Consider the following 288358-nt stretch of genomic DNA (forward strand, 5'->3'; position numbering starts at 1 on the left):
TCGTCTTAGAATTTCTCCCTGATCAAGAATATATATACTTTATATAGTCGGAAATCGATATTTCGATGTGTTACAAACGGAATGACAAACTTATTATACACCCGTCACCATTCTATGGTGGTGGGTATAAAAATTAAATTTAAATAACTTCCTGTATAGTCAAAATAAAGAACATGTTTGGGAGAACACTTCCAATTTTTTTGCTGGGTATATTAGTACATATGTTTACAATACTCAGTAGGAGACAAGATGGACACATGGTGTCTTTGACAATAATGCTCAGGGCAGACCCCTGAGTCGATCTGAGCCATGTCCATCTGTCCGTCCGTCGGTGTATCTGTGGACACATTTTTGTGATCAAAGTCTAGATGACAATTTTAACCTAATCGAACTCAAATTTGACACAAGTATGTGTTATAGGTCAGAATAGAAGCCCATTGATTTTGAAATAAATCGGTTCAGATTTAGATACAGCTTCCATACATATAATATGAACTTATATGGCCTCAGAAGTCAGAGTTTGCACAAGAATTACAATTAATAGTGCCGTAGAATATGCCGAATTTGGTTGAAATCGGTTCAGATTTATATATATAGCTCCCATATATATCGTCCGATTTACACTCATATGACCACAGAGACCTAAATTTTACTGCGATTTAAGTCTAATTTTGCACCCACACAAAAAAAATTATTTTTGGATTCAATCACGAAATTAATTGATCCAAGTTATTATACCCTCCACCATAGGATGGGGGGTATATTAACTTTGTCATTCCGTTTGTAACACATCGAAATATTGCTCTAAGACCCCATAAAGTATATATATTCTGGGTCGTGGTGAAATTCTGAGTCGATCTGAGCATGTCCGTCCGTCCGTCTGTTGAAATCACGCTAACTTCCGAACGAAACAAGCTATCGACTTGAAACTTGGCACAAGTAGTTGTTATTGATGTAGATCGGATGGTATTGCAAATGGGCCATATCGGTCCACTTTTACGTATAGCCCCCATATAAACGGACCCCCAAATTTGGCTTGAGAGGCCTCTAAGAGAAGCAAATTTCATCCGATCCGGTTGAAATTTGGTACATGGTGTTAGTATATGGTCTCTAACAACCATGCAAAAATTGGTCCACATCGGTCCATAATTATATATAGCCCCCATATAAACTGATCCCCCGATTTGGCTTGCGAGGCCTCTAAGGGAAGCAAATTTCATCCGATCCGGCTGAAATTTGGTACATGGTGTTAGTATATGGTCTCTAACAACCATGCAAAAATTGGTCCACATCGGTCTATAATTATATATAGCCCCCATGTAAACCGATCCACCGATTTGGCTTGCGACGCCTCTAAGAGAAGCAAATTTCATCCGATCCGGCTGAAATTTGGTACATGGTGTTAGTATATGGTCTCTAACAACCGTGCAAAAATTGGTCCACATCGGTCCATAATTATATATAGCCCCCATATAAACCGATCACCAGATTTGACCTCCGGAGCCTCTTGGAAGACCAAAATTCATCTGATTCAGTTGAAATTTGGTACGTGGAGTTAATATATGGCCTCAAACTCCCATACAAAAATTGGTCGAAATCGGTCCATAATTATATATAGGCCCCATATAAACCGATCCCCAGATTTGACCTCCAGAGCCCCTTGGAAGAGCAAAATTCTTCCCATTCGGTTGAAATTTGGTACGTGATGTTAGTATATGGTATCCAACAACCATGCAGGAATTGGTTCCTATCAGCCCATAATTATATATAGCTCCCATTTAAACCGATCCCCAGATTTGACCTCCGGTGCCTTTTGGAGAAGCAAAATTCATCCGATCTGCTTGAAATTTGGTACGTGGTGGTCGTATATGATATTTAACAACCATGCCAAAAGTGGTCCATATCAGTCCATAATCATATATATCTCTATATAAACCGATCCCGAGATTTTGGAGCTTCTTCGAGGAGCAAATTTCATCCGAGTGAGTTGAAATTTGGTACATTGTGCTTAACAACCATGCCTAACTAGGTCCATATCGGTCTATAGTTATATATATATCCCTCAGATAAATCGATTTTCAATCACACAAAAATTGGTCCATATCAAGTTCATAATTGTATATAGCCCCCATATAAGCGACCCCCATATTTCAATTCTGGCTCTCCATATAAACCGTTCCCCAGATTTGACCTCCAGAGCCCCTTGGAAGAGCAAAATTCTTCCCATTCGGTTGAAATTTGGTACGTGATGTTAGTATATGGTACCCAACAACCATGCAGGAATTGGTTCCTGCATGGTTGTTGGCTCTCTACGTACCGTGCAAAAAGTCCATATCGATCCCTAATTATTTGTAGACTTAACTATACATAACTTTTTTGTCTAGTATATACCACATATGGACTAACTCACAATTTAGAAAACGATGTTAAGAAGTTTTAAGATACCACAACCCAAGTATTTCGATTGTGGATGACAGTCTTTCGTAGAAGTTTCTACGCAATCCATGGTGGAGGGTACATAAGATTCGGCCTGGCCGAACTTACGGCCGTATATACTTGTTTTTAATTGAAATGTCTTCAATCACAGAAATGATCGTATCAATGAACGAAGTCCATTAAAAAATGAATTGATACTATTATTTTTTTGTGATTGATTTTTGTTTTAATTAAAAAATTTGGTGAACCAATTACATTTTTAATTGAATATTTTTGAAAATTCAATTAAAATTTTAATTGGATATATTTTGGTAAAAATTTTTTCTGTGCAGGGAGTAGAATTAATATTGTAGCTATGCATGCCAAATTTGGTAAAATTGATATATATATATATACATTTCGTTCGATTTACACTCATATGAACACAGAGGCTATAGTTTTACTCTGAATTAACTTTATAGCTATACATGCCAAATTTGACTGAAATCGGGTCCGATTTCAATAGCTTCCATATATAACGAAAATGTAGACCTACACAGTGATGCAGGCTATAATATACTCGACCCCGTCCACCATTAGACTTTCCTTATTTGTTTTAAATTTGTCTACGCTGAACATTCATATATTGCGTAATGATTTTTCCTGGAACCTTAAAGTATCCTTCACTCGACTTGTAAATCTTCTTATTGCCATTTTGACATTCTCTACATTTCTATACGAGTTTAGAAAAATATCTTATTTCTTTAGGCTACAAGTATATGTTGAACATCTGGAAAGACATGAACACATTCATATGCTCTATATTCAATATTGTTAGCATGTCGTTGAAGATTCATAGCTTTATTGTCTATATTGAATGATATATTAAATACCAGTTATGAAAAAGGATATTGTGCATAGTCAAGTGTCATAGTCAGTTATTTTTTATGAAAGCATATCCTGTAGCATTATTTGTGTTTATTGATATATTTATGTGAGAAAACGGCATACCTCAAGGCGTACGAATGTCATGGGAAAATGTTGCTATATCAGAAGCGGCACACGCATAAACAAATTCTTTGGGGAAATGCTAATCACATATGATCGATTGGAGAATACTTAAAAAATATTCCAAGAAATTGCAATAAGCAAATTTAAATCACCAACTAAATTCAATTCCAATCGATAAAAACTTATTTGATTGTCTACAAATCATTCCCCTACAAATATTCTCTCTATACAATTACCCACTTCACTGGAATCTATAGAATTTTTTTCTTTTATTTATTTCTATGTCAACATAGAGAACTTAGTTGAATCTTTACATTTACTATTCACCATTTTCCATTTCATATGTGAGCATTGTATAGATTATATAGAACTATTATTTGTACCCTAAGTATTCCTGCCATCGATATCGGATATGCCATATAATGTGAACAGTGATTACAAAAGGTAACAAAAATACACAAGAAGATGACATAACTGAATTATATGATTTTACCCTTTAACCAGCACGTAGCACCTAGTTCTTATAAAGAAAGTAAAGATAAAATGACAATGCCCAGAATAAATACAAAACATTCAGGATACTAAAATATGTGGTAATAACAAAGGATGGCAAAGAAAGGGAATTCAAAACGAATACAAAGGCTACCATCTATATTGACACCAGGGTTTCCACATTTTGTAGAATTCTACCAAAAGTGTCAGATTTTTTACTGTTTGGTAGATTGGTAGAATTCGAGATTTTTAACTAGATTTTGCATAATGTTTCTCTCCAATTAAAAGGTACAATTTTCTATAGAAATAAAATTTTGAGAAAATTTTCTATGGAAATAAAATTTTCTATAGAACTAAACTTTTGACAATATTTTCTATAGAAATAACATTTTGACAAAAAACTTTCTATAGAAATAAAATTTTAAGAAAATTTTCTATAGAAATAATTTCTGGACAAAATTTTCTATAGAAATAAAATTTTGACAAAATTTTCTATTGAAATAACATTTTGACAAAGTTTCCTATAGCATTCAAATTGGACAAAATTTTCTATTGAAATAAAATTTTGACAAAATTTTCTGTAAAAATAAAACTTTAACAAAATTTTCTATATAAATAAAATTTTGAGAAAATTTTCTATAGAAATAACATTTTGACAAAAATTTTCTATTGAAATAAAATTTTGACAAAATTTTCTATAGAAATAAAATTTTGAGAAAATTTTCTATGGAAATAAAAATTTCTATAGAAATAAAATTTTAAGAAAATTTTCTATAGAAATAATTTCTGGACAAAATTTTCTATAGAAATAAAATTTTGACAAAATTTTCTATTGAAATAAAATTTTGACAAAATTTTCTATTGAAATAAAATTTTGACAAAGTTTCCTATAGCAATCAAATTGGACAAAATTTTCTATAGAAAAAAAATTTGACAAAAATTTTCTATGAAAATAAAATTTTGACAAAATTTTCTATAGAAAAAACATTTTGACAAAAAATTTCAATAGAAATAAAATTTTGACAAAAATTTTCTATAGAAATAAAATTTTGACAAAAATTTTCTATAAAAATAAAATTTTGACAAAATTTTCTATAGAAAAAACATTTTGACAAACATTTTCTATAGAAATAAATTTTGACAATATTTTCTATAGAAATAAAATTTGGACAAAATTTTCTATACAAAAAAATGTTGACAAAATTTTCTATAGAAATAAAATTTTGACAAAAAATTTCTATAGAAATAAAATTTTGACAAAATTTTCTATACAAAAAAAACTTTGCCAACATTTTCTATAGAAACAAAGTTTGACAGAATTTTCTATAAAAATAAAATTTTGACAAAATTGTCTATAGAAATAAAATTTAGACAAAATATTCTATAGAAATAAAATGTTGACAAAATTTTCTATAGAAATAACATTTTGACAAAAATTTTCTATAGAAATAAAATGTTGACAATATTTTCTATAGAAATAAAATTTTGACAAAATTTTCTATACAAAAAAAATGTTCTACCAAAAGTGATAGATTTTTTACTGTTTGATAGATTGGTAGAATTCTTGATGTTTTGGTAGATTTTGCAAAATGTTCCTCTCCAATTAAGAGATACAATTTTCTATAAAAATAAAATTTCGACGAAATTTTCTATAGAAATAATATTTTGACAAAATTTTCTACAGAAATAATATTTTGACAAAAGTGTCTATAGAAATAATATTTTGACAAAATTTTCAACAGAAATAAAATTTTGACGATATTTTCTATAGAAATAACATTTTGACAATATTTTCTATTGAAATAACATTTTGACAAAATTTTCTACAGAAATAAAATTTTGATAAAATTTTCTATAGATTATTTTTGGATCAAGCAGCAACCGTGTTTCCTAAAATTCCAATTCGCAGGACGGGTACCGATACACAATATATTCGGACAACCTCTTTATGGTTCTGAAAACCGCTATTATTGAAAGCTATAGCGTGGTTACAACAGACAGACAGACGGACATGGTTACATTGTCTTAGAATTTCGCCCTGATCAAGAATATACACTTTATATAGTCGGAAATCGATATTTCGATTAGAGGTGTGCACGTAACACGAAATTGTCGTGACTAACGAAAATTTTCGTGACTCACGCGTGAGTCGAAAATAATCCCTCTCACCAACATAAAACGCTTAAGAGTTGAATTCATTTACAATTTTAGTGACACCTGGGATGTTAAGAGTGTAATAACGCTCTCAATTTTAATAATGCTCATGTTTTCAGACACGTCGCTAAGGTAAATTACTCAAAAAATTGTTCGTGAGTCACGGTATTTTTCGGGAGTCACGACATTTTCGTGCGTGAGTGTGCGTGAGTACAAATTTTCTTTTCGTGAGGGTGCGTGAGTCCTCCCAAACAATATCGTGCGTGAGTAAGATTTTTCCGTCGCGAGTGTGCGTGAGTAAACTGTTACTCACGTGCACACCTCTAATTTCGATATGTGCTACAAACGGAAAACGGAATTATTATACCCCCATCATCATTCTAAAACTATTTCCCCCAAAAAAAAAAAATTGGTTCTTTGTATTGGTAGCAATTTTCGCCAACTAGCCCGTATATAGCCGCAAACCGATATTTCCATGTATGACAAATAGAATGATAACCCTATTATATCCCCCCACTCTATAGTAGAAAATATAAAAATAGGTTTTGTATACGTTTGTTTGTATTTTGGCATTATGTATGAAATTAAAAATATTCGTGACAAAAAGTCTAAATAATTTCTCATGTTTATATAAATATTTACACAAGTATATGTTTACTACGTTCTTGCATATGAAAAAAACACGTGACAGGAATAGTCTATTTTGGTTTAGTACAGCATCATACATTTCGAATACATCATTTTTATGATATGCGACTAATAAATATTCAAACATTAGAGAGGAATGAATTCATATGTTATGGGTCTAAAATGCCAGTATATTTTCAATTTGTGGCAAATAGGATAAAAACTACAATTTCTAGAAACCTTAATTGTAGTTCTAGAATCTAGACCCCAAATCGGAGGGCCGGTTTTATAACTGTATCGATACTCAATATATTCGCACATACCTTTATGGTCCTAGAATACCTCTAGATTTCCAATTTCAGGCAAATTGGGTAAAAACTACGGATTCTAGGAGCCCAAGAAGTAAAATCGGGAGATCGGTCTATATGGGGGCTATATCAAAACATGGTCCGATAATCACTATTTTCGGCGCATCTCTTTATTTTCCTAGAATACCTCTAGATTTCAAATTTCAGCCAAATTTGATAAAGACTACGGATTCTAGAAGCCCAAAAAGTAAAATCGGGAGATTGATCTATATGGGGTCTATATCAAAACATGGACCGGTACTCACCATTTTCGACACACGTCTTAATGGTCCTAAAATACCTCTAGTTTTCCAATTTCAGGCAAATTGGGTAAAAACTACGGGTTATAGAAGCCCAAGAAGTAAAATCGGGAGATCTGTCTATATGGGGGCTATATCAAAACATGGACCGATACTCACCATTTTCGACACACGTCTTAATGGCCCTAAAATACCTCTAGTTTTCCAAATGCATGCAAATCGTATAGAAAATACACTTTCTAGACGCCCAAGAAGCAAAATCGGGAAATCTGTTCCATATGGGGGCTATACCAAAACATGGACCGATAGGCACCATTTTCGATATACTTCTTGATGGTCCTAAAATACCTCTAGATTTTCAATTTTAGGTAAATTGGATAAAAACTACAGCGTTTATATGGGGACTATATCAAAACTTGGACCGATATAGCCCATCTTCGAACTGGACCTGCCTGCAAACAAAATACGATTCTGTGCCAAACTTCAGGACGATAGCGCCATTATTGAAGGCTGTAGCGTGATTACAACAGACAGACGAACATGCTTATATTGTCTTAGAATTTCTCTCTGATCAAGAATATATATACTTTATATAGTCGGAAATCGTTACTTCGATGTGTTACAAACGGAATGACAAACTTATTATACCTCCGTCACCATTCTATGGTGGTGGGTATAAAAATTATACCATTTATGATTGCAGCTTTTAGTGTAAATACTTTTAATATGTATTTCGAGAACAATATAAACAACTAAAAACTCATTTTATGATTTTTGTGATATTAAACTAACATTATAACGTTCTATTCAGTTTTATACATAATGTCTTAGTTACTACAAGTACTGAGTGTACATACTTATATTAAAAATGTGTGAGTATTTCCATACAACACAATACCAAAAGGGCTTAAATTTTTTTTTTCAATTTTATTTTGACACAGAATACCATTTAGGGGTGAGGAAATACTCATGTAATCGAGTGTTGAATACCACATAAGTTGTCTTTCATATATCACCGTCACCGCCAGCATCAGCATCGCCATGAGCGCATCATCAACGAATGTCGTCAAAAGTATGAGCATCATCACCATCACCACACAAGCCCTGACTGACATCATGTCACTGTTGAGCTTACCTGGGATTTACACTTCTTCGTCTTCTTCTTCGTTGCTCACTTTGGGAATATCAACAACATTGAAACCCCTTCCCACATTCTCACACAGCATCGTCTAAAGTTTTAAAGATTGAGAGAAAATGAAATTGAAAACTACAAAATGCCAATTCAATATGCCGTTCATACCCAATGGGGGTAAAGAAATAAACGAAATTTTGTGTATATGGGAGTGTGTGTTTATTTTTTCATTTCTCTCTATAGTGTGTCACAAAATATTATGGTAGTGTAGTTTTCTTTAATGGCTAGAGTAATGTGCATTTTGCTCATATTAAAGGTTAATATGTGGTTATTGAGGATATATAATTTTGGAGACTATTTGCATAAGAGTTAAAGAGCTTATGTGCATATTCAGCATTGCAAGTCGATTGGTAAATTGGAGAAATATGAGAGTCATATAAATGGAGAGAGAGAGCGGGAGGGAGAACAATATGATAAAAATCTAGATGATAGTAATAGAATAAATAAATCTAGATTATTGAGGATAATTACAGCGTGTAGTGAGTTCAAACCCCGATATTGAAAATTAAAATTAGTGTTTTCGAATAGTTATAAATATTATTTAAATTCTAATTTGTAGTTTTTTAATTTTTGGTCAAACTTTGATTTTCAATTTTGACTGCAGATTACTCTGAAGTAATCTTAAAAGATACAGTGCGCATTTAAGGGTTAATGGAAAGTTGTAAATCATAATTACACGATAACATTCACGTTTTAATTCCATGAATCTATAGCAAATTTAAATCTTCTTTAATAAAATTGACTGTTCAGCCTACCTGTACTAATTAAAATATTTATCATATTTTCCTCTTGAGATTTTTTGGCAAATTTACAAACATATTCACACAGACAAAATATTATAGAAGAGATGTGAATTCTTCTGCCTTCATCAAAAGCACTTACCTCACGGATATTTCCTATTGAGTGATTTTCATGTTGTTTGCTTAAGACAAATTCCTTTATACAAATTCCTTTTGTTTTTTCATATCTCCACTCTCTCTCTGGCTCACAAAAGGAAATTCCTTATTTTGGTATAGTGGCAAATGCCATTGCCTTATTCAACTACCTACCTGTTTCAGTTTTAATTATTATCTATAATATTTAAGTGAGTTTAATAAATTTAAATTTTATTTAATGAGTTTACACTACAATGGTTTACCATAAAATATACGAAAGCTCGAATGGTCAGTGGTTATTTTATTTTGTGGTTAAATCCTATTAAATAATTTTATTAGGTGTATTATAGACTAATGAAGGTATTGATTATAAAATACATAAATATTGTAAATACATAAAACAAATCATTGTGGTATAGAAAACAAAAATACAGATGAGCTACTTTTAGCATTATTCTTCGAAAGGAAATTAAATCTGAAAATATGAATTTTGTATAAATACCAAATGTAAGTAAAAGTGAGCCAAGGCTTGGTTTGGTATTAAAAAAAAAACTAATAAATTTAAAAACACATTGAAAATTCTATAGATTTATAACCCAATCCTATAGGAATTTCATACAAGTTACATCTTTGTGAAAATTAATTAATTAATCCAATTAAAAAATTAAAAAAATTAATTAAAAAATTAATAATTGTTGAATCAATTACATTTTTAATAGAATATTTTTTAAATTTTAATTGGAAATATTTTGGTAAAATTGTCTGAGTTGTGCAATATGTTGGATTAATGTAAAAAAGCCATAAATTAAGTTTTTTACATTAATCCAACATATTTCACAACTCAGAAAAAATTTACCAAAATATTTCCAATTAAAATTTTAATTGAATTTTTAAAAATATACTATTAAAAATGTAATTGATTCAACAATTATTAATTTTTTAATTAATTTTTTTAATTTTTTAATTGGATTAATTAATTAGTTTTTAAATTGAATTCGGTGATTGAAACTATAATTTCTGTGATTGAAGACATTTCAATTAAAAATAATTGGATCCATTTTTTTTTTTTGAAATATGATCATATTAGCCTCATTTTTAATTAATCTTCTCCAAATATGGAAATTCCAGTTATTTTCCTATAAAATTTTTAAGATTTTTCTTATTCTCAAAACCAAAGCGGTCATTCAAACTTCATGTCTTCACATGGTGGAAATCACATATTATAATCCACAATGAATTTTAGTTAGTAATTTGTGGAATTACTTTATGGCGCATGTCGGACAAAATAAATTTAATGGTGTGCATAAAAATAATATCTGGTTTTAGGCCAGGGTAAAAGTTTACGAGAGCTTTATACATATAAAATATACCCAATAAATGAACCATATAGCTTTAATAACGAAAATAGTTGGTGAAAAAAGCTTTGCATAAGTGGAAACCTAGAACAAAACCTTTGTGTTCTTGGATACAGGGATGTATAAGCAAAATAAGTTTTTCATATGAAATTCTTTAATTTTTTTAATAAGTGATATAAGAAAAATAAATTATTCTTATTGGTCTTTTTTTAGGAACTTTTAGGAATTTCGTTTTTTTCAGAGCTATAAGTATAAGCACGCAGAGAAGGAATATGATCACCTCAACCCTGTTTCAAGAGCAAAATGTTATTTTTGGAGGATGACCACGTAACATTTTTATCGCAAAAATGTTGTTTTCTCGCGAAACATAAAATGCTTTCTGTAGACAGATACATAATTTCCGAGAAAATAACATGCTTGCGATAAAAATAGTACATGGTCACCATCCAAAAATAACATTTTGCTCTTGGAACATGTTTGAGGTGATCATATTCCTTCTCTGGGTGAGGACACTCTGAAAACCGGACACCTTTCAAATGGAAACAATTATTGTGAGGTTTTAAATTAACCTCATTTCTGGACACCTTCCAAATGTGGACAAAATGTTGGCGACCCTAGGTGTGAGGTTTCATTGTATTACCGTCCTCTCCTCCGTGGTAGGTATATTTAAGGCAAATAAATATTTCATATAACATTTCTGATTTTTCGATTGATGATTTTGATAGACTTAAACTTTTTCCTGCCTAATATGCATCCTTTGGGTTAGGGTATAATAAATTTGATGAGGGTAGAAATACGTCTACAAATGTTGGTCATACACCCAGTACGGGAATTCTTCTAGTATTCGGAGAAAAATTTAATTTTTTAATGAGCAGCAATCACTTTAATATTGGCACGAGTGGCAAAATTTGAAGAAAATTTTACCATAAATATACCAAATTTAAAAAATCTCATTCTGAAGTTTTTGATCAAAATTTTTGTAGTTCGTATAAAAAAACTAGGCTTTTTCTTCGAATCAATAAATTTCCCCATCTATTCACAAAAAATTTTACGAAAATTTTTCCGATTGAAGTCTTAATTGAGTTTAAAAAAATATTCAATTAAAATGTAATTGATTCAACAATCTTTTTCGGTCAAATTTTATTCCTATATAAAATTCGGTCCAATTTTATTCCTATATAAAATTCGGTCAAATTTTTATACCCTCCACCATTAAATAGGATGGGGGTATATTAACTTTGTCATTCCGTTTGTAACACATCGAAATATTGTTCTAAGACCCCATAAAGTATATATATTCAGGGTCGTGGTGAAATTCTGAGTCGATCTGAGCATGTCCGTCCGTCTGTTGAAATCACGCTAACTTCCGAACGAAACAAGCTATCGACTTAAAACATGGCCCAAGTAGTTGTTATTGATGTAGGTCGGATGGTATTGCAAATGGGCCATATCGGTCCACTTTTACGTATAGCCCCCATATAAACGAACCCCCATATTTGGCTTGCGGGGACTCTAAGAGAAGCAAATTTCATCCGATCCGGCTGAAATTTGGTACATGGTGTCAGCATATGATCTCTAACAACCAAGCAAAAATTGGTCCACATCTGTCCATAATTATATATAGCCCCCAAATAAATCGATCCCCCGATTTGGCTTGCGGAGCCTCTAAAAGAAGTAAATTTCATTCGATCCGGCTGAAATTTGGTACATGGTGTTAGCATATGGTCTCAAACACCCATACAAAAATTGGTCGAAATTGGTCCATAATTATATATAGCCCCCATATAAAGCGATCACAAGATTTGACCTCCGGAGCCCCTTGGAAGACCAAATTCATCCGATTCGTTTGAAATTTGGTACGTGATGTTTATATATGTTATCCAGCAACCATTTAGGAATTGGTTCATATCAGTCCATATTTATATATAGCCCCCATATAAACCGATCCCCAGATTTGACCTTCGGTGCCTTTTGGATAAAACAAAATTCATCCGATCTGGTTGAAATTAGGTACGTGGTGGTAGTATATGATATTTAACATATATAGCCCCCATATAAACCAATCCCGAGATTTGGTTTTGGAGCCTCTTGGGGGAGCAAATTTCATGCCGAGTCAGTTGAAATTTGGTACATTGTGCTAGTATATGGCCGTTAACAACCATGCCTAACTAGGTCCATATCGGTCTATAGTTATATATAGCCCTCAGATAAATCGATCTATTGTGGATGACAGTCTTTGGTAGAAGTTTCTACGCAATCCATGGCGGAGAGTACATAAGATTCGGCCTGGCCGAACTTACGGCCGTATATACTTGTTTTCCTATAGAAAATTTGGTTAAAATTTTATTTCTATGGAAAATTTGGTAAAAATATTATTTCTATAGAAAATTTTGTCCAAATTTTATTTCTATATAAAATTTTCTAAAAATTTTATTTCTATAGAAAATTTTATTCCTATAGAAAATTTGATTAAAATTTTATTCCTATAGAAATTTGGTACGTGGTGGTAGTATATGATATTTTACATATATATCCCCCATATAAACCGATCCCGAGATTTGGTTTTGGAGCCTCTTGGAGGAGCAATTTCATCCGAGTCAGTTGAAATTTGGTACATTGTGCTAGTATATGGCCGTTAACAACCATGCCTAACTAGGTCCATATCGGTCTATAGTTATATATAGCCCTCAGATAAATCGATCGATGGTGGATGACAGTTTTCGTAGAAGTTTCTACGCAATCCATGGTGGAGGGTACTTAAGATTCGGCCTGGCCGAACTTACGGCCGTATATACTTGTTTTCCTATAGAAAATTTGGTTAAAATTTTATTTCTATAGAAAATTTGGTAAAAATATTATTTCTATAGAAATTTTGGTAAAACTTTTAATTCTATAGAAAATTTTGTCAAAATTTTATTTCTATAGAAAATTTTCTGAAAATTTTATTCATATAGAAAATTTGATTAAAATTTTATTTCTATGGATTTTTTAATTTTATTTTTGTAGAAAATTTTTTCAAAGTTTTATTTCTATAGAAAATTGTGTCAAAATTTTATTCCTATAGAAAATTTTATTAAAATTTTATTTTTATAGAAAATTTTCTCAAAATTTTATTCCTATGGAAAATTTTATTAAAATTTTATTTCTATAGAAAATTTTTTTAAAATTTTATTTCTATAGAAAATTTTCTGAAAATTTTATTCCTGTAGCAAATTTGGTTAAAATTTTATTCCTATAGAAAATTTGGTTAAAATTGTATTTCTATAGAAAATATTGTCAAAATTTTATTTCTGTGTTTTTTTTTTAATTTTATTTTTGTAGAATATTTTCTCAAAATTTTATTTCTATAGTAAACTTTCTCAAAATTTTATTTCTATAGTAAATTTTCGCAAGATTTTATTTCTATAGAAAATTTTCTCAAAATTTCATTTCTACACCTTGTATTTTGCAAAATCTACCAAAGCATCAAGAATTCTACCTGTACAATTCCGAGAGTTGCCATACTTGCATTAATAAACTCAACATATCTCTTAACAATATCTTATTCATAATTCAATCTAGTAATTCACAATACAATACAGTAATTCATTGAATTCAGAGTGATTATAATATAAACAAAAAAGACAATTGTTGAACGGAGTTCAACACTACCAATGTACCAAACAATAAAAAATCTACCATTTTTGGTAGAATCCTACCAATTGTGATTGATATTCCAAATTTCAGACAGCTTCCTTAGCTGATTTCTCCTCTAACTCTAAGTTAGTCCATTCACCTCAGAATCCTTTAAGTAAATAAAATAAAACATTAGTTCTCCAATTTTGGATTATAATATTTGTTTTATTTATTTTTTATTTTCGCTATGTGACGAGTTTTATTCGCAATTTTTATTAATAATAGTATTTTTTTTTTGTAATTTAATTTTTCACTTAAATGGAATTCTTATTGTTTTAATGCTAATTTACATAAATTATTATTATGGATATTATTTAATAAAACAGTATTAATGATTAGCACTTAAAATTATGGGTTTTTTCTTTTTAAAAAATGAAGACATTTTTTTTGTTTTTTTAAAACACGAAAATCTCTTAAATACTATGGCAGATCTAGTTATTTTTTTTTTGTTCATTCGGTAAGATGATTTAATTTGTTTTTTTTTTATTATGTTACCAAACAATTATTTTCTTATGAAAAAAAGATGTTCATTCGGTAAGAGGATTTAATTTTTCCCATTATCTTACCAAACAATTATTTTCTTATGAAAAAAAAAATTCGGAAAATCATTTAAAAGACATTGGATAGCTCAGATTATATTCAAACATATACATGGGAATATTTTTATATGAAAAAAGTATTTTATTTTTATAAAATAATATTTTTTTTAAATTCTATTTAGTCCGTTTCTCATTTAAAACAAAAATGTCCTACTTTACTACAAAAATATTATATACGTTTATTTATTTAAATGCATACTTATAGTCTTCAAAATTGTTTAAGAATTATTTGAAGTGTTTTGCTATATAGGTTGTATGATATATTTTACATGCTATAAATGCTTAACTGGTATGAATTTCATGGCCACATATGCAGTACATTCTCCATTTACTTTATTTATCTACGATCATCATCATCATTAATGATTTTATGACATTTTAATATTATGTGATTTTTAATATTCCAAATTAAACAATATTTACAAAGAGTTTGAAAAAACATTAAATATCACGAAATATATTCTACAAATAAAAAGCTAATGGTGAAATATAAAAAAAAAAACTTTTTGATAGTTTTCTCAATTTGATGAAATTTTTAATAAAGAAATTCTGGATAAACCACTTGGAATATTTTTTACCAAATCCCATAGTACGTACTTACGTTTTTTTAAGGATTTTTTTTTATTCAATTCTCTTGTGAAATATTTCTAGATTAAAATAATCGATTTTCTTTTTTAAATTGGGACCATTTAAAAATAAATGCCATTTGACTTATTTTTTTAAATTATAAGAAATCAGTCAACATATGACCGTAAGTATATTCGGTGGGCAAATGCACACCTCCACATCTCGATATGGACAATTCGACAATTCCTGTGTAGTGCGTCTGTGCGTCCGTTTCTATGTTGTTGTCCGTCCAACAAATCCTTCGGAATTGCCAAATTGTCCGTGTCGAGGGTTGGAGGTGTGAATTCGCCCATCCACTTTACTGCTAGACTTTAAATATCATGCAAGTAGTCTCCATTTAGGCTTATCCTGTCGAGGGTTGGAGGTGTGAATTCGCCCATCCACTTTACTGCTAGACTTTAAATATCATGCAAGTAGTCTTCATTTAAACTTATCCTGAGGGCTGTTAAACTTATTCGATTGTCCTTCATTTCATTGGCAAGTATTTTTATAAAATTCCAAATCTCATTTCATATAAATTTTTTGATATTAGAAAATTTTACGTGTGATGAAGAATTTTTCAAAGAAACTTAGACATCTTAATAAAAATTTGATTTTGAAATAGAATTTCATTCATATTTAATTCACTAAACAATTTCCAGTTCACATGAAATATTTTGTTGTCAGTTATGTATATAACTGAAAATTGGCTATATATGAAACCATATATAGGTATAGTTCCCAAATAAACCGATCCCCAAATTTGACAGTGGTTCCAAATCGTTTTTTTTTTTTGGAAATAATTCTGTAACTTTGGTTATGGATATCAACATTTTTTTGTGAGAAAGCTGGGGTGTTTTCCACTAATTTTGCATGTTTTTGGGTTCACGGGCTGACCTGTAGACGTTGATAGTTGGTCACCTCGGGCGTATGAAATTTTGTTTTACCTGTCAAATCCACAATTATTCACCGATTTCGATGGTTTTTTTCTTCGCTGGATACATCTTATAAGCCCGTATGCGAATATCTTTTATAGTTCGCGTGATATAGGCTCCACAATTAATTTTTTTTTTTTTGCAAAATTTCAGCAAGGTGGGATCAGTATTTTGAACCGTTTTTAGGCCAATCCATGTTTTAATTTCTTAACTGCATTCCCTACTAAATCCTATGTATTTTTATAGAAAAAGTTATATACCTATGTGCTTTAGATTAAAAGTTGTAGACTCCACAATTTGGAATTAAAAAAATCCATAATTTTTACCATTTTTTTTTTCGAAAAAGGCACCAACATTCTTTCTGCCGTAACTAATTTTGCATGTTTGTGGGTCCCACGGGGGTCCACGGGCTGACCTGTAGACGCTGAAAGTTGGTCACCTCGGAGGTATGAAATTTTGTTTCTAGCTGTCAAATCCGCAATTATGAACTGATTTCGATGATTGTTTTCTTCGCTGGATATGGGCTCCACAATTTAATTTTTTTTTGCAAAATTTCAACAAAGTGGGATCAGTATTTTGAACCGTTTTTAGGCCGATTCATATTTTAATTTCTTAACTGCATTCCCTACAAAATTCTACGTATTTTAAAAGAAAAAATTATGTACCTATGTGCTTTAGATTAAAAGTTGTAGACTCTACAATTTGGAATTAAAAAAAAAATCCAGAATATTGACCAATTTCTTCGAAAAAGGCACCTACATTCTTTCTGCCGTAACATACTTTTTCTAAACTTCTTCCAAACTTTTTAGCTTGTTTCTTATAGAAAAGATACGTTTTAATATGTGTTCGTTCATTTTGGTCAAGTAATATCCCAGCAAAAAATGGAGCACTATGTCAGCAGGATTGTAAGGGTGAGAGGCAGTACCAACTGCTTACAAAACAACCGAATCAGCGCTGATTTTTTGTGGTCGATGTCCCGATTTAGAGCAGCCTCTACATAGCGCTGATATAATTGCTCATTTTAATAGAAATATTGCTCAGAAGTGATAATAATCTTGAATATAGCATTGTTGGCGTGAAGGATAACAGCACTACTTTTCATGCATCCATACTGCATGAATTGGTTGCAATAACGTAAACGAATGATCAGAAATTAGTTTGATTACTCGTTTACGTTATTGTCACCGATTCATGCAGTGGGATGCACTGCCTACTTTATTGTATGCCAAAAAGCGCAACTAAAGTCTTACTGCTGAATTATTTTTTGCTGGGATATGAGTTCCTCTCAACCCAAAATTGGCAATTTTGGAATAGAACAAATTTTGTTTTTAAAAATTCTCTTTTGGCAAAGCACCGAATACTAAGCTGATCTCTTTTCCGAAAAGCCTCATGTGTCCATTAACTAACTGTAAAAGGTTTCCACATCCTACCGGTAAACAGCTGAGAAATATACAAATTACAAAAAATAACTTTTTTAACATATATTCCCACTTTGGGGATTTTTGATACGAATTTTGGGAATGGTGTATTCAGCAATATTTCTTGAAACAATTTTTCCTTTAAAACTCTTTTAATATCATAATCCGTTCAAAAGTTATAAAGCTCACAATTCATTTTTTTAATTCCCAAAAAATTTTATTTTTTAAAACAATTTGGTCCTTACCCTAAAAAGTTTAAATTTTCATATTTTCCAATTTATTCCATTACATTTCCCAAATACCTTTCGAACGATATATTATATTTAGACTACTGCTTAGTAAAATTCGCCAACAATTTGCACTAAACTTCACTAATTCGCATTTCTTTAAATGTACACTGAAAAAAATATTATCGTAGGTCAAAGATTTCATGTCTTTAAACTACGAACGTAAATTTTGCTTAGCATAGAAGACGTATTTCTCTAATATAAAGTTTTTTTCCTTGTCCAAAAGTCGATAAACTTCGTTACCTCGTTTTTAAAGGACTTTGTTAGCATATGAAGAAAAAAAGGTGAGAAAGCGAAAAATTAAAATTTACTTCCTAGAAGCAAGTACAAAAACCCAAATTTAAAAGAGAATTGTGTCTTAAAAGTATCCTTACTTGTATTCTCCACTTCTTTGGCTCGGAATCAATACAAAATTTTTTAAAGTAAAGACAAAATCTTTGCAACCGCGCATGCTTTTTTTTCAGTGTACGTTTATATGGGTGCTAAACCTAAATCTGAACCGAACCAAATTTGGTACACTTAATAGTGCTATCAAATATACTCCATATGCAAAATTTTAAGCAAATCAGAGCAAAATTCTGGCTTCTAGGGACATCTAAATACAAATCGGGCGTAAGATATATATGTGAGGTATATCTAAATCTGAACCGATTTCAACCAAATACGGTATGCACCGTAAAAATGTTAATTCTACTACCTGTGCAAGTAAAATTTCAAGTAAATCGGAGTGAAGCTTTGGTCTCAGAGTGAAAATCTGTTCTTCGGAGGTCATATGAATCTAACTCGAGCGGAAGACTGGTATGGGATTGTATGTATATCTAAATCTGAACCGATGTCCATCACATTTTTCACACTTGACTTTATTACTAATTGTACACCTTATGCAAAATTTTGACCAAATCAAAGTGAAACTGTGGCTTCTGGGGCGATATTAGATTATATCCAAGCCCAGAAGAGTTTATTACAATGGACTGAATAGTCTAAGTGAGCCAGATACATCGGGCTGCCACCTAACCTAACCTAAGCCCAAAAGAATTTATTCCCGTATGAAAAAAAAACCTTTGTATAAAATTTCATAAAGATAGAATAGAAATTGCGAACCAACATCTTGTCCTAGGTGGATGGAATTGAATTTATCCAGGAATTATTTTGTAGGCTGATAGGACCAAGAAAAATCTTGCTAAGCTTATTTTATTATGGTTATTATACCTTGACCCTAGGTTATAAGCAGCAAAAAAAAACGATTTTCCTAAATCTTAAAAAGTCAACAATTTGAAATATTTGAATTTTTAGGTCTGCAATAATATTTCTTTTTGGGAAAATTCTTTCATGTTTAATACAAATCACTATCATATATCAAAGTTCATTCAAAGTTTTTAGTAAAGTTTTTAAAATGGCACACCAATATTTTTCGCCATAAATAAAATAATTGCAGCAAACATTTTCGTGATAAAAAAAAACAATGTTTTCTCTTATATTTAATGCAAAGTGATTTACACATTCAAATGCATAGACAAATTAAAATTGCTTTTGAAAAAAAAAACATATATTCTTTTAACAATATTAATTTTTTTATTTTAATACGGTCCCCAGAGCTAAGATTCCATATATATAATTTTTTTCCTTATGAAAAATTTGATTTAATTAAAATGCATATCAACTAAATGCTTAGTTTATATTTCTTTAATGTATATAAACTTGTTTTTTTATATATTATTCGAAAAAAGTCCAAAAAGTGTTGTACACTTTACATACATACTTACAAAAAAGTAAAACAAAAATTAACAACTAAAAATTAGATAATTTTTACAATACAATGAAAGGAAATTAAATTAATTTTTATACAGAAATTAAGAAAGCTAAGACTAAAAATGGCTTTATTTTATAATGTGTATGTTTCGTGGGATTTTATTGAGAGTTTTGGTTTTTTCATTTGTTTTTTTTTTTTGTAATAAATAATTATAATTATGTGTAATGTGTATGGTAATTTTTTAAATCTAATTCATTCGTTTATGTTTCATGAGGCAGTATAAAAAAAGACTTAAAATAATTTTTGGCTGTTTGTTTCCTAATAAAAAAACAATGCTTATTTATTTAATTCTTTCTTAGAGGAGACTCCCTCGATCGCTCTCTCTCTCTCCCCCTTATGCTATGCTCTTGCAGTTACTTATCTAGACTTTGTATGGTCTTGCTCAAAGCTGAACCCAGTTGACTAAATGAGGGACGTTCTTTGGGATTAACATTCCAACAGGAAGACTATGAAAATAAAGAATATAAAATTTATTAATTTCTAATTATTTTTTTTTTTTTTTTCGAAAATTACCAAAATTTCTTTCAAAGAATCCGGTGTTGCCTCTGCACATTGCCATTCCAATTTACCCGCCTGACTTCGTTGTATCACTTCCTCGTTGCTTAAATCTTCATGGGGTATCTTAGTGGCCTGGGTAAATAATTCCCAGACTACAACGCCAAAGGCAAAAATATCACTCTTTGTGGTATATTCATCTTCCTGCACACATTCTGGAGCCAGCCACCTTATGGGTAATAAGGTATTACGATGTTTGAAATATTCACGATTATATTTGTCTTTGCACAAAGCTGGATATGATACCTTAACAATGAAATCACTAGAAATAATGCAATTACGTGTGGCCAAGTCTCTGAAAACAAAAGAACGAGAAAAATATCCACATTAGTTTAAGTGCTAAACTTCGTTTTTTTTTTAATTTACTTACTTATGGATAAATCTTGCACGATAGATGGCATCCATGCCTCGAGCAATTTGATAGGCTACTGCCAAAACTTGACCGGTTTGTAGAGGAGGTGGGGAAGAGGAATTCGTCGAAGTATTCACTTTACCAGCTGTGGCCAACAAAAATTGTTTCAGATCACCCTGGGTGGTAGATAAGGCAAAAATAAATAAAAAATTAATATGGAGCACAAATATAAGGTCACCCTAGGAGGTATAAAAGAACAAAATTAAAAATTAATATGGAGCAAAAATATGAAGACACTAAAACAACTGAATGCAGCAAAGTTGGTCAAAATTGGCTATATAATAGTCCGTATAATAAGACCTCCATTCGTTACCCCTCTTAAGCTTGAAAACTTCCAGCGATAAATATGTATATGGATTTGTTTTATATTTATGAACACATTTCACTAATACATTTCTTTCTATAGCCCAATCCTTACGAATTTTAACGCACACATGGAAAATTTGTATATGGAAATAATAATAAATGACTATTAAATGTTACGCAGTCATTAGTCATCATCGAGCAATTCAATAGAGTTTTTAAATTCCAAATCGGTCTAGTATAGACGAAACGTATGAGTAACATTATTTTTAGTTGTATGTGTGCGTATAATTACTAATAATTATTATGGGCTTTAAAGTAGCCTTTTACGATGGAAAACTTTTTGTATCTTTTAATAGAAAAATTTCAAAAGGCTTCAGATTTTATACGGGATACTAAAGTAGCAAAATTGATCAAAAAATACTATCCCGTATAATAAGAACGGTTACCACTCGGGCCAAAATTCTTATTTTGCAAAATATTGTCAAAATTTTATTTCTATAGATTATTTTATAAAATTTTTATTTCTATAGAAAATTTAGTCAAAATGTTATTTCTATAGAAATTTTTGTCAATTTTTTTTACTTCTATAGCAAAATTTGTCAAAACTTTATTTCTATAGAAAATTTTGTCAAAATGTTATTTCTATAGAAAAATTTGTCAAAATTTTATTTTATAGAAAATATTGTCAAAATTTTATTTCCGTAGAAAATTTTGTCAAAATTTTATTTCTATAGTAGATTTTGTCAAAATTTTATTTCCATAAAAAATTTTGTAAAAATTTTAATTCTATAGAAAATTTTGTCAAAATTTTATTTCCATAGAAAATTTTGTCAAAATTTTATTTCCATAGAAAATTTTGTCAACATTTTATTTCCATAGAAAATTTTGTCAAAATTTTATTTCCATAGAAAATTTTGTCAAAATTTTATTTCTCTAGAAAATTTTGTCAAAATTTTAACCCATATAAAATTTTGTCACAATTTTAATTATATAGAAACTTTTGTCAAAATTTTATTTCCATAGAAAATTTTGCCAAAATCTTTTTTTCTATCGAAAATTTTGTCAAAATTTGATTTCTATAAAAAATTTTGTGAAAAATTTATTTCCATAGAAAATTTTGTCAAAATTTTATTTCCATAGAAAATTTTGACAAAATTTTATTTCCATAGAAAATTTTGACAAAATTTTATATCCATAGAAAATTTTGTCAAAATTTTATGTCTCTAGAAAATTTTGCCAAATTTTTAATTATATAGAAACTTTTGTCAAAATTTTAATTATATAGAAACTTTTGCCAAAATTTTATTTCGATAGAAAATTTTGTCAAAATCTTTTTTTCTATGGAAAATTTTGTCAAAATTTTATTTCTATAAAAAATGTTGTGAAAAATTTATTTCCATAGAAAATTTTGTAAAAAAAAATTATTTCTATAGAAAATTTTGCAAAAATTTTACTTCCATAGAAAATTTTGTCAAGATTTTATTTCTGTAGAAAATTTTGTCAAAATTTTATTTCCATAACATACAAAATTTTGTCAAATCTTTTTTTTCTATAGAAAATGTTCTCAAAATTTTATTTCCATAAAAAAATTTGTCAAAATTTTATTTCTAAAGAAAATTTTGTCAAAATTTTATTTCCATGGCAAATTTGGTCGAATGTTTATTTCCAAAGAAAATTTCATCAAAAAGTTATTTCTCTATATAATTTTATCATAATTTTATTTCTATAGAAAATTTTGTCAAAAGTTTATTTCCACAGAAAATTTTATCAAAATTTTATTTCCACAGAAAATTTTGTCAAAATTTTATTTCTATAAAAAATTTATTTCTATAGAAAATTTTGTAAAAATTTTATTTCCATAGAAAATTTTAACAAAATTTTATTTCTGTAGAAAATTTTGTCAAAATTTTATTTCCATAACATACAAAATTTTGTCAAATCTTATAGAAAATTTTCTCAAAATTTTATTTCTAAAGAAAATTTTGTCAAAATTTTATTTCCATGGCAAATTTTGTCGAATGTTTATTTCCAAAGAAAATTTCATCAAAAAGTTATTTCTCTATATAATTTTATCAAAATTTTATTTCTATAGAAAATTTTATTTCCACAGAAAATTTTATCAAAATTTTTTTTCCACAGAAAATTTTGTCAAAATTTTATTTCTATAAAAAATTTATTTCCATAGAAAATTTTGTAAAAAAAAAATTATTTCTATAGAAAATTTTGTCAAAATTTTATTTCCATAACATACAAAATTTTGTCAAATCTTATAGAAAATTTTCTCAAAATTTTATTTCTAAAGAAAATTTTGTCAAAATTTTATTTCCATGGCAAATTTTGTCGAATGTTTATTTCCAAAGAAAATTTCATCAAAAAGTTATTTCTCTATATATTTTTATCAAAATTTTATTTCTATAGAAAATTTTATTTCCACAGAAAATTTTATCAAAATTTTATTTCCATAGAAAATTTTGTCAAAATTTTATTTCTGTAGAAAATTTTGTCAAAATTGTATTTCCATAACATACAAAATTTTGTCAAATCTTATAGAAAATGTTCTCAAAATGTTATTTCCATAGAAAAATTTGTCAAAATTTTATTTCTAAAGAAAATTTTGTCAAAATTTTATTTCCATGGCAAATTTTGTCGAATGTTTATTTCCAAAGAAAATTTCATCAAAAAGTTATTTCTCTATATAATTTTATCAAAATTTTATTTCTATAGAAATTTTTGTCAAAATTTTATTTCCACAGAAAATTTTATCAAAATTTTATTTCCACAGAAAATTTTGTCAAAATTCTATTTCTATAGGAAATTTTGTGAAAAATTTATTTCCATACAAAATTTTGTAAAAAAAATTATTTCTATAGAAAATTTTGTCAAAATTTTATTTCTATGGTAAATTTTGTCAAAATTTTATTTCCATAGAAAATTTTGTTAAAAAGTTTATTTCTGTAGAAAATTTTGTGAAAAATTTATTTCCATAGAAAATTTTGTAAAAAGAAATTATTTCTATAGAAAATTTTGTCAAAATTTTATTTCTATGGTAAATTTTGTCAAAATTTTATTTTTATAGAAAATTTTGATGGACAATTATTCGTATTTTTTTAAATGGAAAACTTCGCTGGGGCTCCACAGCGTATAAGTAATATTGATTTTACGAATATAATTTCTATTACGGCCATAATTCTAACAAATTCCCTTTGCAACTCACCCAATCTGTATATTCCAAGACCATATAATGCGGATCCTTTTCTCGACATAAGCCAAACAAACGTACTACTCCCTTATGTGTCAATGTACGGAACATTTCAATTTGCCGACGAAATTCTTGGCAAGCTGTTTCGTCTTTGATCTTATTCAAAGCCTTAACCATAACCAATTTATATTCCTCTGTGGTTGTGCCATTGGTATTTGTATCATTATCACTGCTACATGTCTCCTGCTCCTCTTTAATTTCTTCAATATCATCCATAGAGGTTTTCGATCTTCTCTTTTCCACCGTTGTTGATGTGGTTGCTGCTGAACCATTGCCATTGTCACTATTGCTATTACTGTTCTTTTCAGTATCGGTGTCTTTATCCTCCGAAGTTTTTATGAGGTTAGATTTAATTTTACCCACGAAGACATCACCAAATTCACCACGGCCCACCTGAAGCATTTCCGTTATTCCTGACCGGGGAAAACTCAACTGATCGTAGACATTGGATTTTTTAGATGTTTTCGAATGATTACTGCAGGCTGTGTCATCAGACTTTTGAGGATCAGTGTTGCCATTTGCCTTGTTAGGATTATTGTTGCCATTTGTCTTGCGGATTTTGGCCGACTTGGATTCTGAGAGACAGGGTTCATGTTCGGCATTTTTTTCACCTTCACCAGCTTCGGGATTATCACGGCCTTCATTTAAACGAGCTTTACGGGCCTGGCGCCTATAACGACACCAGACCATAAGGCCCACTACTAGGATGATATAAGCAAAGGCCACGGACATGGTTATCAGAACGGCTCGGGTAATCAAGAAACCTTCTTGGGGTTCAACTTCAACATCACCAGCAGCTGTAAAATAACGCAAAAAAAATTCAATGGTAAGCAACAAACCCGTCTTCCTTTTCTTCTCATTCTTCCAACTTACATTTCACTATAAAACGAACTTCCTCACGTTTTAATCCTGCACTATTTCCTATAGTACAACCATAACTGCCTTCATCTTCGGGCTGAACATTACGTATCTCCAGAGTACCATTCTCAAGGAAATGGAAACGCAAACGATCGGTATTATTCTCACTAAGATATTGCAAATCCTTATCCCATTGTATAGTGGGTTTTGGGTCACCCGTTGCTTGGCAATGCATTATGGCCACTCCAGATTCCATACTTTCAATGGGACCCTCTGGAGCTACCAGAAAGCGTGGAGCCACCACAACATTTATACTCACAGTGGCATTTATTTGTCCTTGTGAATTGATGGCCACACAAGTGTAGTTGCCACGATGTTCGGATGTAACATTTTTAAAAGTTAAAGTGCCATTGATGTCCTCCAGTGTATCTGGCAAATCATCCTTGAGATCCTGAAATGGTAGAAAATTGCAATGAAAAATGAGCAAATAAATAAAAGTGGCCACAGCCAAAAAAAAAAAACGAAAAAGAAACCAAACGAAAAACTCTTGAAACTTTTTCGAAAATAAGCGAGACAAAGACTGTAACAAGGCTGGGCGGAAACCAACTTCAAGTTAATAAGAGTGACTACCTTCTCTCCCACTCTCTCTCACTCTTCCCAAAAAATATCCTGCTTGTTAAACTTTATGGTTTCCCGACCACAAACCACTATGTGCGTGCCTTCGGGGCATCCAAACACTTTGCCACCATTGTTATTGGTCAATGACTTATTTTATTTGTTGTTGCCAACAAAAGCGTCAACAACTTGGAGCAATTTATCCTCATACCCTCTCACCCTCACATAAGAGCATGAAGTCAATTTTCACCATATAGAGATGATGACTTTGCTAAGCTTTTTAAAGTATTTATCTTTTTAAACATAATGTTCAAATAAAACTAATTTTGTGTCATGTTCTTCTTTTCGATGAGCTATTTTTTGTATTTCTTCTCTAAGTATTCTCGGTTTCTGCTATCTACCATATACTCCTCAAGTAGTTTCTGGTTCGTTTACTTTGAGAGCTATAGGCTATAGTTATAAGGTGCTTGTATGGAGTAAGGGAATATGGATAGTAACAAGTTCTGGTCATTCTTTAATGCATTTAAATGCACACATGACAAAGTGAGGCAAAAACTTGACTAACGATGTCTTTAAAATGTCCTTAGGATATTGGGTTATTAAGGACAATGTTTGTTGTCTGAAAGTTTGCAGAGCCGTATAAGTAATATTATTTTAAGAAGTCTTGATGCGTATTATTTAATTAATATAACGCATTTAAGTGCTCACACATAGCAGAGTGAAGCAAAAACCGAAGACAAATTGTCTTTAAAAAGTCCTTTGAATGCCAGTTTATAACGAACAATTTTATTGTTTTAGAAAATTAGGAAAAATATAACAGAACTCTAGAGCGTATAAGTAATATTATTTAAAAAAAGATCTAGATGCGTATTATTGTTATTATTTAATGTAACTTATATTTTTATCTTAATTTAGGACTTGATTTTCCAAGCGCATAAATATAATAACATCAGCCAAGGTATTGATGAGAGTTGCATTTAGTATGTCCTTATGGTACCAGTTTATAAAGGATTTTTTTTTTAATTATTGGACATTGTATTTGAAACTATAATACGGAAAATTTTTAGATTTTTTTAATGCATTTAAATGCACACATGAAAAATAATGTGCACACTTCAAGCCAATAAAATTTTCAATGCCATACCACTAACTATATTCTAAAAACAATTCCCATGTGACTTAAAAACTCAAATCTTTGAATATGCTACAAGCAAATAGAACATTTGTAGATTTGTAGGATTTTTTTTATTTTATATATTTTATCAAATAATTTGACAATGAATTTTCCTAAACAAAAAGAAATCTTTGTTATGTAGAACAAGTATGGAAAGTCTAAACTCGGGAGGGGAAGGGAATCGGCCATATTTTACCATGCCCCACTTTATAGATCAAAACTTTTGATACCATCTCTAAACCTTCAATGTTAATTCTACTCATTGAGCAAAATTTCATGTAAATCGGAGTAAAACTTTGGTCTCTGTGGTCACATGAGTGAAAATTGGGCAAAAAATATACATATATGGCAGCTATATCTAAATCTGAACCGATTTCAATAAAATTTGGTATACTTGACTATCGTACTAATTGTTCTCCTTGTGCAAAATTTCAAGTAAATTACGGTAAAACTCTGGCTTCTGGAGCCATATAAGTGCCTATCGGGCGAAAGATATATATGTGAGCTATATCTAAATCTCTACCGATTTATTTCAAAAGCAATAGGGTTCTTTTGTGACCAAAAACAAATACAAATTTGATTGGATTAAAACTACGACCTAGACTTTGATCACAAAAATGTATTCATAAACAGACGGGCGAACAGACGGATGGACAGCGAGACATGGCTCAGACTCAGAGTTCGGCCCTGAGCATTATTGTCAAAGACATTGCTTTCTTAATCGTCTAGAAAACTAATTTTTCTACTCGTACTCTGCCCGTTCAACGTTGAAAGATTCAAAGACATTATCAATGTTGCTTATCTTTATTGACAACAACTTCTCAATTTTTTAATAAACTTAAATACACACATATATAAATGAAATATGAACTTGATATATGCAGAATTTGTAACGTTTCGATAGCATCAGTATCATTACTTGGTGATATATACTCAATACTTGGTGATATATACCAATATAAGGTAAATAATGTTTCTAGGATAACATGTCGTATGATTGATATGATTTCGAAATATCCGTGCACACATTGAAAAATATTGAGTAGGCTTAACTACAGAAGCCTTGACCATTTCCTAGAATTCTCAAAATTTATAAAACAATTAATTTTAATCTAAAAAATCGGAAACCAAAATAAAATCATTTTTATACCATAAGTCTAAAGCAATTCTAATATAGCCCCCATTAAACGAGCTAATGAATTAATAAGGACACAAAATAAATCTTCTAAATTCCATGAAAATCCAAGCTTTCCAATTCTATATAAAACATTAAAGTGTGCAGAGTAATAATGGAATAAGTAACCTCAAAAAATTATTTCTCAAAGTAATAATGAAATAAGTAATAATTTCTCCGAGTTCGTTATGCCTTTTATAGCAATCGAGATAGGAAAATATAGTACTTTAAACTTTTCTAAGTAGATTTTGATATGGCGTTTGTCCCTTCCCTAAGTTCACAGTTTACCACCTGCCACATATGGCCATCGTACTCCACACCAATAAAACTAAACAGGAAACCAAGCAACACAAATGAACTCAAGAAAACTAAAATCTACACCCCGGCTAGGAAGAGAAATATGAGAAGAAAAAACCCAAAACAACAAAATTAAATACAACCCCACCCATTACTTACCTTAAGCCATTTCACTTGGGGCACTGGTGTACCCTGGGCCTTACAATGTACTTTGCCCACCGAACCTAATTCGAGATTTTTCGAAGTAGGCTGTGGCATGAATTTCAATTGTTCAATGACTTGCAATTCACCTGGCTCCGAGCTAATGGGCCGATAGCCTTCCACTACAACCTGACAAACATATTGACCAGCATCACTGGCTATGACACTGGCAAATACCAGTGAACCATTATCTTTGGCAATGGAAACGCGTGTATCCTCACGTAGCATGGGATCCTTGTTGGCATCCAAAGAACGTTGCACCACCGATGAGGAAGCCGCTGACGCGCCATTATTCAATTCTATTTGCCTTATGATTTTGCCATCTTTACGCCAACGAAGTATAATTTCACTCGACCCACCATCTGGTGCTTGCAAATATTTTTCCGCTATGGCATATTGACAAAATAGTTCGGCAACATCATTCTCTTTAACCGTGGCACGTTTCAGGGGACCCTTGGTTATTTGCACATCCTCAGCCAAAGGTAATTTATCATCATTGGCCAGACTGGGGCTATTGTCACCTCTCTTGCCGCGACACAAAAACACATCCTTCATGCCATCGGGCATAATGTAGTTCTTTTTTAGGCGAGGCATACAATTTGTGGAATCCTTAACACTAGACCACTTTAGAATGTAACCTTTGCGACTCATCACACGACCAGCAGCATTGGATGCTATACAACGATAGAGTCCCGTATCCTGGCCAGTTGGATTGCGTATAATTAAACGATTCTCTTGCAATTCAATATTTTTCAGAGAGCTTAATTTTTCACTATTACGGAACCATTCAATTTCCAAAAGACCATCACCGGATGAAGCTTCCACATGACATTTGAGTATAACCTCGTGTTGGTAATTGGCCAGTAATTGGACATTGGCCGTTTGTATCCCTGCAATAGATGAATGCAAAAGAAAATAAAAAATTAAATATGATATATGGACATTATTATATAGAGCATTATTTTTAATTCGATTCGATTTATAGTAGTTATTTTGTGAGTTCATAATGAGATACAAATGAATATTGAATGTTGGTACATGTACAGGCAAAGAGATTTGCAGATGTGAGTAATATTTTATGATAAAAAAACTAAGAGATTTTCCCATAAAGTATTTATATTTATAGCAAATTTAAGGCCACAGTGTTGATTCTTTCGTTAATCCTGCCGTAAATTGTTTATACTCAAGAGCATTAAGTTTTGTGCAAATTTATACAAAAACAAGTATATACAGCAGTAAGTTCGGCCGGGCCGAACCTTAAATACCCACCACCATGAACCAAATATTAGGGTTTCCTTTGAAATTTCAGGAGGGCTTGAGGACTTGGGGATACTTCCCGAAGATAAATTTAAAGATTTCACTTATGAGGACTATATCAGATTCTGGATTTATAAGAACCATTTTTGCTTGAGTTTTAGAGGAATCATTAACAAGAAAATAAGTGTGCAAGAAAATTATAAAATAACGTCTTGATTTGAAATCTTAAATCTTTAGAAGTAAAATCTGGAAATTTTACATTGAGTTTCAAGCAATTTTCATGATCAGTGCGCCTTCTACATCCTCAAGAAGTGAAGTCGGTTTATATGGAGGCATTACCAAATGGACCGATAGAAACTTAATCCGATACACGTTTTTGTGAGTCTAAAATACCAGAATATTTACAATTTCAGGCAAATCGGATAAAAACTACGGTTTCTACAAACCCAAGGAGTTAATCGGGAGATCTTTCTTATGGGGGCTATACTAAAATATGGACCGATACTCACCGTTTTCGGCACACTTCTTTATGGCCCGAAAATACCTCTAGATTTCCTATTTCAGGCAAATTGGATAAAAACTTCAGATTCTAGAAGCCCAAGAAGTAAAATCGGGATATCGGTCTATATGGGGGTTATACCAAAACATGGACCGATACTCACCATTTGTGGCACACCTATTTATAGTCCTAAAATACCTATAAATTTCCAATTTCAGGCAAATTGTATATAAACTACGTATTCTAGAAGCCCAAGAAGTAAAATCGGGAAATCGGTCTATATGGGGGCTATACCAAAATATGGACCGATACTCACCATTTTCGGCACACATCTTTATGGTCCTAAAATACCTCTAGATTTCTAATTTTGGACAAATTGGATAAAAACTACGATTTCTATAAGCCCAAGACTCCAAATCGGGAGGTCGTTTTATATGGGGACCATATCAAAACATAGGCCGATACTCACAATTTTTGGCACACGTATTTGTGGTCCTACAATGCCTCTAGATTTCCAATTTCAGACAAATTGGATAAAAACTACGGTTTCTATAAGCCCAAGACCCCAAATCGGGAGGTCGTTTTATATGGGGACCATACCAAAACATGGACCGATACTCACAATTTTTGGCACACGTATTTGTGATCCTACAATACTTCCAGATTTCCAATTTCAGGTAAATTGAATAAAAACTGCGGTTTCTATAAGCCCAAGAAGTAAAATCGGGAAATCGGTCTATATGGGGGCTATACCAAAATGTGGACCGATACTCACCATTTTCGGCACACCTCTTTATGGTCCTAAAATACCTTTAGATTTCTAATTTTGGACAAATTGGATAAAAACTACGATTTCTATAAGCCCAAGACCCCAAATCGGGAGGTCGTTTTATATGGGGACCATACCAAAACATAGGCCGATACTCACAATTTTTGGCACACGTATTTGTGGTCCTACAATACCTCTAAATTTCCAATTTCAAGTAAATTGAATAAAAACTGCGGTTTCTATAAGCCCAAGAAGTAAAATCGGGAGATCGGTCTATATGGGGGCTATACCAAAACATGGACCGATACTCACCATTTTTGGCACACCTCTTTATGGTCATAAAATACCTCTAGATTTCAAATTTCAGGCAAATTGGATAAAAACTACGATTTCTATAAGCCCAAGACCCCAAATCGGGAGGTCGGTTTATATGGGGACTATATCAAAACCTGGACCGATGTAGCCCATCTTCGAACTTGACCTGCCTGCAGACAAAAGACGAGTTTGTGCAAAATTTCAGCACGATTGCTTCATTATTGAAGACTGTAGCGTGATTACAACAGACAGACAGACAGACAGACAGACAGACAGACGGACAGACGGACATCGTTATATCGTCTTAGAATTTCTCCCTGATCAAGAATATATATACTTTATATAGTCGGAAATCGATATTTCGATGTGTTACAAACGGAATGACAAACTTATTATACCCCCATCACCATTCTATGGTGGTGGGTATAAAAAAACAAATATAAAAATCAATATCTTTATGAGTTCCTCAGTAGGGAGAGAAATTTAATCATAATTCTATGCCGAATGATCATAAATTTAATTTTCGAAGCCTGAAACGAACTGATACTAAGACACCAAAATAATTCTTGATAGCAAAACAATCCAGATTTTCCATATTGTCTGTATTTGATTATGTGTGCAATTGAATTTTAAATAATATATTGCTTTAAGGAATTTGCCAAGAATTATGTATTTTTTATTTTCAATAAATTAAAGGCGAAATAATAGGACATAATATGAAATTACCTGGACCTATATGTTCAAATGCTCACTTTTTTATAGTTGTGTGCAAGCAACTGTTTAAGATTTTTTGTGATGAATTGGAGTAACTTTTAATTTAATATACAATAGTAAAAATTTTGCAAACTTAAGTTTTAGATAAATTAATATAGAGCGAAGATAAAATGTTAAAATAAATACAAAGTATCAGCTTTCAAACTCATAGGCTTTCAGTTATGTGTGCAATTAAATTTGTTATATTCATTTATTTATATACTCATTCATTCAACAAGCATTGGAATTAATATCGATGTTAATAATACATTGTATACATAGTAAGACATTTATTTATTTATTTATTTATTCATGTCTATGGATATAAATTTCCTTACAGACAAACAAAAATAAACTTAAACTTAACATTCTGAATTAATAAAAAGGAGTGGCATAAAGTGGCATCAAACAATTTATCATAACATTTATGGATATTTCTCTAAATAGTTTCAGCGGCTTTGATCTATGCCACTTGTGGTTTTGAAATGGACGGTAGATTCTACGCTCATCTGAAATAACAGTCAATCATTACACACAAAAAAATTTCTGATTCAATCACGAAATTAATTGATCCAATTAATTTTTTAATTGAAATGTCTTCAATCATCGAAATGATCGTATCAATTAAAAATTAATTGATCCAATTAAAAAATTAATTGATATTATTAATTTTTATTTTTGTTTCCATTAAACAAATTTGTTGAATCAATTAAATTTGTAATTGATTATTTGTTAAAACTCAATTAAGAATTTAATTGGAAAAATTTTCGTGAATTTTTTTTTTCTGTGTATATCGAATCTTAGCTATCCGGAACTTGGAAAAATATAGAAACTTGATTCAAATATTTTAAAACTCCTTGATATTCCTAGGAAAATTCCTGTGTAGTTCATTCTTGTGTTAGAGTCCTAGATTTTTGTAAACCCTCCTTCGGTCTCAGCTGTGAAAAGAAATTTTCTCATTAAAAAGATGACAACTTAAGATTTAAACATACTGAGATCTGAAAGAGCAAATTAATTGATATGAAACCAACCTACAGCCATACAAATAAATATAAATCTAAATGTCCAAAATTATACAAATTATTTATATGTGCAAAGTACTAAGGAAATAATTTACAACAAAAATTTAAGAAGTAAAATAATTGATCCAATTAAAATATAACAGTTTTTGGTAATAACAAAGTCTATGCTTTCTAGCATATAATTCCTCAACTTTGTGTGCAAATAAATTCTATTTATTTTTATTTGTGAAAACTTAAATTGTAAATAAATTAACGCCAATGTTCTAATTAAGTACTGAAGGAGCAGACGAATTGATATAGAACTAGTGAAAATCTTAACAAATAACAAACAATCCGAGTTTTTTTATACGAAATACTCATGTGTGCGTAATAATATCAAAACAAACTACATCAAATTGGATCAGGGTTATATTAATAAGTTAATTGATTTGACCCAAACATTCTCACCGTTAACAGTGTTAACAGTTCAGCTTTTAAAAATTCATTCTCCGATTATTGTGTGCAACACCTTTATTTGATATTTTCAAAACTTATAAGCAATCGTTGAATATAAAAAAAAAACACATACAAAAATATTTAAAATATTTAAAGGTGGATCAATTTATTGCTCTTGATGGGATATGTTCATAAGAAAGGGCGGTTTTTTGAATATCCTTAAGTGTTAGTTTAAAGTAATTTCCATCATTACGTGAGAGAGTTTACTATAGGCAAGGCTTAGAATATTCAAAGAAAAACGTATATTTATAAAAATTCCTTCAGCTCCACAAGATATATTCAAAACTTTATCAAGTAGAGTTTATGGCCAAATTAAATTTAAGTTAATCAATTTCATCCTCTTAAAGTAAAAAAATTTAAACAAAATTTCAGTATTAAATGGCAGAGTCCTGTCCTGCAATATTTCGTGTGTGTGTGTGTGTGAATTTATGCATGTGACTATCATTTATCGCTCTCTTGCTTACACATATACACTCACAAAATACATACATAAATAATTTTAATAATCCTGAATGCAACATCATTTTCATAAATTTTTAGCTCAGCCACAAACAAACAAACCACAGATGTTGTTAATAACCACAGCATTGGTCGTAACGCTGCCATGGAATACATAATTCAGTTTTAATCTTTTAAATAGTTTAATTTTAGTTATTAAACATATACAAACAAAGCATTGGTATTAAGTATAGTAACAGTTGGATTTATTTCACATTAATGTTTTGGTATGGATGCAAATTCTTGGGCGCTAGGAAAATTTAAAAAAAAAAATCAGAGAGAAAATTGCAGAATTTAATCAATTTTTCCAGAAATTATAGAAATATTTTTACAAAGTCCAGAATAATTTGGATTTTGTTTTGTAAACTTTAAGCAATGTTGTTTACCAGGTTTTTATCTGCAAAAAAAAATATTTTTCTTTATAAACGACTAATGACTATAGTTTGTAAAATAGTATATATGGTAATCCTACATATTCAGCAATTATAGTTATAATTATATGATGTATATCATACAACAAACTTACTCTTGATGCCATATTGCTTTTATTAACTCTAAGCCTTTAGCTGTGAAATCACCATGAAAATGCAATCATAATACGATAATAAGATCAGCTAATGTCTTCATGACTAGAGATATAACTTCAAAAATAATTGCTTTCTTAAGTACACAATTTTCTTACAATTGTCCCAATTACGATATATGTTATATAAATGCAAAATAGTTTAAAATAACGTAGAACTGCATAATTATTATGATTTTTTTTCTATTATTATTTTCTTGAATGTAAGCCTCATTAAAGGACTTTTATGTAAATTTCAAAACTTCTTCCCTACACCATCTCTAAAGTCTTTGCAATTATATTCCCATAGCCAGAGAATTTATAATTTGCTTATTTTCCATAGGGAGTCTGTCAAAACAAGCTCGTATTTCACGGGGCATGCAGCATTTCGTCTAAAGTACTTTGCCCCCCCGCCACTGTCACACAATTGAAGCTGGCACATGTCATTTATGGCACCACATCTAAACCATACTAGGAATTTCCTCCCCTGCTCTCTGAAACCACATGTATAACTGCCATAGCCCAGAGGCCAATATCTTTTGGATTTGCAATGGTGCACCTTCTGAGAGGGGTAAAACAAGCACTTATTTGTATTCCCTACTTCATGAGTACTACTACGAATGGTAAGTTTTGAGATTTGTTTTGTTATGTTTCCCTATCCAGGGTATTTGTATTTGGTTCCCCCATCATCATCATCAGCAGCAGCAGCAATAGCAGCGGTATTCATACAAATATGTACATTTATATAATCCTCATGCTATTCCACATTCTGGTATATGAATGGCCCTGCGTGTGGTGTAACCAGCAGCACATTGGAGTTTTGTTTAGCTTGTACTCGTCTCCACTCGTCGTTTTGCAAACATTTCTTGGATTTGTTTTCCAATAAATGAAATTTTCGCCTGCAGCTTCAGCAACAACATTGCATTGGAGTAAGGTATTCGTTCAATCCTTTTTTACTTCCTTCTCCTCCTCCTCCTTCTCTTGCTCCATTCAATTGCTGTTGTTGCCATTGTACTGACTGGCATTCATGACATTTACGATTGTTATGGAAATGCATTAAGTGCAATTTATTGTATGTTTAAACTACTTTTTGTTTTTAGTTTTCAGCATACAATTGCACGTATGTTGATGATTTTTTTTTTTATTGTTGTTGCTGTTGCTGTTCGAGGGTCTGGCAAAGGCTTAGGTTCATTCGACTCAAATGGTAAATGAGAGTTCAAATTATTTTACCTAAATATTTACACTATGTGGTAGGCTATGGTGCAGGGAACTTCTCGCCTCTGTTATTAACATTCTCTAAACTGAGTACAACAAAAACCATAATGAATGCCCGATGAGTGTATAATGTAACGGTCGAGGGAGTGCGAGTGTTTACCACTTACATTACTCATGCCTATTTAAGTAACAATGACAGCAGATACAAACAACTAACTGTTATTGAAGAAATCTAAATGCAAAACTCTTCAACTAATTTAAATAATTCAATTATATTGGCAATATCAATATCCTACACTGAAAAAACAGTGAACCCCCCAGGAAGAAAACTTTCGGTTACTTTTAGAAAATTTTGAATATTTGTAGAAAATTTTAACTAAACAGTATTACAAACGTTGGCATCACGCCGATGTCATAAAAATAAGTAAATATTTTTCGACAAATACAAGAAAATTTATTAGACATAACTAAGTTTTTTCACTTGTTAAAGAAAATTTTGTAGTTTGAAGTTTGTAGTTTGCAAGAATGTCTTTAGTGACATACGAAGTCCACGATGGACGCATTTTTGGTAAAATTTACAAATTTAAAGAAATTCTGAACTATTTTGTGTAAGACACAAATTTAGTTAATCTTTATGTTTCATTTGAGTATATTTTTGTCCTCGGGTTTAGTTAATTTAACTAACGTACACAAAAAGTATTAGAGTAAAGAAAACTTTCTCCAAACATAATATTTCTATGAACTAAAATAAAGTTAAATTGGCTTTAGTGAAATAGAAAGTTCACTTTTTTTGAGTGTAAATGAGGTAACCATAATTAGATCATATTCATACATTTTTTTTTTTTTTGATTTATTTGATCTACAACAAACAGATTTCATAGCAGATAAAATAAAATAAATAAAAACACAACAAAACAAAACAAAAATAATTTAAATTTAAATTTAAATATTGGACCAGAGTTGCAATACGCCCAATTAAATTGCGATGGACAGTTTTTCTCTCTGGCATTCCTGAAGGTTATAGCCCTCCTCCTGTTCAGAATACAGCAGATTATGAGGATGGCTCCATTGCTAATAGCTGCAGTATAAAAAGGGGTCTTCAAAAAAAGCGACACGTAGGTCCTTCTAAATAGTATCAATGCAATCGAAAAACATGCTTATAACATACTGAAAGAAGAGTTTTGTGAGGAACGAAATTTTAGACAAGCGAATTTTTCTTTTGAAACTAACAAATTTTCTATAAAACCAAATAAAAAGAATAGAAGCTATACTCAAAAGCAATATTACTTTGATCCAAAGATTTTGACCTTCCCTTAAGGATTTTGGTATTGATTCCGAGCCAAAGTTTCGGCTTCTTTAAAATAAAGACAGTTTTTAGGGAGCTATCTGTCTTTAAACCTAGGCTTTATAAAACTAAAATTAACATACCTGATCAATAGAGTTTTTATTTTATTTTATTTTTGCGATATATTAACAAAGTTATTCATGTACAATTAAATTTCAGTTTAAAAATCCAAATTTAAAGTAAACAATGTTTTCCTAATTAAAAAAAAACTTTAAACCAAAACTGCAAGCTTTTGAAGCTTTTTTATCTTCAATCCGAAAATGCAATATATGAGTTCACTTAAAGATTATCCCCCATATGCAATAAAATTACAGAATACTTCAAACCTACTTTTGCCATATAAATTCATTCAATAAACTGTCAATAAATTGTTTTGCATATGCGCATATGTCTTTAATTTTTTCTTTACTTTAAGGAAATCCTAACCTTAAAGAAGGGGTAAAAATATAAACTTTCTATTAATTAAAATTTCTGTTTTTAAGAAATTTGTCCTCAATACTGTTTTAATTGTGGGACCTAAAATTTGTGTGCAATAAACTTTCATATTACTACAATATTTTTTTCAGTGTATCGTTGCAAAGCTTGCCGAAAATTCGAATTTATATGCTCTTAAAGAAAATCCTTTATGGCAAAGGGAATTTTGTTTACCTAAAATTTCGTTCCAGAGGAATTTTGTTTAACTAAAATTTCGTTCCAGACGAAAGTATTATTTCTTTTTATATTCTTGTCATTGTTTTGTTAAATAACCATTGAACATTTTTTTTTTGGGATTCCACAAAGATTCGGAAATAGCAAGTATTGCACTATGGTTACTCCCTTATTTTCTAGAAAACGATTTCATAGCTGTTTCTACCGTAGTTGCATAGTCTTATCAGCGGAACAACACAACCGTTTTTTTATTTTTCAATCGATTAATATCAGTCAATGGAAGGTAAATAGAAAATTGGAAATAAATTAATTAAAATTCTTGGGGCTAAAAGAAAACCAAACAAATCATATAGGAAAAGGCTCAAGCGTTGAAAATTGAAAGGGCAAAAAATGTAAACAGTTTTTTGTGGTCTCCAGGGAAAATATTATCTAATCAATTGTAATTTTTTTATTTTTGTGTTTTTCCAATTGTATGCTCTACTTCTATAACACCTACCCCCTCTCTCATTGTAAACAGCAAGAACTCTCCTTTGCAGAGTAGGTTGTTTTTTTATTAACCATAAAAATAACAACAACACGAGCCAAATGCAATGCACCATGTTATGAGTTTTTATGTGGTTATTATTCTTGTTGCTGTTGTTGTTGTTGTTCTATCTCTTTACTCACTCATTACACGATTACAGAAGAAGAAGAATTATAAGTAAACAAACACATCACATACACGCATATGCCCATGGACAGATAAAGAAATGGGAATTTTATGTTTTTTTTTTTGTTTTTTATTATTATCCAGTATATCGTTAATTTTATTTACTACCTCCTTTTATAGAAGTTTTATTATATAAATGGTGGGGTTTGATGGAGAAGACATACACTCTGTGTGCTAGAGTTACTATGTATGTGTGAGTGCGAAAGAGCATGTAGCAGCTCTCATCAGCTTTGGCTTTGAATGATGAGGATGTCTAAACAACAATTTTGTTATTCCATCTTTCAACACCAAATCAATTTTGGTTTGGTTCTCTTCCTTTGCCCTGATGCCGTTAGTTTTCGTATAGTCCTCGCTTTTTTTTGGTTATGTTAGTTTAACAAGCAAAACGTGAGCGTGTTTTTATGTGGTTCGCACAACACTTCGTTTGTCAGTTCGATTATTCTTTTGTAATAATAACAGCAACAGCCTCTATGCTAAGATAAACAAGTATATACGGCCGTAAGTTCGGCCAGGCCGAATCTTATGTACCCTCCACCATGGATTGCGTAGAAACTTCTACGAAAGACTGTCATCCACAATCGAATTAACATACTTGGGTTGTGGTATCTTAAAACTTCTTAACATCGTTTTCTAAATTGTGAGTTAGTCCATACGTGGTATACATTTGACAAAAATGTTATGTATAGGTAAGTCTACAAATAATTACGAATCGATAAGGATTTTTTCACGGTATGTAGTGAGCCAGAATTGAAATATGGGGGTCGCTTATATGGAGGCTATATACAATTATGAACTTGATATGGACCAATTTTTGTGTGATTGGGGATCGATTTATCTGAGGGCTATATATAACTATAGACCGATATGGACCTAGTTAGGCATGGTTGTTAACGGCCATATACTAGCTTAATGTACCAAATTTCAACTGACTCGGATGAAATTTGCTCCTCCAAGAGGCTCCAAAAGTAAATCTCGGGATCGGTTTATATGGGGCCTATATATGATTATGGACTGATATGGACCACTTTTGGCATGGCTGTTAAATATCATATACTACCACCATGTACCAAATTTCAACCAGATCGGATGAATTTTGCTTCTCCAAAAGGCACCAGAGGTCAGATCTGGAGATTGGTTTATATAGGGGATATATATAATTATGGACCGATTTCGACCAATTTTTGCATGGGTGTTCCAAATTTCAACTGAATCAGATGAATTTTGGTCTTCCAAGAGGCTCCGAAGGTCGGTTTATATAGGGGCTATATATATTTATGGACCGATGTGGACCAATTTTTAATAGAGACCATATACTAACACCATGTACCAAATTTCAGCCGGGTCGGATGAAATTTGCTTCTCTTAGAGGCTCTGCAAGCCAAATCGGGGGATCGGTTTATATGGGGGCTATATATAATTATGGACCGATGTTGACCAATTTTTGTATAGTTGTTTGAGACCATATACTTACACCATGTACCAAATTTCAGCCGGATCGGATGAAATTTGCTTCTCTTAGAGGCTCCTCAACCCAATCGGGGGATCGGTTTATATGGGGGCTATATATAATTATGGACCGATGTGGACCAATTTTTGCATGGTTGTTAGATACCATATACTAACACCATGTACCAAATTTCAGCCGGATCGGATGCAAAATTTGGGGGCCCGTCTATATGGGGCTATACGTAAGAGTCGACCTATATGGCCCATTTGCAATGCCATCCGACCTACATCAATAACAACTACTTATGCCAAATTTCAAGGCGATAGCTTGTTTCGTTCGGAAGTTAGCGTGATTTCAACAGACGGACGGACATGCTCAGATCGACTCAGAATTTTACAACGACCCAGAATATATATACTTTATGGGGTCTTAGAGCAATATTTCGATGTGTTACAAACGGAATGACAAAGTTAATATACCCCCATCCTATGGTGGAGGGTATAAAAAGTACAAATGAATATAGAAATATATGGGCCATTGCGGAATAAATCAATCAATGAATCAAAATATATTTAGCCCTAGTTCTGGCGCCATTTTTCCTGCATTAACTCTACATTAGGAAATATTTACTTTTATAAATACGGCCATAGTTTGAGTGAATTTTATGGTTTAGGTTACATGTACTACATATATAAAATACAAACAATTTGATGGCCTGTTCTTTCAGCGATCACGATATTCTAAATTTTGATCATGTTATGATCACTTACATATTTACATGCTCTTAAGCCTGGCTCGTACCTATTATTTATAACATTAGAAATAAAAACATAAACATTTTGCTTCGTTCAAAACTTAGTTTTCTTTTTCGCCCATTTCGTTGTAAAATCTCTCACATAGAAGTGTGAGAGGGAATATGCCAACGTGATTAGTTTAATTTCTGAACACGTATTTGGTTTTCCTCTTTTAACTGTTTACTCTATTAATACGTACTCTGCACAATAGCTTCTTCTCACAACCGTTACGCCTTACTTTGAATACTATTCCAATTTGTTCGGAGTGAGCATACGTATGCGTGTGTGTGTGCTTGCTTCTCTATTTGTAGGAGTCTTTTTTACATTTAAGGATTGATTTAATAAACAAAATGCGTAAAGCCCTCATTTACAACATGTACACAAAACCTACTCCTCCTCCTTTTTCTAGCTTCCTGTCACTTCACACCCTAACACTTCCCTACATCCGCCTCCACAGCCTTACTTTATCGCCTCCTCTAGCCACCTTGCTTGTTGTTGGGCCACAATTGATTGATGTTCGTGTTAAATTTGTTTTTGGCTCTACTATTTGTTTTTGCTGTTGTTTACTGGTTGGTGGTGGCAAAAGCAGAATCGGTGGGTGGATGGGTGGAATTTGAAGGGAATTATTGTGGATGTTCGTTCGTTTGTTTGGTTGGTTGACTTATTGGTTGTTTGTGTTATTTTGTTTAATGTTGATTTTATGGCATTTTATTGTACTTGTTGTTGTTGGCGTTCCAATGCCTTTTTAATGCTTCATCAAAATGCACATGTTTTCTCCATTGCATTGCTGCATTGTCGATGATCAATACCGCCCCATTGTAACGGCCTGTCTGTATAAGTGGTCGACATAAAAGCTTTGCCGCCAAACACGTTCACTTTTTAATGCTGCCTGTTATCTTTGAAATTGATAAGACAAAAACTTCAAAGAACACCACCACTTTTTTCCAATGCAAGCAATGCGTTTTTATCGCTCTTTTTCCAGGCTCTATTTTTGGACACGGTGAAATCAATATCCAAAGGGTGATTTCCTTCGGCTTTCCATGATTAGTGACAAAAAAAATGGGTTGGGTCAGAATAAAAGCCAGGGGAGTTTAAAGAAGGTGGGTTAAACAAATAAGAGGGTAGGGTTAAAGTTAATAAGTACACAGAATTTTTTTTTATGTTACATTACAGGAAAGATAAAAACGGACTAAAAAGGTTTTAGTACATTAAGACCATTGCAAAGAGTAGATACGTCCGTGTGTCGTTCTAATGATGGCTATAATAAAATTAATATATCGTATAATACTCGCATACAAAAATGGATCATCTCTTGAAAATTTAAAAATTGCGGCAAATTGCGCAATGGTGCCCTCAAACACAATCTGGAGCCCTGTGATAGGTCCTTTAGGGGCAATACATGCATTTCCCGTAGGGTTAAGACAGACCTTCATTGGTTCGATAATAACTGTTTTGAGCTTCTAGGATGTCTTAGAAAAAAATTGTTGACTTCTCTTTTAATGGCGCCTTAATATAGCGGAGAAGGTGGAAACGAATACTTGCTAAAACTTAAAGATTAAAAGAAGAACACCATGGTGCAATGCTAATACACTCAAAAAAAGTTTACTTGGATCCAAAGATTTTGACCTTCCCTTGAGAATTTTGGTATTGATTCTGAGCCAAAAATGCGGCTTCTTTAAAATAAAGACAGTTTTTAGCGACAGGATACAGGTCTCATTTATCGAATTTTCATTCTCTTTTCGCGGTATACTAATAAAGCTATTCACGAACAAACAAATGCCAGTTTAAAAATCCAAATTATAACGGATACTTCAAAATAAACAATGTTTTCTTAATTCAAAAAAAAAAATACTTTAAGCCAAAGATGCTAAATCCTCAAAATAAATCTTAGCCTATATTTGAAGCGATTTTATCTTAAATGTAAATATTCAATATTTGTCAGATAATTTAAGGACGATTTCTTAAAATCAATCAATCAAAAAAGTGTTTCTTTACTTAAAGAAAAATGTGCCTTAGTTCAAAAACATGCGTGTCCTAAATTTTATTGAAAAAAATTTGAAGCAAAGATTATAAACTTAATTTCAATTAAAATTTCGTTATTTTAAAGAAATTTGTCTTTAATATTTTGTAAATTTCACGTCCTAAATTTTGATTGTATAATCTTTAATATCACGAAAATATTGTTTCCGTATAGGTTCAATTAACGACTATATTAAGCTTTCTTGATACCATACCCACAATAATATTTCATCAAAACTATTTACTTTCCCATTACGTAAAGGTGGGTACTCAGTTCGAATTTAACCGCTAAAATCAAAAATAAATCAGTAAAAAATTTTATTATAACTTGATGGGAAATAGCCCAAAGCAACTTTTCATAAGGTTTGTATTCTTTAAAATGGATTATTAAAGAATAGTAATGGTGCAAAAATTGTGATTTTAGCGTTAAGTTCGAGTTTAAACTTAATACCCACCTTAATAAACAAAAACTAATTTAAAAAGAGCCATATAGAAACTCTTAATTTTAACGGAAAATTACTACCATCATCAGTAGAATTTTTTAATTAATGAAAAAATCATATCACTGATGAGATCTAGATTTTCACCCCTCCAACACACACACATCCTTACTCTCATACCATCCAATTTAATTCTTTAATCAAGAAATACATTACTGTGATTTGGTACACATGTCATATCGATTTTATCTATTAATTTATTATGGATTTGCGATAAAAGCACCCCTCTCATACCAGCACAGACACTAATCACCTGTCATATATAGCCAAACAAATCCATGTTTACCCTCTAAAAACATACTCCCTAACAATCCATCCAAATGTTATTTTGAAAGAAAACAAAAAAATAGATAAATCCTTTTGCTCAAATTCAATGGAAAACAAAAAAAGTCAACCTATGACATAAGGACCCCCCAAGCATGCTAGACAATCAGCACCTCCAAATGCACGAGACAGCATAAATTTAACAAAAGCCTGAGTAATAGAAGTAGAAAAATAACAACATTGACACCAACAACGTCAACATCATTGAGTTTGCAAAATACAAACACAAGCCAGTATGATAGAGAGTGAGAGAGGGAGAGGCACACATGCAAATATACCAATGGACACACATATAGAAAGTTCGTCTATGTTATGAATACGAACAATTTGCCATGATTTGATGCTAGACGAAGAAAACGAACAAGTCAATGTTAAAGTTACATTCTGTCGTCAGTCCATCATAAATATAAGGGTAGTTGTTGCTGTTGTTTGTTACACAAATACACACACATATACACCCGCGCATACACTGAGTCTGGTTAAACATTATCAACTAACAACAACACATACTACTATTATCACGATAAACGCCTAACCACCCACAACATGCTTCTTTACTCTCTCTGAGCATGAAACATCCTCATCTTCACCATCACAATCGTCAACCAACTACAACATCCTGGTAAATCCAACATGAAATGAACCAAACCAAATATGAGCACTGAACTCAGAACCCAACTAAAGTCGTCTCATTTGTTTCAGCCAGACAGACAGACATCTAGCCAAACTTCCAGCCAGCCACCGCAGTTTTTCATTCATTTCAAATGGAATTCAACGCAGAAACACCAACAACAGCAGACTACAACGAAGAAGCAGAAGAAGAAAAGCACCATGATTGCAACAGAAAAGACTTCAGCCAAAAAGCTCAACGCTCAGCTAAATTATAGCCATACAAAATAAAAATCCATGAAAGAAAACAAGCTAAAATATATAACAAAAAAAGCAACAACATGGGAGCATTTGCCGATAATAGATGAGTGTGGCATATATCCATAGCATATGAAAATAAAAACAAGGCAACATCATCAGCCGATGCAATAACAAGAACAACAACAAGACACCAGTAACATTACGGGAATTCCATTCAAGGAACCCTTCGCTCTAAAATACAGGTGGGACTAAAAGTATGTAAGCAAAATGAAAACCCTAGAAATTAAAAAAACACCACTACAAATGTTTCCTTAGGATTTAAACAAATATATATATTTTTTAATGCTATCTTGGTAGAATTCTACCAACTGTGGCAACCATGATAGTGATCCCACTTACGTTTAGCTTCAGTTATATCTGAATTAATTGACAACTTTAACAAATTTAAGGAACTGAATTTACCATTTATTCTAAGCTACCATATCTGTAAAGAAGCGACGAAATTGATACAAGTATTCAGCAAATGCAAATAATATCGGATTTTTCGGTTTACACAAGTTTTATAAATAATTTTGTCAGATATTCTTCATTTAAATAATTCCTAGCTCCATGTTTGTTTAATCCTTTCTTGGGAGTTATTTTAAGGTTTTTCCCAAACCTCAGCAAAGACATTTTCCCCACCATGTTTGAATATCTGCTCTCTTTCATTCTCAAAAAAGATCTCGTTTAGAATCCACGAGCTTTCTTTTAGAGAGTTGTAATAATGACATATTCTATTAAAATCATTCCCACCATGTACACATTTCTGCTTTTGTTTCCTATTTCCTTAAAAGGGAGCTCTTAAATATATTTTTGCCAATGATATATTTTAGGATCCCATAGCTCCCTCTCTGTCTCTCTCTCTCTTAGTGAGTCATCACATCATATAAAATCACATTTTCTCAAAAAATTCTTTTCTCTTCCACTGTGTAGTTCATTTATTCCGCATGTAGAGAATTGGGCAGACAGCCAGACATAAAATCATACACAATCGTACAAACACACAAACAAAGATTTGTTTGTAGCTATGTCTACTGCTACCCATATTGCAATTCTACTGTCTGCAATGGAATAGGACCAAGTTATTCTAACTCTTAGTTGTTTTACAATCATACACATACATTAAAGCAAGTGAGGATATCCTTCGTTGAATATGAGTGTATGTGTGTGTGTGTATGGACTTGTGAATGTTTACCAAGAGTATATGGAGGATATGGTATTTCACTTCTGGTTGAAATACTCTCCAACTCAGAACAAAATAAATGTAACATAAACATGAAGAGTCAACACAAACCTCCAGCCAGAGATGGAAATGTTTTGCTTGCAATAACAAATTGCATTAAATTTATGCTTTTAGTTTACTTTCAATGCACTTGGAATTTAAATGAAAAAAAATCAAATGATATATCAGAAATTTATGTATTAGAGTTAAGATTAAAAGTTTCCTCTAATGGGATCATGTTTGCAAACAGCCTTTTTGCATTAAATGGAGTATTATAATATGATTAGAAAAGGAAGCAGGAGGTATGTAGCAAAATACCATTAACGAAAACTTTTTATTGATTTTTCCATTGATGGTTATAAGATGGATAACCAGGAATAACTAGGAAAATTTACGTAATTGAGTTTTTAATATGCATAGATTAGACTATACTTTTTATACCCACCACCATAGAATAGAGACGGGGGTATAATAAGTTTGTCATTCAGTTTGTAACACATCGAAATATCGATTTCCGACTATATAAAGCATACATAAAGTAAAGTATTTTGATAGTATGATCTAACACGAAAATTAAAATTTTTAAAGATAGTGAATTTATAGAATGTTTACAATATAGAATGTTTTGAATGTTTACAAAATTTTATTTTTATACAAAATGTTGCAAAAATTTAATTTCTATAGAAAAATTTGTCAAGATGTTTACTTCTATAGAAAATTTTGTCTAAAATTAAAAAAAAAAAAATATTTTATTTCTATAGAATCTTTTATACTTCTACAGAAATTTTTCTCAAAAAATGCGTATATCGCTCCCATTTAAAAACGAAGCACACACTGAAAAACAGTGAACCCACCAGGAAGAAATGTTTCGGTTAATTTTAGAAAATTTTGAATATTTGTAGAAAATTTTAACTAAACAGTATTACAAACGTTGGCATCACGCCGATGTCATCAAAATAAGTAAATATTTTTCGACAAATTCAAGAAAATTTATTAGACATAACTAAGTTTTTTCACTTGTTAAAGAAAATTTTGTAGTTTGAAGGAAAAACTTGGAGTTCAAAATTGCAAGAATGTCTTTAGTGATATACGAAGTTCATGACGGACGCATTTTTGGTAAAATTTACAAATTTAAAGAAATTCTGAACTATGTTGTAGAAGGTACGAATTTAGTTAATCATTATGCTTCATTTGAGTTTAGTTTTTCCTCGGTTTTAGTTAATTTAACTAACGTAAACAAAAAATTATTAGAGTAAAGGAAACTTTCCCCAAACATAATATTTCCATGAACTAAAATAAAGTTAAATTGGCTTTAGTGAAATAGAGAGTTCACTTTTTTTTGAGTGCAATCACGGTTGTCACTCGATCCAAAAAATAAGCTACAAAAATTTTAAATACTATAGAAAATTTTGTCAAAATATTATTTCTATAAAAAATCTTGTCAATATTGTATTTCCATAAAAAATTCTGTCAACATTTTTTTTTTCTATAGTACATTTCATCAAAATTTTATTTCTATAGAAAATTTTGGCAAAATGTTATTCCTATAGAAAATTTAATTTCTATAAAAAGATTTTTCAAAATTGTATTTCTTTAGAAAAGTTTTTCAAAATTTTCATTTCTATTGAAAATTTTCTCAAAATTTTATTTTTATTGACAATTTTCTCAAAATTTTATTTCTATAGAAATTTTTTGCAACATTTTATTCCTAGAGAAAATCTTGTCAAAATTTTGAAAAAATATAGAAATAAAATTTTGAAAAAAATTTCTTTAGAAATATAATTTTCTATAGGAATAAAATTTTGCCAAAATTTTCTATAGAAATAACATTTTGATAAAATGTACTATAGAAATAAAATTTTGATAAAATATCCCAGCAAAAAAATTTGGAAGAACTTCTAAAGGCACAACTTTAAAAGCACTTCCAACAATGTCCTTCCAGAGATGTTCTATATTTTAACTACTCAGGAAGTTCTTTTAATTCAATTTTTTATAACTTGCTTTTTTCATACTTTTAAAGGGCAATTTTAACAGGTTTTGTTTGAAATATGTTAAAAACAGGGTAAGGATTAATAAAATGGTATAAATTATTAAAATTTTGTCGAAAAAATTTCTGAATTCATTCTAGAAAAATTGCGAAATTTTGAAAATATTTGCGATCTGAAACCCTTCAGACAATCGTCAGATTGCATTAAAAATCATAAAAAATTATAAAAATTAATTATTCGTAAAAATACCACAAAATTTTTTAATTCACATCCAAAACACTGAATTCGGACCACATCTAAAGAAGTGATGCATATTCAGTGCAACGGCTGTTGAAATGGTGGACATCCGTCCTATGACAAGCCCATGTTAAATGCATCGCTTCTGCGCCAATTGTGCACCACTTCCGGATCCAAAAAGAACATTTTCATTACTTTTTTGGCGACGCTTTTTTTGCTGGGATACTATAGAAATAAAATTTTGACAAAAAATTTTATGGAAATAAAATTTTGACAAATTTTGTATAGAAATAATATTTTGATACAATTTTCTATAGGATTTCAAATTTTTTGTAGATTATTTTTGGATCGAGTGGCAACCGTGATAGTGCTTCGTTTTTAAATGGGACCTATAATCGCATTCTGGGATTGGTCATTGGTGGCAACAATACACTGTTTTGCTATTCTGAATAGCATTGTATCGCATCATATTTGATTTTCATTTCTCAAAAATTAAATGATTCCTACAAACATGACATGATTAATGTATTTAATATTTTCTCTCCCTCTCTCTCTCTGTCTCTCTTCCTATGTTGCCATATTTCCAATACATAAGATTTATATTGCCAACAGACGTATCTCAAGAAGATCATTAAAATTTTTCATTACAAAATCTTCTTAGAAAATCTTTTTTCCACTTGTCTGTAATCAACATTTCCCAATTATCCTTCAGTAAAGATAGAACTTCGTAGAACCTACATAAATAATAAATGTACCCTGCCCATTATTAAGCAACAATTACTACACATTTTCCAATATCCTAAATTATATTGTCATTCTGGAGAATTCATTCATAATGTCCTTGTTGTCATTAAGACTCTTAGCTGGCACAAAGATGTAAGCAGCCTCATTGACTTATGTCAATAAGTTCAACAATCAATCACATTAATTATGTCTAACAAATCCGGCCACTTCTAAATATTAACAAATTAACAGTATTACAAGTGCGCCATCTATACAACCCATCACCACCACCTCCCCATACCATATTCACCCCAAAATGATATAATGGTCTGGCTCATCTGGTACTGGTGTGTGTGGCTTGTTGTGTCTTTCCGCCTGTTCGTTCGTCTTTCCTTCCTTTATACCATTTGCCTATCTATGTATTTGCTATGCTATGCTTTCCTGGTTTCTAACCTGTCCAGGCTATTGAGAAAATGTTGAAGAGTATTTTTTTGCTGTTTGGCAGTTGACTTGAATGATGGCGTGAAGTACACTCTTTGCATACCGCATACCCTTCTCGTTATCCTGGTCCTATGAATACAAGCTTAACATCTGTACAGTGTATACACTGTGCACTGTGCAATGGGCACGTTATACGGCGCGAACACATCCAAATATTTTTCAACAGCCCAATCTAAATAAATTCTGAGAGCAACACAAGGACCCTCTTGAAAAGCAGGAATACAGAATGCCTTCCAAAATGAATGGATGGCAGGCAGACAAGCAAGAAAACCCCCCAAAAAAACTGAGTGTAAATTATATATCATTATAAAGTCCATAATCATTTTGCTTGCATATATTGTTGTTTTTTGTTGGTTTTCCATCATCATCATCAACAAAAAATGACATCATGTCAACATTTCAAGATTACAAAACTACTACATGACAACCGTACAATGTTTAAACAACAACAACAAACACATTGCCAAACAACAGAAAGGACATAAGTGGCAGGATATTAAGTAGCCTTCTATTTGTGTTGGTAAGTGGTATTCTTAACCACTATTGCCCAGCAGCAAAACCAGGAGGCAAAAGAGCCTTTATTCTATTAAATTCCCATTAACACGACTTACGGTGTTTAAGCGAATATCAAAATATAACGCTCTTAAATTAGTTTTCGCTATGCGATAGAATAAGAGAGTCATGTAATTCCAATAAAAATCAAACATCATAAGAGAACTATGCAATTCATAATAAGCATCACTCACGGCATGTTAAGCGAATATCAAAATGTATATCTCTTTAATTACTTTTCTTTGTGCAAGAGACTAAGAAAGTTATGGAATTCCTAATAAGCATCACTCACGGCATGTTAAGCGAATTTCAAAATTGATTACTCTTCAATTACTTTTCGTTATGCAAGAGAGTAAGAGAGCTATGAAATTCCCAATAAACATCACTCACGGCATGTTAAGCGAATTTCAAAATTTATTACTCTTCAATTACTTTTCGTTATGCAAGAGAGTAAGAGAGCTATGAAATTCCCAATAAACATCACTCGCGGCGTGTTAAGCGAATATCAAAATATAACGCTCTTAAATAACATTTCGTTATGCAAGATACTAGAGAACTATGGAATTCCCAATAAACATCAAACATCATAAGAGAACTATGAAATTCCTAATAACCATCACTAAGTTAAGCGAATAGCAATAAATTTTGCTCTTAAATTACTTTTCGTTATGCGAGAGAGTTATGGAATTCATTAAGCGACAATCGAAATTTTCACTCTTAAATTACTTTTCGTTATGCAAGAGAGTAAGAGAGTTATGAAATTTATAATAAACATCACTCAAACATTTTAGACAGTATACTAAAGGCCTTTTCGCTTAAGGCCTTCCGAAACCCTTCCTTTAAAAGGCTTTTCTAAAAAGAAAAACTCCAAAAACTAAAATCCATAATTTTCGAATACCTTTTAGGAGGCCTTAATGTCCATAACCTTCTTTACTACCCACATTTGATTTACCATCCTTACTACTTAACTACCCAATATTAAGTTATTTTGTATTTTTGAGAATGACAGGGTCGAAAGGGCAAAAGCTTATGAACGACCTACTACCCTTAAAAAGAATTCAATTTAAATGTCTTTGATGGTTCAGCGGCCGACCGACTGACTGACTGACTACTCGTAGTTGAGTGAATGAATGACAGGCATACAACTTACTTGACTGTTTAGCGTATGGTATGGCGGCATTTAGGTTTTGAACATTTCAATGGGGTTTGTTGCCTGTCAAAGGATAATGCTTGGGTATTATACGCTTTTATTTGATTAATTTTGATGAATCACTTAAGCTCTTCATTTTGAGCCATAAATTGAGGGAGTGGGGTGGGGTGAGTAGTGGAGATTTACTGTGATTTTTTGGGTAAATCAAGTAAAAGCATAGAGATATGATTGAGAGAAGTTAATAGGCCTTGTTATGATGTCATATGTAAAAGGACGTGAGGTCCACCAAAATGTTGGACGGTTTATTTCTTGTTGCTAAATTTTATTCTCCCTTTTTTCCAGGCAGGGGGACTTTATTTTTATTTATTTTGGCTAACAGAATAAAATAATCTCTTGTTTCTATCAACGCTCGACCAAATAAAATCTATGAAGCTTAAATTTCTTTTCTTCACTTGGTTAGAGCCAGGAAATATTCAATGTTTTGTTCGAGGGTTCTCTGTTTTTTTCCATAAGAATAAACAACGTAAAAAAGTAATAATTATCCTTAGAATCTCCTCACAATGGAGCTTGCTTGCCTACTGCCATTGCCACAGGAAAAGTCCTTCAATTGTTTAAATGTGTCTGCCTGCATAAATACTATATGGAGTACAATACTCGTACAGCAGCAGGGACTAAAGCAAAAGCTAAGAGTATGGCACATTATAAACAAAACACCAACAACAGTTATACGCCAGGAATGGCTACAACGGCGACAACCACACCAGCTGTAACCGGAATACTAGAAGCTGAGTACAATGTGGATATTGTCGAGGGAGTCGTACATTTAATGTTTCAGCTCTGCTCTGCTAAGCTCGTAAAATTTTATGAGTATTTTTTTCCAAGCGAATTGTTTCGCTTTCGAGAGTGGTTGATTCTACTGTCTAACCATACCTCCGTCCTGGCTGATTGTTGTTGTTGCTATTATAATTCCTAGAGCTAAAAGTTGGGTTTGGGACTGGCTATAGACGTTGTCTGGTGGTGCCAAAACAGTCAGCTCTAGCCAACCTTTCTGCCAGGATATACCAGGCTGTTGATGGAATCATGATGATGTTGCTAAGCACAAAAGTTTTTATGTACGAAAATGTTTTGTTAATAAAAAAAACATACACGAACAGAAGGTACAACTGGAATAAAATGTTCTCTGGCTAAGTTTGCTTAAATGTTTGTTGGGTATTCAATTCATTGTTGTCAAAAAGCCAAAAGCTGAATTCCAGAATCAGATGGAATAAGAGGCATCCTGACTATGGAGCCAACAATGGTACCAGACGCAATTCGTTTATGAATGGAAACCAAATTCTTATTGCGATGGACTACATCAGTCAATGAATCGACAATAGTTTTTTTTTTTTTATAAAATTAAATTCGTTTTGCAGCATTTGCCAATTTATGTTAATTTTTTGGAATTTATTTTAATATTAAATTCAAATGATCTATATACTATTTAATTATCTATTCCATGTATTTTATATTGTAACACCTTTGTAGAGAATTAACATGCTTTTAAGACACATTTTTCCTTTAGTGTACAGTTTCATATGTGTAAGTGATGTTTATTAGGAATTCCATAGCTCTCTTACTCTCTCGCATAAAGAAAATTAATTTGAGTGTGATATAATTTGATATTCGCTTAAACACCGTGAAAGATGTTTATTAGGCATTTCTTAGCTCTCTTACTCTCTTGCATAACGAAATGTACTTTAAGAGTGATATATTTTCATGTTTGCTTTAACATCGTGACCGATAGTTATTAGGAATTTCGTGGCTCTCTTACTCTCTTGCATACTTTTCGTTACGCAAGAGAACCACGAAATTTAAGAGTGATATATTTTCATGTTTGCTTTAACACCGTGAGCGGTGTTTAATAGGAATTCCATAGCTATCTTACTCTCTCGCATAAAGAAAAGTAATTTAAGAGTGATATATTTTCATGTTCGCTTTAACGGCGTTAGTGATGTTTATTGAGAATTTCATAGCTCACTTATTATCTCGAAAAGTAATCTAAGAACGCTGTATTTTGATATTCACTTAAACACTGCTCATCACAATGGACTGAATAGCCTAAGTGAGCCTGATACATCGGGCTGCCACCTAGCCTAAACACACCTCATTTTATTAATTTGCATTATCCAGAGAGTAAAGTCTTAAATCAGTTTATATAGGAAATTTGGTTTTGGTTAAATGATTTAAATTTTTTATTATCATTTATTATTATCATATCATATTCCTTCTCTGCGTGTAGGTACACAGCATTTTCATGCACTTCTTTTTAAATTATTTAAAATACAATTCGTTGCAATAGGCGACCACAACACAAATGAGAAATACCACAACCTTGTAGGCAAGAGCAAACATAAGTAGGAATAAATATATATTCTCCAGATACAGCATTCATGCATTTTATGAAAATTTTATAGTTGACAAACATGCAATGACATAGTCTGCCAGAGGAATGATAACGATGGCGAAGATGTCTATGAGTACAATGGAGTATATACATTTGAAGAGTCATTCAAGAAGTTTCATATTAAATATAAATTTGAAAAAAATACAACAACAAAACAAATATATACAGTGAGCGCCATGAATTTAAGGTATGACATTTAAAAAATTTAATTAGTTTTAATTTGTATATAAAAATTCCTAAGAAAATTTATAGAAAACAAAATGTTAATTAATTATTAATTGTTTATCATACTAAGGAGAAAGAAAGACGGACACAAAAAAAAAATTAATAATATATAATTTTTTAATAATATATAAAAATTAAAACTTAGGGTAAAATTGCGAAATTGGAACTGTCAAACAGCGATTAAGACTGAGGATGGATATATGTAAGAATATATAATCAGCGTTGCCAGCATAGGGGATTTTTCCCCAAATGGGGGATATCCAATCCAAATTATCCCCCAAATGGGGGATATTTGGATTGGATGGAGACGAAACTTTTGAGTTTGGGACTTGGAGAAATTCCATAAATTTGGTGATTTTTTCGAAATCTGTTTAGTATAATAAATCAGGTTAAAAATGAAGCATTCGGCCCAATTTTTCTCAGCCCGATTAAAACATTTTCTAGGGAGCCACCGTGGTGCAATGGTTAGCATGCTCGCCTTGCATGCATAAGGTCGTGGGTTCGATTCCTGCTTCGACCGAACACCAAAAAGTTTTTCAGCGGTGGATTATCTCACCTCAGTAATGCTGGTGACATTTCTGAGGGTTTCAAAACTTCTCTAAGTGGTTTCACTGTAATGTGGAACGCCGTTCGGACTCGTCTATAAAAAGGAGGTCTCTTGTCATTGAGCTTAACATGGAATCGGGCAGCACTCAGTGATAAGAGAGAAGTTCACCAATGTGGTATCACAATGGACTGAATAGTCTAAGTGAGCCTGATACATCAGGCTGCCACCTAACCTAACCTAAAACATTTTCTACAATGAAATTATTTCGTGAGGACTCGAGCTTATACGTTTCCCTCTCATCAGTGTTCATTACTGATTTATACACATACAGAAATGATGAAGATGATTCGCCTTCATATTGATCTACCAGCCAATTTTATTACATGAATATTTAGATGTTAAATTGTCGTTGATAAATACATGGTGATCGAACTCATATATTCAGTTCTCGAACATTCGGAAGATTATCACCGGTCAGCTTAATTTGTATATCGAAATCTTAATTTTTTACAGCTCGTAAGTTGGTATGAAAATACATTTTGTATATATTTTTTAATTTTCAAATTGTTACTGATTTTCTACCAGAGTAAAAAATCTTCTTAATTTTTTCATAACAAACTTGTCCAAAATTTATTGGAGATTTTTGTGAAGAATTTTAATTTAATTTGGGGGTACTTGGGGACGAAAGCGTCCTAATTTGGGGACAAGAATCAGAAAAATACTGACTTTGTCTAAAGAACTTCTTACTCTACAATTCTCTCTATGTGAGAGTAAGCTTGAGAGGACGAGAATACAGTGGTGCCAATTTGACGTTTTTTGATTTCCAAAAAGCACCAACTTGATGCTTTTCGGCGTATCCATTTAGTGATTTTGGGTATTGGGTTGTAAGAGATTATAATATATTTTTGGCCCTTTTTTCCATTCGGGAATTGGTTTACTCAAAAAAATTACATTTTTCCATTATCAAATTTAGATTTTTTCAACAATCATTGTAGCATGAAACCTCTTGAGTTAACAACGTGGAACGTGTGGTTTATTAAATTCATGGACAATTCATGTACTTTAAGGCATTAAATATTGTACTCGTATTTGTCTCATTCAATGTGGATGGTGTTGGTATTCATAATACAGGAGATCAAGGCAGAAGGAAACCCCTAACATAGCAATCAACAACATCGTCGTCATCCATATCAACGTCAACAATGCTATTATAACCTAGGCCAGGAAGAGAGAATTACGGTAGTGGCAATCGTATGACGATATGCAAATACCTACAAAAATACACACATGGACACACAGTATACGAGTATATGCTCTGGAATATATATAAACATATCTGTATAAATACATCTACGTATAGACTCTCCTTGGGGATATGAGATATATGTTACATATATGTGTACGCACATAGCCATTGCAAGTGTTTGTATGTAGACAATTTAAAGTGGTTTTTGAGTTTGCATTTTATATTCACTAGTGGAATCCTTAAGGATAATAAATGCAGTTCCATATGCATGCCTGATCCTAAAGTGCATATCAACGGACTTATATTTATGTATACTGTCAGATAAACATACAAATACAAATTCTTATTACTCTTAATTCCTGTACACTCGAATACAGGTAAACATAAATTTTACTCATACCGTATGGCTTAAAATGAATCTGGTTGTGTTGAAGTGCAATTTCTACACTTGAGCATAAATATCAACCAACTCTGAAGTATTCCAGTATGTTTACGTTCTCTCTCTCTAGCCCCAATCATATTTATTCGGAAAATGTGATTGAATGACTGCACTCATTTATATTAATAAGATGTAAAATTGGAATGAAAATCATTTTCGTATTCAGGGACCCTCTTGATAATGGTAGAATGGTATATTTTAAGCAACAAGGGATTCATCCAATTAGTAATAAAATTAAATAAAATTTTATTTCTAAAGAAAATTTTGTCAAAATTTTATTTCTAGCGAAAATTTCATCAAAATTTTATTTCTAGCGAAAATTTTGTCAAAACTTTATTTCTACCGAAAATTTTGTCAAAATTTTATTTCTATAGACAATTTTGTCAAAATTTTATTGCTATAGAAATTTTTGTCAAAATTTTATTTCTATAGAAAATTTTGTCAAAATTTTATTTCTATAGCAAATTGTGTCAAAATTTTATTTCTATAGAAAATTGTGTCAAAATTTTATTTTCTTTCTTTTTAATTTTTGACAAAATATTAATTATTAAAAACAAATTGTCAAAATTTTATTTCTTAAGAAAATTTTGCCAAGATTTTATTTCTACCGAAAATTTTGTCAAAAATTTATTTACATAGCAACTTTTGTCAAATTGTATTTCCATAGAAAATTTTGTCAAAATTTTATTTGTATGGAAAATTTTGTCAACATTTTATTTTTATAGAAAATTTTATCAAAATTTTATTTCTATAGATAATTTTGTCAAAATTTTATTTCTATAGAAAATTGTGTCAAAATTTTATTTCTATAGAAAATTTTGTCAAAATTTTATTTCTATAGAAATTATTGTCAAAATTTTATTTCTAAAGAAAATTTTGTTAAAATTTTATTTCCTAGAAAATTTTGTCAAAACATTATTTCCATAGAAAAATTTGTCAACATTTTATTTCTACAGAAAATTGTGTCAAAAATTTATTTCTGTAGAAAATTTTGTCAAAAATTTAATTCTTAAAAAAATTGTCAAAATTTTATTTTTATAGAAAATTTTGTTAAAATTTTATTTCTACCGAAAATTTTGTTAAAATTATATTTCAATAGAAAATTGTGTCAAAATTTTATTTCTATAGAAAATTTTGTCAAAATTTTATTGCTATAGAAAATTTTGTCAAAATTTTATTTCTATAGAAAATTTTGCCAAAATTTTATTTCTATAGAAAATTTTGTCAAAATTTTATTTCTATAGAAAATGTTGTCAAAATTTTATTTATAGAAAATTTTGTCAAAATTGTATTTCTATAGAAAATTTTGTCAAAATTTTATTTCTAAAGAAAATTTTGTCAAAATTTTATTTCTATAGAAAGTTTTGTCAAAAATTTTATTTCTATAGAAAATGTTGTCAAAATTTTATTTATAGAAAATTTTGTCAAAATTGTATTTCTATAGAAAATTTTAAAAGTTTATTTCTCCTCTTTGCAAAATATACCAAAACATAAAGTATTCTACCAAACAGTTAAAAATTTACCATTTTTGGTAGAATTCTACCAACTGTGGCAATCGTGCTTCGAACTCAATTACAATTGGGCAAAAATATTTCTCTATACCAAATTTGAAAAGATTAGGTTCTTTCCTTTTATACTACCAAAATATTTTTCATATTTTAAGCTTGATCCTTTTCGGAATTTGCCAACTAATTTGAATAAAATTCCAAGGAACAATTTTAAAAAATATAAGGTTTGAATTTTATACTGACTAAAAAGAATTGCTAAACAAGAAGAAAACGGTTATGAAAACGCTCCTCAAAAATTCCACACATGTCAATTTACTTTTTGTTTTTCGTCTCCGAACAGGTACACTAATTTACATAAAATTGAAGAAATGAGCAGCTTAAGCAATGTGGTTGGTCTTGATGAAGGCACCAAAACCAAAACTGAAGATTTTTTTCATATCATCATTTGCTTATAGCTCATTTGTATGGCATGTTCATTACTTTGCATCTCAATAAAAAAAGTGGAGGTAACATGACAAGGAAAAACTCCGAAATGATAAAAAGCAACACCTAAATGAAATTGACGACGAATGTCACGAATTCTTTTGGGGAAAATTGAGGCGAAACGAATCTTGAAAAATAATAATATGCCCTCTACTCTACCAAAAAAACAGTCACAAAAAAAATATTGAGGTATGAAACATATGCTCTCTATAAGGACGTGTTGGTATGCCATATAATCCTAATTGGTGAAGTTACTGGAATTCTTATATGAATTTTGCATAAAATATTCATGAAGATATATGTCGCCTTTACCAGGATAGAGTAATAAAAATATGAATGCTGGTGGTATTGCATACATACATTTTCGTAAGGTAAGGCTTATACAAACAAGGCCTTCAAAAAATATTATTTTGGTTTTAATAAAAAGAGGGGCCACACCTACGACTAGAATTTTTTTTTATATTGGGAGTAATCCTATTATATTAACCCGTTTCAAACTACATATAGTGTTTTGAAGCGGACAATTGTACCGCCTTAAAGTATGCAATGGAAATTTTCTATTCTAGGTAAACCAAGTCAGTCTTCTGAAAATAGGTGATTTTAGATGAACTGAATATAAAATGGCATTTAGATTAATTTAGATCTAATTTGAAAAAATTTATTTCACAATTTCATAGATAAAAAAATGCCATAAATTCATTTAATTCCTATTTTTTTGTGTAAAAGAGTGTGCCATTTTTTGTAGCAATTTCCTAATATTAGTGTGTCATCTTTCATTGCGAATAATACTAATCGATGAAGCAGGCTCTAAATCAAATTACTGTGGGTTCATGAAAATTATTTATAGTTAAAATTCTCTCAATATAGGATCGTTTGCTTCACTTAAAAATTGTCCATATTTTTATTTTATTTAATTTATTTAATTCCAATTTTTTTTGTGTAAAAAAGTATGCCACTTTTTTTTAGCAATTTCCTAATATTAGTGTGTCATCTTTCATTGCAAATAATACTAATCGATGAAAATTATTATGTTATAGTTAAAATTCGCTCAATATAGGATCGTTTGCTTCACTTAAAAATTTTCCATATTTTTATTTTATTTTATTTTATTTTATTTTATTTAGTTACTGAACTAAAAAAAGAGAAAAAATTATACACAACTGATGCATACAATTTTACTAAATTCGAATTTACTAAATTCGAATATCCTAAAATTTGTAAATTTTCCATTTTTTGGGTTAAAGAAAATTGTGTAATATATTAATTTAATAAAATTTCTTGAACCTATCGCCCTAAAATATGCTACAAATTTTATAACCCTAAAATTATGCTATAACTTTATCCTATTTTTCCAGCTATCAAAAACATAACAACGACACTCTTCACGTTCTAAAAAGGCCCATTTTGTTTGCTTTCCATTAAAATCTCCATACCCAAAAAAAGAAAAAATCTCTTTACCCATATGATTTTCAGTGGTATTGTTGATGTACTTGGATACTTACATATAACTGTCAAGCGTGCCGGTGGTGATGCCTGACGTGCACCATTTGCCACATTGGTGGCAATACATACATAATCACCGCCATCGCTCTCACGACTAACAGATTCAATGTGTAAATCGGAGCCATTTTGATAGATGCGACTGGAATTTTGGATTAATTGACCTAAATAGAAAAAAAGAAAAAACAAAAAGCAAAAATGCAATAAAATCAGCAAGTGCCCATATACATGCGACCAATGATATTTCAAATGCTTTAGGAGACAAATTAATTGACATAGAACAAACTATTGAAGCAATAATTACCATTGAGAGTCCAGGAGTAGATTAAACCTCGAGTGGGTGTAGCATGACAATTAAAATCGGCTGTATCTCCCTCGGCAATAGACTGTGAAACAGGCAATATGAGGAATCGCGATGAGGTTTCAGCCAGGCATACAGCTGAAATTAAAAAAGACAAGACAAACATGACATACACTCAAAATTAAATATTGGTAAGAATCAAAAAATGTTACAGACTAAAACTAAAGGGCTAAAGCGTATAAGTGTTATAAGCACCCAAAGGATATTTTAAAAGTGTGTTTTTTGCTCTTTTCCTTTCCTTCTTTTTTCTGGCCATTTGGTAGAAAAGTTTTTTTTTCTTTTTTTAACGAAATAATAGTTCTTGGCAAATAATTATTTTATGGTGCAATCACATGTTACGGTTGAAAGCGAAATTCGTAAAAAATTATAAGGATGACCAGGCAAAATGATAGTCAACTGGATGACTGTATACCGCAAGTTCAAAATCTCAAAAAGAACAAGTATTTTACCATTGATTAAAACCCAGCATTATGCCATAAAACTTGTCAAAGAGAAAAAGATCTCAAATGAGGCAGATCAAAAGCAAAACAAGACAATCATCAAAAGCCAGAAATTTTTATTCTTTTTGCCTCTTTGATCCTATAGAATTCCATATTATTTCAAAATCCCACATAATCACATTGGCATTTCATCCACTATTCTCTATGCACATATATAAAATTCAACGTTCGCACAGAATTACCCAGCATATCATCCAACTGAACTGAACCAAAGCGAACCAAAAACGAAAACATTAAATTCCATCCAAAAAAGAAATCACAAAACTACAGATTGAACTGTTCATGCATGAAGAATCGATTTTCGCCATTAACCATCAGCAACATTTATTTTGAGGCAACAGTGGTCGTTTGCTGTCTCGTCTATACCTCGGAACATACACCACCGCTTCTCACATGGTCTCATGCCATATCCTCAGATGATGGCAAAGGCTGACTTATTAAATGACAGCAAGATAGACAGACTGACTGACAGACTCATATAAAACGGTCGAACGGAAGGACCGCAGGACGGTGAGGACAGACAATAACAAACCATCGGGCAAAGTAAGTTTCGTTCACATTGAATCATTTATGTGGATGTGGATGCCTGGTTCTGGTTTAGTGTCATGCATATGGGTCGTTTGTAAGCCGGTTTTCAATTTTGAGACGAGGTGAGTATTAAAATAAGGAAGTTCTAATGGAAATCAACAATTTTGAAAAAAAGAGATTAAAGAGACTGAGATTTGAATTTCTTCAAGCAAACCAAAACCGCCAAAGAAACCTAAGGTTTACTTTAGAAAGTTTAAACTACAATACATTGCTACACTCAAAAAAAAAGTTTACATGGATTCAAAGATTTTTATCTTCCCTTAAGGATTTGGTATTAATTCCGGGCCAAAGATGCGGCTTCTTTAAAATAAACACTGTTTTTAGGGAGTTATCTAGGGAGCCACCGTGGTGCAATGATTAGCATGCCCGCCTTGCATACACAAGGTCGTGGGTTCGATTCCTGCTTCGACCGAACACCAAAAAGTTTTTCAGCGGTGGATTATCCCACCTCAGTAATGCTGGTGACATTTCTGAGGATTTCAAATCTTCTCTAAGTGGTTTCACTGCAATGTGAACGGCTATAAAAAGAAGGTCCCTTGTCATTGAGCTTAACATGGTATCGGACAGCACTCAGTGATAAGAGAGAAGTTCACCAATGTGGTATCACAATGGACTGAATAGTCTAATTGAGCCTGAAATATCAGGCTGCCACTATACCTAACCTAACCTAACCTAAGGAGTTATCTATCTTTAGATCAAGGATCTATAAAATTAAAATTAGGATACAGCTCTCATTTTTCAAATTTTTATTCTATTATTGCGATGTATAAAAAAACGCTATTCATGTTCAAAAAAATCCAATTTATAACAGATACTTCAAAGTAAAATTAAAACCAAAAATACAAAATCCCCACACACAAAAAAATTTTTTTCTGATTCAATCACGAAATTAATTGATCCAATTAATTTTTTAATTGAAATGTCTTCAATCACAGAATTGATAGTATCAATTAAAAAATTAATTGACAGTCAATTAAAAAATTAATTGATCCAATTAAATATTTAATTGATACTATTAATTTGTGTGATTGATTTTTATTTCAATTAAAAAATTTGTTTAATCAATTAAATTTTTAATTGAATATTTTTTAAAACTCAATTAAGATTTTAATTGGAACAATTTTCGTGAAATTTTTTTCTGTGCAATGAAGTCTTAGCCTAAATTTGAAGCTTTTTTATCTTTGATCCAAAGATTCAATATTTCATTTAATTTATTCTTACTTTAAATCAAAAATGTCTTTCTTCACTTTAAGGGAAATTAGTCTTACTTCAAAGTCATACATTTAAAGAAAATAATTTTTTAACCAAAGATTATGAACTTTCTTTAAAATAACATTTCTTTATTTTAAAGAAATTTGTCCTCAATATTGTGTAAATTTCGTGACCTAAAGTTTAAGTTGCATAATCTTTCATATTAGGTCAAACATTTTCTCAGTGTAGTGGGTACACTGGAAAAATATTATCGTGAGGCCGAAAATATCTTGTCCTTAAAATACAAATGCAAATTTTGCTTAGCCTAGTTTTAGTGTTCCAATGCCAATATGGAAAATATTTATAGCTTATTTAGATTAAAGCCTCTACTTTAAAATAACATCGAGAAATAAATCGATAATCAGTGGGGAAAAAGAGTTTGGTGTTGTTTTCCAATGTCCTCCTAAGTGGACATCGGTAGTCAAAGGGTTAATATTAATGAAGTCGTCTTTAAATTGTTTGACCTTTGGTATCTTGACTACTGGCCAAATACGCAAAACTCAAATTTACCATAAAAGAAAATTGTATCTTAAAGTTATCTTTACTTCAATTCTCCGCTTCTTTGGCTCGGAATCAATACCAAAATGTTTAATGTAAAGACAAAATCTTTGGAATTGGACAAGCTTTATACTGTTAAAAAATCTTCGAGGTGATCAAATTCCTTCCCTGCGTGTTCACTGAATTATTACATTAAAATTATTCTCTCATAAGTGGACATTTCCCAAATGTTAACAACATTTTGGCAATCGTGTTTGTCAAATTCTGAAAGGTTTCACTGTAATTTAATTGTATATCTTTTAATTAATTTTTTCACTTCAATACAAAATTCCAAAGGGCATAGCGAAATTTTTTCCCCAAAAACTAAAAACGCTTAGTTTGAATTTATTTTTAAGAATTTTAAATTTCCTTTTAATTCATTTTTTCACTTCAATACTAAATTTCCAAGGACATAGCGAATTTTTTTTCCCAAAAACTAACAACGCTTAGTTTGAATTTATTTTTAAAAATTTTAATTTTTTTTTTTTAAGAGTTTAAAATTTTTTATTTAATATATATATATATATATATTTTTTTTTTTTTGTTATCAAATTCATCATACCACCCTTCGATAGCTACTATTAGAAGCCTTCTCTGATGGAATTCGCTAAATCAGCCAAATTCCTTTTAACTTCACCATATCGGCTATTCGCCCCCCCCCCCCCATCCATTAAGTTTAGATGCTCTTTCTGTTGCCGTCGTCGATGTTTTTGTTATTACTGTTCATCTTCATCATCCTCGTCAACAGCAGCTTTGCCTTTATCATCGCCGTCATTTTTTTGTGCTTTATTTTCAATATGAACTACTACTATTCCTCCTAAGTTGTGTGAACTGCGTCATTTCTTTCCCGCTTAAGCAAAGCGAGCAAAAAATCACACATACGCACAATATCCCAGAAGGTAAAGAATTTCAAGGAATTATAGGGAACACACAATGCAGAATGTAATGATAGGGTTTATAATGCTGACACATCAACTTCGATATCCGAAATTGCTGTGAATCCATTTCTGGAATGAAACCCATGCGAGTGAGTGAGTACATGGATAAAAGGCAAGAAAACTTATAACACACTTGAAGAGTTAGTACCACAAGCAAGGAATTGCTAAAATCTTATAAACAGACGGACTGAGGACGGACATAACTGAACATCGAAGGGTATATGGTAACACACGGTGGGCCATGGATGGACAACGAAAGCAAAAAAACAAAAAAGAGAATCGAATGAATAAAAATTTCTTGGTAGGATGGACTATCGGCCCACGTTCTTTGACAACTGCGACACGTAATTGTAATGTTGTTGTGTTGTGTTGTTAGTGGGCACTTGACTAATCATTGCTACCATCGCTTCTATTGATGATGACGATGGTTTGTTCTATAATAATCTGACTGTGCTGAATGACAATTCCCCGGTAGTTTTACGCATGTTGCCTACATTGTACCTGATCTCCTTCTGGTTTTGCTATTTTTTTGTTCCCTTTGTCCTTTTTCCCATTGTCGGGGAGTAGTATTATATTTCGCTTTGTGTGGAAAATGTTACAATTCCATTTTCATGGTATATAAGTGAAGGAGACACAAAAAACCGACACACACACATACACACTTGATGTGCAAATTATCTGTTTGAAGTGGCCGGGATAAGTATTTCCATGCATTCATCTAGACAACCGTCAGTTAGTCAGTCATCCATCCACATTGTTATTCAATAGAGCTCTTCAGTATGCAATGAAGCTCTTTATGGTGTACAAGGAAAACAACGACAACAACAACAACAACTTAAACTGGAAATTGTCTCTAGACCATGTCCTATAGCATAGATTATGATTTGCAATACAACCTTTGGAGAGAACAAAACATAAAAAAGAGAGACCGAGTTAGAAACATAAAGAGAGAAAGAGAGAGAGAGTACAAAGGTAATTCATTTGGAATAAATAGCCATATACACGTATTTGTATAAAATTGCATAGCTGGGCTACATAAATATGTAAATGATCCAGAAAGGATACCTATGAAATGTCCTTACACAAAAGGCCATATTCAGTATTCAAAGGACACAAAGAGAAATATTTGCCAATATAGGAAAACTTGTTAGAAATTGATGAGATTAGATTCTTGGGTAATTTAGGCTATTTAAATGGGCCCTCCTTCATGTGCCTATCGAATATTTAGATAGGAATTACAATATATCCCACGTACCTTTGGCTGTATAACATAAACACTAATACCAGCACAACAATTGTATGCATCAGCATTTAAGGAACCCTCATTAATTCACATTGAACATTGTTGAAAATGAATAATTTCGCATACATACGAAATCTTTTTGTGTGATTTTGACATAACCCAACAATTTAAAAATATCTATAAATATATTTAATTATGAAAGGATATTCTTGATGCGGAATTTCGCTGATGGCTGTATTGTATACAAAAAGATACTAATTAAAATAATAGGGATGTAATGTGACATAGGGTTAATTTATGACTTGTAAAACTTTGAACTGACAGAAGATTCTTGGGTGAAGTTATCTCATAAATTTAAAAGAATAGGGTCAAACAACAATAATTTTCATAATTATAATTTTCATCGAGTACTGTAAATTATACACTCTAAGGAATCGTTATATATATTTTTTTTGCAGCTGAATACATTTGGTAGCCAAAACCAATCATAAAAAGTTTTTTTCAGCGGTGGTTTATCCCCTCTCAGTATATTCGCACCGAATATATCACTTAAATTAAAAGTGAAAAAATGAATGAAAACTGAATACTATACATTTTTTAGAATTTTATCAAAACTTGAATGGAATGAAACACTCGTATTGATTACGTATCATTTTGCCTTTTGAAATTAATTGACTAAAACAAAAACGAACTTGGACAAAGTTGCACACCAGAAAACTATAATCATTCTTTAAAGTTATGATCACACATCAACATTTCCTTCAGTCCGACAAAAGCCGAAAATATAAATACTCCCATAAAAGTAACAACATTCAAGAATTGTTTCCACACATACTCAAAAAAAGCAATTGCTTTAAGTACTCTGTTCTCCAGATTTGGTTGTTTTTTTTTCTCGAACAGTCCCATTATCTATTCAATCGTTAACAAGTCTCTTGGTTTTGGCCTAATAAGGGATTTGTGTATTTACATTTTTGTTATTATTGTGCAAAAGAGATCACATACACACAGACACACAATAGCAGCACAAAGGCTACAAACAAATCCTCTTGAGGTCTTTGAAATCAATGAATACGAATTGAGTAGTCCTAGTCATTGTAGGTACTTACTTACTTACATTTATTCTATATAACCACACTTACAAATGCATGGCTAGGTTAAGAGACAAGAGACAGGAGTAGAGTATTGTGTTTAGTACTTACTCGCTTTGTGAGTTCTTTGATATGTAATACAGACGAGTATGTAACAAATCCCCTTTGTGTATTTGCTCAAAGAGACAACAACAAAATTATGGATGGCATTGTTGTTTTTGTGTGGATAGCAAAAAATTTACAAAATCTATACCCAGAGATTGCTTTACATAAAGGGTGATTCTTTTGAGGTTAGGATTTTCATGCATTAGTATTTGACAGATCACGTGGGATTTCAGACATGGTGTCAAAGAGAAAGATGCTCAGTATGCTTTGACATTTCATCATGAATAGACTTACTAACGAGCCACAACGTCGAATTTTCAGTGAATGGGCCCTAGAAAAGTTGGCAGAAAATCCGCTTTTTTATCGACAAATTTTGTTCAGCGATGAGGCTCATTTCTGGTTGAATGGCTACGTAAATAAGCAAAATTGCCGCATTTGGAGTGAAGAGCAACCAGAAGCCGTTCAAGAACTGCCCATGCATCCCGAAAAATGCACTGTTTGGTGTGGTTTGTACGCTGGTGGAATCATTGGACCGTATTTTTTCAAAGATGCTGTTGGACGCAACGTTACGGTGAATGGCGATCGCTATCGTTCGATGCTAACAAACTTTTTGTTGCCAAAAATGGAAGAACTGAACTTGGTTGACATGTGGTTTCAACAAGATGGCGCTACATGCCACACAGCTCGCGATTCTATGGCCATTTTGAGGGAAAACTTCGGAGAACAATTCATCTCAAGAAATGGACCGGTAAGTTGGCCACCAAGATCATGCGATTTGACGCCTTTAGACTATTTTTTGTGGGGCTACGTCAAGTCTAAAGTCTACAGAAATAAGCCAGCAACTATTCCAGCTTTGGAAGACAACATTTCCGAAGAAATTCGGGCTATTCCGGCCGAAATGCTCGAAAAAGTTGCCCAAAATTGGACTTTCCGAATGGACCACCTAAGACGCAGCCGCGGTCAACATTTAAATGAAATTATCTTCAAAAAGTAAATGTCATGGACCAATCTAACGTTTCAAATAAAGAACCGATGAGATTTTGCAAATTTTATGCGTTTTTTTTTTTAAAAAAGTTATCAAGCTCCTAACAAATCACCCTTTATTTACGTGTGAGTGTATGTAAATGTTACCTAATAAGTACTCACAGAAAATACCAAACATTGAATGGCTGTGTAGAAAAAAAAAGAACCTTTGGTCCAAAGGCTTGTTTTGACATTGTGTCTTTTAATGTTGAAAATACATTTGCATTTTTGATTAATAGGAGAGTTTGTTTTCCAATTCAATTTTCATCAATGTGTCTATTGGGGACAATAAATTTGAAAAAAAATAAAAATAAAAATTGTCAATCTAATTTATCTTTAAACAAGTAAATACAACAGATTAATGTCGCTCTACTTCATGTTTTATACTGTTACGAATGTGATATTTCTAGATTTAAGTTTATTTAAATTAGTTTACGTTAATTTAAATTTCAAATTGTAACGATAAAATTACGTCATAACTTGTTAGAGTCATTTCTTTATTTTCTAGTACTTTCTTAAACATCTTTTGTGTTTCCAATCGTTCATTGTAAAAGTAACGCCTTTTGTTTTATGCCTGCACGACATCTACCTAATCTAGTAGAATGCACTAGATTATTAGCATAAGCCTAAAAGTATGTGTGCCATATCACCTGTAAAATAACGCCGATAGAATATTCCAGATGGCTGTAGGCAATGAAGATGACCAGTTGAATATGTGGTGTTAGATAAATTGTAACAAGATAGTTCTAGAAGGTTGTAGGCCAGACTATCCAGAATTTTCGAAATCGTCAAATCACGGTATATAAGCCCCTGGCGGAGGGTGCAGTCAAGTCAGTCGTAAGCTAAAGTTTATACAGTACACATCGTAGAGCAAATAAGTGAAGCCATCAGTTAAACTAATAAATTGTAGATTGTCGTTATTTAAAAAGGACTGTGTTTTAATTATCGGGTTATTAAACACGCCTCAATATAAAAACGTAACAATACGATTGTTTCATAAATTGGAAATTTCTTTTATACATAGGAACTTTTTGCTATTATTACTGTGGAGTAACAAATTTTAAGAGCTAGCATTTATAGGAAAATTGTTTAATCTTGTATTTCTAGGAAAGAAATCGAGACATCGTATATCAAAATGTTGTATATTGCCCGTTTTGACTTTGGATGATTAAGGGCGCCTATATCTACTTTACTAAATACAACTAAGGTGAAGTGCACTTTTCGATCGATTTTTTACCTTCCTTGTTATGTTAATTAATGCTGTGCATTCTTAATAACATGAAAATCGATTTTTCAGATTTGTTTCACATTGATTAGTTGGTTTCAGAGATCATGAAGTCATCTCCTTGACATCTGAATTCGTTTGGTAAAAAAATATGATTTTCTTATAAATAGTCCATCTGATCGACCAATTATACCCTTGGTTCGAAGGATTAGGATCGAAGAGTTTCAGCTTTTCGGGAATTTCCTGATAGCCCAAGCGAACGGTTTATTGGAGGAATGCTGCTTATTTTTTCCGTTGGCAATCAAATTTTGCGGTATGAGTCTAGAAAATGTATAATCAAAATTTATTATCAATCGTAGGATTCTCAGTATTATTATTGATTTATTCTGAACATAGCGGAATAAATACAAAAAAAGAGAGGACCAAATAAACTGATACAAATGAGTTAGAAAACTATGGGACCACAAAAACAAACGACGACTATGTCCTAGCAGGCTACGTTAAAGCTCCGAGCGCTGAAAAGGTCGGAGGGGTGACGAGATAGCTTGGAGTAAGTCATCGCCAATACAATTCTGGAGAATATATGTTGCGAACATTAGTATATGTAAGACATGTAAGAAGAATGAAGAAACTTTGGGGTATATTCTCCATAACGCCCTATTTTTGCAAGACAAAAATCTTTCGATTGGGAAGAAAGTAAGGTTGTTAATAAGATATTCGGTAAATTGGAAATACGTGAAGGAAATGGAGTTACTAAGTTATGAATGGAAACTCTCCGTTGAACTTAGTGTAAAACAACTCGGAAAACCGGAAGAAAACTAAAATTTATTTGTATTTTAGTTTTCTTCCGTTTTGTATTTTAAGTGAACGTGCTAGCCATTGCATCGTGTACGAAGGAGTTATGAAAGATGGCCAAAACTAGGGAGGACAATTAGGGCGTACAATAAGACGGGTATTCTGTCTTCACTGAAAAAAAATGATGCCCGGTTCCAAAGATTTTGTCTTTACTTAAAAAATTTTGGTATTGATTCCGAGCCAAAGAAGCGGAGAGTACAATTAAGGATACTTTTAAGACACAATTCTCTTTTAAATTTGGGTTTTGTGTACTTGCAAATTTTAATTTTTCGCTTTTTCAGCTTTTTTCTTCATATGCTATCAAAGTCCTTTAAAAACGAGTTAACGACAACTTTATTTTCCAAATTAAGACTTGACTTCCAGTAGAAATTATGATATGTTTCAAGTAATAAACGTCTTTAAAATGAAGTGTTGGAAAAAATTGTCCTATATTTGAACGATTTTTTGCTTTGTACTCAAGATGCAAAAAGGCAACAAATTTAAAGACAATTTCATTAAATGTAAAGAATTTTTCTGAATTATTAAAGTCAAGTTGACCTTAGCCCAAAAATGTTTTCTTTCATGTTATGATACCCATTTTTAAGTGAAATCACTTAATTATAAGGATAATACGACTTCATTGAAATGTTTATCGACTTTTGGACAAGGAAAAAAACTTTATATTAGAGAAATGCGTCTTCTATGCTAAGCAAAATTTGCATTCGTATTTTAAAGACATGAAATCTTTGACCTCACGACAATATTGTTTTCAGTGTTAGACATGAAGCGACGAAATTCCGACTCCAATCCTTCGCTTTCGAAGGACGTGTTAAACTTGGCCGGGAGAGGATTCCATATATTTTGTATTTAAAGTGGTAATGCTAACCATTGTACCGTAGATACGAAGAAGTTATGAATGACAAAGACGGAAAGGACAAGGAGGACAATTAGACCGTACAATAAGACAAGTTTTCGGTATAGCTATGTATAGATATGAAGCAGAGGAATTTACAGCGCAAACCTACCAAAGATTGAAGATTTCCTCAATTTTAAATATTGTCTGTTTGATCTAATCCAACGTAATTTTTCCTACAGATAAAAGCTTGAGGTAAAAGACAAAAAGATCTAACTTTTCAGAGTGTGTCCTAAATTTTTACCATTTCTTGAATTTTTTACTCCTTTGTTTTTTATATATATATTTATATATATATATTTACGATTTCATTATCATGAATATGTGGCTTTCCACTCCCAAAATATTGAGGCCTTTTCTTCTACTCTTTGAGGTTGATAGACTCAAAGATGGCTAGAACAAAACGTATCGGCCCAGTTCTCCTTTTGTTTGTTACTCTTATAATTTATCCTCCACCGAAAGGGAAGGACTTTATCAAACTTGGAAATATTTGTCTTTGTTAAATATTTTCTTATTTGTTTTTTTTTCGGTACTTGTACTTACCATTCCAACTGCAGATAATCAGCAAAATTGATGCTATCCTTGTTATTGCCTTTGTCATATTCAAAAGATCCATGTTTCAAGTATGTCCAGGCGGGGATGAAAGCTAAGAAAACTAGCTCAGACGTTTGGTTTAGAGTATCCAATTAGTTAATTGATGAAATGATGATAAGCCGTGGTGGTGAAGTCTCTTTACAAGTCACTTTGCATTATACTTTAACTATAAGACCATCAATGTCCTTTATCCTTTTTTGAAAATCCTTTGATATAGTTCTTTTTTGCTTTCTTATAAGAGGATATCTGTGTTTTTTGTTTAAGTATGGTTTTGAATCCAAATATGGAAACTTTGAACAAACATTTGTTGAGTTTACAACTAATTAAAGTCACTAGAAATGTCTGTCTGTTTTTAGCAAATTCATATCCTTGGACAGGTAATCATTTGAGTAAAGATGAAATTTTACGTTTTGAGTTTGCCGCTTTTTTTCTTGAGAAGTCTAGAATTGGTTTTGTCTTTTAGCTATTCATCCACATGTAGAGCACAAAATGTCTCTCTATCTGTCTGGCATATTGACTATGAATATACCTGAGTATAAATCTATGTGTGTGAGTGTGTAAATAAATCACTGTCTCAAAAACATAAAAATTGAATGAATAAAGGGAACACACAACGAGCTCACAGACTCTTCACTCTTACTGAAGTATGCAGTAGCAGTAGACTTCGTTGATTCTTTTTTATGCCGCTATTGTTGCTGTTGTTGTTGTTGATGATGATGTTTTTAGAGCTCCACTGGTGAGCACAGTTAATTTGTATATTGACTTTATTTGTCTGCCGAGTTGTTGAGAGCCCCGTTCGTTCGTTCTTTCGTTCAGAGACGATTCATGTAATTGGGACTGCAACATTGGTTTGACTTCATTTATGATTGTTTGTGGGGGTATATGTGAATGTGTGGCTGTTAATATTTGAGTTGGCCCTATGTAAATACAAGGATTTTTTTTGGGTTTTTTGTTTTGAATGCACAACACTCACTCACTCATTCATATCATATCTCATTGGCAACGATGATACAATTCTGGTATTCGTTGTGTTGTTGTTGTTATTTGTTTTCACTTAATATTAATTGATATTTGGATAGTTATAATAGCATAAGATAGTCAAGCTCTCTCTTCATCACTCTTTGTACACACATTTGCGTCGGTGTCATCAGTGGAACAAAGATAAAAATTAAGGCGCGCTTCAGACACCAGTGTTGTTCTTGTTCACTCCTGAACCGACTCTGTAGTCTCTGTGCTATCGTTCAACATAAATGCACACACCACATGGATGGATTGTTTGTAATCGAAGCAAAAGGGCTCAATACCACAATGGAAATACGTGCCTTGTCGCCACTGTATTATGCACCACAACGAACCTTTGGTGTTTAACTTCAAAGTAAAGGTAAATTGTTAATCAAATAACACTTCAGCCATAATCATCATCATCGTCATAATGCACATCGTTGTCTGGGTCGGTGTAAACTACAAACCGTATGAAGTTACATTTACTCACGCACGAATTTTGTACCTTTACCACTGATTGTTTATCGTTATTGTACACCTTTCGTTAATGCGCATTTAAGTAATTTTATGGGTTTTATGGATTCAATTAGTTTCTGGAAAGGCCGGCCGGTCGGTCACACAATAAGATACCGGTATGAAAACACAAACGCACAAAGCAAAATAAAATTTCTGTAAAATCTACAATGATTCGAATGAATAATGTTTCTTGGTGATTAGATTTTTTTTCTTTTATTACAAATTTTTTAATTAAATTATTCCCATTAATTTTCTTATTGTTTTCATTTTTTTTTTTTTTTGTTTAATATTCACTTTTCACATTTATCTTGTCCTGTCCCTGCCTTAAACAACCGTTTCCGTTCAACAATCAAAGTGAACTGAGGGCAAACATTTTATGAAAACTGCATAAACCTTAGGGAAACTGTTTCTCTGTCTATCTCTCTTCCTAAATCTCCTCATATTGCTCACGAAATGATTACACACGCACACAGCCTAATACTAGCTAGTTCCCTTGTTTTTGTGGTATTTCTGACAACAAAACAACTCCAAACAACTGGGAAAAGCCGGTTTATTTTATGGGTATATGTATATACATACACACAAATTTCTCCAAACCCAGAGAGAGAGCAAAAATAAAGAGAGTTTTGAAAATATTATTCCTGAAAATCTCTTTTTCTCCTGTGATAGAGTTGGCTTTATATATGAAAACCAGGAATCAATGATGCCAACGTTTAATAGATCGAAACTGTTCCTACGTTTTCATATTAAGATGAATTTAAATATTATATTTAACGAATCTACGTAAACTAGTTAACTAACCTAAAACAATTTCTTCTTATGAGAGTAAAAATTCGAATTATTATGAGGTTTTGCAGACATTTACACTTAAATTGTAGCGTAATAATGGTCAATAGTCAGGAGAAATTGGATATGTATATATATATATATATATATATATATATATATATATATATATATATATATATATATATATATATATATTATATATATATATATATATATATATATATATATATATATATATATATATATATATATATATATATATATATATATATATATATATATATATATATATATATATATATATATATATATATATATATATATATATATATATATATATATATGGTCGGAAATTTATATATTAAAAATGGAATGGTAAACCTTAGGGTTTAGGGTATTATAAGTGAGCCATTATTCGATATATCTAACCATATTCAAACAAGAGATCATGAAAAAATCAAATCCTCAAACTTGAACTCAGCACGATATTGATGTCTGATTATATTTTACAGGTACAGACGGTCATAGCAAGAAACAATTGTATAATAATCATCAAGCCATATATCACATACTGAATACATGCCCCCATGTTCCGATTTCGGAATCGCAAATCGCATGAATTTATTTTTCTTTAAACGAAAAACTAGAGATAAGTTCGGACCCCAATATAATTTTAATTTGAACTTCTCATTAAAGAGAAATATATTGCCAAGATTTATGTTAATAAGATTCAGGGTTAAGAAATTATGGGCAAATGAAGATTTTACGATTTCGAATTTCGCAACAAGGAAGATGATTTAAATTTCAAACGTCCCTTTATCAAAATTCAACCTGACAATATAAGTGAAATTGTTCTGGATAAATACTAGTGCTCATAGAAATGTTGCATCTATGTCAAAATGAAAATGATAAATATTTGTTCAATATATATAAAAAAAAAACAATTGATAAAATAAATGATAAAACAATTGATAAAATATCTTGATTATTTCAAAAAATCATTTAAGAGGATATACGCCTTATAAAAAATTGCAAAAATATATAAAAAATTTGACTTCATAAATTCTTTAAACATTTTAAAAGCAAACATCCAGACTAGGGCTGTCATTCGGGATCGATTTTTATAAATCCCGGTATTCGGGATTTCAAAATATAGAATCCCGGGATTTTCGGTTTTTTTTGGGATTCTTTAAATATTTTAAGTTATAACAATCTACAGCGCCAAAAAATTGTTGTAAATTAAGCCAATTTAGTTTAAGAACATAAGAGTAAATTAAAAAGCCATTTTAAAGTGCTATCACATTTAACGAACACTTAGTAGAACTGAACAACATGAAGAAAAGAAAAACAAAAAATTATGATAAAAATAAATCACTATCTTACTCAGCAAAAAATTTTAAGGATTTTGATTAGATCAGATTATTTTCGTACTTAGATTAGGTATATTTTCGTACTCCTGTGTTACTCCTTTGGTACTTCATCGTTTTAAGTAAATTCTTAAAGATATCAATGCACCAAATTTTTATCAGATAAACGCGATGTTATCATATTGTCGGCGGACATTTTATCGTTGCTTTTTATTTTATGTGGCAAGAATTCCATTTCACATGAACTCATTGTTCAAAGGAGGACCTTTTCGTTTACTACGATTTTTGATGAAATTGTGCTTTTTATAGTATACCTCATGTATAATAAACTCTTACTCAAGGTGTACCATAAATGTTTATTAACTCAATTTGTCGGGTATGAAATCTAAGGGCCGTCTGCACTGAATGGACACTCCAATTTATTAATAAATAATGGTAAAAAGTCACAAATTTAACAAATTTGAATTAGTTTTTCGGGATCCCGAAAAATCCCGGGATTCAAAATAAAAAATTCCGGGATTCCGGATTAAGCCCGTCCCGAAAATCCCGGGATTTCGGGACGGGATTTATCCCGGGTGACAGCCCTAATCCAGACACACAATAAGTTTATAATCTTTGTCAAATTGAACAAAATTTATTAAAAAGAATATTTTTCTGTTGTTTAAGAAAAGTTCATATTTTAATGAATTAAATTGGAGTTATAAATTGTTAAAATGACTTTAGCGCTATAATTCAAGATAGACACAATTAAAGGGATTTTTTTAATCATTTCATAAACTTATGAACGCAATTTAAGTAAACTTCATCCAATTTAGGAACATGTGAACTATTTTCAAATTTTGTAAAATTATTTATTTGAATTGCAACGTTTTGAGGCGTTTTTTTATTTAGTATTATTTCTGCGCCCCATATATAAGCACTGCAACCCTTAAAAACAAAGCCTTAAAATTAAACGCTACATTGACAACATTCTGCAACAACAATTACTCCAATAAGAACCAACTCATTCTCATCTCACAACACCACACCATACTCATGCTCTCCCCCATTATTCTAAAGCGTATCATTTTCTCCCCAACTTTTATGGGACTTTTTTATGGAGTTTGATTTTATGCATTTTTTTCTCACTCTCTTTCATGGTTTATGTGCGTTTTTATGTGCATTTAATAAAACAAAATTGTTTATAAGAGCCGATGGGAAGGAACAACAGTCAACCATTCAGTTAGGCAGCCAGCACCATGGAACACCATAAAAATAACAAATTTCTCATTTTATTGCTGATGATGCGTTGCTGGGTTTTGATGAGATCTTATTTCCTTGCCCATAGCAGCAGCAGCAGCAAGTGCCTTTTGTTCTTTTTGTGATTTTCCGAAATTATCAACAACCGCATCCAGAATAAATAAACAAAATAAAAACAAATACGCGTACCAAATTACAAACTCGACCCTTTTATGGGGGGCCTAAGAGATGCATGGGATGGGGATATGGGAGGTATGAGTGTGAACTAGTTCACACTTTTGATGTTTCAGTGAAACAAAAGGTACACGATCCACTTTAAGAAATTTTATTTAGAAATGTTTTCGAAAAAATTATTCCAAAATAGATTGGATTGGTTTCCACATCTCAGATTTATTTTGAAGATACTTCATCTATGATTGAAAGCATTTCTTTGCACGTTTTTCCACAGAATTTATATTCATGGACCACTGTGCAAGGCCAATCAAGTACGCCAGATCTTTTCTACGATGACTAATTACATGACTGAATTTGCTTTTACTTTTCATTTGGAAAAGTTTGTTGCTACCACTGCATCAGGAATTTATAGACTCTTGTTTTTTTGGCAGTCGTTTCCCAGGTTCTTTGATGTTTGGACACACTTTTTTAATTTCTTTCTTCATTGGTAGGAGTAGGTATCAAATAAGCAACACATTTGAATGCATCTGCAACATCGCCAGCTAAACTGCTGATGCTGCATTCAGCGATGATGACTATGGTGCTACATTTGAATGGTAATTTGTATTTTTATTGCACTTTTATTGAAGTTCAGGAGTCAATGATCGTCTGTTCTTTCCATCGAGAATATTGTGTGGGACTGGCAAGCGGGAGTGTGCGTGCGTGTGTGTTACTTTGTGAGTGTCAGCTTGCATTTGATTGCATTTTTACTTACAAATCAAAGGAGATGAAATGCATGTGGACGACGTATGCCATTGATTTTATTACCGTCAATGTCTTGTTGTGGCTGCTACGGCAGGCCTTCTTCTCTTGGCAGTAAGTCGGGAAAGAAATATATATAAAAAAAAAAAAACAAAAACTAAATTGGATGCCCATAAAACATGAAACTAATTTGATTTCTTTCCTTTCCGTTGGTGCACTAGGGCTATGGTATTACTGTTGCTCACTCTCCTACTGGTTCTTCTGGCAGCTAAATGCCATCATCCTTCCTTATGTCTCTCCTTCTCGACTCTTAGTCGTTTTTTTGGTATTATTTTGTTTAGTCTATTGTGGTTGGTTTCTGTAACAGATTCATTTCGTGTGTTTTCATAAATTGCATCTTTCACTTGAGCACTTACTGGATGTTTACGGTACATCCAACCAACAAACCATCCATCTACGTATTTAATTTGTATTGTCTACAAATTTATTTACTGGATATAATGATTTTACCTGGGAAACAACCTGGTGTGTGAATATTGTCGTTCTGAGAAGCATAGGCGTATGCTCTGAATCGCAAAATTTTCGTCTGGCGATATTTTCTTAGCCCTAAAATATCAAAATTTAAATTTTAATATAGTTCCCTTTAATAAGAAGTTCAAAGACAAATTGAATTTAATTCCGATAGTATCGCAATTTTTCTATATAAAAAAACTAAATGCTTGCGATTCCGAATATCGGAACATGGGGGATAATCTCTCTTCAATTCACTATTTTACCAAGCTGGTATAAAAAAAACTTTATTATACGAAATTTGTCATTAACGGCGAGTTAATGAAATAATTTCATAAATATAATGAAAACTTTCGTTGTATTTATGAATTTGTCAATTAATAATGAAACATTTCATACTTTTAATGATAATGAAATGAAATAATTCCGTTTTGTTAATGATAAATTTATGTTGGGTTTTTAATGTGTGTGCAGAACATAGTGTGAATCGGTCTATGTTTTTTGGAATAGCTCCCATATAGGTCAATCTCCCGATTTGACTTCTTAAGCATCTAGACATCCTCATTATTATTCGATTTGCCAGAAATTCAAAATATTAAAGGTATTTTGGGTACATAAAGAAGTGTGCCGTATATGGTGTGACTCGGTGTTGGTATAGCCTTCATCTGGACATTGCAACTTTTAACCGATTTGCCTGAAATTGGAATTTGGGTCTATAAATTTTAATGAAATTCCCGAACTTCTTCCTTTTTAATAAATGCAGTCTGATTTTTTTTCATTTTGCGGATAAGGGATATATACTCCAATTTGTAAAAAATTTGTTCTACATTTGATCAGATATTTTTTCATGTCAAAAGAAGTCATCTGTTCTGGATTTTGTAAAGATCAGAAGAAATTGCGGATTCAGTCTTCATACATGCTGTGGGTTATGTAACCACGGTTGCCACAGTTGGTAGAATTCTAACTAACACTTCAAAAATTGTCTATAAAAATTCTAAAATAATTTGACAAAATTTCCATAAAAATAAAATTTTCACGAAATTTTCCATAGAAATAAAATTTTGACAAAATTTTCTATAGAAATAAAATTTTGACAAAATTTTCCATAGAAATAAAATGTTGAAAAATTTTTACAAAATTTTCTATACAAATAAAATTTGGATCCAATTTTCTATAGAAATACAATTTGGACAAAGTTTTCTAAAGAAATAAAATGTTGACAAAATTTTCCATAGAAATAAAAGTTTTACAAAATTTTCTATAGAGATAAAATTTGGACCAAATTTTCCATAGAAATACAATTTGGAAAAAGTTTTCTAAAGAAATAAAATTTTGACAAAATTTTCCATAGAAATAAAATTTTGACAAAATTTCCCATAGAAATAAAATGTTGACAAAATTTTCTATAGAAATAAAATTTTTACAAAATTTTCTATAGAGATAAAATTTTGACAAAATTTTCCCTAGAAATAAAATTTTGACAAAATTTTCCCTACAAATAAATCTTTGACAAAATTTTCCATAGAAATACATTTTTGACAAAATTTTCCATAGAAGAGAAACATCCATAGTTTAGAGAAACATCTTTGTTCATTTAATAAAATGTTCAAGAAATAAAATGTTGAGAAAATTTTCCAAGATAATAAAATTTTGACAAAATTTTCCATAAAAATAAAATTTTGACAAAATTTTCCATAGAAATAAAATTTTGACAAAATTTTCCACAGAAATAAAATTTTGACAAAATTTTCCACAGAAATAAAATTTTCAGAAATTTTGTCAATATTTTTCAAAGTAATAAAATTTTGACAAAATTTATATAGAATTAAAATTTTGACAAAATTTTCCATAGATATAAAATTTGGACCAAATTTTTTATAGAAATACAATTTGGACAAAGTTTGACAAAAAAATAGTAACCAAACAAACAGTTTTACATTCAAAATTTTGACCCCTAACCTAGCCTATGTCAATCAAAAACAGTCGCAACAAAACTTCAGCATTCCGCAAACATTAAACATCTGTGAAACATTCCATGAAATTTCTTAACCCATCCCTTTGTCATGGTTACTGGTTGGGGCTCGGTTCGTTTCATTCAATATTTTAACGATCAATCCTTTAACATTAACATTTAGTAACAGTTTAGAGAAACATCTTTGTTCATTTATTCAAGGAATATTTTTAGCAAAAATTTCATGGCCACAAATCCAAGCAACCGTTTTAACAAAAAACACAAACAAAATAATACAGACAAAGTGAAATCTGTGAAATCTGTTTCACCGATGAATGAAATCAAGAGAACGAGAACCAAGTCTCAGACATTTAATTTCAATTTATGAAAGAAATTGGTGGTGTGGTTTACATATTCCATAATCAACATAATTCGTTTTTACTCCCCCGGATTTGAGGGTAAAGGAAGCCAAAAAGGAAACGCTTTGAGCAACTACTACCAACAACAATAGCAGCAGGCCACAGTAACACACAACATTAACAGCCACAGCAGCAGAGGCAATAACTACAGAATGACAGAGACCACTAACAGTAATCAGAACAGCAGAAGTCGTAGCAGTGGTAGTTAAAGTAACAGTAAAATGTAGTTGTTGCTGTATGCTGTGTGCGTGTTTTGTATTTAGTCTTAACGGTAGTTGTAATAGTAGTTGCTTTCTTTACTGCCAGCAGCGTTGGTTCTCTCCTCAGTCGCTGCCATTGTAATAACAGTCGACGCCGTGAAACATAAATTCTCAAGTTTATGGCATCAATAAATGTCAAAGAATGAAATGATTTCGTCGAGTTCAGTTCATACGTCGTCCTCGTCATCATCGTCCTCATTGTGTATTATGCGTTTCTTTGGTAAGCTGGCTCAGGCTATTGTGGTGTTCGGAGTCCGATCTGTATGTATGTATGTACGAGAGTGTTATTCATTTCCTTCGCTTTATATCTACAATATGTGTGTGTGAGTGTGCCAAATTCAAATTCCACCCCTCGGAAATGGGGAGTTAAGTTAACGTTGTAATGCCACGGAATAAAACGAAACTAAACAAAAAGGATTTTTATAGCATTCTGGTGTAATAATGCCAGGCCGCACCAAGCAGCAACGTTAATAAAAGCGAACCGTGCAACGGTACCACAATACAGTCAGCCAGGCAGCCAGCCAGCTTAGCTATCCAATAAATTCTACAACAACAACAACTATTACTAAAGCAATATGAAAAGGATCGCAATCCAACAAGACCTCATATCTGCATACCGCACTCTCTCACATACAGATACAGCTACTATCAACGAGAAATAAAAAATATAAAAATGCTCATTGCATTTATTTTTGGGCTTGGTTGGGGGAGGAGGAAAAGGGAGAATAACGTGTTTGAGGGTTGAGAAAAACTATAAAAATTGAGAATTACCGCTCGGAAGTGCGGTAGTAAAACAGCAGGCAGTCCTTTCTTCCTCTCTGTTATGTGCTAGCTGACGTTTTAGCGCTTCTGGTATTCGTCTTAGCTTTTGTTTTGTTTTTTTTTTTTGTTTTGTTTTTATGTGCCCATTCTTTGGTCCTTTCATTAGAGTGTAAATGTGTTTGGGTGTGTGTATGTGTTTTAGTTAAAACGACCTTCCCCATAATCGCCATTAGAGAGTATCATTGTCAGGATTAAAACCAAAACTCCCCCGAATAACAATCCCAAGAACTCTTACTCATCTCCTTTGTGTGAGCAATTCCCATCTTTGTAAATAGCGGTCAGTAGCACAGTGGTTATATGTATTCAAAGGGTTAAAAAAGCTTATTCAGGTTCAATGCTAAATTTTACCAAAGACGCAAGATAATAAAGCATTTTCTATGAATTATCTCATATTCCAAGTAGGAAGCATTTTAAGTTATTTTTTTCAATACGTCCCCACATTTTTCCTTTGAAAACTCTTCGCCAGGTAACTCGAAAATATATAAAATGTACGGACCTAAAATAATTCTAAATTTTGAATTTCAGGAAAATCGGATAAAAATTACGGTGTCCAGAACATCGTTGCCACTCGAGCCAAAAATAATCTACCAACATTTTAAGAAAATTTTACCAAATAAAAAACTATTATTTTGCAGTGTTTGATCAAATTTTTATGGTTGCTGTGAAAAAACTATTTCTGTCAAACTTTTATTTCTATAGAAAATTTTGTCAAAATTTTATTTCTATAAAAATTTTTGTATTTCTATAAAAAAAATTTTGTCAAAATTGTATTTCTGTGGAAATTTTGTCAAAATTTTATTTCTATAGAAATTTTTATTTCTATAGAAAATTTTATTTCTATAGAAAATTTTATTTCTATAGAAAATTTTGTCAAAATTTTCTTTCTATAGAAAATTTCGTCAAAATTTTATTTCTATAGAAAATTTTGTCAAAATTGTATTTCTATAGAAAATTTTGTCCAAATTGTATTTCTATAGAAAATTTTGTCAAAATTTTATTTCTATAGAAAAATTTGCCAAAATTTTATTTCTATAGAAAATTTTGTCAAAATTTTATTTCTATAGAAAATTTTGTCAACATTTTATTTCTATAGAAAATTTTGTCAAAATTTTATTTCTATAGAAAATTTTTTCAAAATTTTATTTCTATAGAAAATTTTGTCAAAATTGTATTTCTATAGAAAATTTTGTCAACATTTTATTTCTATAGAAAAATTTACCAAAATTTTATTTCTATAGAAAATTTTGTCAAAATTTTATTTCTATAGAAAAATTTGTCAAAATTTTATTTCTATAGAAAATTTTGTCAAAATTTTATTTCTGTAGAAAATTTTGTCAAAATTTTATTTTTGTAGAAAATTTTGTCAAAATTTTATTTCTATAGAAAATATTGTCAACATTTTTCTACGATTTTGTCAAAATTTTATTTCTGTAAAAAATTTTGTTAAAATGTTATTTCTGTAGTGAATTTTGTCAAAATTTTCTATCGAAAATTTTATTTCTATAGATATTTTTGTCATAATTTTGTTTTCTAGTGGAAATTTTTCAAAAATTTATTTCTCGAGGAAATTTGTGAAGTACCTTCTGTTGGATAGAAATCTTATACAAAATCTACCAAAATATCAAGAATTGTACCCATCTACCAAACAGTAAAAAATCTACCATTTTTGGTAGAATTCTACCAACTGTGACAACCGTGTTCTAGAAGCTCAAGAAGTCAAATTCGGAGATCAGTCTATATGAGAGAAAAGCTAAAACATGGACCGATACTCACCATTTTCGGCACACTTATGTGTGTATCTAAAATACCTCTAGATTTCCAATTTCAAGCAAATCGGATAAAACTTGCCATTTCTAGAAGCCCAAGAAGTCAAATCATGAGATCGGGCTATATGGGATCTATACCGAAACATGGACCGATACACACCATATTCGGCACATTTATTTATACACCCAAAATATATCCAGATTTTTAAATTCTGGCAAATCGAATAAAAATTGGGATGTATAGGCGCTCAAGACCCCAAATCGGAGGTCGGTTAGTATGGAGGCTATATCAAAATCTGGATCAATATAGCTCATCTTCGAACTTGACCTGTTTGCAGATAAAAGACGAGTTTATGCAAACTTTCAGCACGATAGCTTTATTATTGAAGAATGTAGCGTAAGTACAAGTGACAGACGGACATGGTTATATCGTCTTAGAATTTCTCTCTGATCAAGAATATAAAGACTTTATGTAGTCGGAAATCGATATTTCGCAATTAGGGACAATAATTGCAACTCTTATTATAAATTCGAGTTTATTTGCTCTTCAAGAAAATACTGTATCTAAAAATAGAGTTTTGTTTGACCAAAATTTCGTTCCTGAGGAAAGTATTTTTTTCTTTGAGTGTAACTACAAGATTCTTAATAATATGGTGACACTATACAAAATATAAGACAATACAAGGAAATACCACTGGGGAGACCACAGTACTAAATACTTCAACAACAGTAGTAACACAACAAACAGTAACACCAAAGCTATACTAAAACAAAGTTACATTTACCATAAAGCAAGGATCGAGTTTCTTTTGCTCACTGTGATATCCCTGATTTTGTGTACATAGAAACGTTTGGCTGTGTGCCCCTCTTGCGTTGAAGGAATATTTGAATTTTTAAGACAATTTTATGTTTGACTCGTGTTTGTCGTAAAAATGCTCATAAACCCCTCCCAGGACCCCATCCGGAGTGCTGATGCCACTCCACTTCATTACACTCCTTTAGATCAAATTGCTTCAGTGTGTTTATATGTATGCAGGATTGTGTTCATTCATTTGAGTTTGGTTTTTATTCGCTTTCTTCGTCATTGTTTTCCCCGCCCTCTTGTCATTCGGTCACCACTTACGCATGTGTTTGTTGTTTGTAGCTTGTTTTTTTATGTGCATATTTTTGTTATTGTTTGGTCCTAGTCTGAGGATGGGTTAGGGGCTTAGTTGTGGATGGCTCTGGGTCGATGGTTTTTGGGGAACAGTTAAACTTTTTCTATTTACCCAAGAAAATATGAACACACACACAACCACTATTACACATTTCATATCCTTTTTCCATTTCGTTTCATTTTCGTGCCATAAAGTGATATTTATACTAAGATTCTACAAAAAAAAACAGACGAGAGTCCTGTCGTTTCGGTGCCGGTGCTTTTTGCTATCTTTATCGAACAACACACTCTCAAGCAGTAAACCATAACAGAGACATTGCATAGCGGCTATAAGGTGGCGACGGCAGGCGGTTGGTATCAGCAGTAGAATTTCTACAATTTACAGTTTAATTCTTGTTGCTGTCTGTCATGAAATGTTGCCATAAAAAAGTCGTAAACTTTTCCGTAAATGACGTACAAAAGTTTTCAATAATCAGCATAAATGTTCCACAACAACAACAACAATAACACCAGCGCCTGTAGAAACGCGACAACAACCAACCATGGTCTTCTAACTCTGGCTGTCATCACCGATGGATCGGTGTTAGGGTTCTAATTCTTGATTCTTTTGTTTCACTTGTCTATATCCTTAGTATCATTTATTTATATGTATGTGTGTGTGTGTGCGGCAAGTCTCTGTTGAGCTTTAGTTATTTCAATGTGTACATGAGCGTGTGTATGATTCGCTCCCTTTGGATGTGAGTTTTTGAGAGTGTGTTGTAATTAAAGTTCCGTTGTTCTGTATTTTTGTTTTTCTCAATAACAAAAACGACTGAAACAAAGAATGCGACGAATGATATGGACATTATCATTGATAACAAAAAAAAAAACTCAGACACAAAGTGTGACAATCTCCACTTCGTCAATTCTTCTTTTCGGGAGTAGAGAATGACAAACGTTAATATCAAATCTTACACCTCCTCTCTCCCTATTTACACGTTTTGGGGTTTCGTCTAGTTTTATCACACAAAGGACAAATGAAAAGTAAAAAATATTGCAGAGAACAACAGAGTCGTTAAACAAACTTTCAGTGAGATGATGAGATCTTTGTGTAGTGATGGTCTCTCACCAAATGACATTTGTCAAAAAATAGTGTAAACATTTTTTAAGGGCACCGAAATTTATAAAACATGTATTTGCCATGAGTTGCTTTTAGTCCCTTCGACTCTATGTTAATGATTGGGTTCAATTTTATTTGGGCGGAAATTGCGTTCTTTCATTCCCGACGAACACAACAAAAGAAGCCAGTGTTGTGGCTACAGGTTGATGAGACAATGAAGAACAATTCAACAATTTTTCCCCTTAAAACCGCTACTATGTTCGATTTTCGAGTTGAAATTAACTTTATTTTCGCGGTTAATTTTTTAAAATAATAAATTTTAAAGTAAATAATTTATTTACAATTTAACTGCATTATTTTAAAATAGTTAACTACGAAAATAAAGTGTTTTTTAACTTGAAAACGCAACGTAGCCACGGTTGCCACAGTTGGTAGAATTCTACCAAAATGATAGATTTTTTTTAACAACTTTTCAATAAAAATAAAATTTTGACAAATTTTTCTATAGAAATATAATTTTGACAATATTTTTTATAGAAATAAAATTTTGACAAAATTTTCTATAGAAATAAAATTTTTACAAAATTTTCTATAGAAATAAAATTTTGACGAAATTTTTCCATAGAAATAAAATGTTTTTTTTTTTAATTTGGTAGATTTTTGGTAAATGTTTCTTCAAATTTTGGTAGATTATTTTTGGAACGAGTGGCAACCGTGAACATAGAACCGATTTAGTGAGTCTCAAACAACTTAGCTGTTTACAGTTGTGACACCTACAGCATATGTATCACGGAATAGCATTCGCATGTGGCTGGACGTTAACAGACTGGGTGAATAGCTACTATTTCCTGTCACCGCCCATGCTTTCACAAGATACAGATGTCCTCATCTAGGAGGAGATTGAAAGAAATTATTTTAGAGTCTTTTTTCAATTTTAATCAATCGAAAATTCTACTTACACAAAATCTAAATGTATAAAAAAAACTATAATAAACATTTTGAATTACCTAATTTAATATTTCCACCTTAATTCCAAATATTCCTTTGAAGTTCTTCGATATTTTGTAAACATTTATGAAATTTATGAAAATGTTTTAAAATCTACGATATTATTTTCTAAAGAACTATTTCCGAGTCGTAATCTTTTTAAAGTAACCGCCACATAATCCCCCAAAACAAATAAACAATCAATAAAGAGAAAAAAAAATAAAAAAAGAAACAGCGCAAAACATTTGCATTTCTTTACAACTCCATTAGTTTTTATAGCAATTGGCCCATCGAAAAAGGAGATGAAAAAGACCCTTCCAACTTGAAAATGCCAAAAAACTATCCGCTTCGATCGATTAAACTTCAATAATGATGGCAATGGCAATAACACATTCCAAACAGCTGGTGAATTTTCCCTGGCCCACAGCGAACATTTCAATTAAAGTAAATTTTCTAAAATTAAATACACATCATCAGCTAATTTTCTTTGATCAGAGGCGTCTGTGCCGCCACTAATAGTACTATGTGCCGTGTTCTGTATGCATGTCTATGGTGGTGAGGTTTTCCAAAGTTTTTTTTTTGTTTTATTTACCCACAAGGCCTGAAGTTCGAATATAGGAAAATTTCAATAATTGAGAATAATGAAATTATGTAGCACTCAGAAAACTAAATACAATTCGGGTACAATTGCATCTGATTAAATAGAATTTTATCTCCGCATGACTGATGAGTTCATGATATGACTAGAAAATGTCATTGATATTCTATGCGAAGTGTAATTTGATAGAATACAAACCTCAAAACCCCATATTGGGCGAAAAAGCCCAATGGATAGCCCATTTCATATTATAGCTACCCTAAAATAGACTGCAGATTTGAGATATCACTGTATCTGTATATATGTGTAATAATGGTACGACACCTTATAATAGCTCTAATATTGATTTCGATTGATTGGCCCAAGTGGGTAGCTCATAAGCTAACTACACAGAAAAAAAAATATCACCAAAATATTTCCAATTAAAAATTTAATTGGATCAATTAACTTCGTGATTAAATCAACAAAATTTGTGTGTAATTAAATATTTAATGGTGTCCATTAAAAAAATAATTGAAATTGTGAAATAAAACATTTAATTATATTTAATTATTATTTATTTATTTATTTATTATTATTCCTAATTAATTCTATCATTTTCATGATTGAATTGGATCAATTAATTTCAGATTTTTTTCGTTGTAATCACATAGTATATAAATAGCACTTGAATGAATGGCGGAGTAACACCATTCATTGGCAACATCTCCTAGTCAACGAGGAACCAAAATTGGTTGGGTATGAAGAAAGTACCTCAGCTAACAAGTGCATTAAAATAAACATTAAACATCATATGCTGAACACATTGTAAACCCGTGCCCTAATGTTAAATGCAATAATTTACACATACCTACGCAATTGTAACTCTCAGCACTGCAACTAACACACATGTATTTTAGATTCTCACAATACAGTCCCTCTCTCTCTTCGTTTCTCGATTCTCATGATAACAACTGCTGTATTTGTTTCTTGAAGTAATTTTCAATATAGAAATGCAGCTAGCAAATATTAAACAAATTTATATGTACTATATAGTACTGACACCTCCATTCACATTACACTTCCTAAATCAACTTGAACTACATTTAACTACACCCTTAAAAATCGCCTCTGTAACGTAGTATATTCCCAAACATATTATGCTTAAGTACGAGTATATATGATTTTCAGAATGTGTTCCATCATAAAATTTATTTTTATACCCTCCACAATAGGATGGGGGTATAACTAACTTCCGAACGAAACAAGCTACCGACTTGAAACTTGGCATAAGTAGATGTTATTGATGTAGATCGGATTGTATTGCAAATGGGCCATATTGGACCACTTTTACGTATAACCGCCATATAAACCGATCCCCAGATTTGATCTCCGGAGCCTCCTAGAGAAGCAAATTTCATCCGATCTGGTTGAAATTTGAAATGTGGTGTTACTATATGGTCTCTAACAACCATGCAAAAATTGATCCATATCGGTCCGTAATTATATATAGCCCCCATATAAACCGATCCCCAGATTTGCCCTCCGGAACCTCTTAGAGAAGCAAATTTCTTCCGATTCGGTGGAAATTTGCTACATGGTGGTAGTAAATGGTCTCTAACAAACATGCAAAAATTGGTCCATATCGGTCCATAATTATATATGTATAGCCCTCATATAAACCGATCCCCAGATTTGACCTCCGGAACCTCTTGGAGGAGCAAAATTCATCGGATCCGGTTGAAATTTGGTACGTTGTCTTAGTATATGGCCGCGAAAAACCATGCCAAACTTCTATATCGGTCTACAGTTATATAGACCGATAAACCGATCCCCAATCATACAAACAATTCGTCCATCGTCGGTTCATAAATGTATAAATCCGCCATATTTCAATTCTGGTTCTTTAATTATCGCGCAAAAGTTCATATTGGTTCGTAGTTATTTGTAGACTACCCTATATAAGTATATATACCACCTATGGACTACTTGAGAATTAAGAAGACGATGTTAACAAGTTTTAAGATAGTTCGGTAAGTATTACCACAACCCAAGTAATTGGATTGTGGATGGCAGTTTTTAGTAGAAGTTTCTACGCAATCCATGGTGGAGGGTACATAAGATTCGGCCTGGCCGAACTTACGGCCGTATATACTTATTTAAATAAATCTGTTCATTAATGATTAATGCTCTCCGCTCTTTTATTAGTTTTTCTTTGTCAGAAAATGTCCAATTACTCCTAGACAGACTCGATTTATTTTGATGCCAAAAGAAGCAACAATTTTTATCGATTTAGATAAAAAACATAACTAGAATTTTTAGCCAGTATTACTTATGATATTTGAGAGTATTTCACGACATCGAAGAGAACCCAAAAATGGACTGTATTAACAGACGGTAATACCTAACTAATCCCAGTCCCCAAAATAGTTCGATTTAGGTATTCAGCTTTTTGGAATGATTTGTTTTTTTCATCTTGGAATATCTCAACAACATCAGCCCATTGGCTAAGGCTAGGTCACACCAGGCAAATATTTGACCAAAATGAGTGTCAAACATTTGTCCAGAACCATTTTCCAAATATCTGGATACGGCTTTTGGAAAATAATTCTACAACGATGTTATCCAATATGAGCTAAAAATGTTTGTTGGTTTGGCTGTGGCGACGGATCCTTTTTGATTTCTGTCAAATATTTGCCCAGTGTGATCATAGCATAACTCATATATTCCATCTGTGGATAGAATCCAATGGGTTACAAATAAATTAGTATGTTAAGATTCTAAACGCCACTCATAGTTATGGATACAAATATGTGGCTACGATATAACAGCGAGGAACACTTTTTGGTATTTATTTACATTCCTTTGCGCTGATTATAAATTTGCTGATGCCATAAACTTACGCCGGCCACTTATACAAATCGACGGATGCATTCTATAAACAAGAAACTAGAAATTCGAAAATCGATCGAGAAGAACATCAATCAACTTAACTGGAACGACTGACGCCAAGACTCTTTAGGTCCAACCATGCTTGACTGATTTCAAATGGTTACAAGTGTACTGGGTGTGCTGCTATTAAGAATATATTCCCGGGATATTTACGTGATAATTTTCTTGTTCTATTTGCTCACTGGTAATTGGTATCTTATCATTTAACACTTCGTCTGTGTAAATAACTTCAATGAAATACACATACACTCACCTTACGCCACTTCTATTCCGCCACATTCCATCACATTATTCTTTAGCTTCGGTCATTCAAATCTCTCTCTATGGATGGTACATCTCATGGTTCATTGCTCAATGCTATGGGGCGTGGGGAAAATGCTTGATAATGAATGCGGATGAGGATATTCATTCAGGCACAATGAAATGGGAACATCTTCGAGTGGGTATGCATGACTCATATAACCTGAAGGATATTTGCAGGATGAATATAGGAATGCAAGTAACTCTTATTAATGTTATACAAAAGGCCGTCCCCAATGTAAACACAAAATTCATATGGTGAAAGGTAACCTTATTTATCCTGAAGACAGCAACTCAACAACCTACCACATTTACCTAACAAAACGACCATATTAATGATGATGGCAACGTCATCGTTATTCGGCCAAGACCAGCCTCAGCTCCAATGAGAAAAAAATGAAGTAGTAGAAGGTGTAAGCATATTACAATGGAAAGAAAGGATTGGATGCCTGTATTCATCCTCCCCCCACCCCCACTTCCACAATACAAGGATCTGGTGAATGCAACAAATTGCATGAATACCATATTCAACTTCGTACCAAACAAAATATAATGTAAATTCTGTATTTTGAATGAGACACTTGACAACGAAATCAGTAGCAGCATGGTAGGCAAGGTCCTTTCCGATGATGCTTCACTAGAGGTATGTATGGTATATTCTCATATCCCAGTTCACGACACCATTAAAATCTTCCCTAGGTGCTCTCATAACGACGTCATACCATTACTTTAGTTTCATCACCTCTACCATCCGAAACATCGGGTGAGGACTTCGTTTGGGTCAAATTGTCATCTTGAGCTGAAATACTAATTAACTTGAGAGCAAACAAGCACACGTTATGATGGTAAGGCGTGAGGGCTGAACAAGCGAACTTTTCACCAGTACGATATTGTCTTTCCTTCTATTGGTATTATTTTAAGCAAATTGGACATATGCCATTGTATATCCATACATTTATTGTACGGATACATTTCTCGGGACTTTCTATAGCTGAATATTAATTGCTTATATAATTGCCATCAGGTGACTCAAACTTCGCAGATTATATGCAATACTAGTACTGTTAGGAAAAAACAGTGATATTGAAATAAGAAATGCATTGCTATTTATTCGAACGAAAGTTTCGGTAGCGTGAAATTCTGTAAGTTAGTATGCACCTTTAAAGAATTTTTTGCTCATAACAAGGTTATTTTATATATTTTAGTTATGTAACTCTTGGAAACAACCATTTTATAGTTTTAAAACGTTGTGCGGATTCCACTTTTAATAACTTCTGAGCAAGGTCTGTAAAAAGTGGAGGATAAATTTGAGGAATATTTGGTTGTATTTGATACTAATGCCGCCATCTGAGTCGTTTTATCGATGTCCATCTGTCTGTGAACACATTTTTGTAATCAAAGTCTAAATCGCAGTTTTAGTCCAATCAACGTCACTGTGATTTTCTCTGACGAACTAACAATTTCCGTCTTTTGTTAATGCTACAGTCTTCAATAATGAAGCCATCGTGCTGAAATGCAACACAGACTCGTATTTTATATGCAAGCAGGTCAAGTTCGAAGATTGCCTATATTAGTGTAGAGTTGGATACAGACCCCATACGAGCCCACGCTGATGTGCTATCTAGACGCCTCAATTCTTATTCGATTTGTCTGAAATTAGAAATCTAGAACAATTTCAGGTCCACAAAGAGCTATATTAAATATCAGCCCAGTCCCGCATATAGAACGAACCCCTTAATTTGACTTCTTGAAACTGTAGAAGACGAAAGTTTCATCCGAATTAATTGAAATATAGTCTTGTTTTGGGCCCACAAATAGATGTGCTAAAATATAGTGTGTATCTGTCCATGTTCCCATATAGCCCCCAACACAATGATTTGCTTAGAAGCTGAAATTTATCATTTTTACTAAAACTTGAAATACAGTATTTGTTGTTGTTGTAGCCACTGCGAATGTATGTATGAAAAGAGAACAAATAGGGAAAATACAAGACAAAACAAACGAATTATTGGGATTAAACATTTAAGGTGGGTATTAAGTTCGAGTTTAGCCGCTAAAATCGTCATTTTTTCACTAAAGTGAAAACTAAATCAGTAAAAAAGGCATAAAATTATACATATTTGTTGCAAATTTCATTATAACTTGATGGGGAATAGCCCAAAGCAAATTTTCACGAAGTTTGTATTCCATAAAATGTATCATTAAAGAAAAGTAATCGTGAAAAAATTACGATTTTAGCGGCTAAACTCGAACTTAATACCCACCTTTAGGCTTCAACATCCAGTTTGAGGGAGCGAGCTACCTCTACTGGATGAATCCAGAGTGAAATAGGCGTTAGGTCTGTCGGCTTTGCAGGACACGCGGAGAGATGCCTCGTGATGTGAGGCGACTGTCCACAATTAGGGCAGACATCTTGAATTTCCGGATTCAGAAGGCAGAGGTAACTATTTAAGTACCTGGAGATCCCCGATCTTAGCTGTGATAGCACCGACCTGGCTTCTCCTCCAGCACAAAGCTGCATTGGGAGGAATCTATTGCCTTCTGAACCGCTGCCGTTAGTGCCGCCCTCAATATCGTCCTTATTCCCCCATCACTATCATCACCGATTAAGTGTTTTATTGACTGGATATCCTTTCTAAAACCAAACTGAATGGGCTTGCCTCTTTCGGTTGATACCCTCCTGGATGGGGCGTGGTTTGGGTGGTTTCTCCGCCTGCACTTTAGTAGATGCGGTTGGGTGAGTAGCCTCACCGGTAGCATTTTGGCCTCGCAACGCAGTATTTTGCACCGTTTGAAGATTTCTCCATTGGGGATCGCAAATACTGGGAGTTTAAACGGGGGCTGCGTAATCGATAAGGGGACGACCGATAGACTCTTTCTTTCCCCCAGTTGGTACCAGCCAATGCCTTCAGGATCTTGTTTCTATTTCTAACGTTCTTAGCAACATTTCCGCATGTTTACCAAAGAGGAACAGACTATCAAATGCCACACCAAGAACCTCGGGGTTCTTACATGTGGGGCTACTTTAGCCACGTATGTGGATATCGAGTTCCAGATTCACTTCCATGGTCCATGATGTAAAAATTGTCGCTGTCGATTTAGGGGCAGAAAGTTTCAGTTTCGAAAGTCCCTATGTACAGGGAGGTAATCGTCAATCCTCAAATTCCTTGATGTCTCTACCCGATGTCACTATGGAACGGTCTTCTGCATAGGTAATCAGATGGACATCCGATGACGGAAGGGGAGCTCCAGCCATGTAGAAACTAAAGAGGAGGGGGGACAGTACACCGCCTTGTGGTACGCCTTATTTATTCCTCCTATTCAATCCCTCTGCAATGTGGCTATTAATTCACACAATTAATTCATACTACTGCTAGAGCGGAAACAATTCTGATGTTTTGCCAACATTAGATGTTCTGTGAAGTAGGGCAGTAGAAATGCTTCCAGAATCTTCGTAACGCAGGATAGAAGAGTAATTGGTCGTTACTAGTATCCAAGATGTGCTTGCTTCCCTGGTTTCAGAACAGGAACAACCCTCCCTATTTTCCACATGTCTGGTATTTCGAGAGTGTTGAGACAGACATTGAAGGTATGAGTCAGGAATCTAACTCCATCCTCTCTAATGTGTTTCAACATCCTCGTAGCCAAACCATCTGGGCCAATTGCTGTGGAGTTCTTGGCGGCCTTTATCGCCCGGAGAACATTCTCCTGGCTGATGTCCAAAGGGGGTTTGTCCTGTCTGAGTGCACGGAAAACTCGCCTTTGCTTTCTGCTTGCACGACCTACTGTCTGGGGGTGCTCGACGAATTGTCGGCATTCGCTACACGTGTGTCATCTTTCGGAGTTTGCCCCCCAAACAACACTCACTGCAGTTTGTCCTACTCACCGACACAAGGAACACAACCTTGTCCAAGGACTGCAACGCCCCATGGGAATACAAGTATGTATACAGTATTTGTTGGTAGTGTTGCTGGAAATGAAAATTTATCGTTATTTTGACGTCTTATAGGACCAAAAGTGGAAATGGCGATTTGTCACATGAATGATTTTATAATTATTTCTTTAAATTGTTTGAAATATTCGAAAGGAGAATATGTAACTCAGCGAATGATACGAAGTTGCTTACCCTGCCAAAACGTTTTGAATTTTACGGAGCTCGAACGATATCTCATCGGAAAAGCGGCATCACTATTGAGAAGTTGTACCACGTCAAATTACTAAATTAAAGGATTGTTAGATTGCCTATACTGTGAGTCAATACACTATGTTTAAGAAACTATATGAAACATATCACTTTATTCCAGTTTTGAATTACGCCATTTTTTCACCAAAATACGAAATAACGAATTTTTTTCTTCTAATAATTTATAAGAAGCTATTTACTCTTGGTGCTTCGCTAAATATTAAAATAGCTCCTATAACAATAGCGATGACAAAATATATTCAATTTTTTTTAGTGTCACAATGTGAAATTAACTATTGAGGCAATGTCTGATGTTTTGTTGAGAATACAATATATCACCATTGAGTTGAAAAGTGTTTGAAAGCTTTTTGAATATAAGCATGTCTCCGGTGCTTGCTTCACAGAAAAAAATTTCACAAAAATGTTTCCAATTAAAGTCTTAATTGAGTTTTAAAAAATATTTAATTAAAAAATTAATTGATTCAACAAATTTTTTAATTGAAATAAAAATCAAACACAAAAATTAATAGTGTCAATTAATCTTTTAATTGGATCAATTAATTTTTTAATTGACGTTCAATTAATTTTTAATTGATATTATCATTTCTGTAATTGAAGACATTTCAATTAAAAAATTAATTGGATCAATTAATTTCGTGATTGAACCAGAAAAAATTTTTTTGTGTGTTGTGTTTATTGGGTTGTGTATTATGCTGTTTCAGCATACCCACCTAGTTTTTTTATAATGCAACCCTGCGTTGCTACTCGACATAATACGCCTTAATGCAAAATATAGTTATAATCTAACAGCCGAGATTGTTTATTTTTGTGCAGCTAGCAAAATTTGCTTCAATTTCTTTTGTTTTCTAAGTTTAAATGTTTAAATAAAAAATTAAGGTGATTTTTATAGTTTTTCAATACGCCGGCTTCTACATTAACATCTTGAGGACTTCACTTCCATTCATTCCTGCTAACGTACATTTTTAAAGGAACACAGACCAAAACAGATTGAACGACACAACCATTCAAACATTGGGTTAATTTAATTAATGTTGACATAGATCGATTTTCAACAACTTCCTATTGCATGTCATAATGGATAGGAGTTTGGAAAGCAGGAGTGCCTAGAATTCCTCTAGACACAACAAATGGTCTGATTTAAAATTAAAGCTTGTTTGTTTAGTTCGCTTACAAAAATGCCAATTCGTCACGTTTACAGGTAAATAATATTGAATATCAATATAAACCTTTATAATGTGATATAAACCTATTTTTCCAGATGGGTTATTCGAATTTTTTTGCTTCTCACTTTGCTATTATGTTGCTATAATGAAATCCTTCTATATCGTTTTAATAGATCATCTTGGCAAGAAATTAATTGCCACTTTGGTTAGTGGGTCAAGTAGATTTTGTCTATGAATTAGAGAAAATTAATATTTTCTTCCTTCGATTTTCCAGAAAATTGCACGCGAATTTTGTTAATAGCAGACCCTCAGTTACTAGGTGAAACCTATGATAAATCCTTTTATAGTGGGTTGGCTCGTTATGATTCCGATAGGTACAATGATATGACTTGGCATAATCCAGTAAACCGGAATCAAGATTATAAGCTTTTGTTTACAGATATTTGCATCGTACTTTTCAACAAGCCTTAATATTCACCCAGCCACATATTATATGTTTTCTTGGGGACTTGCTAGATGAAGGTAATGTAGCTTCTCCCAAAGAATTTGAAAGCTACATTAAACGCTTTAGACATATATACCAAACGGAGGCCAATACACGAGTAAGTTTGCTTTTTTGGCAATCATCATAAAATAATTTTACTAAATTATTGGGTAAGTTTAAAATGATTTCTGCTTTCCATCAGCTGGTTCATGTACCGGGTGATAACGACATTGGGGGAGAAAATGGCGAATACATTTCGAATTTAAATATTCACCGTTTTGAAGAGGCTTTCACGCAACGTGACATATTTGACTATGAGTCGAATTTAAGGTTTTTCAAAATAAATCGCATGATGTTAGACTTCACCAACCCTGACAAGGAACAAAATCATAAAAAATTACGCATTGGTTTATCGCATGCTCCTATACTCATAGGAGGCGGACCTCTTTTACGTTCGGTTATTAGTGAACTGGATCCGCATGTTATATTCTCAGGTCATTGGCATGAGTCTCGAATATTTTTATATCCATCAACAAAGGTAATAAATTTCTACGATAGTTCAATAAAAAGCTTCAATTTAAAAGAACTAAAAGAAAAGAAACATAATTATCTGGAAATAATGGTACCAACTTCATCTTACCGTATGGGTAAAGTAAACATTGGCATGGGCTATGCTGTACTCGGTATGTGATTTATACGTCTTTGTGTTTAATGTTAATTATATTTTCATTCTTCTATCTTTCTAGAAAACTATGATCTCCGTTATACCGTCCTTTGGCTTCCCAACCGCTTTGTTTACTTATTTATATATCTATTTTGGTTTCTATTTTCACTAAGCATTACATTTGTTTGCAGAATGATGTATCGTTGCCCGTTTCGAAAAGTCAAACGTCATTCTCAATACCAACGACTTTCCGAAGAAATGCTTGATTAAAAGCCATAATTAACCCAATTTATTTATAATACTGTTATTAGTAACACCAAAATAAAGACTAGTCAGATGTGCTAAATCAAAACGGCATATCTAAATTTCCTTTTATCTACATATATCTCTAAAGAAAGGATTATTTTAAATTTTAGAAGATATTAAGACGTCGAAGAAATGTATAGATGTTTGAAGTCCATATTCAGCGATGCAGTTTGTCTGCACACTCTAGATGACACTTTGTCTAGTTCTCCTTCCCTCCCTGCGTGGAATTTTGAAAAAGAATATAAAATTCTGTACATCCACAACCTTTTTAATGCAACTTGACGGCAATTCTCCATTTCCGAAAAGAAATTGAGTGAATTGAATCGGATGGCTGCAACCATACACAATTTTGTTTGTTTATGTTAAAATGGCAGCTCGATTAAGTTTCAGGCTAACTTAGTCCATTGTGATCATTACACTCAATTTCGCTGTCAAGTGAATCAATTTCTTTTTGGAGCACGTACATTGCCTTATTATCAGTCAATTTGCATTGAAAGAGTTGCGTATATAAAGTTTTATATTCTTTTACAAATTTTGGTGTTTTTTTTTTAAAGAACAAAGAAATATTAAAATTTATTCTTTTGCAGAAAAATAGGGAACAAATCTACTTTAGCAAAAGTTGTTAAAAACAATTTGTTTTTGTGTGTAGGAGAAGGGATTTTAAAGCGAAAATGTTAAGTAACAATATTTTTGGAAAAGCCTTGTTTTCGAGATATCGACACTTGAAAATTGGTGTTTCCCTTTATATTTTTGTTAATTCTGACAGCAATTTTTCATGAAATGAATGGAATTGGGCTTTTTTTCGTTTTTTGTAAAAATAGTACATTTTAAGGAGAAACCATTAAGTAAAAATTTTGTCGTAAGAGCGTAGTTTTCGAGATACCGACCCTTGAAAATTGGCGTATAGGTGGCCGGTTTCGGCCGGGGTTTTTTTGTGTTTAGAATCGAAAAGTCTACAATCTGCCCAAAAATTGGACCAATCGGACCACTTGTACAAAAATAGTGCCATCTACGGTGTGCAGACAAACTACAACGTTGTATATGAACGTGACACGTTTAAACGCTTCATGGACGTTGTGGGGATTCTAGGAAGTGCTATAAAATTCGCATAATATTGAAAGAGTAATAAGCCCATAATGCTTTACGTGCCGTAAATTAATTATTTCCCCTTGGAGGCGAATTTATTATGATATTCCCTAAAATTTTGGGTTTGCCATTGGAAATGCACATAGACCAGTCGCTATGATTGTGTTTACACACAGACAAGATAGAGAATGCGTCGATGCTGTCATTTAGCACAGCAATCAAACGCTTTCGCCCAACCCATGTAAATGTGTTTACTAGCCTCTGTTGCTGCTCTCGTTCTCTCTTGAGCACTGTTTTGACGTTTCGATAAAAGATGGCGTTAACTTTTTGATAAGTAACAATAATACTCGGGGAAAAGAAAATAAGAAAATAATATTTGTTAAAATAAGCCAACAAAAAACGCTTTAAACTTAAGCATTACATATTCTATGATATTTTCGACGTCAACCCTCAAGTTCTGTAGTTCGGCCTGACAAGTATACATCAAAAGCGGGCTACAGTCACACGCAACAATATAAAAGTTGGAAAAATTGCCAATTGGTTCCATTTCGTAGGTAGAAAAATTTTACTAAAGATAAAGATGTTTCGTATGCTCTTACTCTGTTCGCAGTTTTAACATCTTGAATAGAATATTAAAAGAAATGAAAATTGAAAATTCCTTCAGTTCAATATCAGAAATGAGTTAAAAATTTTCTTAATGAGCGGTATCACTTATGAACTCACACATACATAACACCCAATTGCAAAGCACACACATAAGCAAGTAAAGTTTGTAGATATGTTGAGAAGTAAAAGTACAGCGACAATGTGCGATAGTTAGATGCTAGGCGATAAACTAAACATAACAATGTCTAATAACTTCGCATTTTTCACAGGTAGTTCTTATTTTGGAGTAACAACGGAAAATCATCAATAATTAAATCTGAGTGAAATAATTGGCATATTATTATGACGGATATAGTGTATCCTGCCGGATGCAGGCCGTTGTCGGAAGACCTCGGCACAGATGAACTTATACGAAGGCTGAAGGTTAGTCAACTAAGATGAATATGTGTCGCAATTTATCAAATAATATACTTTTCATAGACACTCGCCAATGTACTACAAGCTATGGGACAAGACGATGGTTTGTATCAACAGTACATACCATTGTCGCTACAACTAGCTGAGGATAATTTCCTTCAACATCCTTCGCGGGACGTACAGTTATTGGTGGCATGTTGTATTGCCGATGTTCTGCGTGTGTATGCTCCCGAAGCCCCCTACAAGGACCAGGATCAAATCAAAACAATTTTTTTATTTTTCATCAAACAATTGTATGGTCTTAAAGACCCTAAAGATCCCTCATTCAAACGTTATTTCTATCTGTTGGAAAACTTAGCTTATGTAAAATCTTTTAATATGTGTTTTGAACTGGAAGATTGTGCAGAAATATTTTGCCAACTCTTCGGCATGATGTTTAAAATAGTCAAGTGAGTTATCAAAGAAATCTGCAGTGAACAGAAAGAAGTCTTACCATGTTCGTTTTGTTTATTACAGCGAGGAGCACAGCCCCAAAGTGAAGAACTTTATGATCGATATCATGAGCCCCTTAATAAATGAAGCTGATAACTTTACCACAGACATATTAGATTTGATTCTCATCAATATTGTAGAGCCGAAGAAATCCCAAAATAAATTTGCCTATCAGTTAGCCGAACAACTGATCATTAAAACGGCTGACTCATTGGAAACTATAATCAAAATGGTTCGTATTGATATTGTATATTGACTATATTTATTGAAATTCACATACCTATATTTGTCTTAAACATATTACAGTTCTTTAATCAAGTCCTGGTCTTAGACAAAGTTGATAAAAATTATGAGATATGTGGAAAAATCTACGATTTAATATATGAATTGCATTTGATCTGTCCAAATATTCTGTGTTCAGTGTTGCCACAACTGGAATGTAAATTGAAATCTTCCAATGAACAGGAACGCTTGAGTATGTAGTATGATATTTCCTTTGCTGTATAGTAAACTATTTCGTCATGCAATGGTCGCGAAGAGAACGCTGATTCTCCCCCAAAAACATTGACTTTCGATTTAGTCTGCTAATAAATTAAGATTTAGACTGGAGAAATCAAATATATATTTCTTTGTACATTTTTCATTGTCATTGCAGAAGCGGTAGCCTTACTAGCTCGCATGTTTTCTGAAAAGGATTCTCAGATTTCTAAAAAACATCCAACGTTGTTACGTATGTTCCTCGGAAGATTCTGCGACATATCATATTCAATACGTGTTAAGTGCGTTCAATCATCTATGCACTTTTTGCTTAATCAACCCCACCTTCGTGAAGATATAATTTCATGTTTGCGCGCTCGGCAACATGATTCCGATGAAAATGTCCGCTATGAAGTTGTTATGGCAATAGTAGAAACGGCAAAGCGAGAATTCTCTATTGTATGCGAGTCTGAGGATCTTCTAGACTTTGTGCGCGAGCGAACTTTGGATAAGAAATTCAAAATACGTAAGGAAGCTATGCTAGGATTAGCTTATGTTTACAAAAAAGCAATATGCGAGCCCAATGACCTATCCGAGGAGGTAAAAAAGAATGTGGAGTGGATCAAGAATAAAATCATGCATGGCTACTACATGCCTACACTCGAGGACCGTTTACAGGTCGAACGCTTGTTGATCACGTCGTTAGTACCCTATAAACTCCCACCTCTAGAACGAATGAAGCAATTGTATCATCTTATGGGAACTTTTGATGACAATGCTATGAAAGCTTTCATCGAACTTCAAAAGAATCAGATGAAGACCAGGAAAACTGTACTGGAATGGGTGAAATTGCATAAAAATAAAGAGATGACTCCTTCAATGCAAAGTCAATTGAATATTAAACAGACAATCATATGTAAATTATTGGCCGATCCATTGAAGGCAACTGAATATCTTGGTAAATTTAGCACGAATATGAGAAAAGATCCAACATTACTGCGCTACATGGAAATAATACTGAAGAGGGATGTTTCCTGCAAGGAGTGTGCCGATACCATGTCATTACTCTTAAAGAAACTTGGCACTCCCATAATGACGAATCTTTATTATCAAACCGTTAAAATGTTAATTGAGCGTATTGCTTCAGTTATGATTGATAAGGAGTCTGTGGGTATTTTAATTGGGTAAGTATTTTGTAAGGAAAAGGAGAACGCTGGATATTAGTAATTTCATTCTTTATTTGTGCAGTTTAATTGAGGATTGCATGCGAGGTGGCGATACAATCAAAGAAATTGGTCTACCGGAAAACGAAGCTGGTGAACAAGGCTTGAAATTGCTAACGGTAGGTGAACAACAAAATGATTGCCAGTATATGTAGTTCTCATAAAAGTTTTTTTTTTTTTGCAGGCGTTGTCATATTTATTTTCCCCTCACTTTTTTATGAACAAAACTTTGCGTCATATGATATCATTATTGAGTTATGACAATGAGTATTCAGCACCATTGATTCTGAAATCTCTTACACATTTGGGTCGCTATAAGCCTTTAATTTCCGTAGATCCTTCTATTCTCGAGGAATTGGCCCCAGTTTGCAAGGATTTTGCCGTTGAGGGAACGCCGAAGCAGGCAAAACATGCTGTTCGTTGCATATTTATTAATACGCAAGCACAATTAAATGGAGGTACTGACCACATAGATACACCGAAAACTGTACATCCTATATTCAACGAAATCATGGATAATTTACGGGTCACACTCAAACCAAATTGTCCCCACCAACGAACGAAAGTCGTTACTATGGGTCATATAGCTTATAACATGCCTAAGGCTTTCGCTGAAAAGATTAAGAACATGATAGCAAGGCGCATAGTTAAAGAATTGCTGATACAGCCGGTACCTGAAGATAGGACTTGTAAACAAATTGATGGAACCTGGTGCGAACAGGAGGAATTACCGTCCGACACCCTATGCAAGTTGGAAGGTCTGAAAACAATGGCCCGTTGGTTACTAGGACTACGAGATGACGAAGCTTCGGCAAAAAAAACATTTCGCATGTTAATAGCTTTTATACATCATGGAGGCGACTTGTTGGACCACAAACGCATGTATGCTGCTGAATCATCGTGGTTTAGATTGGCTGCAGGTTGTGCTATGTTGAAAATCTGTGAGCAAAAAGGCGTTGGAGATCAATATACCTCTGAGCAGTATTACAGTTTATCTCAATTAATGGTATGTTATATACACCACGTAGCTGTTGCAATTTTTCAATGATCTTCCTTCTATTTATTTTTGTATTTCTCAAGTGTGATCCAGTGCCACAGGTTAGAGAGATGTTTGCTCGAAAATTACACAAAGGTCTAAATAAAGGGTTGCCTAGCAACTGTCTACCACTTGATTTTATGGGATTCTACGCTCTAGCTGGATTCGAAACAGATAAAAAGTAATAAACAAAATTATATTTTGTTAACAAAAATAGCTATTATATTTATATTTTTTAGACTTTTGGAACTTAAGCGACAATTTTTGGAAGCTGACATAAATAAACGACGGGAGTATCTCAAAACAATACAAGCAACAAGTAAGTATGAAATAACAGTTCTCGCTCTACATGAAAAGTGAAATTTAGAAATTCGAAAAAGTAAAATTTCTAAAATTTTATTCGCTGAAGGCAGATTATTCTAATTCTACCCTTTGAATAAATTTTCATTTTCAGATCCTGACTCCTCTGCCGAACAACGTTTACATATATTACCTGATTTTATATTGGCTTTTGCTATACCTATATTGGTACATGATCCTCAATTTACTAATTACGAAGATCGAGCACAATTGAAACAAGTCGAGAAATGTTTACGCTTTATTATGGAACCTCTAATGGCCAAGTCGGAGGCATTTTCGTATAGCTTCTACAAGAATCTTATGGTAATGATGAAGGACCACTATATAGTAACCCCACATTCAGATAGTCATGCCTATAATTTGGTAAGTTTTCTTATGTCTTGCAGCTCATAGTTCTAAAAACTGTTAAATATTTGTTCTTTATTTTCTTTTTGTTATAGAAATTGTGGGCCTGTTGTGATCTCGCCAATTACATTATTTGTTCCAAAATGGGACAGTGTGATTTAACGCCAAACAAAACATTTAATGTACCCATTACATTACCATGTCTATATTTCCAAGAGCCCCCACCAGATGCCGAAGGATTTCCAAATACTAAAATTTATATACCTTTTGATACGTATTCGATACTAACGACCTTAGGGACTAATAAGAAAATAACAAATGCCTTGAAACCGACCACAAGTGGCCAGTCAACAATAAAAAGTGCAGAGAAACGTCCAGCCTCAGATCATTTATCATCTATCGATCAAAATTCCTTGGTATGTTCAAATAAAAAAAAAAGATTTATTTTATTTTATTATATTGATTTCGATTGTAGGAAAATGCATCTCTGTTTGACGGCGGCAAAGATGAAACCGAACCTGTAACCAAAAAAGTACGAGGAGTTCTGCGTACCGGAAAAACGTAAACATTTTCCAATGACTTACAATAAGCTAGTACCATAAAAGTTCTTGGTAAATACATTTCTCATACATGTGTTATCAGGACAAAAGTTTTGTAAGAAAATGTTTGGTTTTTTTGATTATCCATTACACAAAGTGTTGTCGTGTCCCAGAGATGGACGATCGATTAATAATGATGCCTTTACCCGTGGTCTAATATGATTTACCGAAACTCCTATTGCTACGGTATTGTTTATGGCGAAGTTTTACCAAAGCCTCGCTCTCATTTGCTAATAACAAAAATAAACCATGTTATTTAATGTTGATACCATATTTATATGCACTTATCTGTTCAATTGTACAACATAATTTCCAATTCGATATCGACTATACATTTTTTCTTCAAGTTTCCGTTTTATTTTAAAATATTTATTTGATATCATGTTCGTTATTTAGATTACGTCTCTGCTTGAGAGTTGGAAATGTAAATTGTATTTCCAATTGTTTTTCTTATTTTACCAAAATCACATCAAATGCAAATCAAAGAAGGAACTACTTTTTAGTCTATACGTTATACAAACAAACAAACACACACACATATATATATACATGTATTTTCTGTCTTCTAAGCTAAGTTTCTCTTCAGAGTAAGAGGTGGGTGGTGTCCTACAACGTACTGCAACAATAACGGAGAAACCCCACATGAAATCCATACATTTATCAGCCACCCGTTTAAAAGTTAGTTTTAAGTTCTATACAACAAACACTTCTGAGAAAACAACAAAAGTAATGTTAAGGCACTAACGTTAAGACCAATCAACAAAAACAACAAACACATCTCTGATATATACTATATGTAAATACATATAATAAAATAAATTTATTGTTTTTCAATACTAAAAAAGAAATAAATAAAAATAGAGAAACTATTACAAAACAACTAATCCATTGAAGGTGTGTCACATCTGTTTTTATTCGGTCATTTTAGCCTTATATTACAATGAAAATCAGATATTTGATATTCAAAACATCATGTAAATTCTGTTCCAGTTTGTAACTGATTTTGTCTTAGACTTTCTTAACAATTTGCACAACGTCTTCATCGTTGAGTACATGATCTATGCCTACTTTTTGTGGTTGATGCTTTACGGACGAGCCCCAAACCAAGGCACTGTAAGTAATAAAAAGAAGGAAAATACATGTATACACAGGCCTTCAATGTTTAATGTTGAATAACTCACTATTTGAATTCCTTAGCAATGGTTCGATGGAGTTTGTTGCAAAAATCTTGAATAGAAGTGCGTTCAGAGTTCAATACAATTGGCGAGCTGTAATCTGGCAATTGACCTTTAGGCTTGGTGTAACTGCAAATGTAATTGACTATAGAGTGTCTAATATTATTGGTTTGTGTTTCCATCTACTTACATTCTCACCAACTGCAAATATTCCCACATAAGTTCCAACAAATCATCGAAATTCCAACGGTGATGAGCTGATATAGGTACACAATGGGGAATTTTGTAAATAACATCGAGTTCTTCTATGGAAATCTGATCGATTTTATTAAGTAGGTATATGCAGGGTATGTAAATACGATTGCCTTCAATGACATCAATGAGATCGTCGCTAGTGGCATCGTACCTCAAAGTTATATCGGCATTGTGGATTTTGTATTCGGAGAGGATGGTTTTGACCATATCAGCATCCAGCTCTGATTGTGGCACCATGGCATTCAAATTGACGCCACCCTTATCTTTACGTTTGAAATAAATATTTGGAGGTTTCTTGTTAAGACGTATGCCAAAACCTTCCAATTCATGTTCCAGAAGTTTCTTGTGACCCAACGGTTTCAAACAATCGAGCACCATGAAAATCAAATTACACGTTCGTGCAACGGCTATGACTTGCCGACCTCGACCTTTTCCGTCCTTGGCACCCTCAATAATTCCAGGCAAATCCAGAAGTTGAATTTTTGCTCCCTTATACTTGATACATCCCGGCACTGTTGTTAAAGTTGTGAATTCGTAGGCTGCAACTTCGGAATAGACACCCGCTAAATTAGAGAGCAATGTTGATTTACCAACCGATGGAAACCCCACAAAGCCTACCCGAGCATCACCAGTTTTGGCCACCTCAAAGCCTAGTTTGGAAAAATGCATCACATTAATGTTATCCTTTTGTAGTATTTAAATTCGTTTTGCAGACATACCTTGTTCGCCGGCACCACCACCACCACCCTTAGGTGAAATTAATTCTCTCCGCAACTTGGCTAATTTTGCTTTGAGTAAACCCAAATGAGCAGAGGTGGCCTTGTTCTTTTGGGTTCTTGCCATCTAATTAACCGAGGAAGAAATAGGGAACAAGAGATACAGGTTAGATTTCCATTCCATTCATATAAGAAGCAATGGGACAAAAAAAAATAAACGCACCTCGCTTTCGATGGCAGCAATTTTCTCCAGTATCGTACTCATTGTGCCAGAAAGTCTCTTACAAAAATGTACTGGAGGAAACCAATTTATTTACAAACTCTAGCCAAGATTCCAAAATCGCGTGGACAATTTTTTTAAGTTTTTACCACACACATACAACGTATCGAATGAATGTCAAAAATGTTTGTTCAAATATGGCAACATACCAGTATTGCCAAGTTTTTAGGGTTTCTCCCGAATTTAGGGGATTTTAAGGAAGGGAAATATATTTTAAATATCACGTATGACTATTTTAAGTATTCGAAATTATTATTAGGGCTGTTTTCTTTTTGCACTGGATACCCTAAGCAGTCACGGACTATCCAGGACATCTCCAAAAAATATGCAACACTGTCATCAGCTGTATAAAAACAATCACAGAAAACAAGTGAAATCTTAAATTTTTAATGTATGAAATGCTCAAATAGTTATAAATATGTACTGTTGCGATTATTCATGACACTGTATCACATTGAATTTCATGATATTCGATAAATTAGTCACAATAAAATGCTATTGTGAATCTAAAAAGCGTCACTTTATCAAAATGCAATCTGGTAGCAGCGACTCGACTTGCACTGATGAGATGTTCTGGATAGAACACCAGTGCAACGATGTTCTGGATAGCCCATACAAATGCTGCATCCAGTGTTAAAAGATAACAGCCCTATTATAGCGAAGAATTGGAGAATACTATTCTTCGAAGCGAAACACATTTTAATTTCGCTGTGGACGTCCCAAATTATTCCCTGACAACATATTCCCAACAAACACAAGGATGAGCATTTTTCATAGGTAACGCCATATCAATTTGATAGTGAATCCCATATTCAACTTTTATTCAAAAAGCCTTGCAAATTGCTTGCTTTCAACAAATTTTCCAACAGCTTTGAAGCGTTAAAATGAAATTTAGTTTGAAAAGTTGTTGCTAATATGTTGAGAAATCGTTGCTAACGTGTTGAATTCTACTGTTGAGGGTAATGTCTGTTTTTTGTTGAGAACGCGATTTTCTCAACAATTTCTCTAATTGAATATTACCCTAATCCTTTGAAAAATTGTTGAAATTTAGTATTTTTCAAACGTTTGTGTTTATTAGGTTGCCTTAAAACGTTTAGCCGAGTCGAGGCAAGATGTTCGCCTATTTTTTGTCGCCATGATTGTACAAATTCATAGACGTCAATTTAATTTTGTTTGCTATAAACCGTTACTGCTAACGGAAAAATTCAATTAAGCTAGGAAAATGTTCTTTTCTGGTAATTAAAAAGTATTCTGAATATAAAAGTAAATTACAATTAATCTATTTATTTCTCTTCACTACAGGAACAAAAAAACCTCTAGCTCAGGTTTTCCGGGATGGAAACTCGAGAAATAGATTTCTTTGTGAACTAAAATCAAGTGGGGATACTTTGAATAAGAAACCCACATTGAAACAAACGCAAATATGTGTCCGACGATCATTAAAACGGCCCAATGAATCATTTACCCCAGCCGACAAACTGGACACAAAAACCGAACTGTTTATAATGCCACCAATTCCGAAGATAACAGTTGGAAATGACATTAAAATCAATGAAAAGTTGGGCATTGAAAATGTGCCCGAAAATAAAGCAAGTGATCCAATGAGCGACGAAAAAAGGAATTTGAAAGTTTTTGTAGGTAATGTGGAGTTTGTGATAAAGATCACTAAAATGCATCCGAAATTAAATGCATTGTGGGATGTATATGGTAAGATTTAAAGATTTTTTGAATATGAAAAATTTAATTATTACCAACATACTTATAGGTAGACTAATAAAAATTGGAAATGGAAAAAACAGATTTGAGAAGATAATATTGCTTCGAAACCTCGATGGAAATGGACCCGTTCTTCAATGTTCCTATTATGATTTTGAGAATACTTTGGACAAATTCAATTACGGTAATAGTGTAAAAATTTTTCTCGTCGTTCGGTGTTTCACAGTCTTCTTTTAGGATCACATCTCCGCTTGGTAGGAAAATCGAATGGACAAAATGGTTTCCGCACATTTAAGGTGGACCTCATAGACCAATCCATAACATCGTCTAGTATTATGCGTCTACAGAACGTAAACTCGTTTGTTTTATTACAAAAACAAAATTAAGATTTAAATACTGTATATTTTGATTATCTTTCTTTTAGAAGAAATTACTAGAAAACTTAAAGTATATTTTCTTATCACTATCTAGGAAGGACCTAAAGTTACTTTGTACTTAGACTGAATTTCATTATTAGTTTTCTTGAGTATAAACAAATAAAGAAATAAATGTAAATATTATTGAAATACTGAAATATAATTTAGTGTTGCTAAGACTTTGCGGCTCTACATACAAGGTATTTAAATATCTAAATACATGAGACCGGATATTATCACACCGACAGCCAATGCGGTTAAATAACCTAAGTGTATACTACTTCTTTGTTGATAATATCTGAAAAAACAGAAAAGAACGTTTATTATTTCATTTTAGAGTTTTAAAAAATATACTCACATAGCTCTCTTTCTGGGAGAAAATGGGGTTGGTGGACTTACGCCTGGAATATTACTATCTAAGTAAACCAAATAATATCCAACCATTGCTACTAGAACACCATAAAGAAGAGGTTGCAAAATTTCGTATATTTCATGATAATTGGCCCAAACAATTGCATTCGTATAGCTTCTCTGAACAAAATCTTTAAAATTCACTGCACTCTCCATATTTGAATAAGGCACTATAACAAACAGATAAATAAAAAATGTGTTATTTTATAGACGTTACAATTAATACGTCACAACTTGTTTACCATAAATATATATATTACTTATTTTCTAAAAATGTTTACCATTTCATTAATATGCACATAGATTTTGCTATAAGTGTCATAAAGGTTATTGTAAAAAAAAAACATTTGAAGTTGCGTTTAGAAGTGATGCAAATATTTTGGTAAATCGGAAACATTTTATGTAATTTATTATCATTATTACAAGAAAAATAATACAGCCCTTGTAATTTTAATAGCACACTGATTATTTAGAACAGTAAATACCTAAACATTTACATATCATATCAATCTCACTAAGGTGACAATGTAACTAAACTCAATTAGAATAATTTCAAGTTAGAACTTCATCTTGCACTTTTTTGTAAAGAATCTATTCTAATTCAAAAATTTTTAAGATATCGTAGTTCTTACCCACCAGCACTAGCACTGGCTTATCTATGCCTACCATTATTACCATAACAAAGCGATAAAAATGAAATATTGGTATTGAAATAGACGGAAATTTCTTGTGAGGTTCCTCTACTAGGCTGTACATTGCAGGGGGAGGGCAGATGACAATTTGCCTAGAGAACAGTGAAACCTATGAGATCATCAATAGATACATATACTGTTCAGTGTTCACACAATACATAGAATTTCAAATTTTGTAAATTTTAAATAATATTATACATAATTTATTTTTTTTAAGTGGAAAAAATATAGTTTTTTTCCAATTCGATTTGCCACCTCCACCCTCTTAGAAATGTTGTTTTACTTACTTACGATTACCATTTTGTACAACAAAATACTGCATGCAAATCCAAACAATAGAGAAATTAAGCGAATGTCCAACAATATTTTTTTGGAATTATGCGGTGATGATTTCCACACAATATTAATATTGCTCTTTCCGTCTTTGCTAAGGCCAATAATGCTGGAAACCAAATTACGACTAATGTATTGTTTTGGTGAAGAGTAATCTTCTGGCTTAAATGATGAATAATAGTTCAATGTTGACGATATTGATTCTTCTTTCTCTTCCATATTTTTGTTTATTGTGATCGATTGTTTATAGAAAGAAATGAAATTATGTACATATATTCTCTTTTAATGCCAGTGTTGACAAGTCGAACGGTGTTGGCAATTGGAAATACGTCACGCCAATGAGAATACCCAATAAACACAAGCATTGGAGAAACGCTTATCTTCAATACGCTTTCAAACATTTTTTCAAAGAATTAGCTTAGAATTCAATTTGAGAAATTGTTGAGAAAATCGCGTTCTCAACAAAGAACAGACATTACCCTTAACAGTAGAATTCAACACGTTAGCAACAATTTCTCAACATAGTAGCAACAACTTTTCAAACTAAATTTAATTTTAATGCTTCAAACCCATTGGAAGGCAAGCAATATGCAAGGCCATTTGAACTAATGTTGAAGATGGGATTCACTATCAAATTGATATGGCGTTAAGGCCGGTATGCACCTCTAGCGAAAAATTTCATTCCCATAAGAAATGCATTGCTATTTATGCTAACGAAATTTTCGGTAGCGTTCAATTTCGTAAGCTGGTACGCACCTCTAATGAAAGTAACAGGGTTGTCAAAAACATATTTTGGCAGCAAACATTTAATTTATTACAATCATTGTGTGCGTAAAAGTTTTAAAAGGTCTGTAAATAATAAACAATTTATTTGAGGAATATTTGGAACATATATTAACAATTTTTAAAAGTGATTAGCTGGTTTAAAGTTTGTGTACACAGCCCTGTTTTTTTTTTGTTGTAAACTTAAATAAATTTTTGCTACCGAAAATTTCGCTAGAGGTGCATACTGGCCTTTAACAACAAAATTTAAATTTTGAGGAAAATATCTCTTTATGTAAAACACAATACAAAATGTCAGAAAACTCTTATTTGGAACTGACGCAGTTTTTACTGTGAGGGTCCTCTATTTTTTTTTAATTATCTATGGCGTAGGGGTCTATGGTAAAAATTAGTTTTTTTCTGTCAAAAAACGCAACAAGCCAATAGGCTCAAGAAGCCGCAATTCATATTTCATTTCAATTTTCTATCATCAGTTTCGTTTTACTTTTGTTGTTTTAATTCAGAAGGGCAATTTAGAAACACGTCGATGCAATCTTCATGAAATTATGTTGGCAAAGACATCTAGTGCTTCGGGTTTGCAATGTCCAAACTTTGTAGCTTTTGTTCACGCCAAAAACTAAATCGATATGGTAAGGTTGGTTTCAAAAGTATCAGAGAGTACAAGAAGAAGAAATGGGCTCTTCTACAAAAGCAACAAATGTCAACCGGGTAGATGTCGCTCAATAACTGCAGCGTTTTAGTATTAATGACGTTGCGGTCGTAGCGCTGTTGTGATAATAGGGTTATAGAAGCCAAAGATTATAGATTTGAGGAAGATGGGAGATTGGCTTGCGTCATACCAAATGTTGCATTTACCAGATTAGTTTAATACATATTTGTAATCTTTTAGTTGTTTTTAGTTTTTATTTTTTAAATGAAAAATTTAATTTTCTTAATGAAACAATGAGTGAGGCTGACGCAAACTGTACAGGGATGGAAAATACAATTTTTAAGAAAGTACAAAAAAGGTATGTTTTTGGGCGAAAAGGTACTTTTTACTAAATTTCAACACTGGAAGATTATTGTCAAGAGCTCCTTTAGACTAAATTTTAAAGAAAATAAAATTTTAACAAAATGTTCTATAGAAATAAAATGCGGACAAAATTTTCTATAGAAATAAAATTTTGAAAAAAAAATTCTATAAAAATAAAATTTTGACAAAATTTTCTATATAAATAAAATTTTGACAAAATATTCTATAGAAATAAAATTTTGCAAAAAAAATTTTATAGAAATAAAATTTTGCAATTTTTTTCCAAAAATTTCCTATAGAAATAAAATATTTACAAAATTTCCAATTGAAATAAAATTTTGCAAAAATTTCCTTTAGAAATAAAAGTTTGCAAAAATTTTATATAGAAATAAAATATTGACAAAATTTTCTATCGACATAAAAAATCGATAATATAGATTCGCATGCTTTTTTTCGACTAAAACATTCTTGAAATTCAATGAAATCGTATTTTTGACTATGCCTTTAAAAAAATCGAGATTTTCTTCCCGGGTGAACTTGTCTGTTTTGCCATATTTGTAAAAGACTATTAGCAAATTAGGTTGATAAAGACTTTCTCACAATATTAAAATATTTTGTCAAAGCTATTGTACCATAAATCTGATATCGACTCAAAAATGTCTACATAAAAAGTACTAAATCATTCGCGGGGGTACTACGGTACTGACCGGGGTGAAAAAGTATTGAAAAAAGTACTGTAGTACTGCATTTTCCATCCCTGAAACTGTATGATATTTGAGGTTTTATTTGAAAATGCGTCATTCAATTCAATGAAATTTCCATTTATTTCGTAATACAAAGCCAATGAGGCCAAATAATAAATGTATTACATGACTAAAGCCTATCAATTTTGGTTTCAACATTTTGAAGTTGGTGTCACAGATCATTTTATTATATTCAATGCTTTATGAGGATTTACTCATTACAAACGACAAAAAAAAATGCCTGAAAATCAATCTTCGAAACTGACTTATTTTTTGCTGACAGGAACGAATCTTCTATGTGGAATCTAAAGGCTATGTAGTGCGCTACATATTCATTTTTCACGCTTACTTTTCTTCAATAATTCACTGTATAGAAAATAAACATTTTTATTTGTTGCATTGGATCATTTCACATTAAAGATTGGTATTAAGTTCGAGTTTAGCCGCTAAAACCGAAATTAAATCAGTAGAAACAATAAAATTGTATATCTTTGATGCAAATTTTATTAAAACTTGATGAGAAATATCCCAAAGCAACTTTTCACAAAGTTTATATTCTTTTTCGTGGATAGTGGAAAGTAAACGTGAAAAATGGCGATTTTAGTGGCTAAACTCGAACTTAATATTTACCTTAAGTTATAATAGAATTTGCAACAAAAATATATAATTATATTCTGTTAATGCAGATTTATTTTTGATTTTAGCGGCTAATACCCACCTTAATGTAGAAATGACAAAACTTTGGTATTTTCATCATGGCGAACATATGTCAGCCCCAATGTGACAATTACCGTTACAATTGTCATGTTATTGATTTCTCATTAACGGACATATTCTTCATGTCAAAGTTTGCAATAGATACATAAAGTTAAAGTTAATAGAAATGATGGATAAAGAAGGTTTGTACGAACAATTATTGTCAAATTTTTTCCCATAAAAGAAATTTTGATTTTTCAGAAGAAAAATACATTGAATCCATATTGCACAAACGTGTAGTAACGAACGACGAAAATAATAATCATCGTATAGTTCCAATCGGATTATTAATTGTATTCGTAACAATTTATTTGGGACTGAGTAGCATACCGATTTGTTTTGTAAATTGTACCCAAGAAAATATTTTGCGAACACCCCATATCATTTCCTATTCAAAACGTGAAGAATCGCAAAAAATTCTTGAAAGATTACTGGAATATAAGGATATATGCAAGGATTTAGAAATATTCACAAGAAGTCAAATCCCACGGTCTGGCTATTTGACGGATATCAACAAGACCACACAAAATGGGATAGAGAAAGGAGTAAAAAAAGGAATCTCTTTGAACATTCCGGAAAGTAGCATCGCTACTATGGATGAAGGGAGTGGCAGAGGAGATAAATGTTCAAAACCATCTTATAGTAAGAAAACAAAAAAATCTAAATATTCTATCAAAGTACCTTCTAATGGTAAAAATGGTTTCCATAAAAATAAAACTTCCAAAGCTAAAGGCAATAAATTTACTAAAACTGATAAAAAGGACTCTGCTGAGCCGATTATATATCTTTTTGCCTTAGTGTTTATCTACTTGTTGCTCAAAGCTGCTTCTGACATAAATCAACATTACAAATCGGTAAGTTAAGAAGTCTTCGCATGAATTGATGTTTAAACTAAAATAATTATGTTTACGTTTTTTTTCTTAAAGGAAAATAAAAACGATAAGCGCTTCTTAAGACGATGCTCCTTACAATCGTATGCCCAAACTCATAGAGATAGGCGTGTATCAAAAGGTATTTCCACGAAACTCCAGATTTAAAATTTTTTCGCTATTACCTACCTATCAAGTGTCGATTGATGAGAAACAAAAAGCATTTAAATGTATAACTACCCAAAAATCAAAAATAAGAACTTTTGACCAAATGTACTACTTGTATTTGATAATTTTATCAAACACAATCACCTATAGCTTTAAATTCTTATATCCAATTAGGAATTTTTAACCTCTATTCGTTATATGTAGTCTTAATTGTAGTATGTATATGTAGAAAATAAGTGTAATTTCGTATGTACTGAATGTGATCAATATGCCCCTGTTTCCTCTTTTTTTATATCTATACTTTACATTCCGTCGATCTCTTTTATTTATCAGCAAACTTAAATATAAGTCGAGCTCTCCTGAAGTACTCAATCTCTTTTAAACGTTATTTTATTTATTTTTAATACCTGTTTCGATATAAAAGCGTATCTAAATGTTCTAAATAAAAACTTCAGCTATCCCATATAATTGGATGTTTTTTATCTAATTTTATAAATGTTTTGGCCACTTTTCACAAATTTTACCACTTTTTCCTCACTACTTCTGTGTGTGTCTTTTTAAGAAACCAAACAAATGATGTACTTATGAACAATTAACCTCTTTAATAAATCGAATCATCACGATTAGAACACAAACGTGTAGTGACATCTTCGCGGCAAAATATTGGCATTGAAGCACAATTTTACAAATGTAACGTAGAGACGGCTACTCAAAAACCACAAACGCCCTCACCTATCCTAATTCCCTCACCAAGGGTTAAGAATAATTGGCAACTGCTTCGACAGCATATGACCCTATCTCTAGACAATTCTTCACCATTACCAAAGCCAGGTAGGTTTATTCAACTTCACTTAAGAAGCTATTTAAATCTCGTTTCATAAATTTGTTGAAGAGTTTTCCACTTTGATAAGAAGTAGACGATGTTCAGTACCGGCCTCAGCGTTCCACAACCCTTGGCAAAATAAGAATACCCATGGAATATTACCCGATCAACTAGAAAGAAGAATATCGATTACAATGCCTTTGGATACCATCGATTCATTGGGCATCGAGACCACAAAGCGTAGAGTTCGAATGATAAATAGACATTAAAAAAATATATAAACTACAAATTAAATGAATTCCATTTGTCAAATATTTTTACAAAAAACTGTATAAGAATTTATTTATTGGTCAACTATATTTTAAATGTTTAATTGCTTAAACGTAAATGAATGTCGTGTAGTTGTAAGTAAGCACGTTTAGGAGGATCTTAAGTATATTTTTGTCATTATATACACTATGTTATTTATTATTTATAAATAAGGGAAATACATAACGAATTTCCTTAGTGGAGCTCGTTTCTTATTCTCAATTTCATTCGTTCAGAAGAGGAAATGCTATCTAAAAACTTCCAAACATTTCAATGTTGTAAAATTTATTAATTTTTTAAATATACATTTTAATTACTCTTATAAATGTTAAATCTAAATTATTTACTTTAAATAATAAAATTAAGAACCTATATGCTAGAAAGGCAAGATATTTGAACAATAATTGTTAGTGAAAATATTGGGTAAGCGATTGCATGTATCTTAGCATTGTGTGGGTAACGACACATGGTTTTTGGAAGACAGTTGTGGCAAAGGCAATCATCAACGATTAATACTAGGCTAACTTAGCTCATTTCCTTCGTAAAGACTTTCACAGCTTTCAAGTAAACGAAGTACAGGTGATATATCGTATGGATATAACTGTCTAGATACTAAACGGGATATTTGAAGCCTTAATCGTATTAAAACACTCATAGCTTCGTCCAGGGTTGTAGCACCCATACCAAAGTCATGGCAGCTTTGTACAAACATAGACCAATTCATTCGTATATACTTAAGAAATCTCAGCAAGTATAGAAGAAAACAGGTCTCATTGCTAACCAATAAGTCAAGCAATAGATCCGAACTGTTTGATATCATTTTGAGGAACTCTAGAAATGTGTACGCTGGATTGAGCATAGAAACCAATTCAGGAAACGCATTATTTCGAAATGAAATGCCAGCCGTGACGTCCAGCGTACACACCATGGCCTCGATAAGATGATCGTCTTGATCGTCAAAAAGATGTATTAGAATTTTGCTAAAATGACATTCAGGATGGAATTCCAAGGTATGTTTTATGAATGATTCCAGCTTTCGCAACACGTCTCGAATGGACCTTTCGATTAGTACCATATCCTGAAATGCATCGTAGTCTGTCGAATCTATTGATGAATCAGAGGAGTCACTTCGTATTTCTTTGACTGTAACTGCTATTGATTTCAGCACTAATAAAACAATTTTTTGCAAAATTGTTTTGTCCATTTCAATAGCTTCTGCCGCATTCAATGCATTCGGCACTACATCATTGCCATAACGATGCTGCAAAGAGCCTGGAACGTAAACTACTGGTTTTCTTTTGAACCCAATCAATCCAACAATGTTCTCAGGTTGTCTACGAGGTAGAGATTCTAATATTCGAAAGTCCTTCACATGACGAACAATTTGATGCGCCAACATGCATGTTTCATCTGGTAACATATCTTGCAAAGCCAATGTAGATCCATAACATAATGCCTCATTGAAAAGGCATAACATTTGTTTGTATATTGTACACGATAAATTCTGATTTAACAGCAATTCAAATTTGTCCAATTGGGCATAGAAGGGCAGTGTTTCAACTATAGAAAGATTAGCTTTAACAGAAATGATGTTCTCCCATAATAGAAGGAAATTCAGTATACAATTTTCTGCACTTTCCACATCCAAATGATTTGCAATGAGGGAAGACATGTTTTTTACCAAAGCAGGCCATTTGTTTTCGAGTATTTTAATGGTAATGCACTTAAGGTGCGTAGTATCGAAACTTTCGGAATCAGTGAGAGTAACCAAATGACAACCCTGACTTAAGGAGGGATGATGGGGTGTAATATGTGGCGTTCCCATTAGAATTAAATTGTGATTTTCAGCAATATGCATGGTCGAACTTCCATGAGAATACATAGATGTGTTATTGCTGCTAACAGATGTACTATTCAGATTTTCTGTAGAACGATAGTGCATGGCAAAATAATTACTCTCGAGAGGTGTTTGTTGAGTTTGAAAATTAAGATACCCATGACTACTTTCAGCTATAGCATCGGCAGGGTTTGGCTCTGGTATATTGTGGGTTTCCGCAATTTCTTCTTCTAGTGGATGCAAATCAATATCTTTCCATTCCACTATTCTTTTAATAATTTCCAAGCTAAAATGCATTTTCTGCACAGCCACATGATCAAGACGGTCAAAATTGAACAGATTATCGACCAATTTCTTAAGCCAATCATCATCCATTTCCTGTTTCGCTATAACAAGAAATGAAGCCAAAACACGACCAGCTAGAAACTGCACGTAGGTATTCTTATACCCAGCCAGAACAATAATTTCGTCTATTAGGTTATGGTCATTTCGTATTAGGGCATCGCATACGTCCATAATGCGAGAACAAATAAAACCCTTCGAATTCTGTTTTAAATATATATCAAAAAGCAACTGAAGGTTCGAAAGGAATTGTAACAGTTTGTTAGTTGGCCATTCGCTCAGGTTTGCAACACGTTTTTGGCCGTTGGCATCCATTGAGTAATGTGACTGGAATGGTTTCCTTAGCATTCGCTCTGGAACCCCACATAAGCACTGTTTGTTTAACGACTCCTCGAATTCGCGCATATCCTGTGTAGCACTATTTTCATCAATTCTTTGCGTTTTTGAGGGAATTGCGGCAGGGTTTAGGTTATTTGTTGTTTGTAAAGACGCAGTCGAAATATTATGATGTGACGAGGACACAGACAGCAGATCAGGCAATGTGACACGGTCCACTTCATCTGCAGAGTGGTCGGTGGAACTACATACACTGCTGTTGCATCCACTCGATGTAGCTGCCACGTTCTGTTCATTTCGTATTAATAGCGATGAGTCTGTACTGGATGTGGGCAAGATGTTGGAGACGAAATTTTGAGCATTTATCAGCTGAGTTAGAGATGAAGTTCTTGAACTACTTGGGGTTGATGACGGTGAGTTATTTGATGATGAACATTGTGTCGATATAGAATGTGCAGAGGATGATAAGGATGAGCATAGGTTATTCACATTGCTCGAGAAAATTATATCGGGGGCAGATGATAAATCAACAGAGGATATTTTTGGGTTTGCTGCTTTATTATTGGCACCAACATGCTTAATCTTTTCAATTTTTTGCCTCTTAGTTTGTGGCTGTTCGTTACCATTATTTATTTGAAGAGCAACTTGGGGGTTATTATTGTTGCCATTGCTAGTATTCGAATTGTGTTGAGTGGTCGGCATTCCCGTAGCTAAAACAAAATTGATATCCGCCCTTTGGTTTGTGTCTTGTTGAGAGGACATAACTTGAACAATTCGTAGACGTTCCCGACGCCTGATTGCTTAAAGGTTCTATGAGCCAAATACAAAATTTCTGCAAAACAAAAATAAAATAGAAAAATTTTAATTTTGCGGTCACATTTTTCAAAGCACATAACTACATATCGAGAGCAACACAGAAGATGTATATAGAAGAAGCAACACTATGATGCCATTGGACAAAGGGGCTACTGTGCTACGCAGCTTCACAAGGTTACGTATGCACTTCGCTTAGACGAGTAACAATCCTTTTGTGAAATTCTTTACAGTAGCACAGACATATTTTGTGGCATTTTCAATGAAATTTACATGTATCATTACAAATTTCTATCAATTATTTATTATTTACCTTTTCGTATTAAAGTGTCAATGTTTTGATTGTATTATGTGCGCACAGCGATGTAGATGTGTTTATATATAAACTATTTGTTAATCGAAAACACTTCATATTGCTTGAATAATAACTTGTACATTTTTTCACAACAAAACTTTTGGAATATATAATCTTGTTTGTAAAAGAATTAAAAAACAAGCCCAGTTTAAAGAGTCCCAAGGAATTTTCGACTTCTTAATTACGACGTCGCCATCTTGCTTTATTTTGACGTTTGACAGTGTTGTATTCGCACTGACCGAGGTGAAGTTAAAATCGATTTGTCGGATATATCGTACAAATTGTGAGATTACGAGACAATTCATTTTGTACCAAAAAAAAACAAACTTTATTGCTTGAGAAAATCTTGCATAATTTCGATATACTTACAGCTATAAATGTCATATGAATTTCGATTCTTTATATACATTTCAGTTTATCTTGTAATTTCATAGGACTTTTGCATTTTTGGTTTGTGGTAAGTAGCATTTAGATTATAAGTTCGTCCGAACGACAGTGCTCGTGTCAAACATATCCCATATATTGTGCCCATATAAGTTAAGTCCGAAGCATAATCGATACTGCTGCATGTTTATGGGATCGATAACACATTTACCGATTATTTAGTCATCGCCGACAAGTCGTATCGATCCGACACACTGTAAGATTCTTTACAAACACCGACATTCCGTCCAGAATAACTGATAATCTGTAAAGCGCATAAAGAATCTTACAATGTGTCGGATCGTTACGACTTGTCGGCGATGACTAAATAATCGGTAAATGTGTTATCGATCCCATAAACATTCAACAGTATCGATTATGCCTTCGGACTTAACTTATAATGTGCACAATATATGGGATATGTTCGACACGAGCACTGTCGTCCGGAATAACTGATAATCTGTAAAGCGCATTTGCTAGCTTAAAATTAGCTCAATTCCCTACAGGGAATACTTTTCAAATACAGTATTGGCATCAATGACATCATACTGTCAAATAAACAATACATACGTTTGAAACGTCAAACAAGTTGCGAATATTTGTGTAAAATATTGAAGAAAAACTTCGCTTTGCAACATTTTACCAATTATTTTATTAACTAAGGCGGTTTACTTTGCCTACAATCATGGCAGATCCCAAATTCGAAAATTTACCTGGAATAGTATGTTCCCAGTTTCCAGCCCATTATTTTCGCATTAGTCATAAGTCATTACGGTTTTCACTTATTTTTGTTGTTGTATATTGCAGGCTTATGACCAACCCGATATCTACGAAACGCCGGACAACCCCGAAAATGAAACCTCTGACTATTACGAAGAAGAACCTGAAAATGAAGCAATCGAACGATTGCATATCTCAACACAGGATGCTTATAAACGTTTCCGAGGATCTTCTTTACAAGGTAATGTCGATTTTTCTGACCGCATAGGTCGTCGTGCTTGCCGTGGGTATGATGCTACCACGGGAGAATTTGAACTATCCGGCATGGGGGAGAAGGAAACCCCTGTACAAAAATGTCGCCGTTTACAATGTGAAATGAACGAACTATTGGAGGAAGTTTCCTCACTACAAAACGATCGAAAATTGGTACAGGAAGAGAAGGAGTCATATGATGCTGTAGCCACAGTTATAACTACGGCTAAAAAGGTACTCGACTCTCTACGCTTGGAGCAAGTATTAGGTAAAGAACAGGCCCCAAACAAAGCTGACAAGGAAGTTAAAGCTCTCATTAATCAAGTTGATGAATATAAGAAATCTGGGGTTCTTACTGCGATACCAACTCCAGGCACCGACTTGGCCGCCTCTGCTAGAATTGCTAAATTAGAACACCGGTTGCATCAATTAGAACAAACTGTTGGAGCTCAGCCGGATAAACTAAGCCGCCTGACAACTTTGACCCAAAGCACCAATGTCATGGATGCAGTGCGACAACTGAACACTAAGGCAGCTCTACTGCAATCAGAGAAAATAGACGTTATAGAAGAACGTTTGGGAAGCTTGGGTGCAAAAATGGACGCAATAGCAGCGAAATCAAGTGGTTCACCTGAGGATGCCAAACGTGACCAAAAAGTTGTGGAAATGTATGAAATAGCCAAGCGAACTGAGCCGGTTGCAGAAATATTACCCGATATCATAGAAAGAATGCAGGCATTAGAATCGTTGCATAAATATGGTATGAACAAATTCATTTTATATATGTAGATATAACAACATTTTATTTGTGTTTCATTTTAGCAATGAATTTTGCAAAAATTATTGCCGAGATTGAAGAAAAACAAACTACAATTACCACCTCCTTGGTTAACAACAAAGAACTATTACATTCAGTTCAGGAGACATTTGCGCAGAATTTAGAAGCTATAAATAAAGAAGTGGCTAAGGTGGATGAACGTGTCAAAACAATATCCTCTAAGAAGTAGGCATTTCTGGATATAATTATAATACAATATCGTAGTATTTAAAACTCAACTCCCGGAAGAAAAATGTATCATGGGAATAATTTTAAATTTGTTTAAACTAAAAACCTTACTGTCGCCGAAATTGAAACATTTTGCAAATGGGCAATAAATTGAATAAATCATGCAAAGAAAGGCATTTTTGTAAGTTTTAGCAGATCGGTAGGGTAGTTGTTGATTGATTTTTTTTTTATATTCTCTACCAACCTAGAAGTACTTATATTTATCTGCTATAATAAATATTTATGAAATTCAGTACGAAGGTATATATATTTAAAGATACTTCATTAATAATTATCGAAATACGCAAAATAAATCAACGCCTTTTTGTAACAGTTTTTAATGTAATTTCATCCATTTTGTTCAAAAGGTGACGACTGTCATGTGGCATACGCTGCTATCAATCACTGATATGTAGGAATTGAGGCGGCTGCACTTGCCTGATCTTAATTGGGCTAAAACCACGCCAGTCTGCCGTGGGAGGTCTCTTTCCTCAGGTGCTATGGGCAGTGGCCTTAACGCCTCAAAGCCTTAATTTTTAGGTCAGGTAATTGAATGTCATTTGAAACGAGCAAATACTATCAATGCCCATATTGATACTTCTTACTATAGCAGTAGTAATTTTCTCTCGTTGCTACTAAGCTAAAATTTTCCAAATTTTAGTTCATATACAAATTAATGAAGGTCGTATGTTCGATTCCTGCTACGACCGAACACCAACAAGTTTTTCAACGGTGGATTATCCCACCTCAGTAATGCTGGTGACATTTCTGAGGGTTTCAAAGCTTCTCTAAGTGGTTTCACTGCAATGTGGAACGCCGTTCGGACTCGGCTATAAAAAGGAGGTCCCTTGTCATTGAGCTTAACATGGAATCGGGCAGCACTCAGTGATAAGAGAGAAGTTCACCACTGTGGTATCACAATGGACTGAATAGTCTGAGTCTGATACATCGGGCTGCCACATAACCTAACCTAAACCTAAGTTGGCATTATCGCGTTAAAATAGTAATTTTTCATCGTTACTTTTCTTTAATAATGTGTTTTAAATAAAATCAACTTTCTATTGTTGCTTTGGATCATTCCAAGTTATAATAAAATTTGTTCAAAGTTATGTTCAAACACCTCCAAACTGATAGAAAAATTATACAAAACACAGCAATCGGGCTTTTAATGTTTTGTAAAATAAAGTAACTATACATACATATATCCAATAAATCTAAACTGCTAGCATACTTTGCATTCGGGTGCCAACAGTTGGTCTGATAAATGCCGTAGAAAAATAGGTACTATGTTCGGGATTTCCACCGAAACAATAAATTAGATGTGCCAAAATATATACTTTTATCAAATCCTGTCAATCAGTGATGTAAAATATCCAGGGCTTTGATTGCGAAATATGTATTTCATTTACTAAATTCATTGATTCAAAAAGTAACCGTAAAAATATATATGACGACAATTTAATACCCCCCTAAAGGCCGGTATTAATATCTCATGATAGCGCTAAAACTTTTAAATTTTAAATAAACAATTATAAAATAAATACATGTGTTCAATTGTTGCTTTGGACTTAAAATAAAGAATGCTTGAAAAATATATGCATTACTGCAGGCAGACGCTGAACTTAGACTTTTCGATTTGATTGTGTCTTTCAATCAAAACCAGCACCAATTATAAAGACGGTCTCGGTTTCACGCCGGTGCTTTTTAAATTTTCGGCTCTGTAAACTGGTGGGAACTTTGTTTTTCATTTGACATTGGGGCACATAAAAGTCGCTGCTGGAGTAATTTTTCAAAAACTACTATTCCATCTTTCATCTTAGTTTATACGCTGCTACTCTATCGCGCATTGCATTTTTTCTATATATAATAAATCGCTTTTTCGAATTTATTTTTAAATAAAAATATGGCCGGTCCCCTACCACTATTAACAACTGAAAATATATACAAGAAATTGGAAGAATACTACAAAGAGAATGGCGACAAAATTAACATAAAAAATCTATTTGAAAAAGATGCTGACCGTTTCAAGAAGTTCAGGTAAGAGAGAATATAGCGGTAAGATTTCGATAAATATTTTGCCACGCATATTATGCATTTTATAATTTGTACTGCGATATTCAAATTCGAGTAGGGGTTACTTACAAGGTCAAGTTAATGAACTTGGATGTTCAATAAAAGAATACAAATTGTCATGCGATTTAGAAAGTGATTTCAATTATATTTGCTCAAGGAGCTCCAGTTTCTTTCCATATTTTGTAATATTTATTGACGGTGATTGAAAAGCTAGGCGAGTTGGGGCCAGCCAGCCTGACATTAGTAAAATGCTATTTTTTTTAATCATCAATGGGAAAGATAAATTCGTACAAATTTTCATGATATATGGAAGCTATGGTAGTTCAAAATCAACAATGAAACTCCGTTAAAGATCTACTTAAATATATAATGCAAATAAATCATTATGCGTATATTAGTAGCAGATACTAACTATCATGGCATACGACATTCAAACCATATATATATTTGGCCCACAAACTAATAAGAAGGTGAGAAATAAAAAGGATATTAATTCAACTCAAAGCTCCTTTCTCATATTCCATTGTTTTTATTTCAAATAAGAAAATTGACCTTCTAAAGGCTTTGAATTGCTATATAAGTAGAAAATAATGTAGATTTATTTTTTATTTTTGGGACCGCATACTTTTATCGAATATTTGAAACCAACACACGTTAAGTCTAAAATATGGTTTGTGTACGTACAAAAGTGTCAAATGTTATCAACGGTTCGCATAATACAAACAAGCTATGATTTAATTAAACCAAACATTAATTATTAAACATTAAGTTTCGTACAATTGCAATAGCCTATGGAATGTTATCAATATAATTATTCTTAATTTTAGTTTGCGAATAAGTACTCCCAATGATGGTGATATTTTGCTTGATTATTCGAAAAATCGAATTACTCCCGAAGTATGGGAATTGTTGTTGGATTTGGCCAAGGTACGACGTGTTGCAGAGGCTCGAGATGCTATGATGACCGGCCAGGCAATAAATATAACAGAGAACCGTGCTGTACTTCATATTGCATTGCGTAACCGTGGTGATGCGGAAATTTCGGTTGATGGGAAAAATGTGATGCCGGATGTTCGGGCTGAATTGAGTCACATGAAGGAGTTTACCAATCAGGTCATCTCTGGTGTATGGCGAGGTTTTACCGGCAAACAAATAACGGATGTTGTAAACATTGGAATCGGTGGCTCTGATTTAGGACCACTTATGGTTACTGAGGCATTGAAACCATACTGTAAAGGTATGATTCCACCACTTTTTTATATATATATTTTTAAATAATAGGCCCACAAACTTTCTTTTAGTCCCCATAATTGTTTTTGTTGTGAAAATCTGACAATGTTTTTCTTGTTTTTCGAATCAGGCTTGCGTTCCCATTTCGTATCAAATATTGATGGTACTCACATGGCCGAGGTCTTGAAGAAGGTTAACTATGAAAGTACTCTATTTATCATAGCATCAAAAACTTTTACCACCCAAGAAACCATAACAAACGCTACATCAGCTAAAAATTGGCTGTTGGAACAAACTAAAGATGTGAGTGTGCATTATATGTATACACTGTGTATATTAAAAATAATAACAAAATAACCTTTTTTATTTAGCCCGCTGCCGTTGCAAAACACTTTGTTGCCCTTTCAACAAATAAGGAAAAAGTTACAGAATTCGGCATTGACAGCAAAAACATGTTTGGATTCTGGGACTGGGTTGGTGGTCGTTATTCTTTATGGTCGGCGATTGGTTTATCAATTTGCTTATCAATTGGTTTTGAGAATTTCGAACAACTCCTTGAAGGAGCTCATTTCATGGATAATCATTTTAAAACTGCACCATTTGAACAGAACGTAAGGGGTAAAAGAAAGCACTTCTTTCCTTTGAATTAAACTTTAATATTTTTCTTAGGCTCCTGTAATTTTGGCTATGTTGGGTATTTGGTATTCCAACTTCTACAATGCAGAAACTCACGCAATTTTGCCATATGACCAATATTTGCATAGATTCGCAGCTTATTTCCAACAGGGTGATATGGAAAGTAATGGAAAATTCGTGACAAAGACTGGATCTAAAGTGGTGGATTACAACACTGGACCAATTATTTGGGGAGAACCCGGAACAAATGGTCAACACGCTTTCTATCAGCTAATACATCAAGGAACTCGTTTAATTCCCTGTGACTTTATAGCTCCAGCACAAACTCATAATCCAATTGCTGGTGGGGTCCACCATAAAATTTTACTAGCCAACTTTTTGGCTCAAACGGAAGCTTTGATGTCGGGAAAGACTTCTGAACAAGCCAAGGCAGAGCTTGTAAAAGCTGGTATGTCGGGAGAGAAATTAGAGCTGCTATTGCCACATAAGGTATTCACAGGAAATCGCCCAACAAATTCGATTGTTGTTAAGAAAGTGACACCTTTCATTTTGGGAGCTTTAATTGGTAACGTTTTCCTTTGCTTAAATATATTTACACGATTTTTTTTATATTTTTGTTGTTGTTTTAGCTATGTATGAACACAAAATTTTTGCTCAAGGCATTGTTTGGGATATCAATTCATTCGACCAATGGGGCGTTGAACTTGGAAAACAATTGGCAAAAGCAATTGAACCCGAATTGGCAACCAAAGATGAAATTTCCACACATGACTCGTCTACTAATGGTTTAATTAATTTTATCAAGTCCAACTGGTCTTAAACGGCAAATGCATTGAATATCCATCCTCCCAGAACATTGAGGAGAACGCAGGTTGAAACATTTACTGCTTATTATAAAACAAAAAGTCCTTGCGCACAACAATTACATTACATAAAATTGAGTTAAGTTCAAACAGTAGTAAAAAGTGCGAGAGTATTCCCCTAGTATCTTAAATAGTTTATGTTTTCACATCTGTTACATACAAATATTTATTTTCATTGATATTTTTAGAGATTACTTTGCAAAGTATACATGCCATCATATTGAGCTGCTTATTGTTGTCACACATGATAATTGATAATCCATTTGATTGTTGAATAACGTCGTAATCTATACATACATACATATTTAGAAATAAAAATATTTGTTAGATGTTTAAAAAAACGCGACATGTATATTTGTATTATTTTTTGGGCCAATAAAGTAATGGCAAATGGTAATATAGATGGGTAAGCCATGATTATAATTTATAACTACATCATTCCATGTCTTCGTCGTCGTCATCATCATCTTCTGCATCACCATTTTGTTGACTATCATTTTCTTTTTCCTCCCATTCATCATCCGACGACGACTTATTAACTATATCGTCCACATCTGAATTAGAAGAATCTAAAGGACATAGATTAGTGCGCTTTAGTTACAGAAATTATTGGTTTTCATAACATACCATCATTGTCCGCGACTACCAAAACATTGTCACTCTTCAAGTTATCTTGTTCTTCTTCACAGTGCCTTTTTATTTGACTAACAAGTAACTGCAATCGGCCATTCAGTCTGAAAATATGTTTTCATTTGGCTATAATGTTCTATTGGATATAAGAGTCAACTCACTTTGATAATTCTTTTAGGCAATTTGCGCGATGTTCTATTATTCCGATACATGGTCCAAACTTATTAAGTAGATCATCTGCACCCAAAGCCATAAGTTGGCTGGAGTGAGTCTGAGTTAAAACCTTTAACCAGTTCATGGCGTACTCAACGCTAAAAATAGGGAGGTATATTAGACTCAAAGTATCTTTCAAACTATCCCATTATTACGGGCTTCATGTCGAATATACAGTACAATTTTCAAATAGAAAAGAAGAATAAAATTATTTCTTTGAAAATGATTAGACATTCTATTCGACACTTCAATCGAAATAAAGGGGAATAATTTTATTTACTTTGTATGTCGTTGTTGCATAAGCAGCGTTAATTCATTCACCAAGGTACCAACATATTGTACTGGAAGTTTTTGTAGTGTCAATTGCATGGTTTTCATGTCCTTCGTGCACAGAACGGAACGTAAGAGCCTGCATTTCGGGCATGTTAAAAAAAATGCTGATGAAAAATGAAAATACTTACGAGTCATCTTTGCTGTGCAAAGATTGTACCAACAGCTGGACTTTACTTTGCGCCTGTGGTACAACTTTCCCCTCCGGTGTATTCAAATTTAAATTTTGTAAACGGGCTTCCATAGGCATATCGGATGATTTCAGATGCTTCATTACCGTTATCGAGGATTTATAATCTATATTCTTTGTATCAATTATAGGCGTAAGAATTTTTAGTGTAGTTTCTGAATTAATGTCGTTGCGTTTGCCCATTATTTTCTGTTTAACAACTCTCCTTGGATCTGTGCGTACGAGGACCTGCATTTTCTCCGCAAAATTTGGTTTCAGTTGTTCGAATATCATGAAGTGTTTATCACCGTACGCAAATGTAAGTTCTCCAGATTTTGTTGCATGTTGGAGGGAAGCAGCCACTGCTGTTATGGGCTCAATTACAGTGGTGCTGTCTGAGGCAATGCTTATTGTCACCTTCGGCTTAATTGGCTTTTCTGCTTTAATACTAAAATAAGATAACTAAAATCAATTTGTAACAATATATATGACTAAACGTTATACCTATCTAAATCTATAAGGTATACGTGTATTACTCCACTCCGCGTTACACTACATGCACGTAGCATATTTTCGTCGTCTACATGACAGGACAAACAATGAGCAATGTCTTCCATCAAGAGTGAACATATAGCAGGTTTATTTCTACCCTTCTTGCCAATTTTCCATAGACATATTATACGCTCCATGCGCGAAGTTGTGAGGACGTATTCGTTACAATCTCCTGTCGTAAACGGAACCATTAGATTTATTTCCGACGTGTGTCCTGTGAATGTTTGTATTAACTCCTGGTTTTCAACGGAATAAACTTTTAGTACTCTCGAGCCCACAACCAAACTATTGGAAAAAGGCATTAGTGATAAACTATGAGGTTTTTCTGGGCCCACGTTCCATGAGGCCAACTGTTTTTCTTCGGATAATGACCACACCACAACTTGGCAGTCTTCTCCACAAGTATAAAGACGCCCAGCCGAGTCTTTGACAATAGAAGTAATTTTCCCATTATGTCCCTCGCCCTTAAGTGTACGATCGATCTGAAATGGCAATAGTATAGCATATAACAGCCGAACTCATTCACCGTATTTTTACCTTGGCCTCAGCATAGGAATATAAAGTAACTTGCCCCTTTGTAGTTCCAAGTGCTATATACAAAGATGAATCCTTATTTTCACTTGATTTTCTGGATTTCTTTCCCTTTAATAGAAAAATATAGTGATTTAAATTTTAACAAAGACAGTGTTTTGTTTACGTACTTTTTTATCTTTCGTTTGGGTGGAAGGTGATCCGCAAGAAACCCATACCAGAGTGGAGCATGGGCCAGACAAATGGAGGTTAGGAGTATATTCCTGTTTTAATTCGTTTGTGTCAGTGTCCCATATTCTTAAAATTCCTTGGTCATTAATAAGAGCAAATAGTTTTCCATCGGGAGAAAATCCCAACACGTGCTGCCCACCAAAAGCCATAACGCAATTATAAAAAAAACAACATGCTACGATTGCAAGGTGTCCATTATGTATTTCAAAACAAAACAGGGCGACTTCTACGACTGTTTTGTTTTTTTATCTTTATAGGCCAAAAAAATTGTTAAAAAAAACCAAACAAAAAATATATTTGATTTATCTATAATATACAAGAAAAGAGTTTTACCGTATATTTCTTATGGTTACAAAATGTAAATAATCGCTAACATCGCCAATCGAAAATTTCGCTCGCAAAGGTATTTATGTCTATAATCTAGAGCTGCGTTCTGGGCTATAAATAAAAATTTCCTTTCTGGAATAACGATTGAATCGAATAATTGGTGATTAATCGACCCCCTGGTGAAAATACCATGTTCTCTTGATAAATTAAATAAATGGTTTACTCTGTGTATGTGGGTACTAAGATGAAGCTAAGCCGTTAAAGTCTAAAAAAAGTGCGTAAAAATCTATTTTTGCAAAGCAAACCAAACTTAACGTTTTCTTAAAATTGAACCCGCCAATACCAGCAAGTCTTACAAATGAGCTCAAACAAAAATTGGCTAAAAGAAAACACGCCCATTATTAAATATTGTTGTTACACTTTTTTCTATGTGTGTGTTACCCTGTTATTGAAATTGCATCTGAGAAATATTAAAGAATCTTCTTGTAGATGTATTCTTCTGTTGGCAATCATGACAATGACGTCTAGGGAAAGAAGCACAACAATGGATCAGTGGACTCCAGAAGAAGAAATATGTCTGTTTTTCGCTATGGGATGTTTAAAACCAGTAGGCGTAAATAAGCATTTTTATATGGCGACAATTGTTGAGCGACTATCGAATAGTTTAAATCGCGATTTTACATCGGAAAATATATGGGGCCACTTAAGGACATTATACAATTTCAAAGCGTTGGACGAAATGGAACCTCTTCCCTTTCCAAATGATGAAAAAGAATTTTCTTTGCCGGAAGCAGAATTTTCATCTTTATTGAAAAAAATTAAAGACTCTGAAGAGAATAGACACGATAACATCGAAGGACCGCCTTCAATAATAGCGGTAGCAACAGATAACACCAATAAAGGTATGTTTTATCCTAATATATGTATTTTTTTATTTTAAAATATTTACTAATTCTAGATAAACTAATTGTCCAACCAAAAATGGGATCAACTAATAACGCAACTCCAAAAGAGTCGGACAAAAAAATTACTGTAAAACTCTCCGATGGTGGACCAAAAAGAACTCCAAAACGAACTAGAGGCTCTGTATCCCTTGAATCCAATAGTCCCTCCACTACACCACCACCGCCAGTTCACAGCAACAAAAGACGACGAATATAAAAACGAATTAATATTTTCCACTTTATTATACTAGGTTAGGTTCATAATATATATAAATGACAATACAATTTAATCTTCGAAATTGTTCACTTCGCTATCATCATTACTTGAACCGAGAGGGATGTTACCCATAACATTAATACGTTCCAGAAAAGTGGTAAGCAGTTTTTTATTAATTTGGTCGGTTTGAGTAGTTTCTCTTGTAACTTGTGGATCTGTTATTTGACTAACATGTCGGGGTGTGACAATATCCAGAATTTGAAGAGCAACATCAGTTTCTTCTGTGGACTCGGGGCAAGGCATTTTTTCAAAAGATGAGTCAGATGCGAGGAAATCTCAGATAAATTGTGTATGCGTAATTTCTCGGGAGTAAACTAATTTCAAGGTCAATTGCAGCAACTATCTCTCCTAAGATCTTTGAAAGGATTCCAATAGCTTTTTTAAGCAAAATGCAAGTATTTTTTTGTTTAATTTACTTAGTAAATTTGGTGAATTGATATAAGAAGAAGAGTCAATTACAGGGTACGCTTACTATACAATAAGGTAGCGACATAACTCCACTGATTCAAATTTTTTCTATGCGTTTCACTAACTCTTGTTTGACGTTAAAGGTGAGTATTATGTGCTTTACAGACTATCAGTTATTCCGGACGACAGTGCTCGTGTCGAACATATCCCATATATCGTGCACATTATAAGTTAAGTCTGAAGGCATAATCGATACTGCTACATGTTTATGGGATCGATAACATATGTACCGAAAAGTCGTATCGATCCGACACACTGTAAGATTCTTTACAAACACCTACATTCCGTCCGGAATAACTGATAGTCTGTAAAGCGCATTAAGTTAGAGTTTAGCCGCTAAAATCACAATTTTTTCACAACTACTTTTCTTTAATAATCCATTTTCAAAAATATAAACGTTATGAAAAGTTTCTTTGAGCTATTCCCCATCAAGTTATAATAAAATTTGCATCAAAATGGTATATCTTTATTTTGCATTTATTTGCTCAATTTTGTAATGATAAATTACAATAGAACTACTCAAAAAATATAATATAAACATATTATGAATAATATAATGGATTAAAATTAAAAGGTAAATAATAAAAATATTGACCAAAAAAATACAATAGATTTTTTCTTTTAATTTTTTATATATTTTTTTTTTAATTCTTTTTACTGATTTATTTTTCATTTTAGCGACAAAACTCGAACTTAATACCCACCTTAACTAGTTTCAAAAGTTATTATTTTTAATTTCTTAAAAAATTTTACCTTGAGAATTCGATATCCTCAAGAATTATATATAGGAGAACATGTGACGGATAATATACACGAAACAGTTTTGTCGATCTTTGTCATTATATCTGCACTTTTACTGTTTTCACTTAATTTGATTAATTTTTGCGCTTTTAAGTTACAGTTTTCACTTAATTCCCTGATCTATTAACAGCTATAATGGTATTATTGTAGCTGTCAATAGATCAGGATATTATAAACGTCGTTATTCAACCATGATATAAACTTTGAATTCTTATTTCATATTGTCGGCGTCAATAATATTGATATAACTCCGTTATTCCGGAAAAAGAAGAAGAAGAATATACAAACAAAGAAGAAATACAAAGGAAGTATCCACATCACATAAACTTTTAAACTTCTTAATGGATTTTGTTTTCTGCGGAGATAGCATTGGTAAGCAAATTTGTGAACAAATTATATATTGAAATATTTGTCATGGGTTTATAGAGTATATAGCAAATATCCAACAGCATATTTATTGTAGTCTTTTCGCTCTGTGGTTCGTCTTGGCGAAAACAATATTGCAAATATAAAAAACTTTCACCTTTCTAAGTTAAAAATTACTCTGAAAGATTTTGTTTATTTCTTATCATAGTACGAATTTTATTATTATATGTCTATTTTACAAGACTTGAACATCAAAATATTTTCTACATGTTATAGTGCCATTTTGGGAGAATTTTATCAGTTATATTAAAAATTTTAGTAATGAACATAATTACAAAAAACATTTTCCTGCCCTTTTCATTGTACTCTACAAATTGCTTTATGAAATTTACAAATATTTAATAATTCAAAGTACATAAATTCTCCTCCTATTGTTGAATTAATATCTACGATATTATGTTTTCGTATTGACTAACTGAATTTTTTTGAGGCATCGGATCAATAATAAAAGCACACGCAGTACCTTCAAGATAGCTCAAGCGAAGGATGTATGCTACTGTTTTTATTAATATAGCATGACAGACAGTATATGCTTGGATTTTCTGCAATTATAATATTGTTTTATTTTTAAAGATGTATACGATGGCGGTGGTAGTCGGAATGCAACCCATTATTCTCCTAATTTCACAGGATTCAATTTGAGTTCTGGCGAACCCGATTACATGGAGATGGTACCAATTTTAGCAGATGGAGGAGAAAATTTTGGTGTCTCATCCGTAACATTTGATAATTACGAGGAACTTTTGTGGATGGGTAATCAAGGGGTATTGCTTTCCATTACTTTGTTATACATTATATAAAACTTGAGTACCTTTTAGGGGCATGTAACATCATACTACAGCAGCAACTTGCAAAAGTATACGTCCTTTCAAGTTCATCCCACAGACATAGTACGCCAAATAACCACTATTGACTCTGGTATTTTAGCACTGACCCAGACGTCACTAAGGCATCAAATCCGTCGAGGTCTTCCTAAATTTACTCACAAATCGAAAAATATGACAGAAATGGTATGCATGGAACAATTGTCTCCACATCGCTTGATTATGGCCGGACTTCAAGATGAAATGATTGAGCTTGATATGAGAACCTTGAAAGAGACAAATTTGGTATACTATGGTAACACAGGAAAAATAACTTTAATATAATGTATTAAATGTTTCACAGGAACATGTAGGATCGGCCGGATGCACTGTGTTGAGACAAAATTCACGCTATCTGTTTGCTGGCGATCCATTTGGTAATGTGACATTGCGCGATTTAAATAGTTTACATGTAGAACACACCATTAAAACTCACACTGGAAGTCTTTCGGACTTCGATGTCCAAGGAAATTACTTGATATCCTGCGGATATAGCGGTCGTCAAGGAACTCTTGCTGTTGATCGTTTTCTAATGGTTTATGATTTGCGAATGTTGCGCCTTGTATCACCTATACAAGTTCTCATAGATCCACAGTTAATAAAATTTATGCCATCGCAGACTTCGAGATTAGCCGTCGTTTCAAGTTATGGGCAGGTTCAACTTGTTGACACAGTAGAACTTAGTGAGCCCCGTGTATCGATGTATCAGATAAACACGTCGGGCAGCCAATGTTTACTAAGTTTTGATGTTAGTTCGTCATCTCAAGTCATGGCATTTGGTGATCAATCGGGTCACATTAGTATTATAACGGCTGTAAATACACCACAGCCACAATTTAATAGTTTCTCGCGGGACACTGAATTTGCAGATCCTCCTCCTCAGCTGCCTATTGTACCAATCACTGATACGACATTCCCATTATCATCTATTGTATTACCTCATTTGGTGACGGGATCCCGATGGTTCTCCGACTGGCCATCTGAGCTATTGCGATATCAATATTTACGCGCAAAGCCAATCGATCAGGAGATTTTAAATCAAATGAAAATGCAAGGTCCAATCGGTTATTCTCCAAATCCTAGGACACAGAGACGAAATCAGATACCCTACGTTGTAGAAAATACAAACGGAATAACGGGAGCATGCAACGGTCTAACTATTACTTCAAAATCTTCGGATCCTAGCGTAAAAATCATACCAAGGCGCTACCGAAAAGTTGAAATGAAATATTCAAAAATTGGCACACAAGACTTTGATTTTGAACAGCATAATCAGACTTGCTTTGCTGGATTGGAAGCCACGTTGCCAAATTCTTACTGTAACCCAATGTTGCAAGTACTGTATTTTATTGAACCTCTTCGACAAAAATTACTGGATCATAGATGCAATAAAGAATTTTGCCTAACATGCGAATTGGGATTTCTTTTCTACATGTTCGATAAAAGCACAGGTAGCTAAATATCTCATTTTATTGACTCACTATTAAAATAAATTTGTTTTTAGCCTCTACACCCTGTCAAGCTAGCAACTTCCTACGTTCTTTTAGAACAGTTCCAGAGGCTTCCGCTTTGGGTCTTATATTATCAGACAGATCTTCAAATGTTAATCTTTTGAACTTAATACAAGTAAGTATAAATTAGCCATATTGCAACAAAATAGAAATGTGTACGTATTTTTTAGAATTGGAATCGTTTCATATTACATCAAATGCATAACGAAATTTTGGAAACGAACAAAAATGATCACTTGTGCAATATGAGATACTCAGGCGTGACAACAGGTGGTAAGCGTACTAAATGATTTATATTGCATAAAAAATAGAAAGTCCTCTTTTACAGGAACTCATTACGAGGAATTTACGACGGAAGACACAGGAGAATTATATTTCCATAGCATTGATGTAAAAAATGGTAAGGCCAAATGCTCACTTGAAGAGTGATATTGTACAGCTTAAAATGCACTTATTTATCAGCCATCCCAACGAAATAGGATTGTGGTTCACGCGGTCGGGAGGGGCGTTGGGACGGTTCGAAAATACTAGATAATTACAATTGTTCTCGGGTAGGTGTATGGCGTAATATCTACGTGTTACAGTATATTAAAAGAATTTTATATTTAGGCCTAGAAAAATTGCCTTATATCGTAATCAAACTTTTTTTCGAACATAATTCTCTTCATTTGAAACTAATAGCTAAATTCATCATTCGTAATATCAATGTAATGTTATGTTACATACACTTTCAGATGACACTTTGAAGAATGACGAGTATCAACGGGAACGTAGTAAAGTCAATGCAGATACTGAGATAAGTCGACTTTTTGGAACAAAACAGAATACAATTAACCGCTGTCTTAAATGTAATGAAGAGAAAACTAAGCAGAGTATACTGTTAACTTGCAATCTTAGCTATCCGCATCAAGCTAAAGAAACTGATTTTTATAATTTTGGCACAATCTTGAAGGGCTCCCTCTGTTCGGAGAAAGGAATACAAGCATTTTGTGAAAATTGCAAGAAATTTTCGCCCAGCAAACAAGTTATTAAGGTAATACTGGAAAAAAAAAAATAATTGAAAATATGTTTTATATTTTGAAAATATGTACATATAAACCCACAGGTTATAGGACTTCCTCAAATTTTGACGGTAAATTGTGGCTTAAACAACGAAAGAGATCTTAGTTTCTTGAGAAGACATCTTAATCGCAATAGTTCCAACTTAACGGACAGTCCCGCTACATTGAATACAAACAAGCCTTGCCGTTACGGTATCAATTGCTCTCGTAGTGACTGTCATTTTCTACATCCCGATAGAAAATCGCCAACAATGTCATCCGCAAATCATAATGCTAATGTTTCGCCTAGTGGACGGCAAACATCTTGGTTTCCGTTATCTTTTTCTATGGCCATCAACGATAAAGGAGAATTGAGTGTACAAACAGAGAATAGCAATACAAAAACGTTGGAGACTATTTCTACGACTTGTGAAATTCCTGTCCTAAATGCTCAAAATTATGGTAAATATTAAAGTTATGCTTGAAGGTATTTTATGCATACTGACTTTCCAACTCAAACAGAGGTAGATGATGGATCATGTCAGGAATATGCCGAATATCATTTGCATGCGGTTGTCTGCCAGATAGATGACGGTTCACAGAAAAATCTAGTTTCTCTGATCAATGTTAGCAAAAAGTATCATACAATGAAAATGGAAAGTATGGGGAATGCCGAAGAGCAGCAACAGTGGTACATTTTCAATGATTTCAGGTAAATGTAACATTACAAAATTCAAATGGCTTTACTGACGAATTTCTCTCGTGCTTCAGCATTTCGCCCGTTTCGAATCAAGAATCTGTATGGTTTACACTAGATTGGAAAGTGCCCTGCGTTTTATTCTACAGTAGTGTGAATACGGATAAGAGTGAATTTGATGCTATAACTGATATTCCACACAACGAGCCACAACCCTTATTCAATCCGTTCTTGAAGGTACGTATGCAGGTTCAAACAAATATAAAATTTCTAAAAACTGCAATATGTAAATTTGTAGGAGGTCAACAATATTGTTGTTCATGGAAAGGGTGCTGGTGATACACTATTGAAACCTTTGCAGCTAAATGAAATGCCGCAGGCCGGTGATTTAGTAGCTATGGATGCCGAGTTTGTCACTTTAAATCCTCAAGAGAGTGAAATACGCCCAGATGGCAAAACTGCAACCATTAAGCCGTGTCATATGAGCGTTGCCCGCATTTCATGCATTCGTGGGTAAGTTATTCATATGATAGATTCTTTGTTTGATTTTTTTTGCTGATGTTTCCCTATATTGGCTTATAGTCAGTCTTCTTCAATTTGTTTTAGTGTATAATTCTTATTATAAATCGATTGTCTTTAAATTTGACAAAATATACTCCTTAATAATAATTCTCAAATGTAAGCCTTAAATAATAAAGGTCATTCAAATTTCCGGTATTGATAGAGCCAAGAGTTACTGCTTTGGTAACATGTACTAGTGAAAACATTTCTTCGACGTAAATTTGACAGATAGCATTTCATGTAAGAATATGACATTTTCTTTACAGACAAGGACCTGATGAAGGAATACCATTTATGGATGACTACATATCAACACAAGAAAAAGTTGCAGATTATCTGACACAATTTTCTGGAATTAAACCAGGTGATTTGGACGCCAATTTCAGCAGTAAACGTTTAACAGCTCTTAAGTATTCGTATCAAAAGCTAAAATATTTGGTAGATGTAGGAGTTTTGTTTGTGGGACATGGATTGAAAAATGATTTCCGGTATGTACCAACATGATGTAAGTACGAAAAGAATAATAGCTTTAAAACTTTTTCAGCGTTATAAATATGTTCGTTCCCTCGGAGCAAATAATTGATACCGTACATCTATTCCATTTGCCGCATCATCGTATGGTATCGCTCAGATTTCTGGCTTGGCATTTTCTAGGCACAAAAATACAATCGGAAACTCATGATTCTGTGGAGGACGCACGCACAACATTGCAGCTGTACAAACATTATTTACAACTTCAAGCGGAAAAGAAATTTATTGCTGCCCTAAAAAATCTCTACGATCGTGGAAAGCAATTACAGTGGAGAGTACCAGAAGATTAGCAGCATTTATCTAACATTTAGAGTAATTATTGAATGAAACCCCGTCGTGAGAAATATTTAAGTACAAAGTGACACTCAACCGAACCGTACCGCGAGCAAGTAAAAATTGTGTTATTCCATTTTTAATGAAAACGTCGAAAATTTTGCTAGTGGAATTATTTTATTGTGAGAAAAACTTTTTACAAAAAATTATATTGATTGGAATTTATTTATCAAAGTATATAATATATTTCAGAATTATGGAAAGAAAATATTACCAGTCAATTTTTAATGTTTCAAATTTTATTAAGCGCCGATCTCTTTTAAATTCGAACCTTTTCCTGCATATAATGATAAGGAAAATACTATTATTGATGTTGATTATCTTCATCTCGTTTGGAGCAGATGGACTAAAAATTAAATTTGTAATGAATCCAGAGAATAATTACTTTTCAATCTATTTATAACACTGCCATGAGTTTGAAATGGCCCTTTGGCCTTCAAGTACTTTAGAATAAAATCCGATTGGAGAATAATACCAACATACATACCAATCAATGGCGTGCATTTTTTCCTGTTTTAACTATTAGAAAGGATAGTAAAACTTCTAAATAAATTTTTCGGAAAATTAAATTTCTGTGGAATGATTTTACATATAAAATACATTTGCGTATTTATTAAACGGATCTGAAGGATGAAGGAAAAATCAGCTGTCCCAATTTTGTCAAGTGAAAACCAAAATAAAAAGTTCAGACATTTTCAAACTATAAAAGTTTTTCTATTATTTGAGGAAGAACACTAAATCATCAAGGAGAGGAAACAGTTTCAGTAGAAATGGAAAATTGTAAATATCCGAGAAATAGTAATCTGGATTTTTGTTTTCATGGGTGTTTATTTTTACAAATATGCCTTTAAAATAACATACAAATATTGTATTTCTATGACTTTACCTTTCTCATCTGACCACATGCATGACAAGGATAAGGTAATGTAGAATCAATATTATTAGAAAAGTTAATTGTCTTCTGTAAGGTGTCTCTTTTGAAAAATTCTTATATATTATCGTAGTCTTCGTCGAGCTCAAGGCAGGGATTGCTATTTGCCAGCGACGTCGTCACGTTTGACGAAGTAGAGGAGGTAATGAATGGATTCGCCATCGATGCTTTGGAATTACGAGATTGTTGAGTGCTGCTGTTCTTTGCGAGTGATCCAATACTTATTGTGGCCACCGCAGGCGTTGCAGTTGGTACATTGCTGGCAGCTACGATATTTGATAAATCAATATTGATAACTGGTTCTGCTGTGAAATTTGCCGACGACATGCTACTCATATGGGCAGGAGCGCTTAATGGCATCTGTAAATTACTATAGTCTATTTTTACCATTGGTTTATTGCAGTAGTCAATACTAACAATAGGAGCGGTCGGTTGTGAAGGCGGTGACGGAGGGATATTTGGCTTATTATTATTATTAGTGTTAGTGACACAATTTGAGGGCATAGAGAGTGATTGATGTTTCAGTCGTGGATGTTGCTGGGAAGTCAACGGCGGGTTTTGTTGGGAGGGAGGAATTGGAGTCGAATCGGAACGAGAGAACTTAGCCGGTAAACAATCTGCAGAATTGTAACCAATGCCAGCGCTTGCCAAAGATGATGTGGTATGCATAATAACGGAATTTGAATTTGAACTTATCGATCGCTTAAGATAATTTTTTTGGTAATCAAGGCCACCATTTTGGCCATTTGATTGATATGACTGCATTTGGCGTGCTGATGATGTCGATGGCATGCTCAAATCGTAAGGAGTATCAGAGTCTGCATCAGGCGAACTATGATTGTCTTCCTCATTGTACGTGGCTGATTCCTCTGCAACGCTAATATCTGGGATGTTTCTTACCAATTCACGCAAAAAATCAAAACGCTGTTCCGACATAATACATTGTTTCATATGTGATGTGGATAGAGTTTTGGCGTTGCGAGAATTCGTTATCTTCAGTGTTTTCGTTAAAAGTGATTCCACAAACAGTTCTAATGTCCTAGGTAAAAGGAGAAATGATATAAATATAGGCATTCATACGAAGCCCACAATTAAGACATAGTTAAGGAAAACATGTAACTGCAAAAACAATGCCTAAAAATCGTTGTTCACCTTCACAAAGGCTGAACAACGTTATTGCTTTGAAAAAGGATATAGATTATAATTGGTACAGCTTGGGCAACCTTCCCCACTTCCTCGTCGCTTTGCATAATTTTTTTAATGCGTCCCTGCAAGGAAAATATAGTATCATTTGTTAAAAATGGGACACTAGAAACTATAACAAATCCACACAATAAATGTATTTCTTGTCATTCATTATATATATAGAAAATTCTGCGACAACTCTTTTTCAACTGATATGTATGCCGTGCGTTGGATGGATATGTACGTCTATTTTACTCGCAATAAAATTGTCAATTTGTTTGTTTTAATAATTCTTTAGTGTACTTACCGCGGGAAAACGAGCATTGTATTTCTTCTTTTTGGATGGCATTTTTCTGTGATAATTCTCGACTTGGCTCTATTCTACAGAATAACTTTTCGGGATGCTAATATAAACGTCCAGAGACGGACTCGCTCGTCAGGAACTTAATAATTAATCCAACCTATCCAATGGTTCCAACTTCTCATAGCCAGACTGAAGATCAAAGACGCCAGCACTTATGATATGTTTGGAATACTGTTGCGGCGTCATTTAGCAAAGGGCTGACGGCTTTGAGAACATTTTCCAATAAACATATGCATTTGAGAAATGGTGTAATTCAAAATGATTTCAAATAGTTTTTCAAAGGATTAGGCTAAAATTCAAACTGAATAATAACATCACTTCTAACTGAAAGTCAATACGAATTTTCTTTCAATTATGATTAATTGATTCATTATAGAAAAAAAAAAAAAACAATAACATCAAAAGCTAAAGCTGTCACACACTATAATACCACTTAAAAATTAATTACCTTTCAAACACATCAAAAAGTAAAAATATCAATAAAACTATACATTTTAAAAATTTTCATTTCGTCAACATTTTGGTCGCATGGAAAGAATTCTCAAACTATTTGAAGACGTAGGCGTAAGGCGTTTCAAGTCAAATTGAATTTATGTTGAAAATGATGTTTACCCTCAAACTTAAAATGTTTTTCATTTGAACTGTGTTTATTCGGTACCCTGAGGAGTAGACACATTAGCAACACATTGGAGAGTTTGCTGAAGACAAGCAAAGTCAGTTGAATGTTGATTTTGAAGTGCACCCTCAAATTGGTGTTGCAAATGAGAAACACTCGCCTTTGTGTTTTTGGGTAATAAGAAGCTTGTTTTCAATTTGAATTCCAGTCTGAAAACGAATTAGAATTTATAAATGGCTCCAATGTTCTGTTTGTTGTGATGGTGCCATTATATATATGTAAGAGTTTGGGGGGTGGCTGTGGGTAGTGGGGATGGTCTATATGATAAAAAAATAAAAGAAACTCTTGGAGGAAGAAATTGTCAGATCCAGAAAATGGATTTAGATAACATTTAATAAAATTCAAATATTTTTTATGATCAAGAAAATTATGTTCGCCTCGCTTAAAAATAAAATCAAGGAAGAGACAGGTTCGTCTCTTGTTGTGCCCACGTTGCAACAACGAATGGTTGTGAATCATACTTCGCAAGATTCACAGGTAATTGTTGATTACAATCCTTGAATGGATTTATCAATTATTTATTCCATTTTAGACTGACCAAATTGCGGGACTAAGGCAAGAATTGTTAAAGTTGCAAGAGGATAAGTCACGACTTGAAAAAACAAATGAGATCTTACTGGAAACTGTTAAAGTGGCACAAACTCAAAAAGACATCTATTGTGAAGAACAACTGGAAATACAAAATATACAGCAAAGCGAAATTGAAAAGTTACGCAATTTACTCTCATTTCGGGAGCAGGAAGCCGTGGATCGATTGAATACAACACGCCAGTACCAACAACAGGTTGACCATTTAACATTGGAAGTGGAGAGACTAAGGCATTTTGAACCACAATATGAGGAGATAAAGGTTTGATTTGCAGTAGTAGCAACCATACATTTTTTATTTGTATTATGATTATTTCAATAAGCAATGCTTAACCAAATGTTTTTGTTACACAAGGATGAATTGCAGCAGCTTAGACATTCATCACAACAGGATAAGAACAGTTTGACAGCAACACTTGCAGCCATTGAAGAAGAAAATAAACATTTGAAAATGCGTCTCCAGATAGTTGAACAAACCCGCCTTGAAGCCCTGCAGTCAATGGGTAATGATGAAAAGATTCAAGTTTTAGTACATGAGAGGAAGCTTTTGGAACAGCGATTGGAAGAAGCACATTTGCAATTGTCGGACATTAAAAGTTCTTGGAGTGGGCAGAATTTAGCTTTAGAAACGCAAGTTAGCCGTTTATCCAAACAAGTTGCTGAAGAAACAACTGAAAAAAGAAAAATGTTGAAAGCCAAAGACGACCTATCGGAAAAAGTAAAACATCTGGAATTCGAATTAATAAAAGCAGGCGAAGAAATAAAACAAAGAGATGATAAGGTTGTTGCACTTCACTATATTGGCACATTTAAATTCTAACGTTATTGTTTCTATTTTAAGATCAAACTCTTGGAGGAAGAAATTGATGAATTAGGCATGGCCCTTAAGGAATGTCGAGAGGATAATGAACAGCAAGTTATATTTGAGCGCAATAAAGTCGTAAGTATACCAACAGAGTTTGATGAATTATCCTGGGATATGTGACTAACCCTAAAAAACTGCTTGGTGCAATCGCTTAATAACAATCTAAGCGAAGGTCTTTAACAAAAAAAAAATAGTAGTGAGAGCCTCGGTTACAAAAAGTATTAATAAAATGATACTACATTTAAAATTCTAATGTACAAATGCATGAACACATTTATAATTTTTTGTTAATCTTTTGTTAAATAAACATATTGTATTTTTCTACGTATTTGAAAACTTCTATAACTAATTCTTGACTTCTTTAGCACTATCAAAAAATCGTATATATGTGTGTACAGACTTCTGTTTTTATTCGCATTATTGATAATTGACCTATCTAGGAAACTTTAGAAATACAAAATAATGAATTAGAGAAAAGATTAGAGGCTGCCGACGAACGTTTTGGGGAATATGCCGCAAATTCTGCAAATGTTACAGCAGCATTGAGGAAAGAAATATCCGATCTCCAGAATCAGTTAGTTGAAAACCAAAGCCTGTTAGAAGCGGAGAAGGAAGAAAAGCTAACAGCTTTATTGAAAAATGCTGAAATTTCTCAAAGCGAAGAACTTCTTAAAAAAGAATTGAGACAGGAAAGAGATGATGCAACCGATGTTCATGAGCAAAATAAGATACTAGAACAGCAAATAAAGGCTAAAGACGCGACTTTACAAGAACTTCAAACTACCATTTTAAATAACGATAAAAAACTTAAAGAGATGGAGGATATGCAAAGAGACTTAAACGAAAAAAATAAGGTATGTGATGTCATCTATTTAGAATTTATATTGAATCAATGTTTAAATTCACAGACAATTAAAATTTTAAACCAGCGAATAAATGATTTAAAGAAAACATTGCAAAAAGAATTTTCTTGCGTAAAAAATGATGATGAATGCCAAAAACTGCCTTGTAGCTGTTCTGGTAAAGGTAGCATTGTAATGGACGAAGTAAATTTTAAATACCTTAAGCATGTTATTGTAAAATTTCTCACCAGTAGGGAGGTACGTAAATTTTCGCGATATCCCGATGTTTGTATAAAATAAATTTAAATAATGTCCAAATTTTAGGTTGAAGCACGACATTTAATTAGAGCCGTTGCGACATTACTAAAACTTTCAAAAGAGGAGGAAAAATTACTGCACGATACATTAAACTGGAAAATGAGCTGGTTCGCAGCCAAGCCAGACCATGGCAAAGGTCAACGGGCATTTTCGATACCACCTAGTTAATAACCCCCATACAGTAAATTGTACTACAATTTGTAATAATTAAGATAAGACATTTCTATCATTTACATGATCTCTGATTTCTTTCCATCCAGTATTTCATTAATGTTCATATAGGCATTCCAAAAATTTATACAATTATACTTTTTATTTAATCGTTGTTATTTATTTAAATATAGTGTATAAAATGCATATGTTTATTATTTCTTATTTTGATTTATTGTCGACTGGAAAAAATGATGTATATAAAAGGGGAACAATCATGTTTTATCAAATCTAGTCAATACTTGCATAAAAAAGAACAAACGCATTAAGCGTAACATTTCGTCTTTTGAAATTTATTACAAAAAATGCGAAAAGAAGGAGCGATTTGGGACGCAAACCGGAAATAGTAAACAACTTAAATCGAGTCTAAGTTCATGTTTCACATGTGAAAATCAACAATTTGTACGGTTATTTTATCATGTAATTTTTGAATTGATAATTTGGACCATTTCTTCCAAAGAAAACCCCTGTCTTCGTTGTTATTTCTACTTGCAATTTCTATTAAGAAACGGACCATTATTTTAAAATAGAAAAATTCTCGTGATATAAAAATCGATGCCCCAAATATACGATGCAATGGATGGTGTTTATCATAAACAATTTTTGTCTACTGAGCGAACAAAGCAAGCAGATTTTGTGATCGTGATACTTTCGTGAACTCATAAGAGTTTTTACAAAAAATAATAATAGAATATATTTTTTAGACTTAGACTCAAAATCTCGTAGCTTGGAGTTTTTCAGTCCATTATTATCAATAAATATTTCATTGGACTAAAAACGATTTAATACACTTTGAAATGTACGCGTCGATTTGTCATTCGCATGACATTTAAACTTGTCAATTGAGGTTATGTCATAACAGCTGACCGTAACTAAGTTATTAAATAGCAAGCCAAGTGAAAAAGTGATGTCTTTAGGAAATTTTGGCCGAATAGCTTTGGGTTGGTAAGAAATTTTCCGCGTTCTCTGGAGTTATGTTTTAGCTCTCTTTATTATTTTGTTATAAATAACAATAGGACTGTCGTAACTGTTGTTGGCGTATATTCATTCGTGCTGTCCAAGAATTCCGTTGATAAACGTCGTTACGAGGACATGCAAATCAGAGACCGCATGAAAAAAGCAAATATCGGAGATTACGAGTCTGTGGGATCAAGACGTTTCAACGCCTAGGAGTGTAATAATAAGCACTAATAAAATCAAAAATTTTAATAGAACGTTTTTGCCAACTTTCCAAACTATACATACACGTGCAACATCATGGCTCAAATGCCACAAATGAATCTAAGCTCTGCGGAGCAGGCCAAATTGCAGATGATGCAAGAAATGGAAATTGAAATGATGTCGGATTTATATAATCGCATGACAAATGCGTGCCACAAAAAATGTATACCACCTCGATATGGAGAAGCAGAATTGGGTGAGTTATGGATACGAAAACAAAAAGTGACCTATGTATACATGTGCTAAAAAATCCAATTTGTTTGTTTGTATAGGTAAAGGCGAGATGGTATGCATTGACCGATGCGTAGCAAAGTACTTGGATATTCATGAGAAAATTGGCAAAAAATTAACGGCTATGTCTATGCAGGATGAAGACCTCATGAAGAAAATGTCAAATTAAGAATTAATTTTCTAGTTTGTTCTAGTAACTTCCTTGTATGCCCCATAGAGTTGTTATATTAATTTTTATTATTCCTTTACTGATGTTCCATTAATTATTTTAAATATACAAAGTTAGACCTGTCTCCATGGTCAGCATTTAACTAAAATTTGTAATGTAGCGCGATAGCTCTGGTATTAGAATTGATATATCCTATGTAAAATGAATGCAAACATTATTCGATTGTTAACTTGTTTGAACATTAGGTACTAACCTCAATATCGGTTTCGGGGCTGCTCGAATCTTCGGTGGAATCGATATCACTGGTTTCGATGCTATTTTCCCAATCGTCTTCATCATCATCATCGTCAAGTTCGTCTTCGGAGGCGTTTTCCCTAGCCTCGAGACTATCAAATATTATATTACTATGCTCCTATGGGTAGACCAATATCGGTTAAAGAAACTCAATATCAGTATAAAATTTGCTTACTTTTAATTGCATATCTACATTATCGCATATTGGATTATCGGATATGTTTAACATTCGTATAAATTCCAAATGACCTAACTCCTCGGTAACAGTCCCGGTATAATCAATGCTGTTATTATTAATAAAAACATATTCCAAGTTTTTCATATTTCGCAGGCAAGGAGGAATTCTAGTTAAAACGTTTCCTTTTAAATTTAAGTGCCGTATATTTATCAGCTTCAGATCATCCGGAATAGAAGACAAACTGTTATTTTCTAATGTTAGCCAACGCAATCTTTTTAAACGATTCAAACTTGTGGGCAATTTTTGTATTTGATTTCCCCGTACACCTAGTGTTTCTAGGCGCTCACAATTTCCGATTTCATCCGGAAGTTCTAAAAGCCCAGTATTATTACACCAAAATGTTTCCAATTGTGCTAGTTGTCCAATATCAGCTGGAATCGTTGGTATACCATTACAACTTATATTTAATGTTTTTAAATTCATCAATTGACACACCACCGCCGGAAATTCGCTCAGTTTGTTGTAGTCCAATGTTAACACTTGGAGTCTTGTCAAGTTGCATATAAATATTGGTAGGCGGGTCAAATGATTATGGTTTAAAAACAATTTCAATATAGTTTCACATTTTTGGACTAAGTCGGGAACCTCAGTCATTTCAAATCTTGATAAATTCAATGTAAAGGTTTTTGCCAGGTAACAGTCTTCGCATATGGCCAATATGTGATTGTTACGAAAAAATTGATACACAACGTTCATTATTTTTTACTTCCCGTCTACATAGAGTCGGCTTAATTTGAAATTATTCTCTAAAACTTTCGAGCTGTGAAAGTTTAATAAATACTAAAATACAATACTATTGTATGTGGTAATACTATGATGCGATATTTTCGATGATGCATTTGTCAAACCATATACAGTGCATGACAAAAATTAGTAAAAATATTATTTGTAAAATGACACAAAACAAAGGAGGGCATTTTCGGCCAACTACACACAAAACAAGTTTTTTTTTTCTTCAATCACGAAATTAATTGATCCAATTAAATTTTTAATTGAAATGTCTTCAACATAGAAATGATAGTATCAATTAATTGCAAGCAATTAAAAAATAATTGATACTATTAATTTTTGTGATTGATTTATGTTTCAATTAAAAAAAATTGTTGAATCAATTAAATTTTTAATTGAATATTTTTAGAACTCAATTAAAATTTTAATTGGAAAAGTTGTCACGGTCTTTTTCTGTGTACTTGTTTACGTAATAATATTGATAGAAATGGCCATCGTTAAGTACATTTAAATAGCAGTTTCTCACATTTGGCTGGAGTTATGGCAATTTCATATGCGTAGAAGGGAAACTCACATCTTTTATTTAATTATTTAACGAGAGAAATCGTTGCATCAATAACTTACTAGTAAAATTTATTACATAGGCAATCTCATTTAATATACATAATCTCTGTACCTATTTTTACAACACATTGTTTATATGAGAGCAGGTATCCCAAATAAATAATTCTCACTTTTTCTCTCTTTGCCTGGGTGGGCAGCAATATGTTTGAAATGCAAAAAAAACTCTCACTCCACTAACCACGAAAACATCAAATACATATGTATGCAACACTATTTAACAACATTTTATTTTAAATATTTTGTGCAAAATAATTTAGTTTTGATTGCAGTACGATATGAAATATGTACTTACCAAAGAATTTGATTTCCCCTTTACCAGTGCTCCCTGCTTTTCATTGGAACATTTTCTCTTTTCTGCATTTATTCTTGAAATACTTCGATTTTATTGCAATTACAAAAGGGAAGATATACTAGTTTTAAGAGTTGTATATGCTGAATTTGTAATAAAAATATCTACATGGGGATGTACTTTATCAATATCTACATAAATGTTAACCTCTCAGAAAGGTCTTCTTATTTTAAACGATATAAAGCTATAGTTTTCTATCAAACGTGCCAATATTAAGTTATTTACTATAAAGAAAAATGCACCTTGAGCCCCAATCCAGTAAAACGTATTCCACATTTGAAATTCAAGAAGATAAGCTGGTAAAAGCCAAAGGGCTTGGGAAAACAACCATAAACAAAAATATAAAGCACCTTTCGATATCGACATAGTTTGCGAGAAATTGTTAATACAAAGTGGAAGGAGGGCAAGATACCAAATAAAATATTGTGAAGTCACCACAGAGTTAAAGGTAACTAAAGTATATGTCACTGAAAATATGCAAAAAGGCAATGTTTGCCTGTTTTGACCAAAACCAATTGTTAAATAAAAAATTAAAATAAATTGGGGTGCCATTATTAAAAATTTGTTTAAAATGTTCTCTTCGCTAACACTACCACTATTTAAGTATTGCATAAGGAAGTACAAAGAGAAATTGTGACGTATATCTTTGCGAATAAAATGATACAAATATCCTTCGTAAATATACTGCCATCCATATAGTTTATAAAAGGAATACGTTAATATTGTAAGACTCAAAAGTGTCCCAAAAACCAAAAGAAGCTGTTGCATGTTGGGAAATAATAATATACGTAGAAAATCTTTAAGGGTTTTTACAGATCTATCTGATAATGTTAAATAGTATGCTAGACTAAATAGTAACGGATATATTCGTAAATGTATTGAAAATCCATGTACAAGGCCAGCAATAAACACTAGCCAGTTACGTCTTCTTATGGCTTCCCTACAATCATCCGATTTAATGAGTAGATATAAAGTAAATATAACGAAAAAACTGGAAAAACTGTCTCCATTACCCCTTGTTGAGATCACCGCTGTAAGGGGGTTGTACAGCCAAAAACAGGCGGAAGCCTTCGCTATTTTTTCCGGACTGTTACGAGTGTCCCCGTAGTTGACACTTGCAGATAATTTTGTAGCTTTTCCGTATTTGATTAATAAATACTGAACGGCTTTGTTGCATTGATATTTTAGTTCATTTCGTACTATCGAATATATTAGGAGAGCGACGAGAATATCAAAGCAGGAATATAAAATTTTTCCAGTTTCCTGGTATAATACCACATTGGGTATTTGCATATATGCATAGAGTGGGCTATATCGGTATGTGTGTCGGTTGAAGGGACTATTTCCTTCTAATATTTGTCTAGCCCCATCTGTCACAACGATGTAGTCAATATCTGTAAATCTCACTTCCGAATGTTGGTCTTGTATCTTTCCATAGATAATAAATCCGACTCGTATTAGTATTGATAGGATGATATGGAAACGCAATGATAATGTTAGTAAGCGATCCTTCAATTTATAATATAGCGAAGATTTTGTCATTGTGAACGAGGTGTATGTGACGTGTGTTGTAGTAAAAATATCGGTAAACAATTATCAAAGGTGTACTTGATTGTTGTTTGTTTGTAATTTATAATTTTGTTTTCATTTCTTTGGCGGCATTCATTAAACAATCTTTAAATAATTTAAATTCTTTGTCACAGGTTCTGTGCTGTACATTCAAGTCTCTCGATACACATGCCGCATATATGGTTGCCGATTCTGCACATTTTCCTAGAAGAATTGGATAGTTGCGCAAACGTTGTTTGGCTTTACGCACTGATTCCATTACTTGCGGCGATTTTCGTAAACAAAGGAATCTGCGTCCGGAAGTGATGTTTCACAGAAAATATCGTACAATGGCCTTGAGAACAAAAGCAGCAATGAAGATGTTATGAATGCCAATTGGAAGGTTCGTGGATTTTTTTGAATCCAATTACGTTTCGGTAACTGGGCAGTTCGCTTTCTTTGGGTGGCTTGTTTATTGAGAACGTCTTGCAATTGTTGTGGTGGTTTGTAAGGCGGAGGAGTTTGCATTATTATTCCCTTTAAAGTAAAAGGTTTAGAGTATACTTTTTTACCATGAAATTAAATTATAAAAGGTACATACCTCACAGAAGCTAGTAGTGTTTATTTCGACTTTTCAGACGTATCGGGTAAATACGAGCGACTCAAATCGATTCCAGAGCAACACAAGGATGTTTGATGCCACTTCAAGCAACATAAACGCATTTGTTCAAGTACCTCTAGACACTTCTCTTCTTGATAGTTATTCTCTAAAAAAACACATTTAAATCTATTATATAAGAAGGAAGACATATTTGTATACACATTGTACCTTTCAAACAAGCTTGAATTCTACAGGCATTAGCTTTGCAAGGATCTTTTTTGGTGTTATAAGATGACATAAATCTTGAATAATAGAAATAAAAAAGATATAGAACTTTTGAAAGATGTGATAAGTGCTAAGGTCGGAGCCAGACGAAATATGCCGGCTGTAAATTCCAGAGTTGCCAAAAGTGACGATATTTATGTTTTCCCAATAAATACAAGCACCCGACACATGCTTATATTCAACACGCTTACAAACATTTTTCAAAGGATTAGGCTAAAATTAAAGTTGAAAAATTGTTGAATGAGCGTAAAGGTGAGTACTATATTTGAATTTCGAGTTGAAAATCACTAGTTGAAATACACTACATCACGATCACATTTCCTGAAATAAATGAAAACAAACAAATTCCTGTCAAGCCTTTCCGAAACATTTTTATAGTGACTTATTTTATGAATTCATTTAATTTTTTTATAACCTTAATTTATATTTAATTATTATTAATAGTTTTTTATTATTAACTATTTGGAGTAATTGCTCTTAATTATCAAAAATTTCCATTCATTTTTAATTCTTCCATTGGACCACACACTTCGTAGGAAGCAATTTCTTTTGGCATGATTGTTAGATGAAAAATGGCAGAAACAGGCCTATTAAACAAATTGAAAATTCATCATTTCCTTTTCTTATTCATATTCGTCACATCATACGACTCTATTGCGAAGGAAGAGGAAGCATTCTGGACATCGTAGTTTGTGTTATTTGTATTCGTCATATTTTCGCGGTTTTTGTAAATTTCTTTAAATGAGCTCTGAAAAAAATATTGATGGTGCTTGTACCGGACAAGTCGAAGATGTGGAGGATAGCAAGGATGTATTCTCGGCTGTCGTGAATACATCCACTTTAATTGATAACATGACCAGTATTTTGGAAGATGTGGATTTTGGCGATGTGGAAAAAAAGGATCTACGAAAAATGGCACTAGCCCTAACAAAACATTTAAACGAGTAAGTAGCCAGTTTTTTCTAGTGCTTCTGATTTGGGGAAATTTACAAATTCCAATATTTGATTTTCATATTAAGCTAGCTAGATGGCAAAGGTATTTTTTAATCAACAGTAGAATGAAGCCAATTGGAATTGGTTCAGAGTTCACACATTCACACACGAAGAACTTCTGAACTATGTCCAAAATTGGGACAAAGTTGTTCAAAAATGAGTTGGATTAAAAGTGGATTTGTATTAAAAAAGTATAAATTATTAAAGTTGGCGTGAAAAATGGTTATTTTAGCCTAATATCACGAACAATAAGCCCCTCTGCTACTATTATTTTAAACTCTAGGAGTTTTCTCTTGTAACGCTTTCCTGGAAGTGGGTAAGCACATATAAGGTGTTGATGTGAAAGGTTATTGCAAAACATCCTCACGAAGGTAATCGTCATTCTAAGTATTTCCAGATCTTGGTCTCCATAGGAATATGGTATGGGGGTATTGGGAAGACCTCCTTTCACAGTTTTCAGGGTAGCATTCCTTCAGATCTTTTTGTTATTATACCGCTTCGCTTGTCTATAGATCCTGTTTAGAACCGAACCATCTGGTATGGTGGTCTATTTTGAGAATTTCTCATATACATAACTGAATTTGGGGTTCAGTTTGTGGTGGTGGTTATAAAATTACTGTTACAGCAAACTCCTGGACGTTTGACAATATCTATGTCATGTCTTTGTACAGGAAGGATCTTGACCACTTAAAGATGATTCAAGGTGTTCTGCAAAGGCATTCTTTCGTAGCCTGGGTTTGGCTTTCTTACAGATCTATATGTTGTTCTAGCTCGTGTTGCTTGTTCATTGTGGCCATTCATTGTCAAAATGTTGTTTCAGTGCTAGGGGTGGGTGACTTGCAATTACTTTCGAAAAGAATCGCGAGAATCTTGGGGTAAGTTAATATTGTAATTATTGTGAGGTCATCGATTGTAACATTCAACTGTGTATCTTACATTTATTTTTTGTATCTTTGATCCCATTTAGCGATTATCATCATGCTACCTCATTAAACTAGAAAAAGTAAACTTTAATTTGTATATGTTATATTCGAAGCATTTATACATGTGTTAGAAGGTAGTTCATTCCTAGAGATTTTGCACGGCATTTTGGCAAATGTCCAAAAGGCGAAGAGTATTTTTAATTTTCTGAGTATACCTTAAGAAGAGGCAAGACTAATGTCGGCAATGTGCCACCTAATACTAAAATCGAACAAATGTGATTGGCAGTGATGTTGATTTCAGAAAATACGGTGACAAAGTGACGCTGTGTATATAGCTTTGTGCTTGTGTATTTTGGTAGTTCTACGCGCCAAATACATAATAGATCATTATTGAAAAAACATCAATAAAAAGAGGCCAACGAACCTATATTCGTCATCATATCTTTGATTCAATTTTTGTTCATGTGTAATTTAAAATTGTATATAAATAAAACCTTTTGGGCCTAACATCCGCTTTGATTTTTCCTAAAATTCATTTTCTATTAATTTTACTTAGGTTTCAGTTGAGTATTATGTAAATAATATTTATTATGTGTTCTTAATATGCTTTTCGTAAACTCTGTGAATCTAAAGTCAGTGTTACTCATATCGCAAAGATTCCTTATGATAGACATACCAAAAATACCAATAGCAGTTACGCTATCAAGACTAGATACGCTGATGCATACATTAATGCTTTTGTTGACTTGGTTTATACCAATTATATTTTCTGACCGATGTAATACAACGCGAAATGCAGATAAATAACGTCATCTATTGGAAAAATAATGAATATCTTTTTACTATACCTAATATTAAACAGTTGATATTTCACGTTGCTATCTCATATTTGGGGCATGTTCGAAACCGAAAATTTTTACTATAATCAGATAACCAAAAAAATGTAAAGAATTTTTAACAAATGACAAATTTCTTAGCAAAATTATGCTCACAAAGTTTCGAACATGTATGATATAATGTCCATTATCAGTTTAGAATGTATTCTCTTTCAATCAAATTTTATTTTAAGTATCGGTAGCAACATATTTTGGGCTTCCACAGCGTTCATCGTATTCGATGCTAATTTAACCACGTCTAAACTCAGCACACAAACCCTTTTTGGTCGTCAGCAAGTTTTTGTTTCAAGCGTATTTCAGTATTTTATCAACACGCAAAATACCTCTATATTAATCTTTTAATTTTATTTTAGTCCCAACGAAGTAATACACAATGCAAATAGGCTATGAATTGCTCCCGGATTTATGCTTTCAGATTTCCTTGTTTGCAAAATCTTCCCCTAAATTTGGAATTTGTAAGCAATTTCAACATATTACAGTCAGTGATCTAAGAAAATTTCCAATACATTTATTCGATAATCTTGGTTTATATGACATTTTCACCCATTAACATACATTCTATATGTGTTTTTTTTTGTAAATTCAGTTGTTATATAAAGGCATGTCGTTACGCTTTTTTAACTTGGATCTACACACCCTTCTTACCATTATAGCTGGAAAATCTAATCAAGCTTGACGTTAATCAATTTTATTTAGGTTTTGAGTTACTTTTCACATATGCTGGTAATTGTTTAAGTTTAAGTATATTTTGGTTGTCTAGAGTATTAATGGGTTTTATTTTCCGACTTTGAATGTATACTTATATGACCAAAGACAGTAGTCAATTTTTTTTTTATTTTAATCGAATTATTTTTATTTGTTTTTGATTAAGTTGAAATTTAATATTTTATATAATGATAGGAAGAATTGTTTGTTTTAACTCTATACATCAAGGCTATGCTTTCACTTTAAATATTTTACACCAAGCAATAAAATTATTCAAATGTGATCATCACATAGCAGGTAGCTATGGAGCCTAGGTAAATATAAACAAGACACATTTTTGTAAACAAATATTTCAGCATAATGTCTATTACATCTATGTCAAAGTAGGACAAACACAAGTTGATATTTGAAAAACATAATTTTATTTACATAGGTTTGCTTTGTAGATGTTGTTAAGATACGGCCACAAAGTAAGGACATACAATACTACCAAAGAGTTTGACCTTGTTATGATGTTTTTAAATTAGTTTAGGTCGAAATCTATTTATCCTGTTCATTTCCAAAATTTGTTATGATTTTAAATCTTAATTAAGTGGGCATAGATTTACCCCCAAGTTCATAAAAGTTAACGTAAACTTTAAACCTACTATTACCATACAAATTCCTTCGATAAACTGTGAGTAAAATATTATGAATATGGGCAATAGACTCTAAAGGACAATTATAATGATCAATTTATTAATGTAAAAGATTTTTATTCAAAATAGTAACAATTACATATAGAATGTTCACTTAGTGTAATACCTGGTTCGGTTTATCCCGGTCTTACACATATAGCTTTACTAGAATGGAATCGTAAGAATTTTTAGTTAGTCCTAGCCTTTAAATCATGTGTATATGAATTTAGTCGGATCATTAGATTATGAATAATATTTTTTTAGTGATGGTATTGTGAAAAAAAATGGATTGAAATGAATTTTGCTTGTAGATCAAATATTGAATTTTTGAAGGTGAGATACAATTGAAGCAAAAACTTGAATTGATAACAAGTTTCCAGACTAAAAATTTAAGGGATTGATTTTGAAGGTTTATTGAAATTAAATGAAATCGCAAGGTTCTCCAAATATATAAACTTAACTTATCTGTGCAAAATGGGAGAAACTTTTGACAAAAAACAACGATGAGTCAATTATTCGAAACAGTGTTTGGATACAACTTAGCATAATATCTGACTATGGATGCATCCGTATCTGCCTATCGATGAAAATTGCCATATCTATTTACTCCGATCTACAATCGATAATCAATCAAGTGAACTGCACACGATGAATCCGTGGAAAAACGCAACAGTATGCTGGCAAGGTTATTTATTTATTTTATTTATTTATTCATTTAATATAATACAAAGGCCTAGTGGCCCAAAGGGTGTATTACACAGTAATAAATCCTAACCATAGGCTTCAAAAAAAAAATATTAAAATCCTTAAATCCATCCATCACAACCGGTTATGGGGTTTATATTTTGGGAGGCGCATGAAACCGCATAAACCTTATTCTACAGATTCCGCCGTGGATTTAATTCTAGTATCAATCCAGGGACTTTTCAATTGACATATTGCTTATTTATTTATTTTTCTTAAAACAGGAAATATACTCTGCGAATTCAGGTTGAATTAATTAATGAATCTGGAGATATTTTATTATAGATAAACATTTAAAAACAAAATCTAAATGTATTTAACAATATCGAAGTAGATACATATATTGCTTTTATATATCATATAAAATTTTCATTGAAAACTATTTTGAATAACTATTTTCTTAATTTTATACTGACCCCATGCTTATCAATAATTTTTCCAATCTAGTTAACACAAATCCTAAAATTTTTATTTTGAAACATAACCTAGACAATGAGGAAACTGAGGGAAAATGGAATCCACTACAAAACTATTAAAACGTTGGTAGTCCCACAAGGACCTACATGCTTATTGTAAACAATATTAGTATAATACAATGTTTAAAAAATCTTATTTTTCACCAGTGAAATAGTCATTTATAACACTGTTGGTAAAGAAAATTCACCCCGCTACAAATAAACATTTCTACCTCTGTAGTTTTTGGCCACAGAAGCATGCTCTTCTATTCTTTCACATTGTCACATTGTATATGGAAAATATTCTCCTGCTGTGAGTAACAACAATACAGGCAATGGCAAGAGCGAACATACAAATTCGACATCTGCTACTCTTTGTATCGTGTGCGATGGCAAGAAAATTCTAATTGAAAACATTTGCCTGGCCGATGAGTATGAGAGTAAATACTGAAAACATTCGCTTTCAGTTCTGTTCTTGCTTTCTTCGATTAATTACACACAATACAAAAGCACTGAAATTCATCTTTTAGTTTGCTTCGCGCTGAATATATTTGATTTGCTGATTGTTTCCTTCAGTTAATCCATGAGATACTAAATCGCGCTATACAAAGAAAGAAAAACAAAAAAAAAAAACAATGAAAATATTTATAAAAAATCAATTTGTGGTGTTATTAAAAAGAAAATAAAAACTACGTCACATTTAGAAAAGGTCGTAAAACTACATATGTCTAATGAAATAATTAAAAATTGTAATGAATGAATTATGAATTACAGAAATTTCTTTAAAGAAATAATATAGCTCGATGAAAATTTTTCTCATATCAAACATAAATACGTTTTTATTCTAAATAAAAAAAAAAAACATACGGACGAATGGTGAATAAATTTACGATAGCAAATTTCCGTATATATTTTGTTTAGTTTTTATTCTCAAGGCGCCTTTTCCACATTATTTTGCGGATGCTGCAAATATATATTATCTTTAAAATACTGAGACTGTATACGCATCTATGTATGTGTACATGTTTATATAAACATCATTGAGTTCCCGTTGTCATATTGTGTTTATCGTTTGTGTTGCTCTATAAATCTACAGATGGATGATGATGGCGTTCATAATAATAATCGTTTAATATAAATTGTAAATATATATGCGTGTGTTTGAGCGTATATGTTATATACATACATAAAGTGTACATGAAAGACCTATTTTATTGTGAAGAAAAAGGAAAATAACAACCACACACAAATTATTGTTATTTTTGAATTCGTTTATATTGTGCCAAAAGAAGTCACTTGTTGTGTTAATTTATTTTAATTGAACTCTATTATCAACGCTCCGCAGAGAGTGGACAACAATTGCAGTAACAAAACATCAGCGATCCAAATAAAGGGTAGTACATTAGAATTTCCAATACCATTGGCAAAAATTATTTTCTTCCTGTTTGGAAAATTCTTCAGCTATACATGGTAAGTACATAGTAAGGGTATACAAATCTTTATAATAATAATGCCAAAATAACAGAAACGTTTGCAAGCTGTGCAGGGTCCCTTTACACAACCCCTATAACTAGCGTCGTCGTATGTCAGGATAACAATTACATATTGTTAATCCTACTTATTTTGTTCTCGCTTGCTGCTCACCCCTTATGGATGGTTCAACGACACATGGTTTATTTGACGCCATCATCCCTTGTTTCATCTCATCATCATCATATTTTCTCTCTTTATCTCAGTGTTCTCGAATATAGAATCATAGAAAACTGCTAATGGCGGGGGTATATATGAAACTACTGATGAATCATCATTTCTGTTATAAAGGATGTTGGAATCTTAACCTTTGTTGACATATTTTTTTTTAATTGAAGCATTGATGTAATGTCTGTAAATATTCCAATAACTGTACATATGTTGTTTGGACGCACAAATCGATTTCTACTACTGAGTATATATAATAACATATGAAATATTAATATTAGTTTATACAAGACCTCTTTGAACCTTTTTGGAATGTGAACCTTCGGAATTTTGAGAATATCATATAAAACTCAGGTTTAGCTTTTAGATAAAACTTGTACTTCTTCCCTCTATTCAATACTTTAAATTCCAAGATTTATTTGTATTGGTTCCATATATATGGTCATTTTGGAGTAATGTATTCTTGCTTTTTCGAACGAACTTTACTATAAGAGGGAGACCTTACGTAATGTAGGGAGCCACCGTGGTGCAATGGTTAGCATGCCCGCATTGCATACACAAGGTCGTGGGTTCAAGCCCTGTTTCGACCAAACACCAAAATTTTTTTTCAGCGGAGAATTATCCCACCTCAGTAATGCTGGTGACTATTCCGAGTGTTTCAAAGCTTCTCTAAGTGGTTTCACTACAATGTGGAACGCCGTTCGGACTCGGCTATAAAAAGTAGGTCCCTTGTTATGGAGCTTAACATAGAATCGGGTAGCACTCAGTGATAAGAGAGAAGTTCACCACCGTGGTATCACAATGGACTGAATTGTCTAAGTGAGCCGGAAATGTGGGGCTGCCACTATACCTTACCTAACCTAACCTAAGTAATGTATATGAAAATCGACCATTAGTCTAAAACTTGCAAACATATGTATCATAGAGAGACTGATGTCATTAAAGCGTTATTGACTTGATTATATCAAATATGAACAACCAATCGACTCAGAATCAGCTATTTTCCAAATTCGTTCGTCTCTTATATTAGCAAGCCTTAGCCTTATGCCGTTTTGTACATTGTTTTCAGGCTTAGATAATTTATGATTTACAGCGCCATTTCGGTACATTGAGGTATATAAAGTCGAAAATCGACTTTTGTTCAAAATGGACTTTTGCCCATATGCAAAACAATTAATTGAAAGTTTATCGAATGAATTTATATGGAAAAGTAAGCATGAAGTTTTCTTTATTTTTTTTGTATATGGGGGTTTTGATATTGGTCAAAATTGGAAAATCGACATTTAACTAAAAAGTCGTTATATGACATTGGATCATATATGATGCAAATGTTTCTCTGGTAACTTTGAGAGTATCTGTAGACAATATAATTTAAAAACTATTTTAAAGGGGATAGCTCCATACAGACAGACATATAAATGTGTAAAATTATTAGTTTTAACCTCTGTTCAAAAAGTCGACTTTTCAAAGTTTTGATTCAGAATTCAAAGCCTAATCCATGGCCATTTGTACGCTACGATTTGGTTATTTTTCGAAAAAGTGGTCTTTATTCTTGGCGGGAATTATAAGCATTTTTTATTCTAGGCTGGCATTGTGACCATTTTATAATGGTGGCTCTCCTTCATTAGCAAAAGGGGAAATACCATGTTTTTGTAAGCTTTAAGGCGAGTACACAGAAAAAAGTAAACTATTTTATAGCAAGAATGATTGATTTACTTGCAACTCAATAAAATTACACCCTCTCGTAGACGAAAAATTTCATTTTCATTTATTTCGTATAGTACGAACATTTTCTTTTGATTTAGTTCATATTGAACTTATGTGAATGGTCATTGAACTTTATAACCACCTAGCAAAAAAAAAAAAGCGTCGCCAAAAAAGTAGTGAAAAATTTCTTTTTGGATCCGGAAGTGGTACAAAATTGGCGCAGAAGCGATGAATTTAACATGGGCTTGTCATAGGATGGATGTCCACCATTTTAACAGCCGTTGCACTGAATTTGCATCACTTCTTAAGGTGTGATGCGAATTCGGTGTTTTGGATGTGAATTAAGAAATGTGACATTTTGACAAATAACGAATTTTTAAAATTTGTTTATGAGTTTTAATGCATTCTTACGAAAAAAGAAATAGATAAATAAATTTAAGTGCAAACAAATATTTTTTGTTGTAATATCAAAGGTTCACTTTTCCATGTCTACTAAACGACTTTTCATGATTTAATAGGCTATTTATGATGACCAATATCGTTTGGACGATGTTTCAGTTTGCTAATATTAATTAATCGATTTTCAGAACCTCATTGAAAAAAAAAATCTAAAAAATTTGAGACTAATTCTTTAAATTCTAAAAAGACTAATGATATAAATAAATAATGGGGAAATAATAATATGAACTATTACTTCAAATCAGGTAGTGGTTTTAAAAACTCTTTTTGGTAGACTAATGGGTGTTGACCTGCTCCTAGAGAAACTCCTAATTACAAACTTGACTTACATAAGTATTATTTTTATAAATATTTCAACGTAATATATGAAGAGGCGTCACATCTACCGCAACATGAGTATGATTGTTCTAAAATTGCATATATGTATACATTGATCTACAGATAAAATTACAAATACATTACAGTTGTATAGAACTCATATACAAATAACATACAAAAAAAAAAACTATATAATGTACTATATGTTGTATATTCATATAAATAAATAGATTTATTGTTAATTAAAACCTTTTAAGGTAACATTACCAGAACCGATACTTACGTAAAGTATTACAACAAAATTCATTAGTTGTTGATTTGTTGAGCATTGACATTATTATTGTTGTTTTTATTTGTAATTCACAAATAGCTTGTGAGCCGATATTAGAGATAGAAACATTTAATTGTGTTTTGTGTTTTTTTTGTAGTCTGTATAATGACGTTTTAGGCTTTTCAATGACGATCGAAAGTCCAAACGATTGAACAAACTAAATGTTCTGATTTCAAGTTTTTGTTGTGTGGGAAATTTTGTAATGATGCTCGTATAATTAAATGCGACTGATATGCTTCGTAATTACGTTGTAAAATACCCTTTTTTTTTAATGAAATGTAGCAATTTTTCTGATAGACAGAATAAAAAATTGATAGATTAAATAAAAATAAAAACTAGTGGCAGAAATTTAATTCAAAAAGATGATGGTTTGAATTATTCATATGTTTTTTTTTTTTTTTTGATATTATTCATATTAAAGAAAATGTTTCAAATACAATGATTTCTATCTATTGTTTTTCTTAATTCGTCATACTTAGTTTACGTCCGTTTTGTCGTCATTTCTAGCGATAACTGCATTTTGGAATGCTTCATTCTATTTCCAGTTAAAATCCGATATTTGTTTTGTTATCATTTAAAGACTTTTGGTTGTTGACAAATATGAATTGCATTTGCCTAGTGTTCCCCACACTTGGTCGGTTTGTTTTCTAAAACATCGTACCTACAGTTCGGTTGGAAATTATAAGAACTTTGGTAATTTTTCATTCAACTGGCGAAAACTTCTAACTCAATTTCATTGAAAGTTGTAAAGCTAAATATAACCTCATAGAAAATGTCTACTAATAGTATCAAACAATGAATACTATATTCAGCTGACACATTAGCGCTATTTATTAGCTATAACAAGAGTAATTTTTTAATAGCAGAAAATATTGAAATTTTTTTGGTTTGAAGGCAAGTCAATATATTAATTAGAAAAAAATTTAGAAAAATATGATATAAATGGGATATATAATTTACATTTATTCCTAAAGGTTAATAATAAGTAGCGTTGCGTTTTTCGTGCTCTTATCCCCAAATTGGGACGATTTTGACGCCAAAAATCCCCAACTTAACTCTTTCACTACCGAAATAAACCTAATGTTAAAAACTTTTATTTTTCGTCTGCTCTTACTTGTACTAACAGCATGTTGAAACCTACCTCAATTACTTCAAGAGCTATATGAGTTTGTTCTGAAAATTTGATTCTTGGATTGTGACCAAATGTCATTACGAAAATAAGCGCTATTTGGTCTATAATATTTTTCAAAGTGTGAGAAAAAATACCAAAAAAGAACCCGAAAAAGTATCAGCTATAGTTTTTGTATAAATGCCCATTTACTAGAAACATACAGTAGAAAAATTGTCTCAAATTTTCGTATTTTTCGTTTATTGTTAAAGAAGTTTATAAAAATGTGTTTTAGACCTCACCAATATGGACCATATACTTTAAAATAACATCGAGAAAGAAATCGAAACTAAGCGGGAAAATAGAATTTGGTGTCTTTTTCGAATGTCCTTCTAAGTGGACATCGGTAGAGAAAGGGTTAATAGAAATAAAATTAAGACAACATTTTCTGTAGAAAAAAAAAACAGAAATAAAATTTAGTTACACGATAGGACAGGACTTGAACACATTCCAAAGGACACGTCCTGGAACAACTTAGTAGGACTACCCCATAGCCACCGTGGTGCAATGGTTAGCATGCCCGCCTTGCATACACAAGGTCGTGGGTTCGATTCCTGCTTCCACCGAACACCAAAAAGTTTTTCAGCGGTGGATTATCCCACCTCAGTAATGCTGGTGCCATTTCTGAGGGTTTCAAAGCTTATCTAAGTGGTTTCACTGCAATGTGGAACGCCGTTCGGACTCGGCTATAAAAAGGAGTCCCTACGAAATGATTTCACAATTGAAAGTCTTAGCCAAGCTGAGTAAAATTATAAATTAGCTCTTGGGTCTTAAAAGTAAAATCTTGTGTCCGTTTCTAGCACAAATGTTACATTTGTACCCTATTGTCTTCCGTGGAATAAAGAAAAGCTGCACTCAAAAAAAAGTTGACCTAAGAAAAAGTTAACCAAAGCCAATTAATTCTAGTTTAGCTCACGTAATTATTATATTTTAAAAAAAGTTTTCTTGACTTTAATATTTTTTCGTACGTTATTTAAATTAACTAAAAAAGAGGAAAAAATTATACACGAATGAAGCACAAAGATATACTAAATCCGTGCCTCCCACCAAATAGTTCAGAATTTCTTAAAATTTTACCAATAATGCGTCCATCATAAACTTTGTATGACACTAAAGACTTTTTGCAATTTTTAACTCAAATTTTTTCCTTCAAACTACGAAATTTTCTTTACGTCTAATAAATTCACCAATATTTTCCTTCCTTAAATGTTGACAATTCGCTGTGCTCCTTTATTAATAATGTTGAAGTAAAAAGAATTTAATGTAAAGCATTACTGTAAACCGCATTTATTATAATGAACCTATTTCGGAAAAATCTCCAAAAAACTCCCCAAGTTCCCATCTCAAAAATTTCGACCCCATCCACGAACAAATATCCCCAATTTGGGGGGGGGGGAATCGCCAATACTGCCAACACTGCAACTAAGTTTGCCTGAAGGACGTTCGGGGCCGACTTATCATACCTTTCAATGCTCTCCATACTAATGCCTATCTCAAACGATGTAATTTTTTTATGAAATCGGTTACTTAATATGGTTAATGTGGGAACTATATCACAATCTTACCCGGTTTGGGGAATATTTCACAGGTTTAAGAATATTTCTCCATGTTTGGGAAAATCGGGCAATACATATATATGGGATCTGTGTCTAAATCTGAACCGATTGCTAGTTTGTTTATCGGTCGGTATGGTATTCTTACCCAAATATTTCAACTTGAAATCGGTCCAATATACATACTAACTTTGAGTAATTCAAAGTTTTTTTTTCAATTGTTTTCTGATTGAAGAGTGAGAAAGTAAAGAACAGGAAAAAAAGTAGTTCAAATTACAAACTGTTATTTCTCTATATAGGTGGATATAAGGTTCGAGTTTAGCCGCTAAAATCGTAATTTTTTCACCATTACTTTTCTTTAATAATCCATTTTAAGGAATACAAACTTTGTGAAAATTTGCTTTGGGCTATTCCCCATCAAGTTATAATAAAAATTTGCAACAAATATGTATAATTTTATGCCTTTTTTACTAATTTAGCTTTCACTTTAGCGCCAAAACTCGAACTTAATACACACCTTAAATATTTAACAAAACAAGGCAAAAAATATCTATGTTTATAAACTATTGCACATTTGTCCAACACTTTTGCTCTTTAGTGTGCTTCGTAATGATAGTGTATGTGAATGCACATTTGATAAATACGACGCGTTAATCATATCTTAAATAGGCTATATGCTATACATATCAATGAAATATATATGTATGGATGGATGTACAATGGTTTATTTATTATATTTCGTATCTTGGGAATGGGAATTATAATGCATTTGTGTTTATTTTATATATACATTCAATGTATTTGTAAATTTATGTATATAGGTTACGGGTTAATGCATTCCGTAATATGTAATGATAAGCTAACGATGTAGTAAATGAAAGAACAACTTCGATCCCAAACAATAGGGGTGGGTGAGTTATTCATGCCAAAGGTCTTTGGGTCGGTTGGGTCTTACTAGCTCCCGTAAGAGGTTTTTTGTATTAATTCCATTGGACGCTTAACACTCATCATCTATTAATCCTAACTATTGAGTGTTTATGATACAGGTGAGAATAATATCTTTTAAGGCAATTTTCCCACCAAGTGTAAAAAAACGAACTAAAATGTTATTTCACATAAGATTATTTGTTTTAAAAAACTTGTAAGGTATATTTTGTTCCAAGCATTTTCAAGACGATGCTTAGCAGCACCAAAACTCCAGGTGATATTGGAATAATGTTGTTTTATTTGCTTTCGACGCCAATAGACACATAAACACTTACAAGGTGTCAAACAATATGGGAGCTAATATTCACCGCAGGATCGATGTTAGTTTTACTACTACTTGGGTTTGCAATTACTGTGGCACCTTTGATTTTAAAGCAATTCTCTTATTTAGGTTAATAGCACTGCGTATGATATTTTTAATGGCTTATTTGGGTTGGAGAAAATGTAGAATACGCGATAGAAATATGGAATTGTCGATAGAAATTCATATTTCATTTATGCAATTAAAGTGAATGATATGGTTTATTTTATAGGCTTCCATATATACACTGAAAATGAAGAAACTCATCCATAAACTAAATTTATACAAATTGTCGATGCTGCATTCATCACATGGCGTCAACATTACTGAAGGCTGAGGGCCCATCACTAAAGAAATGCTAACAGTAATAGTAAAATTAAGTCATTTCTTTGAAGATTTTATCACAGATTTATGTTAGAAGTTGCCGAGAGATATTGCAAGCCAATACTAGCAATTTTTCCGACTTGTCATTTGTACTCAGCTAAGAGGCAGAGGCTCTTAATCTTTCAACTTTGTATAGTATCGAGAAGCACAGTTTGATATGTATGAAAGAAATACATCAACTGCGACATACACGCAGAAAAGGAATATGATCACCTCAAACATGTTTCAAGAGCAAAATGTTATTTTTGTGTGGTGACCATGTAACATGTTTGTCACTAAAATGTTATTTTCTCGTCAAATATAACCTGCTTGCCGTAATCAGATACATGATTTCCGAGAAAATAACATGGTTGCGAAAACCATGTTACATGGTCACCACCCAAAAATAACATTTTGCTCTTAAAACATGTTTGAGGTGATCATATTCCTTCTCTGGGTGTACATATAGTCGGTAGTTTCTATCAAAAGCTGTGGCCATTATCTAATGAAACCTAAAGGGTAATTTATAAGGAATTAAAAAACTAATTTTGGTGACTGGCACGTTTAATCTCAGAGGAGAAAGTCAAATATCATCAACTTTCCCTTAAAAGTAAAATTGGATTGGGTTCAGAATTCTTAGATGGAGCCATTCTGTTAGCAGAGGCCAAACCAAAATCAAATCAAGTTAAATCCAAGGTTTACTTAGTAAATAGGCGTATTTTGAATATGAGTCCCAAAGAAAAACTTTTAACGAGCGGTTAATTCATAGTTGTCAAATGATTCCGGAAGACTATTGTTTTATGTGTAATAGGCTAGACCACATGTTTGTATAGCAATTGATTTTGGAATTTTTTACTTTTCATTCAGTATATTTATTTTCGATTAAATTAGGACAGGATGTCTGATGATTACAAGTTGGAAATATTGCAAGAAGGCGGAAAGCTCTTGGATATTTGTTGCATCAATAACATGTAAATTTATTCCATTTGAATCTTATAAATTTGTTTCGTAGTTTGCATTGATGGATGCAAAACAAGTGTTTTTGTTTTCATTCCCAATATGTCTGGCTAGTAATCAAAGTTCAGTATCCATTGCTCTATGTTTTTGTTTTGTGGTACAAAACAGGAAAATAATAATAATAAATGTTGTTGTATAAACTATGTATTTACAATATTTTATGTGCGGGTGTTAATGGAGATGCCTCGACTGGCTGGTGTTGCGATTACAATGAATGCAGTATGAACGAACATTCGCTCGTTGCGGCATCAGCCAACACACTGAGACGTATGCAATTAATTTCAGCTGTAGGAGACAGTGGTGTTAATAACAAATATGTTAGAGATATTCTAACAATTAAGAGGCTCAATGGAATAGTTACGAAATGAACAAATGCTAATTTTTACATTCAAATTTCAAATTTTAGACGAATCGATTTAATACACTGATTTAATACAATCGAAAAAACGAAAATTGTTGGTGATAAAAGTATGAAATTTTCGAAGAAATTAAAAAAAAAACTAAACGTTTTCGGAACATGTTTTCCAAAGGCTTTTTTCTTTGTGTATTTGCAAAGCGTAATTTTATATGAGAAAAAGAGAGATCTATGCAAGCTGCGGTATATCTGTGGTTTAAAACCCTATGTGACCCTGTAGCAATGTAAGGGGGAACTACTTTTGAACCATTGTGTCTCTATAACAAAACCTGGGGAAGGTTATTTGACTAGGAAATGTTGACACTGGCTAGATGGAAAGTATGATCTGTTTTGGTGATAGCAATTTCATTAATCAAATAAATAACGAAAATAGCATGAATTGAGGGAGAATAAAAATCGACGGGTTTGAAGGTTGTGGTTTTGACGATTGGGTTATTTTTATAATTTATTATGATTTTTTTTTATCAAACGTATCAGGGAGTGGTAGTTTTTTCGAAAACGAATTTTTTAAATATTTCCATTATTAACAAATGAACCCAAATACTACACATTAAATGAAATTCTAAAGAGACAAAAAATACATTGGTTTGAATAAAATGTTGTTTTGGAGAAAACAATTTTTTAGGCGCGTATATGCCACTGTATCCTTCTTTATAAAACAAACACTTGCAAGAAAAATTGCCTACACACATATAGAGACATAATTCTATAATTATGGATTCAACACGAACAATTCTCATAATTCAATTACGCCATCCCACGTATATTTAAGATAAATTGTTTGTGAAATTATGTTTAGGATTGAAAAATGTTCCCAGGCAAAAATATAATTTTCATTTGCCTTAAAATTATGTATCTTTTTTTGTAATGGTTTGCAACTTGTTGCTGATTTTCATTTAGTTACTTGTCATTTATAACATTTCATTTGCTATTGATGTTTGTCCACTATTGTTGCTATCATCAGTGTCCGCATTTTTTTCCTGCCATATCCTTGTATAGTACTTCTTTCTTTGTAACCATGGTAAAATTTGGTTGACACGACAACCTTTTTATGTGGTCGCAATTGGGTTATAAACTCACTGACCACTCACCTCTTTTCAGTCATTGTCGAATTTCACTTGAGAATTTATGAATATTCTTTTTCAACGTTGCGTTGCTAGAATACCCAAATTTTGCTAATTTCCAAAAATAGGTGTCCGACACTTATTTGCGCTTCGAAAATCCGCGCCTGTGTGTGAATGAATGGGTTCTCTTGAGACCCCTGCAAAATAAAATATAAAGTGATTTTTGTGATTACGTATTTGTGCATACATATGTGAAGCTTCTTGGCCTCATGCAACATCAAAACATATTCCCGTCCTCCTCACCCATCTACTACTACATCAAGTAAGTGCTAGAAATCTCAATTTCGTGTCATTTTTTTTGGCAACAAATTTTTCTTTAGTTTGGATTTTGATCTAGATTTTGTTGTATTCAATAACTCTGTCTATGCCATTTGTTAGCCAGTTGCCGGCGTTCGTCTTTATACGCCGCAATGGTTTCGCATATTAATTCGATGAGAAATGCATTTAATTAGGCATTCAACAATGCATTACTTTCTTCACGAGAGGTTGTTTGTATAGAAATGCAAAATGATGACAAGAAATTGTTCTGTTCGTAGATGTGTGTGAATTTGTTCACATTTTGTTGTTCATATTATTATTGTTATTTATTAGAACTTCACAAGAAATGTGCATAAGATTTTGGCGACAGCAACAATATTTCACACCAGACAAATTCACATGAAAGTATTAAACTTATATATATACGTACGTCCAAAGTAGGACATCTATATGATTGAAGCTTTTTCATGTATTTTCGCTAAATAAAAATGTGTGATATTTCAGTAAAATTAAAATAAAGTACGTTTTCTTTGATTAAACTCGTACGAAGGTGATGCGATAAGAACTTAGACTACGGACCAAAGTATAAACATTTTGGGAATGGTGCCTATTGTTCTTCTCTATTCACGCAAAGAATCAAACGTTACAAAAACGGGTGTCACGAACACGGTTTCCACATTTGGCAGAATTTTACGAAAATTTGTCGATTTTGTACTGTTTGATAGATTGGTAGAATTCTTGATGTTTTGGTAGAAATAAAATTTTGACAAAGTTTTCTATAGAAACGATATTTTATAAAATTTCCTATAGAAATGAAATTTGACAAACGTTTCCATAGACGCTTGCGACAGTTAGTAGAATTCTACCAAAATTTTTTACTGTATGGCAAATTGGTAGAGTTCTTGTTTTGGTAGTTTTTACAAAATAATCCTCTCCAACTAAGAGGTACTTCACAAATTTTTAATAGAAATAACATTTAGACAAAATTTCCTAGAGAAATGAAAATTTGACAAAATTTCCTAGAGAAACGAAAATTTGACAAAATTTCCTATAGAAATTAAATTTTGACAAAATTTCCTAAAGAAATGAAATTTTGACAAAATTTTCATATAAAAATGAAATTTTGAAAAAATTTTCATATAAAAATGAAATTTTGAAAAAATTTTCATATAAAAATGACATTTTGACAAAATTTTCATATAGAAATGAAATTTTGAAAAGATTTCCTATAGAAGTGAAATTTTGACAAAATTTCCTAGAGAAATGAAATTTTGACAAAATTTCCTAGAGAAATGAAATTTTGACAAAATTTTCTAGGGAAATGAAATTTTGACAAAATTTCCTAGAGAAATGAAATTTTGACAAAATTTCCTAGAGAAATGAAATTTTGACAAAATTTCCTAGAGAAATGAAATTTTGACAAAATTTCCTAGAGAAATGAAATTTTGACAAAATTTCCTAGAGAAATGAAATTTTGATAATATTTAATGTAGAAATGACATTTTGACAAAATTCTCTAAAGAAATGAAGTTTTGACAAAATTTCCTAGAGACATGAAATTTTGACAAAATTTTCATATAAAAATGAAATTTTGACAAAATTTTCATATAGAAATGAAATTTTGACAAAATTTTCATATAAAAATGAAATTTTGACAAAATTTTCATATAGAAATGAAATTTTGACAAAATTTCCTAGAGAAATGAAATTTTGATAATATTTAATATAGAAATGAAATTTTGACAAAATTTCCTAGAGAAATGAAATTATGATAATATTTAATATAGAAATGAAATGTTTTGTTTTTTGCAATTCCGAGCCAAAGTAGCGGAGAATTGAAGTAAGGATACCTTTAAGACACAATTCTCTTTTAAATGTAAGTCTTGCGTACTTGATTCTAGAAATGAAATTTTGACAAAATTTCCTAGAGAAATGAAATTTTGACAATATTTTATATTGAAATGAAATATTTTGTTTTTTGTGATTCCGAGCCAAAGAAGCGGAGAATTGATGTAAGGATACCTTTAAGACACAATTCTCTAATAAATTTAAGTTTTGCGTACTTAGTTCTAGGAGACAAATTTTAATTGATTGTTTTTTCAGCTTTTTTTCTACATGTGCTATCAAAGTCCCTTAAAAATCTGTTAACGACAACTTAAATTTCCAAATTCACCACCGATTTGAAGTAGTAATTATGCTATGTTTCAAGTACAAAACATCTTTGAAATGAAGTATTGAAAAACTTGTCATATTCTTTAACGCTTTTTTGCTTTATAGTCAAGATGCAAAACAACAACAAATTTAAAGACAATTACATTAATTTTGAAAAATTTTGCAGAATTATTAAAGCCAAGTTTACCTTAGTCAAAGAAAATTTTCTTTCATGTTAAGGCACCCATTTTTAAATCAAATCACTTAATTGTAAGGATAAAATGACTTCATTGAAATGTTTATCGACGTTTGGACAAGGAAATAAACTTTATATCAGAGAATTGCGTCTTCTATGCTAAGCAAAATTCGCATTCGTATTTTAAGGACATGAAATCTTTGGTCTCACGACAATATTTTTTTTTCAGTGTGTGTGTACCGGGACAGACATGATTATGTTTAAATATTCGTTTACAGTGATGTTTGTCTCTAACGAGTTTTATTAAAATAAATGGCGACAATAGTTTAGATGACCACAACGTAGTTGCGTAGCAAAGTATTACTATTTTTTGGGTACTGTATGTATTTTTCAGAACGATGAATGAGCTAATTGATTGATGAGATGAAACAATAGCAAATACTATACGAAAATAAATGCGTTGCTTCGCAAATGCGTTTATAAATTTTCTTTTTTAGTCAATGACCAGAACATTTAGTCACCAATTGTATTATACGCAAGCTCTCTCAACACAAAATTAATTAACCCAGACATTTGATGTATATTTCTTCTTCGCTCCTTGTGAAAAAAAGGCCACGACTTGCAAACGTTTCTGTTTTTGGCGTCGAAACACGTTGTCTTCCTCTTTTGATGTTGAGTGCACATTCGTTTTCTTCTAAACTCTAATTCTAGATAAAACAAATGCCCAAAGTGATCATCAACATTGACGCAGCGTAAATGTCCCTTAAAAAAACTTTCGAATTTACTGAAGGCGGTATTGGCGCTTTATTTGCAGCTATACTTCGCATACGTGTGCCTGTTGCCACCGTTTTCGTCGTGTGACCAATGAAATTGTGACTCATGCGGTGGCTGCATCATATGACTTCAGCTGCCCATCAACTTAATTTAATTAAATTGAAAAATAAAATTCAAACGGAAAATTTGAAGAAACGGAAAAAGAGAAGACCCTAACGAGATCTATAGCAAAACATATCAAAGGAAACTTCTTCAAAACGTATCAGAAAGAAGACAAACAAAAAGCCAAAGATATTTTTATAAAATAAAAAAAGAAAAACAAGCCAAATAATTATACACCCTTAACCAAAGTCTGACCAAGTTAAACTGAAAAAAGTCAAGAAAAAGATATAAAAATTATTTTTATAATTTTTCTAAGTAGATTAATTTTAATTATTAATGCCTTAAATATGTCGGGAATATTTCGCAGTAATTCCACATCCAGTCCTAATACTCACGAATCAACGCCCAATAAACGTTTTTCCTTCAGTGCATTTTGGTAAGAAATTAATTTTTTTACATATTTTTAAATTTTATAATAATACTTTTCATTATTAGAAGTAAAATGCATGACAAACTATTTTCCAGCCGTTTTTCTGATATTAAGGATAATATCTTTAAAATAAAGAAAAGTTTATTAAAAGAAAGTGTATAATCTTAATTTTTCATTATTTTTTCCATTGAAATCGTACATTATGGCCACTGTGTAATATAGGACCCATACAAATTAATTTGCTTTTTGGAAATTTTCAAAAAGGATCAAAAATCGTATAGTCGAATTTGAAGTCAACATCGTTTTTATACCCTGTGTCACACTAGGGAACAGGGTATTATAAATTAGTGCATATAATTGCGAAACCCAGAAGACAGGCACATAGTGTCTTTGGCAATAATGCTTAAGGCCCATGAGTCGATCTAGCCATGTCCGTTTGTCCGTCCGTCTGTCTGTGAACACATTTTTGTGATCAAAATGTAGGTCGCAGTTTTAGTCCAATCGGATTTAAATTTGGTACAGGTATGGATTTTGGGTCAGAATAGAACTCTATTGATTTTGGATCGATTAAGATTTAGATATAGCTCCCGTATATATCTTTCGCCCGATATGATCTTATATGGCCCTAGAAGCGAGAGTTTTACTCCCATGTACATGAAATTTTGTACAGAGAGTAGAATAAACATTCTGACTATGCATGCCATATTTGGTTGAAATTGGTTGAATTGGCCCTGGAAGCCAGAGTTTTACTCCGATGTACGTGAAATTCCGCACAGGACGTAGAATAAACATTGTGACAAAGCATGCCAAATTCGGTTGAAAATGGTTCAAATTTAGATATAGCTCCCGTATGCACTTGCATGATCACAGAGTCCAAAGTTTTACTCCGATTTATGTGAAATTTTGTGCAGGGTGTAGAATTATCATTTTTACTATGCGTGCCGGATTTGGTTGAAATCGGTTTGGATTTAGATATAGCTCCCGTATGTCTACAGATTTGGTAGAGGTCTAAAAACTTTTCCGAATCGTTTCAGATTTAAATATATGTATGTAATATGTAGTATTTGAAGGACTTTAAGTTGTATCGAAAATGTAGATCTACAAAGTGGTGTAGGGTAGGTTAGGCGGCAGTCCGATGTATCAGGCTCACTTAGACTATTCAGTCCATTGTGATACCACATTGGTGAACTTCTCTCTTATCACTGAGTGCTGCCCGATTCCATGTTAAGCTCAATGACCAGGGACCTCCTTTTTATAGCCGAGTCCGAACGGCGTTGCACATTGCAGTGAAACCACTTAGAGAAGCTTTGAAACCCTCAGAAATGTCACCAGCATTACTGATAATCCACCGCTGAAAAACTTGTTGGTGTTCGGTCGAAGCAGGAATCGAACCCACGACCAGAGATGGTCCAAGTAGCAATTTGTTGGGTTTTCTACTGTCAAAAAGTTGTAAACGTCGAAAACGTCATATACCTGTATAAAAGGTAAAAAACGTAATAAATGTCAAAAACGCCTACAGGACCCTTAGATTTGATTAAAAAAAACTATTTTTAGTATCCTAAGCCATGAAAAAGTCATATTGAAGTATTTTAGATTTTTTATAATAATATTTTGAAATTTTTATTCAAACGAAATTTGCACGATTCGCTGGCATAAACATTTGAATGCAACTCGTTTTCATTGTTGTGGCACAGATTTAGGTACAACGTGTGGGCAGGCAAAATACCAACCACGCATATTTAATTTTTTTAATAATCATTCTCAAATCAAGTAAGACATAAATGGTTCTAATAAACGTACTGTACAAAAAAATATATTTTTGACAAAAACTAAGTATTTTACGAAGGTTAGCATTTTCTTTTTTATAATGAAAAGTCATTCATAAATACAAAAATTAAAAAAAAGTACGAAATAAACGGTTCTAAAAAAGCATTCAATAGAAATTCGTATATTGTCAAAAACTAAGTATTTTACGAAGGTTTACGACGTTTTTGACGTATGGTAAAATACGTCGTAAATGTATGTCAAATACCTTACAGTTTACGACAGACCATCTCTGCCCACGACCTTGTGTATGCAAGGCGGCCATGTTAACCATTGCATCACGGTGGCTCCCATATATTATAGTCGGCCCCACCCGACTTTAGACTTTCTTTACTTGTTATTTTTTTTAAAGTGTTATAAATAAAATGTTTATATTTCCATACGTGGGTGATCCGCTAAGTACATAACCTACAACTCGATGCATTCTTAATATCGTGTAGTACATTCTCTTAAATGGCTACTATCGAAATTTCCGGCAGATCGAGTTACACTGGTAGAGAAAAATTCGTTATATCAATGAAATGTGTCATTAAAATTGAGCCAACGAAACAAATTGGTTAATACAACGAATTTTTTCGTTATTCTTAACGGATTTTATGTTAAGCAATGAAATATTTCGTTCTATTAATGAACATGTTTATTGCTTTAATGAAAATATTCCTTTATATCAATGAAAAAAGTTCGTTGGCTCAATTTTAATGAAATTTTCTTTATGTGTAGTATTATTGTTTTTCAATAGTATAGGTTCTTACTACACCACCCACCTATATATATGTTTTTAATTTTTATCTACAATCTATATATTAAACACATACTCATTTAGTATTCATTTCGAAATTAAAACCTTAAGTATACAGGAAATCATTGAATGTGACAATGCGACAAGACATACCACGGGCTGCTCCTACTTTACACAACATCAAATAAAATGCATTGCTTTTTTTAATTTTCTGCAATATTGTTTTTTGTTTATTTTATGTGTTCTTTTGTTATCATTCATTAAAGACATTCTTCTATGGAGGGCAACAACTTGTAATTTTTACAACGTCCATTATAGACCGCCCAAGCTTTCCAGCCTTGAAGTTTTTTCACATGATGGGCACATTTGACAGATTCCTTTATATCGTCTGTTAGCAATTGTTGGCAATTAATCTGACAAAGATTTGCTGAACTTCTGGTCGGTTTTGATTGACACCAATAACGATCACTCACTTGAAATAGACCAAAATCATTTGACCAATTACCATTTAAACGACCAATAGCGGAGGTATTGAATTTGCTCTCAAATTGTGCAATACAACACCAGATGGGAAGTTCTGATTTTGCAGTTCCCAAACGTAACATTTCGCGGGCCAATTCGCAACATTTCATAATGCGTCCCTTAGTTATTTGAGGAATACTTAAACATAATAAATATAAAATATTTAAACGCATTCTTTCAGTTAAATGATGTTTGATCTTTTTATGGTGATTTTAATAATGTGACTAAAACAGGCTTATACAGCCAAATCGGAATCTGGCTAAGTAAGAGATATTTGTGATCAGTGTTTCTTAAATACCAAGTAACTTAGAATGTAGCTTGTTCCCCACAGCGACAGAATTATCTTCGCAAAATATAAAGATAAAGAAAGACCAAGAAATAAGACCTTTTTTAAGCTTGGTTCTAAAGAAAATATTTTTTACATTTAGAATAGTTTTCTTTGAAATTTGGAAGCAGAATAGTTTTGAAGAAAATCAAATTTTTCTTAAAAAATAGGAACATTAGTTTGAAGAAAACTTCTTCGAACTAACTAGAACATTGCATTGAAAAAATGGAAATGGCTGGAAATTATAATGAAGATTAGTCAATTAAATTTTGTATTCATTAATAATGAGATTTCTGTTACAGTTTTGCCTCAATGTTGACTTGGTCTTAGAACTGTTCTTTACTTCCCTGAAGAATAATGTCTAAAAAATGGAATGTAGTGAAATTTATTAAAATTTACTTCAAGAAAATAAAGCATTCGCACATGTTATGCCTACTTTTTTGGGCATAACATTTGATGTATGAAACATTACTCCATACTTGGCAATGTTTGGGCATCACTGTCTGAATATTATGATGAAAAACGCGTTATAAGTCGTGCTTATAAGCTTAAAATTGCCCATAGTAGTAATGTCAAATACTTCGAATAACCTTTTGAAATGTAACTATGAAATAAACGATGGCTTGTGATTTTAATGAAATCCTTGGAATTAAAGTACCAAACGTTACTTGTGGAAAACTAAATTAAAATTTAACTTTACCATTTTATTTACCATCTTTCTTCGTAATCTTCGCAAAAACTGGCATTTTTAATGGTGGAATTTGTAAGTAAAACAGAAACAAGTTTTGAGAGAACAACACCCTAAAATTTAAGAACAAATAAAACTCGACTGCTTTATTCATATTTCTACTAATAGAGCCAGTGTATATGTAATAAATGTAAATATTCTGATTGCTTTGTCATACATATACACTGAAAAATGTTCATTCAGACTTTTTTCGTTGACGATTTTTTATCATAATGTTATAGATTTTGGTATTTATTGAAAACTCTTCCAATCAACACAAAAAAAGTGAACCCGCCATGAAGTGAAATGTTGGTTTATTTTAGAAAATTTTAAATAAAATAGTTTTCTAATTTAAAAATTCTTAAAATGTCTTTTGCGTTATACGAATTTCAAGACAGGTATAATTTTAGTAAAATTTACTCATTTGAGAGACTTATGAACTCAATTTAAGCGAATATCTCCCATTTTAGGAAAATATTTTTAGTAAAATTGTGTGCTATATGTATTTGTATACAAAATATTTTCTCATTCTTAGTAAAGTAAACAAAAAATATTTAAATAAGGAACATTTGCTGCCATTGGGAAATCAACCAAAAAAGGGCCCCTTTCTTGAGTGTAATGGTCATATTTTTGTATGATTATATGTTGTTGTTGGTAGTGAGTCGGGTAGGTTTAGCTGGACAAGCGAAAAGGTGAAGAGTATCATGTGTCCCTTGGTTACAGATGGGACACACGTCAGAAACTCTGCTATCAATCACTGATAGGTACGAATTGAGGCGGCTGCACTTGCCTGATCTTAATTGGGCTAAAACCACCCTAGCCTGCCGTGGGAGGTCTCTTTCCTCCGGTGCTATGGGCGGTGGTCGGACTCCGAGAACAGGATTAACCTTGTAGCTTCTCACCGCTTCAGCTACAGTATCCTCATGAATTCTGTTCAGACCTGTCTGATATGCTGCCTGATCTAGAGACTCACTTTTGTAACGCTGGATCCCGCGCTCTAGAAGGTGAAGATCAACCCTATCCACAAGATGGTGATTTGTATGACAACTTCGATAGCAACCCAAGAGGTATTGCTTTGACAACATGTAATTGTGTCGACGCACCGGGAAGATCTTGGTCTCCGAGGGGTGTACTTCGGAGACATTCTGTTGGAGTTCTAAGGGCAGCGTTCTGACAGGTCTGGATGTTATTCCACTGCGTGTCGCTTGTTTGAGGTGTCCACACTGGCGCTTTACCACTGACCGGCCAATTGCCTTATAAGTAGTCCGCAAGGTTTCTTTGTCCGCACCCCAAGTGCTGCCGGCAAGTGACTTGAGCACCTTGTTTCTACCGCGGAGCTTGTTACAGATGGCATGGACAGACGACCCAAATAGAAAATTCCACCGAATAACCGTGCGGATGAATTGGGTAACAAGATTTTTTGTTTATGATTAATATTCGTGTGTACACAGATTCAATCACGAAATCAATTTATCCAATTAATTGTTTAATTGAAATTTCTTCAATCACGAAAATGAAGTATCAAGCACAGTTTTAATTGGGCATAAAAAATAATTGATTTCGTTAGCAAATTATAATTAATTTTTCAAGATGATACAATTAAATATTTAATTGATGTTAATTGCAGAACTCAACTAATTTTTATACCGTCGACCATAGGATGGGGGGTATATTAACTTTGTCATTTCGTTTGTAATACATCGAAATATTGCTCTAAGACCCCATAAAGTATATATATTGTGGGTCGTGGTGAAATTCGGAGTCGATCTATGTATGTCCGTTCGTCCGTCTGTTGGTGATAGTATATGGTCTCTAACAACCATGCAAAAATTACTCCATATCGGCCCATCATTATATATAGCCCCCATATAAACCGATCCCCAGATTTGACCTCCGGAGCCTCTTGGAGGAGCAAAATTCTTCCGATCCGGTTGAAATTTGGTACATGGTGTTAGTAGATGATCTCTAACAACCATGCAAACAATGGTCCATATCGGTCCATAATTATATATAGCCTCCATATAAACCGATCCCCAGATTTGAACTCCGGACCCTCTTGGAAGAGCAAATTTCATCCGATCCGCTGAAATTTTGTACATTGTGCTAGTATATGGCCGCTAACAGCCGTGCAAAAATTGGTCTATATCGGTCTAGTGTTATATATAGCCAATCGCCAATCACACAAAAATTGCTCTATATCGCAAAAAAATCTACCAACATTTTATTTCTATAGAAAATTTTGTCAAAATTTCATTACTATAGCAAATGTTGTCAAAATTTTATTTCTATAGAAAATTTTTTTAAAAATTTTATTTCTATAGAAAATATTGTCAAATTTTTATTTCTATAGAAAATTTTGTCAAACTGAATTATATACGTATTTAATCTGCCTTTTTTGTTTTATATATACCCCGTATGGACCAGCTTACAATGTAGAAGACGGTGTTAAGAAGTTTTACGATACCTTGCAATCGGCAAGTGTTACCGCAACCCAAGTAATTCGATTGTGGATGACAGTCTTTAGTAGAAGTTTCTATGCACTCCATGGTGGATGGTACATAAGATTCGGCCTGGCCGAACTTACGCCCGTATATACTTGTTTTCACTTTCTTAACTGACTTAGTAGTTTTCCGAATTTGATTAAAAATTATTTTTTTATTTATTTTTATTATTTCTGAATCATTGACTTAATTGACTAAATGTTTCTGGTTTGATTAAAAAGTTAATTAATTTTTTAATTGAAAAAAAAAAACAGCTCCAATCAACTTTTTAATTTGACATATTTTGGTGATATTTTTTCTGTGTATGTCTCCAAATCAGCTCCCAAAATTTGCTTTCGCGATAATAAGTAGAAATCACTTTGAAGGTACGCTCGATCATGTAAAGAAACTTCATTTAAGAGACATTTGTATTTTCAAACCTCTTTTATTTAAAAAATAAATTATATATTTCGATAAATTTATTGAACATTCGAATATACAAAAATAGTTTTTTTTTATTAAATTTTAATGATTTGTAAGCGAACACTTTATAATAAAACGAATAAGTATTACAAAAAACGAATATTCTTTAACAGTTAGTACTAGAAAATATATCTAAATATAATATATGAAGTGTCTTATAAGACAAAAATAATTTTCGTACACACCCTAATAAACATGCTTGCATATGCAAGTCAAGTTTATATTAAAGAAAAAAACAAAATTTTAGCTTAGCTAAAACATTGTTCAAGTTCAATATCATCGATTACATTGGTGCTGTTGTCACAGAATTCTTTATACACTGTCCATGCTGTCCAACCCTGCTTTTTCTTGATGTATTGGGCACACTTCACGGCTTTTGTGATATCATCTTGTGTAAGATCAATACAATCCACATTGCATTCATTGTAGAAATGGATGTCTGTCTCATTTTGAGGTTTACACCAGAATTTGTCACTTATTTGAAATATACCATAGTCCAATGAGCCATCCAGATTACGTGAACCAATTGCATCGGTATTAAAACGGCTCTCGAATTCCACTATACACAGCCATAAAGGTATTTCTTCTTTGGGTATATCCAATATATACAGTTGACCTGCAAATTCGCAACGTTCTAGACGAAGCGGAAGTGTAGGGTGGCATGTGAAAATCAAAAGAAGTGTCACAACCATCATATACATGCCATATCCACGTGCTGGTAAACTATTGCCATTCATGAAAGTTTTAGAGATGATTAAATGACGAAGGCAACGTTTTAGGTCGTATTTAATATGCATTGCACAAAATAGGCTGATGTTTTTATTATATTTTGTTGAAACCTCCCAGGCAGAGAACGAATAAAGAGTTAAGCGACCAAGAATGGATTAAACACTGTCTGAACACTTGAAAATAAACTATGCTAATAAATTTGTAAATAATTGTATTTGTTGAGACTCATCGCTGTTGCTTCCAATCATTTGGTATAAACAATAGTTTTTTTCTTATAAATCAAACAGCTTTCAAGTACACATGGTTTTGAGTTTTCTTTTTGCCTTAAAAAAAAAAAAAACAAATTGCTAATTATGACAACAACAATAGTAGCGAACCTGTTTTTTTATATTTCTAAACAACAACAGAAAAATATCCAACAGTTTGTTGAGTGTTCTTTGAGAAATCTCAAATTGAAGGTGCTTGAAAAAAAAATAGCTGAATTGCCGGAAGTATGCCTGGAACGCTTCCAACAATGTTTGCAATCAATATTATCTATGTGTATGTATGCTCATAATTTTTACTATCTCTATATTTCATCTTGAGGGAATAAGAAATCTATTGAAGAGCAATAAATTATAATTACAATTTAATTGGGGAATAAATGCCCATCATATTCAACTGCAAGAGGAAATAGATTAAAAAATTTATATTCTCTTAGCAGAGAGTTGTGTCAAAATTAACGTTAAAGTGACGGGACAAATATTTGAGTAAAGTGGGAGTGATAAAATATGCACACAGAAAAAATATCACCAACATTTTTCCAATTAAAATTTTAATTGATTTTTAAAAAATAACCAAACAAATTTGGGAGTTTTTTTAACGGCACAACTTTAAAAGCACTTCCAAAAATGTTCACCCAAAGATGTTCTTTGTTTTAACTGCACAGGAGGAGGAAGTTCATTTGAGTCAATTTTTTATAACTCGCTTTTTCATATTTTTAACGGGAATTAAATTTTTTTTTCAAATAGATTAAAAACAGATTAAGAATTAATAAAATGGTACAAATGATTAAAATTTTGCTGAAAAAAAAAATGCTAAATCCATTCCAGAATATTTTGCAAGTTTTGAGAATGTTTGACGTCAAACGTTCCAAACAAGCGTGAGAATGCATTAAAAATCATAAAAAATTATAAAAATTATTTATTTGGCAAAATATTATTAAATTGTTTAATTCACATTCAAAACACTGAATTTGCCTCACACCCATAAGAAGTGATGCAAATTCACTGCAACGGCTGTTGAAATGGTGAACATCCGTCCTATGACAAGCCCATGTTAAATTCATCAATTTGCCACCACTTCCGGATCCAAAAGAGGACATTTTTTCTACTTTTTTGGCGACGCTTTTTTTGCTGGGATATTCAATTAAAAATTTAATTGGTTTAACAAAAATTTAATTGAAGCAAAAATTAACAAAAAAACACACCGAAAAAAATAACACCAACATTTTTAATTGATTTTTAAAAAATATTAGCTTAAATATTTAATTGGTTTAACAAAATTTTTAATTGAAGCAAAAATTAATTGTAACAATTAATTTTTTAATTAATTAAATGACTTTGGTGATTGATACTATCATTTCTATGATTGAAGACATTTTAATTAAACATTAATAGGATCAATTAATTTCGTGATTTAAGACAAAAAATACATATCTTTGGAATGCCTGCATCAACTGGATAGGATGAAAATTATTCCTCCAAGAAGCTCCGGATCTTCTGGGAATCGGATTATATGGGTGCTATATATATTTATAGATCGATATGAACCAATTTTTACATGGTTGTTAGAGGGCATAGACTAACATCACATTCCAAATATCAATCGCACCGGATGAAATTTGTTCTTCCAAGAAGCTCCGGAGGTCAAATCTGCGCATCGGTTTATATGGGGGCTATATATTATAATTCACACAAAATTTTTTTTCTGGTTCAATCACGAAATTAATTGATCCAATTAATTTTTTAATTGAAATGCCTTCAATCATAGAAATGATAGTATCAATTAAAAAATTAATTGAAGGCCAATTAAAAAATTAATTGATCCAATTAAAAAATTAATTGATACTATTAATTTTTGTGATTGATTTTTGTTTCAATTAAAAAATTTGTTGAATCAATTAAATTTTTAATTGAATATTTTTTAAAACTCAATTAAAATTTTAATTGGAAAATTGTTCGTCAAATTTTTTTCTGTGTTATAGATTAGCCTCTAGTTGCTAGTGCCCGTATAAATAATTTTATTGTAATTTGTAATTATAATACATTAAATAATAAATAAATAAATAATTGTAGAACGATATGGCCTGGGTTTTAGAGGGCATATACTAACATCACGTACCGCAAGTCAAATCTGGGGTTCGGTTGATATGGCGCTATACCTAACAGCAGTCCGACATGGCTCATTTGCAATGTCATCCTTGCTTTTTTTATACCCTTCACACCATCCTATGGGTGATGGTATCAAAAAATCAAGAACTATAAGAGGAAATGGTATGATTATTAACATCTAAAAGCTGGCGTTTATTTGGTAACGTGGAAAAATAAAAAGGTAGTCCAAAATATTCAACAGACTCGGATTATCATACCAACCTCAGTTTTGTTTATTGGATTTTTCCGTTTTCAATTATTAGATATATTGGTAAAATCAAAAAAATTATTAAAATAATAATAATATATTTAATTGTATTTTCAAGTAAATCGCCTCTTGAAGTTTATGTCTATACGAAACCATAGTTCAACGATATTTTCGTGAAGCAGGTCCAACAATACATCTAGAATAGAAATAAAAGCAAAAATAGACTTTTCGGTTCTTTGCTAGATAATCCAAGGTCGACGTTTTCTTCTAATAAAACTAGTCGGGTTTGTTATATCCTCTTATCCTATTGTCGCTTGGAAAATTTAAACATTGAGATAGGCGGCATAAATACACACTCGAAAGAAAAAGTTAGTACACTCAAAAAAAAGTGAACTCTCTATTTCACTAAAGCCAATTTAACTTTATTTTAGTTCATGGAATTGTTATGTTTGGAGAAAGTTTCCTTTACTCTAATAATTGTTTGTGTACATTAGTTAAATTAACTAAAACCGAGGAAATTCGTGTCTTCCACAAAATAGTTCAGAATTTCTTTAAATTTGTAAATTTTACCAAAAATGCGTCCATTATGAACTTCGTATGTCACTAAAGACATTCTTGCAATTTTGAACTCCAAGTTTTTCATTCAAACTACAAAATTTTCTTTAACAAGTGAAAAAACTTAGTTATGTCTAATAAATTTTCTTGAATTTGTCGAAAAATATTTACTTATTTTTATAACATCGGCGTGATGCCAACGTTTGTAATACTGTTTAGTTAAAATTTTCTACAAATATTAAAAATTTTCTAAAATTAACCGAAAGTTTTCTTCCTAGTGGGTTCACTATTTTTTCAGTGTAATGATAAATTTCGTTGCTTCAGTAGGGAAAGCAATCTCGATTGCTACAGAACAGAAGTTTTCAGATGCAAGCCTAGCTCCGAATATACAAGACTCTAAACTATTAAAGTTTAATGCTGAATATTAACTACCGCTTTTTCTAGAATAGAACACAAAAGCCTCTGCATAAAAGGCGATCCTGCTGACCATCACGGTGGTCAGCATGATCGCATTTTATTGGACTTGGCATTTTATTGGACTTGTTAACATAACATGAAAATCGAGACTTTGTTGTATGCGAGATGTTACAGTAGAACTTTTGTAATACGATTCTATGTTATTTGGTTGATTAAAAAAATTGTATAATAGATTGATTTGTAACACATGACCCCATTGTCTATTTAGATCAGATTTTCCAATGTTTGCTTTAATGTACAGCCTAAATATTGAAGTTTTGACCACATCGATAAAAAAAATTACAGCTGTGATTGTGTTTCCCTTAATTCTATTTGCATTGTATTTTTGTTTAGAATTTCAACTTTGTTTAAGTTTGATATGTTCTCAAACCGCACCTTATGATGCCTATTTCATTTGTTTGGTTTGAATTTGAAGTTTGTTATTATATGGTCACTATTGTAGTGCCCTAATTTCTTTAGCGTCGCAACTTGGAATAGAATAATATACATAGTGGACTTTATTGTGAAGTGTCATTATTTGGAGTGTTTTTTTTTTGTAAACAATTTAGGATTTTTGGTTGAGGGTTTTATTTTAAAATATACCAAAGCTACGTCCAGTGTATAATTGATAAAGACAACATGTTGGTTTGATGTTACAACCACTTGAATTTTGGTATGAATTTATCGCTACAATTAAAATAGCACTTGAATACCGAAAACATTGAATGAAGAGACCTAATATGCTCTTACTCAATACTTTGATGTTTTATCCGAATTTAAGAATGTAAATATCAAGAGATTTGATTGTACTTTAAATTAAACAAGAAAAAACTTTATTGTAATTAAAAAAAAAAGTGCTGATGATATGATGTGCTAGTATTGGGCAGTGGACACGAAGTGTTTTTACCTTGGTATATCTGTAAAACTAGAAATGACAGCTATAAATATGATAATTGTTTTATTAGCCGGTTATTATATTGTGTACAAGCAAGTTTTTTTTTTGTAATGGAGTTCAAGCATAATAGTGTGAAAGCGTTATTATTGGCTGGAGAATCACACGCTAGTTCAAACACTTCAAAGTAAACATAATTTTTGCAAATCGCACGAAAGATTGTCATACAGAATGATTTTATTGTGGTACTTCCAGAAATAATGCTGTAATTCATAAATTGCTCAAGTCAGATAATGTTCTCTCGGGTTATTGCTGGATTCTTTCCATATTATTAAAAACTGTGCACAACCAAATTTCATGAAGATGGAAAGATCGATCTAGTTAACGATAGTAGACATTCAAGATCACTAAGTCGCTGTATATGCTGATATCTAGCAATGGGTGCCATTTTAAATTCTATGCATAGACAATCATCCTCCAAAGGCTTTAGGCGTCCAAACGCAAAATTTTCTGTTTGATTTGAGCGAGGTGTTCCAAATGTCAGTAAGGGTAAACTGTTTTGGACAGGCGGTCATATATTAATTTATGAACTTAATGAATGTTGGAAAAGGTACAAAAGGTGTCGCGGGGGTACCGCGGTACTTTTTATACTCAAATAGTAGTGCCAACTTCTTGAACCTACGCTGAAAGGATGCGAAATATATTGAAAGAAGTAGCTCGGTATAAAGGTTAAGTTACATACCATGCGTTAATGTGTCCGTTGATTGAAGAGTTGAATTTTCTCTTTGAGAGCAACTGTTTTGTTAGAGTATTTCAAACTGAAAATATTAACCCTTCAATCAGCGCACGGATTAACGCATGATATGTAACTCGACCTTAAAGCCTTACAGGAAACGGGGTCTTACACTAATAGAAAAAATTACGTTCCACAATCGTGAATGGAAGGTGAAAGGAAAACGTTCACAAAAAATCAAAACGGAATGTTCACGATTTCGTCTACGGGCGTTCACGATTTCATAAACGGCATTCCGCCGGTGTGCTAAGGCGACTGTTAACGCATATGGGACAGACAACACAGGTTCGAGTCACGGCACCCGAAACTTTTTTAATTTTTTTTTTTTATAAATTCGTAACCATTACGTTTTCAGATCATGAACGCTTGTTGTTGTTTTGACAACGCATGGTGTCATTTAATCGTTGTCAGATTGACACTGTTCTCAGTTTGACACCATATGTGTGTTGATTCACTTTCATGAACGGATCGTTTTGAAATGAGCACGTCATTCATGATTTTTTCTATGAGTGTACATACATGTACAAAAGACTAAAGAGTTGCTGCACTGCCCCTAACACAGTGAATTACTGAACATAATATTCTCTGATGAGAAAAAAATTGTAATTGAGTAATTTGTTTACTTCCGAAATGATCGTGTTTACTTAAGCGTCCTCAGGTAATAAAATTTGAGCCTACGAACGACCGCCTGATGTAAATTTCCATCTTCACTGATGTTATGGGCAACTTAGATAGCCGATGACCGCTCCCCAAACTTTTTTTCATCGTGCCGGTTGTCAAAGAAAATGTGTCTTATTATGGGGAAACATTTTTGAAGCTATCGTAGGCAGGCAAACTCTAAGACCAAGGAGTTTGCATGCCTACGATAGCTTCCATGGATGTAGCAGCAAGATTCAGCACCTTTACGTCAACCAAGAATGGCTAAAATATTGTATCTCACATTTGAATTCGTCTAGTGCATGTCCAATTAGCTAGTAAGAGTGTAAGATTAGATTAGGTATAGTGGCAGCCCGATATTTCAGTCCATTGTGATATCACAGTGGAGAACTTCTCTCTTATCGCTGAATGCTGCTTTTTAGCTCAATGAAGGATGGGGTAAGAAAGCCATTGCATTCTTTCTTCAAAAAATTAATTATTTAATTCAATCACGAAATTAATTGATCCAATTAATTTTTAATTAAAATGTCTTCACAGAAATGATAGTATCAATCACCAAAGTCAATTAAAAAATTAATTTCAATTTCCCTTTAATAAAGCCAATGAGGCCAAATAATAAATGTATAACATGACTAAAGCCTAAGGCTATGGTAACACTAGGCAAATATTTGACCAAAATGAGTGTCAAACATTTTTCTAGAACCATTTTCCAAATATCTGAATATAATCCTACCATGAAGTTATATATCCAATATGAGCTAAATATGTTTTCTGGTTCGGCTGTGGCGAGGGATTCTTTTTTGATTTCTGTCAAATATTTGCCCAGTGTGAACATAGTATAAGTAAAGATACATAAAATAACAAGTGTGTAAATTTAAAATTGTATAACAATTTTTATTGATCCAATAAAAAAAAATTATTGATATTATTAATTCTTTTGATTTATTTTTGTTTTAGTTAAATAATTTGATGGATCAATTAAATCTTTAATTGAATACTTTTGAAAATTCAATTCAAATTTTGTTTTGTTAATATTTTGGTGAAATTTGAATAAAACCCATTTCCAAACAAAATTTTTTCGTCATTTGATTTGGTAACAGTTTGTTTTATGTTCATATTTTAATGCGCAAGCACTCTATTTAACTATTTAATTAATTAGATGATCACATATTACCTAGTGTAATTCATTTGAATTGTGATACCAAAATACACTATAGGTTGGTTGTAAATTGAATCCTCGTATTCTCTAGAAAATTATATTTAAGTTTCAATTCCGATGAATAAGAACCATCTAAATGTGTATGTGTAATTGTGTAGTACCACACGCTTTCTGATAAATTTATTTTTAAATCCATCACAAACTATAGGGTCTTCACTATGTTATGGTTGGTTGACTAAACGAAGTAAACAATAAAAATGATGCACGTACCGTTGGAATAGGAAAATAAATTGTAAAATCATTTTTTCGAAAGAAGTGCCTATTAATCAACATATTAGCTTAAATTTATGCAAGATTTTTAATATCAATTAAAATACAGAACATCCAAAAGCATTGCGAACAAACTAAGTCATTGGGTGTATTCACATAGCCACTCTTTATAAAAATATTTGCATACATAAAGTGTACAGATGAGTGTTCTATAACTTTACCATATGTCTTGATCTTTTTTGCTTTTACTGATTGACAAAGGAAAGCCAGATGCTGTCGTGCGTGTAATTAATTCATATGAACATTTTTGAATAATTCTTCTCATATGAGGTCACTTATTGTGAGGCAATTTTTTTAAAGTGAATGTAGCATAATTAAATTTTATTTAATCATTTAATTGTTATTTTTTATTGTGTTCATTTGATCTTTGCGAGTATTCACTTTTATGTACTCTCACTAATATTTTCTTTTTTTTTTTATTCTTTTTTTATTTCTTTATAGCACTAGCCCTGGTACTCTACAAGATGTGACAATGGAAAATCCATGTAAGTTTGTATTTCCTTATTTTGGCAAATCTTCCTCGAAAGGCTTCAAATACAACAAATAAAATAAAGATAGGTCTTACGATTTTATTAAATCAGGATAAGGATGGCTAAACAGAAACAAAAACTCAAAAAAAGAACACAAAAATCCTTAAAATTTTGCAATGAACTTCTTCTATAGGATTAGCTCTGTACATATGACAAAAACGTGTAATTCATTCAGCAAGTGATATTCTTATACAGTGATGCCAACTCCCGAAGGGCAAAAAGCACTAAAAATATATTATAAAGTCTAACATATCAGTTCCGCCACAAAAACTACTCCAACCAACTAAAATTCCATGTACTACTACTAAAAAAAAAAAAAAACAAAAAAAGACTTGAAAAGATATTTTATAGAACTTGTGGGTATTGATTTCAATTTAAGTTTTTTTAGTCTCATGAAATTATGAACCTCTATCCAAGTGTACATCTTATTGTACACTCATTAATTTTTATCAGTAATGACTTCAAATTTCAAAATATGTTTTTTCAGAGGAGAAAATAAATGTTCGACATTAAATTTGGAAATATTAATATTTGCAGGGAGTCTATTTCTTATTTCAGTTATGAGTGCCTTTGTGAATTTAATATTACCGTTTTTAATGCCATCTTTTTCAAATTCAGAAATTCTGCACTCGTCGCTAAACTTCCCAGCAAAAAAACTTGGAAGTTCTTCCAAAGGCACAACTTTAAAAGAACTTCCCGAAGATGCACCCCCAATTATGTTCTTTATTTTAACCACCCAGGAAGTTATTTTAATTCAATTTGTTATAACTTTGTTTTTTCATACTTTTAATGGGTAATTTTAATTTTTTTGTTTCAAATAGATTAAAAAAAGAGTAAGAATTCATAAATGGTACAAATCATTTAAATTTTGCCGAAAAAAAATGCTAAATCCAATCTGAAAAAATTGTGAATTTTTGACAATATTTGAGGTCAAACGTTTCCGACAAGCGTTAGAATCTATTAAAAATTATAACAAATTATAAAAATGATTTATTTGACAAAATATCACAGAATTTTTAAATTTACATCCAAAACATTGAATTTGGATCACACCTAAAGAAGTGATTCAAATTCAGTGTAACGGCTGTTGAAATGGAAGACTTCCGTCCTATGACAAGCCCATGTTAAATTCATCGCTTCTGCGTCAAATTTGCACCACTTCCGAAGAACATTGTCATTACTTTTTTGGCGACGCTTTTTTGCTGGGATTTAAAAAAATACCATAAATAACTATATTGATTAAAAAGGATCAATAGGACAGCACCTTCATAACAATCAAATTCTATGGCCATATAGTTTAAACTTTTGACGGTCCAATCAGAATTTTCGTATTAAAAGATGTCTTCAATTAAACTCAATACTGTTCAAATTCCAAAAACACCAAAAGCACTAAAAGAAAACGCCAGAAAGGACCAAGTTGGTACTTTTTTTGAAAATGCACTAAAAAACCAATTTGGTGCTTTTTGGATATCAAAATGCACTAAATTTGATGCTAAAAGCACCAAATTGGCATCACTGTTCTTATATATGGGATATGATAAAAGAAATACGTTTGAAACCATTTGTTCTCCTGAATACTTGGCACTGAGTCAAAAATTTCCATTCAAATGAATGGACATAGTGAAAATTCATAACTAAATAACATAGCAATTGAAATATAAAACGAATATTTTACATTGTTCAACAAATAAGGTATTTTCCATAATTGAGATTCTTGATTGAATCCAGAAAAAACTGTGTAAATGGTTGAGGTGACAAAACTGAATTTTTCCCATGATGCTTGGCCATAATGTGTTACCCACAGCGTTTGGGTTACCATACATTCATAAGCAATTTACTAAGGTTTAATAGTGCATTCTCGTAAACGGATACCAATTTGAGGCAGATCAGATTCGTACTTTTATTTTACTATCAGCTTGAGGAAGCGGGAAAATAAATCGCATTTCGATTCCGAAAAAACGATTGGTTGAAAGAGATTCAAAGTGGAAGTACTTGTCTCTTTAGGATGATGAAATGACAAAATTCACTATCTCATGTTAGCGGACTTCCGATTCAAGGTAACCGCGATAGCGGAGACAAAAGCAATTTCCTTAAGTCGCGTGGGTCATATCCTTCAGCAATATTTGGGTATAACCTGTAGACACGACCGGTGCTGCGTTTTCTCATTTCGGGCAACAAATACAACCTTGAAATCGTTGCGGAGCGGTGTTTGACGTAATTTTATCAGAATCCTAGCTTATGTCGGTAACGTACACAGAAAAAAAAATCACGAACATTTTTCCAATTAAAATCTTTTAAAAAATATTCAATTAAAAATTTAATTAATTCATCAAATTTTTTAATTGAAACAAAAAGCAATCACATAAATTAATAGTAGCAATTAATTTTTTAATTGGATCAATTAATTTTTTTATTGAAACTATCATTTCTGAGATTGAAGACATTTCAACTAAAAAATTAATTGGATCAATTAATTTCGTAATTGAATCAGATTTTTTTGTGTATGGGTCCACCGGTAAACACAGGAAGCGGTGTTGATCCAATGAACGCGCTTCGTAGACTGTCCCGTCTGTTGTTTCCTGTAACTGATGTTTCCAATAACTGAAAAATGTACAACTATTACATGGAAGCAAGCAGTATGTCCAATTATATGATAGATTTGATGCTGATTTGAAAAGAAAAACCGGCCCAATTCGGCACAGGACAAAGTATTCTATGATAAGTTACCGCTTCAATAGAAATCACCTGCATCTGGTTGGCCCATAATTTGGCTCGGTGTGGATTCTTTATTACACTTACCTGCTGGGCACAAATTTTGGTCAGGAAATGCCTTCTTGAGTAAACATATTTTTCCCATGAGTTTTAAAGTTGTAATATCACTAGACCAAGGTGAAAGTAAAAGAAACTAATTCCAATTTTCCAAACAGTTTTTTCTTATTATTGTCAGCTGAGTACTTATCGGGCTCTTATGTCTTTGGGGCTTCATTTAAGTTGCCATTTATCTTAAATGACGCCATAACACCAAATTTATTACCTCTTAGGAAGATTTGAGTTTTTTCGGGCATTTTTCTGAGTACAGATTAGCATCTTGAATATTTGTATTACAACTCTAAGGGAAGAAATAAAGGGATAAGAGTTGTAGATTTTTTTCGATTTTATAAACCTCCACTGACATATTTTTAATATGAATCCTATGATCAATTATAGGGTCAACTCAGTTCGACATCACCAAATACTGCGTTATTCGCTTATGTTATTTTTCTCTCAGAGAATTTCCATGCTCTGTCTGCCACATTAAAATTAATACACATTTAAATGTCAACCATGGGGGAATATCATCATGCTCGCCTCTTCTGGATGCTGTGTTGTTGTCGTTTTCATTTCAATACTCTGAAAACACCCCCACTATTCTTTTTTTGAACTCACTGTGTACAAACCTTAGATTGTCTTTTCATTTTAAACAATATAGTTTGGAAAAATGTGAAAGAAATTTTCAAATTTCCTTGGAAAATAAGGTGTATATACATACATATTTGGGAAAAAAAAACTCAAAAGACAAACAAATTAAAAACGCTACTAAATACGAAATTTTTTCTAATCGAATATCGATAGGTATAAGAAATTGGCGTAGAAAAATTTGTTTGAAGAAAATGCAGAAAAGTTTCATAATAGCTACTAAAAAAGGCAATGAAAATAATTTATTAGAAGACAACGGTGATGAGGAAGATGAGAAAAATGATTGTTGTGTGAGCAAAGATCATGGCCCATTTCAATTTAGCGATGTTGATTTGCCAAATCAAGGTAGCTGCTTAAATGTGTCGGAGAAAAATATCTTAATTATTCCTTAATTTCAGATGGTGTGGGATATCGATCCCCTTGTGTTAGTCTTCAGCAACCGTTTCAAGGCTCAACATCGCCGGCCGGCCATGGCCGCTCTGTACGGGAGTTCGAGGAGCAAATGGCAACGCTACGCAAAGAAAATTTCAATTTGAAATTACGCTTATATTTTATTGAGGAGAGTATTCCGGGTTATCAGCAGGCATCAAATTCATCAGAAGGTCAAGAAACAATGATGAAGCAGCTTATTGATGCTCGTGTAGAAATGGAAATTTTGCGCAAAGAAGCTCAAGAAAAACAAGATCTATTAAAAGAAGCTGCCCAAGCTATGACCCAGATGGAGAAAATCCAAAAAGATACTGAGTTAAAATATCAAGAAATGATTGATGAACTCAAACATAAAATCCAATATTTGGAAATGGACCGTGAAATGGAGAAATCCAAGGACAATGCAGAAATGATGAGCGAATTAATGGGACGTTCTGAAATTGCTGATAATATGAATGCATTGCAAAGAGTATGTTTTAATTTTTGTTGCTAATTTCCCCACATTTTCTAGTTTCCTTCGTTTGCCATTTTAGATACGCGAATTGGAAGATTTACTCAAACAATCGGATGAAAAACTTGAGGATTTCCAACATCAAATATCGAACCTAGATGAGATTCTGGCCAAGCGCGACGAGACAATTCGAGAATACGAGGAAAAAGTCAAGGAACTTGCATATCAAAATTCAGAACTTTTAGAATCAGCAGAAAATAAAAATATGGAATTGGCCACCAAAGAGGTAAGTTCAATGTGATTTCAATTATCTCATAATCTTCAACCCATAGCTCATTGGTAATAAAAGTTTGATTTGATTTTTTTTTTTGGAAATAATGTGCTTTAATAAAAATGTATATCAATTTTTGAAGCGTTCATTTAGAAGCCTTCGCTGTGCGAATGCCCAACTCAAATCAGAAATCGAAAAATTAAATGCAGCATTGAAAATCGCTCACGACAATTCTTCCAAAGAAATGTCCAGTATTGAGATATATGAGAACAAAATACGCAATCAAGAAGAGACTATAAACCGAATGGAAGTAAGTTATATGAATCCAATCAATACATTGTTGTCGAAAGTGTCATAATAATAAAAGTGGTGGAAGCATAACAAACATGTTATAAAGAAACTGAAAAGATCAACAAGTTCTTACTTTTACATCGCGTATAATTCTATATATGTGAAACCGTATATATGGTATGGTAACAAGGATTCAAATCATATGGATTTACTGATCCAAAAAAGGGGTTTTTCTTTGTGACAAAACAATTCCATTTAACCCCGTCGAAAATAAAGTTTCGTGTCAATATCTATTTTGAATGCCATTAAGTATTGTCCTTAACATGGAATCGGGCAGCACTCAGTGATAAGAGAGAAGTTCACCACTGTAGAATCACCATGGATTGAATAGTCTAAGTGAGCCTGATACATCGGGCTGCCCCCTAACCTAACCTAAGTATTGTCATATGTCTAATTTGTTTAGTTTTACGAAGAGATAATAGTTTTCGGGACAAATATATAACAAGACAATATTATTTTAATTATTATTTTTTAGAAAATGTTTGTAAGACTTGGGATACTGTTCAGTTTCATTCATATGTAACGACCATTTGTTTAATATTCACCAAATATAACAGCTCATTGACGACCTACGTATTATATAAGCACATTCTATGTTTATCCCTCACTTTGTTATACACCAGACTACTATATCAATTAAAACTGCCAAGAATATGCGACTATTAGACAAATTGCAAGATTATGATAGAATGATAACGAAAACGAAAATCGAACGAAATATTGCCAACAAAGAGAATATTTTCTTACAGTATATGATTAACAAATTGACCGCAAATCAAAATCAATGTTGTTCCATCGAAAAGGAGGGTGTTTATCAACAATCAATTTATTCTGCTGAAAATCGACTATCATCAAATCAATTGCAAAAATCCAAGCTTATAGCAAGTGAATTTAAATCTGGCAACTTTCAAAATGAATATAAATTTAATCAAAAATTAAATTTGACAATTTGCAAATCGAATGCGTGCCAAAGTAGCCAAAATATATTGCAAAATTCTGTAAATTGTTCTTTTGACCACCTTACATGCGAAAATTTGGGCAAAAAATCTTATGAAGATTTACCAAAATGCCTTTTTGATTGTCCTATACGTTACACAATAAGCGATTCAAGCCTTATTAGCAATAGTCCCAGTCATAGAGCTAGTGAAATGGAAATGAGTTCAAATTTGATGTATTGTAGCGATTCTTATTGTTTGGAGCGTAATTTAGAAAAAAATTCCAAACAAATTTCAAATGTAAGTCAAGTTAAACAAAAAAGTTTTTTTTTTGACGCCTTAATGAAATATTTCTTTTTTAATATCTAGAGAAATCAAGTTCAAGAGTATCAATGTGAAAACCAAAAAGCCGGAAAACATAATATTTTAGAAAAAAGCTTTCGTTATTTATATTCAAAATGTGGGAATTTTTCATAAAATTTTATTTGTATCATGTTCATATATTTTGTCATCATTTTTGTAATTTCACCATACATTTACATATATTTGTGATTCTCATTTTCACGAAACCAAATCTAAACTCTCTATTTTTTATGCAAAATATATTCTGTAATATTCTTATCAAACACATATTCATGCATATAATTTCACCGTTCATATTGGGTTGAAGGTTGTGGTAATTTATACGAACTAATAATAACATTTTTAACTAACAATATTTCCCATTCCCCCATGGAAGACACACCAATTAAAGCAGGATTTACAAAAATGTAAAATGGAAATTGCTGACAAAATGTGTATTGTCCAAGAATTGGAGGATAAGTTAAGTAACCGGGATCAGTTGTATGATAAAGCTCGTTTCACCATTCAGAAGCTAATGTCATATATTAAGAATCAACAAGGAGAAATAAATCGTCTCAAAAATAACAACTCCAGTCAAGCGTCTACAAGTATGCCAAATAATGAGAAAGAGGTATTTAACATTGACCTGTTTATTTGTATATAGTACATAGATTTACAAATGGATCATATATTGTATTATATTTTAGATTAACAGTGGTATTGGCATTAGTGGCTTGGAGGTTACTGGTTTCTGTCCATCTCTTAGTGATTCAGAGGCCATGAATGATCTGTCATCGAGCCAGAAACAAAAATATGAAAACATTATTGAACAACAAGAGGCAATCATACAAACTTTGAAGGCTGACGTGAAAAAGAAAACTGCTGACTTACAGGTATGTAGTAAAATTATTCTTTTTGTTTTAAAGTACACACAAAAAACTTCACCAAAATATTTCCAATAAAAAAGTTGGTTGCAGTTGAAAAATTTTGTAATTAATAAATTAATTGATACAATTAACTTTTTATCAAACTCGGAAGGCTAGGTCAGTTAAAAAAGTAAAGACGTGAAAAAGAAAACTGCTGACTTGCAGGTAGTAAAATTATTAAGCACACTGAAAAAATTTCACCAAAATATTTCCAATAAAAAAGTTGATTGCAGTTGAAAAATTTTGCAATTAATAAATTAATTAATACTGTAAACTTTTTAATGTTACAAACTTGTTTTTATTGTATTCGACCTGGGGGCTAATCACGGCATTCGATATCGAGAACTAAATGATCGAAATCTAAATTTTTCGGATCACGGGAGTCGATATCGACAATTTTTTCGATTGGTAAATTGCAATCGTAAAACATTTTTCACTTGTTTTTTTACATTGTTTTCGCCATATAGGAATAGTAAATATATTAGTTTTAGTTCGAATTGTTGCTAGTTTGTAGTAAATCTACATATAATGAACATATTTTGAATATTTAGGACTAATGCAACTCCAATAAAAGTTAAACAAAAATTGGTCATATTCGAGTTCGGCAGCGAGCATACTAGCTTGGCAAAGAACCATATATAAAGTGCACATGATATATCGATATCCAAGAGATTGTGATCAACCAAATACCGTACCATTCTGTGACAACATAACGCTTCTGGACCACCTCGCAAGTTTTAAGACGGCAGACAATTGTAAAGTGATAGAATTGACGTTGACATGCCACCAAAAATTATTTTCCATTTGAACGCCTCCTTCGTCAGCCGAAATCGTCTATTGAGCCAGCAAAAGGTGACTTTCTAACAGTGCACACCATTTCAAACCCATGTACTTACACCAATAACAATGTGAACTTTTATTCCTTATTTGTCGCCGAATTATTTTATATTCATCTCATCCTCCAATTAGGAAGGAATTCGGAGGAATGTAAAAAGAGATATGGGTCCATAAGATATAATGCAATACAATTTACTTTTTACTTTGAAACCTCCAAAAACATGTTTTTTCTACATTCTATTTTGTGACGCTAACTAATTTTGTCATTTCATTTTGATCTGCTTCGTTTTTTGCTGTTGGCAACGCTTGAGAAATTGCATCAAATTTCGATCGAATCCCGTGATCCAAACTTTTAATCGTATCGACAATTTTTTCGATACGATTATGAATTCGATATCGAATGCCGTGATTAGCCCCCTGTATTTGATTTTTGAGCTCGAGCTCGTTTCTGTCAATAATTCATTAATTGGTAAACTTTTTAATAAAATTAGGAAGGTTAAGTCAGTTAAAATAGCGATGGAATTTTTTTAATTTTTAAATAAAAATTTAATCAAACTAAAAACACAAAGTCTGATAAGAAAGTAATTGAAAATAGTCTCTTTTTTAATTCGAACAATTAATTGCATTTTGCAATCAACATCAATTAAATTTTTAATTGAATCAATTAAAAAATTAATTGAAATTTTCTAATCAAATTAATACATTTTTAATGGAATATTTTTTATGCCCAATTAAAAATGTGATTGACACTATCATTTTCGTGATTGAAGACATTTCAAATAAAAAATTAATTGTATCACTTAATTTAGTGATTGAATAAAAAAATCTTTTTTTTGTAGCATCAATATAAAAAGTTATGCTTAAATGTAATATATTCTTCATAGTATAATTTTTAATTTTTAACTTTTAATTTTTTACTTTACTCTTATAGAATTTCGTCAACAAAGAACTATGGGAAAAGAATCGAGAAATCGAACGCCTCAATAAAATGATTAACAATGGCTCTATGACCTCACCTACCTCACCACCCAAGACCAATGTGAGCCATGATACAGCAGCAGAACTTCAACAATCATTCTCCGATATTGAGTATTCCAAAGCATTGCAAAGAAATAAACTGCTTCAGCGAAAAGTTGATATCTTATTACAGCGTTTGGGTACTGAACGCAATACGGATGCTGTCATTTCTCAGTTACGCACTGAATTAAAACAGGCCCGCTCTGATGCTGAACATGCTGATAAATGGCGCCGTCAATGTGCCGACTTGTGTTCCACATTATCTACACGTCTTGAGGAATTGGCTGGTTTTCTTAATTCATTGCTCAAACATAAAGATGTGCTGGGCGTGTTGGCTGTGGAGAAACGTAAAGCCATGCGTAGAGCAGTTGATCGTAGTCTCGATCTATCGAAGAGTTTAAATATGACTCTTTCTGTATCTGGTCTTTCAATGATCGATCAATCCTTGGCTGAGTTACATAATCTTTCCGATATTTTGGGCGATGTTGACCTTGGTCTGGCCAATGAAACATTTAACTCTCATGAAGAATTGCATGCTGGCAGTCAGATGCAATCCATCGAAACATTAAAAGCAGAAAATAAGGCCCTGAAAAAAGAGCTCGACAAACGTCGCAATGCCGAGAGTAAAAAAGAACGACGTTCGTTGCCTTTAAGTGTGATGTTGGAGAATCGTGAAAGTGAGTCGGAAGCTTGGTCAGAACCAGACCGTAAAGTTTCTTTGGCCCGCATAGGTCTAGAAGACCATTCAACTTCCCTTTTACCTCCAGCAGTTAAAGAGCAGCCAAGTGTCCATCCGGCGGAAACTGATAGTGATTTCAGTGAATCTGCTCTTCTTGACAGTCGTGCTATGAAATCACGCAATCAAGAAAAAATTAACCAACTGGAACACATAATACAGCAACGTGACAATCGTATATTACAAATACAATGTCAGCTAGTCGATGCCGATAATCTACTTAAGAAAGAGAAACTCCGTGTCGAAGAAGTTACCAATGAGTTAGAAGAACTACGAATTCGCAATAAGGAATTGCATGATGACCTAGTGGCCATTGGATCCCAAGAATCCTCATCAAATGAACTCAACGAATCTACCTTGCTTCAACAAATTGAGGAGAAATCACGTTCTTTGGAGAGATTGGAGGAGGAGCGTGAACGTTTGGTTATGGAATCTCGTTTGGCTGAAATGCAAATCAATTCCATGAAAGATGACATGGAAAACATGAGAATAAGACACGAAGAAGCTCTGAGACAAGCAAATGAAAAGGAAGAGAAGCATTTGGCTCAATTACGCCAAGAAATGGAAACCATTTTAGAGCAATCCCTACAAGCTAAAGAAGAAGAGCTTGAGAATCATAGGAAACAGCTAAGTGATTTGCAGCGACAATATATGGAGGCCCAACGGATAATAGAATGTCTACAGGAAAATGAACAAGAGCTGAAGCAAGCCTTAGTCGATTCGGAAATGACGTCAAGAAATCTTCAAAAACAAATTGATGAGAGCACTTTAAGAGCCTCGAAAGCAACTACGGAGCGAGTCAAGGCTTTGAATGATAAATTGCAATTGGAAAAACGTTTTGAGGAATTGAGCCGAGAGTTGGCTATGCAACAAATTGAAAGGGACAACTTACAGCAAGAGATTCATCAATTGCAAAGCGAGCAAAAGAGTCTGGTGGAACGCTTAGCCATAGCTGAGGCCCAGAAAACGTCCATAAACCCCGAGCCTAAAAGAGGTGATGTTTCTGGTTATACGTCGGAAGAAGTTCCTATGCCGTCAGCAGTTGGTCACGCAGTGTTGCAACAGCGTATAGGAGAACAACGCACACAAAATTATTCCCCAGATTTGGGTATAGAAAGTGACGCTGGTCGTATATCTAGTGCGGAATTGAGTAGTGCTCAAATGCCATTGTTGAAGACTGTGGAAATTAGTCCCAGCAAGAAAGAAGATGAAAACTCGAATGAAGGTAAATTTAGCTTCTCACAAACATGCACATCATTACTATATATTTGTTTTTTAATTTGCAGAACCTTCAGATTCGAGTTTGGAAAATATTAAGCCATCAAATGTGCCGGCCACATCTGCTGACCAAGAGAATGCCACCAAGAAGCACGATTGCGCAAAGGTAGATCAAGAAAACGCTGAATTGCGTCGTAAATTGTTACGTACTAAACGTGCTTTCGAAGACACTTACGAAAAACTTCGCAATGCTAACCAGCGAAAAGCACAAATTGAAAAAGACATTAAAAATCAAATACTTAAAACTCACAATGTCCTTAAGAACGTACGTTCCAACATGGAGAATGAGTTGTAACGTACGTGAGATGCCATCCGAATGTATCCACATTCATCGCCATTGGAACAATCACACACTTTGCACCAGTTAAAATTACTAAAGACACCAATTCATTTCTCCTCTATCATGTATGAATAGGTCATTTAAGGACGCATTTTTTTTTTATTAAAAAATATTTATTTATTCGTTTATGTTGTATACAATTGTCTTATTAGAATTAATTTTAAAACAACCCTATGGGGCGTGGAAACGAACTCTTAACCCTCAATACTAATCGCCACGACTTGTATCTTTCGAATCAAAATGCCCGATTGGCCATTTGCCAAGAAAAAGAATATGGCCAACCAATTCATAAATATACCTCAAATCCTTAAATGTCATATAGTTATATAGTTTCATATCACCATTTCACTATTTTTAATCTTAATCACTTTCCACATAACTTGTCCTAATGTAAGATTGTTATTTTTAATGATTTTAAAACGATGTATAGCGAACAAATAAAAATCATTCATATTGAATGAATTCGATTTTCTTTTATAATCACATGCACATGATTAATAATTAATTTATATTAAAACAACCAACTATAATAAACCTCCTACCTTACATCGTACCACATTAACATTATCCATCGTCTCTTTTTTTTTCCTTTGGTTTTTGCTTATTCTGATGAATACTACAGATGCCTATTTGCGTACGTTTTTCAATTTCCTGCTTGCTTTTAATTTTAGCCTGCACTACTTGAAGATTCAAAACATTGATGTGCCATGCCTTTGTGCCCTCCAAAATTCAAACTTTATGGCTTTTGTATACCTCCATAAATACATATGCATATTATTCTTTGCCATCATCCACCATTACCAGAAAATAATAACCAACTTTTATCGAAATTTTATTATTCGAAGAAACAAAAAATAACGATCGAACAAAATATTAAACGAATGTTCTCTCTTTTTTTTTTTTGATTTTGTGTGCAAATGTTTTAAACGTCTGTAAAATTGCATGTAAAAATATGTAAAACACAAAAAATATGTACAGAATATATAGTCTAGTAATAAATAATACGAGTTTAAGTTTTATATCGCAATGTTAAAAAGAGTCAAAATAAATGAAAATGTTGAATATAAAATAAATGTCATGTGTTGTTTGCTATTTATTTGAATTATTTGAAAAGGGTGCAATTCTATTTCTATAAAGGTGAAAAGCATAGATTTTCTATCAGATAATTTGTTTCTTTTGCAGTATTAAGGGCAAAATTCAACCAATGTATTGTAGTCCACCACAAGACAGGCTATAAGAATTAATTTCAAATTTTTTTGACAATTAACTTTGAATTTAGTAAAAATATCTTTCTTTCAAAAACGAAAATCGTTATACCACAGCGCCTCTAGTAGAGAATAGAGGCGAAACTTAACCTTCAGTACAAAAAACTTTTATTTTCTATTAATTGTATATCAATCAACAAGTATCAGGAGAACAGGAAATAAAATAGGTACAAAAAACCTTCAATTACTTGTAACATTTAAACGAAAAAAAAAACAACAAGAACGCATAATACTTAAAAATAGAGAAGAACTCGCTGCCACTGATATTGCACTGATTTCCCTCTTGTTTTCTCTGATGTTGGATGCTCTTATTTATGATATGTCTGTATATGTGACCAATGTTATCTGTATCCGATTTGTAGTTGATTCTCTTCTCTTTTGGTATATTGTGATGTACAACATTTCTAATGTTAGTCGTTTACTGTTGCTGATCTCTCTCTCTCTAACACTCTCACGTCGTATAAATTCGGGTGATGTTTAGTTGTCGCACAGTGTGTTATTACAGCTTCAAACTCCAACCTCAAACGGAGATTGAAACACGGTTTGTTGTTGTTTTTCTGCTTAAATGTAAGTTACACGTGAAATTTTGTTGTACCTATTGTATTTCCTGTTCTCCTGGTACTTGATGGTATACATTTGTTAGAAACATTTGTAACCATAATCAAGGGATTTTCAATGAGTTTCTTCGTTCAATCAACTGTGATCGTAGCCATAACGAAAAACTTCTATGATATTTTAATTTAGTTTTGTAACTATTTTTGAAAAAAAATATTTTAAATATTTGCCTGTGCCGTCGCTGTTTTACAATTTTAAAAAATAATCAATAAAACTACATATTTCAATAAAAATTCATCCCATATTAAGTGACCTTGAAAGCCCGTTTAGGCCTCTGGGACAGGGCTTGGGTCCCTCCACAAAAATATTAGCCTCACCCCCAATGATCTACCAATGCCTCAGGAAGAAAACAAGGAAAATGCTGCTTTTATCCAATTATGATTATTTTGTTTTATTTGTATATCATGAATATTTGAAGATTATTTTTTGTTTGTTTGTTTGACTTTTTAATTGTGATAAAATTTTTTTAACATTTTAAGAGATAGTTTTTATACTTAAGACTTACAGATAAATTGCATTTTTCAATCAAGAGATCGTTTTGGTTTTTGTGGCTTCATTGTCTATATTATAGACCCCTATTCCAAATAAACAAAAAATAAGGAATATACAAATGTTTGTAAACTTTTTTTAAAAATCCTAGAATTATTGACAAAAATTAATAAACTAGAAATTGACAATATTTGGCATGATTCAAAAAGTTCATAAATATGGAACGGGTTCGTTTTCTAGTGATTTAAAACTACATTGCACATTAAATTCAACATTAGCATTAGTTTTATAGTTAAAGCCTCATCTCTAAGGCCTGGCTAATAAGCTTCTAAGAATAGGAGTCTTATTTATACAGATTATTTTTTATTAAGCATTTTAGAGGCTTTGCTGATTGTTAGACTTAGGTTAGAGCAATTTCAAGCATAGTTTCTGTTTTGTTTATGTTAAATCACTTTATCTTAAACGTTACTTACAACTTTTCCTTATTTACTGTCAAAGCTAAAATATGTGGCTATAAATTAGGTACCTCTACATATGTATGATTTTTATTTGTTAATCGATTCAAGTTCATTTGAAAATGTTACGTTTGTTTGGTGTATATGATTATTGTAAATATATTTTTCATTTTTAATTTCAGAGAATTGCACTTTTCCATTTATATTTTTGATTTGATATTTTTTTTCTCTCTCATTACATCAAAAAACCAATGTAGCAGCAGATTTATAAATCACACACACACACACCCAGATCCAGATATAAAAGTCAAAAATATAAATTTTTAGATAAAATGTGCGCTAAAATATTCAAATAAAATCGACTTAGTGTTACAGTGATGTAGAAAGTGCCGTAATGTTATAATTCTGATCATTTTTATATTTTATATAGCTAATAATATATATCTAGGTTAAATTAATCATATAAAATATCATATGGAACATTCCACCATACTTCTCTTTAAAAACGAAAAACCAAAAATAAAAATATTGCGAGAATTTGAGACTATCGACTGCTATAGAATTGATTAATACCCAAAACATGTTTCTCTTCGTGATATTTCTGTAGGATATGTGTTATAACAGACGTTGTGTCATTGTCTCCACCCCAAACACGTATAGTATGTTCATTTTCCAATATAGATAAAAAGGCTAATTAAAGAACAGAATTAGGTATTTTATAATAACATTTATATGGAAAAGTAAACTTACCTAGAAATATTTTTGGATTGCTTAAATTCAATTGAACTTGTGGTAATTGCAATATTGTTTTCAGTATAGGAGAATCTTGTGACAAGCCTTCTCGTAATTCGACTAAACTACCAGTACGATTTCCACATAACCATTCGCATGCTGCCGCTTTATTATTACAGGTCTTTTTTAGAGCCTATATTAAAATTGATGAGTTTAAGAGATTTTATTTCGAAATATTAGTAACAGTAAGCTTACCTGGACCACATCGGATTCTTGAAATCCCATGTCAACTAAAGATTGAACAGCATCTGGTGTTGGGGGTATGTCACGATAACTATATATGCGTACTATTTCTAGTAAAGAAGCTATATTTTCCACAGTACTCTATAAAAGATGGTATAATAGGCTCGACATTAGAAGTAGATATTGATGTTTTTCTTAGTATAATAAATAATCAAATTAGATTGTTCTGTTATAAGATGAGCTACTACAGGTTGTATCTTACGGATACTACCAAGGAGTTTTCTTATTCCGATCATTATACATACAAACAGCGAGGTTTTCTTTTATCAGGGGGCTAATCACGGTATTCGATATCGAATTCATAATCGTATCGAAAAAATTGTCGATACGATTAAAAGTTTGGATCACGGCATTCGATCGAAATTTGATGCAATTTTTCTGGCATTGCCAACAGCAAAAAACGAAGCAGAACAAAATGAAATGACAAAATTACGTTAGCGGCACAAAATAGAATGAAGATTTCAAAGTAAAAAGTAAATTGTATTGCATTATATCTTATGGACCCATATCTCTTTTTACATTCCTCCGAATTCCTTCCTAATTGGAGGATGAGATAAATATAAAATAAATCGGCGACAAATAAGGAATAAAAGTGCGCATTGTTATTGGTGTAAGTACATTTGTTTGAAATGGTGTGCACTGTTAGAAAGTCACCTTTGGAGGCTCAATGGACGATTTCGGCTGACGAAGGAGGCGTTCAAATGGAAAATTATTTTTGGTGGCACGTCAACGAAAATTATATCGCTTTACAATTGTCTGCCGTCTTAAAACTTGTTGCCAGTGGAATCCTTCATCATTCACTATTCTTACAAGGTGGTCCAGAAGCGTTATGTTGTCACGGAATGGTACGGTAATTGGTTGATCACAATCTCTTTATATATGGTTCTTTGCCAAGCTAGGGCTCGCTCCCGAACTCGAATATGACCAATTTTTGTTTAACTTTTATTGGAGTTGCATTAGTCCTAAATATTCAAAATATGTTCATTATATGTAAATTTACTACAAATTACCAACAATTCGAACTAAAACTAATATATTTTACTATTCCTATATGGCAAAAACAATGTAAAAAACAAGCGAAAAATGTTTTACGATTGCAATTTACCAATCGAAAAAATTGTCGATCAAAAAAACTCGATATCGACTCCCGTGATCCCAAAAATTTAGATTTCGATCAAAAGTTCTCGATATCGAATGCCGTGATTAGCCCCCAGACTATGCTTCTCACTTACATCCTTGTTTTAGTGATAAATGACTCTCTATGTGTGCAAAAACTTACAAAAGGCACTGAAATATTAAAATATGCTACAAATATTTCTGAGTAGCTTTGCCAATTTAGCTATTTTTCCGCTAGAATTGGCTTTTTTTGAAGTCGTTTAGCTGGAAAAAATAAATTTAGCTTTTTTCTGGGTTTGTTTCATGACAGTTTTAGCTATTTGTAGCTTTTTTATTTTCGACATGTTTCTACTGAAATATGGATAAAACGGCTTTTTTATCTAAGCCTTGCTTAACGTAAACTTTAAATCTACTATTACCATACAAATTCCTGTCAGTAAATTATTAGGAATATTTGCATTTGACTCGTTTATGGTGTCCTTTTTATGTTATTATAATATTCTCAAGTTATTATGTTATTACTAAGTTAAAATAGTAGATGTGAATTGCTTTGTACACTGAACAAAATATTGTTGTGAAGCCAAAGATTTCATGTCCTTAAAATACGAAAGCGAATTTTGCTTATAATAGCATTTGTGAATTTCTCTTATATGAACTGTTTTCCTTGTCCAAAAGTCGACTGTCTTTTTGTCAGTGTCCTCCCTCTAATGCCCCAATTTTTTTGCCAGCTGATTAAATTTTCAATGTTAACGACACAAAAGCAAGAGAACTAAGCAAGAAAAAATTATACTGTAAAATTCAGCATATGTTATGCGGCAAAGCCTCTTGAATAGTTACAAATAAGTTTTCTTTTTATTTTGCCCATTTTTGTTGTCTTAAGGTGTGTTTTACTTAAAGCTCCCGCCTTCAGGCGGGCTTGGACATTAGAGGGTTAAGTGATTCAACTTAAAAATGGGTATCTTCACATGAAAGAAAATTTTGTTAGGCTAGGGTCAATTCTGAAAAATTCCTAAAATTAATGAAATAGTCTTTAAATTTGTGGAGATTTTGTATCTTGATCACAAACCAAAAAAAACGTTCAAAAATAGAAGATGTTTTTCAACACTTTATTTTAAAAACGTATTTTACTTGATACATAGAATAATTTCTACTTGAAGTCGAGTCTGAGTTTGGAAATTTTAAATTGTCATTAGCACGTTTTTAAAGCACTTTGATAGCTCACGAAGAAAAAGGTGAATAAAAACGAATAAATTCAAATTTGACGCGGAATCAATACCAAAATCATTACTGTACAAAATCTTTGGAACCGGGCATGCTTTTCTTCAGTGTAAGCAAGAAAAAATTAAGGAAATGACGTTTTGCATGTGGTATTATTTTTTAACATAAAAAAAATCAATAAAAAATATCGTATTGATAGGATCTAAACGTTATTAAACGCGCGATAAAAAACAATCTGCTATTTATTAATGGAATGGAATTACTTTTACGAAAATTGTACAACAATAGGTTTCTTTGGGTAATTTTCCAATAAAAGTTATTCAGTATAAACTTGCAAGACAGTAAGAATGGGTTTTACTCTCTTGGATAAAATTAGCAAAAATGTACACGTTCACGAATTTATCATTAATACAGCGGATTTAAGCCAATTAAATTAATGTGCATTTTAAGTGAAATAATGCTTTTAAGTTTGTTAATTTTCAATGAAAAATGTGACTTTTGATACAAAAAATTTAGCTTTTTTTCTAGCTATTTTTTTGGCAAATCTAGCGGTTTTTGGTGAAACAATTCTGGCAACGCTGTTTCTGAAGGAAGATAATCACCGATGAAATAAGTCTTGATTTTCCTTCGAAAGAACGTTAGAAAATATGAAATACAAAAGAGGAATGGTAATCGTGAACTCACAGTTTTTACAATTCAATATTATTAAACTTATAAGTACAATCCAACTTCGGGCGGTTCAGACTATCTGCCTGAAACTCAAAATCCACTTCAGATATATGCACATATCCTTTGGAATTTAGGATCAAAAACAGAAAGTACTTCAAACAGGTAGAATTTTGCTCTTGGGATACCGAAGAATTATTTGTGAAAGTTCGTTCATATCAAATTGAAGAAAATCCCCAAATTTAATTATGCATCCATCCTTTGCGAACACTGAAACAACTTTAGGAAGAGAATACTCTCTCTCTTCTTAAAGTTCTCATGTTCTTGTTCTCAAGATGTCAACGAATTACATTTGACGATTTGTTCGTCTCGAGGCGAAAGAAAGTTTCAAGAGAAGCCGGTGTAATTGTACCATCGAGGATACAAACTGCATCTTGTTAACAGAAATGAATATTTGCATTTAAAAAGTTTTCGTTATTCACACTTACATCACTCGATAATATTCCAGACGGTGAGGCCATAGAGTTTGTTCTTGGTATGCCCATGACTGCTTCTTCAATTGATGTATCTTCACTCTGGCGCTGTATAAGCCACTCCAGAGCAGACGAATACACATTATTGTGCAATTTCAAAGCATATTCAGCCTTTTCTTTCTTAAAGCCCATATCAACAAGGCACTGTGTAGTATCGTTCTGATAATTTCGTTTGTTAATAAGTTTTTGTTTAAGCATTGCTATCAAACGTTTGGCATACGGTCCGGCACCAATGACCACAGCTGAAGATTGAGCTAAGGATATCAATACTTTGCGCACATCGAATTGTAACTGCAAAACAATTTGTTTATTTATTTTTGGTAGATTAGATTTAGAAGAAAGGCGCGTGCAGATAATTTAACTTACATTAGATTGTTGAAAAATTTCATTAATATCTACCATGGGGACATCACTTGTCCTTACAGATAAATTTCGTGTTGCCAAATCTATATCTAAATCGGGCGGTGAACGAGTCTCTCGATTTTGCGTTATCAAATGCTGCAGATGATAGCGTTTGGCTACTAAAACTATGCTATCATTATTTACAATGCCAACCTGATCCAGTGTTAGGTTCTCGTTCAATTCAGATCCCTGATAGTCGGCTTTTAATAAACGAAATCTTGAACTCAAAGACTTAACATCGGTTGCAAATATGGGCATGGATGTCAAGTCATCGAATGTTTCCAATAATATTTCATTCTTCAATTCTGATAGTCGTTTATGGCGATCAGTTTGGAACACCAACACTCTTGCTGATGGACAAATAACACGAACCTTTATGCGCTCTTTGGACGATGATGCACCCCTTGTTATATCATCGTCGTTAACAAGGGTATTTGTAATGGACGAGGCGCGACGAGAACCTTTCCTGAAAATAGAATAGAAATATAACCAAAAAAATTTATATTTTATCAATTGGTTTATACTTAAATATATCCCGTAATTTTTGCATTTCTACAGAAAATTTTGATGGAACTGACAACTAAATTCCAAACTTGATTTTCTCTGTTTTTTAAAATTGAAATCTAAAATGCCAATATTTAGAATTTTTTTTCGAACGGTCCCATCGCCTACTTTCCCGCCCCTTCCGACCGTGAGGGCCCCGTCCCCATGACGTAGGGACAGCGTACACACCATGATCCGGACCATGGCGGGTGGAGGCAGAGGGATTTGACCAGCTACAGAGAAGGACTCATCAGCCGGGTATATTAAAACACAAGATCAAATATTAGGTTATTCAATAAAACTAATGTATTGGTTATCCAAATATGCTAAAATTCTAGACTTCATCATATCAATACTAAGGTTAGTATCAACTAGATGATAGATTGAATTAAAAATAATACACATCATACGAATAGGCTCCACAGAAGCATAATTCGAACGTTGAAAATCAATGTAAAGAAACTGGTAATTCCTAGATGCCCTAAAAGGAACATTTATCCTAATCCTAGATATCAATTCCGAACATGGAATATCCCCACTAACTAACCTATGCATCATCATGGAGCTCAACATCGTCCGTCGGCTCCTAAGAGTAGGCAAATTAATCAGCCTAAATCTAGAAGTGTATGAAGGAAGAACAAAGTCACTGTTCCAATGAAGATGTCTCAAAGCGAACAACAAGAACTGCTTCTGAACCGATTCTATCCTATCAATGTAAACTTCATACTGAGGATCCCACACGATAGAACCATACTCTAGAATGGGTCTAACAAGGGCAGTAAAAAGCCTCTTTGTAACATAAGGGTCCGAGAACTCCTTCGCCCAACGCTTTATGAACCCTAGAACCCCATACGCCTTACTCACCATGGAATCAATATGACCATTAAAATTAAGCCTACGATCCATAACAATTATTGAGCGATAAGAAATAACTTACTTTGCTGTTTTGACTGGTGAGGAATGCAATGAACGGGTTGCATGATGACAGGGAGGAGACGGCGAATGGTTCTTTCTTTGTGCCCCAGTTGTAACATTATGATGACTACGACCTGGAGATTCAGATTCTTCAGGATTATCTTGTAAACGATGGAATCGCGGCGTATCACTATTCGTAGATTCCTCTTCCTCATCTTGGTCTTCTTTTACCGTGGTTCGTTGTTGCTTGCTTCGTGCCAGCCACTTAGCACGCCTCTCTGCAAATTTCTCTCGAACCCATGGAATCATTTTGCCTATTGCAATTAGAGTTCCTTTCAAGTGATCACTTCTTTAAGTTCCGTTACTCAATAGGAACTAGTCGCCATGCCCAATCCCGCTCATTTTGTGCGGTATTTACCCCCTTGGACATTCTTAGCAGAAGAGGAGCATACTAATGTCACATAGAAATTCAAGGCTTTTATTTGTTACCATCAGACATACGTTTGGTACTCGTCCGTCCTTATAAGGAGTTTTGTAAATAAAAGAATGGAGGGCTGGAACTAGATCCCGCTGTTACTAAAAATGATTAGTTCCAAACTATCTAATTCTGAATAATTTAATACCATTTATGAAAACTCCATTTGGTTTTTTTTTAGCCTAATGGAATAAAAGAAATGCTATAATAATACAAAACCACAAGAAATATATTCATTTTACTTACTTTTATATCAATAATTAAATATAAACAAAAACTAATCCATTCTTATTTTCTTTTTTTGTATATTTCAATGTCCTTAATATTTTATCCTTTTCCATCTGTGTGTTTACCATGTCTATATGCTTCCTCTTTTTTCCAATCAGTGATGCCAATATGGTGCTTTTAGCACCAAATTTAGTGATTTTTGATTTCTAAAAAGCACCAAATTGCCTTTTTGGTGCCACCAATTGGTGCTTACTGGCATTTTCATTTAGTGCTTTTGGGGCTTTTTTCATTTTGAACAGTATTAAGTTTAATTGATACAAAAATTTGGATTAGACTTTCAAGAGCTTAAGAAACTCAACTTTATTGCCAAATATAGAATTGGTTGTTATGAAGGTGGTATTGACAATTTTGTAATTAATGTTGTTATTTAGGGTATTCTGTAGCGAAGTGTAGCGGCGAGTGCCGAATTTTTGAACTTGATAAAGATGTCATTAAAAACGTTTGTATTAAATTCACAAAAGCACGCACAACTGAAATAAGCAATACACTCCTTCCATATATTAATATTTTGAAAGTTGAAAGACATTACTGATGAAAGCATTAAAACTGATCAAGGTGTACACTTGAATGGCGGTTCATAAAAAATTAAAATTACAAATTCAATACACAAAAGTTCTATAATACAATTTCCGAAGTTCCTTTTTTTTAGTAGAGCATTTTGTGGTGGGAAGTGGTATGTTAGAATTTATAATATATTTTTGGTGCTTTTTGGCCTTGGGGAGTTGGCAACACTGTTTCCAATAGGCTCATGAGTTTAGCTCCATACATGTATGAGAGAGTTGGAAAAAATGTGTATGATGTTACGAATCTAAAAAAGAAAAGAAAATGAAGAATTTTCAATTTGGTTAATAGGCCCAAAGATTATAGATTCAGGAAGATAGGAAATTAGCTACTGAGGAGATCGAACCATTTACCAGATTAGTTTAATACTCGAACCAAACGCGTATACTACAAGTATTGACATATCATTAAAATGCAAATAAAAATAAATTAAGTGCACGAAATAAATTTCCATAAAGGGGAAAATGTAATTTTTTGTTGTTGCCTAAAATTTAACATTAGGTCCATTCGAGAACCCAATAATTTTTGATAATTATTACAAATTTTTACTGGAAGTCGTTCGTTTACACCAAAACGCCAGCAAGAGAGAGCCGGAGAGAGACCACATTTGACAGTTATGAGATAGAGAAGTTGCAAGTTTTTGATAGAGATTTTTTCCCAGTAAAATCTTGCAAACCATAGCATACGTTGCCAGCTGGTTATTGATAACAAACAAAGTACCAATAAAATGTACATGTTCGGCCACTACGATTGGAAGTTAAATATACAGGATTCGTTTTTTGTTTTCAATGTTTTAGCAGCTGAAATTTTCAATGTGTAAATAGTTACTGGATGCCGTTCGTATACTTTTCAGCAATTTTAAGCAAATAGTGTAAAATACACTCTCTTGCTAGGTTTTACTGGATATTTTTTACTGGAAAAGTACGCGAACAGACCTATTGTTTCATTAAGAAAATTAAATTTTTCATTAAAAAAATAAAAACGAAAAACAAGTAAAAGATTACAAACATGTATTGAACTAATCTGGTAAATGCAACATTTGGTATGACACAAGCCAATTTCCCATCTTCCTCAAATCTATAATCTTTGATAATTACAAAGTCTTTGCATATCATACAAGAGACAACGGCCGAAGATTCGGCCGGCTTTTATTATACATGCTAACTTTTAACAGAGAAAAACATGTTAGAGCAAGTAAATTCTTCTCGTTGGAAGTTAGCATATAAAGACCGGTATCTCTAACGACATTTCCACTGCCCTTAATAAATGCATTGGCATTTTTGCTACCGATAATTTCGTGAAGCGTTGTTATCGATTGTTTACATTTTGCTCCCATAAGAAATGTATGGCAGAACTGTATTATTGGCATGCAATAGGAATTTTCGCAAGAGCTGTATACCCGGCTTAAGACGCAAATAAATCACCGCTCTCCCTAAGATCTGTACTAAAGGCTATGGAAATGCACTTTCTGGAATTTTCAGAAACTTAATTAGTTTTTCAATCTTCTTTGCCCAAGAAAGCTCGTATGTAATTGTAATATTATATGCAGAACGTATAATTATCATACATATTAGTTCACTTTAATTTGCCAAGTTTTTTTTATGAAAAACTCATCAATGATGTGAATTTTTGAGTAATGTATAGTCATTTCCTGACATTTAATTTCTGGAAAAAATCGTAAATGAGAAGTCGAACAGTCTTTGTTCGCTCTAAATTTTAATAATAATAAATGAAAATAAATATGTAAACAAATAAAATAAAGTATAGAAAAACGTTAGTTGTGTTCATTGTCATGTTAATATTATTTACATTTATTTTTCTTTATATTTTTTAAATATTTCTTTTCTATTTGCTAGAAATGTATACAAATTAATCTTATCATAATTTATTAAATAAAATTATAAAAAAAACAAAGGAAGAAAAGACACACAGCGCTCAATATATAAAATGGAAATCGATTTCTAAGAAAACTCTATCTTATTTTTTTTTGTATACGAATACCACATTCCCTTGTAGTAGTAGTTTCACACGCCTTATTTTAAGGAATACTAACAGTTTGTAATTTACAATTTTGTATTAACTATTTCTTCTTTTGAAGAAGTTGTATCGAGTTCATTCCATTTTTGAATTTTTCCTGAACCAAAGATCCAGAAAATAAAGGCAGGTATAATATAGACAGCAGCTCCGATCAGGAAGATATAGTGCCATTGTTCAATGGTGTTCTAAAAAAAGAAATTTGAAAAATGTCAAACAAATGTGGAATATTTATAAAGCAGTAATCAACATATGGAAAAACTCTATTACCGATATCTACAACTAGCTAGAATTTCTTTTCATGCAAAAAAAAAAAAAAAAAAACAATTTAGCAAAAATTTCGCTAAAGATGAGTAGCAGACGTCTTGATGACTGATTTAATCGATTTAGAACTGATTTCACTGAATGATTTCTCTCCATAATAAATAAAAATAAAATAATTAGGGACTACTTACACTTTCTTTAGTAAATGCAGCAACAATCATTGGCGAGAAGATACCAGGGGTAGTACCCACACAATTAATGATACCATACAAAGTTCCAGCATAGTTGGGAGCAAGATCTTGACTATTTTGTAGATTTGAAGCAGTAGCGGCACCATTGAAGCCTAGTGATATAGTCATGATGGCAACACATACGTAAGGATCTTTGCCAAAGAATGCCAAGATCACCAAGAAAATACCAGGAATGACGTGAGCTGCAGAAAAATTGTCATGAAATTTTATGTTTTTTTAATTTAGCTAGAAAGACACTACTTACATGGTAGACAGAAAACCTTCCTCATCTTTGTAACATTCAACCAATTTTTACGTCTTATCAAATCAGCCAAAGAACCAAATCCGAAGGCACAAATCAAACGAGCCAAATGAGGTAGAGACGAGAGGAAACCGGCAGATGACAAATTAAAGCCTAAAACTTCACTTAAGAACTTGGGTGTGGCGGTAATCAAGAAGAACAATCCCCACATGCTACCATAATGCAAAAGTAACAAAGACCAGAAAGGCAAGGAGAAGATAAGAGCTTTGTAAGGAGGATAGCGCTGTAAACAATTTTTCATACATTAACATAAATTGCCAAACTAGACAGATATAAATGAAGCATACTTTCTTATCGGAAACTGTATCACCCAAACTCTTTTCAATATATTCTCTTTCCGTAGCACTAATCGTACTGTGTTGGGCAGGGCTATCATCCACTATAATAAACCAAGCTGTGCAGACAATTGCCACAAAAATGGCCACCATATAGAAAGCCCAGTCCCAACCCATGTTTTCTATAATCACACCACTAATGGGCCATGTTATAACAGTACCAAAGGTTCCACCCATTAGGGCAGCAATGAATTTGCCTTTCTCATCTGGAGGAGCCCACTTCGATACCAAATTATGACAACATGGATAAACTACACCCTATAAATTGGAAACAAAAATTTGCAAGTGGTTTAAATTGTTAAAACTTAAAAACAAAAATTTAACTTACCGTCAAGAAACCAATGCCAAAACGTATCGCCCACACGGCCCATTTATCCCATGATGCTGCTACTGGTGTTAGGGCAGTCAAAACTGCGGCTAGCAAACAACTATAACCTGCTACAGCTTTTCCACCGAAATTTTCGGCTAACATGCCAGCTGGCAAGGAGGTAATCATATAGCCATAGAAAAATGCACCCAAGAGTAGAGCTTGATCACTTTGGCTCCATTCGTAACGTGGGCCGTACTACAAAGAAGGGGAAAAAATACAAAAAGATGAAGTAAACATTGACTCACACAGTCCACTAAAATACAGATATAACTAAGTGGTGATAAAAATAAAAATGTTTAAAATATTTGAAATCTTGTATGCAGTTGCGAGGAAAAATATCGATAGCACGGTTAATAGTTTCCTCTTGTAAGAATTACATGGCGAACTGTATTATCAAAATGAAATTAATAACGTCCTAACAAATAAAATGATCACTAACGAAGGAACCTATACATTTTTTGTAGGTAGCAATGCTAAAGGCCGGTGTGCACCTCCATCCGAAAATTTCGCTCCCCATAAGAAATGTATTGCTATATATTTGCTAACGAAAATTCCTTGAGGCGTTATTATCGATTGTTTACATTTTGCTCCCATAAGAAATACATTGCAAAACTGTGTTTTAGCACGCAAACGAAATTTCCGTTATGAGTTGTCCAGACTATAAGTTCTTCCGGACGGAATGCATGTGTTTGTAAAGAATCTTAGAGTGTGGCCAATCGATACGAATTGTTGGCGACGGCTAAATAATCAGAAATGGGTTATCGATCCCATAAGCATGCAGAAATATCGATTATGACTTCGGACTTAACTTATAGTGTGGCCAATATCTGGGATATGTTCGACACGAGCACTGTCGTTCGGATAAACTTATAGTCTGGACGGCACATTAGAGAGCATACCGGGCTTAATAACAAAGATTTGTAGCAAAATGTAAACTGTCGATAAAAACGTTTCATAGAATTTTAGACAGCAAAAATTTAAATTCAATCCTTATGGAGGCGTTGTTATTTATTACATTTTGCCCCTATAAGAAATGCATACTGTGTTATCGGCATGAAAACGAAATTTCCGCTAATAGTGCATACACACAAAAAAAATTTTTCTGATTCAATTACGAAATTAATTGATCCAATTAATTTTTTAATTGAAATGTCTTCAATCACGAAAATGATAGTATCAATCACAGTTTTAATTGGACATAGAAAAATTCTTGATTAAAATATTAATTGATGTCATTGGCAATTTTCAATTAATTTTTTAATTGATTCAATTAAAAATTTAATTGATTTTGAATGCAAACCCCAATTAATTTTTTATTTAAAAAGGTAACTATTTTCAATTACTTTCTGAATTGGCTTAGAGTTTTTATTTTTTATTTGGATTAAGAAATGTTCATCACTTTTTTTAACTGACTTAGTCTTCCGAATTTGATTAAAAAGTTAATTGTATCAATTAATTTTTTAATTAAAAATTTTTAAATTTTCAATCATTGACTTAATTAACTTTATGTTGTATCTTGATTAAAAAGTTAATTGTATCAATTAATTTATTAATTGAAAAAATATTCAACTTCAATTAACTTTTTAATTGGAAATATTTTGGCGATATTTTTTTCTGTGTACCGAGCTTTATATGTAAAACCTTATGCGCTTTACAGACTATCATTTATTCCGGACGACAGTGTTCGTGTCGAACATATCCCATATATTGGACACATTACAAGATAAGTCCGAAGGCATAATCGATACTGCTGCATGTTTATGGGATCGATAACACAAGTCGTATCGATCAGACACACTGTAAGATTCTTTACAAACACCGACATTCCGTCCGGAATAACTGATAGTCTGTAGAGCGCATTAATCATTTTACCCATATAAATATTTCGCAGAGGCTTTCACCCATATCTTTAACCAAAATCTAAGATATTCTATACATTCCGTATTTGCTCCAAATATTTGCATTTCGAACGGAAATATATAAAAGATTTCTATGGCCATAAGTTGTTAACAAACAAATGTTATTTGATATACAAATACATAATAATATGGCGGTAATAAAAACATTTAAGTCAATACGATATGACTCTATGTACATCTTGGAATAAACAAAATACCCTATGGTTAAAAATAATAATTGGAGCGTATTGGAATGGTTAGATAAAATTAAATGAATATATTTAATAATAAAATTATTTATGGATATACTAAAAGAAATAAGTTGAAATAAAATATAGAGTATTTTAGAAATTCTTGAGTATCTTCCTTTTTTCTTTTCCCTACTGGAAAGTGCCGGGTACGCAGCTCAGTGCCTATCAGACGTTATATTATTTTGCATACAGTTCTTGAGAAAATTTTTGTTGCATTCCAGAAGGGCTAGAACTGAATACTGGCCTTTAGGTTAGCATCTTAAGATTCACTTAAATTTTTATCTACACCTTAATCTACTTGCCTAATTTTCATAATATCTCATTGCTAAGTTACTAAAATCGAAATAGTGTATCAAAATACTTACATCTGGCAAAATTTCTGTAGAATTAGCATCTGTGTTTTCTACCATGGCTATGATATTTATGGATAAATTCACACGCATCATGTAACTCATGAGGCAGGCCATAAATAACATGACACCGATATTGAACCGTTTTGGTATTTTTACTGAAAACAAAAAAAATTGATATTATGAATAGGACGAATAGAAAAAAACGCATCACAGTGATATATAGAGCAAAACAAGATTAAAGAGTAAGGATACATAAACTCATCCCTTTGTCATGCTGGTAAAGGTCGATAAGACCGTTTCGAAGTCTGTACTAGCAGTGGAAGCGGCCATCTTTTGCATGCCAATAGTGACATTTTATCGTTGATTTATTCTATGTAAAGAATCGATAACAAAGTATCACACTAGCAAAAATTCTAAACATTTCTATAGACATAGATTGGTTTAAATCTGGTATGTACTTCTATAGAAAGTCTCTTTATATACCAATAACTTTATATATTACCAAATTTCATTTTATTCCTTATTAGACATCCACACAAATTATTGTACAATATTACAATGATTTATTTGGTATAATTTAATCGATAGTAAACATTTAAAGTGGCGTGCGCCTATCACCGCAGTTTTATTGTCATTTTCATTGAGAAAGCAAAAACAAATAATCTACCGTAATAATTATAATAATGTCATTTCATTTTATTGGGAAAATTATTGTGTTTTTTTTGTAATTTGCTACGGTCTAACGCAAAAGAAAATTGTTTAACCACTTAAATAAATGAGTTACATGACAATTCATGGGTTTTAAAACAGTTATCATTTTTTTATTTTAAGGAATTTTTTATATGGCGTGTTGATAGAGTTGTAATTATATAAATTTCCAAATTTGACAAGGAAAACTTGTACACTTAATTGTAAACAATGAATTACAACTTACAATTAATTGTAAAAATTGAATTGTTTTTAGATCTTTATGATATTAAATTTTAGAATTTATTATAAAGATTGTTATGGATTTTCATATGATCTGCGTACTAGGCTTTGTGAACAGTTTAACTGTTTTATCGGTATTTAAATGAAATTTTAACAACATGGATTTTCGCAAGATCTATATACTAGGCTTTGTGAATAGTTTAACTGTTTTATCGGCATTTAAACGAAATTTTCCCTACAAGGTTTAAACACGATATTTAGCTCCTATTCATTGTTTGTTTGTCGATAAGACCACTTAGTGAGAAATATTTTAATAATTGCAAAAATATTTCGCCGCAGTCGCCTACGTGGCTTAAGAATGGTATGCAGCTAGCCTAAGGGATGCGTTGTTATTTTTGGCCAGACAAGTGAACAGAATACATGTGACGTGATTATACATGGGATCTACGCCAGCCCATTAGTTAGGATATAATTACCATGTTTTTCCGAGGAACGTTAGGTTTCTTGATTACATGACGATGAGGCATAATCTTCCAGAATTCCGGAGAAAATGTAAATGTATAGTCGCAGCCCGGTTTTTCTCTCTCACATAGACTATTCAGTCCATCGTCCATGTCATGTTTATGACAAGGGACCTCCGTTTTATTATCAAGTCCGAACGGCGCTTCACATTGCGGGAGCCACCGTGGTGCAATGGTTAGCATGCCCGCCTTGCATACACAAGGTCGTGGGTTCGATTCCTGCTTCGACCGAACACCAAAAAGTTGTTCAGCGGTGGATTATCCCACCTCAGTAATGCTGGTGACATTTCTGAGGGTTTCAAAGCTTCTCTAAGGGGTTTCACTGCAATGTGGAACGCCGTTCGGACTCGGCTATAAAAAGGAGGTCCCTTGTCATTGAGCTTAACATCGGGCAGCACTCAGTGATAAGAGAGAAGTTCACCAATGTGGTATCACAATGGACTGAATAGTCTATGTGAGCCTAATACATCGGGCTGCCACCTAACCTATCCTATCTTTGCGGTGAAACTCCCAAAAATGTCACCAACATTACTCAGAAGGGATAAACCACCACTGAAAAACGTTTTGGTATTCGGTCGAAACTTAACATCGGGCAGCACTCAGTGATAAGAGAGAAGTTCACCAATGTGGTATCACAATGGACTGAATAGTCTAAGTGAGCCTAATACATCGGGCTGCCACCTAACCTATCCTATCTTTGCGGTGAAACTCCCAAAAATGTCACCAACATTACTCAGAAGGGATAAACCACCACTGAAAAACGTTTTGGTATTCGGTCGAAACTGGGATTGAACCCTGGTTTCTTTGTATGCTAGGTGGTCATGCTAACCATTGCGCCCGAAGACCTTATCCAGGATAAGAAGTCGATCGTACGTGTAAATTGTTCCTTTTTAAAACGTGTATATTTTTCACTAGGAGTGGTAGTGAATGTTCCGAAGTAATATTGTTTCAAGAGTGAAAACTGCCGGCCTAGAATATGTTCTTCATTTCATGTAATTCCAATAGCAGCATTCAATCGTGACTCACAACCTTTTAGGCCTTAAAAGTTCCACCGATCTGAAGTTGTTTTATTTCGTAGGTTCCAAGACAACGAATGCACATATATCGCTTTTCTAATCTCTATATGACTTTAATGATTATCGACAAACAAACTGGCGTATTCGTTTCATTCCATTGTCTTGGTTTTATCCTCTAAAAATAACTATCTCAGAGGACACCTTACAGAAAGCATGTTATTCTTGTAGCACCACCCCTTTATAGATCAAAATTTTCCCGAACAGTTTTATCGACAAAAACCCTTTCTTGTTTTCTTAAAACTATTTTTTCTTTTCTATATGAAAAATTTTTAAATACTAATAGAAAATATATATGAAAATATACTTACGACATGGTAAATTTGAGACAACCATTTTAGCTTAATTTCTATTTTTTCTACTTTTTGGTTTGATATGAGGTATTTCAGCGTAAAATCTTTCACAGATGAGTCTATAACATAGTTATAAATTTAATGTACAGCTCCGGATTATTAGATCTGAAAGAAGAATAGAAAATCAAATAGAGTATTAGACACTGAAGGTAATTTGTAACAAAGGGCCTGTTCGAAACAGAAACTTTTTTCTAGCATTGGTAAATATTTGACGTAAATCGAGGTGAGTATAATTTCACTAGCCCACGGGGCTAGTAAGAAATTTGACATTTGTTGAAAATTCTTTCTTCATTTACGACATCACAAACAAAAAGTAGTTTTATTTGGTAAAGAAATGAGTACGCCAAACTAGCTATTGTTTTTCACCATAGTAAATTGATATCTCACCCTAGTAAAAAGTTTCGGTTTCGAACAGGCCCAAATTAAAAGAAATTTCCAATTTAATTTATTATATGTTTAAAAATGATTTACATTAATATCCACACTTGGGGGAGAAGCTAATAGTTTGTGTGACCCGTTGGGGTGTTTTCCCAAAACAGAATATATATGACCATAGTGTCGGACTTAATATATCTTTAATTTCTAATCTATTTCGAATGTAAAAGTTTTTAAGACCATTAAAATTTTCGATAATAAAATGATCTGTATGTCAGTTTTTGAAAGACAGCTACCCAATATGAATTCATATGAATTGACATTCTATAGTAATCGTACAGTCATTTGATTACCTATGACTCTTAAGAAAATATTGAAACATTCACACTTCGTGTGATTGATTGTGGACGTTTGATGTGATGGGTGTATTTAGTTTGCCTATCTTGAAAAATATAATTTCCTGGAATATTTCACTTGTGGGAGAGTTATCGACCGAAACTATAAATAGGCTTATAAATGTCATTTGTTTGATTTTTAACCTATTTTTTGCAAACAATAGATTAAAATCAAAATTATCGTATCGACACTCTGGTTGTTTTCGTTTACGTCAAATTGCTAATCGCTGTTCTAATCATTGTTAAGATTTAACCAAGAGTATAGAGCATAATAAATTTTGAGAAGTTTGACATTTAGTAGATTAATCATTTATTAATGATTCGATATGATTATATTTATAAGGCCTTCAGTTTATAACACAAAAACACACACTTTAAAAATAAAACAAAAAATAAAAGTATAAAATATATGTTTTCTTCGTTTTCAATGGAATTTCTATTTTAGAATATTATATGGGTTTTACCATTTGTGAAGGTTATCTGTAACCCTTTCTGAACCTGTGATATTAGCAAGGGTGGTATTATTTTCATGTTTCATAATAAAAAAAAAGAGCCTATTGCGGACATTCCCCAATTACTCTTAAATCTAGAAATATTTCAACCTTGCATAATATCCTTTCTCTGAGCGTGTTTGAATGGTGTTATACCAATTGCGAGTAAATTGTTCAACAAATCAGTTAATTAGCAGAATTGTTCTCCACATTTATTTCACTTGTTTCATTTGATAAAAGATACGAAATATTGAATTTTGCTTCAACTTTCGAAGAAAATATATTTTTAAGTGCATAATCTACGGCTACTGCCTGCTAAAAGAATTTTATTGACTTCAGAAATTACAATCGCCAGGAGAAGAATAGGCAAATATTTTCGTTCAAAACAATATAAGTATATAAAATTCACATCAGAAATTTTTTTACAACATCTTAATCAATATGGATCTTCGATAACTACACTTGGTTTTATTAAAGTCCCATAATCACAGGTTGTTAATTTACCAGTCAAAACAATGGATTGTCATTGTTTGATGTCACGCATTCTGTTTAGAAGCACGTGCGAATTAAAGCCAAATATAAAAATAAAATTAATACTTGAACATGAATATTTCAATTTCGATTTCAATACTATTCTATACACGTTCGCATTAAAATTCTCAAACTCGCCTTGCATTGAATACAAAAAAAATCTAAGGGAAATAATATAATCTTATTATTAATGATTTCAATACTTCCGAGAATAGTAGTAGTAGATATTAAGTGTAGTTGATTAATAAAGTTTGTATACACACACACAGGAAAAATGTTTTGAAGTTCATTATTTCTACTCAAGAAAGAGGTATTTTCCAAAGAAGCGACCTTGGATCTAATGTGCCTTGGCAAATAGTGTACCTTAATTTTTAGGAAATTGGCAAGGAATTTCTTTAAAATATTGAGAATAAGAAACATATTTGTGGTTTTACTAAAAAAATTTCAGTAACACGGCTTTATCGACTTTGGGCATACACCTATACATTACCGGCATTCAAACAAAATGTCCTATGGCAGTACAAACTGCACATTTCCCATGCTCTTTATAAGTGTAAACTTCAAACATAGTTATCGACAAACACAGAAGGTTGCCTTCCGTAGAAGCCCGATATTCTCTCTTGAGAAAATTCCTGTTACATGATAATAAGCGAAGTTTATTCTTTCTTCTCAACAAAGATGTGTTCTCAAAAGTAGCGATTTGGATCCAATGTACCTTGACAAATAGTGTAACTTAATTTTTACAAAATTGGCAAGTAATTTAAATATTGATAAATTGTTATTATCCATAAGAAAAAATTATGGTGGATTTACTAAAGAAAGTTCAGTGACAAGGCTTTGGGTATAGACCTACACCTTACCGGCATTCAAAAAAATGTCCTCTACTAGTGCAAACTGGACATTTTTCCATGCTCTTTATTAGAGAAAACTTTAAACATAATTATCGACAAAAACAGATGTTTGCCTTCCGGTATTTTCTCTTGCCATGCTAATAAGGACGTCTTGCCATATATTTTTTAATGAGATCAAAATGTAAACAAGCAAAATGTCCTCTACAAGTGCAAACTGGGCATTTGCCATGCTCTTCATAAGAGAAAACTTTAAACATAGTTATCGACGAACACAGATGTTTGCCCTCCGTATAAGCCCGGTATTCTTTCTTGCGAAAATTCCGGTTACATGCTAATAAGGACGTCTTGCCATATATTTTTTAATGAGAACAAAATGTAAACAAGCGAATTTTCGTTAGTAAAAATAGCAATTTTTTTATGGGTAGCGGAAATTTTTGCTTAGGAACTTACTTTTCTTGGCGATTTTTTACTAGATTTACATTAAAAAAATAATTTTAGTGCACTACAATTAAATAGAAAAAACCGAACTTTAAAAACACATAAGTAGCTAAGAGATTGCGGTTAATATGTTTAGTTCATACTAAGAGCGAATTGAAAAATAAAAACAAGTGAAACAAAAATAAATAAATGCTCACAAAATTATTTAAACGTTTTGCTTATTGATATAAAGTTAAACAGGAATAATTACTTAATTATCATAATTATTCAATACATAAAACAGATTTGATTTGGCAAATGCGAATAACCGTGATAAGTGTTTTAAATCTTTCGGTCATTAACCATAAAATACTAAAAATATACAGGGAATAAACAAACGTGTGTAAATTGAAAAATAGAACAATCACCTATACTCCAATATTTTGAATCTCAAAATTTAGCTATAATTTCTTAATCCAAAAACATACAATCATGGCAATATAGTTCCCTTCAATGAGAACATTTTTATAAAATTAGCTAAAAATTATTTTTTTATTTTAGCTAAAAATTGTTTTTCTATTTACATGACATTTTAGCGAAAAATATACTTATAAGAAATACTTTACTATATTTGTTGAAAATTGTGTTCGACATCGTTATCGATTATTTGTTTAAATTTTGGTATTTTAATGTTATATTATTCCTTTGCGTACCATTAATATAGTTTTTAATTGGGCGGTAATACAGTCGAAACCATAAGAATTCCGGTTTTAAAATTATTCATTGGCTTACATTTTCAATAAGGGGAATATTGATATAAATTACCGATGTCAATAATCTTGAAAATATTGTTTTCATAGATTAAAAAAAAAATGTTTGAATCGATCCTTTTTGGATTGAATATTTTCACTTGCAGGTAATATTTCACATCAACGGATTCCCCATTAATAATAATAATATAACATTTAGTCCCGAAATAATTGGTATTATAATTTCTAAACCAAAAACAATTAACCCTTCCCAAAAAGCACTTATATTTCTATGCCATCCAAACAGTAGTTTCTCGAATATCTACGATTTTGTTGTTAATTTTTGGAAGTTCCATCAACAAAACAAAATTGGAAACTGTTTAAGAGACAGTAAATAGCCCATAGCAATGTATTCTTCCACTTGTCGTTTATTTTGATGCTATAGTCTGTTTATTTTATTTGGGAGTGATTTGCAAAATTTGATTTTTTTTCAAATTTAACTTTAGGCTAAAAGCTGACCCGTAACCACCAATAATAATAAACAAAACAATGATTAAAGCAGATGTCATGCGTCTAAAATCGCATTTGGTTATTGTTGGGCATTTTTGTTTTTATTTTTTTTTTTTTTGCTTTCGAACAAATATCCATGGTTTTGTAGAAATTTCTATAGGGAAATATCGAAAAAATTATTCCATGGCATTTTGGTTAATTGTGTGTGCTTATTTTGCATAAACTGACAATCGATTAGCAATATTATTTTTTTTAAATCGTATCTTGTCTATGTATTGGGTTTCTATTGCAATATTTGATATAAAAAACAAGATAATTAAATTGGCTTAAATGTTATGAATATGCAGAGAATCATTAAAAATTCGTAAAAATATACACGCTTGACAATAAAGATGGTTTCAAATAAAATTTGTTGCTATGTGCTGTTGTATATATAAAAAGTGTTTACATGAAATGATTTTTGGTGTAGCCGGGTAGCCATAACCGTGTGATTCCTTGTAGTGAACATATTTAAAGGAAGCCACTCTCCTGTTATGAGAATTTAAACGAGGAACAAATATTATTTATGAAAATATTAATTTTTCGATATAAATTACAAAGCTATTCAATGAATTTTTTAATTACATCAATTCAATACTTCAGCGATACGTGATTGGTTTAGACGCTTAAAAATCGGGCCAAAAGGCAATTCCTCTCTACACAGAAAAAAAAGTAAACTACACTACAGTGTAGTTCAATTCAGTTAGAATTGAACTAATTTGTATGTCATTGAAATTTTACTGCCATTAAGTTCATACAAATTTTGAAACATACTTGGAATAAAGAAAAAATCGTTGGGGAAAGTTTCTTAAACAATTTTAAAAATAAATTAAAACAAAATAAAATTTTTGCAATAAATATTAGTGTATTTTAGCATCAGTTTTTTTACAACAGACTTTTTTTCTGTGTAGCAGCAAAACTTTTTAGTGAAGAAGAGACATCAAATTCAGTGTCTACACTGAAAAAAAGAAGCAGTAAACCTACTAGGAAGAAACAATTTTGTTTAATTTAAGAAAATTTAGATTATTTTTAGAAAATTTTAACTAAATTGTATTACAAACGCTGACATCACGCCGATATCACAAAAATATGTTAATATTTTTCTACAAATTCAAGAAACTTTATTAGACATAATTATTTTTTTTCGCTTGTTAAAGAAAATTTTGTAATATAGTATAATACAGTTAAATTGGCTTTATTGAAATAGAGGGATCACTTTTTTTAGTGTACAAAATCAAGATCTATGCTATCTTTGCGAGGCTTCTTTAATAAACAATTTTTCAAAGCAGTACACTTAAAAAAAAAAGTGAACCCTCTATTTAACTAAAGACAATTTAACTTTATTTTAGTTAATGGAATTATTATGTTTGAAGAAAGTTTCCTTTACTCTAATAATTTTTTGCGTACGTTAGTTAAACGAACAAGAAAAAGGGGACCAAATTATAAACAAATGAAGGATAAAAATTTACTAAATATTGCTCTAAGACCCCATAAAGTATATATATTCTGGCTCGTGGTGAAATTCCGAGTCGATCTGAGCATGTCCGTCCGTCTGTTGAAATCACGCTAACTTCCGAACGAAACAAGCTATCGAATTGAAACTTTGCACAAGTAGTTTTTATTGATGTAGGTCGGATGGTATTGCAAATGGGCCATATCGGTCCACTTTTATGTATAGCCCAAATATAAACGGACCCCCAAATTTGGCTTGCGAATCCTCTAAGGGAAGCAAATTTCATCCGATCCGGCTGAAATTTGGTACGTGGTGTTAGTATATGGTCTCTAAAAACCATGCAAAAATTGGTCCACATCGGTCCATAATTATATATAGCCCCCATATAAACCCATGCCCCGATTTGGCTTGCGGAGCCTCTAAGAGAAGCAAATTTCATCCGAGCCGGCTGAAATTTGGTACATGGTGTTAATATATGGTCTCTAATGACCATGCAAATATTGGTCCACATCGGTCCATAATTATATATAGCCCCCATATAAACCGATCACCAGATTTGACCCCCGGAGCCTCTTGGAAGACCAAAATTTATCTGATTCAGTTGAAATTTGGTACGTGGTGTTAATATATATATATATATATATATATATATATATATATATATATATATATATATATATATATATATATATATATATATATATATATATATATATATATATATATATATATATATATATATATATATATATATATATATATATTATGTACCCTCCACCATGGATATATATATATATATATATATATATATATATATATATATATATATATATATATATATATATATATATCCATGGTGGAGGGTACATAAGATTCGGCCTGGCCGAACTTACGGCCGTATATACTTGTTTTCCTTCACTTTAACCAGTGAAAAAAAAATAATTATGTCTAATAAATTTTCTTGAATTTGTTGAAAAATGTCTGCGTTTGTAATACTGTTAAAATTTTCTAAAAATAATAAAAATTTTCTAAAATTAAGCAAAATTTTTCTTCCTGGTGGATTCACTGTTTTTTCAGTGTAGTGAGATTTTTGAACTTAAAAATATTTCTTCGTTTTTTTTTTGTTACCAACTATAATTGTTCCAATTTCCCATGATTTTTCTGCTGTTGTAAGAGGTACTAAAATATTTCGTTGAGCGTAGTACATCACTAGTACATTCTACCATAACACCTCCATTAAAATCTAATCGATTTGTGAATACTTGAGATCTTTAACCACTCAATAATGGTTATTTGTCAAATATAATCACTACTTTATTTCACATTATATTTGGCAATATCATGGGCAATAATATTGTTATAAATGCTTTAGATTAAGCTATATAAAAATAACTCTTGAGAACAACAAGTGGGAAATATACATTCGTATTATATTATATTTTCCCCAAAATATTTAGTTTCTTAAAAAATTAAAAAAGACATACAACTCCCCCAAGATCATTGTTAGCCATATGTAAATTACTATCGATCTTGACCGAGTATAGTATGTTGTAATTTCCTTAGAGCAATTTTGTTTTCTTACTTTTCGTTTGGTTTTGCACAAGTTCATTTAACTGTTATGGCAAATTTAAAAAAACCAGTAACCACTTGGCAACAAATTAAACCGCATACTACTAGCCCCATTAGTCGTTGACAACTGTAAAGACCTTTACCAGGTGTACTAAGTTATGCGATAAACGTAGAAAATACGTTGTATGTTACGATGCTGGACTAATTAGAGATGAGATTTACATTGTTACACTTATGTCATAGCCAAAATATACATATTTGTCTATTGGTAATTAATTCTATTTAAATCACGTGACTAGAAATGATGATTTACTTACTCAACAAAAAGATATAACTTTTCAACTATAGTTGTGAGATCATGCACAATGGGTTGCGGTTTATATAAAAAATATATTAAAAAATTCCCTATGCGAACATTTGCTACCTGGAACTCAAGATTTTTCTACATTTGGGGATATTTTTTCGAACTACTTTCACACAAAGAAGGAATATGATTAATTCACTTCATGTTTCAAGAGCATAATTTTACTTTTTCACAGGGAACATGTAACATGCTCGTCGAAGGCATGTTAATTTCTCGAAAATGTTTCTGATTTCGGTAATCATGTTAGGAACATTGAAGGAAAGTATCATTGAAACATGTTTGGGGTGATCATATTCCTTTTCTGGGTGTATAAGACTCTGCAAATAGAGGTGTTATTTTGGTATTCAAATAAAACATATAATTTTTTGAGATAACTTATGAGAAATTTATTTCATAATTAAAAGGAAGGTATGTTCTTAAGAACAAAATGCAATATTAGCTAAATCGCCACTATGACCACTCTTACAAGACCATATCCTTTTCATGCAATTTTACATAACCACACCGGAAATAATCCTAATTCATTGATAGTCCCAAGAATTCTATCTTAGAATGGACGCAGTGCAATGCCCGCCTTTCATACACAGGGTCGTGGGTTCAAATGTAATTTAGAAAAAAGTTTTTCAGCGGTGGATTAACCATCTCAGTAATGATAAAGACATTTTTGGGTGAGAAACACACACCGTTCGTACTCGGCTATAAAAAGGAGGTCCCTTGTCATTGAGCTAAACATAGAAACAGGCAGTACAATGATAAGAGAGAAAATCACCACTGCGGTATCGCAATAGACTGAATAGTCAAGTGAGCCTGAAATATCACCACTGAAATATTGCCACTATATCTAACCTAACATATCGACTTCGCACACCTTATCCTTGACATAACCCCAAAGGAAGAGGTGTTCATTCCAAACACCAACGGTGACCAATTGTAATCACAGTCTTCTTAAAACTTTGGCTACGTTCAGAAAACAGTGAATCCACCAGGAAGGAAAATTTTGGTTAATTTTAGAAAAATTGAACTAAGCCTGTATAACAAATATCACAAATATAAGCAAATATTTTTAGAAATTTTTTGAAAAATTTATTAGACTAATTATGTTTTTTTCGCTTGTTAAAGAAAATTTCGTAGTTTGAAGGAGAAAATTGGAGTTCAAAATTGCAAAATTGTCTTTGGCGCCATAGAAAGTAAAAAAAAAATTATTAAAGACAAGGAAATTTTCTCAAAACATAGTAATTTTATGAACTAAAATAGAATTATTTTGGCTTCACCTTTTTTGAGTGCAGGTCAATAGCACCCAACTCTGACCAGCTCATTAATCATAGTCACATGTAGATCTTCTCAACAATTACTCATTGGTTAGTTGATGGGAGCCACCGTGGTGCAATGGTTAGCATGCCCGCCTTGCATACACAAGGTCGTGGGTTCGAACCCAGCTTCGACCAAACACCAAAAAGTTTTTCAGCGGTGGATTATCCCACCTCAGTAATGCTGGAGAGATTTCTGAGTGTTTCAAAGCTTCTCTAACATAAGTGGTTTTAATGCAATGTGGAACGCCGTTCGGACACGGCTATAAAAAGGAGGTTCCTTGTCATTGAGCTTAACATAGAATCGGGCAGCACTCGGTGATAATGGAGAAGTTCACCACTGTGGCATCACAATCGACTGAATAGTCTTAAGTGAGCCTGAAATATCCACTATACCTAACCTAGTTGACGTATCCATCGAGGTGGAAATGGGGCTCATCACTCAAGATGATATCTCCATGTAAATTCATTTCCATTCCATCTTCCATTTTTGTAGAGAAATTTAATAATTCCAATTCATTGCATTTTTAATAAAGGTGTTGTTTCTTCTTGTCAAATATTAAAAAAGCTTCAGAAGTGAAATCCACCGAAATATCGGGTGCTTCAAAAAAACACCTATTGTTGGAAAGCCGTTTAGTATCGGCCACCAAAGAATTCGATACTCTTTTAAAATGCGCATTTTTGTTACGATGTCATCGAAAATATCATTATCGCTGCAAAAGTCCAATAAAATATACAGGCGACTCTCGATAATATGACACTCGTTAATTTGAATCTCTTGATTATTTGAAGTCTTTTCCGGGTCCCTTGAAAAAAAAAAAAACAATATGAGTTTGACACTTTTATAATTTGAAGCCGTAGGAATGGCATCTTTCTCGCCAACATTCTATAATTTGAATTTCTGTTTTTTATTTTGAAGTCGGTGATTCCTTGGTTAACGTTGACATGCAAAAGGAAAAATGCAAAATCTTATTGTTTTTGGATAAATGCACCGTGCATAATAACCCATCCCTCCTGTTTTAGCCGATGCAACGATGCTCGATAAGGCCTGGAAAAATGTCAACCCTAAGATTCTTAAAAACTGTTTCAAAAAGTGCGGGTTTAGACAAACCGATAATGAGCCTTAGTTATCAGAACAATCAATATTTTCGAGTACGGACCCTGGGTGGGGACTTCTACCTAACTGTGGAGATTTAACTTTTGAGGATTTTGTTCAAGTTGATACTGACATCTGTATTTATAGAGTTCTTACTGATGCTGAACTTTTAGATTTGGACAAAAACAAGGAGGAAAATGGAATACACCAACCGCTGAATCCAGTCACATTGAGCGAGGCAAGGAAATCTATTAATAACCTACGCTCCTACGCCCTTAGATCTTACACAAGTGACTAATTCTATTTAGCACTCATAACAATAGAAAATTCATTAGATAATGATAGATCGCTAACTCAGAAGAAGAGAACACATTTTTTTCGAAATAATATGAAGTAAAACTAATTTTCCTGATTTATTAATACTCTTGTTTATTTGAACTTTTTCGCTGTTCTCTCTCGATAATTTGAACTCTTATTATTTTGAAACACTTGGTAATTTGAACTTTTTCTCTTGTCCCTTGAATTTCAAATTATTGAGAGTCGACTTTATATATTTTAAGAGAAAATGTTATTTGAGAAACCTCTTTATGTAACCCATTGTGCTATGTTAAATGTGTTTACAACTTATGTTCACATTAACCATTTTGTGTTATAGAATTTGTCAAAAACTAACGGTAATTAATTAGCAATGGTGGTAACATTGATCGTTTTTAGTATAGAATTGTTCAAATTAACGGTATTTAATTAAATAAATGCCAACCCAAAAATCCAAAATATTTAGATTAGATTTTCGACAACATTTATATGACCTTGTATAACTCACACGCGCATGCACATCGCTATTGTGGTTGTTGTCATTGTTGCATAATAAAACTACCAAAACATTGAAATAACAGTTTTCGGGACACGCCATATAAAATGTAGCCATATAACATTAGAATTTCTCAAAAGGAAATGTTAATAACATAGAAATTGTGAATAATGTTGTGTTCGTTCGTTCTACTTGCTAATTAACGGTAATATTATGGATATAATGAAAACAACGCTTATAATATCTCAAATAAAATGCATGATTGTATAGATATAACAAATTGATATTTCATTAATGTATGTAGAAAAAGGGTATGATATTTGTGATATTATTTAGGGGATTTTTTCTTTAAATAAATTAATTAATATTGTTTGTCATACAATCAGTATTTTAAATTGCCAAATAATGTGAAAGTATTTTCGTTTAATTTTTGAAAAAAGTGTGACACGATTTTGAAAATGTATGCTAATTAAAAATTAATAATACCAATATTTGTTATTATTAATTGTACCGAAAGATGTTTAAATGAATCTTAGTATATTTTTCATTACAATATCGTCAAGCTTATCTAAATATATTGTCCTCAAATGACGGAGGTCTTTGACAAATGTTTGCCAATATTATTTAAGTGACATCCATAAAATACAACGGAAAGCTACATATCCATAAAATACAACGGAAAGCTACACATAGGTATAGAGAAGAAGTTTCTCAATATTAACGAAATAAATAATGTTGGAGCTAATGACTGGAGCCATTAATGTCTATGGCAGCCTGTTCTTTTAGGCTTACTTAGAGTGTTCAGTCCCTTCAGTGGTTAACTTCTCTGTTATCAATGAGTGCTGCCCGATTCTATATTTACCTCAATGAAACCACTTAGAGAAGTTTTAAATGAAATGTCAGCAGGATTACTGAGAGGGGATATTCCACCGTGGGTAAACTTATCGGTGTTTGGTCGAAAATGGGATTGAAACCACGAGCCTTTGTACGCAAGGAGGGCATGTTCACCGTTTGCACCACGGTGCTGATGTCTTATTGTAGCTGATACACTGACAAAAATGGACTTCACCAAATAACGCGCCAATAAAATAAGGATAAGATATAAAGTCATGACAGGAAACAAACAATTATATTCTTGTCGGCAAGAAGTAAGGTGAATTTGGACTTTTCATGGCAAGGCATTACTTTGATTTTACAAGCAAATTCACCTTATATTTTGTCCATAGTAGTATCACTGTAATCGAAAGCAATTATGCCCATTAGCTTTTATTATTGACACATATACGGCGTTTAAAGAGAAATCTTACAACAATAAAATAATTGAACAAGTGTGGTTATAGTTTTTTTTTGTTTTATTACCTAAATGCCTTATCACAATATAGTGTTCTTGAATTAATCAAGTATGAACAAACAATATTCGCTATTTGCAATACAGAAGCCCCATATGTTTTCCCCATGATAAAGTTTATTTGAAATAATTAGTAAACCATTATTAATCAATATGAAGTTTTAATTACTTTCTTCGAACCAATTTCAAAACACATTTTTAAACGAACTGAATTTAAACTGTTGAATTAAATTTGATGTTACAGTAATGTAATGTTTATTTGATATGTCTACACTGAAAAACTAACTAATCCATATAAAATGTAATAAAATTGATTTATACAGTGCATATATAGAGCATGTAAGCTTCTTCAAAAAACTAGCAAGTGAAATCTTCAAAAATTCTATTTTTAGAAGAAATACATGAAGAATTAGGATCTATGCCAAATTCACTCAAATTTTTGAACACTTTAAATCACCTAGTCTTATTTAAAAAAAAGAGGGGAAAAATGTGATAGTAACAAGTATGTTTGTTACTGTGCCGGCAGTTTTGACGAAATTTGAACTGAAGAACTATTTGGGATAGATTAAATGTACGTCGACTTTATTTAAGAGGACAACTTCAAAGTGTTTTCTTTGAGTTTGAGAAATTTTTATAGCAATATGTTCGCTATCTGCTATAAAAAAATCCCAAACTCAAGGATAACTCTTTATAGTTGAGTAAATTTCTTTCAGTTTACAAGTCTGTTACTCATCAATTTTTTTTTTTAATTATTTTCTTTGAATGGATTTTTGCTAAGAATATTTATAATCGCCACTTTCACCACATATTGATTATTTATAATTTATATGACTACATCGGTAGTTTACATTATTTGTTATGAATGATATTATGTCAACTTATGCCAATAATAAATAGATCTCAATGAAATACCAGTATTCGCTTTATTAATTAACACGTATGACTCTCGCAGGCTACAGCAAATTTGCTAGTAAATTAACACGGTTTTTTTGTGAAATTATTAAAAATAGAACACACTTTTTAAGTGATATGACATAGGTTCAATATGGCATAATGGGAGCTTAATACACAAAAAAAAAATAATAATTTTAGAAAAATTTAATTAAACAGCAAACAGCGATATTACGCCGACAATATCATGCCGTTATAACAAAATTAATATTTTTCGATAAACTCAAGAAAATTTATTTGATATAATAATTTTTTTTCACTACACCCAGAGAAGGAATATGATCACCCCAAACATGTTTTAAGAGCAAAATGTTATTTTTGGGTGGTGACCATGTAACATGGTTTTCGCAACCATGTTATTTTCTCGGAAATCATGTATCTGATTGCGGCAAGCAGGTTATATTTGACGAGAAAATAACATTTTAGTGACAAACATGTTACATGGCCACCATACAAAAATAACATTTTGCTCTTGAAACATGTTTGAGGTGATCATATTCCTTCTCTGTGTGTAGTTAAAGAAAATTTCGTAGAATTTAAAGAAAAAAAAATTGAGTTCAAAATTGTGGAATTACTAAAAATAGAATCCATTTTTTTAAGTGATATGACAAAGGTTCAATATGGCTCAATGGGAGCTTAATACACAAAAAAAAAATTAATAATTTTAGAAAAATTTAATTAAACAGCAAACAGCGATATTACGCCGACAATATCATGCCGATTTAATAAAATAAATATTTTTCGATAAACTCAAGAAAATTTATTTGACATAATTAATTTTGTAGTATTTGAAGAAAAACATTGAATTCAAAATTGCAAAAATGTTTTTTTCTTCATTATGGGCGCATTTGTTGTATAATGTAGAAATTTTAAGAAACTCTGCGAAATATGAAAATAATTCTTTACACTTCATTTGTGTATAATGTTCCCCTTTTTAATGTTAGGGAAACTTTCTGATATTGGAGAAATTTTAACCAAAAACATAATAATTGTCACGAACTCAAATAGGGTTAAATTGGATACCCTTTTTTTTTGAGTGTAGTACACTAAAAAATACATATTTTAAGTTTTCGGAAAGTTTTTAGTAGTGGTTCTATGTCTTAATTAGTGAACAAATATATTTTCAACCTTGCAATGTCGGTAATTGCTCTCATACTCCTTACTTTTTCTGGAATTTTCGTTTCCTATAATTAACTTAAATTGTTTACGGCCACTCTTTTTAATTGTACTAAAAAGTATCTCTCATTTATATTTTGAAGTTTTTCTGTTCCTAAAGCAATGAATTCTGAATTCTGCGTCTAATCAAACACTTTTCATTCATAAAAAATTATTTTGAGTGTCCCATTTTTGGTAAACTGAAAAAACTACAAAAATTATCACTTGAACTACTTTAAATAACAAATAAATTAATTTTATGTACTTTTTTTTCAAAATAAGAATTTGCATAAAAACAAAAAGCAATTGAATCAGAAACTTAAGATGTTTTACAATGTTCTTTAACTATCAAACAATACATGTAGTATTGTAATTATTAATATTCTCACAAAAAACTGTAGGTTTTCTAAATTTATATTGGGATAATATCTAGTCAATGCGATTAAGATTAAGCTGCATTATATTTGAAATGATTTTTTAATTCACTCATTAGTGTTCACTTTGTTGTACAATGTTTTTTTTTTATCAACAGCTAAACTTTCCCTGTGGCCCTGATGATACTTAATTACTCGCCTTACTGATTAATTATAATGGAATATAATACTTTTTGATTATAAATTATTTGATTAACGGCATTCCTTGGAAAAACTGTAGCAAATAATAGGAATTAAAAATTCATAAATCCAATTATTATTGGATTTAAATTACAGGCATGTCATGTAAGCTTAAATTTTATTTTTAATGAAATATAATTTAAAATTATTTAAAACGTATATTTTTATATTATTTCTAGAGAGAGGTTTGTTTGAAACAAAATTCCTTCATGATAGGCAAAAATTTAGATATTGAAGGGATATCCTCATATAATATTTATTTAATATTGTGCCCAAACTTGGGAAAATGTTCACTTTGAGAGAATTCTACATTTAAGAAACATTGGGGTGACGACTTAATCAGAAATTAAAGAAACATTGGGATGACTTAATCATATCGGGAAGGATTTAATTCTAGATTCGGACGAAATTCCAAATCGATTTTTCACCAGTAAATTAAAATCCCCAGTAATGATGGCGAAATTTCTGAGTATTTCAGTCTTGCAAACATTTTTTCTATAAATATTGACTAACAATATGTTGTCGTTCAGACTTGGCTATTAAAATTAAAATCAAAATAAAATTTGGCTATTCACATTGATATGAGAACAATTTGTCTCTGTAAATGAAAAATACATCTGCTATTAACATCAGATGGTGGTACTAAATTCTAATCTTAAATCTTATTTTAAAATTTGAAATTATTCTTGTGTCTATGTCAAAATTTTCTACTTCTAGATGTAGAATAGTTGCAGGATGTCCTAGAATCTGAATATTCGCACAATTATATCGATCATGGTGCTTTCCTCTCCCATCGATTCCAATCGATGCACAGATTGTATTATTTCTAAAACAACGTTTATTTCTTGTAGCTGCATATTAAAATTAATATTTGATATTCCACTTGTATGTTTTGGAGTTTGGAAATTTCTTTGAATATTAACTTTGAAGTCTCCATGGTGTACACATTAAGAGAATTTACTTATTCAAGCCACGTATTTATTGATATAGACCTTATAACCATTAAAATATAGTTCAAAACATTTCGTAATGAATGGGTATTCCCATCAGGCGGTGTCACGTTTTTATTTTGACAAAACAAATTCTGGTTAACGGTATATTTGTGCGAAACTGAAATAATTCTAATGTCACGTCACTATTTGGGCGACGAACAGACGATTATTTTAATTGAATTTTACAATGTCATAGGCGGAGTAATTAAAACAAATTTTAGAAAAAAAAAATACATATACATGTATATATTTTTTGTGGGTTGCCTTGTTTATCGTGGCTTACCTTAGCGCGTATGTGTAACGCTAAGTCAGAACAGGACTACAAATCAAGCATACGTAACGGTGTACCACTTTGTTATTGACAGATCAATTGACTATAACTAAATAGGTTTATCGGCGGCAACAGCCAATGCCTTTTATTCACCAATATGTCGTAAATCACGGAAATTATGGTTTTAGTTTTTCTTATAAAAAATATTGTTGTTTTTGTTTTTGCAATAACTCTTGTGTGTTTTTGTGGTAAATTATTTTATATTACAATATTTAATTTTGTGTTTTTTTCATTAATCAAATATCGTTGATTACCTTTTTATGCAAACATACACACACTCCAAGTTTATATATTTCTTGTGGTCAATAATAAAAATTACACAATTATTTATATTTTATTGATAAGTTTGGTTTTTACATTGAAGGTTTATAATTCGTACGCGTTTAAGTTGTATTTTCCGTTAGTTTCTTTTCTATACGGTCGTCAGTTTTTGCAATTTTTTTATACAACCGAACGCTTTAACCAGTCACCAGCGAATGAAGTTAAAAGCGCAAATTTCATTAAAGTTATAAACTATGGCCAAAACCACCGATAAACGCACACTCACACATATATACATATTTTGCCGCTTAGACGATCACACACGTGCACAAACACAATGATATAAAGTCATGTACTGCAAACGGCTTTGACTAAAAATCTTATAATCGTTATAGCAATAAACACAGAAAGTCAGAAACTGAGAGCATTTGGCATAATCTAAATAAAACAACTACAAACACAATCATCTGTATTACCACCAAAAGCCCAAACACTCGCATAGCAATAACAATAACAAATGCAAAGTAGTGATAAAACCGCAAAACATGAGAAAATATCAACAAATTATCATTATAACTGATATACATTTATTATAAGCTAGAGTTGCCGCTATTATGATAGAGAGTGACATTTGAGAGAAAACCCTATACTCATACTTGTAATAAAGAGCAGTATTCTCTAGCTAAATCATGTTTGAATGTTGCAAACATTGTTGCCATTACAAAATGCCGCTATTAGCATAGAGAGCAAAATTTGAGAGAATCCCCTATAATTGTAATTAAGAGCAATACTCTCGCGAATAAGTGTATGTTATAGCTAAATGTTAAAATGTTGCCATTACAACAGGCGAAGAAACATCTTTCAGAGTTAACAACTTTATGCCCTAATCGTACTCATTTAATAGGCGATCTTTTTCAGAATTAGATGAAGCTCCCATTTATATTTACCGCTCAATTTTTTAATATTTAGCCATATTACATAATGGTTAGCTTGCTTCAGTTAAATACAAAGAATGTTTTAATGTAGCTCCCATATATGTGAAGTCCACGATTTCCTTACATTTGGCGATGAAACACTTATTTATTTATTGTAAGTCTTATTAAAGTTGAATATAAAGCTTTCTTGTCTAACTTTTATCATATGTAAAAAGTGTAAATTGAGTACCATATGGTTAGTTTTGACTGACTTAAGCTTTTTCGCTTGTTTTAATTTTACACTCAAACAAGGGGGGCGCTAACCGAACTTTTTTTTAGTTCATGAAGGTTAGTTGATTTTAGTTAAATTTTGCCCAATGTAGGCAAATATTCTTTCATTTGAAAAATTTTTTGCTAACTGATCTAAAAATAAGAAAAAAAGTTGTATGCAAATATAGTGCACAATTTTACTAAAAAATAAAATATTTCATATTTTCCTAAAATAGGAGAAGTTTTCTTAAATTGAGTTCATAAGTCCCTCAAATGAGTAAATTTTACTAAAATTGTACCAGTCTTGAACTTCGTACGCGCTACATTTTAGCAATTTTTAAATCCATTTTTTTACTTCAACATATGAAATTTTCTTAAACAACTGAAAAAATTATTAGTTTTAATAAATTTTCTTCAATTAAAAAAAAGTAAAATGTTGCAATTAGCAAATAATTTTAGTTAAAATTTTCTAAAATAAACCTACATTTCCTTTCACTTTTTTGGTGTGGGGTCGGAACAGATCAGTTATGTTTTCAGGAAGTTTCCTTGACTTTTTTGCGTATGTTAATTAAATTAATTAACTAAAAATGAGAAATACACAAATAAAACATAAAGTTTTACTAATTTTGTATCTCCCTCAAAATAGCGTAGAATTTTTAAAATTTCTAAATTTTACCAACAGTGCATATGGCATTAAAAACATTTTTCGTAATTTTTAACTCCACTTTTTCCTTCAAACTGCGAAATTTTCTTTAACATGTGAAAAAAAATAATTATGTATAATAAATTTTCTTAAAATTGTCGAAAAATATTTACTTATTTTTGTGAATTTACATTTTAGTTAAAATTAATCACAATTTTCTAAAATTAACCAAAATGTTCCTTCCTGGTGGGATGCCTATTTTTCAGAGTGTTTCTAAAGAATATGCACTCACAATATTTCCATAACATTAGTAAATAACGTCATGCAGTCTTACAGAAAATGTTCAAAATTAATAGCTTGTGGTATATTCCTTTATAAGCAGCAATTAATATAGAGTAAAATATCATTAAATCATTTATTGAGGCATTATATTAAAACAGATAGCCTTCCATCACAAATCACATAAGTATTTTTATGACAGTCATTGTCTGTAATAATAACAGTAGGTTTTTTGTTATTTTATTAGGATATATTTAATTTCTTTAAAGTACCGATTTGAAATGTTTTACTAAAAACTTACAACAAACCTGGCAACCCTAAAAAGATCTGCAACCGGCATTTCTATCATAGTAGCAGAACGCAACTACCACAAATAAATCTCTACATATTTTATATCGCATGCAATAAATATTACATTTAGAATTTTTATGGCTCTCAAATCGGAAAAGAATTTACAACGCAGAAACACAGAAGATAAGACAAGACAATTTTGAATTTATTTGGCCAAAGTTGTTATTGTATTTTTTCATATTCAATATAAATTAACATATAAACGTTAAATTTTTTCTTTTATTTAATTCATTAGATCTTATATTTAGCTAAAGAAGTGACGATTACGGACTTGTTTGATTGTTTTTAAAATTCTAAATTGAAGTGTGTTTCGGTTAGGTGAAAATCCCCAATGCCTTTTCTATTTAAACAAATTATTTTTTTTTTGTTGTATTTGCCAGTAAATGTTGTTAAAGTAAAAGGTGCAAATTTTTTGGACAGTGATTCATTTAAGTCACATGTCTTTGAGAGAGCTAAAGTAGAAAAAAATCACAATCATATCCCAAATCAGGTTTAATTAATGAACTTGCCAAAAACATTTCAAATTCATCAATATGTGAAAACAATATTATCAAACAATTCGGAGAAATTCATTGACCAAACTGTTAATGGCGTTAAGTAGTAAGCTATTCATATTTGTAATTAAAGAAGCTAAACAGTTTAAAAGTCATTTAGGTTAGCTCAAATGAAATAGATTATATTAAAAAAAGAACTTTGGAATATTAAACCATCCCCCAATAAAAATCCTATATTCTACGAAAACGATAAACGTCCCCTTTTATAAATTATCAATTTAAAACTTTTGTTGTGGCTCATAAATGCTTGATTTCCCCTTACCTTAACCTTACCCTGCCTTCTTTTGATTAATTTACAATTGGCATTGTCATAAAATAATTTATTGATGCTATTCGCTTATGTATGTTTACGGTTCCTCAAACAAATCTGTGTTATTTATTTCAGATAAGCTTCAGATAAAAGCTGATAAATTCTATAATTGTACGTTAATATGTAGAACCATTATGAAAATCTAAGTTATTTGATTATTATTATTATTGTGGTAATATAAAACACTCATATATAATTTTGCATTAATGCACGCTCCTATAGATAAGCAATCAACTTTAACGGTTTTATGTACTTTAAATATTTTTAGTAGTTTTCCCATGAATATGTTATGCTTCCAAATTGGATATGACGTAGTAAAAGGTTTCAGTGGAAAGAGATCTATATTTACAATGATCGAAAAACCCTGAAAATTGTTGCAAAAGACAATTTCATACGTTAAGGTTGCTCAGTTTCACGTTATAAAAGCACCGTTTTTGTGTGTTTTAAGACATTAAGGTGAGTACTAAATTACAAATGCAAAAATATATATGAAGACGATTATATTTTTGTAAAATCTTGTCAAATTTTGGATTGAAAATATCCAAATTGGAATTGATTGTGAAACAATAAATAGGGTAAGTGCAGCAAATGTGGTATACCCATTTGTTTTTCGAAAGCCAATTTTTTTGTTTTTCTTCGACGAGGCTAAGATTTTACCACATTCATTTTACTAGTGTTAGCCATCCACGCAACTATGAGCGAAAAATTAGAAACCCATAATTTCGGATATATTTGCGAATTTATTAAAAAACACATTAGGCACGGATTCATAAAATGTGCAGGTAATGTGGTACACCATAATGTAGATTTTTTGTAAAAAAAAATAAATGCAATATGTGTATCGCAATGTGGTACATTTTATGCTTATTTAGTACTCGTCAGTTATTTACATCCGAAAATTAATAAATTTAAAATATATTTCACACAAAACGAAATGATTAAGAACCACAAAAAAAACCTTCGAGCACGGGTAAATGTGAATTCTTTCAACTGGCACAAAGAAAGAGTTGCAAAAATCAAATTGATCTTTGATTGCTTCATTTTCTGACAGCCACAATCTATTCAGCTTGGTTTAGTTATTCGTATGTTGTTAGATAGAGAAAAAAGCTACTATACCACATTACCAGCGTATACCACATTTGCTGCACTTACCCTATTTCTATATTGATTCAAAAAAGTAACAGTGAAAACATAGTACTTACCTTTAGGGATGACAATGGAATGAAAGTATGCAGTCAGGTCGATCGTTTCGTCTCTTTGTTGGAATTCAAGTGACCAGATGAAGCCAAATGACATCTATAATTTTGCAGGTGTTTACATTGCAAAGCTTGGAGTCTCTCAATCAATACATATTTGGTTGTTACCCAGGAGTTGCGTACAAAGTTCATTGTAGACGAATCTTCTGGCATTATTCGTCTATAACCACACACCGTTTACTCGATCTTCATCTGAAAATGGTCATAGAACGAATGGTATAGTTCATAGTGTGTAAGTCACCTTGATAAGGTTATAATGGCAGCTTGTTACTCCAGCGTCACATCAACGTTGATGCTACAGATGGAGAACTTAGCTCTTAGTAAAGAGTGTTGACCGATTATATATTAAGTTCAACTATAAGAGATTTCGTTTTTATAGGCGATTTCGAACCATGTGTCACACTATGTTTGAAACCACTTAGATAAGAAATGCCACCTGTATTACTGAGAGGGTTTGATATCCGAATTGGTATCGAACCCATAACCCTTTGTATACAATGCGGTGCTCTAATCGGTACTATGTATATACACAAAAAACTATCACCAACATTTTTCCAATTAAAATTTTAATTTAATTCTAAAAAAAAAATAAATTAAAACCAGCAATTAAATATTGGTTCAACAAATTTTTAATTGAAAAACATCAATCACAGAATATAATTGTACTTATAAAATTTGTAATTAGATCAATTAATTTTTTAATTGACGTTGGTGGGTGATATTATCAATTCTGTGATTGAAGAAATTTCAATTAAAAATTAATTGGATCAATTAAATTCGTAATTGAAGACCAAAACTATTTTTTTTTAAACAACTGCTAAATGATTCCATATCTCTGCCACGGCATATCTGGGCCTGACTTGAGACACCGGTATAAATTTCAGATATGGGTCCTTAGCGGAACATTTCCAAAAGCAATTTTATTGTTATTTTCAATTTTAGTTCTCGCTTTCAAGTGGGACAGTTTTTCCACCTTCGCTAATATTCTAGACAAATAACCCAACGCGTGATAATTTAAAGTCAGACGTCAATGAAGCTACCAAAGATAAATAAAACCGCTATTATCTATCTGTAATAGAAATAATGATAACACATCTGATCTTTATCAGATATATGTGAGTATAGAATTCACACATTAAACACGCAATTTATGTATATAAGACAATACATGATGAAACTATTCAAGGTTTGTTGTTCATAATTGAGAAGATACCTTTTTAAAAGATGCTAAAAAGTAATAAATAAATAAGCAAATAAATAAATTAGAAACGTTTAAATAGAATTAACTCCTTGACCTCCTGTTGAAAAGTCCCCTGCAACATAGATAGCTCTTTTAGTATTGTATCCATATGATTATTAAACTTAATTTCTTGTGTTTATAAAATATTTTTTTCTTTTACAGGAAAACATACAGTTGAAGAAAACATATGGCTTGATAACGAGTTTCCAGACAATGTCCCAGGAATATCGAACATGGTGAAATAAATTGGCACCGAATACCATGAACGCAATGGACTCCCAAAAGAGCTTATTACCAACCAAAGCAATAAAAAGACTACCAATATATGAATGAACGTAAACGAAATTGAAGACTATTTTGTTATGGGAAAGCTCGAGTTTTTGTGCAAAAATAATAAGAAAAAACGCAATGGACTCCCAAAAGAGCTTGTTACCGACCAAAGCAATAAAAATACTACCAATATATGAATGAACGTAAACGAAATTGAAGACTATTTTGTTATGGGAAAGCTCGAGTTTTTGTGCAAAAATAATAAGAAAAAGCTCACATCTGCTATTTATTTTTTTAATTTAAGATTGTTTTAATTTATATTTTTAAGATAATATTAATCAGGTCCTCATTTCTTTAGGAGCTGATTTATTATTAATTTATTACTTTTCCTAGTGTTATTTCGACCATTGAGGCTTGATATTATTGAATAAAAATAAATAAATTAATAAAGGTAGGTGCTTAAATTACCAACAACTTTTTATGTTGCTGGCAAAAGTAGATTAGATTGAAAGATTGTATTTTATAGATGTTATCTAATTGTTGATAAACGTGTTAAATATCGTAATAATTTGATTAAACAAATATCAGAAAATCAAAGAATATGTATGGTTATGTTTACCATTTAAATTAATAACTATCCGATAGAATATTTGAAAAAAAGCTCACCTCATGCTCTATACTTTACACAGTGGTCATCTTTTATTTGTTTTATTCGTATACTAACATATTCCAGTATTCACTTTTTGTTATCTTTTTCCAAACTGTTGATAACAGCTTCTTCAACTCCAAACGAACTTCATGCACTTTGTTAAAACTCTGTTAATTTAATTAATTTGCGTTTTTTATTGTAGCGTTAGATATAATTTTGATTATTTTAATAGTGAAACAAAGTACATGGTGTAATCACATTAAATGGATTTACAAATAATTAACAATTCAGCTTATTTTTTAAAACACTAATAAATGAAGTTATAAGAAATGTCGTCCAATATATTTCGATATTATTTTATAACTACATTTTCACGTATAACATACGATGTGCCAAAGGTTTGCCCACCAGTTTTCCATATTCAAAAATTAAATCACGATCGTCAGTACCAGTAATCTGCGAAGATTGATAAAGGAAAAAAAAGAAATATTTGAAAAAAATACATTTAACTTAATTTATGTGTCTTAAATTTAAAAACTGTTTCATGTTATCGGTATGACATAGGCAGTGGATTCGTATTATGAAACCATAGCTAACTGAACTAAATGGTATTTTTTCTTGCTGCCTAAAAATATGCCACAATTTTTTAATTAAAAGATTTCTTATTACAATCATTTTAACATGATTGAGGAAACAGTTTCATTTAATCTTATATGTTATAATTTACACTTCATATATTACCTGTTGTATTCTGTTCCTTACAGCATTCAATAAATTCCCAGGATTCTTTTTATTTTTTTTTTGGGTATTTAAAAGGGATTTTTAGTTTTTATCTGCCAAAACTAGGCTTTATTTATTAAGCAAGCCTTACTATTAGAAGCTTTTTTGGAATGCAAGATAATAATATTGCATACAGTCGATTAATGTTATTAATCGACTGCATAATTTCTAAAAATATCATGCCCTTTTTTTGTGTTGTTTTTTCTTATGTTCCGTAAATTTGCGCTTTTTGAGGTAGGTGAGCCCACAGGCACAAGAAGCATTTCAAATACTATACAAATAATTAAAAACAAAATAAAAACATACCTCACGATATTGACGATATTTGACATAAGTTCTTTGGTCGATCATCAATAATACCAAATCCATATCACTATCCTTAAACTCATTGTCATCTTTTGCATTTGGATCTTCGTTAAACCTTTGGTATTTACAAGTGTCAAGTTTAAGTCGTATTTCTAAAATATAAATATATTTCAATGCTTTTAAAAATCAAATTGCCTAATTATAATACCATCCGTGAGTGGATGCCATGTATAGGCCTCGGGACACAATAAATACGACGAGGACAATTTGCCTTTGTAACGCATTTTTGGACAGGAGTGTATATAGAAACCCATATAATAATATTTAAGAGCAGGCACAGTTCTGGCAAGGTCTTGGACGAGTTCTATCTCCCTGAAAATCAATAACATATTATTATACCTCATTGCAACTTGAGAGTCAATAAAGGGGCCCACAAATACCTTAGGGAACTATATGTACCCAAGGAAAGAAAGCTATAGTCTGGATCGTAGAAGAAATACACTGAACTAACACAATATGGCAAAATATCTATAACAGCTACAGCAATTAGTTGATCATCTAGATAATATTGTTGGTGAAATGATCCATATCCTGACGAAGGACCATCCGATGGTTTAGAGAGCTATGGAGTTATAACAAAAGAAGTATTTAAAAAAAATATATAAGATTTGTAAAACAAATTTATAAACCAAATTTTAATAAAAAAAATCCACCTTCAATGGTGATCGTTGTAAAAAGTCCAAATATTCTTGTTCCTCATTTGGCGGATCATTGTGTATACGAGTTTGATATTTCTTATACAGAGCATAGCTTATGGGCAAAGTCTTAAAGAAGTCTTCGCTTTTAACATGTATAACCTTGAACTGGAAGAATGTAAAAAAAGACAGTAATTAATTGAAATTACCTTCAATGGGGAATTGTAACAAAAGCGTTGCAACTGTTTTGGTTGAAGACGTTCAGGATTATCATTGTGTATTGTTAGTTGGTATTTACGGTATAAAGCAAAGGCCGTATCTGTGTAAATGTTTTTATTCGCAGGTACTAAAATGATCTGCAAAAGTTTTTAAAAAGAATAAAAACAATAATATCGAACTTATTAGATTCTTCTCTAGTAGACGAAAATTTCGAAATAGAAATCCAAAAGTTTTAAGAATTAGAAAATTACGACATAACTTAATTTCGTAGACACTGGGCATACGAAATGAAGTTATATTTCCGACTGTTAAAATAATGCCTATATATTTTTGTATAATAAAACTTAGAACCATAACCAAACGTACCCAATTGCAAAGCCAATGTTATAACTGTCTGTTATACTTATAAAATTACCTTTAACTTATGTTTGTCATCAGGATTGGATGCATTGAGGAATTCTTTTAATGATTTCTCTTGATTCTTGGGTCCCTTACACTCAACGACAGTTGGCAACCCTTTAGCAGCTTGTTTAGCTAGTTTGCGTTCCAGACGCATTTGTTTCGCTTTTTTACATGGAGGATTCACATAATCTGTAGCTGAAAGGCAAAAAGTAAAAATGTCAAGTGTACCATTTTATGGTTTAACAACTGATTTAGGGGTATGTGCTATTTTTTAAAGCTTTTTATTGCTTACTTACATTTCTTGCTGCTGTCGGGTGTTTCCTTCATTTTAGTTTTATTGTTATTTGTCCCCATTGAATTGGTTTCACAACTTGGTTGGCACCTTCCTTCCTCGTTTAAAATGTCCTTTTCATTGGCTTTTGCAAAAGCTTCCACATTTACATCCTTCAAAGGGATATTGGGTGCTTGCACCTCATCTCTTATACTGCAATCACCAATAATGTTACTACCATCTTCTATATTGTCACCATCAGTTTTGCTGTTTGCTACATTCGCTATAACTTCTTCATTCTTATCACGTTTGCCATCCCGCAAAAATCGATTCATACGTTTAATAATTTTTTTATGGGATTTTGACATTTTAAAATTTAAAACATCACACCTGAAATTGGAAATTTAGCATCTATGTATGTTGCTCTATAACTAAATTTTCATACTTAATTGTGTAAGAAGGACAACAAGTTTTGGTATTGTCCTGCTTATAGCAATAGTGACCACTACGCCTCCAACCTCGATCAATTAGGTCTTGATAATCTTTTGGGGTCATAGTGTAGGCATGCATTCCTGCAGAAAAAAGTAAGGGTGAAATAAAATTTTCTATACTACGAGATTTCGATTTGAGTATTTTTTTTTGGGATTAATTTTACATTTTCATTTTCAAGATATTATGGATAAGTGCATCATTTCAATTGAAATTTGAAACATGAGAGAACTTAAATACTACTTACATGTCCAATCTGATAAATATCAAATATACATGAAATAATTTGACGAGAAACTTTATTCTTGATTTGTCCGAAATTGTCAGAAAAGTCGGGGAAACGGGCATTGGTTCAACGAAAAACTTTACTTTTCCTTTGGATAAAAAGGTAAATATACCAACTTTTTTAACTTTAGAAGTTTTCTGGCGTAAACGTCTATATATTTTCCTTTGAGTATTGTTCTAGAGAGTAAAAACATTGTAAACTTAATGATTCTCGAAACGGGTGTTTAAAACGAAAACGATATTACGAATGTCGCTAGAAATCTCATAGAAGTATTATATCTGACCGACGCATTAGGCATTTCGGTCGGACTAGTTGCTCTATGTAAATAATATGTCATCACAATGGGCTGAATAGTCTAAGTGAGACTGAATCTTAATGGGGCTGCCACTTTAAATAATGTCATGTCGGGGTTCTAAGACATGTAAAGAGTTTGGGAGAGTTGCTACCTGTGATTCATAATACAGTTCCCGATGATTGCTACCCGATTTCATATTTAACTCAACAAAACCATCGGCGAAAACCCACAGAGTGCAAGGGGTAACGTATACGGGGGTTCTCTATATGAACATACGATGAATAACGTTTACCAAATGCTATTAAAAAATGATATAAATTTTATTGCGTTCCATTTTTGCTGACTAACAACAATACAATATTATTTTTGTTATACGTTTTTTCTAAATAAAAACTTGTCCGTCTGGAAAAGTAGACTCCTCTGTTTGCTAAAGGCGAAGATAAAAAGTAATAAAACAAAGAACCAATATTATTTCTCCGAAATTTACACTTTTGCACAAATAATATTTGTTATTATTCTAACCCAGCGGCGAAAAACGACATTAAAAGTAACAATTCTAGATTCAAAGGGCCTACTTAACCGTCTAGGGCTTATTTAACCTTATTTGTTGTACTATTTTAAAACATTGAGGCACCCATCCACGATGTCTGAACGAACACGAAAAATAAATTGATGATTTTGTGGTACATGTATTGAGTTGTAGTTGTAGAAAGAACACAATCAAAAGGGGAACATATATTCAATTTGAGACTGGCAGAACATTATTACTTATAAGTATAGAAGATAAAGGATTTCAAAGGCTTTGTATTACTAATTGTTAAAAAAATGAAATGAAACCGCAATGTCATTTTCCAGCGATCAGACATCTGTCTGAGAACATCTGCAAGGATTCTTTGGTTGATAAGAGTCCCTATAGTTAAAGTTGAAAAATCTAATGAAATACGCCACTGGACAATACAATAAATCAACCATTGATGACAAATGTTTATGTATTAAGTAGGAATTAATACAAGAATTGCTCTTCCAAAAATTTTAACATTTATTTTAAGACGCAAAGTATTTGGTTGTACTTTTATCCCTTAAGAACGAGTACTGTAATCACATTTCATTTTTTGCAAAATAGAATTTTCAGAAGCCCGTCTATCATTCACATACTTACCACTGCTAATGGAGCATTTTACCCCTTTACAATATCCGCAACGGGATTTTTGAGGTCCATAATAATCAATGATGGTAAAGTCCATAACCACACACAAATTTCTAAAGTAAATTTCCTTCGATGTTTGAATAAACTCCTCAGGAGCCGTTTGTCAGACGGGCTGAATAAAATTATAAATGTCAAAGCAAATAAACAACACCACTATAAATAAAACTGTTAATGAACATCGCCACAATGCTAAAAAACAGCTGTTATCATGCAGCTAAAACACAATAAAGGTACCAGCGAATGCGAAAATCTGTTGCCAACTCTGTGTTGTCTGTCGGTCAATGATTATATTTCATTACTTCGTTCATTCTCTATAGAAATTTTTAAAGGTGGGTATTAAGTTCGAGTTTAGCCGCTAAAATCGCTAAAGTGAAAACTAAATCAGTAAAAAAAGGCATAAAATTATACATATTTGTTGCAAATTTTATTATTACTTGATGGGGAATAGCCCAAAGAAGATTTTCACAAAGTTTGTATTCCTCAAAATGGATTAATTAAGAAAAGTAATCGTGAAAAAATGGCGATTTTACCGGCTAAATCGAACTTAATACACACCTTTAGCCGTTAAAATCGTCATTTTTCACGATTACTTTTCTTTAGTAATTTAATGAATACATTTTAAGGAATACAAACTTTGTGAAAATTTTCTTTGGGCTATTCCCCATCAAGTTATAATAAAATTTGCAACAAATATGCATATTTTTCTTATTTTTACTGGTTTAGCTTTAGCGGCTACAATCCAACTTAGTACTCACCTTTATAAAACAATATTTCAAATTCTAATGTACGGTATAGCGAAATTTCCGCTACACATCAGAAATGCGTTTGTATTTTTGCTACCGAAAATATTGTTATACGTTGTTATCGACTGTTTGAGAGATGAAAATTCCTCTTTCATGCCTTAAGGTTGTTTTACAATGAATTTCTTCTGGGAGAAAATGTAAACAATCGTTGACATACCTACAATGTCGGTAACAAAACTCTTACTATAGCTGCTTCCTTGGCTTTTGATTGAACTTAAAACCAAAAATGAAATGAAAATAACGTTCTTCAAACTTCGACGTCAACTGTCATGAAAATGAAAGCAGAAGCGGATCATTGTCCCAATGCGATCTTGTGCTATTAGCAAATATAGCGTATGCTGTTATATATATTTAAGAAGTTGAAATAGTTTAAATGTCTAATCAGGTCTAGCGGAATTTTTGCTATCGATAAAAATATATATTCTCTCAAAGGTCAGTCAGTATGCACCTCAAGCGGAAATTTCCGCTTTCCATAAGAAATGTACATATTGCAATTCCGTGAAGTCGTTAACAACGATTCGCTTGTTTATGCCCTATTCCTCTATCTCACATGTAAAGGCCGTTACTATGTTCGGTTTTCGCGTTGAAATTTTCGCGATTACTTTCTTCAAATAGTTCGATTCAGAGCAAATAATTTAACTCAATCTGTGCGTACTTTCCTTTTCATCTAGATTTCGTCAAGATTTAAGGCCGGTATGCACCTCTAGTGAAAAATTTCGTTCCCATAAGAAATGCATTGCTACACTGGTAGAAAAAAAGGCGGTACGTGGCCATTACCGTTTGGTATTAATTGATTGGTTCACGTAACCTTCTAATTTTGATACCACTTTCTATCAAATCATTTACATCCGGTATTATTATGGTATTAACTATCACATACCCGTAGCATATGATATGTCGCCGTTGTTAAAAACTAAGTTGTCGCCTTAGTAGTTTAGTTTGTTCACATAGAGTAAATAGACGCGTTAATTGCAATATTTCTTGGAAAACATGATGACTGAAAAAACTAAATTTGTGGATATAGCGAAGTATTCGTAAGTATAAAATGTTTTAGTATTGTTAATATTTACTAATTCGGAACCATTCTTTCATTAGATACGTAAGAGACATACAAAAGCTTTCCAAATCTCACAACAGTCAACTTGAGGCATACAGAGCCTGTGATGGGACATAAAATTCAAAGAATAATTTTGCATGAAAAAACTGTTGAAGTGTATGTATGGGTTTGTATTAAACCCAATACCGTTTTGGTATTATTTGGTAATACCACACTGTTTATACATCAATAACTTAATGGTATAAATATTAATACCGCTAAGGTATTATTTTTAATACCATTTTGGTATTTTCATAATACCGTATGGTACTTTCATGCTTTGTGTACCGCCTGTACCGTTCGGTATTGATATTGTACCATACGGGGTTGGCTAACTATCAATAACGTACGGTATTGATTTGAGCCCGTATGGTAATAATTTTTCTATGGGTGTATTTAAAAAATTTTTGTTCATAACAGGATTGTCAAGCATATTTTAGAGACAACTCATGGTAGCAAACATTAAATTTATTACAATCATTGTGTGCGTAAAAGTTTTAAAAGGTCTGTAAATAATCAACAATTTATTTGAGGAATATTTGAAACAAATAAATAAAATTTGTATGTATTATGCTTCTCTACACTCTATACACAACCCGTTTTTTGTTGTAGACTTAAATAAATTTTTGCTACAGAAAATTTCGCGAGAGGTGCATACCGCCTTTAACAGAAATATTTTGATTTTCATTTAAAGGTATAATTATTTTTGAAAAAGTAATCGCGAAAATCGACTCAAAATCGTCTCGAGTAAAACTAAAATAATGTTAGATATATTTAAATATTGCAATGAACTCATCCTTAATGATTTGCTATCGAACATTGAATCAACTTTGATTCGACAGACTCTAGTTTTTGAGATATCATCGAATAATTTTTATCGTTTCATTCGTTTCGAGGCGAACGAAAATTGCACGAACAGACAGTTGCTTTTTTTCGTATTCCAAACGAAGGACAATTTATTTTGGGTTTCTACTTTGAAGAGCAGGTCACTACCTACTTGAGTTTTTATTCAATGTACCAAAATTGATTTTTGGTACTTATCATTAATGAGAACCGAAAATTTTGACAAAAAAAAAGAAAAAAAAAATGTAAACAAAATATATAAAAATATTTCATGGCAAATAGGTGGCAGCACTGTTTAAAGCTTTTAGTGGAGAAAACAAAAATCATCCACCAACCAACCAAAAGTAAGCATGGTAATCAGTTTGTACGGTTCGGTCGTTATAGACAGTCACGCAACGAGAGTGGTATATTCAAACAGTAGAACAGAAAATGTAAGAATCTCAATGAATGAATTGTTTTGCTACCTTTTCTCTTTACGTTTTAAGAATAATATGCTAATTTTCAAAACAGAGAGTAGAAAACAGAATAAAAATGAAATGAAACATGTGCAAAAATAAGATAAAGAACGAAAAAGTGATTGATTTTTTTTAGCGCAAAGTTATGTATTAATTTTACGTGTTTAAAATTAATTAATCAGCAAAAAGCGATGAAAATATTCAAAGTGAAATACTTTCAATGTGATAATTTATATATTTTGTTTGATAAATACATACCTATATGGTTAAACGATTTTAATGTGAAACAAAATTTAATAAAATTTACAAGCGCCTGCGCAATTTTTTTGTTTTGATTAACATGAAATCAAGATTCAAAATAAATGACAAATGGAATTGTACACTAATATGACAATATGAAAACACACACACACAAACACGTGATATTATCCCGAGAGTTACTAATAAAACAGTCCTTCTGTAAAAATAAAAACATATAATTACCTTATGTTAAAGTGAAATATAATTACCTCAGTTCTAATGTTGGTTTTTAAATATACTTACCTCTATATAAAGCGGTAGTGAATAACATAAACAAAAAGTACATATATAAATAAATATTTACCGCCATAGATTGTTTTGAATATCGAAAGTAAACAATAAATTGTGATCCTATTTGAACTAAAAATTAAAATAAAATTAGCAATACAAAAATTGTATTAAGTAATAATAAAATAAAAATAATAAAAATTAAAACAAAAACAAAGGAAATTTTACTCACTGTGTATAAATCCAGACAGCTGATATAGTGGTATCAATTTTTTTTCGCAATTACCAATATACAATTTTTTTAAACTTTAGATAAAATTGGTATTTTTGCTACCGATATGTTAGTATAAGTAACACATGTCTAATTGTTGTTTATCCGCGAAATTTGTCTGAGCCGTTGTTATCGATCGTTTATTTTTTCTCTGACTAAAAATATTTTGCGGGCTTTATCTAAAAATTATATCCAAGCCGATAAAACAGTTTATAAATTACTTTTGGAAGCTAGTTGTAACCAATCGTTTAGCATTTCTTTTTATAAACAGAAATTTCTTATAAAACTTTAGTTGATTAATTGATCACATTTTGCAATGTGTGGAATCAATTGCACCCATAACGGATTGTTTTTTTTTTTCGAAAAATTATTTCTAACATCGAACATAGAAAAATTTCTTCGGTTTTAATTTTTGCCCTGCAGTCATTAGTCCAATGTTTATTTATGTAAATTAATACAGGTTATCGGCAAATATCTATACAAACCGGTATATATACACGATGCATAGACTTTTACTCTCAACTGGAGATATGTATCTAAATAAATAAATAAAAATTTCTTTCTATTTAAAAAGATAATGGGAAAAAGAGAAAGTGGCTGAAACCGAGATGGTGTTTTAAAGTTGTTTATTTGGATGTATTCAAAAATATAGACATTAGTCATTAGATGAGTGTATAATCGACGTGTTTTCTACTTAGTGATTTTTAAATATTATTCATTGGAAACGAAAAGATATTTAATTTTTTTATGATATATTAAAGAAATTCGGAATTAAAAAAAATCAAACACATAAAAGGGCCCAAAATTGAGTTATCTCTCCCAGCCAGATCTATACTAAAGGCTGTGGAAAGGTTCATTCGCCCGAACCGAAACATGTACAGTCCAGGCGTGTATAGATTTGTATCTGGCGTTTTCTTTTCAATGGCTCTATTAACCATGTTCCTTAATCTATATCTGTCCATAAAGCTCGAAAAATAATTGTATAATTAGAAAAACATTAAAGTCTTATATTATAACAAGGTAAATCTTCAATTTTTACTTTTTCACTAAGACTTGTCCCTTTTTGTGCCACACAAGCCGCATTGTAATCCAAATTCAAATTTTCGTTGCTCAAGAATACACAAAAAAACCAGAAGATCTTTTTATAAAGGCAAATTTTTATCCTATATTATGACTTACAAATATATGTATATAATTAATTTTTAATGGACCTTTTTGGACATCCCACAACATACAGATAGACGGACATCATTACATTGTTTTGGAAGATTACATTTTTGTTGTTAATGTTTGCACATACTAGTTATTCATAAATGTGACTTTTTTAAAATACAATTCTCAATTTTCGTAAGGAGAACCCCATTAAAAAGACATTAAAAACAAATTTGATTCTATGATTTCTCATATTATAATTTTATACCTCATTTACATTACACTTCCAATATCCACTTTAACCAGATTTCGATTGTCATTTGCCTTATAAAAAAGGATTTCAGATCCACTTTTAGTTGATTTTGAGCCTAATGTGAACGAGTCATTATAGGTTTTTATGTTTGTCATTACCTGTAATTTTTGTTGAGTGTAGCATGAATAAATGACCTAGCCTAAAAATTCCTATTCATATGTTTTGGTCAATATCGTTGAAAGGGCTGACAAATAATATTGTTTTTGTTTAGTTTCTAAATATTTTTACTACCACTTTTCCTATACGTTCAAGAAAACAATCAACCCTCCTCCTAAAGCATTATTCTCGCTACATAGCTTAAGGTTTTTGACAGTAATTCTCACACTCGCAAATGAAATTTCTCCGGTTCGCTCTCTTGCTGTTTCTGCCTCCCTTTTACTCTTTTATTTCTGAACATTGAACTTGAACTTACGTTGCCTGTTATTTTCGTAAAACATTAGCTTTTTTTCATTAGAGAGATATGAAAAGCACATTTTCAGATTCGTTTTGTGATTAAGTAACGATGTAAATAAAAGATAATGAATAATCATTTATGGACGATTTAAATATATGTATATAAAATAATTAAATTATTACTATAAAGTTAACTATTCGAAAATATATGTAACTATCTTTAGACCTACAACAATTTTATTTGTAAGGAAAAATTTAATTGATCTTAAATAAATTGGAAATACTAATTTGATATTTAAGTTAGTCGCTTTTTTGAAAAATTTAATTGATCTTAAATAAATTGGATATACTAATTTGATATTTAAGTTAGTCGCTATTTTGAAAATTTTAATTGATCTTAAATAAATTGGAAATACTAATTTGATATTTAAGTTAGTCGCTATTTTTAATTTTTTTTTATTGAAAATAAAGTCGTTTCTCTATTCTAATGCCCATTTAAAGTTCAAGTACCTCAATTTACTAATATAGCCTCCGACTTTTCAATTATTATTTATTACAAAGAAAAAAGTAAACTATTTTATGGGAAAAATGAACAAAATTGTACTCCACTTTTTGAGATTTCCAACAAGCGTTGTTAAAACAAGGAAAATGTAATAATCTGTTCTGCTTTTTAATACAACACAAAATAAATTATCTAAAAGTAAAAAAAAAAACTCGTTGGCGCCAAATCATAGATATATTTACTGTGCATTAGTTTATTCTTACTACTTTTAGGAATCGTAAGAAAATGTTCTTCTGCTTTAATAACATCGGACTTATTTGTAAGGTCATGCGAATTTTATACTCATGTTTAGATCATCAAATTTGAAAAATTGAGCTAACATTTGTTTGGAATAAAAATAAATTTAAATTATTTTAGTATGGACATTTTCCTGTGTACACTTCAAGAAAATCTTTTAAGGGCAATGGGTGTGGGGATAAAAAAAATAATTCTAATAAACTACACTGAAAAAAGCATGTCCGGTTCCAAAGATTTTGTCTTTACAATAATGATTTCGAGCCAAAGAAGCGGAGATTGATGCAAGGATACCATTAAGACACTATTCTCTTTTACATTTAAGTTATGCGTACTTGATTCTAGGAAACAAATTTTAATTTACAGTGAAACCTCTGAAAGGTGAACACCCACGATCGCCTAAATTTTGTCCAGCATTGAGAGGTTTCCAGGTTTGAGAGGTTAATTTTAATGTGTTAATAAATCAAACGTCCCAAGATAACTTTCGGAGGTGTCCGGGTTTCAGAGTATAAGTTTGAGAGGTTTCACTGTAGTCCTTGTTTCAGCTTTGTTCTTCATGTGCTATCAAAGTCCTTAAAAAATGTTTTAACAACTTAAATTTCCAAATTTAGACTTGACTTTAAGAAGAAATTATGCTCTGTTCCAAGTAAAAACGTTTTTGAAATAGAGTATTGGAAAATATCTGCTATTTTTGAACGCTCTTATGCTTTGTACACACAAAGAAAATTTCCTTAAAATTGAGCCAACGAACATTTTTCATTGATATAACGACAACTTTTCATTAATACAATGAAATAAATCGTTAATAGTACGAAACGTTACGTCGATTAACAGAAAATTCGTTATAATAACGAAAAATTTCATTGTATTAACGAATTTGTTTTATTGGCGTTCACTGCAATGTGGAACGCCGTTCGGACTCGGCTATAAAAAGGAGGTCCCTTGTCATTGAGCTTAACATGGAATCGGGCAGCACTCAGTGATAAGAGAGAAGTTCACCAATGTGGTACCACAATGGACTGAATAGTCTAAGTGAGCCTGATAACCTAACCTTTATTGGCTCACTTTTAATGAAACATTTCGTTAATATAATGAAACTTTTTCTATCAGTGTTGGACAAGGAAAAATCTTTATATCAGAGAAATACGTCTCCTATGCCTAGCAAAATTCGTATACGTTTTTTAAGAACAAGAAATCTTTGAACTTGCGACAATATTTTTTCAGTGCACTGGAGACATGCTTTTAAGTTTTATGTTGTAGCTCAATATGCCACAATATATTTTTGTTAACCAAAATGCAGTGCAACGACGTTATCGATTGCTTATATTTCTCTATTAACAGTTATTATTAACAAATCTATTAACAATATTTTCACACTTTGAATATATTTGAAATTTACCCATCCATTTTGCTAAGAAAAAGCCATTCCTGTTAACCATTTTATTGTTAGTAATGTATGTACTAAAATTTCAACTTTGAGTTTCGTATTACGTCTCAGTTTTATTATTTATATTTATGAAAAGCAAAAAAAATCAGATTACATAAAATCAATTGCTTTCTCTTGTTAACCCATTTAATATATCTATCCAATTCACTAACATTTAAACAATACGTTTTCCGTATTTTTTTTAAGCTTTTTTGCGATTTCATATTACAAAATAAAAAAGGACAAAGTCCAAAGCTGTTCCATTAAAATACTAAGTAAATGGAGTAAGCGTGGAATTGTTTTTTAATGAAATATATTATTAATTAGACCATAACAATAGCAGTCGAAGTTTCACAATTGACAGTGTTGATGGTTCATATTTAAACAAAAAGAGTGGAAATACAAATTTTTACTATTCATTGTATTGCATTTTCTAGAATAGCTAACACAAATTTTAGTGTCATTGAACGAATCTAGTCGTTTAAATAAGTTATGTATTTCTAGCGTAATATTTTGGCACATGTCGGCAATACAGAGATAGACTGCGTGTTTTCAAGTCCGGTTTTTGCAACATAGCAATGCATTTCTTATTTATGCCAGAGCTGCATATCGCGCTTAAGGGTATTTTTTTACTTGCCGATAATACAGTTCCAAGTGAGTTTATTATGGGAGTAATATACAAAGCCTGGTAAGCACCACTACTCAATTGTTCGATACTTATAAGAAATGTATGACTATTTCAGTTACCAAAATTTCCCTGACGAAATGTTAGTGATTGATCATATTTTACTAACATTATCGATGACTTTCCGCTTGAAGCCCAGAATAAAATTCCTGTTGAATACCAATAACGCAGTTTTGACATATATGTATTTATTTCTTATGGGAACAAAGTGTAAACTATCCATAACAAAGGCCTAAGTGTTAGAAATATATGCTAACTGCATTATCGACAGACATTTTATTTGATCTTAGTAGCTATCTGCAATAAAAATGTCTGCAGGTACAATGCAGACCACTAGGGACAAAAAAAATATATTTAAGTTTGCCAAACAGCCCTCTAAAGCCAGGAAAGTTCCAATTTCAAGGTTAAAAAGCCGATTGAAAGACTAGATTGTAAACACAATTGAAATGAGGTTTCAAATTTTGAAAAAAATATCAAATAAATATTATATAGTCTTTTATAAAAATTGGAAAAAGAAATATTTGCTTCAAATTTTTAGAAATAAGCCATATTAAATAACTGACAAACTCTTCACCTTCAACCAGGGCTAGCATTCACAAAGTTGACAAGAATAAAAAAATGTTCATAAAATTTTGATAAGTTTTTCTGTGCATAACAGACCTACTACTTGACCTGCATTAAAGTAACCGTATCAACAAATGTTTAATCAATATTTCATTTATCATTACGTTAATATGACCTTACTTTAGCACAATAATAATTCCAAAGTTCAGGGCACATTATGCCCTGTCCATCTAAACTTAAAAAGTTGTTTATCATCAGAAATGGAATACTTTTGCCAATGAACATGGACATAAATAAATTATTTTTCATTAAGATTTTCTTTATCATTTCAATTGGTTTATGCATTTATTGTTATTATATAGTGTTGAATAAGCACTGAAAGCAATGTTGCGAACCAATTTAATTTCAGAGTTCAATATACTCTCTTTTGAGTGGTAATAGCGTTAAGAGAACTTGCAGTTGCCTGCCAATATAGCAAATAATATTGATGAAAAATAATATTGAAAAAATAAATATTAGATTTAAAATTTTACTCTTTATAATTTATAAACATTATGTCTACTTTTGGATAAAATACTTATGCCTTCCAAGGGGTTAACTAAGACAGCAATAATGTTTATTAGAACAGCGGACATTTTTTATGTTGTTTTTAAATGTCTATATTTTTTATTTTCTTGCAGATTATAAACTAATTCAGCCATTAGGCAGAGGATCGTACATATAAGGATAAAACTATGACCTTGAATAAATAAGCAAGCCAATGATGATTTTGAGACATAAAAGACGTATCTAAGCCCACCAGTATACCTTGTTTCATCTATAATAGTGCACTCATCCCAACTAAAAAAAATAACACTAAAGGCTCAAAAGTCTAAGTTACGAATAATTTGCAATATTTTAAGTTTCTCAGCAACTCGGTCATCATGAGTAATTTCGATGTCTGGGATTATGCAGTGCTAATCGTTATTTTATTTATATCTGCCATGATTGGTATCTACTATCGTTTATCTGGCGGAAAACAAAGGACTACAAAGGAATATCTTATGGCTGATCAAAGTATGTCAGCTTTGCCTGTGTCATTCAGTCTAATGGCCAGTTTTATGTCAGCCGTAACTCTTCTTGGAGTATCAAATGAGAGTTATGTATATGGCTGCATGTTTGCCGTCATCAATTTTTCCTATGTCATAAGCACACCCATTGCAGCCTATCTATTCCTGCCAGTTTTCTATCGTATGCGAACAACTAGTGTCTACGAGTACCTGGAGAGACGTTTCGGCCACAGTATGCGCATGGCTGCCTCTGTGGCCTATTCCATACAGATGATTTTATATATGGGTATAGTTCTATATGCTCCAGCTTTGGCTTTGGAAGCCGTCACTGGTATAAGCAAGGTTACAGCGATTTTAGCCATAGGTATTGTGTGTACCTTCTACTCCACTGTGGGGGGTATGAAAGCCGTACTCATCACTGATGTCTTTCAGTCCATACTGATGTTTGCTGCAATTTTCGCTGTTATTATTGTATCAGCCATTAAAGCTGGTGGTCTCAAAGAGATTTGGGCTGTGGCTGCAGAAAATGAGCGTTTGAATTTTAATAACTTCTCCCCGGATCCCACGGAACGTCATACATGGTGGAGCTTAATTATTGGGGGCATGGTTACTTATCTCTCTCTATATGGAGTAAATCAGACACAGGTACAACGATTACTTAGTGTGAAAGATTTGAAAAGTGCCCAGGCAGCCTTGTGGTGGAATCTACCGATATTGTGTTGCTTGAGTTTTAGCACTTTATTTAGTGGTTTGGCCTTGTATTACTACTATCTGCAATGTGATCCTCTTTTGGCAGGACGTATTAAGTCAAGGGATCAGCTAATGCCTTTATTTGCTGTAGATACTATGGGTAAGTAAAATTTCCAATTTATATTTACACAAAATACAAAATGAGAAAACCTTTGAAGTGCATTAGTAGGAGGTTACGTTATACAGATGTTTGAAAGTATTATTAAAAATTTCGAAAATTGTTGTTATCGACTTTTAATTCCCTCAAATAAATCCATATAACAAAACTGGGTTTAATCCTTTATGCACCGTCTACATTATAAGTTATTCCGGGCGTAATGTCTGCGTTTGCAAAGAATTTTACAGTGTGGCCAATCGATACGAATTGTCGGCGATGACTAAATAATCGATGAATGTGTTATCGATCCCATTAACAAGTTGCGGTATCGATTATGTCTTTGGACATAACATATAGTGTGGCCAATATCTGCGATATGTTCGACACGAGCACTGTCGTCCTGATAAACTTATAGTCTGGACGGCGCATTATATACGTAACATTAACTGTCGTATCGACCGAATTAATTATTCGCATTCGAATTAAACATTTAAGCCCGCTATGTAGATCTTACGAAAATTCCTATTGCATGGCAATGAGGCGGTTTTCTATGTATTTATTATGGCAGAAAGTGTCGATAACATCGTCACAATGAAAAATTCGCTAGCCAGAGTACCTATGGATTTCTGAAATTTTGCTAGATCTTCAGACCGCATGCCGATAAAACAGATTGTGAAAAATTCATAACAGATCCTATCGAAATTTTAGCTATAAAAATTAGCAATGCATCTCATATCGTTAAAAAAAATGTAACTCCCAGGCTTAAAGATGCCAATGCCAGATATCGAGTTATGATTTCGTTTCCATGTCAATAATGTTGTTACTATATATTGTAACAACATTATTGTTACAATCGTTTTAAGTGATCAAATAAGGCAAATATTAGTAAATTTTTTTTTCTAACTACAATACATTGTCTTTTACTACACAACGAAATATTAAATAATGCAATGTACAATGTAATGCAAATGGGTATTTATAAAATGAAAATAATTTTATTACAAAGTGTGGCCGATAATTGAAAAGTATTTTGATTTTCTATTTGCGGAAAATATTTAGAAATTCTAATAATAGATGATGCTATATTAATAAAATGAGAATCAAGTAAATAATGAATATCACACGTTGGTGTGAAAACAACAGGTTTGCAAATTTTTACACTGAGAGAAAAAATGTATAACATATGTTCTATACTTAACCAAACAAATTATACATTTGGAACACAGTAGATAACGGATATAAGAAACTCAATAAATACATTTTTGATTAAACCTCTAGCAGAAATCTCATTTACATGCTACATGGCAGTTTTAACAAGTGTCATACACCCAGAAAAAAGTGACCCCTTCTTTAAGTTAAAATGAACTCATTGTGAAGAAAGTTGAACTTCGTATAGCGCCAAAGACATTTTTATTTGTTTGAACGATGTGATTTTCGTAGAAATTAGGAATAATGCATTCCATATATTAGTTAACATTTTCCTATATTTATATACCACTATACTACAGAATGAAAACATTTAACTAATTTGAATTCATATATGGAATGATTTTATTGAAATTTTTTCATTCATTTCGACAAATCTTACACATTTGTGGTAAAACTTTTACTTCATAATTAGAGCTGCTTACCTTCGTTTTTAAATACAATTTTATTTATTTCTATAAGCAATTTTATCTTCAATAAAAGACATGTTTTATTAATATATTGAATATATTTATTAAGAATCAACAGCATCGAATCTCTTTGAAATATTAGTTTATTATTCCACTATTTCCAATTTCCGTGTGATATTATCAACTGTAAAACGCACTTTTTCTTCTTCTTGTACTTTTCACTTTTAATAAGTTGCTGCCTAACGATTTTGTCCTCCTTTTACAATTTCAATACCTACAAATATAAAAAATCATAAAACATTTTTGTTGCAAAAGGTTAGCGTCACTGAATATTACCTGATAATTGAAGATTCCAAAATGAAGACAAATGAAAGGGTTGTTATTCTGCTGGTGTTTTCTTTATACACTATCACGAACATTGATAGATTTATTTAAAAAAACGAAAATTTTTCTCACTAATTTAAAATAACAAATATTTTATATATTTTATTTGTTATTTATTATATTATTTTACCATATTATTTTTTAACAATCTCTCCGTATACCAAAACAACGCGATTCCAACTAAAAAAACAACCGACGCGCAAATATATCGATTACACCCACGCGCAAACACATCGATTACGATGACAGGTATCGATTACAGGTAGACAATAGAAATTTAGGAAAATTTCCTATATTCTAACAAGTGTGTTTCCTTAAGTTTTGAAAGGATTGCATACTTCTTAGTACGAATGAACTAAAATATTTTTCTATGCCAAGTGTTGTTCGTATGTATGAAAAACTTTCTATTATAAAGGAAGTCGCAATTATCATTTTATAAGAAATTTTACTAATTTTGAGGAAACTTGGTTTTAGTTCGGTTTTTGTTTATTTTTACGAATGCTTTGTTATCGGTGAATAAAATTTTCTTTTTCAGTAGTAAATTCTTATACCCAGCGAAGAAAATAGTATGAGTAAAATTTCATGCCTTATTCTAGTTAATGAACTATTCCTAACTGCTTACATTTTAGGATTTTTTTACTGAAACGAGTAAATTTTATTATTTTTCACAAAAATTTACCTTGATGGAAATAAAATGGATAAACTATATTGATGAAAATTTTTTCCTTTAGTTTCGAAGGCACTTTTTTCTGGGTGTATGAATAAGCAATCGGTAACAACATTCTTTCGGAAATTTCGGGCTATTTCATCTGCGTAAGAAGCTCTAACTCTAAATCTCCTTAAGACGACGCTATCGACTTCATGATGGCTACGTTTGGCAAGATAACCTACTGTTTATACAGACCCAGGACCATTCTCAAATAATTTAAGAAATTATGAATTAATGCACAGGCGGTAAACCTCTCTTAACTCCAATAATATTATATTTGTTTCTTTGTTAACATTTTTTAATATTCCACCATGTTATCATTCATCCTGAAATATTTACTTTTCTTTGTAGGTGAATATCCTGGTCTATGCGGTCTTTTTGTTTCTGGTATTTTTTCTGCCAGTCTCTCGACAGTCTCTTCATCGGTTAGTTCTCTCTCGGCGGTCACCCTAGAGGACTATTTGAAACCTCTCTATAAGAAAATTTTCAACAAAACTATGACCGATTCCAGTACAACACTGCCATCAAAAATTATCGCCTGCATTTATGGAATTGTGTGTATAGCTTTAGCATTTAGTGCTGGCTCAATGGGTAGCGGCGTACTTCAAGCATCGCTCACAATTTTCGGAGTAGTCGGTGGTCCCTTATTGGCGGTCTTCACATTGGGTGTGGGTACCACCAGAGCAAATCAACGAGGTGTTCTAATAGGTCTCTTCTTGGGTCTATTATTTTCATTTTGGATAGGTTTTGGTGGACCCAAACCTCCACCACAGCCTTTAGAATTAAGTAATGAAGAGTGTTTTGCTCCCAATGCAACCTGGATTGAATCCTTAAGTGTGATGCGATCAGCTTTAAATGGAACAATAAGTCAAACAATGAGTGCCACAACACCTGCTAGTGTACCCGCTGAACAGGAGTATTTCTGGCTATATCGTCTATCGTATCTATGGTTTTCCGTTTTGGGTTTTATTCTAACCTTGACCATTGGCTATGGTTCCAGTTGGCTTTTGGAGCATTATAATTTGGCTGATAATTCTCAAATATATCTGGACACATCATTGAAACAAATCGATTATGATCTATTTGCACCACCATTGTCGCGAAGATTGCGAGAACGTGATGCCAATGATGAACTAAGTAAATTAAATCATTGCGACAATACAATGGTAACGGTTCTGGGATAACCTTGTGGGGTGATATTATGCAAACATTTTTGTTCGTGGAAGAATCTTTTGCAATTACTGCTTGAAGTAGCAAAAGGTTGTCGTCAGAAATTTGCAGGCGAATTGAAGACAATAGCCGAAAGTTGTAAGACCATTTCAGAAGTGTGGTCGACAACTCATCTCCGCAGCATTCTTATGACGTTTTCTAGCTCATTATATGAACTTGGAAATTTTATCTAAAGTTGAGTTGTATCCTAAAAAGAAACTGAAACAATGCTTTTGAAAGCGGCAAGAAAACGTTCAACCATGAAAACACCCATATGTCTGTCTGGCGAAATTTTCATTTGCATGCCTTTAAGGCAACAGCCTTTTAAAGCATCTCTTATGGAAAGAAGTTCAAAAGAAGCAATAAGAACGCCTCAAGACTTTTTCTTCAGCTGTAGATAGCCAGAGGTATAGAGCAAAAAACCCCGAGTAAAAATTGAGAGATCTAATTTGATACAATTAGATATGATTAGATCCGAAAAATGGTAAGATCTAATCATATCTAGTTACTATGAAAGCAGATCTGCTCAGATCTCAATATTGGCCTAGATCTAATGTCTTAGATATAATTACATCTATCCCTATATATGGTTGGATCTGATGTTAGATATCGTCATATGTGGAATTATATATAATTATATCTAATTCTATCTCATCATATCTGGGTAAATCCGCATAGATCTAAAGTGGACAATTTTGAGATCTAATTATATCTAATTAGATCCTCCAATTTTTACAAGGCAATGCAAATTAATTATGTTGACGATAGATCTACCCAAAATTTCAAAAATGTTTGCGGGACTGGTATTTACATCAATAGCTTAATATCATAGCATGCTAACTTAACATCAAAGAATGTTACAACAACAATGTTTAGAGCTCGATAATGCATCTCTATCGATTCGTTTGCATGTCAGAAAGCAGTCAATAAAATAAAAAGTCATTAGAGAATCGTCGCTAGCAAAGGTAGCAATGCATTTTCTATGGTTAGCAACAATTCCACTAGAGCTGTATTTCTGGCTGAATACTGAAAAAAAAAATTCCAACAAATTTTTAAAATTTCAAAATTTTTTGTTAGAAAAAAGTTAGCAATATATTATGTGTTAATTTTAAGTATTGGGAGGGAACTAATTTATATGTATATTTTAAATTTATAAGCAACATCCTCTTAAAAACATAAACTCATCCTTATACATAGTACATTTTTAAGAATTTATTTATTAAACGCTTATTTTATTTTTAAGTTCAAAACAAAGGTTATCATCCTAATAATCATCGAGTAATTCAGCTGCACATATATTGTATATACATACATACAAAAAAAAAATATTTTATAAATGTGTTTTGTTATCGTTTTATAAAGTATTCAATATTTATGTAGATGAGCTTTAAAAGTTCGAATTTTGCCTTAAATTGAAATACAAATGAAGTGTATTGTTAACTAAAAAAAATAAACTTTTTTATTTTATATTTTACTTCTTTTTATTTCCTTTTTGTTTTTTTTTTTTTTTGCATGATACAATTATCTTCAAACAAAGGTGCAATAACAAAAAGTAAAGAAAGAAGTCTGTGGACAAAATAGGAAAAATCCATAACTAAACCAAAACAAGAATTTTGTATCCTAAAATTCGATTCACTTCATATAGCAAATTACAAATTACAACATAAATACTTTGTCATTCTAATGTTTGAAGAAATTTTACTAAAAACGCTTCATAAAAACTTTAGATACGAGTGGGGAATATTATGACTAAAACTGGGTGGGACAGAGTACTATGAAAAAATGCATTTAATTCAAGATAACCATAGAAATTTTTAATAGCGAAAAATCCGTTAGAAGAGAACTTTCAGTACCATAAGAAATACATAAAATTGCATTATCGGCATATAACAAGAATTTTTGTCTAAGCTGCACTTATAGCGTACATTTCCCTTGCATGCCGATAAGGCAGTTTTCACTGCTTTATGCATGTGACTTACGAGAACAAAGTGGAAATATTCGATATTTTGCTTGCAATGCAGTTTTCTATTGATAGAAAAAAGATCGCTGGAAATTTATTGTGGTCCGATAAAATAGTTTTTTCTCAACTAAGGAAATGTGACCCATCGCAATTAATTCTTCACGGCATTTTCGTTAGAAAAAATAGCTTAACATTTCTCAAGTAACATTGTAAAATCAACATATAAACTATTGAGTATTAGGCTTTCCAAAATTCTTTCACTCTATTTGGTTTTCTATGAAAATGAAGAAATGAAAAAATATTCTGGATGTATATCTCAAAATCTTAAAGTGACACAAATGGACAACGACATTTACTCCAAGAAAAGTACATAAAGTCTGTGTTAGAGGAAATTTCATTGAGTGCCAATATTACAACTTTGACATGCATTTCTTAGGGTAGCAAAATGTAAAGAATCGATAATAATGTCTCATTGAATTTTCGTTAGGAAATATATCAATACATTTCTTATGGTTAGAAATAATTTCCTTTAGAGGTGCAAACCGGGATTTAGTTGGAAAAATTTGTTTTTCTTTTATGTTGTTTAGGTAGACTCATTGTTATCATTTTATAAAAAAAACTTATTGTAAACGCATATATGTAGGGACTGTTGATCTATATAACACCTCAGAAAATAAAATTCTAATGGGGACTGGAAATATTAAAAAAAAAATACTATAACAATAAAAATATATATTAAACAATAGACAAATAATGTGTATAAAAATATGAATTTATGCAAAAGAATACCAAAAAGTACCAAATTAAATCAAATTTAGGAAAATCTGTTATATGTTAAAAGTATAAAAAAAAAATGTTAAATTTAATGCGTCAAAGTCTTCCATTGTAATTATAGATTGTTTATATGAAAAATACAATAAAATTTATTAAAATATATATATGTGTATATATACATATTCGCATATTTTATATGCGTATACTGTTTTGTATATATTCGTTGAAATAAATTTGCAACAATGTTGCAAAATTTATCTTTTGTTCTAAAGGCATAAAATTTAAAAATAGACAAAAATAGCTGTGCATAACATACAAATGAATAAGATCTTATCTCTGTCTTACTACATATGTATGTATACAAACATTTAAAATATAATACTATATATATACAATTGTATAAATGTAATGTTAACTTGTAAATGCATGCGAAATTATTTTCTGTATGCGGAAATTTTAATTACAAAATTTTACTAGGAAGACAATATTGAAATTTTGAATTCGAAATTAAAAAAAAAATACAAAAATAAAATTTTGCATACATATATGTATTTGTACGTTAATGTAAATATGCAAGGAATCCAAAATAGCACGTAACCTCATCTATGGCATGGATGCATTACATCAATTCACTTAATCAAATTTAAATACACAACAAAATTTTCTATAAAAATACTCAAATAAATGATGGCGATGTATATGTGCTATATTTGCATTTTCCTATGTAGCAGCAAAATATGCGCCAAAATGTGAATGCTGTATTTTGTTTGTTTGTTTTGTTTTTATTTGCAGATGAAATAAACGCGTATAATCGTTTAATGGCGTAAATCTGTACAAAACACCCAAATATATACATCTTTAAAGACAAAAAAAAAATAACAAAAATAAATAATTTTACTATGTTTATAAGATCTTAATGAGGTGTTTTATTTCCCTTTTTTATAACTGCCCCCGCTAAGCTATTCCGTGAGAAAAATCACTGTTACCTTGTATAAACCATCAGGATGATGACAAGAAGGTAAGTGGGTGGGTAAGTTATGCCGTGTCATAAAGATTAATAAAAAATTTATTTGACGAAGGCCAGATGTTGTATATTTGCGAGACTTTTGATAATAGAGTCATAATTTAAAGTATGACTAGAGTAAGCAGTCAAGTAAAAATAATAATAATTTATAAAATTTGGGAGGCACGGCTTTTAACAATCTGTGGTAGTCAAATGTGGGACATGATGATTTAGTTTACAAGGCAACAAAAGATTCTCGTCGGAATTTATTTAAAAAGAAAGTTATATGTGATAATTGTGTTATTGTTGGCGAACTCACATATTTTAAAATGCAATACTTGCGTCTCGCACTAGGTTAGGTTAGGTTAAAGTGGCAGCCCGATTAAGATTCAGGCTCACTTAGACTATTCAGTCCATTGTGATACCACTTTAACTAAAAGTACCTATTACATATGGGCACTTCTAGTTTTAACCGCTGAACCTCTCGATTATTTTCTTCTGTTGAACCAACCAGATTGTTCCAAAAACATTAGCAGACACTTAAGTTAACGTTTTCCAGGTCCGCCAGTAATCTGAAGCTATATGCCCCTAAAATTTGTTTACGCCTTACACAAAATGCAGGACACTCACACAAGAGGTGTTTTATTGATTCCTTTTCCTCCTAAAAACGCCTATCAGGCAGAGCACTATACATCGCTATAATGATACTCGTTGCGTCAATTCTGACCCCTTTAATATTCTATCTCAGGTTATGGTATGGGTTTCTGTGACGACCTGTCATCAATATAAGGCAGTATAATATTCGGGAACACTTTGAAACCTGAATTGGATACTAGGACATGCAAACATTTCGGCCATATAAAGCAAGAGTTAACCGAAAATAGCTTAAAACAGCTTGTTTCACATAGTGGTTGTGCAATTTACCAGATACCAATCCGATTTACTTTTCCATTTGGGTGCAAAAAAAAAAAAAACGAAATATTCCAGTAAGAGTGCGTTCATAGTGGCATACATGGGCCAAAAAGCCGTTAGTCAAGGCGAAAGGTAGTCACATCCGTGTAGACCTGCAAAAGGGAGTCGTTTGAATTGATAACATGATGTGTCAGCTACCCTGAACCGAAAACATGTATGCTTCCTCAACTATTTTTCTCGGTAGCAGAGAATGAAGCTGACCCATTTTTGTCGGTGGCGGTTGACACTAAATTTATGCCTCAGGCGGTGGCGGCTTGAAGGCTAACCCAATATAAATTTGTCCATTCGCCGGCGGACAATTACAATTTTCTGAGCTAAATTTTTGCAAAACTGTTAAAGCCGTTTCAAATTTATTGATTGTGAGTAAAAGATTTCTCTGATTTAAATCGATATTTTTGATTAATTGACGGCTAAATTTGAGTCGAGATGAGTCGACATATTCGGTGGCGGCGTCGACTAGCAAAAAATGGTCGGCGGCGACTGAAATCAGCGGCGCGACTCGACGGCTTCATTCCCTGCTCGGTAGAAAAAATTGGAAAATATCGTAGAAGAAACCGACTACTGGCTTATGCAGATCGCCTTTAACTTAATTTGTCTACTAAGGATCAGCAATGGTATCACTTTATTACGAAAAACCGTTGTATTATCAAAATGATGTTAGTTTCTAGTAAACTTTGAACGATATATCATGAAGTTATGATAACTTTTGTACGCCAACAATTTTAGAGAAAATGATAAATTGGAAATACCACTAAAAGCTCCAGTTAGTAGCTTTTTATATGTTATGGCAAATTTTTTTCACGGGTCAGTCCAATCAATGGTATAGAAAAACAAATTTTGTGATAATGGTTCATTATCATCGTTTTTATTTACGTTGAGTAAAAAACACCCCATGACGTTCAATGTAATTTGGGGTAGAGCTGGGGTAGACATTAGGTAACACTTTTGCGGTTGACAAGAGATAAGAAATTGAAAGCATATTTTGTATTGCATAAAGCAAAGGTATTATGAGAAAGAAATTGTCCATGGCATTAATCATCAAATTTCAAGGCCAATTAGATAATTTTTCACTATCGTTTTTTCTATAAGCCCTCTAAGGCTATGCAAAGTATGTTTTTTTTTCATGGGGGATTATTATCTGGATCATTGTGAAGTTGCATACAAATTTCACTCAGAGAGCTATCTTACATTTATTTAACTAACTTTAGATTTTGTACATACATGTTTGAAATCTCTTTTTTTCCACATTTTAAATTGTTTTTTTTTTCATATAAAAAATTCATCGAACAGTGTATACAGCATTTTAGTTCTAAATTGAACATTATCAAAGATTGTGAAATGTGAAATATGTGACAACAAATGTCACAATATATTGTAGAAAAAAAATTCTAATACAAAATTTATTGAAATTAATTGATGCCGCACATTTCTCAATTTCAATTAATAATAACTCAAGAGATTGATTCGTTTGCCACCACTGCTATAATTGGAATTCCAAATTAAAATCATTTTCATATACAACACCAATTCACAGACGTAACGATACATATACGGAACACATCAACCACGTCTTGTATATATTTCACGTAATACAAGGAAATATAAAATTGTAAATGGTAAAATTAGTAACAATTAAATGTTGTCTAAGAAAAATATCTACATTCTCCACTCATTGTATATATTTATGAAATTGAAGCCTTGATTTGCTATAACATACCTTGTCCTTGAGTTTGAACTTAGAATCGGGCAGCACTCATCGAGAGAAAAGTACACCTAGTGTAATATCACATTGGACAAAATATTTTAAGTGTGTCAAAAATTAACGGGCTAACACTATACCTAACCATCACTGAACTATACACTCAAAAAAAAGCATGCCCGGTTCCAAAGATTTTGTCATTACTTTAACAATTTTGGTATTGATTCCGAGCCAAAGAACCGGAGAATATAAGTAAGGATACTTTTAAGACGCAATTATCTTTTAAATGTGGATTTTTTGTACTTGCTTCTAGGAAGCAAATTTAAAATTTTCGTTTTTCAGCTGTTTTTCTTCATATGCTATCAAAGTCCTTTAAAAACGAGTTAACGACAACTTTATTTTCCAAATTCAGACTGACTTCCAGTAGAAATTATGCTATGTATGTTTCAAGTAAAAAACGTCTTTAAAATAAAGTGTTGAAAATCATGTCCTATTTTTGAACGATTTTTTCTTTAAAGTCAACCTGCAAAAAGACAACAAATTTGAAGACAACTTCATTAATTTTAAAATTTTTTTTGAATTATTAACGTCAAGTTGACCTTAGCCCAAAAAATTTTTCTTTCATGTTATGATACTCATTCTTAAGTCAAATCACTTAATTATAAGGACAGTACGACTTCATTGAAAAGTTTATCGACTTTTGGACAAGGAAAAAACTTTATATTAGAGAAATGCGTCTTCCAAGCTAATCAATGCATTCGTATTTTAAGAACATGAAATCTTTGGCCTCACGACAATATTTTTTTATCAGTGTAGAGAAGTTAATTGCAATTTTCTAAATCGGCCATTTATAAAAATTGCTTAAATAATTTTTTAAATATATATACATATACACTTAAAGACCAGACTACTGTTATTTCAGGCTATATGGTGATGAATGATCAAGAACACATTTCCTTTATATGATGGGAAAGCAATATTTCGATGTGAAATAAAATATATTGGAAACTGTTGCTGAATCAAAAACAGCTACGTTTGAGGGCAAATTTTTTTGTGTACCTACTTTCCTTGGAACTTGATGTTGAAATATATTGAATTTAGCTTGCATTGTCGTATTTTCTATTTTGCTTGCTGTTCTCTCCAGCCAATTTCATTTAATGCTACTGCATCCTGTCATCACATAAAATATAAGACATTTTTATTGCTACATACATATATTTTGCAATTAACTTTTTGTAAACATATTATTGGCAAAGGCTGAACATCGAAGGCCAGATATACATTTTTGAAAGTCATTTCCTAAAATCTGCGTACTTTGTACATTGATATAAGTCGTTTCATCGATATACAAAAAAAAAAAAAAATACGTACTACATTCGATTTTTGTTTTGTTATATTCTAAATATACGAAATATGTTCTGTAATAGTATTAGTTATCTGCAATGACTAAATTTTGCAACTGGCAAATATTAAACCAAAATAAAAACTTCCATTTTTATAACACTAAGAGCCAAATCAGCACATTTTCTTCATATAGAGTTTAAAATTACTGCAAGCGTATTAATTTAATAACACATTTAAAAATGAATAGTCTCAAAAAAAAATTAGGTATCGTGGTCGATTTTGTCACAAACATTCGCTACGTTTTTACAGCGTCCGATAAGAAATTCATCAAATATTAAATTTTAATGTACACACAAAAAAAAAATATTTTTTTGTCTTCAATCACGAAATTAATTAATCCAATAGTATCAATTGAAAAATTAACTGAAAGCCAATTAAAAAAATTATTGATACTATTAATTTTTGTGATTGATTTTTGTTTCAATTAAAACATTGGTTGAATCAATTAAATTTTTAATTGAATATTTTTTAAAACTAAATTAAGACATTAATTGGAAAAAAAATCGTGAAATTTTTTTCTGTGTACAACCAGATTTATCGAGAAGTGTCATAATCTAAAGACAGACAAAAGATTTATTGGTTTGAAATTTTATTTATTTATTAAACAACGAATTTTTAATTCAAATCTCCTGAATCAGGGATAATAAAGGGTGATTTGTTAAGAGCTTGATAACTTTTTTTTTAAAAAAACGCATAAAATTTGCAAAATCTCATCGGTTCTTTATTTGAAACGTTAGATTGGTCCATGACATTTACTTTTTGAAGATAATTTCATTTAAATGTTGACCGCGGCTGCGTCTTAGGTGGTCCATTCGGAAAGTCCAATTTTGGGCAACTTTTTCGAGCATTTCGGCCGGAATAGCCCGAATTTCTTCGGAAATGTTGTCTTCCAAAGCTGGAATAGTTGCTGGCTTATTTCTGTAGACTTTAGACTTGACGTAGCCCCACAAAAAATAGTCTAAAGGCGTCAAATCGCATGATCTTGGTGGCCAACTTACCGGTCCATTTTTTGAGATGAATTGTTCTCCGAAGTTTTCCCTCAAAATGGCCATAGAATCGCGAGCTGTGTGGCATGTAGCGCCATCTTGTTGAAACCACATGTCAACCAAGTTCAGTTCTTCCATTTTTGGCAACAAAAAGTTTGTTAGCATCGAACGATAGCGATCGCCATTCACCGTAACGTTGCGTCCAACAGCATCTTTGAAAAAATACGGTCCAATGATTCCACCAGCGTACAAACCACACCAAACAGTGCATTTTTCGGGATGCATGGGCAGTTCTTGAACGGCTTCTGGTTGCTCTTCACTCCAAATGCGGCAATTTTGCTTATTTACGTAGCCATTCAACCAGAAATGAGCCTCATCGCTGAACAAAGTTTGTCGATAAAAAAGCGGATTTTCTGCCAACTTTTCTAGGGCCCATTCACTGAAAATTCGACGTTGTGGCTCGTTAGTAAGTCTATTCATGATGAAATGTCAAAGCATACTGAGCATCTTTCTCTTTGACACCATGTCTGAAATCCCACGTGATCTGTCAAATACTAATGCAGGAAAATCCTAACCTCAAAAGAATCACCCTTTAGAATTCGATTAAAACAATTATTTGGTTCAATTAAAAAACAATTCAATTAATGTATGACATTGATTGATTAGTTTTTTTTTTGTGTATGATATTGCCAACTTGTGTAATAGACCTTAATAAATTAAAACTCTCCAAAAAGGTCAATTTTTAGTGCTTTCAACTTTGTCGAAATTGAAAACAGTGTGCTATTATAGCAAATTGTGTTATTTCCAGTCCATTTCGTAAAAACAGGGTTATTATAAATAAATCGTAATAAAAAACCGCCAGATAATTGTTTGGGTTCAGAACCCTTTGTGTAAATATGATATTTTGCTAAATAAGCTTTAATAAAAAGGTAAAAAAAGATTGAAAGTTAGACGTAACACTATATGACCAAGAATAATATTTCCCTTATTAAATTAAAAAATCCGCAAAAATTATTTGAATTGTTTGTCGTTATCGCATTTTTTGATAATGCCATGAAGAATTTTATATACAAGGTTTGTTGTTAAGAACTATAGATTTTTTATTTATATCAATCAATTGATAGAGCAACCTCGAGAACCCGAAGCTATAAAATGGGAATAATCGTCATGACATGTTGCAATTCTTACGTTTGGTTGAAAAATAAATTAAGAATTATCTCTTGCCTTCTTTTTACTGACTGTTACTAACTTTAACTCGATTAAAAGAACAAGGACAAAGATAACACGTGGATTTAATTACAATAATCTGAATAAATGTAACAAGAATGTGTTCTGTTTGCCTTAAAAATATAGGAATATATATTTTTTATATATAAAGGCGGGTATTAATTTCGAGTTTATCCGCTAAAATCCAAATCAAATCTGTAAAACCAGAGCGAAATTATAACTGTTTTGGCAAATTTTATTAGTGATTAGAAAAGTCATTTTCATTCAAATTAATTATTAAAGAAAAGTAACGTTGAAAAAGTAGACATTTTAGCGCGATAATGCGAACTTAATACCCAGATTAAGAGTGAAACTAATATGAGTACCACCCCCTTGGACAGACATTTTTTTTAAATTCATCTACTAACTCCACTGTCATATACTCCAGGGTATGGACAAGGTCTTCAAGCCACTTGGGATGGGGACAAACAAAACGTGTTGATTACACAGATAAAAGTCAATTTGTATTTCATTGCAGATATGCATCATATTTACGTGGAGACCAAGATCTTCCCCAAACCAAGTAGCCATTGGTTTCAAGGAATAGTCATCAAAATCACCATTTTATGGAGGCCAACCACCTCCAAGGAAATGCAGTGTCGATATTTATTAGATAGAGGGAGAGATCTCAGAATCCTATTCACAGTCAACCAAATGCAATCCCCAAAACTTAAACCTAGTACCCAATACTGCCAATAAGAGGGGCTAAATAAGAGGAAACGTGAACGAGAGTTTGTTCATTTTATTTTTCCTATATTTCCAAACTATTTTTTTTTTTTTTTCAATGTTAAGATTAAGTGTCATTTCGGAAATGCAATGTTGCGCAGTAGCTGCATTTGTGAATTAGATGATTCTCCAAGGAATAAAGTGGTGTTATCTATTACTTCCGGATGATATGAAGAATTTCAAAAAATTTTAATTTAATGGAATTGACATCTACCCCACCCTAAAAGCTGGCACAAAACAGCAGTTCATTAGATTTATCAATAATTAATAAGCTGACTGCAACAGCCATTTTAAAGCTGTTCGTTTTTAGTATGTTTTTCGCAATATTTGTTTTATTGTTGCATCTGAAGCTGCAGAGTTGCCGGTCGATGCAATTACCAATGCGTTGCGCATTACATGCGGTGCAGTATTGCAATTTCAAAAAGGCCCTAAATTTGCTTGCTTCAGTGTAATTTCTAGTAAAGAATTCTGAACAATAAATTATCATCCATTAATTGGTTGATTTTTTAATATTTGCTATTTCTGATTTGCTTTCCCTCCAAAGACTGTGACATTGGAATGAGTTAATATGTACAATTCCAATGATTTATGTTGGTATAATAAATATTGAGTACTACTTCAAAATTTCATATTACGCAGAGATTTATGTTGGCTTTTGATAACAGGCTAATGAGTCGCATATAGAAAATATCCATTAGAAATGTAGTAGCCTGCAGTTAATGGATTGAACTTCTCAATTAACATATTCTGCTAAGCAAAATGTATATAAAATTGCATTAGAAGCTAGAGGAAATATACAAATTTTAAATATATCTTATCCAATATTTATGCGATTCGATTTAAGATCCTTTGTTTCTATATCCAATGCAATATATAATTTAATCTTAAGAAGTCTAATAAATCCATATAATGTCTATATCTAATTAGGAAATTTTTTAAAAACTCTTTAGGTACGATACAAATATGTGTTGCATATGTAGCATACTTTTAGGCATTTATTCTACAGACAGTGTGTCAATGTTTTTTTTTTTTAATAAATCGAGGTACAAAACTTGACCAAGCTAAATTCTGAGAAGTCGAGCAACTACAATCTTACTTAGCGGTATTCACAATTACTACGTTAATGGCAACATTGTACTAAATTCCAAAACATTCAGAATGCACCATTATCCCGATCGCAGAGTTTTTTATCTGAAAACTACGACACAAAGCATCCGGTTATTATGGTGGAATGGGTTCTCTCTGCAACACTGTGAGCTAAGTACATATTCTGATTACCGCCATCGGCTAGGCATACAAAAATTTAAAAAAGTAGTTGAGTATATAAAATTCGTCTAATCCACCTATACTCTATATTTTGCACAAACGATGTATTGAAATCGATGGATTTACTAACCGTATAGTAAGAATGCCTTAACAATGGGTTAAGGATACCCTAAGACCATATGCTCAGCTTAAAATGCAACCATTTTGTTAGGGACACAAAGTGGTTTTGTAAGCAAATGTTGCTGGTTAATATGAATTTTATCTACATGCCAAGAACATTATCCTTCAAGTGGAAACGACCGTTTCCAAATGGTTTTCGTTTTAACTTTAAAGAATTTTTTTTTATCGTTCAACTCGAGTTAAATTTTTATAACTGAATGTCAGCTGTGGTTTATTAATTTTGTTGAATGAGAATATGAGTAATAGCCGGTCTCAAGATTACAATAGCAGCAAAGTATTAATATTTTCAGTTTTAAAAATGGCTTATAGCGTATTCGATACTAATGGAATATATTTCTTTACAGCAAAATATAAGCGACTGTTTCAAAGCTTTTTTATATTTAGGGTTCCCCACAATATTCTCAATATAAGCCCTCTAAGACCATGCATTGGTAAATTGATAAATATGCATTAGGGGAAAATTAGTATAAAACTTTTTCATAGAATCGAATTCGCGATTACACAAAGTTAGCTTTAGTAGTTGAAAATTTTAGTTCACTTGATCCACTAGGGAAGTTTGAAAAACTCTGAAATATCTCCAACATTATTTAGTGAAGATAAACCATTCCTGAATATGTATGCATGACGGTCATGATAACCTTTTAAAGTATGATGGCTCAAAAGAAAAATTGAATGTGCAGTGACATCAAGGACACAAATTTCATATAATCCTACAGATTCCTCATAAAAAAATCTTCAATACCATCGAAATTAGTTCGTTCCATTTTTTGCACCAGCTCCTGAGTTATGTATAACATACGGATAAAATTCAAAATTAAATTTTATCGAATTCATACTCATCAAATTTTATGGTGAATAAATATCGTATAAATATTTAAACCCTTTTATTCCAATCCAACAAATTAAATTACCTTAAGTTGTTACTTCCACTCAGAGCATGGATTCCAAACCATTCTGTCTATGTAGCTGCAGTTCGTAATTACTTAGTTCTTGCCAAATTTTGCCATATCCAATTATGTTAACCTTGAATTTACTTGATTGCAATTTCACTACCTCAAGGGGAAACCTCTCGACATTCGTCGCAGTATGGTTCACTTAACTGATGTTTAGGAAGCTTTATATGCTTTATGTAGCATTTTCCGCCACTTCAATGTTTCCATCCCTTTTAAGGGATGCCACTAAAACACAAACTACTTAGCTGGTTCATTAAATAAAAAAAAAAACTTCATTTTTGTTTCATTCTATTGTAGAGCACTGTTTTTTCATATTCTTTTCTAAATTAAAAAAACAAAGATCACTTTTTGTTCTCCTATCAAGAACACACTCTAATATGTGCCAGGAATTCAAAAATCCATAATTTGGATTTTTCATATCAGTGTAGAAAACATTGTTTGAAGATGGAAAGATGATACGATTTGTTGTTGTAGCGGCTGCAAGCAACAAAGCAATGCATATAGACCAAGAATAGTTTGTTTACTTCTTCTTGGATACACCGACAGTGCGACCACGACGACCAGTAGTCTTGGTGTGTTGACCACGGACACGGAGACCCCAGTAGTGACGAAGACCACGGTGGGAACGGATCTTCTTCAAACGTTCCAAATCATCACGCAACTTGGAATCCAAATTGGAGGAGGTCAATTGATTGTGTTTACCATCAATGATGTCCTTTTGTCTATTCAAGAACCAGTTGGGGACTTTGTAGATCAATGGGTTGGAGATGATGGTGACAACCTTTTCAACCTAAAATATAACAAGCACCATAGGGCAATCGTTTAGTATTTCACATATTGAAAATGTATTGTTTCTATCGATTCGCTTACCTCCTCTTCAGTGCATTCACCGGCACGCTTGGTTAAATCGATATCGGCCTTCTTCAACACAATGTTGGAGTAACGGCGACCTACACCCTTAATGTTTGTCATGGCAATACCAACTTTGCGTTTACCATCAATGTTGGTATTCATGATACGCAGAATGTGTTGGAACTTTTCTGGAATAACGAGCGACTAAATAAATTGGAGAAGTGAAAAAGCATAGGTTAGACAAATTATTTAATAGAAAAAGAAATCATTTTTTTTGCATAAACACTGGCCACCAACAACAAAACAAAAGTCCTCCATTGAGAGGTGATAAACATTTTTGTCAATCTTAATGTTCTCTTCCACTTTTGCAAGATAGAGAAAAATTCTCCATGAAACATTAACACAATAGTCTGTGGCTTCTTTAATTAATGTAATTTTTCATTTTGTTGTTGGATGTTTTGCATATTTTTCGATTTTTTTCACACACGTACCATTTTGCCCTTTTGGTAGCGACCGATTTTAAGCCGAAAAAGACGGAAAAACGGATGTTCACCAAACGTCAAAGTTTGACAGCAACACTAGCGCCATCTGAATGTCAATTGCTGCACGAGTATGTTCAGAAAAAAGTTTCATTTTTCGAACTATGTGAAATAGGGCCTTTACACTACATCAGTCACATGAACATAATCCCAACAAACACAAGGATGAGCACTTTTCATAGGTAACGCCATATCAATTTGATAGTGAATCCCATCTTCAACACTAATTCAAATGGCCTGGTTTGAAACATTAAAATGAAATTTAGTTTGAAAAGTTGTTGCTAATATGTTGAGAAATTTTTGCTAACGTGTTGAATTCAACTGTTGAGAGTAATGTCTGTTTTTTCTCCAACAATTTCTCAAATTGAATTCTAATCTAATTCTTTGAAAAAATGATTGAAAGCGTATTGAATATAATCATTTCTCCAATGCTTGTGTTTATTGGGATGGTACATTTGAATATATGGCGTTCTCACCAATCATGTTTTGGGGTTTGAAATGTTTTCCCTTTAATGCGCTTTACAGACTATCAGTTATTCCGGAACACAGTGCTCGTGTCGAACACATCCCATATATTGTGCACATTATAAGTTAAGTCCGGAGGCATAATCGATACTGCTGCATGTTTATGGGATCGATAACACATTTACTGATTATATAGTCATCGCCGACAAGTCGTATCGATCCGACACACTGTAAGATTCTTTACAAACACCGACATTCCGTCCGTCCGGAATAACTGATAATCTGTAAAGCGCATAATGCGTCGTGCAGACTATAAGTTTTTCCGGACGGAATGTCTGTGTTCGTACAGAATCTTACAGTGTGATCAATCGATACGAATTGTCGGCAATACTAAATAATCGGTAAATGTGTTATCGATCCCATAAACAATAAGCAGTGTCGATTATGCTTTCGAACTTATAATGTGGCCAATATATGGGATATGTTCGACACGGTGTATTAAGTTCGAGTTTAAGCTTAGTACTAAGATCACATTTACGCGCGAAAAACTGTTATACTCCATATAAAAAAAAGTTAGCGCGGAATAAATGCGAAATCTTTGTTTTGAGCATTTTCAGACACATATTTATACAAACCTGGATTTTTCGCACGAAAAAATAGGCAGGCATATTATTTCGCATAAATAAGTTAACATTCCTGGGATTGAGACCCTATTTACGGAGATATATGAAGATATTCGTTTTTCGCAGAAACGAACTTAGTACTAAGCATTAGCGCGGAATAGATGCGAAATGTTTGTTTTGAGCATTTTAAAGAACATATTTATAAAACCCTGGATTTTTCGCACGAAAAAATAGCCAGGTATATTATTTCGCATAAGTAAGTTAACATCTCTGGTTTTGAGACCCTATTTAGAGAGATATATGAAAATATTCGTTTTTCGCATAAACGAACTTAGTACTAAGCATTAGCCGCTAAAGTTGGTTATTAAGTTCGAATTTAGCCGCTAAAATTTTCATTTTTCACGATTACTTTTCTTTAATAATCCATTTTAAGGAATACAAACTTTGTGAAAATTTGCTTTGGGCTATTCCCCATCAAGTTATATTAAAACTTTCAACCAGTATGTACAATTGTATGACTGTTTTTCTTATTTAGTTTTCACTTTAGCGGCTAAACTCGAATTTAATACTCACCTTAAACTCGAACTCAATACCCACCTTTATAAGCACTCCAAAACGAGTCGTTTTCCCCATACAAAAAATTAAACGCTCCTAATTTGGAATATGCTATGACTGAACATACTCTTTTCAAAATATAAGTCAAATTATTAAAATAAATTTCATAGAAAAAACTAATAAACAAAGGCTTTGAAGAATATAGGGATGTGAAAATAACTTAAAGAATGTTTTCCCTTTTCGATCGCGGTATTTATTTGAACAATCGGTACATATATTTGAATTTAGAGTAAATGGGAATTTCTAGTTTCCATGGTAACTGTCTAACTAAAGGCCTAAACGTACCAACAAACTATCAAGAACTGGCAGAAAAAAGTTTGTTTTTTTTTACATTTAAAATGAATTTCATGAAAAATATTAATTTGTCATGGTCCATTTTAACCGAAAACTACACAATTCTAAATTTTTAATGAAATATATTTTCACGCTAGTCGCATTTTTCATCGATGACGCTTGTTTTTTGATCAGCTGATACGACAACGAAACGTAAATTTTTGTTTTTTTTTCTGAGTCTTATCACAGGTTTACGGTGTACAAATGTTGGGTAAACGTTTATATGGACTGTCGTATATCAAAAATAAACAGCTGACATGCAACGCTACGCTTACGAGCCGTTTTTGGATGCATAACCAGGCCTTAAAACACCTCAACTCGGTGTGAACTGTGGTCGTTTTGAAGAAACGAATGAGAACAACGAGTGAGTGGGAGCCGATATAAATTTGCTTATCCGGCGGCGTACAATTACCCATTAGTGTGTAAATATAACCATAGCGATAGGCGGTAGGCGAACACTTATTTACGTGTATTTCTTATGGGAAGCCCAAAATCCGCGACGGAATACCGTGACGGCTAGCGGCGTGTCGCTAAATTAAAACTTATTCTAACTCCTTGGCGAAAACTGGTATAGTGTTGCCATCGCTTATCAATTTTTTTAACTCACCACTAGGAATTGCTGTTGCCTGGACACGTGTAGATTATTTTTTCTTGAAATAACTCAACAAATAAAAAGCCATTGTATGTTTTTATTCAACTTCATTGTTTAATATTGTCAAAGCATGCTGTATTGACAACAAAAACGCTAGGAAACGTGAAAAAGGGAATTATTCGCCGTCAAGCTTATTGTATTTGCCGTTGCGGCAAAAATGTTTCGCTATGGTTATATTTACACACTTATAAAATCAATTTGATGTTATCCGAGGGGCAATGAGATTAATTGTACAATCAATCTTACAATCAAAAATAAACTTTAGCCGCCACAAAAGATTGATTTATATCATAAAAATTTATTAATTATTGTACTTCGCTCAAAATCAATCTACATAAATTTGTTATAATAATTTTACAAACATTTAGCTCAGAAAGTTTGAATGAAAATAAATTTGATTTTAAGATTCATTGTACAACTAATCGCATTAACATTCGGATAAATTCAAATTGAAAATTTATTGTGTTTTCTTTTCCGAAAAAAGTACTTTGCCTTCATTTTGTGTGTACAGAATGCGCATTTTTAAAATGTTGCCAGCAACCTGAAAAATGCTGTAGTTTCAGCGGGCAGAAAAGAATTCCAAAAGGAAACAGGGCAATCGCAGCACTCTCGTTTGTCGGCGGTGCTGAAAATGCCCGCATTTTGCTTCTATGCGTGGCGTTATTTTAACAAAATAATTCGAAGCCTTTTCGCACTTTTGTCTGTTTTTTTAGAAAAGAACCTAATAGATACATTTTTCGGGCAAAATGCAAAAAAAGTGCGCATTTTATACAAGAAAAGAAAACGCCATTAGTGTCAGCCGGGTCGGCTTCATTAGTCCAATTACATCGACCTTTATTTGCATACCATGTGAATTTATTTTTTCTCATTGGATATACAATGGGTGTTTAGTAGTTAACAAAAAATAACAACAAATTAGTATATAAATTTAGTCAAGACAAGAACCTACGGGTTTTAGTTAATAATCCTTATCTTTGAGAGAGGCTTGTTTTCAACACAAGCTCAAACCTTTTAATTTTAATATACACTTTTACATTTATAGATGATGACTATTGTGAAATGGCCAAAGGTAGACAGTTTCAAACGTCAAATTAACTGTGATGATTGGAAAACTTTTGCAGAACTCTAAGTTAAATTATATACAGAGTTCTAATTGAACTTTATTTTAATCTCATTGGTTTTTAGTTTTGTCCTAAGTTACCATGGCGTGTGAGTGTCGAAATATGGATAAACTTTCTTCAAATCAAATTTAATGGTATGCTTTGTGGAACATTCTACTTTGCTTTGAAGACCATTCTTTGCAATGTGCATTAGATTAAGGAAAATGGAGTATCACTAAAAAATGGTCGGTTTTAGTGGATGAATACTAACTGTACCTTCGAAACTGGATGCAAAAAATCCCAATTATGCGACTTTTATTTATTTCAATGTTTGAAAGTACTTAAATTTTTTAGCTGTTGGGAGACCATATTGAAATGAACATGCAAGAAAAAAAATAGTAAGAAAAAGGATTTTGTTTTTTGTTTTGGGTTGTATTTTAAAATTGAAAAATGGGTTAATCAGCCAATGATAATGTTAATTTATACTGTAGACATTAAAACAATAGGTTAGGTTAAAGTGGCAGCACGATTAAGTTCCAGGCTCACTTAGACTATTCAGTCCATTGTGATACCACATTAACTAAAAGTACCTATTACATATGGACACTTCTAGTGTCAACTGCTGAACCTTCTCGATTATTATCTTGTGTTGAGCCAACAAGATTGTTCCAAAAACATTAGCAGACTGCTTAAGTCTGTAGATATTAAACACTGTAGATAACAGGTTGGCTGATAAGTCCCCGGTCTGACACAAAGATGGCGTCGCTAGTATTAAATGCATATTATTTTTATATAGTACCAGCCTTCAAATGATTCTTGTCAAAATTTGACGTCTGTAAGTCAATTAGGTTGTGAGATAGAGCGTCTTTTATGCAGCAACTTTTGTTATTGTGAAAAAAAAAAATGGAAAAAAGGAATTTCGTGTTTTGATGAAATACTGTTTTCTGAAGGGAAAAAATACGGTGGAAGCAAAAACTTGGCTTGATAATTAGTTTTTATGCAAAATTCAAGCGTGGTGAAATGAGCACGGAGGACGGTGAACGCAGTGGACGCCCGAAAGAGGTGGTTACCGACGAAAACATAAAAAAAATCCACAAAATGATTTTGAATGACCGTAAAATGAAGTTAATCGAGATAGCAGAAGCCTTAAAGATATCAAAGGAACGTGTTGGTCATATCATTCATCAATATTTGGATATGCGGAAGCTCTGTGCAAAATGGGTGCCGCGCGCGCGAGGTCACATTTGACCAAAATCAACAACGTGTTGATGATTCTGAGCGGTGTTTCCAGCCGTTAACTCGTTATACACCCGAGTTTTTCCGTCGATATGTGACAATGGATGATACATGGCTCCATCACTACACTCCTGAGTCCAATCGACAGTCGGCAGAGTGGACAGCGACCGGTGAACCGTCTCCGAAGCGTGGAAAGACTCAAAAGTCCGCTGGCAAAGTAATGGCGTCTGTTTTTTGGGATGCACATGCTATCAACAGTGACTATTATATGGCGTTATTGGAGCGTTTGAAGGTCGGAATCGCGGCAAAACGGCCCCATATGAAGAAGAAAAAAGTGTTGTTCCACGCACCGTGCCACAAGTCATTGAGAACGATGGCAAAAATGAATTGGGCTTCGAATTGCTTCCCCATCCACCGTATTCTCCAGATCTGACCCCAACGACTTTTCTTGTTGTCAGACCTCAAAAGGATGTTCACAGGGAAAAAATTTGGCTGCAATGAAAAGGTGATCGCCGAAACTGAGGCCTATTTTGAGGCAAAACCGAAGGAGTACTATCAAAATGGTATCAAAAAATTGGAAGGTCGTTATAATCATTGTATCGCTCTTGAAGGGAACTACGTTGAATAATAAAAACTAATTTTGACAAAAAATGCGTTTTTCCTTGTTAGACCAGGGACTTATCAGCCAACCTGTTATTAAAAAATAATTTCATAGTAGTATTTAGGAAATTGTTTCGTTGACTATATTTTAATAATGCGTTTTTCCTTGTTAGACCAGGGACTTATCAGCCAACCTGTTATTAAAAAATAATTTCATAGTAGTATTTAGGAAATTGTTTCGTTGACTATATATTAATAGTAAACAGTTTTTCTACCAGTGTAAAAAAATTTCGAGGAAATAACCAAATGAATGACAACTAAGATAAAATAAACAACAAGGCTACATGTTAATAACTACTGCGTTTTTCCTGATAGAACTTTATTACATTCCACTTACTCCATCTTGCATTCACTGAGCATTTTTGCCACAGATAAAAGTTGTTAAAAAGAAAATGTCGAAATTAAATTAAAATCAAAAGCAAAGAAGAATAAACTCATATGAAACAATGTTTGCAATTTTGCACACCATAGTCTATGAGGATTAACAAAGAAATGGAAATACATCATACCGTAAAAGTCTTCAGTAAAAGTTTCCTCGGAGCAGAGGCTACATTTGAGACGTTTCAAATTCGCTGAGAAAAGTGAATTATTCTATGGGAGAAATGAACTTCCACGTTTGACAATTGAACTAAATTCTATTCCATTTATTGAAATGTCTATAATGCGTTGTTAAAGCAAGGTGAACGTAGTGACCTCGTGATATATATGGTGCCTGATATGTATTGTAATGTACTTAAGGCTGCTATCATTTCTAAACCGCTCATTGATAGCTGACAGATTTATTCTAGTGAAAGTTCATTTTATTGTTCACAAGCTTACAAAAGCATTCAGAGCTATAGATATTCGTAAGGGAATTCAAGCGTGATAACTTACCCTCAAGTGGTAATCGTAATAGGGAAGGGGGAGCTATTGTGGTGCTATGGTTAGCATTTGAGCGTTGCATTTAAAGGGTCATGGGTCCAAGGTCCCAGTTTAAGGAGAAATAAAAATATTTTTAATTGTATTTTTAAATAAAATTTAATATATTTAATTTGATATTTAAAATAGCTTACCAAAAGTAAGCTATTTTAAATAAAACTTCAATATTTAAACTTTCCCTTTTATGGTATATTAGCCGAGCAATACATTTTAATGACACAACCATTCTGAAAAATCTAAATAACAAATAAATGTTTTCAATTACCAATCATTTTCTAATTGATTTTCCAATTATACCAATGGATAATGTTACAAATGTCTATGCATTCACACACACATACATACGTGGACATTCATACTGCTGCCGCTTATTATACTAACAATAAAATCTTAATTTTAAACTATGATAGTGTTTAACGTTTACATATACAACTATGGCATTGCAGCTGGCTGCAATTGGCCATTGCGTTTATGTAGGTGACAAACATGGTCCATATTTCACACGAATGCACACAAGAACACACCCACACACCAATACACCCTCTCACACACACACAGGTTTGTACGCAATTGCCTCTTTTATCAATTGCACTATATATCAAATACATGTTTCCATAATGGCCAACAGTTTCCAAATATTAGCTCTATAGCTTGGTAATTCGGAGAATACAATGTATCCTTAATTAGGAGTATTATTCATTAGAAAATGAATGTGATAGGTGGTAACCTATTCATGGGTGTACGTTTCACTTATGCGTTTAATTAATAAAATGTCTTTATAGCCTTCTGTAATGGCACAGAAGTGGGAGTTTACTGTGTCAATTGAAACAAGCATAGTTACCCTTGAGAATTTCTAAAAAGTGTTAGTCCAAAAGGAAAAGGTGGCACACTTTTTCATAAAGAAAATTTAACAATTTAATGCATTTATATAAGAGATATTTTCAATTCAGATCTAAGGTTAGGTTAGGTGGCAGCCCGATGTATCAGGCTCACTTAGACTATTCACTCCATTGTGATACCACATTGGTGAACTTCTCTCTTATTCAGATCTTAAATAGTCTACCAGCAAAAAAAGCGTTGCCAAAAAAGTAATGAAAATATTCTTTTTGGATCCGAAAGTGGTGCAAAATTGACGCAGAAGCGATGAATTTAACATGAACTTGTCATAGGACGGAAGTCCTCCATTTCAACAGCCGTTGCACTGAATTTGCATCACTTCTTTAGGTGTGATCCGAATTCAATGTTTTAGATGTAAATTAAAAAATTCTGTGATATTTTGTCAAATAAATAATTTTTATAATTTTTTACAATTTTTAATGGATTCTAATGCTTGTCGGAGACGTTTGACCTCAAATATTTAAAAAAAATTCACAATTGTTTCAGATGATTTGTACCATTTTATGAATTATTTCTCTGTTTTTAACCTATTTGAAACAAAAAAGTTAAAATTATCCATTAAGAGTATGAAAAAACCAAGTTCTAAAAAATTGAATTAAAAGTCCTTCCTGTATAGTTAAATAAAGAACATCATTGGGAGCGCATCTTCTGGAAGTGCTTTTAAAGTTGTGCCTTTGGAAGAACTTCCAAATTTTTTTGCTGGGCTAATATTTAAGATCTAATCATTCTATCTAATAATTTTATCTAATTCTTTAGAATGTAATATTCAGAAGATTAAATTGGTTTACCTTTGCATACTTTTAGGCGGTACCTTTCTCATGGTATTAGACTTCGATGTCATCCACAATCGAATTATTTGGATTGCGGTAACACTTGCCAATGGCAAGGTACCTTAAAACTTCTTAATATCGTCTCCTAAATTGTAAGTTAGTCCATACGGGGTATATACTAAAAAAAAAAGATTAAATACGTATATAATTCAGTTTGACAACATTTTCTATAGAAATAAAATTTTGACAAAATTTTCTATAGAAATACAATTTAGATAAAATTTTCTATAGAAATAAAATTTGAACAACATTTTCTATATAAATACAATTTTAACAAAATTTTCTATAGAAATAAAATTTTGATAAAATTCTCTATAGAAATAAAATCTTGACAAAATTTTGTATAGAAATAAAATTTTGGTAGATTATTTTTGGCGATATGGACCAATTTTTATGTGATTGGGGATCGGCTATATATAACTATAGACCGATATGGACCAATTTTTACATGGTTGTTAGCGGCCACATACTAGCGCAATGTACCAAATTTCAACCTAATCGGATTAGTTTTCTCCTCCAAGAGGTTCCGGAAGTCAAAACTGGGGATCGGTTTATATGGGGTCTATATATAATGATGGACCGATACGGACAAATTTTTGCATGGTTGTTAGCGGCCCTATACTAACACCACGTGCCAAATTTCAACAGGAGTGTATACTAATCAAATTGCAACCGGATCGGATGAAGTTTGCTCTTCCAAGATGCTCCGGAGTTCAAATCTGGGGATCGATTTATATGGGGCCTATATATAACTATAGACCGATATGGACAAATTTGTGCATGGTTGTTAGAGATCATATACTTACACCACGTGCCAAATTTCAACTGGATCGGATGAAATTTGCTTCTCTAAGAGACTCCGCAAGCCAAATCTGGGGGCCGGTATTTATGGGGGCTATACGTAAAAGTGGTCCAATATGGCCCATTTGCAATACCATCCGACCTACATCAATAACAACTACTTATGCTACGTTTCAAGTCGATAGCTGGTTTCGTTCGGAAGTTAGCGTGATTTCAACATACGGACGGACGGACAGACGGGCATGCTGAGATCGACTCAGAATTTCACCACGACCCAGAATATATGTAGTTTATGGGGTCTTAGAGCAATATTTCGATGTGTTACAAACGGAATGACAAAGTTATTTCATGTTTTTCAGCGTTACGGAGTAGTTAGTGTAAGAAAAAGCTTGTTCACGTTACCGCGAGTGGACTGTAGTTACGTCTTTATACAAAAAAATGACAATCATTTTTTAATCAAACTAATAACACACAGTTAGTTAAGAAAATGAGTGAACATTTTCACGTGAATAATAAACCCTGAGATTTCATATTTTCCTCTCCATGCGAATGTTTCTTCGTACCTGGCCAAACCTCTACACCCAGACAAAAGTGACCCCTTCTTTAAGTTAAAATGAACTCATTGTGAAGAAAGTTGAACTTCGTATAGCGCCAAAGACATTTTTATTTGTTTGAACGATGTGATTTTCGTAGAAATTAGGAATAATGCATTCCATATATTAGTTAACATTTTCCTATATTTATATACCACTATACTACAGAATGAAAAAATTTAACTAATTTGAATTCATATATGGAATGATTTTATTGAAATCTTTTCATTCATTTCGACAAATCTTACACATTTGTGGTAAAACTTTTACTTCATAATTAGAACTGCTTACCTTCGTTTTTAAATACAATTTTATTTATTTCTATAAGCAATTTTATCTTCAATAAAAGACATGTTTTATTAATATATTGAATATATTTATTAAGAATCAACAGCATCGAATCTCTTTGAAATATTAGTTTATTATTCCACTATTTCCAATTTCCGTGTGATATTATCAACTGTAAAACGCACTTTTTCTTCTTCTTGTACTTTTCACTTTTAATAAGTTGCTGCCTAACGATTTTGTCCTCCTTTTACAATTTCAATACCTACACTCAAAAAAAAGTGAACTCTCTATTTCACTAAAGCCATATTAACTTTATATTAGTTCATAGAATCATTATGTTTGGAAAAAGTTTATTTTAGTCAAATAATTTTTTGCGTATGTTAGTTAAATGAACTAAAAACCGGGAAAAAGTTATACACAAATAAAGCATAAGGATTTCCTAATTTCGTATTTCTTACAAAATAGTTCATTATTTCTTTAAATTTGTAAATTTTACCAAAAATGTGTCCATCGTGAACTTCGTATGTCACTAAAGACATTCTTGCAATTTTGAACTCCAAGATTTCTCTTAAAACTACAAAATTTTCTTTAACTACTGAAAAAAATTAGTTATGTCTAATAAATTTTCTTGAATTTGTCGAAAAATATTTACTTATTTTTGCCATATCGGAGTGATGCCAGCGCTTGTAATACCGTTTAGTTAAAATTTTCTAAAAAAGTTCCAAATTTTCTAAAATTAATCGAAAGTTATCTTTCCTGGTGGGTTCGCTGTTTTTTCAGTGTACAAATATAAAAAATCATAAAACATTTTTGTTGCAAAAGGTTAGCGTCACTGAATATTACCTGATAATTGAAGATTCCAAAATGAAGACAAATGAAAGGGTTGTTATTCTGCTGGTGTTTTCTTTCTTTATACACTATCACAAAGGTTGATAGATTTATTTAAAAAAAACGAAAATTTTTCTCACTAATTTAAAATAACAAATATTTTATATATTTTATTTGTTATTTATTATATTATTTTACCATATTATTTTTTAACAATCTCTCCGTATACCAAAACAACGCGATTCCAACTAAAAAAAACAACCGACGCGCAAATATATCGATTACACCCACGCGCAAACACATCGATTACGATGACAGGTATCGATTACAGGTAGACAATAGAAATTTAGGAAAATTTCCTATATTCTAACAAGTGTGTTTCCTTAAGTTTTGAAAGGATTGCATACTTCTTAGTACGAATGAACTAAAATATTTTTCTATGCCAAGTGTTGTTCGTATGTATGAAAAACTTTCTATTATAAAGGAAGTCGCAATTATCATTTTATAAGAAATTTTACTAATTTTGAGGAAACTTGGTTTTAGTTCGGTTTTTGTTTATTTTTACGAATGCTTTGTTATCGGTGAATAAAATTTTCTTTTTCAGTAGTAAATTCTTATACCCAGCGAAGAAAATAGTATGAGTAAAATTCCATGCCTTATTCTAGTTAATGAACTATTCCTAACTGCTTACAGTTTAGGATTTTTTTACTGAAACGAGTAAATTTTATTATTTTTCACAAAAATTTACCTTAATGGAAATAAAATGGATAAACTATATTGATGAAAATTTTTTCCTTTAGTTTCGAAGGCACTTTTTTCTGGGTGTATTTTGATGAAATTATTAATCTACGAAAAATTAATCTAAACCGTGAATGTAGCCCATGGAAATCTATCGTAAACATAACTAATTTATTTTCTTAGCTATGCCATGGAGAAAAGAGGCCAAGTTTTCACAAGGAAATGAAATAAATCATGCAACACGGAATCCCCATACAAACTGAAATATATCCCAACCTCCTTTTTGGCACAAAAACACGCAATGGCAGGAAGCATTTGGAAGCAAGTTCTTTTGTAGTTGCAGGTTACAGGATGCTCTAGCCAAAGTATGCCATAGTTAATGGCTTGCAAATGCTGCATTCAGCGAGAGAAGGCGTTAAAGCGATAGCAGGAGGCTGGCAGTATGTGGTACAATCATGATGTTGAAGATGCTGATTGCTTTGCAGATATGTTTTCTGTTTGTTGTTGAGAAGTTTCTGTTGTTTTTTTTTTTAAGAATCGTGATGTTGTTAGCTGCTATGGCGGTATTGTAGACAGACAAACGGATGGATGAACAATTTCTAGTTTGTTTTTTGTTTTGTTTTTGGTTTATTACACTAGAGTAGAGCTTTTATCGGCTTGCCGCAATCTTAACAAAAAGCCAAACAACAAAACAACTCATTAAACACGGAAAGAGTCTGGAAAGAAGATTTCACAAGCAGACCAAAAAACAACAACAACAACAAACCTCAAGCATTTCATCAACATCCTCAATGGCTAAAACTGGCAAACGTTTAATTAACAGCGATGATATATTTACTCCATAGACTTAGACTATAAGGATAGCTTGATGGTATACAATTTTAAGGTGGCCTGAAAATACCACCAAAGCTAGAGGCTAAAATCATAAGAGCCCCTAAACTAAAGTCATAAATTATTTAAAAAATAACACAAAATTTTTTAATTAATTATCTATATCCAGCTGCGTGAGAGCCTTTGGATGTAGCTACATGTCTGGAGATGATCCTCCCTCATCATCACCTGGAATGCAAAAGTGTCTTAAGCATTTCAACGAGTTATTGACTAAGTTTCATGGTCTATTTCGGTTATGGACATCACCGCCTTACACATCCTGTCTTCGAATACACGATGTAGGACCCTCATATAATACACCCCCCCCCATCCCCCCCACTCATCACTAGACTCCAGTAGATGATGGTCCAGCTTCATTTGCATATAGACACATATTAATCCAAGTTGAAATGACATGGCCCATGAGCTTTAAACACAAAAATCTAGACACCTCAAAATGCAGAGTGCCCTAAATGCTTCACATTCAATCACCTATCCATGCATCTGACACCTGGTCCGTCCATTATACATCCTCTTTAGGCTTATTTGCTGCATTCCATTATTCCGTCCAATTGGCCCCGAAGATAAAGTAGTGACAGACAACTACTCAGCGTGTCATAAATTGATCGAGGCAACATTGCCTCAACATGCAATGGAATTTTAATTTAAATCCATAAACTAAACCGTTAATGCTATTATATCGTTGTCCAGCAGGATAAATATAAGCCATTCTTTTGGGAGTCCATCATATTTTTTTGTAGCCTATTATTCCCCTATTGGACCTAATTTCACTTGGCCAATTACTTGCCAGAGCATTGGTGGGGTAGCAACCATTGATTTTGTGGTGGAAATAATTTTTGTGTATGGTTTTTCTATGTGGCGATGACAATTGCCGCAGAAGATAATCTAACCGAAATAATTGTTAATTATGTGGTTTTTGGTTTATTCAATTTCAGTTTTTATACTGTTAACCAGAGTTTGTTGTGTTTATCATAACAATAGCAATTTATGGAGGAGATATTGGTTTCTAACTTTTGATATTACTAATGCATTAACCCTTAAATGTGTACTGTAACTTTTCAGATACAAGCAGAAAAAAATTCTTACGTCTTAAAATTTTTATCGAATTCTATGAAATCAAGTTTGATGAATTTAAAACAGCCTAGAGCTATTTTTAAAAATATGTTTTTTTCGGAAAGTTTGTAAAACATACTTCTGAGTAATCTGTAGTCAAAATTGAAAATCAATTTTTTACAAAAAAAAATCAAAACACTCTAGAAGTTAAATAATATTTACCAGAGATGAACGAATGTCGGTAAAAAGAC

General features: G+C 32.2%; 31 protein-coding genes and 1 long non-coding RNA gene across 45 annotated transcripts; 14 read left to right on the top strand and 18 right to left on the bottom strand.

Moving 5' to 3' along the window:
* Window positions 1-8077: 8077 nt before the first annotated feature.
* LOC142240759 (uncharacterized) lies at window positions 8078-8644 on the top strand. Its single transcript, XR_012723379.1, has 2 exons — window positions 8078-8178; window positions 8248-8644. It is a non-coding gene; the product is annotated as an uncharacterized LOC142240759 (long non-coding RNA).
* Window positions 8645-19958: 11314 nt separating this feature from the next.
* otk (protein tyrosine kinase 7) lies at window positions 19959-71043 on the bottom strand. Its single transcript, XM_075311237.1, has 9 exons — window positions 70903-71043; window positions 60058-60192; window positions 59756-59917; window positions 28868-29799; window positions 25464-25899; window positions 24546-25387; window positions 20984-21141; window positions 20572-20908; window positions 19959-20504 (listed from the first exon to the last, which is right to left on the bottom strand). The coding sequence occupies exons 1-9, from the start codon at window positions 70973-70975 to the stop codon at window positions 20412-20414; spliced, it is 3168 nt and encodes a 1055-aa protein (XP_075167352.1). The 5' UTR covers window positions 70976-71043; the 3' UTR covers window positions 19959-20411.
* A 23512-nt stretch (window positions 71044-94555) lies between these two features.
* Mppe (Metallophosphoesterase) lies at window positions 94556-96474 on the top strand. Of its 2 annotated transcripts, none has more exons than XM_075312055.1 (6): window positions 94556-94982; window positions 95043-95152; window positions 95222-95321; window positions 95387-95549; window positions 95607-96114; window positions 96178-96474. In XM_075312055.1, the coding sequence occupies exons 1-6, from the start codon at window positions 94960-94962 to the stop codon at window positions 96363-96365; spliced, it is 1092 nt and encodes a 363-aa protein (XP_075168170.1). In that variant the 5' UTR covers window positions 94556-94959; the 3' UTR covers window positions 96366-96474. The 2 variants fall into 2 exon arrangements, with proteins under 2 accessions (XP_075168170.1, XP_075168171.1); XM_075312056.1 differs by having other exon boundaries at window positions 94558-94982; window positions 95634-96114.
* Window positions 96475-97790: 1316 nt separating this feature from the next.
* pds5 (cohesin associated factor B pds5) lies at window positions 97791-103926 on the top strand. Of its 2 annotated transcripts, none has more exons than XM_075312955.1 (13): window positions 97791-98041; window positions 98363-98516; window positions 98574-98959; window positions 99027-99234; window positions 99309-99477; window positions 99658-100663; window positions 100728-100821; window positions 100887-101708; window positions 101783-101919; window positions 101978-102057; window positions 102193-102461; window positions 102539-102859; window positions 102919-103926. In XM_075312955.1, exons 2-13 carry the CDS (start codon window positions 98436-98438, stop codon window positions 103006-103008), a joined length of 3663 nt encoding a protein of 1220 aa, XP_075169070.1. In that variant the 5' UTR covers window positions 97791-98041; window positions 98363-98435; the 3' UTR covers window positions 103009-103926. The 2 variants fall into 2 exon arrangements, with proteins under 2 accessions (XP_075169070.1, XP_075169071.1); XM_075312956.1 differs by having other exon boundaries at window positions 97791-98037.
* Window positions 103927-103930: 4 nt separating this feature from the next.
* 128up (GTP-binding protein 128up) lies at window positions 103931-105582 on the bottom strand. Its single transcript, XM_075312957.1, has 5 exons — window positions 105412-105582; window positions 105192-105315; window positions 104408-105122; window positions 104224-104346; window positions 103931-104153 (listed from the first exon to the last, which is right to left on the bottom strand). Exons 1-5 carry the CDS (start codon window positions 105451-105453, stop codon window positions 104051-104053), a joined length of 1107 nt encoding a protein of 368 aa, XP_075169072.1. The 5' UTR covers window positions 105454-105582; the 3' UTR covers window positions 103931-104050.
* Window positions 105583-106615: 1033 nt separating this feature from the next.
* LOC142241213 (uncharacterized) lies at window positions 106616-107750 on the top strand. The gene is made up of 4 exons (XM_075312958.1): window positions 106616-106703; window positions 106771-107175; window positions 107234-107368; window positions 107422-107750. Exons 1-4 carry the CDS (start codon window positions 106691-106693, stop codon window positions 107568-107570), a joined length of 702 nt encoding a protein of 233 aa, XP_075169073.1. The 5' UTR covers window positions 106616-106690; the 3' UTR covers window positions 107571-107750.
* On the bottom strand, window positions 107567-109326 carry LOC142241214 (uncharacterized). Its single transcript, XM_075312959.1, has 3 exons — window positions 108991-109326; window positions 107959-108181; window positions 107567-107898 (listed from the first exon to the last, which is right to left on the bottom strand). The coding sequence occupies exons 1-3, from the start codon at window positions 109253-109255 to the stop codon at window positions 107805-107807; spliced, it is 582 nt and encodes a 193-aa protein (XP_075169074.1). The 5' UTR covers window positions 109256-109326; the 3' UTR covers window positions 107567-107804.
* Window positions 109327-112339: 3013 nt separating this feature from the next.
* LOC142238013 (uncharacterized) lies at window positions 112340-114887 on the top strand. 2 transcript variants are annotated; one of them, XM_075309502.1, is made up of 6 exons: window positions 112340-112473; window positions 112532-112972; window positions 113057-113184; window positions 113257-113341; window positions 113995-114198; window positions 114260-114887. In XM_075309502.1, the coding sequence occupies exons 1-6, from the start codon at window positions 112458-112460 to the stop codon at window positions 114457-114459; spliced, it is 1074 nt and encodes a 357-aa protein (XP_075165617.1). In that variant the 5' UTR covers window positions 112340-112457; the 3' UTR covers window positions 114460-114887. The 2 variants fall into 2 exon arrangements, with proteins under 2 accessions (XP_075165617.1, XP_075165616.1); XM_075309501.1 differs by having other exon boundaries at window positions 112532-113184.
* On the bottom strand, window positions 114503-118377 carry lin (protein lines homolog). Its single transcript, XM_075309500.1, has 2 exons — window positions 118141-118377; window positions 114503-117846 (listed from the first exon to the last, which is right to left on the bottom strand). Exon 2 carries the CDS (start codon window positions 117774-117776, stop codon window positions 115020-115022), a length of 2757 nt encoding a protein of 918 aa, XP_075165615.1. The 5' UTR covers window positions 117777-117846; window positions 118141-118377; the 3' UTR covers window positions 114503-115019.
* Window positions 118378-119149: 772 nt separating this feature from the next.
* On the top strand, window positions 119150-120755 carry DCTN2-p50 (dynactin subunit 2). The gene is made up of 3 exons (XM_075310364.1): window positions 119150-119326; window positions 119413-120337; window positions 120400-120755. The coding sequence occupies exons 1-3, from the start codon at window positions 119291-119293 to the stop codon at window positions 120582-120584; spliced, it is 1146 nt and encodes a 381-aa protein (XP_075166479.1). The 5' UTR covers window positions 119150-119290; the 3' UTR covers window positions 120585-120755.
* A 1604-nt stretch (window positions 120756-122359) lies between these two features.
* Window positions 122360-125770, top strand: Pgi (glucose-6-phosphate isomerase). The gene is made up of 6 exons (XM_075312667.1): window positions 122360-122659; window positions 123523-123932; window positions 124056-124228; window positions 124297-124536; window positions 124595-125126; window positions 125191-125770. Exons 1-6 carry the CDS (start codon window positions 122526-122528, stop codon window positions 125379-125381), a joined length of 1680 nt encoding a protein of 559 aa, XP_075168782.1. The 5' UTR covers window positions 122360-122525; the 3' UTR covers window positions 125382-125770.
* LOC142240916 (WD repeat-containing protein 43) lies at window positions 125745-128244 on the bottom strand. The gene is made up of 8 exons (XM_075312666.1): window positions 128020-128244; window positions 127856-127960; window positions 127271-127800; window positions 126729-127214; window positions 126548-126676; window positions 126216-126365; window positions 126052-126158; window positions 125745-125993 (listed from the first exon to the last, which is right to left on the bottom strand). The coding sequence occupies exons 1-8, from the start codon at window positions 128227-128229 to the stop codon at window positions 125860-125862; spliced, it is 1851 nt and encodes a 616-aa protein (XP_075168781.1). The 5' UTR covers window positions 128230-128244; the 3' UTR covers window positions 125745-125859.
* Window positions 128245-128894: 650 nt separating this feature from the next.
* On the top strand, window positions 128895-129650 carry MrgBP (MRG/MORF4L binding protein). Its single transcript, XM_075311462.1, has 2 exons — window positions 128895-129309; window positions 129366-129650. Exons 1-2 carry the CDS (start codon window positions 128919-128921, stop codon window positions 129566-129568), a joined length of 594 nt encoding a protein of 197 aa, XP_075167577.1. The 5' UTR covers window positions 128895-128918; the 3' UTR covers window positions 129569-129650.
* On the bottom strand, window positions 129564-130070 carry LOC142239677 (uncharacterized). The gene has a single exon (XM_075311463.1). The coding sequence runs from the start codon at window positions 129869-129871 to the stop codon at window positions 129638-129640; it is 234 nt and encodes a 77-aa protein (XP_075167578.1). The 5' UTR covers window positions 129872-130070; the 3' UTR covers window positions 129564-129637.
* Window positions 130071-131137: 1067 nt separating this feature from the next.
* On the top strand, window positions 131138-137428 carry PAN2 (PAN2-PAN3 deadenylation complex catalytic subunit PAN2). The gene is made up of 14 exons (XM_075313703.1): window positions 131138-131269; window positions 131897-132087; window positions 132142-132432; window positions 132491-133637; window positions 133691-133812; window positions 133868-133970; window positions 134026-134097; window positions 134432-134730; window positions 134803-135199; window positions 135260-135449; window positions 135509-135671; window positions 135733-135947; window positions 136262-136483; window positions 136540-137428. Exons 1-14 carry the CDS (start codon window positions 131239-131241, stop codon window positions 136814-136816), a joined length of 3720 nt encoding a protein of 1239 aa, XP_075169818.1. The 5' UTR covers window positions 131138-131238; the 3' UTR covers window positions 136817-137428.
* Window positions 137429-137667: 239 nt separating this feature from the next.
* Window positions 137668-139482, bottom strand: NC2alpha (negative cofactor 2 alpha). The gene is made up of 3 exons (XM_075313704.1): window positions 139283-139482; window positions 138986-139058; window positions 137668-138833 (listed from the first exon to the last, which is right to left on the bottom strand). The coding sequence occupies exons 1-3, from the start codon at window positions 139322-139324 to the stop codon at window positions 137848-137850; spliced, it is 1101 nt and encodes a 366-aa protein (XP_075169819.1). The 5' UTR covers window positions 139325-139482; the 3' UTR covers window positions 137668-137847.
* A 755-nt stretch (window positions 139483-140237) lies between these two features.
* Window positions 140238-142985, top strand: Golgin97 (Golgin 97). The gene is made up of 7 exons (XM_075312588.1): window positions 140238-140492; window positions 140548-140865; window positions 140959-141384; window positions 141445-141543; window positions 141909-142322; window positions 142377-142568; window positions 142635-142985. The coding sequence occupies exons 1-7, from the start codon at window positions 140370-140372 to the stop codon at window positions 142794-142796; spliced, it is 1734 nt and encodes a 577-aa protein (XP_075168703.1). The 5' UTR covers window positions 140238-140369; the 3' UTR covers window positions 142797-142985.
* Window positions 142986-143661: 676 nt separating this feature from the next.
* On the top strand, window positions 143662-144257 carry LOC142240849 (uncharacterized). Its single transcript, XM_075312595.1, has 2 exons — window positions 143662-143783; window positions 143855-144257. The coding sequence occupies exons 1-2, from the start codon at window positions 143746-143748 to the stop codon at window positions 144006-144008; spliced, it is 192 nt and encodes a 63-aa protein (XP_075168710.1). The 5' UTR covers window positions 143662-143745; the 3' UTR covers window positions 144009-144257.
* Tim10 (translocase of inner membrane 10) lies at window positions 144096-144607 on the top strand. Its single transcript, XM_075312591.1, has 2 exons — window positions 144096-144255; window positions 144332-144607. Exons 1-2 carry the CDS (start codon window positions 144096-144098, stop codon window positions 144457-144459), a joined length of 288 nt encoding a protein of 95 aa, XP_075168706.1. The 3' UTR covers window positions 144460-144607.
* On the bottom strand, window positions 144505-145809 carry LOC142240843 (uncharacterized). The gene is made up of 3 exons (XM_075312590.1): window positions 144929-145809; window positions 144713-144871; window positions 144505-144651 (listed from the first exon to the last, which is right to left on the bottom strand). Exons 1-3 carry the CDS (start codon window positions 145685-145687, stop codon window positions 144598-144600), a joined length of 972 nt encoding a protein of 323 aa, XP_075168705.1. The 5' UTR covers window positions 145688-145809; the 3' UTR covers window positions 144505-144597.
* An 878-nt stretch (window positions 145810-146687) lies between these two features.
* On the bottom strand, window positions 146688-148235 carry PIG-M (Phosphatidylinositol glycan anchor biosynthesis class M). Its single transcript, XM_075312589.1, has one exon. The coding sequence runs from the start codon at window positions 148233-148235 to the stop codon at window positions 146844-146846; it is 1392 nt and encodes a 463-aa protein (XP_075168704.1). The 3' UTR covers window positions 146688-146843.
* A 63-nt stretch (window positions 148236-148298) lies between these two features.
* Window positions 148299-148521, bottom strand: LOC142240848 (uncharacterized). The gene has a single exon (XM_075312594.1). The coding sequence runs from the start codon at window positions 148519-148521 to the stop codon at window positions 148324-148326; it is 198 nt and encodes a 65-aa protein (XP_075168709.1). The 3' UTR covers window positions 148299-148323.
* On the bottom strand, window positions 148299-148769 carry LOC142240846 (uncharacterized). The gene has a single exon (XM_075312592.1). It carries the CDS (start codon window positions 148767-148769, stop codon window positions 148521-148523), a length of 249 nt encoding a protein of 82 aa, XP_075168707.1. The 3' UTR covers window positions 148299-148520.
* Window positions 148648-149229, bottom strand: LOC142240847 (cx9C motif-containing protein 4). Its single transcript, XM_075312593.1, has 3 exons — window positions 149071-149229; window positions 148843-149008; window positions 148648-148778 (listed from the first exon to the last, which is right to left on the bottom strand). The coding sequence occupies exons 1-2, from the start codon at window positions 149138-149140 to the stop codon at window positions 148863-148865; spliced, it is 216 nt and encodes a 71-aa protein (XP_075168708.1). The 5' UTR covers window positions 149141-149229; the 3' UTR covers window positions 148648-148778; window positions 148843-148862.
* Window positions 149230-149784: 555 nt separating this feature from the next.
* On the top strand, window positions 149785-198134 carry cnn (phosphodiesterase 4D interacting protein centrosomin). 5 transcript variants are annotated; one of them, XM_075313428.1, is made up of 10 exons: window positions 149785-150071; window positions 185604-185647; window positions 189547-190046; window positions 190111-190314; window positions 190442-190609; window positions 192325-192558; window positions 192635-192820; window positions 194622-196668; window positions 196730-196827; window positions 197733-198134. In XM_075313428.1, exons 1-10 carry the CDS (start codon window positions 149869-149871, stop codon window positions 197760-197762), a joined length of 3714 nt encoding a protein of 1237 aa, XP_075169543.1. In that variant the 5' UTR covers window positions 149785-149868; the 3' UTR covers window positions 197763-198134. The 5 variants fall into 5 exon arrangements, with proteins under 5 accessions (XP_075169543.1, XP_075169540.1, XP_075169544.1 ...); XM_075313427.1 differs by lacking the exon at window positions 149785-150071 and adding exons at window positions 155008-155990; window positions 169278-169878 and having other exon boundaries at window positions 196730-198134; XM_075313425.1 differs by having other exon boundaries at window positions 149786-150071; window positions 196730-198134.
* Window positions 172634-173153, bottom strand: LOC142241647 (lysozyme 1-like). Its single transcript, XM_075313431.1, has one exon. The coding sequence runs from the start codon at window positions 173128-173130 to the stop codon at window positions 172696-172698; it is 435 nt and encodes a 144-aa protein (XP_075169546.1). The 5' UTR covers window positions 173131-173153; the 3' UTR covers window positions 172634-172695.
* On the bottom strand, window positions 176915-177945 carry LOC142241646 (lysozyme 1B-like). Its single transcript, XM_075313430.1, has one exon. It carries the CDS (start codon window positions 177767-177769, stop codon window positions 177221-177223), a length of 549 nt encoding a protein of 182 aa, XP_075169545.1. The 5' UTR covers window positions 177770-177945; the 3' UTR covers window positions 176915-177220.
* A 1166-nt stretch (window positions 198135-199300) lies between the features above and the next one.
* Window positions 199301-207886, bottom strand: Kpc2 (Kip1 ubiquitination-promoting complex subunit 2). 2 transcript variants are annotated; one of them, XM_075309318.1, is made up of 7 exons: window positions 207035-207886; window positions 206336-206970; window positions 204820-205321; window positions 204409-204744; window positions 200873-201001; window positions 200636-200810; window positions 199301-200575 (listed from the first exon to the last, which is right to left on the bottom strand). In XM_075309318.1, the coding sequence occupies exons 2-7, from the start codon at window positions 206620-206622 to the stop codon at window positions 200430-200432; spliced, it is 1575 nt and encodes a 524-aa protein (XP_075165433.1). In that variant the 5' UTR covers window positions 206623-206970; window positions 207035-207886; the 3' UTR covers window positions 199301-200429. The 2 variants fall into 2 exon arrangements, with proteins under 2 accessions (XP_075165433.1, XP_075165434.1); XM_075309319.1 differs by lacking the exons at window positions 206336-206970; window positions 207035-207886 and adding an exon at window positions 205380-205475.
* A 1529-nt stretch (window positions 207887-209415) lies between these two features.
* Window positions 209416-237853, bottom strand: LOC142237869 (sialin). 3 transcript variants are annotated; one of them, XM_075309322.1, is made up of 8 exons: window positions 237705-237853; window positions 216530-216676; window positions 213707-213849; window positions 211151-211387; window positions 210775-211080; window positions 210431-210710; window positions 210127-210368; window positions 209416-209859 (listed from the first exon to the last, which is right to left on the bottom strand). In XM_075309322.1, exons 2-8 carry the CDS (start codon window positions 216552-216554, stop codon window positions 209701-209703), a joined length of 1392 nt encoding a protein of 463 aa, XP_075165437.1. In that variant the 5' UTR covers window positions 216555-216676; window positions 237705-237853; the 3' UTR covers window positions 209416-209700. The 3 variants fall into 3 exon arrangements, with proteins under 3 accessions (XP_075165437.1, XP_075165435.1, XP_075165436.1); XM_075309320.1 differs by lacking the exon at window positions 237705-237853 and adding an exon at window positions 233175-233402; XM_075309321.1 differs by lacking the exon at window positions 237705-237853 and adding an exon at window positions 232873-233081.
* A 2238-nt stretch (window positions 237854-240091) lies between these two features.
* Ate1 (arginyltransferase 1) lies at window positions 240092-244997 on the bottom strand. 4 transcript variants are annotated; one of them, XM_075309326.1, is made up of 10 exons: window positions 243812-243827; window positions 243327-243541; window positions 243036-243162; window positions 242616-242980; window positions 242333-242514; window positions 241717-241866; window positions 241444-241625; window positions 241212-241375; window positions 241004-241155; window positions 240092-240373 (listed from the first exon to the last, which is right to left on the bottom strand). In XM_075309326.1, exons 3-10 carry the CDS (start codon window positions 243158-243160, stop codon window positions 240281-240283), a joined length of 1413 nt encoding a protein of 470 aa, XP_075165441.1. In that variant the 5' UTR covers window positions 243161-243162; window positions 243327-243541; window positions 243812-243827; the 3' UTR covers window positions 240092-240280. The 4 variants fall into 4 exon arrangements, with proteins under 4 accessions (XP_075165441.1, XP_075165440.1, XP_075165439.1 ...); XM_075309325.1 differs by lacking the exons at window positions 241717-241866; window positions 243327-243541; window positions 243812-243827 and adding exons at window positions 241908-242054; window positions 244820-244997; XM_075309324.1 differs by lacking the exons at window positions 243327-243541; window positions 243812-243827 and adding an exon at window positions 244820-244996.
* Window positions 244998-247961: 2964 nt separating this feature from the next.
* LOC142237871 (putative sodium-dependent multivitamin transporter) lies at window positions 247962-263657 on the top strand. The gene is made up of 3 exons (XM_075309328.1): window positions 247962-248040; window positions 254873-256091; window positions 259149-263657. Exons 2-3 carry the CDS (start codon window positions 255116-255118, stop codon window positions 259979-259981), a joined length of 1809 nt encoding a protein of 602 aa, XP_075165443.1. The 5' UTR covers window positions 247962-248040; window positions 254873-255115; the 3' UTR covers window positions 259982-263657.
* A 9809-nt stretch (window positions 263658-273466) lies between these two features.
* Window positions 273467-274669, bottom strand: RpS18 (ribosomal protein S18). Its single transcript, XM_075309329.1, has 3 exons — window positions 274539-274669; window positions 274066-274251; window positions 273467-273985 (listed from the first exon to the last, which is right to left on the bottom strand). The coding sequence occupies exons 1-3, from the start codon at window positions 274539-274541 to the stop codon at window positions 273716-273718; spliced, it is 459 nt and encodes a 152-aa protein (XP_075165444.1). The 5' UTR covers window positions 274542-274669; the 3' UTR covers window positions 273467-273715.
* Between the last annotated feature and the right edge of the window lie 13689 nt (window positions 274670-288358).

This window comes from Haematobia irritans, chromosome 5, assembly GCF_050003625.1.
Source record: "Haematobia irritans isolate KBUSLIRL chromosome 5, ASM5000362v1, whole genome shotgun sequence".
Lineage (NCBI taxonomy): Eukaryota > Metazoa > Arthropoda > Insecta > Diptera > Muscidae > Haematobia > Haematobia irritans.

Excerpts from the sequence above, each read along its gene's own strand:
- otk (XM_075311237.1), bottom strand. The coding sequence starts at position 70,975 with ATGGATCTTTTGAATATGACAAAGGCAATAACAAGGATAGCATCAATT. Across the intron at positions 25,900-28,867 it reads CCCAAGTGAAATGGCTTAAG|GATCTCAAGGATGATTTGCC; the intron begins GTAAGTAATGGG and ends CTACCATTTCAG. Across the intron at positions 20,909-20,983 it reads CGTGCAAGATTTATCCATAA|AGACTTGGCCACACGTAATT; the intron begins GTAAGTAAATTA and ends TTTTGTTTTCAG.
- Mppe (XM_075312055.1), top strand. The coding sequence starts at position 94,960 with ATGCCAATTCGTCACGTTTACAG. Across the intron at positions 95,153-95,221 it reads AGAAATTAATTGCCACTTTG|AAAATTGCACGCGAATTTTG; the intron begins GTTAGTGGGTCA and ends TCGATTTTCCAG. Across the intron at positions 96,115-96,177 it reads CATGGGCTATGCTGTACTCG|AAAACTATGATCTCCGTTAT; the intron begins GTATGTGATTTA and ends CTATCTTTCTAG.
- pds5 (XM_075312955.1), top strand. The coding sequence starts at position 98,436 with ATGACGGATATAGTGTATCCTGCCGGATGCAGGCCGTTGTCGGAAGAC. Across the intron at positions 102,058-102,192 it reads CAAAACAATACAAGCAACAA|ATCCTGACTCCTCTGCCGAA; the intron begins GTAAGTATGAAA and ends TTTCATTTTCAG. Across the intron at positions 102,462-102,538 it reads ATAGTCATGCCTATAATTTG|AAATTGTGGGCCTGTTGTGA; the intron begins GTAAGTTTTCTT and ends TTTTTGTTATAG.
- 128up (XM_075312957.1), bottom strand. The coding sequence starts at position 105,453 with ATGAGTACGATACTGGAGAAAATTGCTGCCATCGAAAGCGAG. Across the intron at positions 105,123-105,191 it reads TGGTGGTGCCGGCGAACAAG|GCTTTGAGGTGGCCAAAACT; the intron begins GTATGTCTGCAA and ends TTTCCAAACTAG. Across the intron at positions 104,154-104,223 it reads ATTGCTAAGGAATTCAAATA|TGCCTTGGTTTGGGGCTCGT; the intron begins GTGAGTTATTCA and ends TATTACTTACAG.
- LOC142241213 (XM_075312958.1), top strand. Across the intron at positions 107,176-107,233 it reads TGCATTGTGGGATGTATATG|GTAGACTAATAAAAATTGGA; the intron begins GTAAGATTTAAA and ends ACATACTTATAG. Across the intron at positions 107,369-107,421 it reads TTTGGACAAATTCAATTACG|GATCACATCTCCGCTTGGTA; the intron begins GTAATAGTGTAA and ends GTCTTCTTTTAG.
- LOC142241214 (XM_075312959.1), bottom strand. The coding sequence starts at position 109,255 with ATGGAAGAGAAAGAAGAATCAATATCGTCAACATTGAACTATTATTCA. Across the intron at positions 108,182-108,990 it reads GTACAAAATGGTAATCGTAA|TGCCTTATTCAAATATGGAG; the intron begins GTAAGTAAAACA and ends TGTTTGTTATAG. Across the intron at positions 107,899-107,958 it reads TCTCCCAGAAAGAGAGCTAT|ATATTATCAACAAAGAAGTA; the intron begins GTGAGTATATTT and ends CTGTTTTTTCAG.
- LOC142238013 (XM_075309501.1), top strand. Across the intron at positions 113,342-113,994 it reads AGATAGGCGTGTATCAAAAG|AACACAAACGTGTAGTGACA; the intron begins GTATTTCCACGA and ends CATCACGATTAG. Across the intron at positions 114,199-114,259 it reads TTCACCATTACCAAAGCCAG|AGTTTTCCACTTTGATAAGA; the intron begins GTAGGTTTATTC and ends AATTTGTTGAAG.
- lin (XM_075309500.1), bottom strand. The coding sequence starts at position 117,776 with ATGTCCTCTCAACAAGACACAAACCAAAGGGCGGATATCAATTTTGTT.
- DCTN2-p50 (XM_075310364.1), top strand. The coding sequence starts at position 119,291 with ATGGCAGATCCCAAATTCGAAAATTTACCTGGAATA. Across the intron at positions 119,327-119,412 it reads TCGAAAATTTACCTGGAATA|GCTTATGACCAACCCGATAT; the intron begins GTATGTTCCCAG and ends TGTATATTGCAG. Across the intron at positions 120,338-120,399 it reads AGAATCGTTGCATAAATATG|CAATGAATTTTGCAAAAATT; the intron begins GTATGAACAAAT and ends GTTTCATTTTAG.
- Pgi (XM_075312667.1), top strand. The coding sequence starts at position 122,526 with ATGGCCGGTCCCCTACCACTATTAACAACTGAAAATATATACAAGAAA. Across the intron at positions 122,660-123,522 it reads GACCGTTTCAAGAAGTTCAG|TTTGCGAATAAGTACTCCCA; the intron begins GTAAGAGAGAAT and ends TCTTAATTTTAG. Across the intron at positions 123,933-124,055 it reads ATTGAAACCATACTGTAAAG|GCTTGCGTTCCCATTTCGTA; the intron begins GTATGATTCCAC and ends TTTTCGAATCAG.
- LOC142240916 (XM_075312666.1), bottom strand. The coding sequence starts at position 128,229 with ATGGCTTTTGGTGGGCAGCACGTGTTGGGATTTTCTCCCGATGGAAAA. Across the intron at positions 127,961-128,019 it reads CCCAAACGAAAGATAAAAAA|GGAAAGAAATCCAGAAAATC; the intron begins GTACGTAAACAA and ends TTTCTATTAAAG. Across the intron at positions 127,801-127,855 it reads ATTCCTATGCTGAGGCCAAG|ATCGATCGTACACTTAAGGG; the intron begins GTAAAAATACGG and ends TTGCCATTTCAG.
- MrgBP (XM_075311462.1), top strand. The coding sequence starts at position 128,919 with ATGACAATGACGTCTAGGGAAAGAAGCACAACAATGGATCAGTGGACT. Across the intron at positions 129,310-129,365 it reads AACAGATAACACCAATAAAG|ATAAACTAATTGTCCAACCA; the intron begins GTATGTTTTATC and ends TACTAATTCTAG.
- LOC142239677 (XM_075311463.1), bottom strand. The coding sequence starts at position 129,871 with ATGCCTTGCCCCGAGTCCACAGAAGAAACTGATGTTGCTCTTCAAATT.
- PAN2 (XM_075313703.1), top strand. The coding sequence starts at position 131,239 with ATGGATTTTGTTTTCTGCGGAGATAGCATTG. Across the intron at positions 133,638-133,690 it reads CATGTTCGATAAAAGCACAG|CCTCTACACCCTGTCAAGCT; the intron begins GTAGCTAAATAT and ends ATTTGTTTTTAG. Across the intron at positions 133,971-134,025 it reads CTCAGGCGTGACAACAGGTG|GAACTCATTACGAGGAATTT; the intron begins GTAAGCGTACTA and ends CCTCTTTTACAG.
- NC2alpha (XM_075313704.1), bottom strand. The coding sequence starts at position 139,324 with ATGCCATCCAAAAAGAAGAAATACAATGCTCGTTTTCCCGCG. Across the intron at positions 139,059-139,282 it reads ACAATGCTCGTTTTCCCGCG|GGACGCATTAAAAAAATTAT; the intron begins GTAAGTACACTA and ends TTTTCCTTGCAG. Across the intron at positions 138,834-138,985 it reads AGCTGTACCAATTATAATCT|CTAGGACATTAGAACTGTTT; the intron begins ATATCCTTTTTC and ends TTCTCCTTTTAC.
- Golgin97 (XM_075312588.1), top strand. The coding sequence starts at position 140,370 with ATGATCAAGAAAATTATGTTCGCCTCGCTTAAAAATAAAATCAAGGAA. Across the intron at positions 140,493-140,547 it reads ATACTTCGCAAGATTCACAG|ACTGACCAAATTGCGGGACT; the intron begins GTAATTGTTGAT and ends ATTCCATTTTAG. Across the intron at positions 142,323-142,376 it reads ACTTAAACGAAAAAAATAAG|ACAATTAAAATTTTAAACCA; the intron begins GTATGTGATGTC and ends TTAAATTCACAG.
- LOC142240849 (XM_075312595.1), top strand. The coding sequence starts at position 143,746 with ATGTCTTTAGGAAATTTTGGCCGAATAGCTTTGGGTTG. Across the intron at positions 143,784-143,854 it reads GGCCGAATAGCTTTGGGTTG|GACTGTCGTAACTGTTGTTG; the intron begins GTAAGAAATTTT and ends AAATAACAATAG.
- Tim10 (XM_075312591.1), top strand. The coding sequence starts at position 144,096 with ATGGCTCAAATGCCACAAATGAATCTAAGCTCTGCGGAGCAGGCCAAA. Across the intron at positions 144,256-144,331 it reads ATATGGAGAAGCAGAATTGG|GTAAAGGCGAGATGGTATGC; the intron begins GTGAGTTATGGA and ends TTGTTTGTATAG.
- LOC142240843 (XM_075312590.1), bottom strand. The coding sequence starts at position 145,687 with ATGAACGTTGTGTATCAATTTTTTCGTAACAATCACATATTGGCCATA. Across the intron at positions 144,872-144,928 it reads ATGTAGATATGCAATTAAAA|GAGCATAGTAATATAATATT; the intron begins GTAAGCAAATTT and ends GTCTACCCATAG. Across the intron at positions 144,652-144,712 it reads GCCCCGAAACCGATATTGAG|GATATATCAATTCTAATACC; the intron begins GTTAGTACCTAA and ends CATTTTACATAG.
- PIG-M (XM_075312589.1), bottom strand. The coding sequence starts at position 148,235 with ATGACAAAATCTTCGCTATATTATAAATTGAAGGATCGCTTACTAACA.
- LOC142240848 (XM_075312594.1), bottom strand. The coding sequence starts at position 148,521 with ATGGAATCAGTGCGTAAAGCCAAACAACGTTTGCGCAACTATCCAATT.
- LOC142240846 (XM_075312592.1), bottom strand. The coding sequence starts at position 148,769 with ATGCAAACTCCTCCGCCTTACAAACCACCACAACAATTGCAAGACGTT.
- LOC142240847 (XM_075312593.1), bottom strand. The coding sequence starts at position 149,140 with ATGTCATCTTATAACACCAAAAAAGATCCTTGCAAAGCTAATGCCTGT. Across the intron at positions 149,009-149,070 it reads AATTCAAGCTTGTTTGAAAG|AGAATAACTATCAAGAAGAG; the intron begins GTACAATGTGTA and ends GTGTTTTTTTAG.
- cnn (XM_075313425.1), top strand. The coding sequence starts at position 149,869 with ATGAGCTCTGAAAAAAATATTGATGGTGCTTGTACCGGACAAGTCGAA. Across the intron at positions 190,315-190,441 it reads TGGAATTGGCCACCAAAGAG|CGTTCATTTAGAAGCCTTCG; the intron begins GTAAGTTCAATG and ends CAATTTTTGAAG. Across the intron at positions 190,610-192,324 it reads AGACTATAAACCGAATGGAA|ACACACCAATTAAAGCAGGA; the intron begins GTAAGTTATATG and ends CCCCCATGGAAG.
- LOC142241647 (XM_075313431.1), bottom strand. The coding sequence starts at position 173,130 with ATGCGTTTAAATATTTTATATTTATTATGTTTAAGTATTCCTCAAATA.
- LOC142241646 (XM_075313430.1), bottom strand. The coding sequence starts at position 177,769 with ATGCATATTAAATACGACCTAAAACGTTGCCTTCGTCATTTAATCATC.
- Kpc2 (XM_075309318.1), bottom strand. The coding sequence starts at position 206,622 with ATGATTCCATGGGTTCGAGAGAAATTTGCAGAGAGGCGTGCTAAGTGG. Across the intron at positions 204,745-204,819 it reads AAATTTTTCAACAATCTAAT|TTACAATTCGATGTGCGCAA; the intron begins GTAAGTTAAATT and ends ATTGTTTTGCAG. Across the intron at positions 200,576-200,635 it reads CAATCCAAAAATATTTCTAG|CCTTTTTATCTATATTGGAA; the intron begins GTAAGTTTACTT and ends TTCTTTAATTAG.
- LOC142237869 (XM_075309322.1), bottom strand. The coding sequence starts at position 216,554 with ATGGTTGTCTCAAATTTACCATGTC. Across the intron at positions 211,081-211,150 it reads TTGGCATTGGTTTCTTGACG|GGTGTAGTTTATCCATGTTG; the intron begins GTAAGTTAAATT and ends TCCAATTTATAG. Across the intron at positions 209,860-210,126 it reads CTGCATTTACTAAAGAAAGT|AACACCATTGAACAATGGCA; the intron begins GTAAGTAGTCCC and ends TTCTTTTTTTAG.
- Ate1 (XM_075309324.1), bottom strand. The coding sequence starts at position 244,904 with ATGGACTTTACCATCATTGATTATTATGGACCTCAAAAATCCCGTTGC. Across the intron at positions 243,163-244,819 it reads AAAATGCTCCATTAGCAGTG|GAATGCATGCCTACACTATG; the intron begins GTAAGTATGTGA and ends TTTTTTCTGCAG. Across the intron at positions 241,376-241,443 it reads GGTACATATAGTTCCCTAAG|GGAGATAGAACTCGTCCAAG; the intron begins GTATTTGTGGGC and ends ATTGATTTTCAG.
- LOC142237871 (XM_075309328.1), top strand. The coding sequence starts at position 255,116 with ATGAGTAATTTCGATGTCTGGGATTATGCAGTGCTAATCGTTATTTTA. Across the intron at positions 256,092-259,148 it reads ATTTGCTGTAGATACTATGG|GTGAATATCCTGGTCTATGC; the intron begins GTAAGTAAAATT and ends TTTTCTTTGTAG.
- RpS18 (XM_075309329.1), bottom strand. Across the intron at positions 273,986-274,065 it reads GTGAATGCACTGAAGAGGAG|GTTGAAAAGGTTGTCACCAT; the intron begins GTAAGCGAATCG and ends GTTATATTTTAG.